At 43.2% G+C, this 288,358-nt stretch overlaps 4 protein-coding genes, 2 long non-coding RNA genes, 1 other non-coding gene and 1 pseudogene across 11 annotated transcripts; 5 read left to right on the top strand and 3 right to left on the bottom strand.

Annotated features, from left to right (window-relative positions):
• The first annotated feature begins 12,122 nt into the window (after window positions 1-12,122).
• STOM (stomatin) lies at window positions 12,123-39,676 on the top strand. The gene is made up of 7 exons (XM_047700349.1): window positions 12,123-12,273; window positions 24,423-24,526; window positions 25,455-25,527; window positions 26,618-26,700; window positions 29,925-30,128; window positions 31,058-31,192; window positions 37,650-39,676. The coding sequence occupies exons 1-7, from the start codon at window positions 12,213-12,215 to the stop codon at window positions 37,842-37,844; spliced, it is 855 nt and encodes a 284-aa protein (XP_047556305.1). The 5' UTR covers window positions 12,123-12,212; the 3' UTR covers window positions 37,845-39,676.
• Window positions 39,677-42,372: 2,696 nt separating this feature from the next.
• On the bottom strand, window positions 42,373-96,695 carry GSN (gelsolin). 5 transcript variants are annotated; one of them, XM_047699382.1, is made up of 18 exons: window positions 96,605-96,695; window positions 85,266-85,354; window positions 66,582-66,786; window positions 65,738-65,892; window positions 60,244-60,405; window positions 58,629-58,778; window positions 57,426-57,515; window positions 54,766-54,898; window positions 53,413-53,501; window positions 53,005-53,220; window positions 51,183-51,316; window positions 48,716-48,806; window positions 47,270-47,440; window positions 46,455-46,629; window positions 45,202-45,326; window positions 44,890-44,967; window positions 43,165-43,225; window positions 42,373-42,753 (listed from the first exon to the last, which is right to left on the bottom strand). In XM_047699382.1, the coding sequence occupies exons 3-18, from the start codon at window positions 66,775-66,777 to the stop codon at window positions 42,584-42,586; spliced, it is 2,196 nt and encodes a 731-aa protein (XP_047555338.1). In that variant the 5' UTR covers window positions 66,778-66,786; window positions 85,266-85,354; window positions 96,605-96,695; the 3' UTR covers window positions 42,373-42,583. The 5 variants fall into 5 exon arrangements, with proteins under 5 accessions (XP_047555338.1, XP_047555336.1, XP_047555334.1 ...); XM_047699380.1 differs by lacking the exons at window positions 85,266-85,354; window positions 96,605-96,695 and adding an exon at window positions 81,263-81,344; XM_047699378.1 differs by lacking the exons at window positions 85,266-85,354; window positions 96,605-96,695 and adding an exon at window positions 68,917-69,117.
• An 18,572-nt stretch (window positions 96,696-115,267) lies between these two features.
• LOC125084119 (U4 spliceosomal RNA) lies at window positions 115,268-115,405 on the top strand. Its single transcript, XR_007122482.1, has one exon. It is a non-coding gene; the product is annotated as a U4 spliceosomal RNA (small nuclear RNA).
• A 34,199-nt stretch (window positions 115,406-149,604) lies between these two features.
• LOC125083239 (translation initiation factor IF-2-like) lies at window positions 149,605-150,737 on the bottom strand (annotated as a pseudogene).
• Window positions 150,124-174,764, top strand: RAB14 (RAB14, member RAS oncogene family). Its single transcript, XM_047699384.1, has 8 exons — window positions 150,124-150,258; window positions 159,627-159,685; window positions 160,997-161,050; window positions 162,286-162,463; window positions 166,497-166,563; window positions 171,514-171,601; window positions 171,941-171,971; window positions 172,962-174,764. Exons 2-8 carry the CDS (start codon window positions 159,634-159,636, stop codon window positions 173,137-173,139), a joined length of 648 nt encoding a protein of 215 aa, XP_047555340.1. The 5' UTR covers window positions 150,124-150,258; window positions 159,627-159,633; the 3' UTR covers window positions 173,140-174,764.
• Window positions 174,765-176,940: 2,176 nt separating this feature from the next.
• On the bottom strand, window positions 176,941-266,443 carry CNTRL (centriolin). The gene is given in 46 exon segments (XM_047699376.1): window positions 176,941-177,363; window positions 177,818-177,900; window positions 179,121-179,327; window positions 180,535-180,597; window positions 180,761-181,033; window positions 181,555-181,743; window positions 182,895-183,100; window positions 184,560-184,785; window positions 185,404-185,592; window positions 186,741-186,814; window positions 188,525-188,682; window positions 190,919-191,136; window positions 191,219-191,334; window positions 192,903-192,996; window positions 192,998-193,063; window positions 193,801-193,965; window positions 194,983-195,109; window positions 195,214-195,354; window positions 195,481-195,611; window positions 198,632-198,824; window positions 201,054-201,259; window positions 202,927-203,240; window positions 204,497-204,686; window positions 206,417-206,565; window positions 207,050-207,194; window positions 207,447-207,563; window positions 208,318-208,497; window positions 210,346-210,525; window positions 211,012-211,219; window positions 211,812-211,957; window positions 215,591-215,725; window positions 218,193-218,369; window positions 221,843-222,063; window positions 223,732-223,885; window positions 228,310-228,504; window positions 230,645-230,754; window positions 232,288-232,516; window positions 233,153-233,272; window positions 235,127-235,183; window positions 240,555-240,748; window positions 244,409-244,595; window positions 247,372-247,513; window positions 248,916-249,046; window positions 251,657-251,787; window positions 258,990-259,231; window positions 266,317-266,443. Coding segments are annotated over 45 exon segments (7,278 nt in total). The 5' UTR covers window positions 259,201-259,231; window positions 266,317-266,443; the 3' UTR covers window positions 176,941-177,233.
• LOC125083241 (uncharacterized) lies at window positions 177,316-186,038 on the top strand. The gene is made up of 2 exons (XR_007122218.1): window positions 177,316-177,453; window positions 185,777-186,038. It is a non-coding gene; the product is annotated as an uncharacterized LOC125083241 (long non-coding RNA).
• On the top strand, window positions 225,969-232,448 carry LOC125083242 (uncharacterized). Its single transcript, XR_007122219.1, has 3 exons — window positions 225,969-226,038; window positions 231,315-231,449; window positions 232,319-232,448. It is a non-coding gene; the product is annotated as an uncharacterized LOC125083242 (long non-coding RNA).
• Window positions 266,444-288,358: the final 21,915 nt, after the last annotated feature.

The raw sequence follows: 288,358 nt of genomic DNA, 5'->3' as shown, positions 1-288,358 counted from the left end.
GATGCTAAGGACAAAATACCCCAATTTACAAACCACCTCCAGTTGCTTCAAGACTTAGGACAAAAAATCTTTTCCTCTTGTTTCTGCACCTCACCCCTTCCTTTGTCTCCAGTTGTGCTGCTGTTTATCTGCTTCCAAATGAGGGGTTACAGGAAGGGTTCTGAGAGGCTTCTCTTGAACATGGACTCCACTAAATACGACTACTATGCTGTTCGATTTTCTTACAGTCAGAAAACTGTGCATACCCAATGCTCCGACTGGTACTACTGAGGCAACAATGAACTTTCTGCCACTTTGGAAGGTCTAGAATTCTCAGAAAAGCCTTGTGATGATTTCAACACCTGAATAAATTACCTGACAGAGAGCTAAGAACAATTCAGTGAGTGCATATGGAACATAAAACTAATTAGCCTTGCTCAAGGGGGAAAAAAAAATCACTGACACAACCAAACACTTTCATTAATTATCATATTGACAATCTATAAAAATATGGTACTTTACACTTAAAAAAAAATAAAAGTTCCACTACACTGAATTAGAATCAGTTTGTTGAATTCTGTGACTAATTTAATTTTATCCCTCTTTGAGGAATTTTGTATAAACTTACCCTTTTGTTTTATGATGGGCAGATTATAACACAGACTGTTTGCCATGATTTAGTGTATGCTGTGTCTTTTTTTTTTTTCAATATTTAATCTATTTATTTGTCAGAGAGAGAGATAGAGAGCACAAGTGGGGGAGCATCAGGCAGAGGGAGAAGCAGGCTCCCTGCTAAGCAAGGAGCCTGATGTGGGACTTGATCTCAGGAACCTGGGATCATGACCTGAGCCAAAGGCAGATGTTTAACTGACTGAGCCACCCAGGTGTCCCATCATGTCCTGTCTTTTCATTTTCTTTTCAGTCTATGGAAAGTTGGTTAATCATAAAAACAGAACTCAACCCAGGAATCATTCTTAACTTCTTTCCTTCCGGTAGAAAAACAATTTGCATTTCTCCATCAAGAAATCAATGTTTGGAGGAAATGTGGAGTAGCAAAAAAAGTCACTTTGTTCTTATATTAAAAAAAAAAAAAAGCTAAAAGTGAAAGGAAAATGGCAATCACTATTTCCTTAATTCCTCTATATGGTTTGACTAACTTTTAGTAACCACAGCTCCTATGTTCAGTACAGATTAAAGGAAACCTTATATGTATATAGACCACTTTAACGTTTCAGGGGATATAAATTCTATCAGGAATAAAATGTGGATTTAATCTTTACTTGAATCTCTGTGTTTCCCATAAAAAAAATCACTAGGCACTGCCTAGAAGAAGACCTGAAGACATGAACATATATATCATATCTGTGATGAGGAAACTGGGCGGGCAACCATTGCGGGTTTCTAGGTTCCTTCAACGAGCCAACTAGTATCTTTAGATTTCTCTCTCAACCTGAGCTACCTGCCATCACCTCTATACAGCACTTCAAACTCTAGACATCACTTTCTCCTTTGAGCTTCCTTTGCCTAAAAAAGACCCTTTCTTAGACGTTTTCTGCTGTTGGTAAGATAGAGCACTTTTTCTCAGATCACCCCACCCCAAGGGGAAGGTGGGATCACAGTAAGTCTCCCTACACTATAGGTCTCTGACACTGACTCCGCCTCCACAGGCACATGAAGAGCTCCAGTTTCTCTGCTGAATGTCTCTGGGTGCCCCAACCGCTGGTTCATGGATACTCTACAGAAAGAGGGGCCTGGTTACCTGTTTGCCGGCGACATTGTACTCTTCTGCTAATGGTTTTCCTTGGTGCTGCTAATGAACCAAACAGGGGCCAGGCTGCCATGCCCACTGATGGCTCTACTGCTACTGGGACCCACCAACAGGGACCAGTGCTGATGGAACTGCCAGTGTCTGTGCCATTATCCAGTCCTTTGACCATTCCAAAGCCTGGCCACTAATGCTGCTGACGTTTCTGCTGTTGGTGATACAGCCACTGTAATTTGTACACCATTTTTCTCTTTAGCTACCACGTTTTATCATTGTGAGTTGCAAAGCTGGGCCATAGAACTATATGCAGAAGCCTCTGCTATACTCAAACCATTTGTCTGCTACAATGTGAGCTGACTGTCCTTAAATCAAATATGGGCTCCTGAAAAGTCTTATTTATTTTAAATAATTATACATTTACTCTGCCTTTTTAGGAAAAACTTAATTCTTCTCCAGTTGATTAAAAAAAAAAGTTCTTCTTTATTGAGGAGTGCTAGATAATGAGAATAGATGTAGTAGGAATAATAAAATCAGAAAATCACTGTTTGATAACCCCTGCCCCCCAATAAAATAATTGATTCAGACAACAATTACCAGTGGGTGACAAAAAAAATTAGCAAATGAAACAAATATAGCAAAATGCTAGCACTTACTGAATTAAGTAGTGGGTCAATTATTTCAATGTTCCATGTGATTGAAATTTTTTCAGTAAAAAATTGGGGCAGGGGTAAAAGTCTCCCTTGATTTATAGTGAGGTGGGTCTCTTTCACGAGGATTGGTACTGCCTTAGGTACAAAACCCTGGAGTTAGTTAGGCATGCCCAAGATAGACTGACTTCCACGGCAAACACACTTTAAGCCTGAGCTAAGAACCCGGCTAGGCTGACTCATAATTTTGGTCCAGATGCCTCTTTCCCATCCTCTCAGTTCTGTTTCAGAGCTGTTTCCACTTCCCATGTGTTTTAAGAGCAACCCCTGAAAACAAATATGAATCTACAACCGCAGAGTCACAATAGAGGGCAAGCTGGAACCATCTGGGAAGCTTTAACAAAGTACACGCATCCAGAGCCTGACCCTTTGATGTTTCAGTTCACTAGTTCTTGGGTGGGGCCCAGGTATATGATTTTGAAAAAGTCTCCATATAACTCTGCTATGCCTCTCTGAAACAGAGAGGTGTTTCTTTGAAACTATACGTAGGCTTTTACCTGAAGAATCTACATACAGGAGAAGGGATGGGGGCAGATTTAGAAATGGAAAAGATAAATATCAAATTAGGAAGCTCGGAAAGTTCAAATTATTGGTGTGGTAGTCATTAATGCTGCTCACTGATGTCTAATTCTCCTCTTTCCTGAACCTCCAAAACTGCACTTTCCCCTTCTTGTTTAAAGTTGGACCTGGGGGGTGCCTGGGTGGCTCGGTGGGTTAAAGCCTCTGCCTTCAGTTCAGGTCATGATCCCAGGGTCCTGGAATCGAGCCCTGCATCAGGCTCTCTGCTCAGCAGGGAGCCTGCTTCCTCCTCTCTCTCTGCCTGCCTTTCTGCCTATTTATGATCTCTGTCTGTCAAATAAATAAAATATTAAAAAAAAAAAGTTGGACCCAGCCATGTTACTGGCTTTGGCCAATGAAATAGAAACAGTAGTGTCTGTGTGTCACTTCCAAGCAGATGTCTTTAAGACACAGTACGCAAGTCACCACATCCCTTTTTCCTGCCTTGGTGATGGTGGAAGTGTGTGTTGAGATGGTGCCTCCATCTGCTGAGATGGGGGGACTATGATGAAACAGCCCCTTTATCCCACGTAGGCCATGAAATGGCCTAATTATGAAAGCTGTTCAGGACACCTGGCTGGCTCAGCTAGTAGAGCATGAGACTCTTGATCTCAGGGTCATGAGTTTGAGCCCCAGGTTAGGCATAGAACGTATATAAAGATGAATGAATGAATGAATGAATGAATGAATGAAATGTGGGGATATTTTTAAAAATATGAAAGCTGTTCATTAATGCAACATAATCTACTCTATCTACATCTTTTTTTTTTTTCACAGAATCTAAGTAACTTATAGAGAATGAGTTCTACCTCCATCAATAACTAAACATTTACAAAGTGTTAAAGAGATGTAAATGAGGGAGTTTTAGGGTCTGAGATCCCTAAGTTAAAACTTGTGGTATCACTTGTTTGTTCTAATATAATTAGTATATAATGTCTGTATAACATACAATTACCTTTAGTAACTGCTAACATTTTTTAAGTTCTTACTATTTACCAGGCACTGAGCTGAGTAAATGACATGGATTATTTCACTTACTTTGCCATTTTGCAGATAAGAAAAATGAAGTTTAAAGAAGTTAAATAACTTGCCCAAGATCACAGAGCTAGGAAATGGTAGAACAAGAACTAATACAGGCAATAGGGCCTCAAAGCCTGTGTTCTTAACCACTACTTCTTCTGCTTCCTTATGCAACTTTGACTAAGTTACTTGACTTCTCTGGAGCTCAGTTTCCTCTATAAAGGGGTTAAGAGCTATCAGGCTCTTAAATACCTTATCGGGTATTTTTTTTAGGATTAAAGGAGATAACTGGGTAAAACAATTAATATGATTCCTGGCACATAAGGTATTTAAGACATAGTATCTATTATATTTTAGTAGCTAATATGTCACTCCTCGGCCTCTCCTATAAATGGAGACTAGTCAGTATGGGAAAATAACAAGAATAAATAGTGTCATGACCTATGTGAATTCAGTACCGTAAAAAGATAGGTAAGACAAATACAATAATCAATCCTACATTACTATGCTTACATTACTTAATAGCCAGTGTTGACTTCTTAAAATGGGTTTTTGAAAATAGAGATATAGTGTATCAGCAAATGACACCTATAAAATTCCCAAGGATGTAATAACTGCATCCAGGAGCTCCAAGGCCATTATGTCTCAAGGTCCAAGAAAAAAAAAGACTTCAAGGGTAGTGAAAGATATTTTCTGCTCAACTAGTCACAAATGATACACTGGGATTGATACAGTTCAATAAACTGATGTTCATACATTAGTTGATAAACTATATAAGATAATATCATATTTGATGTGAAACTATTTGCTCTGGGTCTTCTATTTGTTTATTTAACTTTCCCTTTTCTTCTGCTTCCTTATGTAATAACATAAGAGTACAAGTACAGATTTTCTACATAGACAATATTCTGCAAATGAAGAGTTCTATTTTCTCCCTTCCCAATCTGCATACATTTGACTTTCTTTTCTTGTCTTATTCCATTAGCTAGGGCTTCCAGTATGATGTTGAAAAGGAGGGATGATGAGAGTCATCCTTGCCTTGTTCCTGATCTTAGAAGGAAAGCTTCATGTTTTTCACCATTAAGCATACTGTTCGCCTTAGACTTCTGTACATTTTCCTTACTAAGTTAAGGAAGTTCTCCTCAATTCCTAATTTACTTTGAGTTCTTATGATGAATGGCTATTGGGTTTTGCCAAATCCTTTTTTTGCATCTACTGATATAATTTTGTTATTTTTCTTCTTAAGTCTGTTGATGTAAGAGATTACATTAACTGATTTCCAAATGTTGAACCATTTTACATATAGCTGTGTGTGTGTGTGTGTGTGTGTGTGTGTATTTTTTTTTTTTTTTTTTTTTTTTGAGAGAGAGAACACACATATGGTGGGGGGCAGGGCAGAAGGAGAGGAAGAGAGAAAATCTTAAGCAGGCTCCATGCTCAGCATGGAGAACAATGCAGAGTTCAATCCCACAACCCTGAGATCATGACCTGAGCTGAAATCAGGAGTTGGATACTCAACCGACTAAGCCACACAAGCACCCCTGTATATAATTCTTTTTATACCTAGGCCTGGTGCTTTCTATTTTAGGTCATTTATTATCAGTTCAATTTCTTCAATAGACATAGGTGTATTGAGATTGTCTATTACATGACATTTTGATAGGAAGAGTTCATTCCATCCCTTTTGTTAAGATCTTTCAGGGACTTCATATTTACCTTCTAAGTTTAGCTTGTACCTTTTAGTCTGCTGTCATCTCTTAACATTCCAACTTTCTGCATATCTTACTACTCTTACTACTTGCATTTTCCCCAAAATATCAAGCTCTGTCATATGCCTATGTATGCATAAGGACTTTTCTGTGTTCCTAAAGTATCCTTTTCTAATTTGTATTTATCCTACTAAACTCAGCTTTCCATAGAAGCCTTTCCTGATGTCTCCTGGCAATTTACCTTCCCCATTCATCTTATACAATAGAAAAATGAAATTGTTCTTTAAAATTATAAGGAAAAAGCCAAGAGTTTAAAGTTATTTTAAATTTTAAATGTAATTCAAGATGTACAATGAAATAAACTATAAAATACTGACCTGGTTGTAGATTGTGTCCTTTATAAATTCAGTATCAAAGACAGATAGACACATTTTTGACACAGCATATCAACAATGATATAAACACTGAACAATAAAATATCATTTCAAGATAAACGTTAAGTATATATCAAGACTGAAGGCAAACTTGAGTACTCATTTAGGTATACTTAGATACTTAGATATATCACTTTCTTAGAAGTGTTTGTATATGAAATATTTGAGTCTTTTTGTTTATTTTTATTTTTCTGAATGGTTAACAGCTTAAACTCTTGAGTTATATAGACTTGGGATAGATACCAAGTTACATTCTGTGAGACCTTGGGCAAGTGATTAAACCATCTCAATTTCCTCATGGGATAAAAATAAATAGTAACTAGTGGCGATGGTAATGATATTACTTGAATTATTAAAAAATAATGTCATTATATAGGCCTCTCTTTCTCTTCATGTACAGTGTTTGAAAAAAAAATTTTTTACCATGAGTCCTAGTACCCTGCAAATAATAACCCATTGAACCCCTTCTCCAACACTATTCTTCCTTACTCTTTTTTTATAACTGCCAAAACAGTAGAATATGGGCTAGATGGAGTAATATTTCAAGTAATCATTCTGAATCAGAAACTTTCCTTTTAGTAGTTATTAAAAATAAATCATGTCTTGAAAAATAATTGCTCATAATTATAGGTCCCCTAGACACACTTTGTAGGGAAACATAAATGGTTTTGAGTATTTCAGAGATGTGGATGTGAGAAGACAGGTAAGACAAAGATTTGGATCACCATACTCCTATGTGATATTATGGGCTAAAATGTGTTCTCCTAAAATCCATACGTTGAAGTCCTAACCCCCAGGACCTCAGAATGTGACTGTATTTGAAGACAGGGTCTTCCCCCCCACCCTTTTTTTTCTTTTTCTTTACTTTTTTTTTTTTTTTTTTTTGAGACAGGGTCTTTAAGGAGGTAATTAAGGTAACATGACGTCATTAGGGTGGGTCCGAATCCAACATAACAGGTGCCCTTGTAAGAAGAGGAAATCTGGATACAGATGCATACAGAGAGAAGACAATGTAAAAACATAGGAAGAAGATGGTACTTACAATTCAAGGAGAGAGGCCTGGAACAGATTCTTCCCTCAGGCTCCTTAGAAGAAACCACCTCTGCTGACTCTTGATCTTGGACTTCTCACCTCCAGACTGTAAGAAAAATAAACTCTGTTATTTATTTATTTATTTAAAGATTTTATTTATTTATTTATTTGACAGAGAGAGACACAGTGAGAAAGGGAATACCAGCAGGGGGAGTGGGAGAGGGAGAAGCAGGCTTCCCACCAAGAAGGGAGCCCAATTCGTGTCCTAGGACCCTGGGATCATGACCTGAGCTGAAGCCAGACACCTAACAACTGAGCCACCCAGGCGCCCCTAAACTTCTGTTACTTAAGCCATCCAGCTTGTGGTACCTTGTTGTGTAAGCCCTAGCAAGCTAATACCTGTAGAAAGGATTGCTATAGCATATGCTCTACAAGGGAGGGAATTTTTTCCCTTTTTTGTTCATTGATGTACACTAAGTACCTAAAGCAATGCCTGGCATATAATAAGTGCTCAGAAAATATTTGCTAAGTGAACTTCTTAATAAATAAAGCAGATTAATAAAATCCTTCCTATAGATGCTCTGTTAAATACCATCAGTGTTTCAGTAATACTTTTTATTCTCATAAGACCTGAGAATCTGAACTCAATGCTCTTACTAACTCTATGTTTAATTGGTCTGCTGCCACAGCCCAGATATATAAAATCCTCTGGTGAAACTCTTGATATGATTCAATTCCAGGAATAATTTCTTACAGACAAGAGCTAATAAGATTAAAAAATGCTGCTGCAAACAATACATGTGAATTAGTCCACATAGAGAAACAGATCAAACTTGTTAGTCCCATCCTGGGGAAAATACCACAGATGGACGGAACTTGCTGGTATTTGCTGTTCCCTGAAAAGGATCTGACTAGCTGATTTCACTAAAGGCATCGAGAACAGCCTGGATTCACAATTTAAAGGAAAAAATAAATAAGGATCCTCCTGTTGTTTTCATTAAAGCATGTCTTGTGTGGATACAGGAAAAAGACAGATTAAATTTCCTCTGACTATTCAATTATATGACTTCATGGTGCATGTAAGTCTTTAAACCAAATCCATGTCTTAATATCATCACTATCATCATCAATCGATACTTAGTTTAGTTCCCTGAATATGCTAGGGAAATAACAGCAAAATAAAACATAAAAGAAATATGGAGTCTATATTCTCATTCTAACTTATATGCACATATCCTTTAATAACAACTGGAACAAAAAAAGTCACCAAAATTATAATAGTTCTTGATGTGGGGAAAAAAGGCAAAAGAAAAAAATTAAATTTCTTTACAATTTACAGTTCACTGACAAGTCCTTTGGATTGGCAGAGTGACCTTCCTCTAGAAACTCAACTGTTTTTATGTTAATACTCTGCTAAAGGCAAAAAACAACCTTCAATTAACATTATCCCAACCTAGGGGCACCTGGGTGGCTCAGTTGGTTAAGTGACTGCCTTTGGCTCAGGTCATGATCCTGGAATTATGGGATTGATTCCCACATTGAGTCCCACATCGGGCTCCCAGCTCCACGGGGAATCTGCTTCTCCCCTTGACCTTCTCCCCTCTCATGCTCTCTCTCACTCACTCTCTCTCTTAAATAAATAAATAAAATCTTAAAAAACAAAACAAAACAAAACATTATCCCAACTTCCAGGATCCTATAAGTATACTTCAACATATAAAAATTCCTTTGGGAATTTCCTTTTATCTTAACTCCCCCAAGATAACATGTTAGCAAGCATCCTCCAAGCATATGGCCCATTGATATACATCTGAAGGGTCTCATGACTAAGGTTTTACTAGACAGTAATAAATGACCTTTTCCTAACAAGAGCTAGCCCCCTAAGGTCCTAGAAACCTTGCTTCCAAAATTCCCTAGAGACTTTTACACACACACACACACACACACACACACACACACACACACACAAGAGAGACTTATGCTATCCCTAACCACCTCCTGACTTGGAAGTATATAATTAGTCACCCATCAGAACCCCAGTGCAGCTCTTTCTGCCCACTGGGTCCTGTCCCTGTGCTTTAATAACACCATCTTTTTGCACCAAAGACATCTGAAGAATTCTTTCTTGACCATCAACTTCAAATCCTAACATCTTTCCTACATCACATTTATACAGAATATGCATGAGAAAGCCAGAACACACTAGATTCATGGGTAGGCAAAATTCAGCATTTTAAAATCAAAATGTGGAAACATCATCCAGAAGATAACTTAAAAATCAAGTCAAAACTTTTTCTTGGGCGCCTGGGTGGCTCAGTGGGTTGAGCCGCTGCCTTCGGCTCGGGTCATGATCTCGGGGTCCTGGGATCGAGTCCCGCATCGGGTTCTCTGCTCGGCGGAGATCCTGCTTCCCTCTCTCTCTCTGCCTGCCTCTCCATCTACTTGTGATCTCTCTCTGTCAAATAAATAAATAAAATCTTTAAAAAAAAAAAAAAAACTTTTTCTTAATTCTCAGTCAGTGCTTGGGCCAGGAATTAGCTCCCCAACTGATGCAATCTGAAGCCAGAGCCAAGAAGTGTTTACCTAAGTCTTTGTCCCAAAGGGAGAGAAGCTTCTTTTCTAAGTCTCTAGGAGTGATGCTGCTGGGATTGCTTTAAGACTTGAGCAAATGTAGCAAGTAGGAGTACAAACATCAAAATCACTTCGAAACACTTCCTTTTCCAGCAAAATGAAAGCCAGATAGTTTTTCATGATATGCAATTTGTAATCAAGCCCTCCTCTACTGAAGGATTTAATTAGATGGTGGTACATTTGCTCCTTTTTCCTGGGAACCACAGCATAAACAGGAAGTACATGCCTCTGGGGCTTATTGGTTGCAGAATGGAAAAAATGAAGCTGTGGATTCTCTCAAAGATGATTTAGAGAGGAAGGATCATTAAATTACTGTACTCCCCTCCTTATCTTCTCCAGGAGGCTTATAAACCAAACGAAGGCACAAGCTGTACTCCACAGGCAGGAAAATACAAACAGTTCTTTGCCCGTATGTGACAGGAAGTCAACTTTACAGCTCTGTGTCAGGTTTTTATCACACACTCGGGTCTGCATCCCAGAGCAAAGATGATCAGCCCCTGTCTTAACACCTGTTAGAACCGTGTGTGCTCCAGTTTCCATCCTGACAGCCACAAGGTTCTGGAGCTAAAATCAGAAAGTCAATCATTTCATACTAACCAAACACCACAGTGTTAGGTATTAAACAACCAAACGCTGAGCCTATTAAAAAGAAGAACAATGAGAGACTATGGACTCTGAGAAACAATCTGAAGGGTTTGAAGAGGTGGGGGGGGTGGGAGGTTGGGGGAACCAGGTGGTGGGTATTAGAGAGGGCACGGACTGCATGGGGCACTGGGTGTGGTACAAAAACAATGAATACTGTTATGCTGAAAATAAATAAAAAAATGATTTAAAAAGAAGAAGAAGAAGAACAATGTATTCCCCACAAGGGAGATCCTTGTGGTAACCGACTAGCTCTGCAGCTTGACTGCAGTGGCGGTTATACCCATCTACCCATGTGATACAAGGGCACAGAACTACACACAGACCTTGGGCTGCTGTCCACGTCCAGGCTTCGATAACTTACTAGTGAAGTAAGGTGTAACTATTGGGGGAAAGTGGGTAGAGGGTACCTCTCTGCACACTCTTTGCAACTTCTTGTGATATCTGCACTTATTTCAGAATAAAATGTTTTTAAAAGTGGACCTTTGGGGCACCTGGGTGGCTCAGTGGGTTAAAGCCTCTGCCTTCGGCTCAGGTCATGATCTCAGGGTCTTGGGATGGAGCTCCGCAGCTCCCTCTGCTCAGCAGGGAGCCTGCTTCCTCCTCTCCGCCTGCCTCTCTGCCTACTTGTGATCTCTCGCTCTCTGTCAAATAAATAAATAAATAAATAAATAAATAGATAGATAGATAGATAAAAATGGACTTTCTTGGGTACATCAACATACTTTGAACACTTTGCACTTGGACAAGTCATGGAGAATACAACATAGTCTGCCTGGTTTTCAAGTGTAAGGCTTTGGCCCCTACCCAACAGAGGGCTTGGGGCTGGGAATGCCCTTGCGGATGCTTTGCCTGGGACTCCCTTTCTGACCTCCCCTGTCTCAAATTTAGGTCACACCTCATCGCCCACCTCCTCAGGGAGGCCTTCTCTGCGCCCCCTAACTAAAGTCGGTGCCCTCTGCTCTTCTGGGTACCTCGGCCCCTTCCCCGCGTTCTTCGCGTTCTTCGTACGTGTAAAGATCTGGTAGTTTGTCGCCTGTCTCGCCCCTCGCCTATGAGCTCCGTGAGGGCTCGCACCGCGTCTGCCCCCGCGCGCGCCGGAGGCTGGTGGCAGGTGCACGGAGGAGTTTGTTGAATAAACGCACCTCACTGGGATTCACTCCCTCGGGCTCGAGGACGTCGAGTCGCTTCCTCCCCCTCGTACCCACTGACCCTCTCAGCCCCTGCGGCCCTCAGCCACACACACGTGCCCCTTCGCCTCCTCGCCTCCACTCGGACCCCACCAGCTCAGGGAGGGCGCCATTTTCCTCTTACTCGTCTGCCCTGAAGCCTTTTCTCCCTCGCGAGCACCTTTTCCTCAGGTCACCTCCTCAGCCCCCTCCTCAATATCTCCCCGCTCCCGGGTGCCCGCCCCTCCCTTCCGGTGCCGCCCCTGGGCCGGTACCCCAGTCTGGGGCCTCCCCGCCCTTCGGACCACACCCCTCAGACCAGCGGGGTCGCGCGGGAGGCGCGCACCCCGCGGCCGCTCCGGAGGGGCGGGGGGATGGGCGGGGCAAGGGGGGCGTGTCCCTTATAGTCGTGGGCGTCGATTGGCCGGGCCGCGGGTAGGGGGCGGGACTGCAGCCTGGGTCTCGGCCCTGGATCTCCGCCCGGGATCTCCGCCGCGCATTCTTCGCGGAAGCTTCCCCAGCGTCGTTGGTCGGGAAGAGAGAGCGACGCCTCAGGCTCGGGTAGCATGGCTGAGAAGCGGCACACAGGAGACGCCGAAGCCCGGCGGCTCCCCGACTCCTTCAGGGGTGAGCCCCGCGCCGTCGCCCACCTCCCCTAACCCTCCCCTCGGGAACTATTCGCAGCCCGGGTGTCCCAGGCTCGCCTCCGTCGCTTTTAAGCCGTGCGACCGCCGCTTTAAGCTTCGGTGACGCTGAAAATAGTGAATCCTGTTCCGCGGACTGGGGTCCGTTTGAGGGATGTTAGGGTGCAGAGTGCACAGAGGCTTGCCAGGCACACGGAGGACGCACCCACTGCAGGGCACGTTTTCAATACCAGAGCCATGGCAGGGGGCTCGAGTGCTCCAGCGCTTGCCAGATGCCAGGCCCTGTGCCTCGTAGCATGCGTGCGGGCAAGATGTGTAAGTGACTCACGGCCAGTGACGCAAACCTGCACCCCACACTCAGGACCCTGGGTCTTCCTGTCGCGCGACTCCCCCCCCCCCCCCCCCCCCCCCCGCCAATCCCCTCCAGCCAGCCTTTGCCCAGAGCGACTACCCCTTCTCCCGAACTGGAAAGAACTCCTGGCCCCTCAGCCCCACCCCTGGCCAATTTCACATTAAGAAGCAAGACAGACCTGGGAGGTTTTGCCCCCCGCCCCTCACACGAAGTAAGCTATGTTTGTGCAAGAAAAGAAGAAAGTCTCTTTTCCGCATTCTTCCCTCTCTCTTCCCAGCTTCACCTTCTGCCGTTTTCTGCCCCCTCTTTACTCCCTTTGTCCTAGGGACCTCGCCTCTGGGGCTTTTGTTTCTCACTGGGAATTCTTTTAAGTATTCCCACCCTACCGGGGCCTTCCCTGCCGTGATGGCAGAAACCTTGAGTGGCTCAGTGTTGTTTCCCTGCGAAGGAACTAGTACCCTTGAGAAGGCTATCATCTTGAACCTTTATTGGCTAACTCCTTGGGGGTGAGAGTGGGGTTCCAATAGAGAGAGGTGACAATCCTCCCCGGGGTGCTGAGTCCCTCCCAGGGGCTCTTAGTGATCCAAAGGAATTATTTCTAAGGATGGAATTTCAGACAGGCTGACATAGAGAATGACATTTTAGGGGGGAAGGGTGAGCTTTTCCAGCAACCCCACAAAGAACATGATATTGGACTTAACTATTCTGACTAGTTTGTAAAGCCAGCCTTGTCCACCCATCCAAGTCCCATTTCCGTTGCCCAGCGATCCTTCCCAGGAGCATCCAAAGAATTATCTGTCACTTTTCTCTGCTAAGCACATTGGAGAGTTACTTTCCCAAATCAGTAGTGTAACAGGAAGGATGTATTTGAAGAAACCGATACTCAAAGAGGTTGAATTACTTCAGAGTCACAGTTTATAAGTAATGGAGCCATATTTTATATTGGGTTTTAGCTGACCCTAAAACTTGGAGTCCACCTCTTTTGTAGTTGATTGTCATATCCTAGATGGGAAGGTGGGTGGGATACTTTCCTCTGTGCTCTGTCTGACCTTTTGGTGGGAGACAGAGGGACTATGAGGATAGTTACTAGCAGTTTGGTGAAAGCAGTGGGAAATCTGTTTGTAGATAGATGTTCTTTGGGAATATGCATGATCTTTATTTATACTTAATATCCCTTTAGTTGGTTTTTCATGGTTATAGACCAGTTTTCACTTCTAAGTTCTTTTTCTTGGCTCTATGATTACCTTTTTTTTTATATACAAATTTTTTTTCAGACTCTAATGAAAACTGCATGCTCCTCAGAAAATTATATATACAAACAAAATTTTGCTTAGTCTAGGTCACCCTTTTTTTTTTTAAATATAAACTTTTGAGATCCAGCACTGGTGGAAAGCCATTACTAGAATTTATTAAATAGAATTTATTGAGTGCCTGCTATAGGTCAAACACAGCCTAAGTGCTTTACAAACATGATCTCATTGCAGTCTTCTAACAGCTCCACAAGGAAAACATTATCCACTATTTTACAGCTAGGAAACTGGGGCTTGGAATAGAAAAATCACACATGTGTGCCTCGGAGCCGGGTTTCAAACCCGGGCTATGTGATTTTCCATTTTCCCTACCCTAGAGCTATCTTCAAAATGTGTACGCAAGAGAGGACCTTCTCAGACATTGGTACTTCACCGAAGGTGAGAGACAGCAAGGAAAGCCCAAAGGAATCTAACTTCAATCCAGACCTCTTGAATAAGACATCTCCAGAAGGCTGCTTCTGGGGGAGGCAGTGGAATATAAAAGCCCAAACTCTGTCCTTTTGTGATTTTGCTGACAATTAGTCTTAGGAATATAAATAGGGCCAAACCTAGAGCAAGAGCCAGTGCATTCAGTTTGTAATGAAATAGTGCAGGTGGATTGCAAAGAAATGTATTATTATAATTAAGAGACATGTCAACAGAATGTATCCCTTTGGGACAATGCCTGAAAATAAGCAGAATCAAGGGACTGATTTGTTTATTTCAGTTGTTACAGCTGATCAGATTGGGGAGAACTTTGTAACTTCTTTAATAATTAATCTGAGTTAAACTATCAATGGTCATAAATTAACTCAAACCAATGACGAAGTCTAGTAAAGCTGGTGTGTGTGTGTGTATTTGATTAGACAGGTTCCTTATTACATGGTCTTATTGTAGATAGACTGTTTGTCTGGGTATATATTATCTTGATAAAGGAATTACAATTATCATGACAATACCTTGTTAAGTGTGGAAAGAAAGAGGTTAGAGATTATAGTCTGGAAAAAAGGAAGTATGTGTCAATTCTCCTTCTCCATTCTTTTTGAATGTCTGTCTATACTCTGAGACTGGTAAAGAAACTTAACCCCAGGCATTTAGCCTGACATTTCAGTAGATTAGTCTCTGAAGATGCAGGCAATAAAGTGTCTGTTGTAAAGTATCAGTGAAAATCATACCAACTTTGTCCAGTTATAAACACACTTATGATAAGATGGTATAGTATAGTGTAGTGAAACAAGAGTGGAATTTAGAATTCAAGGATCTGAATTGAGATCTCAATACCATCCCTTACTACCTGGGTCACCTTGGGTTAAATCTCAGCCTCCGGAGCCAATTCCTGGTCTCTGTCCTGGGTATAATCTTACCAGTGGTAACTGTCTCCCAAGGTTTCAAGAATCAAATGAGAAAATTTACGTAAATGTACTTTTGTAACATTAAAATGTCAACTATTCAATGGGAGAAAGACAGCTATCATATGATCTCCCTGATATGAGGAAGTGGAGATGCAACGTGGGGGGTTTGGGGGGTAGGAAAAGAATAAATGAAACAAGATGGGATCGGGAGGAGGACAAACCATAAGAGACTGTTAATCTCAGAAAACAAACTGAGAGTTGCCAGGGGGAGAGGGGTAGGGAGAGGGTGGTTGGATTATGGACATTGGGGAGGGTATGTGCTATGGTGAGTGCTGTGAAGTGTGTAAACCTGGCGATTCACAGACCTGTACCCCTGGGGCTAATAATACATTATATGTTTATAAAAAAAATTTTTTTAATTAAAAAAAAATGTCAACTATTGAGGTAATTCATTAATGGGGAAAACAAAGAAAGAAGTTAACAATGACTATTAAGAAAATGTAGTAATTATGCAGGGAGTTTAAATTTATGGGCAAAAAGTTGTATGAAAGATGGTCCAAGATGGTTTAGAACTTTATTGTCCTGATCAGATGTAGTCTGTTTCTCCTCTAGAGATAGAGTCCCCAGGCAGATTGTTAGTCTTGATATTTTCTCAGCAGCGTTTGGGTCCCAGAAGGCAATTCACTTACTAAAAAGTTTATGCCTATAAACTGCATCAACATGAACTTTAAGTTGTAATAAAAAATAACGCTGCTATTGAACACTTCCTGAGTGTCAAGTTCTTCTCATTGGTTTTTATATGAGACAAGTATTGTTCTTTTCCCTTATATTACTCCTGAGCAAAGTTAGTGGTAGAATTGGAATCTGACCCCAGAGCCCCAAGCTCTTACCCACTGCTTAGCTTCTTGATGTCAGTTGAACTGTACTTTTATCTGCCCCCCCAACACACACACACACACACCTTTTTTATTTGTTTGTTTGTTTTTAAGATTTTATTTATTTGACAGAGAGAGATCACAAGCAGGCAGAGAGGCAGGCAGAGAGAGAGAGAGAGAGAGAAGCAGGCTCCCTGCTGAGCAGAGAGCCCAATGCGGGACTCGATCCCAGGACCCTGAGATCATGACCTGAGCCGAAGGTAGAGGCTCAACCCACTGAGCCACCCAGGCACCCCCCACACACACCTTTTTTTAAAAGGAAGCTCGATGCCCAATGTGGAGCTTGAATTCATGACCCTGAGATCAGGAGTCCCATGTTCTACCAACCAAGCCAGCCAGGCACCCCCAATTTTTAGATGAAGTGATGTTGCCCTCCAAAGACTTTAATGAGAAAAACTCAATTGTAGATACTTTTAAGATGTCCAAGTAAAGGAGCTGGAGGGAAGAAAAAAAAAAAACAAAAAAAAAACGGAAGAAGTAGGAGGGTTTTGCTCTCTTAATATGTTTCAAGTCTAGTCTAAATTTAATTCACTTAATAGCATTATGAAATTGTTTTTCTCCAGTTTTTCTGAATATAACTGTTTCTGTCTTTCCGGCTATGGGCGATAGTCAGCCCATACATACTCATTCTGACAACTGCTTTGGGACAGAGGATGATTCTGAACTGTATTCAACAATTATTTACTTGGCAGATGGTTTTTGAGTACCTGTTATGCTCTAGATGTCTACCGTATTAGCTCATCTACTCTTCACATTTAACCCTCTCAGGAGGTACTCCTAATTAGCCCTATTTTTAAATGAGTAGATTAAGCACAGAGAATTAAGAAACTTTCACAAGATCATACAGATAATGAATGGCAGAGCCAGCTTTGAAGCCATCATGCCATGTTGTATTAAGAAGATCAAAATCTGGGGTGCCTGGCTCGCTCAGTTGTTAAGTGTCTGCCTTTGGCTCGGGTCATGATCCCAGGATCCTGGGATCGAGCCCTGCATTGGGCTCCTTGCTCAGCGGGGAGCCTGCTTCTCCCTCTCCCACACCTCCTGCTTGTGTTCTGTCTCTCTCAGTCAAATAAATAAATAAAATCTTTAAAAAAAAAAAAGATCAAAATCTAGGAAGAAGACGGACCTTGAATAGGATAATTATAAGTACGATAAATGGTTTTTTTTTTTTTTTTTTTTTTTTTTTTTTTTTTGACAGAGAGATCACAAGCAGGCAGAGAGGCAGGCAGAGAGAGAGGAGGAAGCAGGCTCCCCGAGAGAGCAGAGAGCCCGATGCGGGGCTGGATCCCAGGACTCCGAGATCATGACCCGAGCCGAAGGCAGCGGCTTAACCCAGTGAGCCACCCAGGCGCCCCGATAAATGTTTTTTAGAAATGGTTAAGTGAAGAAAGAAAGAAAGAAAGAAAGAAAGGGTTAAGTGCTGTAGGCAATTTGGAGAGGGGGCCTCTTTAAGACTCAGGGGGTTCAAATTTAAAATTACTCATGACACCCTCACCTCTTTTTCCTCCTGTTTTATGACTAGGACACTCGAATGAAGAAAAGCTACAGAAAATCCCCAAGATACTTGGGAAAGAAAATATTCGCACTTACTTAATTTCCTTACAATCTTTTCAAGCTAGGCAAAGGACTCCCTTTATTTCAATTTGCATTGGAACTCTTTCTTGAATGGGTCTGGCCATGTTCTTTTTCTAATATCTCATGGTAAACACATTTTGTGATTCAGATCTGAAAATGCTTCTCCAGTATCAGTCCTTTAGATCCAGTATTTGTAGGCATAGACAGTTTATAATAGGGAGGAAAAGGTACTCTCTCTGGCCATGGTTTTTAATTTGATACTATCTGGCCTTTAGCCACTCCAGGCCAGAGGCTAATTTCTTCCCTAGAGGTTTAAGGATAAGGGCATTCGAAGAATTAGAAGCCATGCCTAATTAAAATAATCATTTGAAAGATGGGTTATAGTGTGTGCTTGTCTGCTTTGAAAGCCTCCGCACAAACGAATGCAAATTGTAATCTCTCCTAGTAAATGCCAACATTTTTTTCAACATACACGTATTGAGCCCCTACTGTGTGCTAAGCTGGGTGCCTCTCTCCCTCCATCTGGTGTCATTTTTCTCTCTGTAGTGTGCTGCTTCATTTTTGTTTCTCTCTTCACTTTTTTCCTCCATTTTTCTTCTTTTCCTTTTCTTCTGTTGTTTCCTTCCCTTCCTTGTCTTTTTTATTTATTTACCTATTTTGAATATTTTTTTGAATATTACCCTTTTGAATATTTTATTTATCTTAGTGAGAGAGAGAACACGAATGGGGCAGGGAGGGGCAGAGGGAGAAGGAAAATATAATCAGAAATATGATATCCTGAATATTTATACCTCTCAGAAAAATTCAAAAATTGCCAAGACCTTTCATTTCAACCTACTGTTGTTGATCCTTAAAAGGTGCCATTAGGACCATGCTGTTAGCATGTTTTTGAGACCAAATTCCCAGACTTCTTATCTCTCTCCACCCCAGCAGCACTGTTCTTGGCAGTGCATCAAGACGGAAAGTGCTTCACTTGCATTCCAGGAAAGGGGAAGGAAAAGCTTGTCCTTAAATGTTGCTGTTCAGGCATTTCAACAATCCTTGGGCTCATCTTTTTTGTGTGTGTGTATTAATGCAAATGAAACTTGAGTTAGATTTTCAGATATTATGTAAGACCTTTCTGGCCTTTCCCTGAAGAGGAAATCTAATCTTCTGAACTTTAGAACAAAATCTCAATGATAAATAGAATTTATTATTGCACATGATTTCCAGCAGCGTCAAGTTCCGTAGACCTTTTAGTAAATCAGCTGATACAGTATCATTAACAATGTAGTGCTCTGAAATTATGCCTGTGTTACTCTCTTGAAAAGATTATTTTACTGCTTTTTTGGAAGCTAACCCAACAAAAATTACCATACAACTTGTTTTGTTTTGTTTCATTTGTTTCATGGTTTTGTTTGTTTTCTTCTGTCTCGGCTCAGGAAGTCTTTTGCTTTATTACTCAGGGACTCCAGGAGGAATATTTCATACCTACTTTACAGATATTTGTGAATATTAGAAAGATAGTATGTAAGGAATCTACTTGTGGCTGACATGTGATAGACATTCAATAAGTGGCTATTATTAGTCATAATTAAAGATACTGCCAGAGTGAGAGAAACTTAAGAATTACACAATTTCATCTTTTCAGCAAAATTAGTTTACACAATAAAAATGGATGGAAATTTTACTAAGCATATATGCAATGCAGCAGAATTTCTATTTGAGAAAATTGGACATAACATAAATGTTCACTAGGTTCATGGAACAGTGGACTATTATTCAACCTTTAATAATAAAGAATATGTACTGACATGAAAAGATGTTCACAGTATAGGGGGAAAGCAGATTCAAAATTATTATATATACCATTATTTCATTTTAAAAAAAGGATACAAAAGATTTAGAGGACACATAGCAAGGCAGAAAAGTCATCGCCATCTAGAGATAAGGGAAGTATAGATAATTTTTCTTCTCTAATTTCTTTAGCTATAATTTCTAATTTTTATAGGAACAATACTTTGCTTTTACAATAAGAGGGGAAAAAGCAGTGTTTTTTTATTTTTTTATTTTATTTTATTTTTAATCTTTTTTTTTTTTTTAAAGATTTTATTTATTTATTTGACAGAGAGAGATCACAAGTAGGCAGAGAGGCAGGCAGAGAGAGAGGAAGGGAAGCAGTCTTCCCGCTGAGCAGCGAGCCCAATGCGGGACTCGATGCGGGACTCGATCCCAGGACTCTGGGATCATGACCTGAGCCGAAGGCAGCGGCTTAACCCACTGAGCCACCCAGGCGCCCCAAGCAGTGTTTTTTTAAATACATTGTCAGTTCCGGGGTGCCTGGGTGGCTCAGTGGGTTAGGTCTCTGCCTTCGCCTCAGGTCATGATCCCAGTGTCCTGGGATCGAGCCCTACATCGGGCTCTCTGCGCAGCAGGGAGCCTGCTTCCCCTTCTCTCTCTGCCTGCCTCTCTGCGTACTTGTGATTTCTGTCTGTCAAATAAATAAATAATCTTTTAAAAACATTGTCAGTTCCCTGGAGATAAGCCCAGTTTGAATATTGAGTTAAACGGTTAAAATATTGAGTTACACTCATACCCATTTTCAAAACCTCGCTTTGGTTAGTTAAAAATTTGATGCAGGGGCGCCTGGGTGGCTCAGTGGGTTAAGCCTCTGCCTTCGGCTCAGGTCATGATCCCAGGGTCCTGGGATCGAGCCCAACATCAGGCTCTCCGCTCCTTGGGGAGCCTGCTTTCTCCTCTCTCTCTCTGCCTGCCTCTCTGCCTACTTGTGATCTCTGTCTGTCAAATAAATAAATAAAATCTTTAAAAAAAAATAAAAAAAATAATAAAAATTTGATGCAGTTTTCAGAAGAGTTGGTAGTAAAAGAAAAAAAATTAACTGCAGCCAAGTAGTATTTACAACCCAGTGTCATGGGATCCCTAATCTTTCAGAGTCCCACCCAGCGGTATCAACCAGAATATCTCAGGAATGCTGGGTGCTCATTATTGCCTTTTACCTCGTACAACTGGTAGGGAGGATCCAGTCTTCAAGGTAGTAAATGAGAAACTTGGAGGAAATGAATTTCATGAAATTTGGGGGAGTAACTGAGAATTTCTGAAGGGTTCGCTAATATCCTGGTGAAGCTGAAGCCTCACCTCTCAGAGGAATGTGATTTGTGTACCTTTCGAAGCTCTAACCAGATGGGGAAGAATTTCAAGGCTTGAGTATGGGCTAGTTTAGGCACTAGAATGGTGTCATCCCCAGCGTATGCACTGAGTATTTCTAGCTGAGCATTTGAGATGTGAAAGACCAAGCCCAGTTTTTAGGATCTCCACTTCATTTCTTGTTGCTCTTCGTTTGTAATCCCACGTGATCCCATGTAATCACGGTGGAAACTGAGGGCGTGTACACATATGCACATGCAACACATGAGAAAAGACTGGGCTGGGATAAAAGAAAAGTAAGAAACATCACTGCCCTCAGAGAGTTTATAGTCTAATATGTTCAGGACAGAGAGCTGTGAAATTTGCCTGGGGAACAGGAGGCTTGGGGCAGTATTTTAGAAGGCACCAAATGCTGTCAGAAAAGTATTTGTGGCCAGTCTGTTCCTTGTTTGGAATCTGCTTCACTTTGGAAGCCTAGACCTGAGCCTGGCCACCAGCCTGAGACTGTTTTGCTATAAATAGGCACAGCTGGAAATAGGAGGCCTTCCTCTGTAGGAATATCAGATTTCATTCTCCGAACTCCTACCATGTTCTCCCAGTTTGGATACTGTCTTGGGAAAGTGCTCCAAACACAAAATCTTCTTTCATGAGGATTTTTTTTTTTTTTTTTTAATTCAGAGGCAAAGGACAGAAGGAATGACTTGATTTAGAACGTGGGCTCTGGGGTAGGATGACCTGTGTTTGAATCCCGGGTCCTCCTCCACTCTGTGGTCTTGGGAAAGCTTTGTTGCTTCAATTACCTCATTTGTAAAATCGAATTAAAAATACTTGGGACACCTGGGTGGCTCAGCTGGTTAAGTGTCTGCCTTCGGCTCAGGTCATGATCCCTGGGTCTTGGTATCGAGCCCCGCATCGGGCTCTCTGCTCAGCGGGGAGTCTGCTTCTCCCTCTCCCTCAGCCTCTTCCCCTGCTAGTGTTCTCTCTCCCTGTCTCACAAATAAATAAAATCTTTAAAAAAAAATACTTAACTTCAACTTAACTTATAAAGAGTAAATGAGATAGGCATCTCGAGTAATTGAACACAGTGCCTACGACATACCGTCTACCAGAGGTGCTGGGATTATCATCAGTTGTGATTATGCCTGAGGGAGCCTTCTCCACAGGCAGCTTCTGCACAGGTCTGTGCTTGGAATATCCTCTCAGTAGATACATCGATGACCCCACAAACTATAGTTTAGAAACCTCCGGGAGATTAACTTAGAGCACTTTTATTCATTTATGCATAAGACCTTTACCTCACAATGTGACACGGGACCAGAAAACCATTAGGTCATCTGTAGCATTTCTGGTCTTGCATCCTGCATTTCAGAGCACTCGATCTGGGTGCCACCTTGTGTCCCTCTTCTCCCAGGCTCTCAGCTTCAACTCTGCTTATTTCTTGGCCTTCCGTAGATTCAAAGGCCTGTCTCGCTGCCATCCTTGTCCTTCCAAGCCATAACCATTGCCCAGCCTGCCTCCTCCCCTCTTGCCATTCTCCCTCTCATTACCAAGACAGTTCCTGGAAATATTGCAGAAGCTTTCTGTGGTTCATAAGGAAAGTGAGAGTATCCCTGGGTGTTTTCCGTCCCTCCGCCCTCCACAGACAGGAAAAACAAACTAAAAGTGAGGAAGACACTGGGTACAGAAAGTGCAAAACACAACCCGGAAGTGAAGGGGGTTTCCCAGGATTGTAGGGAAACACAGTCCCTGGACCAACCGCTCACGCCACCTAAGAGAGCAAGTCCAGACACCCCTCCAAGAGATACTGTCTTCGAAGAGGAAGTTGGTAGAACACCTGACCCTTATGAGAGGAGATTTAGACCACTGATGAGAGGTTTGAGATTGAATCAATGCATGCATTAAAAACTAAGCAAAGGGAAAAAGCAAGACATTGGAGAAAAAAACAAAAAGTTGTATGGGACAGAAAAACGAATCAGACATCCCAACCTGGCTTATCTTTGAATCGCATTTACATATTCATGAAGTGTAAAATTTGATAATGATCTAACCAAAATGATGATATAATTAGAAGGATGGGTATATTTATGCGGTGGGGGAGAAGCTAAATCCTCTTCTATCGTGAAAAGTCAATAAGTAATGCTCAAAATGGAGAAAGCAACAAGTAACAAAACAAGCATATTATTTAGAAACAGAGAAGTATAGACCAAAATACCCAGCCAACAGAGCAGTTGCCTTTGAGGAAAGAAAAACTGGAAGAGGTAAGTGGGGGACTGCTCTCTTTTTGTATTAATCTTGGAGAACTTTGGGACTTTTTAAACTCTGTGCATGTGTAGCTGATAAAAAATTAGAACATAAAAAGCACAGAGGCAGGGCACCTGGGGGGCTGTTGGTTAAGCATCTGTCTTCAGCTCAGGTCATGATCTCAGGGTCCTAGGATCGAGCCCTACGGTGGGCTCCCTGCTCAGTGGGGAGTCTGCTTCTCCCTCCCCCTGGCCCATCTTGTTCACTCTCTCTCCTCTGTCTCAAATAAATAGATAATTTTCTTTTAAGCACAGATGCATAGCAACAAAGGCTAAAAAAAATAAGGTGAGAATAATAGAAGGGAGAGAAATAGTTCACAGAATTTATTTATAAAAATGTGTGTGGTTTGGAAGAAAATTCATCATCTCTGGATCGACTAATCCTACCCCCACCCCCATCCCCGGCCCCCCTGAAATTCTTGCAGTGGGGTGTGTATAATTACCTTCCTAGTAAGACAAGAGCTATTTCACGTTGCAGGAAAGGAAGCAATTAGAAAAGCCAGAAGAAAACTATGTGTGAAGATGTTTGTGATACATTGTTAATAATCCTGAAAAATCAGAAACAGTGTGTTTAATCATCCAGGAAAGGGGTAATAAAGTATGGTGCACATGTCAGAGGAAATCACTTGCAGTTTGCCTTAGTTCATCTGTCCCCTCAGTTTAAATGTTCTTTGCCTTCCGCCCCCACCCTTTTGGTACCTTCCTTAACCGTTATATCGTTCAAGACATGCCTCTGACTAACGGCCACAGTCCCCTACCCGTCCTACCCCACTGTCACCTCTGTCCCAGCTATGTAAGTTACTCCCATTCTGTGTTACAGTCTGTGTCGACACTTACCGCTTAATGTTGTAATGATCTGTCTGTCTTGCCTGAGATAGGCAAGACCTTCCTGAGAGCCGGGATTGGGTCTTACTTTTACCATGTCAGTGCAGAGCACAAGGCATAATAAATATTAGGCACCTAATAAACGTTTGCAGGATAAAAAATAATGTGGGAAATCCTTGTCATGTTAAGTAGATGAGAAAAAGTAGCCCCTGTGCTTCAGGGTTGTTACAAGGATCAGATGGGGAAATCCAGGGAACACAGTAGAATTCTAGGCATCGGTGAGTTCTGTGGACAGAGGATGAAGGTGGTGGGAGTTTGCTATTAACAATGACAAGAGATGTGTATTTTTTGTTTTCACAGATAGCCCCAGTACAGGCCTTGGACCTTGTGGCTGGATTTTGGTGGCTGTCTCGTTCTTGTTCACTGTTATAACTTTCCCCATCTCGGTATGGATGTGCATAAAGGTAATAAAGAAGACGTCACTTGTGTCTGCCAAGGGGTCAGCCCCTCACTACATAAGCCCCCCATTCTGTGTATCTGTGTAGTAAAGAGAGAGAGAGAGAGACCTACTGGCCTGAATCCCATTTCCTTCGTCTCTCCCTTGGAAAATTCCCTCTAGTCACCTGTCGTAATGGAATCTGGGGACTTCTTTCAGCCGTGGTCCAGGCAGCCCATCTCAGAGGTTAGAGGAAGGATCCCCATCGGAAATGTTCCAAAGTTGGGGATTTGGGGTGGTCCTGTCCAGAGTCAAGACACTGAGGACTGGCTGCTGGCTCCACCCAGGCACCCCTACTTCCCAAATTTTATACAGTGAAATATCTATTGCTTTTATAATCACTTAAAAAAATAGTAAATACTGGGTGCCTGGGTGGCTCAGTGGGTTAAAGCCTCTGCTTTCGGCTCGGGTCATGATCCCAGGGTCCTGGGATCGAGCCCCACATCGGGCTCTCTGCTCGGCAGGAGGCCTGCTTCTCTTCCTCTCTCTCTCTCTCTCTCTCTCTCCGCCTACTTGTGATCTCTGTCTGTCAAATAAATGAATAAAAATCTTTAAAAAAAAATAGTAAATACATATCCTGCTTGGTAATTCAGCATTGAACATGTTATTTATAGATACTGTTTGTATTTTATTTTATTTAAGTTTTATGTGTTTAAGAAATCCCCTACGCCCAACAGGAGGCTCGAACTCATGACCCCGAGATCAAGGGTCGCATGCCCTAAAGACCGAGCCAGGCAGGCACCCTGATACTGTTTAGACTTTAGAGAAAAAAACAACATAGAGGCATCTAACCTGTTTAGAACAGAATATATATTTAACAAGCTGCCTATAAACACATAATGTATATAAAGATTTGTACTCCTCATGTTTAATTATTATTTGTGTTTTTCATCTAGATCATAAAAGAATATGAACGAGCCATCATCTTTAGACTGGGTCGCATTTTACAAGGAGGAGCCAAAGGGCCTGGTCAGTACTAGAATTCTGGGTAGTTGGCCTGGAGACCAAAGTCCTTCCTCTTGTTGATGTGGATTCCCTTACGTGGGTCCCTTCTCTGTTGACGTAGAAAAGAGTGCCTGTAACAGAAGCCGTGTGACAATAGCAGTGGGGCTGGCCAGTCTTGCTACAATCGCCCTTTCCTTCCCTGGGCTCCCCTCCCCTTCCCATCCCCGCCGATAAGATTATGTTAGGCCAAGAATAGCCACAACTGTGGAAGTTTAAGCATAGAATTCCTACTCACTAAAGGCTTTCTAGATCTTACTCTCTACGCCTTAGTTCTGGCAAACTTCCCTTCAGCCCCTACTGTATTCCAGGCTCTGGGAATTCAAGGGAGGCTAAAACATAGTTCCTGCCCTCAAGGAGCTTGCTGTCTAGTGGACACCAAAAAGGAAGCAGTTACAATCCCATGTGATAAGTACCATGACCAAGTCATTGCAGATAGCTGTGGAAACCCAGAGTCAGGTGACGGACCCCACCTAGCAGGATAAGACCAGGCTTTGGAGGTGATGACAGCTTGGCTGAGCCTTGAGGCATGGAGAGGTATTGGCCAGAGGGGCGGTATTCCCAGTAGAAACGGCAACATGGGCAGCGTGATGTGGCAACATGGGCAGCGTGATGTTGGTGGCGGGTATGGTGGGCCCAGGGAGGGAAAGGGCCTGCAGGTGGCTCGGCCCAGCATGAGCGTGGAGCTCGAGGAGAGGGGAGCGTCCGAAGAGGGGCGCCGGGGCAGGCCATGCAGGACCTTATGTGGCATATTCAGGGGTTCGTGGGCTGAGAAAACGGGACAAAGGAGAGAACCTGGAAGATGCAGAAAGACATGGGAAGGATCGTGTTCGTCTAAGTAAAGACCAGATGGCCTGTGGTGGCGGAGTCAGGAGATGACGTCACGGGCCTCAGTGGCAGCAGTTAGGTGGGGCAAGGGAGCAGGAGGCTGGCGTTCCTGGCATCTGGCTCGTGCACTGAGGCGACCTGGCTTCTTTCCATTGGTTCCTTTGATTCTGTTAGGGGGAAGGGATGAGGCGCCAGTGTCTGGATAACGTTCTGTGTTTCTTTGTTGCAGGTTTGTTTTTTATTCTCCCCTGCACTGACAGCTTCATCAAGGTGGACATGAGGACCATTTCATTTGACATTCCTCCTCAGGAGGTAAGGTGGTCTTATGCCATTGATAACAAGTGTCATGTGTGAAAGTCGCTGGTGACAAGAGCAGCACAGAATAGAGTGGTGAGAGCATGGGTGTAGAGACTGCTTGTCACCATTTTCTAGCTGTGTGCCTTTGAGCAAGTTCCTTAACCTCTCTGTGCCTTAGTTTCATCATCTGTAAAATTAGAGGTTATAATCGTAGGACCTACTTTTGGGGACGGGGGAGAGAGAGCACACTTGAGCATGAGCCAGCAATGAGGACAGGTAGAAGGGCTCGATCCCAGGACCCTGAGATCATGACCTGAGCCGAAGGCAGACACTTCACTGACTGAGCCACCCAGGCGTCCCTAGTAGAACCTACTTCAGAAGTAGAACCTACTTCTTGTGAGGACTACCTGAGCCCTTACACGTATAGTGCTTAGGCCAGTGGCTAATAAATAGTTAAGTGCATACGTGCTTATTATTACCAAGTGTAGCCTAGTGTTAGTATTACTGTATCTGTCATCCTTTTTCCTACTGCACTTCTCTGCTGTAGGTTTCTGATAGGAAATCCAGCTTAACACAACATTCTTCTTAAGGTTCTTCATTTTATTCTAGATACAGAATTAGGAACTGCTCATTTGGCTTTTTAGGTAAAGCATATAATGTTTTGTAATAGTCATTACTCCATGCTCTTTCAAACTACTTCATAAGGAATATCACAGTTGAAACTCACAGCAGGATCCTTGAAAAGCACGTAACTGCCATGGGGCAAAGGGCTTCCACCAGACCAGAGTGGCAGAACCGGGAGCTACATTCAGCTCCGTGGGTTCCTCGCCGAATGCTTTTCCCGCAGCTCCATGCTAAACGCACCCGACGTTCATGTTCACTCCCTCGTGGCCCTTGACGGTGAGGGCCATCCTGGGCCACGTGTCCAGGGAGGCGTCGTCACCAAGGCCGATAGAAAGCCTGGAAACAGGATAAAGGGAGGGGCAGAAGAGTGTCAAGTGTTTCCTGGCTAAAAGCCAGCTACACCGCAGGCTGGTAGAGTCTGGCCCGGTCGCCTTCTCTTGGCCTTGAACCCCAGGAACCAGCGTAGGAACCTCCTTGCTGGTGCCGATCCAGACAGGGGCTGAGGTCAGACTTCATCATCCATGTGCACGGAGGGACGCCAGCAGTCACTGTTACGTACGAGAACAGGGCTAAAAGCTGTGCTGTGTTCTCTGCACGTTTTCCCATCTTTCAGAGAAGACGGACCCTCAGAAGGAGCCCCTCGCAGGGTAGCTGGGAGTCCTGAGGCTCCCCTCTGTAAACGCTGCAGACATCCGGCAGGCTTGCTGTAAGCTGCTGCCTTCCAGCGGCTCCCTCCTCTCCTGGGAGCCGCTGAACCTGCAGCAGACTGGAATGTGGCAAGCAGTCCTTCTTCCGACCCCCTTGAACGTAATATGAAGAAAGAGAAGTACCCCGCCGACGAATAACAGTAGGCAGAGAGGCTGCAGCTTTAGAAAGCTCTGGCTGTGGCAGTCGCAGGGGCAAGAGGCTGTTCAGAAACGATATGCGTTTCCCGATCATATCGTGGGAAATCATTAATTTGCACGCCAACGTGGTAATACACTATTAGAAGTATTTTTAGATTATCAGAAAAAGAGGTGACTGCTTTCCTTCCTGACAGGGACAGAAGAGCAATGCACACCACTGCCGTTACTGCCCACCCGTTACACAGCCCTTTACACTCCCGAAAGAGCCCCGTTTGGCTGGATCTTCAACTTCAAAGCAATTTGCCAGCAGTATGCGCAGAATGCGGCTGTGTTTTTAGCCCCATCTCACAGATGAGGACTCTGTAGGACCGGCAGGCTAAGAGCCTCACTGGAGATACCAAGCCAGGTCCAGGAGGCACGGCTCAGGTCTCCTGACCCTCCCTCGCACGCTCTGCCACAGTCACTGTGTTCCTAGGATCACGTTTCAGTTCCTCTCTCCTTGATTCACTACCTGCTGTCTCTGGCACTCTGCCAGGGCCAGAGACAGCAGAGACAAGGTGCCCTCAAGAAACGCATGGTCCATTAGAGAAGCGATGAGGTCGACGGGCAGCACGGTCGCTGCAGGGAGGTGCAGAGGGGATCGTGGCTAGCCCTGCCTCGTCAGGGGAGTTTCACAGAGGAAAAGAGCTGTGCCTTGGATGATGTGTCATCATGTGCCAGTCTGTTGGTGTGAGGGAGAGGAGAGGACATCCAAGCGGGGTGGGGACACCCGCACAAAGGCCTGGGACACAGAACACAATGCGTGTGGGACCTCCACCTTCTCCAGTGTGGCAGGTGTGCAGCAGGGAGCAGGAAGGAGTGAGGCCAGTGGGCCGCTGTCAGAGGACCTGAAAACCAAACTAAGGAGCCACCCAGAAGGGGGTGGGAAGAAACCCGGACGCATGATGTCCTGGAAAGCATTTTTATGTAGCATGCTATAAAATTTATTTTTACCCTCACCTCTCCCTATGACAACAGTCCCCATTCCCTCTGTGTTTGACTTCACTGTGCTGCCTTAGAGAGTTAACCCAGCCTGGGTTCTGCCCCAGCGCTGGGCTATGTCGTGCATGATGCTTCCACCCTTGCACATGCTCACGCCACCCTCGGGAAATGAGTTCTTCTTGTAAGACGTGGCTCAAGTATTGCCCCTGCCACCGACAGCTGTCCCTCCTTCTTTCTGCCACGGCTTCCTTGATTCCCCGCCCTCTTGGAAAGTACAGTGCCTGCTGCTGAGTGGTGTCTCAGAATTTGTTGAATGATTGAATTAGCGAGTAAGTGAATGTATTTTATTAAAATTCCAAAGGCATAGTTAGCTTTCGGATGCTGCGTCGTCGTAGTCCCTTCAGGCGGCTCTAACCAAATCCCACACACTGGGTGGCTTATAAACCACTGTGTATTGTTCACCCCATCGGAGGTTGGAATCCAAGGTTAGGGTTCAAGTGGGCTCAGCGCCTGGACGAGGCTCTGCTTCCTCATTCACAGATGACCATGAGCGCTCAACCCTCATGACCCAAGCGTGCCCCAAAGGCCCCACCTCCTAATGTCTGATGCCATCCTGTGGGCGGTTAGGTTTCAGTGTCTGAACTTGGAGGGCACACTACACTCTGTCAGTATCACTTACTACAGAAAATCGGCCGGTGTCTTAAGATGTTCTAGAGAACAACACTGCTTACAGTTCTCGTAAAGAAGGAGTCGGTGGGCAGGTGTGAAATGGCATCCTTCCTGTTACAGATCCTCACCAAGGACTCGGTGACCATCAGTGTGGATGGCGTAGTCTATTACCGCGTGCAGAACGCCACCCTCGCCGTGGCAAATATCACCAACGCCGACTCGGCGACCCGTTTGTTGGCACAAACGACTCTGAGGAACGTCCTGGGCACCAAGAACCTTTCCCAGATCCTCTCCGACAGAGAAGAAATCGCACACAACATGCAGGTGAGGCCGTGAGTCACCAGAAATACTGAGATGAAGCCAGAGGGTTAGTGGTTGTTTGACAACTTTTGACTCATTCCGATTGGGAGAATCACTGGCCAGCCTTTTTCTCTTCATTGAAACTCATTGGAAGGAGTATTTTTCACACAAAGCTCTCATGGCTTAACAGCTCAGTTGCATTGCTTTTTTTTATTCCCTTCCATGCAGGGTTCCCCCCAAGAATTAGCATTAACCTTTTTCATTTAGCGTAATAGTTCTGAGGCCATTCTGCAAGACAGTGCGGGTGTCGTTAACGCTCTGTTCTCTGCACGAGACCCATGACTTCCCTTGTAACTCATATGCATCTTGAGCTTTCTAGAGTCATAGATTATGAATTAAACCTGGCTGGTCCAAAAAAGATAAAGGACTAAAATCCGAGATCTTGTTATTTATCAATGTCATCGTGTATCAAATCTATGGCCTTACCCTGATGCCCACGACCACCACAGCAAACAGAAAGGAAGGCTTCATTCCTCCCGTTGCAAAGGGACCCCGATGAAGCACGAAGAAGTACTATGGCTCAGTCACGTTAGATCGGGAGCCAGCGGGCCACCTGTTTTTATTAGTAAAGTGTGGTCGGGATACAGCTATACGCACTGGTTTATATATTATCCATGGCTGGTTTTGACCCACAATGGCACAGTTAAAGAGTTGCAGGGAAGACTGAAAATAGACAACCACGGTCTGGCCCTTTGAGGGGAAGCTTGCCAACCCCCACATGAGCTTCTTTAAGAGAACCAGGATCAGCTCCCCAGGCCCCGACCCCCACAGAGGAGACCTAACCTCTCCCCCGGATCTCCCCCAGCACCTTGTCCGCTCCCCGGCTTAGTGGTCTGTCCTCGGCCGCTGGGCAGGGCTGAGCCTTCTTTGCTGGCCTTCTCTCTTCCGAACAGTGTACCCTGGATGACGCCACTGATGACTGGGGAATAAAGGTGGAGCGCGTGGAAATTAAGGATGTGAAGCTGCCCGTGCAGCTCCAGAGAGCCATGGCCGCGGAGGCAGAGGCATCCCGGGAGGCCCGAGCCAAGGTAGACTTGCTGTCTGCTCTGGTCTTGTCTCTTTTCTTTTTTTTTTCTCTTTTCTTTTCTCTAGTTTTCTCTTTCTTTCTTTCTCTCTTTTCCATACTTTGTTTTTCCTATTGAGTTTTCTTCTTGGTTACAAAACAGCAAAACAGTTGTTACCAAAATGGAAATAATCCTAAAGTGTATGTCAAGGTGAAAGCCTTCCTCTTGCATCTGAGTCACGTGCCCCCGGGGGCCACGGCTCCTGACAGCTTAGTGTGTATACTGGGGCTTTCCCTGATGAGGGTGTTTGACTGCTGGCCTGTTTGTTTTACGAACGTAGGCTCGTACCATACCTGTTCTCTGCTTTGCTTGCTTCGCTGCACAACGTCCTGTGAGCCTGGCAGTGTGTGCAGAGCCGCTCAGTCTTCTGTGACCGCGTCTCCTATACCCTATGTTCCCAGACCCCCACTAAGCACAAATTAACAGTTCTGAGTTCAGAGCAACTGGGCATTCCCGTCAGTGTGCTCACCATCTGTTCCTTCCTATTTTGTTTCTTTCAAAGCTTTTATTTTTTTTCTAAGTCATCTCTACACCCAGCGTGAGGCTCAAACTCGCAACCCTGAGGTCAAGAGTCGTACGCTCTACTGACTGAGCCAGCCAGGCACCCCTATATTTTTGTCTTCTCTTTCATTCTCTCTTTTCTCAGGCTTTTCTTCCTTCTTACTGTTCCCTCTTCCTCTCTGTCCTCTTAACTTTTTTTCACTCCTCTTTCTCTGATGTCTGCCTCCCCACCCCTTCCTTGGTCATCCCCATCCCTGCCCACCTCTGCAGCCTGCATGGTAGGTGCCTCCCATGAGAGGCGTCAAGGAAACGTCTATTCATCTAATCTGGGAAAGAGGATTTCTTGGAGCTAATATAGAAGGACACAGGGATAGCTTGCCAAACCCAAGGTTGGGAAGCAGACTCAAGTCTCCAGAGTTGGAGCCCAGGACCACATTGCTGTCAAGACCAAAGGGAGCTAATCATTCTACCCTCTGGACCCCACCTCACTGCTGATAGCTTGAGGGCAGGGTGTCTGACTCTCAAGTTTCCATACCTTCCTGGTTGAACACTGAAAGGGACAGACCAGCCTTGATTCCAGATTCACAGGAGGGAGATCTTCTTTGGTCAAAGTTTAGTCAAAAGGGCAAAGTTAGATGTTAATAAGCTCCCACAGCACCTTGTGCAGATATGAGTGAGTGGAGGAAGAGGGTCAGTTGACATAAGAGGGCTTGCTGTGGACTTGACAGATCTCCCAAGATGCAAGGAGCAAACCAGTCTGTTTTGTTGGAAAATAGTGGCAGCTGGAGAGAATTGGCTAAGTACAGAACCCTAACCTTCTAGTAGGAAGCCTTTAAGATGTCAGGTGCTATAATTTCTTAGCCAACACCAAATAGAGTAGTAGCTCCTTTGACACACTATGCCCAGAATTTTCTACTGACCAGGATTGCTAGGTTTTCCCAACGTGATAACTAGTGCTTCTGAGGACAGCTGGTAATGCTGCGGAAGCCTCAAGGGCTCGCTCTCATAGTCATCACCCTGAGAAGACCAAGTGGTATTTCCGGTAACATTAAAGATGCCCTACTGTGTGCTAATAAGTATTTTGAAAATTAGGAACTGCTTTTATCTAGAATATGTCATTAACCAACAGTCCCGTTTCCAAGCCATATTGAATGGAACTTATAGACGACTTAGAATGTCAGAGCCTGAAATGTCCTTAGAGATTATACCTTCTGGAGGTGACAAATAACCTGGCCCCGATGCTTCCCCTCCCACCTCCTATTCCCCTGATGGTAATTGCTGGTAATTAACCACAGCACTGTTTTCCACTGAGCTTAGACTTGACCTCAGATTCCTCCTATTGCCCTCCAGGTAACAAGCCTCAGCTACTTGGAATGGGCTCTAAAAATGAAACTTATTTGCCATCCCACCGTTCAGATGAAGAAAATTGAAGCCCAGAAAATTTCTGTGGTTTCCTCAAGGTCACACAGTTGATGAGTGACCACAGAAATGAGAACTCCCCTCTGCTTCTCACGGCCTCCTTTGGACTTCCCGTGATGGGCGGTCTGCTGGTGTTCTCACCAGCTAGGAAGGAGATTCCCTGATAACAATGGGAAGAGACAGAGGAAGCCCTGTCTCTAGAATGCTGAATAAGTGCTCCCACTTAGATGAGACTGTAGGGACCATCTAGACTATTCTCGCGGACCTGGGCTGTGCCTGTCTTTAAGATTAGGGTGAGCACCTAGAATCACAAGGAGTCTCTCCCTTCTGTAAAATAAAATAACCCTGCAGCCACCATAAGGCCAAAAATTCAAAATCATATATTCAGATTCTCATGGAAAATAGGGAGCCTGTTTCTTCTTACATTATATGTAAACTGGGAAAGAAAAGGGTAGGAGGGCCTCTAGACTAAGAGACTTCGGAGAGAAATTCCTCAAGTTAATTAGCCATCAGGGAAATGCAAATTCAGATCCCATGCAGACGCCATGCTAGATATCCACCAGAATGGTTTAAAAAAAAAAAAAGAAAGAAAAGAACTGAGTGTGGGGGAGGGAGGACCTGGTGCTCTGATTTTGTTAGCGAGACTGGAAATTTGGAAATTTACAGTCTCTTTGGAAGAGAGACTTTGGAAAGCCCTCTGGCAGTGTGTATCCAACAGAAATGCACTCGCGTGTTTACCAAAAGGCACGTGCTGGAGTGTTCACAGCAGCATTTTGTAGTACCCCAAACTGGAATCTGCCCGCGTGTCCCTTGCCTTTGAATGGATAGAGTTTGCTTTATTCATGCAAAGGAGCACCAGGCAGTGAAGAGAGTGAAAGGAACATGGTTTGAGAGAAAGGTGCCTAGCACGAAAGAGGACAGATTGTCCTGCAAGCTTGACTGTATCTTAGCCAAACCTCTTTGTCGAGTGTGTAGACTAGCTCTGATTGACTTGAATGTAGTACCTTTCCCGCTTGCATCCTTCCTGATTTCCTTTCTCACGCCTCTGAAAAGAATGCCTGGCACATGCTTTCAGGCGCATATTCCCGGGGCCTCATCATCCATTAATTGAGAGGGGGGAGTGCAGGAACACAGAGTCCCCTTTCTCTGCCCTTCTCCGCCTGGCCCGCCCCAGTTCTGGAAGGAGAGACCACAGTACCAGCCTCACAGGCCTGAAAATGCCCGACTCTCACATGATGGATCAAGCGATACGAAGTGTTGATCAGCATGGGGCTGCCCCACAAGCAGCCGGCTCTGCTCTCTGAGGTCCCATTCATGGCATCTACGCGGCCGGTGTTTAGACAACACAGCGTGCCTAGCCTGGTGGGTCTGGCTGCCGGGCCAAGAGACTGTGTGTTGGCTGGTAGTGGGAGATGAGATAGCTTTGCAGTTGGTCCATGTCCAGACCAGGGGGGAGAAAAAGTGCCTAACTGGTCATCTGAGATGATATGGAAAAACCCATGTCATCTGTTCTCGGGGCCGAGCTCAGTTTTGCATTCTGTATGTACAGTGCCTGCCTTAGAGCACGGTTACGTGAGGCACTTGGCATGTACCTGCCTCCTGCCCCTTCTCGCAGACCTAAGTAGGACCTCCTGATAAGCTGAGATTTTTATCCTCTAAGCTGAGTGCCTTCTCTTGGTAATACGACATCTGATATCCCCCATCTAACTTAATGGGACCACCCAGGCACCCAAACCTAGAAACCCAGGGCCCTGCCTCAGTTCCTCTCCCTTCCTGTACCCAGTCAGCCTCCATACTGCTGACTGTCCTCCTGAAGAGCCCCCCAGCCCCTTCCTCCCTCCATCCCCGCTACTGGTGAATCGCCCTGGTCACTCCGAGGCTGTCCCACTGGCCCCTCACCGAGTCTCCCCATCCGTCCCCAGGCATCTGTCAGCCTGTCCTCTCCAGCTAGACCTGGTGAGGTTCCTTCTGGAAACTTCAGCAGCTTCCCACTGCCTACAGCCTGCAGACCAAGCACCCCTACCTCCCCTTGGCCTCACACTATATTCAGCCACTTATGTTTTTCTGGAATACACCAGCTTTTTTTTAATATACCACAGTACTTTTTCTTGTGTGCTGCCTGAAGTATTCTTCAACTTTGTCCAAACAGCAAAGCTTTCGCCCTGTCCTGTTCAACTTATTTATCTCACCACCTCACCTGCAAAAACTGCTTTCCCCTGAGGGCTGGCACTGAGCCTCGTACCCATCTCTGTCCACATTTGTCACGCTGGAACGAAGCGTCCAATTTCCTTGTCTGTGTCCCCTGCTTGACCAGGTGCTGAAGGAGGTGAGAGCATCCATCCTCTACCCCTAGCTCCTGCCCAGGGCTTGACCCCTAACGTGGCCCCCAACAGTAACGGTGTAAGTAATCATAACTCCACTGGTCCTAAGACCATTGCTTTGGATCCTGATTCTCACGGAAGTATTAGGAACCATGAATATTTTGAGATCCGTGTGCGAATATCCTAGTGGAACTGCCCAGTGAAGCTTGAGGATCCCGGTATCTTAAGCCCTCCTCTCCGAGGATCATGAAGTGAAAGGAACTGCCTTGATTTGGCTTCAGCTTTCTGTCTTCGTCACAGTGGCCCGAGGAGGCAGGTGCTCTCGAATTTTAAGAATAAGAAACCAGGGGCGCCTGGGTAGCTCAGTGGGTTAAAGCCTCTGCCTTCAGCTCAGGCCATGATCCCAGGGTCCTGGGATTGAACCCCACATCGGGCTCTCTGCTTGGTGGGGAGCCTGCTTCCTCCTCTCTCTCTCTCTGCCTGCCTCTCTGCCTACTTGTGATCTCTGTCTGTCAAATAAATAAATAAAATCTTTAAAAAAAAAAAAATAAAAGAATAAGAAACCAGGGCTCAGCATGTTAAATTACCCCCGTGAGGACACTCAGCTGGTAAGGCTTTTGGTTCGAGATTGGCATGAAAGCCCATCTCATTCCCAAGCCTCCCCACTGCCCAGTGATGTTCAAGCTCTTATGCTCATTGAACCTCTCGAAGAATTTGGAAAAACTGTATGGTCCCATCACACATCTTAAATAGACCTGTAAAAATTTTCATTTGAATTGATACACTTGGCTGAGCATAATTATCCCTGGTTATGTTTTAAATACTGACATTTCACACTAAAACTGTGAACATCATTCTTTTAAAGGTACCCAGTGAAATTCAAATGACATAATGACTCCACCATCTATTTAAAATATGTAAATAAGTTTTCGTGGTTGGGCTTGTTTTACTGTCCCTTCTTCTTTTCCTTGAACTTCTGTTTCCACTCCGCCTCCTTCGCGGATTTCTTTTCCTAATATGATATATTTTGTCATGAGTCATTTTATTACTGTACCACAACACATTTAGTATTGAAGTTAAAATTATTATAAAAAATTTCTGTGAGGGCACCTGGGTGGCTCAGTGGGTTAAAGCCTCTGCCTTCGGCTCAGGTCATGATCCCAGGGTCCTGGGATTGAGCCCCACATCGGGCTCTCTGCTTGGTGGGGAGCCTGCTTCCTCCTCTCTCTCTCTCTGCCTGCCTCTCTGCCTACTTGTGATCTCTGTCTGTCAAATAAATAAATAAAATCTTTAAAAAAAAAAAAAAATTTCCTGTGACTACAAGCAAGGCATTTAAATGTTTCAGAATGTCTTCTCAGTAATTTTTTTTTTTTTTTTTAGCTAGAAATGCTTCTCTTAACACGACAAAGAATTCATGTCTTTGTAGCCGGCTGTTACTTATTGCCAAAAGACTAAACATCAATTCCAGTCTTAACTTTTCATTTTTATAGATATAAGGAGTCAGAACTTTTGTTTACATAAATAAGTAGGTGGAAATGGAAGTTTTGTTGCAAGTCACACATGCAATTCTTTGCACTGCCTCTACATTTAGGTGCTAAAAAAAAATCATACAGCCATCTTCATTAAAAAATATATATTTTTTAAAGATTTATTTGAGACAGAGAGAGCGCATAAGCAGAGGGAGCGGTAGAGGGAGAGGGAGAAGCAGGCTCCCTGTTGGGCAGGGAGCGGGACTCCAGGCTCGATCCCAGGACCCTGAGATAGGAAGGCAGCCGCTCAAAAAGTATTTTTAATGGTCATCCTCTTTCAGTTCTGTAAGGTTCTCTTCCTTTCTTAGCAATCAAAGAACTGGAAATCCATTTTACTTGCAAAAGGATTCGTATCCAGTCATTAGTCACTCTCCCAACCCCTAAACTGTATTTCGAATTGTCTCTTTGTCTGGTCCCCTGAAGCGTGTGAGAAAGGTCACAGTAGAAGAGGATGTCTTGACCTCAGGCACGTACTTGGGCAAATCAGATAGAGGAAAAAAGGACGTATGCAAACTGGGTAACTGGAAATCGATTTCTTAAAACCGTTTTTTCTCGGCCCTGCAAGGTTGAGTATACCTACCCAGGTTTGAAGACTGCTGTTTGAACACTGCCTTTTCTCCATTTTACCCACTCCCCGGTCTTGTCGCGTAGGTCATCGCTGCCGAGGGAGAAATGAACGCGTCCAGGGCTCTGAAAGAAGCCTCCATGGTCATCACCGAGTCTCCGGCCGCCCTCCAGCTGCGCTACCTCCAGACGCTGACCACCATCGCTGCTGAGAAAAACTCCACGATCGTCTTCCCCCTGCCCATAGACATGCTGCAAGGCATCATGGGGGCAAAACAGTGAGCCTCAGAGGCCAATGCAAAGATGCGCCCTTCCTTTCCAGGGTAGAGTGGGGACCAAATCAGCCCTTAACCTGTGAGGAGAGAGGAGGGCGGGATCTCGGCTCTCCTTCCTCTCTTCCCTTTCCATATGTTGACTGCAAGGTTCTTAGAATGTGTAGTGATGCTAGCAACAGATGAAGATTGTTAGCTTGTAAATACTGAGAAAGAGGAGTTCGGGGAGGGGACTGGTGATTTATAGGAGATAATTTCCTACTCTTTAAAATGTTTAAAAGTTCATATATTTAGATCATCATGTAATAGGTTAAATCCCCGTCTTTTGACTTTTCACTGGGTCATTCTGCACCCTCTATCTGCAACCAGACCAAAGGCAAGTAAATAGGTTATCACCACCACTTGACACCCTGGCTGGACAAATGCTTTGCAGAAAGCAGAGACCTTAGGCTACAACCAGCTTCTCTGGGCCACACGTGCCTTACTTTCGGGGAATCTTAAGGAAACATTCCTGCCATCCGCTCTCTTTCGAATCCCAGGCGGTGCTTCGAAATAACCCTCTGTCTCAAGGAGGCATTTTCTTATCTGTACCTTTCAACACTGGAGGAGATGGTCAAGATCAGTGAGAAAGATGATCTTAACCCTTGAAAGACTTTTAAATCCACTGTCACAAAGATCTTTTAAGAATAATATGTTTTTCTTTTTTTGCTCGAAGCTTCTTTGATCCTATGACCAAATGAGTCCTCTGTGCTCTTTCAAACCAGCTACATACTTGTCACAAAAGTGCTTTTTTCTCACTTTTGCCTATTTTCCTATATCAGGTTCTCAACAGTTTCTGATTTTTTAAACGACACTTTCTCTAAGTTCTATGAGCAACTGTTTATATACCCATTCGAATAGCTTGAGGACTAGTACTTTTTAAAAAAATGTCTTCAGGAAGCCATTCTATTTTACTGTCTGCATGCTATTAACTCTTGTACACTGTGAAATATTTTGGCTACCATTCCTGTTCATCAAATACTGTAAGGAATTCACAATATATTGGGCACATAATAGCCAATGAGCTTGGCAAGACACTGTCAAACTTAGGACATATATACATATATACAGATCTAGGTCTCTTTTCTAGTTGCGGAATCCTTTCTCCATCACCAAGGTCAGTGCTGAAAGAGGAAGTGGTCAGCCCCTCTGGACCACGGTTGCTTATTTTGCAGTAATAGGGAGCACCTTCAGTTTCGCAAATGGTGTGAATCTGAGCAACCTGGCATTCTTCCTTTTGGCCCGAAAACCCGGCTGGTGACATACCTCCCTGAGGCTCTGAATTCACCTAGAGAAGTCTTCCCTACCCAGAGCCCAGCCTGCATATCTGTCCTTAGCTAGATCACTGTCAGTCCCACACTAGGAGTGTCCCCTCCCCGATCCCTCATTTCCAAGCTTATTTTAGGAAACCTTGAGCCATGTATCCAGGTTCCAAGCTGAGTTTTATTAAGTGTATATGGAGCATTTTGACTTGGAACTCAAGTTACTCATTTTAAATAATGCTCTTATCTCTTTGGTGAGCTTGCAACCCATGAGGGCCAGGAAACAACTCCATACCCTGGCTGAAAATCTCTTCTCGGGTTCAGGGTAACCTTGCTTTCTGTTCCTGGAGTTTCCCTATTTGCAGATACCAGTCTTCACCTCTCTGCCTTGTGGATTCATAGCCCAATAGGGTGGGATTATATTGCTTGAGAGGGAGGGAGCATAAAAGGGGTCTCTAGGGTGAGTGTTGGTGTGAGAGGTTTTTCCACATGGCCTCCCTTTCCAATGCTGTACATAATAAAGTGTGCACTTTTACTCATTTTCTTTGGGTGAAAGAGTATGTTTCTGCCTGCATTTAGTGTTTTGTGGATTTCATTTTTCAGAAGTGGCCCAGGAGATCCTCCTGTCCTGGGCCAGCTGCGTTGGTTTCTTGGTGCGCTTTTCATGGGCCAAAAAAGGAGGAGAGCTTACAATTGTCCATCTTTCTTGTCTAGGCTCCCTCTGGTGCCCCTGCCCCCACACTTTCCCTGGGGAGTTTGAGATCCATGGACACCCTAAACCCATCACTAGTTTAATTTCCCTTTGCTTTAATCCAAACAGTGGTCTGTCCCATCCCCACTGCCTTGCACACTATCCAGCCCCAAGTGCACAACCAGTACCTCCTGACCAGCCCAAGGTTAGACGGGTTCAAACCCAGGCCAGCCTCTTCGGCGCCTGTCATGGCCCATCACAACGACACACACATTGTAGGCGACAGGACACAAGGTCACATTTTTGAGGACAAAAATTGTTAGGAAGAGAAACTATGTGGTTTCATTTTGCTTTTGAAAGAGAAATATGAAGTCCAGATGACTCCATTGCCTTAGGCAACTTCCTTTTTCCGAGCATAGTGGAGCTCTGTCAAAAGACCACAGCCAGCAATAAACTCAAATTGGCCAATAAACCACCTTGAATGGCAGTAGAGGAAGTGAATTCAGGGACAGGTCCACTTGCAACTTGTCTTCCCACAAGTATCCAGGATGTGAGCTGGCTTTTCTAGACAGGCCTCAACCTGCCTCTTAGAGAAGGTTCTAGAAGTTTCAGGTGAAAATGCTGCTTTTGTTCCAGGAATCTGCTTTCATCAAGTTGATCATTTTGTGAAAGTAACCCTTTGGGGTGAGGCAGGAGTTACAAGATCAGGTCCCAACCCCTTAGCATGGCAGTTGAGGTGCCTTGGGCCCTGCTCACCTCTCAGATGGGAGGCCTAGTCCTATCGGCTGCTGTCTGTTTCTGAGCACGACATTCTCCCTCATCACTCCCACTGTACCTGCTGCAGTCTGCCTGAGAGGCAAGACTTCCCCTCCTGCCTCACCTGGAAAATTCCTTCTCCACTCCCCTTGTCACGTCTGTGTCTGCAATGAATCACAATCTCTGGAGGTAGGGCCCCCAGGGCATCTGCGATTTTAAAAAGCTCGCTGGGCAATCTGAGTGAGCCCCAGCTCTGGAAATGGTAGCGTAAACACACATACCCTTCCTACCACATAAACCTTCACACTGGTCTCTGTTCCACAGTCCCAGGCATGGGAGTCTCACTCTGTAACAGGTGGAGACCGGGAGGAACAGGTGGCACGGAACAAAATGGGCGGGAACGTGGGGAGAAAAGACCAGAAGGATAGAAGGGAGGAAAAAGGATCTGTTTCACGGCAGTTTCTTGCTCTGGTTTGGAACATCCACAGAGAAAAGGTCTAGAAGGAGCTCATGGAAAAATCTAAAAGGGACTTTGTGACACCTTAAGCAGGAGCAGAGATTCAGGGCCCTGGGGGACAAAGTGGGGCACAGAGCAAGTCCCTCTCCCACGGCTTTGGGAGCCTCAGGGGCACCTTCTGTGACAGTAACTTCAGTAGCCGAGATTTCTCCAAATAGCTTTGAGGCAGCAGAATGACTCACGGAAGGCAGAGGAAGCCAGGAAGATGCAGGCCGATTAGTTACAAGGTCCATCGGCTGGGAGGACGCACCCTGTCCGGGCTTCTAGGCAGTGAATGCAAATGGCTAAGGCCCCAGTGGCTGGCTTTGAACTCTGTCCCCACATGTGCACCAAAGGCACACCTACCGATGACAGAGTGGAGTGGGGAGATAAGACACCACGGCTGCTCCTGGCGGGGCGCAGCTCCTACACTGGCTGGGACTGTGGCTCAGGTACACTCAAGTCAAACAGATACTTGCACGCCTGTGTCCACAGTGGTCTTGTTCACAACAGCCGGAACGTGGAAATGACCTGAGTGCCCATGGATGGATGCACGGATAAACCAAACATGGTGTGTACACACAATGGGCTAGTATTCAGCCACAAAAAGGAATGAAGTTGTAATGTTTGCTACAAAACATAAGAATCTCGGAAACATGCTGCTAAGTGCGACACGCCAGACACAGAGGGCAAACTTTGTACGGGAAAAGGCAAATTCCTGGAGACTGAAAGTTGAATAAAGGTTACCAGCAGAGAGGAAGGAGGAACGGGAGTTACTGTGTAATGGGCATGCCACGTACGTTGGGGACATGAAAAAGGTTTGGATATAGATTGTGGTGATGACCTCACAACACTGTAAACATGTTTGATGTCATTGGATGCCACTTACAGATGGTCGAAATGAATATTATATGTAGTTTATACCATAGTAAAAAATAACAAAAATGGGACCATATGATTAAAAAAGTTTTTCTCTTTGGGGGGAATGGGGGACTGTTTTGGGGATTTTTGTTGGTTTTCCTTGCACTCAGGCATTCCCTGACAGCTCTGGCAGGCTTCCCCGGACTGCTTGGCCATCTGGGATGGGCCCCTCCCGATTCCCTTCCACGCAGGCCAGTCCCCTGGACCCATCTCCACGCACGTTCCACCTCATCCTGCCGTCAGCTTCTCGAAGTTCCAGAATTCATACCCAGGGTGAAGGAAGCTCATTCACCGGAGCCAAGGCCCCGGTGAGGAACCTCCCTGGGCACGTCCGGAGGAATCCCAGGACATAGGCAGCTGCAGAAGGCTCACGTACTTCCGAAAGCTTTTATTGAATTCAATTTCTTAAAAGCACAGATACTTGAGACAATTTCGCGAGGACCCTGACTTTTTGCGTGGCTGTTTTTGGCTACAGTAAAAACACACTCACACACACCAGAGTGGCCCTGCTCGCTGTAAGGTCTCCGACAGATGGACTGTTAGAAAAGGCACTGACCGGGGACAGGGGTGGGGCCTGTCCTTCCTCAGGCCGCCAGTTCGGCCATGGCCCTGTCCAAGGGGTCCACAGACCAGTAGTTGTCATCCCAGCCGAGGAACCAGCCCACGAAGGACGGAGGCTCGAAGCCTTGCTTCACGACGGTGATGGGGGTCCGCCTGTCGCGACTGGCTGGGTCCGTCTCGATATAACGCTTAGCTGTAGAGAGACACGTGCAGGGAAAGGAAACCCCAGAAATCCTTAGTGCCCCCGCAGGGAGAGGGGCTTCAGGGCAGGAGTTGCCTAACATGGCTTCTGGTCTTACTATCCCTGCACTAGATGCCACCATCCCTTAAGGGCAATGACCCTACATGGCTCCTCCACCACCATGCCCGTGAATCCCGGAAGACACGGGGTGACAGTTCAACTTCCTGCTTCACGAAGTTTATATCATGTCTCAGTCTCGCTCTCCTCTATGGGGAGATACTAATGAACCAGCTTAAGGGCCCCAGCTCCCAAATCAGATCTGGTCAGCTAGCAGGGCTCTGGTCAGGAACTCCCCAGACCCATGCGGGAAGCTGCTCCCACCACACCACAGGACACAGACCCACAGGCACACTCGGTCCTCACCAGAGCTCAATGCTTCTGTCTTCTCCTCTTCTTGGGAATCTTTTCCAACCCAGACAAAGACCTGGAGAGAGATGTGAAACGAGAGGGGTGTGAGGGTCCCGATCAACAGGACACAGGCTGCCTCTAACAGAGTCCACAGAGCAGCACTGGGAGGCTTTGGAACCAGGTATGCAAACTGACGGCCTACCGGCATGCTTTGCTGGCCACCGCCATCACATGTTGGTCTACAGTGTCTCTTCAGACAAGTTTAATTCCCAGCTTACATTAACGTCTGGATTTCCCAGTTCTCTTGAAAACCTGGAGGATCTGGCAACCAGGGGGCTTCACCTCTGTGTGGATGAATCTGAGGGGCAGCCCCTCACCCCACTTTGGACCAGCAGTTCCAGGTTGCCTCGGGCTCCAGCAGCCCATGTCCACCACCACCACCCCCCATCGCCGCCCATCCCAGCCCCTCCCTCACCAACACTGCTAAGCAGGAGCCTCAGGCACTGAGTCTGAGATCCCACTCTACAAGTGCATGAATGGTCCCTCTACGGGCACTGATTTGCTCGGCAAGGGAGCAGCCAAACACATCCTCCCAGCAAATATGCCTGAGCCTGCTCTGTGCCATTTCTGTGTGTCTGGGCCGCACAGATCTGAGGCTTAGAAAAATACCAGGTTTGAGCTTGAACACAAATTTTCTAATACAAACATTTTTATGCCCATCTAACATATTTTAAAGAGCACCTGTCATTGATACACGGACATCAGGCAATGAAACACCAGGCTTGACTTCTCTCACTTATCTACAGATGTTCCCTGCTCAACCAGAAGCCCCTTCACGGCAGGGAATGCGTCTGTTTCGCACACACATGGGCTTCCAGCATTGTTTCTGGAAGACGGGCGCGTGCAGAGGAAATGCTGGCTGAGTGAATGAACGAGCAGATGAGCGGACAGATTACGGAGCCAGTGGAGCAATCGATCACCACAGCTGTGGGTTCAAGCTGTGAACATTCTAGTACTCGTCTTCTAACTGGGCATCCCGGGAAGCACAGGCAGAGGGGAGACACGCCTTTGGGGCTGCCTCCTAGAACTCTGATAGCTCTGATGGGAAGGCTTCCTGACTGCCACCTCCCATGAGCATGTAAGCCCCACAAGGGCAGGGGAATGTCTGTTTTATGTACTGCTGTATCCCTAGCACCTAGAGCAGTGTCTGGCACGAAGTAGGGCTCAGTTAATATCGGTTGACCGAATGAATGGCACCGTCCCCTGCCAGTCCCACCAAACAGTCTTCCCTAGGAGAAGCAGCAGAGAGCTCAGAGCCCTCTAAAACAGGAGATGCACTCCGAAACTTCGGGTGTGACTCTGTGGACAGCTGATGCCTGCGTATGATATGCTAACTTCAAGCTTCTTGATCAATAGATTTATTTTATTTTTTTTTTTTTGATCAATAGATTTAAATTAAGAGTTCACACTCCGCTACGGCCTGGGAGAGGATGCTGGTCGTCTGACTTGCAAATTCTGGAGTTTGTAGATCTTATCTACGTCTCATTTTATTGAATTAAGCAAAGTAGGTACCATCACTCCCATTTTGCAGAGGTAGAAATGGAGGCCCAGAAGGGGGAAGGGACTCACTGCGGCGCACGGACCTTTCCAGAAACACCCGGCAAACTGATCGTAGAGCTGAAGTGTAGCGCCTCCCACTCCCCCAACCCAGACAGCCTACACCATCTGTCCTTCACCCACCTGGTCCCAGGTGTCCAGGAGCATGACGTCATCTGTGGCCAGGTCTTCCTGCATGAGCTCGCCAGGAACCTCTTCGATCTGGGAAGGAACAGAAGGGGTCAGTGACAGCGAACTAGGCCCTGGCATTCCCTCTCCCGGCTTGGCACCCTCGGTCTGCGCTCAGGAGGGAGATGCTCCAGCCTGGAGGGGATCCTCCCTCCCTGCTATGCCCTCAAGGGCTGCCCCACCTCCACCCCCTGCTGGGGCCACACTCCTGGGAAGCCTGACTCCCAATGGGGAAGCAGAGGCAGAGAGACCCCTGCGGGGGCTCACCACAAAACGGCCGATCTTGTTGGAGCAGGCAAAGAGGCGAGGAGGGTGGGCGTCCATCTTCTTGTCCTTCAGTCGCGGGGATGTGCGGTAGGCGGCCTTCCCACCCAGGGCCTCCCAGAAGCTGTCTGTGAGGGGAGGCCGCGGCAGTTGGCCTCCAGGACACCACCTCCCCCCAGTGCCGCTCATCAGACCCCGGGGTAAAAACCCTGCCCTAGAACGACCCACTGGTCTCAACCCTCCTCCACCCTAAAATCCCAGGGGACCAGAGAGGGATGGGGCCTGAGGGAACCTGAAGGTGATGAAACAGAGACCGGAGAGCCGACCTGGCCCTACGCACACAGCCAGGACTACCTCTGGCTTCCAAATGACGCCAGCACTGCAGGCTGGGGATAATTATCCTTGCTCAACAACGGGGTGACAGAGGCTCAGAGAGGGTAAGCAACTCACCCAGCATCACACAGCTACAAAAAGTGGTAAAGGCAGGGTACAAATCCTATCTGACTATATCCACCCCCCACCAACCCCGTTCTTTCCACTACACCTGCTCTGTCCACATTTGGCTACTGAAGTTCATTAAAATGAAGTATCATTAAACATTAAGTTCCTCATTCTCATTGATTCCCAGCAGCCACATTTCAAGCGCTCAGTAGCCAATGTGACTAGCGGCCACCATATTGGCCCGGGCAGGGGTGAACATGTCCAGCCTCTCAGAAAGTCCCACTGGGCAGTACAGCTATAGACTGAGCTGCTCCTCCCCATTTCTACTGAGCATCAGGTGGGAAGGAATGGGCTCAGAACAAGAGAAGAGAGACTGAGGGCTGGCATAAAGAAGATTTTCCCACCTATGTTCTGGAAACAGAGCAGGTTTCTGGCAATTCTGTCCTTGGAGATTCTGAGGATTAGAAGAGACTGCTGTCCTCCTCCCGCCATGAGCTTCTACTCCTGCCTGTCTTTCAAGGCTTCCTAGCAAGTGACCACCTCCTCCAGCAGCCTTCCTTGAATGCCCCAGCCCCCACTGAGCTCTCCCTTCTCTTAGCTCCTAAAGCTAAGGAGAGAGCTCCTTAGCTCTCTTACCTCCCTCTCACTGACCATAGCCCTCATTTGAATTCAACCTGCTTTTCTTAGACACACCTTTGGGGGCAAGCACTAGAAGGGGCGAGGATCTCGAGGGCCCCCCAGGCAGAAAGAGGGGAGGGAACCTAAGAGCTACAGTCCCCGGAGAACACCAGACCCCTCCACCCCCCCACTCCTACCTGGCTCGCTGCCTTCTGCCACCTGCACAGGTTGGGCCCGAAGTACCCTGAGCAGCTCCTGGGCCCCCGTCTTCTCCGCCTTGCTGGCTCCTGCACCCACCCACAGGTAGGCGGCCGATGGCGTTTTCAGGACAAAGGCATCGTTGGAATTCAGCGCACCAGCCTTAGGAATAATCTGAGAAGGCAGCACTCAATTAATCAGAAACCAGACAGAAAGCCCTCAGCCCCCTCCTTACTATCCAGGAGACCCTGCAGCAGGACCAGCTCTTAGCTGGAGACCTGGAAGGGCACCCCCATCACAGCTGAGGGCACGGAGTTTCGACAGTGGGGGTTTTTGTTGATTCCCATGATTCACTAATGTGCTGTGGCTCAACACAGTCATTCTAGAATTCTGGGTTGCATTAACAGAAGTTGAGTGCCCAGAACAAAGGAGGGGATAGTCCCATTCTCCTCTAGGCTGCTCTGACCATCCTATAGGATTATGTTCAGGTCTGCACCTTCCGTCATAAAAGGGATGGTAGCCATGTGGCATGAAATCAGGAAGTGTCCCCATGGGGAAGAACGGACTACCTCTTAGGCAGTAAGCTTCCCATTATGAAAGGTATGCAGGAAGCCCCAGGCATCCTTGAGACAAGAAGAAGTCTAAGACATACAATTCTGCTTCCCAGGCCAGGGAAGTTACAAAAAAGCTGCCTCTTAACCCCTGACCCCAAAGGCCCCGCCCCCAACCAGTCCCGAGCTCAGACATCTACCCATCAAGCATGGGAGGATTCAACCAGGCCAATCCCTCCTGGGGTCCAGGGCCTGGGCCTCACCTCAACGGCTCTGGTGGCTCCGGAGCTGCTGGCCCGGACCTGGAAGAGGCGGGTACTGGCAGGGGCCGTCTGACCGCCCTCGCGGGATGTGCCGCCCTTGTAGATGATCATAGGTTTCCCACCAAACAGGCTCATGAGGTGGGCGGGCTCCTTGCCTTGGACCACACGGCTCTGGCAGGGCAACAAGACAGCAAGTCAGGCAAGGAGAGCAGGGGCATCCGTGCTTCTGTGTGGCAGCAAGCTCACGCCCCCACCCCAGCCAGTGTGGCCTAGGCGCTTCCTCCAGACCAGGCCAGCACACTGGTGTCAGTCAGCACGCTGGTGTCTGCACGCCCAGCACACAGGAGCTGGGAGGGGACAAGGGGAGTTCCCGGAAAGCTGGAGACAGCACCACTGCCTCATGGCCCCCAGGCACTGCCTTGGCTGCTCTCCCCTCCCAAGAGGACCTGCCTTACTGACCCTGAGTCCAGTCCAAGAACGAGAGAACCCATGTTTGCAAATATTCCCTTAAATAGAAACCCCTGGGTTGTTCGTGGACATTCCTTCAGAATGGTGACGACAGCCCAGGGCATGAAAGATGGCAGAGTGGGAAGAATAGAGCTTTCTAGATATGGAGAGACCCCTCTTGCCCAGCCAGAGGAACCTCCTAAACCCGTTAAGTCCCTTCACATCACATTTACCATGGAGCAGTATCCTCTTCTGCTCAGGATTGAGGTCAATCCTCACCATGGCTTCTGGGTGGTTTGGACCCTCTGAGCACCTCCTGAGACTTCTCTCACGGTATTCTGCCCCTTGTTCTACTGCTCAATGTCCCCACCCACCTCAGGGCTTTTGCATATACTCTTCCCTCTGCCTATAATGTGCCTGCCCAACTCCTACTCACTTCTTAGGTCCCAGCAGAAAAGTACCTTCCTAAGGAGGTCCTTGTCTAATCCAGTTAGATCCTATCTGGGATCTGTATGTCCTTACACTTTACACGTATGTAATAGGGGACTATTATGGGCCAGGCATGGCTCTAAATGTTTTACTGATATTAATTCTTCATCCACATGGCAATCCTGGGCAGAGAGAGGATATTTTGAGACTACGCAGGCACAGAGAGGCTAAGTGACTTGTCCATGGTCACCCAGAGGTGAGACTGGATTCAACCCACAGGAGGCTGGCTCCACGTCTGCCCTCTGCCTGCACCACCACGCTGCCTCTCCAGTACCTCTCTCCGTGTTGCAGTCTGTGATCACACATTTATTTGCCTGAGTGTCTGCTGAACACCCGTCTCCCCCCAAGACTGCAAACCGCATTGGCACAGGGGCGCCCCGGGCTGCGGATGGTGTTGGGCACCCCGCTGCATGAATGTGTGTGGGACCAGTGGATGGAAAGTCTGATAGAGGAGGGACCCAATGGACGAGGTGCAGGGTGGGGCCCAGCGGAGCATCAGGCTGGTCTCACCTGCACAGGGGACCCTCCAAGCTCCTCATCCAGCTGGGCGGTCAGGATGGCAGACGCAGCGACCTCATCCTGCGTGGACTGGGCACCTTGCCTGGAAGAGGAAGCCATGCTCAGCACCAAGGTTCGCATAGAACCCAGAGTGTCTTCTTGGCCCTGGGCCAAACCCGCAAGTCTGCAGATTACAGGTAGTGAAACTGACAGGGAAGGGGATTCTCTCAAGAGCCACCAGTGCCAGGAACCAAACCCACAGGCCACGTCCCCAGCCCAGCATCTGGCCTTCTTCTGAGATCTGAGCAAAACCAATGGTCTCCCTTATCCTAAATGTGTCCTGTAGGCCGGCTGGTGGTCTCATCTCAGGCTGGGCAGCCACAAGGGAAGGTGCCCCGAGATGCCAAGGTGGAGAAAGGTGGCCAGGACATTTCTTAGGGGGGAGAAGCAGGTCAGAGAAGCAAGCAGGACACGAGCCCTTTGCAGGAAAAGACATCAGTACTTAGCCTCCCGTGAACCTGCCCAGAGCAGTCTGCACAGTCCACCAAAGGACCCACGGTGCTCGCCCTGAGAGGGGGGACTTGGCAGGGGCTTGGCTTTCCGCCCCACCTTTTCCTATACTGTCCAAACTCATAACTAACATGTGTAATCTGTAGAAGCAAACAAAATCTGACAAATCAAGGTGCTGATGCAGCTGCTGTTTTTTTTTTTTTTAAAGATTTTATTTATTTATCTGACAGAGAGAGATCACAAGTAGACAGAAAGGCAGGCAGAGAGAGAGAGAGAGAGGGAAGCAGGCTCCCTGCTGAGCAGAGAGCCCGATGCGGGACTCGATCCCAGGACCCTGAGATCATGACCTGAGCCGAAGGCAGCGGCTTAACCCACTGAGCCACCCAGGCGCCCCTCAGCTGCTGTTTTTTAAAAAATGCTGCCTTCTAAATTGTGTACACGTATGGATTACCTACTCAAAAAAAAAAAAAAATTATTTGAAGCTGCTTTTAAAAGTCTGACTTTGTCACATAGAGAGGTATTCTACAAAATAACCAACCGGCACTCTTTCCAAGTACCAAGGCCTTGAGAGAAAAGACTGAGGAGCTGTCACAGATTAGGACAGTGTGATTTATCTCTAAGGAGGCAATGATGACTAAGGGCCATGTGGGATCCTGGGTTAGATCCTAGGCCAGAAAGAAGACATGAGTGGGGTGACTGGTGAAATCCAAGTGAGGTCTACAGATTGGTAAATAGTATTGCACGCAATGTTAACTTCTTGGTTTCGATCATTGTACTGTGGTTAGGGAGTGAGATGTGTAATGGGTACATGGAAATTGTACCATTTCTGCACCTTTTCGGGAAGCCTCGAGTTATTTCAAAACAAAATATTTAAAGAGGAAGACATTCAACCATCATCAGAAAGTTTTGAGATGGTACAGCAAGAGAAACACAAGCTAAAAATCTACTAAGATGCTGTCTTATCTACGCTAAGGTTGACAAAGATCCAAAAGTTTGACAACACAGTCCACCAGCAAGGCTGTGGGGAAACAGACACTCACTAGTGCCGCTGGGAACGTGAAATGCTACAAAGTCCATCTATGGAAACTGGGCACCATCTATCAAAATGACAAGTGCATTTAGTCTTTGACCCAGCAACCCCACTTCTGGGAACTTACCCTACAGACACTTCTCTACACATTCAAAATGATATTTGTTTAAAGGTCACTAATCATAGCAATGCTTGTAATAGCAAAAGACTGGAATCAATCCAAGTATGCGCTAGCAGGGAATCTGTCAAACAAGTGACAGTGTAGCGACACAACATAATATTATGCAGCTGTAAAGGGGGAAAAAAAAAAGAACAAGGAAGTACCCTAGGTACTGACATGGGTCGATCTCCAGGAAGTACTAAGTGAAAAAACCAAAGTGCAAGACAATATACACAGGGTGCTATCCTTTGAAGGATAGGGAAGAGAGGGAGCTAGCAATATAGTCCTAGTTGCAGGAAGAATTACCGGAAGAATATATAACAAAATGAATGAAAGCTGTTACTCATGGAGGGGTGGAGACTGGAGAATCAGGTGAAGGGGGATGGGGTAGGAACAAGATTTCTCAGATACCTTTTTATTTTGTCTCGAATTCTGAATGACGTGAATGCACTGCCCATTTGAATGGAATTCAAATAATTTTTAATTAGAAGACACGTGGGAGGAGAATGGCCCTAGGTATGGTACTTGACATGGAACTGTGGGAGGGAGCTTCTGTTTGCTCCTCCCTATTCACTGCACCTCCTCCAAGGGTCATGTGCTATTTTTGGAAGAATGATTTAAATGTTGTTTCAAGAAATAAGACAAGTGGTGTCACCCTGTAGATAGGAGCTCCCCCCCACCCACAGTGTGGTCATTCCACCGTAGGCCTCTCAGCCCCATGACATGCTCAGGGCCCAGGTGGTGCCCCCCGCCCCAACCATATGACCCCACAGCCTCACCAGTTGTAGATGATCTGTCCCTGACGGTTGCCGTGACGGTAGTTGTACAGAATGATGTAACTGTCCCCGCCGTAGAACTGCCCATATGTGGAGGGGTCCACGGGCACTTTGTTGGAGCCTTCGATTCTCCAGATCTGCCAGGACAAGGCTGGGCTCAGACGCGGTACAGTCCCCCCACCCCCGCCCCCCAACTCAGGCCAGCGGGGGAACTGCAGTGCGGTGGGTCGGGGTTAATCAACAGGACAAGCTTTTTATACGTGGCTCCACTGGGCTCAGGCTGAACCCCAAGAATTTGCCCCCATCACAGAGCCACTAGGATTCAAACCCCGGATCCTTACATGATGCCCCCACACCACCCCCTAGGTCCCCCTCGGAGGGGTCAGCACAGGCACAGGGAACTGCACAGTGGTACTGACAACATGCTTTCGGGGAGGGTAACACAGTGAGTGTCCACCTCCACGTGTCCTGAGATCAAGTGAGTTTACTCGAGGCAGTCTCACACAGCACCTGGCACAGGGTGACAGCCACGTAGCAGGAAGCTACTCTCATTCTAGAATTATGATTGAGGTGATTACTAATGATAGGATTATCTGTAACGTTCGTGAGTTATCTGGATTTTACAGATCACCTCCAGAAGCAGAGGCATCCCTAGGTGACCTCTGAATGACCCTGCTGGCAAGTCTCTTCCTAGAGCCCGGGTGAACTTTTCCCAAGCAGTCATGAGGTCCTGCAGCGCCACCTGGTGGTACTACAGAGACACTGCGCCCTCCAAGACCAAGATTCTCTGGACCTTGAAAATTCTAGGTGAGGGAGAGGGATTAAACCCCATTTTTACAGGTGAGAAGAGTGAGGCTCAGAGAGGGCACTCAGCCAGGCTGCCAGAGCTCTTTCCACTAGCGCTACCCGGAACATTTGCACTGCATCCTTCCCTACCACTGAAGTAGTGCATGAGTGAACAAGTGATACTAATACCAATGACAAAAGCAAGAATAAATAAAAATGAACAATTTTGCTGCTTCTAGCATGTGGAATGGAAACAGACAAACAAACAAGTAGACTCTACTTCATAAACATCTCTGAACCCCAGCCCCCACCTCTCCATCTTCACCGTGACCTTCCTGGTGCCCAGGCTGTCTTCTCTCATCTACACTATTACAATCTTCTCAGGGGATCTCAGCCTTCATTTTCCTGCCTCTAATCCATTTTCACAGCAAGTTTCAAAAGCACAGAACTGAGCTTGTTGCCTGTCTGCTATTAAAGCAAGAAAACCCTCACTTGCACCTATTGGTTAGGAGATCAAGTCCACAGTCCTGGATGCGGCATTCAAGGCCCTTCCTTGAGGATGTAGTAGCCCTGGGCTCTTGGGACAGTTCCCTGCCTGGAATACCCATCATTCTTCCTCTCTTGCAGCAAACTTTGACCCACCCTCTGGGGCCCAACCGAAGTGTCCCCAGCTCTGTGAAGACTGCCCCAACCACCCCGCCCCTTTTGCCCTTTCTCTGTTCCCATAATCTGTGTGCTCGCCTTCAATCTTCCACTGACTGCACAGGTCTGAGCAATCAGCTGTGGCTGTGCTTACACCAGGCACTCCTGCCAGCAGGGGGAGGTCTGAGACACTTGGCCCAGGACCTGGCAAACAGCAGGTGCTTGGGGTATGTTGGCTGTGAAAATTAACTAAGGCAAAACAATCCTACCCACCAAAACTGGGGTCAAAAACTCTAGAGGAAGGATCTCAGGGAAGCAGGAGGCAATGCATGAGCCAGAGGTGCCTGGGAGGGAGCCTGGGAGGGGCCTGGACACACGCACCCAACCCCCCAGGCACCTGTTTCTGGCCTGTGCCATCGTCATCCATGCCGTGCTGGGCTGCCATGGCCGTGGATGTGTGCAGGGTGGCAGCATCGAAGGGCACGCGCTCCACATTGGCAATGTGGCTGGAGAGGTAGGCCAAGCCTGGGCCGTCTGTCTGGTCTGGGTCCCGCCAGTTCTTGAAGAACTGCTTGAACAGTGGGGTCTCGCCACCCTCAGGAAGGACAGAGACCTGTACAAGAGAGGGAAGAGCAGGATGGGGCTGGGCTCAGGTCCCCCTGAGGACAGGGGCCTCCCGGCACAGGTCCTTAGGGCAGACTCAGACACCCAGTCCACACTGAGCAGGGAGAGACACCCACCCCATCCCAGCCCCGCCCAGCGAACTAGACCCAACTTCACTGTGCAGCTTGGCTCTGAGACTCACCTGGGTCTGCCTGGGGTAGTCCATCTTGGAGATGAAGTCAGAGGCCGTTTTGAGGGCAGCCTTCCTCTCCTCTGTGTTGGCCTGCCTGCCTGTGGAGGATGGGGGATGAGGCACCCGGAGTCAGTGCTATGTCCTAACGTCAAATGGTCCAGGAGAAGCAGTAGCCAAACCACCCTCCCTATCCTTCTGAGGCTGCAGACAGCCCAGCCCAGACCCCGCCCCCAAGATGATCACTCCAAGAGCCTGGGGGTCCACCTGGGGGTCCTAACTGATGACAGTAACCACACTAACAGTTGTGGTCCATTTATGAAGCATGTACTCTGTGCTCAGAACTGTGCAAAGCTGATTTTATTTAATCCACACAACGACCCTTTGTGAGAAAGATCATTATCATCTTGTCCCATCGACATAAAAGAAAACCAAGGTCTTAGAGAGGTTAGGTGACTTGACCAAGGCCATACAGCAAGGGGGAAAGCTGTGATAAGATTCTGAAGCCCACACACCACATCCTTGGGCCCCCTTCTTGCCCCAGTCCATCTGTCTGCAGTGGGGGACCTCCTCCCACTCCCCAGTCTGAAGCTCACCCCAACCCTGAGAGCCTCCCCACGCCTACACAGCTCCTAGACAGCAGGTGCCAGCCCACAGTCCCCAGCTTTCTTAGAGCCAATGCCGAGGGGTCCAAATATTAATAATAATAATAGCAGCTACAAGTGTTCAATCTCTCTCTTCCCCTCTGCCCTCCTCTATGCACCCACTACCTCCCTCCCGCTTCTGTCCTCCTCCCCTGGACTAACGGTAGAGCATCCAAGCAGGATGCTGATGGGCCCTCTCAGAAACATCTGGGCCAATGTTTTACAAGAGCCTCTGATAATCAGCCCCACAAGACATTCCCTACAGATTCCACGAACCTCTAGCATACCATTTCCCAAATAAAAACCAAATCACTTTCATGAAAAGCCCCAAAATACATTAGCAAGTTTAAGGCTCTTAAAAGTCCTGCAGTCAACAAGCCTATTACCAGTGTTGCCCATGAACTTATCTGACCAAAGAAGTATACACTTTTTTTTTTCACATGATGCCAATTAGCCTCTGAGAGAACTGGTATTGTAACATACTTGGGAAACACTGGTTTTAGCCCAAATGGGACATCTACCCGGAGAGGGTAAGCCAAGTGCCCAAGATCACAAAGCGCAGTCAACTGCAAAGCCAGGGTTTCAAAACAAGACTCAATTTCTGTTCCAGAGCCTGCCATGCCCCAGGACACCATCAACACCCACTCTAGCCTCCCAGGGCTGCAGGACTCCCACCGAGGGCCTGGAGGCTGGTCAGAGACCCCTCCCCTTTCCCCAGTACCTTTCCAGACAAAGATTTTGCCATCTCTGCCATGGTCCAGGATGAAGCAGTCCTCGGACCTCAAGGCCCCCTGGGCGAAGGGGTTCTCATCAGCCACGAGGGAGACCGACATGGTGCCAGCACCATTGGAGACCTGAGGGGACGAGGGACAGGAATGTGAGTGACCTCTACCACTTTGGCCTACCCAGGCAGCACCCTCAAGCTGACACGTGGGTGGCCCACATCCCAGCTGCCACCTCAACCAACATGGGAGAGTCGGAGCCAGACCCACTTCCCCAAGCTCCGAGGCACACTCAGGTTTCCCTTCCCCTTTTCTGCTTTGCCGCAGCCATACCTGTGACCCCCGTACCCATGTAATGGGGAAACTGCACAGAAAGGGAAGGGGGTGCAGGTAGCATAGATCTGTACAGTTGGCTGAGAAGAGAGTCAATCTCATTAGTTAAAAAAAAAAAAAGTTGGGACTGGATGGCTCATTCAGTTAAGTGCCTTCAGCTCAGGTCACAATCCCAGGGTCCTGGGATCAAGTCCTGCATCAGGCTCCTGGTTCAGCAGGGAGCCTGCTTCTCCCTCTCCCTCTGCCCCTCCCACTGCTTGTGTTCTCTCTCTCTCTCGGACAAATACATAAAATCTTTGAAAAAGAAGAAGAAGAAGAATATAAATGCAGATGCAGTGTGGTGTCCTGGATTGGAATCGGGAACGAGAAACTGGGGAAACCCAAATCAAGTCTGTCATTTAATTAATAGTGTTGAACTACCGTCAACTTCCTAGTGTTGACAGGTATCTCTGGTTATGATAAGATGTTAAGGAGAAGCTGGATGAAGGGTATGTGGAACCCTCTGTCCTATCTTTGCAATTTCTCTGCAAACCTTTAGATTATTCCAAAATGAAAAGCTTTCAGGAAATTAAAATGAAACTGTGCCACGCTAGTCAAAACCCAAAACACTAACACTCCCCAGTGTTGACAAGGTTCCCAATAATCTGGGAGCCCTTCCAGAGTGCAGTTTAATAATGTATCAGAACTTTAAGTAACAAACGTTCTACATTTACTGAGTATTTACTACAGGCCGTTCTGAGCAATTTATATAACTTAATAACTTATGTCATTACAGAACTCCTTTAATCCTTGCAGCAACCCTATGATAGTTCTACTTGTATCCCCTTTTTACTCACAAGGAAACCAGGGCATAGAGAGGTGCACAGCTAGAAAGCCAGACCTGGGATTCAAAGCCAGGCAATCTGACTCTGGAACCAGTTTTTTCAATCACTGACTTATTATTCAGGCTTTGACACAAAAAATCCACGTCTGGGAACTTGCTCTGAGGCCATACTCAGCACAGGTGCACAGAGAGGGACTGTGTGCAATCAATAAAAGTGGAAACATTCTAGTGGCCATCAGTGTCTGCTGAGATTCTGACATTCAGAAAACAGAATACAACAGAGCTACTACAAAGGACCAGTTAGATCGCTGTGCTAGAAAGATTCCTGGCCACGCTGAGAGGGGAAAAGAAGGTCACAGAAAAACATGAATACTTTGGATCCATTTATATCAAACAGAGATGGAAAAGCGTGTAATTAGATACAAAAAGATATAATCTGGACCTTTTTTCACCAATTTGATAGCCGTGTAACCATGGTAACCCTTAAAAAAGGATGCGGGAGAGGCTGGTGTTTTAAAAATTGAGTTTCATTACTTTTATAATTAAAACATTTTAAAATAGCACTTGTTATCTTAAACTATTGAAATTGCATTGACATTAATTTTCTTTTTATGTTCTGGAGTATTGCTTACTATTTTCTTCATGAATATACATTTCTTTCTTTTTTTTTTTTTTTTTTAGATTTTATTTATTTACTTGACAGAGAGAGAGAGAGAACACAAGTAGGCAGAGAGGCAGGCAGAGAAAGAGGGGGAAGCAGGCTCCCTGCTGAGCAGAGAGCCCGATGTGTGGCTCCATCCCAGGACCCTGGGATCATGACCTCAGCTGAAGGCAGAGGCTTAACCACTGAGTGACCCAGATGCCCCATGAATGTACATTTCTTTACAATCAGAATAAAAATCAATGAGGTTTTTCCTTGGAAGTGATGGAAATCTGCACCCCCTTTTATTGTAACTTTACCACAAAAAAGCCGAGGGCTCGACATGAGCATCATGGGCTAGGCCAGACTTTCACCCAGTGCTCGGCCATGAGGCCAGAGTTCCTCAGCTCAAGCTCGGCCCGAGTTTTAAAAATCACAAGAAATAAATCATAAATAAAGTAACTACACACACACAGGCATGTGCCCATTTCTGTAGTATTTCCCCAAGTATTTTCCTAAATCAGTTTTCTCTGTGGACTCCTAGAAATCTTCCAAAGTTGACCTTACTCTCCTACCCCCATTTTCCAGGTGAGAAAACTGAGACCTAGAGAAAAACTGTGCTGCCCAAGACCGCACAGATGAGCAGGATGTGACTGTGTCTACAGTTGATCAAATTCTCTTATTCCTGGCTCAGGAAGGCAGAGGAAGTAGACAGATGTCTGCTAGACACACGTGGGAGCCGAGCCCCCCCAGCCCAAGGGCACTCTGCTCCACATCCCCACAGCAGTAGAGCTCGGGAAGACCAAGTCCCCTGCCTCCCTGTCCTGGCCCCACGCCCAGGGAACAGAGCAGTAGAGGCTCACCTTGTAGAGTTTGGCCAGCTTGCGGTTGGCTGCATCCTCCTTGGCCGTGTCCTCTGTACCTGCAGGCAGAGCTGGCTTAGGGCCCAGCACCTGCAGGAGATGACAGGTGGAAGAAAGCCTGGCGTGATCTCCTGGTGGATCAGAGGGAGGGGCCTGGGATCCTCAGACAGCTCCCTCCCAAGGCAGGCAGGGACCACCTTCCCCGCCCCAGGCGTCCACCATGACCCTCCACTAAGAGTAAGATGCCCTCCAGAGATGTCCTACATCATCTCACGTGCCTCCTGCATGTGGGTCTCAACTAGAGCTACCCGTCAAGTCCTTCCCTCCCTGTTGCCTTCAGATACCCACTCTCCCACTTCTTCCCAGGCTTTCTTGGAGTGACAAACACCTTCCCCCACATGCCTTTATGTGATCCCACTTAAAGCTCACACCCATGAGGCACTGATAACCACTCTCACTTTACCAAGGAGGAACCTGAAGTCCAGAGAGCTCAAGTAACTTGTACTAACAGCTATGGGGAAGCTAAGCCAGAACTTGAACCTGGATCCCTGTGATTTCACAGCCTATTTTCACTCCTCCATTCTGGGCTACTCCAGAGTTAAAAGCCCCAGTTATGGCCCCTTCCAAGCCATGGCTGGTGTCCAGTCTCTTCCCCATAACAACCTTCTGCTCTTCCTAAAAACTGGAACTCAACGCCCCCAGACAAGTAGGAGCCAAAGGGCATAGAGCAGTGCTCACGGTCTCCTCCTTTTCCTGGTGAATTCTGCCTCTATTGATAGGTCCTCAAAGAACAATGGCTGGCAATGCCATCCTGCATTTGCCTAAATGGGCCATAAATCCCTAGGAATGATCTGAAGAGGAAAGAGGGGATTGGGTCAGTTGTCTCTTTCTGATCTGGCTGCAGGACCAAGATTGCTCTCAAGAGATGCCACCACCTCCTCAGTTCCATGGAGGACCTGGCCTTCCCAGCTGGAGGGTGTGGCTCACAACCGTGGCAGGCGCCAGGCCCTGGGATTCCAGCCCCACCTCTCAGCGGAGTCTGGGAATTGCTGGGGAATCGGCTCTTCCCCACTCTCTGAGGAGTTCCAGCTTAGTAGAAAAACAACTTCGCCTCATGATTGCCTAACCAACAGAGGGACAAAAGGAGCAGCCCAGATCTGTGCTCGGCCCCACCCTGCACCCCTGGGGTATAGCTGTGCGTACCTGGAGCATCGCCTCAGGCTCAGCACCCTCCTCTGACACATGCACTCGGGCCCGGCCACTCCGCTCGTTGTCCCGGATGCCCTTGGACACCTGTGTGGCCTTCAGCCTCTCAAATCGGTTGCTGTTGGAGCCACACCACTGGTAGATGTCCTGTAAGACAGGGACCCTGTGTCAGGTAGCGCCCCAGCCTCCGAATCAGCCCCACCCAATGACACGGCAAGGAGGGGACTCCGGGGCAGGTGTTAAGTCCCCCTCGTTCTGGGCCTGCCCACGTGACACTGACAGGGCACACACATGCCCACTCCCAAGCATAGTGGGTGTGATCCGTGTGCACCAGCGTGTGCGAGTACGCAGCTTGGAACGTGTTTCACATACAGAATGTGCATAAAAATGCCCGCCGGCTGGTGGGAGCGGAAATTGGCACAACCATGTCGGAAAACCCTTCAGCTGCAGCTACTAGAGCTCGGCATACGGCTATGCTGTGACAGCACCCCTCGCACGGGCGCACTCCACATGCCCCCCGAGACCCACGGGAGAACACCTGAGGAGCACGCCTTGAACCAGAAACCGAGTGCCCAGAACAAAAGCATAGATAAATAGGGGCACGTCGGCCCAGTTCAAGGTGACGTAGCAAGGAGAATGGACAATCTGTGAGCAGATGCTGTACGGATAGAGCTCAGAAACAGAATGTTGATCAGAAGTCGTCAGAAGAATGATTCCATGCACATTGAGTTCAGAAGCGGGTGGAACCCTGCTATGCGGCTCAGAGTTCAGGAGGATGGATGCCCGTGGACTTGAAGGGACTGGATGGGGACACGGGAGGACTTCTGTGAGCTCATGACCTTCTGCGTCTTGATCCGGGTGTTGGCTACACCAGTGTGCTCACTGTGAGAAATCTACTGAGGGGTACACTCAGGATTCTCACACTCTTTCGTGGACCTATTATACTTTAATAAAAAGCTTATGCTCAATATATTTGCCTCTGTTTGCATGGACATCACAGCACGAACCCAAACGAGGGGGCGGTGGAATGTCTGGCTATGCCCATTTGCAGGGAGGAGTGCACGTGGATGGCAGGAACGGGTACAAAGCATCACACGTCCGTAAGCTGGGCTGGGGTAAGTGCACCCCACACACGTCGCCATACGTAAGTGTGCATGTCCTTGAACAGCACTCCCGAGTCTATGTGTGCAGACACTCATCATGGTACGTGTGTCTGCATCTGGTGGGCAAAAGCTGATAGATCTGGCACACGCCTGTGTCTGTGAGTGACTATGTGTAAAAAGGTCCATGAGATGTGCACAGGAACACAAGATGTCAGGGAATCTAGCCGCCAGTCGGAGTCTGAGTACACTGCGCACAAGGTCTGTGCACCCAGGTGTGACGGGCTTGAGTGTGCCCACGGGGGAGTCTACAGAGGCCGGGTGCCTCTGTCCTCTGGTCTCTGCAAGTGTGTCAGACTCATGCACAGAACACGGGTCCACACGGGGGCTGCTGTTCCCAGGGCTTGTTGGCCCACGTCTTTGCATGTCCCCCTCCCCAGAGTGGGGCCTGGCCAGGCCAGAAGCATCTCAGGGGCCCCTTGGAAAGGGAAAGGGTTGGGGGGGGTACTCACGTTGCCCAGGTCCAAGATGAAGCAGTCACCATTGTTGAAGCTCTCCCAGGACACGGGCACCTCGGTGGCGCGGACCACACGCCGCCCTTTGACCTGGAAGAGTCTCTGCACCACTACTTCATTGGGCACCACATGCTTGAAGCCTGACGCCACGCCTCCTTTCTGTTGAGTCAAGCAGATAGCGTCAGTCCAGGGCAGCCGGGTCCAGGGAAGCAGATATGGGGGGGAGGGGCGAACTGAAGGAAATTCCGGCTTGCAGACCGGCGGCCTTCCAGCAGATTCCCTGGATGGATTCTACCTGCTGCCAGCCCTTTGAATCTCATGCTCTAGAAACAAAGACCCCTGGGTCCACTTGCCTGAATTGAAAAGCTACAGACAGTCCTTTCTCAACACCAGCATTTCCCAAGGAATGTTCTAAGAACTTTGGCCCTCCGAGTTATTCTGCAAGGAAGGGGCTGCAGGATGCCTGAGGCACGGGGAATGCTTCTTACTGGCTCCCAGACCGTTCACAACGCACGTCAGCCTAAAGAGGCTCTGAGAAGTCCTATGGTAAAGCAATGGCTTGCCTTTTGTTTCATACAACATCTTCCGACCTTACGGAATCAAGAACCGCTTTCTCTACCACATCCTGCCTGCGGCTCCCGTGCTCTGCAAAACCATTTTGAGAAATGCTAATCCCAAGCTTTCCCATCCTTCCAGCCTCTCCAGGAAGATGGTTCCAACCCACGCCCCCCTACTCCCTACAACCTACACCACCGGACTGTAGCAAGTCATGCCCAGCTGGGCCTTCAGGGGCAGCTGTGGGTCAAGTACAGAGCACCGACCTCAGGGTCAAGTCCTACCCTGCCAATAGCGTGCTGGGTGACTCTGGGTAAGTCTCCTCCCCTCTCTGAGCCTCTCCTTTCTGTAATGGGGACAGAAATCCCTGCTCTGCCACTCTCTGCAGGGGTCGTAAGTCCCAGGGAAGGGGCCTTCAGCAGGCCTGCCCTGCTCTGGTCAAAACTGCCCTGGGCTCAGGAGAAACCGAGTAAAAGGGCCTGGCCTTCTCACCAATGGTCCCCAGCCCCAGTATGACAAGTGAGAGATGAAAAGGTCCTTACAGAGCTTCCCATTTTCCTCGTGGTAAACTGAAGCCCAAAGATGTGAAGGGACTCGCTCAAGGGCAGTCAGCAAGTGCATGGCAAAGCTCAGGCGGAAACGTCACCTCCCATTCCTGGGCTGGCTCCATGTACCATGGGGGTGGAGGCGGAAGGGCTCCCGCCAAGGCCAGAAATGTGGCCTCCCTGTCCAGGCCCCTTTCTGCCACCTCACTTTGCAGAGCAAAGGACTGAGTTTAAATTGGGCTCTTATTATGCCTATACACGGTAGCAATATAGAAGTGCCGGTGCGATGACGATGCCCACAGTGCTGGGCATTCTGCACACATCATCTATGAGGAAGGTATCCTTATCCCCATCTTACAGATGAGGAAAGCAGAGTCCAGAAATGAAGGGACTTACCCAAGAGCTCACAGCTAGTGCATGATGGAGCTAGGATTCGAACCCAAGTGTGACTGAATCTATACGGCCCACATTCTTCCCCCAACATCAGGTTTTCTTAGAGCAAAGGTAACTAGGGTCACCCAGGACAGAAGGCAGAAACAAGCCACTGCTCAGAGCAAAGTGGGTCCAGTAGAAGAGTGGTTTCTCCCCTTGTGAGTGAAGCGCCCCCTGGTGTCCTTTCTTGGTAGCAGCACAAGACCTTTCAAGAGCATTCCCTTAGGCTGAGCCCGGCTGTCCAAGGTGTTCGCAGATGCTTTCCCTCCACCCTGCTTCATGGGCCCTCTTGCTGGGGGGCAGGTGAGGAAGGGCAGCTGAGGAAGAAGATGCAAAGCCCTGCGCTCACCTGGTAATGACCACAGAGGCTGCCACTTAATAAGCCCATCCCCGGGAAGGGGGCACCTACTTGCACCTGCTTTACACACATGCGATTGGGTCCTCACAACAAGCCACTAAGGGAGGGACCCTCATTACCCCACTAGACTAGAAAACTGAGATCCAAAGAGGTTATCCAGGTTAGCCCAGGGTCCCAGCTAGTTGGTGGCAGTACGTTCAAGTTCGCCCCTCCAGGGACCCAACCTTGCTCATCTACCAGCCCAGGAACTCCTTAGTGTCCGTAGACAGTCCTGACCCAAGGACTTTGTTCGGCCGGAGGTAAACAGGCAGCGGATCTGAAAAGCTTTCCCAAAAGATGCTGGAAGGACAGACCAACCATTTCCATGGATTCCTCAGAGGTGAGGAAATGGGGCCGTGGCAGAAGAGAAAAGCCCTTAACTCTTTTTTATATGTTTCTGAACTATTCCACTTGTTCAAGCATGCTTTTGTTATTTGAAAATAGAAACTTTTTTTTTAAAAAAGGAAAAGGGTTGTTTTATGTTATAAATCTCGGTTTCAACAAATTCTCTGTATGTGAATTTATAAAGTAAAAGGATGCCTGATATTTCATGACTGTGGACATGAATCTCCTGATTAATTCACTTCCCAATCTAGGAAATTAGACTTGGAAACATGAACAGAAAGATATAAGCAAGCTCTTGGAAGACATTAGTAGATCTACAAGTACAGGGGGTGGAAATTTTCACTGCAATCTTTAGAACTGGTTGTTGTTCTATATGGTCTAATTATTAGGTGAGCAGAGACTGGCATCACATTACTCGAACAAAATTCAATAGATGGTCTTAGAAGTCACTTTCCAAATTAAAGTGATGAAATATATATATACATATATATATGTATCAGTATACATATATCAATATATATATATAATATAGAAAGAGAGAGTTCCCTATCTCTATGAATATATATAGTTATATGCTCATAGAGAAACATTACCCATTTGGTATTGGTCTGGGTCCAGGATATACATTATATATATATATACACAGATATATATAATTTTTGTGTATATATATACATCTGTAAAGTTGAATTTGGTGTATATCTTTAAAAGTAGAATCATGGAGAGCTTTTACTTTCTAAAACCTGTATTTCTAAAAAAAACAAAACAAAACAAAAAAAACCCTGTATTTCTATAATGTTTGACACTTTACAAAAAGCTTGTACTACTCTTGTAGTCGGAGAAAGAAAAAAAAGCTACAAAGTTTTACATTTCTTAAAATGTTTAACTGTTTATAAGACAAAGAAAAATGTTTTGATTGGCGGCTGGTCCCCTCCACCCTCTAAACTCTGGGCTCCTTATCTAAGAGATGGGAGGGAGGCCCGAAAGGGCTCGGTGGGGCCCGGGGCTTCTCTGACTCAGCTCAGCCCAGATTCTGTTTGAACAAAGGGTTTCATATAACCCAGCCACAAGGGGTCCCTAGGGTTCTGTCTGAGAGGTGGAGGAAATTGGAAGAGGAGGAAAGATGGACAGACTCTAGAAAGTGCAGTACTTTTAAGGATTGGGGGGAACAAGAGGGGCCAGGCCCTATGACAGCCCTTTCTAGTGGCTCCTGTCCCCTCCCTGCCCCTTCTCACACCCCGAGGGCAGAACCGGTTCTGAGGAGCAGGCTTTCACAGGAACAAGTCTTGCGTGACAAGCTCCGCTCCTTGGGGATCTATAATTGATGAGGGCGCCAGGCCAAGAACTTTAGGCCTGCCAAATGCGGGGGCAGCTGGAGGACTTGCAGAAGGTGGAAAACAGGACCAGCTTTGAACCTCCTATTTCCACCAGGAGGAGCCTGGGCCTTTCAGGACTGAAGCCCCAGATCTGGTCCCAGATGCTCCCTGGAGGCTGCCTCAGAGTATGGCCCAAGAACATCCTGGAGAAAGCACCAGAGGGCAGGGGCGGCTTGCTAGCCATGCAGATTCCTAGGCCCCATCTGCACAAAGATCAGAGACCAGGGAGGCTCGAAACATTTGCTCGGAGCCCCTCTGTGCTAGGTCCTTCACACTGAATCCCAGCTCCGGCTTTCACAAGCTCTGTAAGCTGCTAACCTGGTCCAGAGACGAGCGGCTCTGTCCACACAGCAGCAACAATAAACACGCACAGTTGAGACAGGCCCGATAAGCGTGTGAGAGCACTCGGCCACAGGCATCTGGCTGGCCCGAAGCCTCACAGCAGTGAGAGGGGGTAGCCTTGGGTCCTGATCCTCAATCTCCCTGACTCCTTGTCAAGTGCTCTTGCCACTTCCTGCCCTAAGGACTGCAAAAAGGTCTGGTCCTTCTCCAGCTCTGGGGCCTGGGTCCCAACCTTCTCACCTCCTCTTTTTAATATACCAAGGCCTCATAAAGGAAGAAGGCGGAGCTGGACAGCTCAGCAGGAGGCTGTGGGTACAGATCAACTGGCAGACAAGGGGTGCTAGGGAGGCCCCAGGGCATCCAGCCCAGCTTCACCCAGCCCAGGCCCCGAGTCCCTTTTCCCAGAACACACCCTGCTGTTTGTTATCTCAGTGCTTTCCCATTATCCAGTCCCCTGTGTCTCACATGAGCAGGCCCTGTTCACACCCTGTTGGCACAGAGGACCCTAAGGCCCAGAGAGGGACGATGACTTCCCTAAGGTCACACAGCACATCAACAGCACAGATGGGGCTTCACCTTTGTAGGAGAACCCGGCTCATGAGAGGCAGAGTGGTATAGTGGAAAGAATGCTGGGAGTCAGGAGATCTTGGTTCTAGTCCTGGCTCTGGGACTGACTTGCTGTGCGACCCTGCACCAGTTGCTTAACCTCTCTGTGCCTCAGTTTCCCTCCCTACCTTCCAATAAGATTTTTGGACTCTGACATTAAGGCCCACCTGGCTTTCAAAGCTTGGGATCCCCTCCCTATCATGACCAAAGAGAACTACTGCTTTGGAAACCTGTGGCTTTCCCTAAGCCCTTTCATTTCCCAACTACCCTTTATCAAATCCTCTCTCCAGGCCTGAAGGGCAGGTACAACAGGCTCTCGTGTAACCAGAGAGGAAAGGGAGGCTCTCAGAGATGCCAAGTGGCTGCCTTGTCACACAGCATATCAGGTCAGAGCCTCTCAGGGCTCCTAGCTTGGCTTTGCCCAGCACCACCTGGCTGAGGGTTGCTGGCGAAGAGCTCTGTGTTGACTCAGACTCATCAGGGTTCAAGTTTAAGGGGGATTCTAATGAGGAAGGTGGTCAAGGGTACCCTTTCAAATGCCTAACGTGCGGCCTTCTGTTGGCAGGGCCTAAGCACTAGTGGGTGCTGGAACAGGACTGCTGGGAAAGCGATAGGCTGGGTCCCCACCCCTTGCTTCTGGGGCTAGGAAGACAATCCTGTGAAGTGATGAATTTTCTTCTCTCCATTTTAAGATAAGAATCAGAAGCTCAAAGAGGCAGTGTGATTTGTGCAAGGTCACAGAGCTAGGAAGGTCCAGGATTCAAACCCAGGACTAGCCAGCTCCAAAAGCCAAGCTCTGACACATCTGCCACACCACCCCACGAGGCTGAGAGATGGGTGGACCTAAGCGAGCTCTGCCATTGGTGCCTCTGTCACTAATGCCTGGGACCTACCTTGTACTTGAGGCCAGACTTGAAGTAGCCCAGGAAGGTGGCCGACTCGAAGCCCTGGACCTCACGGTGCTGTACGGCCCGGCCATTCAGGTAGTCATCCAACTGCACGGTGAAGATGGCGGCAGCTCCGCTCTCGTCCTGGCTGCACTCATTGCCTGGGGGGGGGGGGGGCAGAGCAGTGTGAGCCTGGCTTCCCCAAAAGCGGTCCCAGACTTCCAAGGAAGAAGAGTCCAGAGCCCCCAGGGCTACCCTGGCCTGGCTAGGGAAGCTGGGCAAGCCCCTGCCTTCTGTGGGCCTCAGCTGACCCATCTGTATAATGGGGCAGTCAGGGCTGGACTCCATGGTCTGTAAGAGTCCTCTCAGCTCTGACACATCCCCCATAGTCACCTTGCACTCGTTCCCCCACACTTACTCTCAGACCTCTAGGCGTGAAGTTGGGCCCAGGACCAGTGGTTCAATTCACAGATTAGGAAAGTGAGGCACGGGGCGGGGGGAAGAGACAGGATTTATGTCCTAGCAGAGGCTCCTGACTCTGAAGGGCAAACTGGGGTGTGATTGGGACTGAGCCAAGGAAGTCGGCCCCAGCTCTGAGCACCACGGGAACTTCTGGAACCCTCAGACACTCTCGTGAGGTCATGTGGCATTGTCACCATGTCCCCTCTTCAGAGCTTCTGAGTGACCTGCCAGAGGGCAGAGCTGGCGTCTGACCTGGAACAGGCTGGCTCTGGAGTTTCGGGACACCACTAGCCAAGGGGCTGGCACATTTCTGATGCCCGGCGGTCGCTCAGTTCCCATGGGCGCTTCCTGGGGACCATGAACTTTACAGGGGAGGGGGCGGCCTCACCAAGCCAGTAGTGGAGGTCATACTGCAGGTTCCCATTCCTCAACTGCACAGTCTTCAGGATGACGTAGGCGTCGCCTGTGAAGAAGTCTCCATAGAGGTTGGGGGGCACGGGCACCAGGTCAAACTTCTCCACGCGCCAGATCTGCAGGCCGGGCTCCTTCCCCGCCTTGAGGAACTCGGGGTGTTCCACCACCATGCTGCTGGGCTGGAAGAGATGGGCGGAGCCTGAGTGGGGGTTGGGGCCTGGGTGAGGACAGACCCCAGGGCACGAGGGAGGGTGGTTTCCAGCCCCAAGAGCATCTCACTTGAGCCTCTGACTCTCCCCGCTCCAAGGCAAGTCTATCTCTGTCTCTGAGAGTGAGCAAACAGGGCAGAGTTTAGGCTCCAGACCCTGTCCCTGACCAGAGTCTGTCTCGCCTCCTTAGCTCACTGGTGATGGAGGGACAGAAGGCTCTACCTTCCTTCTCCCTCCCTTTCTTAGTGCCAATTGGATGGGGCAGCTGAGGCATGGAGAGGTGAAGTGATTCTGTCCTGGACCCCCAGCTAGGAAGTGGTAGAGCAGGAACTGCCCACAAGATCCAAGAGCATAAACTCTGGAGCCATAGGGAGACCCCCTCAGATGGCAAAGGTAAATCTGGGGGTTCCCAGGGGTTCAGCGTGTTCCCTTCTAGCATCCTCAGCGGCTCTTAGAATTAGAAGGGTCCTCAGAGAGCTCATTATCCAACCCCATTCTGCAGATCTGGAAATTGAGGCCCAAACAGGGGAGGGGACTGGCCCAAGGTCACACAGCCTGTTTGCTTTTTGCTCTTTGGAAGATTTCCCATTTCCCACCCATGTCCCCATCACATTCCCAAGAAGGGCCTAGATGACTGAGCCCAAGTGGCCTCCTGCGCTGTTTGCCTCCTCCCTCCTGCCCCCCCACCAATATCCCACCCCCGATTCCATTTCTTGGAAAAGGTGGAGAGGAGGCAGCCAGGGTCTGTAGGAGCCTGTTGGAGATGAGGTGGTCAAGGATGGGGGAAAGGCCGTCCGACATGCACAGGGGCTAGAGATGGAGCAGGATGGTTAGCCTGGAGCCGGAGGGCAGAAATCAGCAGGCACAGGTCACCTCGGGCCGGAAGATAGATCTAAGGGAAACCAGATGGGGAGAACTCGGGCAGAGGATTTAGAAACACAAAAGGAAACCAGGAGAGAGAAGGAGAAACCAGACAGGGCAGACATATCAGGGAAGGGAGAATACATAGAGTAATGAGGATAAGCAGACAGGGGTGAGGTCATACAAAAAAAGCAGGGGGGAGATACTAGAGAGGGAAAAAAGATATCAGACGAGAAAGAAGAATATGAAATGAAAGAAAAAAATCAGAGGAGGGGTCCAAGGACAAGACACATCCTTGTGACTAAACCTCTCTGTTGCCTGGGAGCAGGAGAGCTCTGGTTGGCCTGAGAAATCAGGGTAAGTGACCACCCTGCACGCTTCCACTGTGGAGGCTCCTTGGCAGTGGGCCTGACAAATTTGTAATCGTAAACCGTGCAGTGGTCCTTGACTCTGCTATTCCCAATCACCTGCTCCCTACTTCAGCCCACTCATGACGGACACCAGGCCTGGGCCAATGCTGAGACAGGAGTCTAAGCCCTGAGGCCTTCTAAATACCAAAGAACTATTTTGTTTCCGCTACTGGTTACTGCATGTGGTTTTGTCCGTTTCTATGGGAAGGCAATTCAGTACATTCTCTGCAAGTTATTCACAGACTGTCAGGGCCGGGAGGGATCTTAGAGACAAGCCTCTCGTGGCCCACACCGTTGGGGAAGGGAAGCGACTCATCCATGGTCACTCTGCCGTCTGGGAACAGAGCAGGGACCCCGGCTTCCAATTCCACGCTGGGTGCCAGCCTCCCTCACGCGGCACAGTCAGGATCAGCAGTCACTGTCAAAAGCGCAACCCTCAGGCTGCTCAAGATCCTAAAGTGTCTTCTGAAACATCACAGATTAAATGTTCAAGACAAAAAAAAAAAAAAATCAGAAAGGAGAGAGAAATCAGGCAGAGGGAAAAAGAGAAATCAAGAGGTGGAGATGGGCAGGGAATCAAAAGGCAGAGGCTAGGAAACAAGAAACCCGGCCAAGGTGAGGTTAGCCTCTAGGGAGGAAACAGCCAGGCGCCCTGAGGTTCCCACCCCCAATCCACGGGAGCCCCGGAAGCAGCAAGAGATACTTACAAAGCAACAAAACAGTTTTTCCATTCTAGACCTGAATTACTCCCCTTTTCCTAGCGCTGTATCTGCAAGAACTTACAATAGAGAGTTACTCCGGGAGCCCCCGGGCCCCCCGGGGAACTCACCCGCGCCTGGGGCACCCGCCCCTGGGTCGCCTGTGCCTGGGCGGTCCCACGCGACGGGGTGGCCGCGAGAGCTGGCGGCGACAGCGCGCTCAGCGCCAGGACTAGCGCGCAGAGCAGCACGGGCGCAGAGTGGTGCCGGGCCATGGCAGCGCCAGAGGCAGAAGACCCCAGTCAGCAGCCCCGATCTCCCCGGTCACGGACCCTATATTGCCGCCAGCCCTTCCCACTCGACCCGGGGACCGCCCCTCAGAGAGGGCGCGGGCCGTGAGGGGCGGGGATTTGGCCTGGAGGATGGAGACGTTGAGGATCCAACCCCGACCGACCCGACTGGGCGTGGCTGTCCCTTCACCCCTGCTCTGGGGGCGAGACCAAGCAAAGGGCCTGACATACAGCAGGCGCCAACACAATGCACACTAAAGGGGTGCATGCAGGTAGGAAAGGCAGAAAGCCCGGCTCAGCCTCCTGTGTGCCCTACGCAAACCCCCTCCCCTCTCTGCACCTAACATCTCCAGCAAAAACATAAAAAATGGTTTCGAAGGTTTTCCACACATCATATAAAGGCTGGCAGCACCTCACATCCTTTACAGGTAGGCACTATGGACAGCCCCGTTTTACAAAGGGAAAAACTGAGTGTAGAATGGTCAGGTCAAGCAACTTGCACACAACTAGGAAATGATGCAGCCAAGATCTGAGCCCAGGTAGCCCTGAGTGGAACCTACCCAGGCAGCATGCAGCTGCCCCCAGCCAGGGGCGGGAGTGCAGGGGGCTTGCCCTCACTGCTCCAGTGAGCAAGCAAGACTCCAGAGGGACAGGCAGACCTCTGGGCTCCTGAGACTGCAGGTGCTAATTTACTCAAGACTGCCTTCTTTCCTTCTTTTTAACCAGTTTGTTTTTATTTTTTTAAGACTTTATTCATTTATTTGGGGGAGGGGCAGAGGGACAAACAGACTCCCTGAGCCCGGAGCCCAGCACAGGCAGGACCCCAAGATCAAGACTTGAGCCGAAGTCAGACGCTTAACCGACAGAGCCACCCAGGTGCCCCAACAGTTTTTATTTTAAAAAGGTTTTATTCTGGGGCACCTGGGTGGCTCAGTGGGTTAAGCCTCTGCCTTCGTCTCAGGTCATGATCTCAGGGTCCTGGGATTGAGCCCTGCATTGGGCTCTCTGCTCTGCAGGGAGCCTGCTTCCCTCTCTCTCTCTATGCCTGCCTCTCTGCCTACTTGTGATTTCTCTCTCTGTATAGGATAAATAAATAAAATCTTTAAAAAATAAATAAACAAAAAGTTTTATTTTTATCACAACTTAAATTCACCTATTTGTACAAAGTTATTCCCTCTCCTACTCTACTCAGTTCTCCCCAGGAGCAACCTATTCTACCTACGTCTTTTAGCTGATGCTTTTGGACTTACCCTCCTGTCTTAAATACCAGGTGCTTGCTGGTTCTTGCAGTGGTTGGTAGTGGTTCTGTGGATTTGTGTGTGGTTCCCTACCCCACCCACCCAGGGGCAGAGGTCTTTTTTCAGTTCCAGATCTTATCTCTTAGCTGCCCTGGGGAAGACAGGGATTTAAGTCTCTTCCCCACTCCAAGGCTCCCTTCCCACCCCTCCACTCTCCCCAGTGTTGTGTTAGAACAAATACTGTTCCAAGTCGAGGAGGCCTACCTCCCACCTCCACCAACCCCTCTTTCCTCCCTCCAACCCCTCTGCTGGATCCACTTCTCTTTCCAAGTTCTCTTTCCATCCTCTCTCCCAACAGCCTAGTGCTATGACAGGAAGCAAACAGAGGAGCTGGAGACTTGGGTTTGACCCCCACCTCCACTGTGCCTCAGTCTCCTCATCTACTAAATGGGTATAGTAGTTGCTGAGGATTAAATCAGTCTGTAGGTATGAAAATGGCCTGGTACCAACTAGGTAAATGGGAGTTCCTGTCCCCATTCTCCCCAAGCTATGGTCACCTCTCTCGGCTCATCCTGGAGACCAGCTTCTATCGAATCAGGCTGAAGTTTGCCCTGTACCACCCCGACTTCCTCCCACGTGAGAGTGTCTGTGGGTCAGATAAAGAGCTAAGGAACACACAGAGAGAGAGAAGGCAATTCAGACTGTAGGGATTACAAGGAAGCTTCATGATAGAAAGGACTTGTGACCTAGGCCTCAAAAGACAAGGAGGAGGAAGATTAAGAATAAAAGACATTCTAGGAGGGGGAACAGCATGGGCAAAGGGCAAGCAAACACAGGCCACATTCAGTGGGTAAGGAGGGGTCCAGCCTAAAACACAGGGTTCAAGGAGAGATGAGAGGGTGGCAGGAGTCACAGCAGCCCGTGTGTCCTGCTGGAATCATCATCTCAGTGTCCATGGGGAGTCCCAGGGAGGTGCCCGAGGTCTCGGGGCTGCGTGCCTAGGCCTGGGCTGGCAGAATCTGCATTCAGAGCTCTTCCCTCTTGCTGGGGATTTGGAGGATTATAAAAACCCCACAGTTCCTATAAGCTCTTGCCGTAAGCATAAACCGGTTTCACCTCTCTGGATAGCAATTTAGCTCCCCGAATTCAAGGAAGACACAATGCAACAAAGTTCCACTTCCTTCAGTATTACTTACAAAGAAACACCAAAATATACGTGCAAGGACGTTCACTGAAGCATTGTTTGAAGGAAACTGGAAAGGACCCAAGTGTCCCGGTTCAATAAATTATGGAGCCTCCATACAATGGACCACTTTGCAGCTGTGAAGAAAGAATGAGCTGGATCTGATTATGCCAGCCACACAGTAGGGAGGCAGGAAGCAACGAGAAACCTCTAAGTGCAAAAGGCAAACTGTACGAGGACTAGCGTCTGGCTCCTCTCCTCTTTTGGTAACGGTTCCATTTCTGCATACATCCTTAAAAAGTCAAGGAGGGGAAACCCCAAACTGTCCCGGCAGTTTGCTTGAAAGGCACAAAGGGGGAGAGTTTCGCCCGCGAATACGGCGGTGGCTGCCTGAGGCTGGAGGGAGTGCCCAGATCACGGTCATCAGCCCGCGAGGACACCCAAGGGTGATGAGAACATTCTAACACTGGAAAATGGTGACAAATTACACATCCGGAAAATCTACCAAAAACCAGAGTACCGAACGCTTACAATGGGCTAATTGTCATGGTATATAACTTACACCTCAACGTACTTGCCTGGAAATAAAATGAGCTGTAGGGCTTGAAACAATTTACAAGAATGTATGCATCCATGGTCGTTGGGTTTTTTTCTCTTTTTAAGAAGAAATAATACCATTCGAAATAGACTTCAAGTGATGCCTGCTCATTAGACAGCTTGGAAAACACAAAGTAGAAAGAAGAAATTTCCTCATCCTCCCAGTCCCCAGAGTGAAAGTGAGTTGGCAGCTAGCCTAGCTGAGCTGTTCTTCTGGAGCACTGTGGTCCCGACCTGGCCGGCGGGTGTTTCACAGAGGGCTGCTGTGGCTTGGCCTTGGCCCTGGGGGTCACTGACCACCAGCCCAGGGTCCCTGCCCCCCAGGTTACTGATTACAAAGGCCCTGCAGCTTTGCTTGTCACATAGCTCGGGGATCCTGGGTCCTGAGCCTCGGAGACCTGGCGAAGAGACCCTGTCCCCTTCCCCCTGGGGTGCCCAGAGCCTGGAAATTCTTGCTACCAGGCAGTGGCGTGCGTGGGCTGTGATGGGGCACCACGGCTTTACGCTGCTCCCCGCCCAGGGAGGATGCATGAGTTCAAGACAGCAGGGGGTTGGAGTGCAAAAGAAAGACCCCTCGGTAAAAAGGAAGAGGCTCAAGGGCTAGCCCTACCTCTGTCACTGACTTCTTGGGTGACTTTGGATAAGTCCCTGTCCCTGTCAGGGCCCCAAGTCTCCACATGCCCCATGCAGTAGGACAGCATGCTGTGACTCTGAGATGCATTCCCAGAGACTGGCTGTGCGACCACATCCAGAAGCTGCGTATCTGTGAGCCTCAGGGTTCCCATCTGTAAAACAGGTGCACTGGTGGGGGTCACGTCTACTGGACCCTCTGATTCAGACAGGCCAGGGCTCCTGACCTGCAGAAGGAGACACTACGGTCAACAATGCCCCCTCACTTCCGGGTCTAGACATCTCTGGAAGAAGAGAGGGAGGGAAGCAGTGGGGGAGAGGCAACACCAAGTCTCCTCAGCAACCAGGGGAAACAGGCATTCAAGTCCCCATGTTACAGACGGGGACACAGACTCAGGGAGCTTCAGTCACTGGCTCAGGGACACTCAGCTGGAAGGAGGCACTGCTGAGATTCCAACACAAGCCTGGCCGGCTCTAGTCCCCAGAACTGTCTGGGGGGATCAAGCAGGACCGCCTGTCACCATCCGCCCCCAGGCAGGGAGCAACAGTGACGTTTCCAGATAAAGGGCCCTAAACCAGTCCGTAAACCAGCCAAGCCCAGGCCAAGCCTGGCAGCCAGGAGTCTCTGAGGCAGCCAACCCCTACCCTTCACCTCCAACACACACACACCTTCCAGACTGGGGCAGAAGGTCACAAGAAGGCCCTCTTGGCCTCCACATACCTGTGTGAGTACCTGGGACGAAGGCATGTCCTAGGAAGACCCTCAGCTGTGGCCCCTGAACAGAGGACAGACTGAGGTAGCCGTACTCTGGGCCACTCCCAGGCGCTCAGGTCAGGCGTGGTTTCTTTGAGTGGGGCGGGGGGGGGGGGCAGGCTCTGCCACCACCCGTCCTGTGAGCCCTAATCCCTGTTCTCCTCTGGAACTAAGACATCTCCCCAACCCTCGAGCTTGGCTGCTCCTGGCTCCCCGCCACTGCCCTGTACCCACTGGACAGCTTTTCAGTGTCTGCCACCGGAAGGGGCCCATGTCCCTCCCCTGCAGTTGGACCCCCTCTGGTCAGCTCCGGCCCTGCTCCCTCTCCTTCTGTGACCTTAGGCTTGTCTTCTCGCGTCTCTCTGGGCGTCGCAAGGCAGCTAGCAGAGACTGGAGGAGGCGACCTCACCCTCCGCCCCCAGCCACTATGTACAAAAGGCCCTTGGCTGGGCCTGGAAGACACCACCCTGTTCTTTTCTCTTCACCAAACACTGCCGTCCCTGACCTCTCTGGCAGCCCGCCACTCATGGGAAGCCCTCTCTCCAGGAGCTTGTTTGCCTTCTGGCTCGCTGCTGTTCCCTGGGTCCTCCTGGGAACCCCCGCCCCTCTAGCCCTGGATTTTGCTAATTGGAACAATAGTCAGTAAACAGAGAAGCCGGTTATGAAACCCAGTGAAACTGGACAGGGCCTCGGTGCGATGTGGGGAGCCTATGGACTTGAAAGCCCACGGGTTTCAGAACCTGGGAAATTCCGCTCCTGGGACCAGGGCCTCAGTCTCCTTATCTCTAGAATGGGAGAATGATACCTATCTCGAGGAGAAGCGAGGAGGCCCAAAGGCCCGGCACATAGGAGGAGCTCTGCAAAAGTCAGCATCCTGAACTGAGGCCTTGGCTCCGCACGTACACACGCAGGAGAGGAACGTGGCAGGGTGGGAGAGAGGTTACAGATTCCACAGTGAGATTCTTGAGTTCAGGTCAGAGTTGTGTGACCCAGAGCAAGTTACCCTCTCTTCGGAGCCTGGGGTCAGCCCTCTGTAAACAGGGATAGTCTGTAAACACCCATGAAAGGGTGGCTGGGAGCTCTGGAGCCGGGCTGCTGGTGGGAGTTACCCAGAGGAGGAGTTGTTAGCTGCAATGTTCACTAGTCCATCCTCTTTGTAGATAATGACACCAAGAATAAGAGTGTCATTTCTCAGAGTCTCACAGCAAGTACCTGGCAGGGCACCCTTAGAACCCAGGTCTCGGCTCCCAGATCAGAGTTGAGGCCTGAGCCCATGACAGGACAGGGTCCCCTGGAAGAGCCAACTGGATCTCCGCCTTGGCCCCATCTACCCCGGGTGTGGACAGCTGTTGGGGAGATGGCCAGTAGAGCTTGGCTGAAGCCACATCCAAGAGGCCAACTATCCTAGGGACCGAAGCCACTGGCCCTTTCCCAGTTTCCGGAGGTAACCCCACCTAGTGCTGAGAGCCAGCCAGGACAGGACATTGAGAGGGGGCCTGGCCCCACCACTTCCTGACCCTGTGCCCTGGAAGCAGCCAGATTTGGCCATGGCTGCAAGCCCAGCACCCTTCCTGCCAGGGTCCACTTTGTAGTGTGTCTCCCCTTCTCTGGGGTTAGAGCTGGCCCTCCGAGGCTTGGCAGGCCAGAGGCTGGGGCTGTAAACAGTGGCAAAAGCTACGTTCCAGCCCTTCGGGCACCCTGCAGCCCACTAATAGGGGACACAGGGCACAAACACAAATTAGGAGCAAGATAAGGAGGCCCAGTTACAGGCATTGTAGCTGCGGCACCAGTAGAAGATGGGGACCCAGTCTCCATCTGCAAACAGCTGGGGAGGCCGGGCCTATGAAGCCCAAACCAGAGCCAGAATGAGCAGAAGCCATGGGAAGCAGCTCTCTGTTCCACAGAGGAAAGGCTTTCCAAGGGGGAGAAAAACAATGGGTATGATTGTGGAAAGAGCTCCTGCCAGGAAAATGTGGGTGTAAATCCCTGACCTAGCACTTCCTAGCTGTGTGGCTTTCAGCGGGTTGCTTCTGCTCTCTGGGCCTCAATCTCCTCATCTGTAAAATGGGGATTATAATACCTTCTTCCTAGGGTTGCTCTGAGAATTTAGTACAGTAAAATATATGTGGGGCTTCGCCAGAGTGTTTGGCATAGGGTATACAACTATAAAGAAAGCTTTGGTTACTGTTTGCTGGGAGTTGGGTGAATTCTCTCTCTGAGACTGAAGTTCCTTGTGTATAAAACTGGAGTAAAAATACTTTTCTTAGGGCACCTGGGTGGCTCAGTGGGTTGAGCCTCTGCTTTTGGCTCAGGTCATGATCTCAGGGTCCTGGGATCGAGCCCCTCATTGGGCGCTCTACTCAGCGGGGAGCCTGCTTCCTCCTCTCTCTCTGCCTGCCTCTCTGCCTACTTGTGATCTCTCTCTCTCTGTCCAATAAATAAATAAAATATTTTTAAAAAAATACATTTCTCAGGGCACCTGGGTGGCTCAGTGGGTTAAGCCTCTGCCTTCGGCTCAGGTCATGATCTCAGGGTCCTGGGATCGAGCCCCGCATCGGGCTCTCTGCTTGGCGGGGAGCCTGCTTCCCCCTCTCTCTCTGCCTACTTGTGATCTCTCTGTCAAATAAATAAATAAAATCTTTAAAAAAAATACATTTCTCAAAGGCAAGTGGAGGGGACTGAATGAGACCATAAATGGGGAAGATCCTAGGACTATGGCTGGTATAAAATAAATGTTCAAAAAATGCCACTTCCTTTCCCCTCTTCTGGAGAGGTAATGAGCTGCCCAGTGGTGACCCAGCCAAGAGGACTCAGGTGACAAGTGAACCAGCTCATCTCTAAGGACCCTTTGGGGCTCTAGGATTCTGAAAGAAACAGGAAAGGCAAAACTGTTTGTGCCATTTTCCCAAAGTCCCCTCCTACCTATCTAGGAATCAAGCCTATCCTTCACCAGGACCCACCAAGCATGTTAGGAGCTCCCAAGGCCAACAAACATCATGGTGGGAACAACGACAACAGGACATCAGAATATAGTGACATGTCCCTCCTGCCACAGGCTCCAAATGAAGCCCTTCTCTGTCCCTGAGCTCTGCACAGTCAACTATGACCAAGACCCCCGTGCTGGGCTCTGGCAAGAAGATCGAGCCCCTCTACCTGGGTGTCAGTCTGCACCTTGCAGGCAGAACTCTCGAGAAACACAAAGGGGGTGGCTGTGGGACAGAGGAGAAATGACAGAGTCCAGGAGCAGGGACCAAACCCCCAAGAGCTCAGGATACCAAGAATGACCCACAGGATGAAGGACACACAACCTTCCAACAAAGGGGACACAAGGCAATGATGTCCTGTGTGAGTCTGAACACAGCCTAAATCCCTACTGCAAGGGTGCTTAGGCAAGTGGCCTTTGTGCAATGCATTAACTTCCTCTTCTAGAAAATGGGGTGATGATTCCTACCCTGTGGGGTGTCTGGGAGGATTGAAGAAGCCCCTGGCACTGTGCCTGGCACACAGCAGGTGCTCAATAACCAAAACATCCAAAGACAAGCTCCCAGCATATATGCAGGCCCTAGACACATACAGCTTACTGGCCCCCATATCTACCCTTGAAAACCTTTATCTCTGTGTCCTTGCAAGCAGAACAGGAGAGGGCTGGGGGTGCTCAGCCAAGGCCCAGAGACCCAGAATGGTTGATGGTACCAAGGATGGGGCAGCATCTCAGGAGAGGGCTTCCAGCCAGCACCTAAAGAGCCCACCCTGACTTCCAGCCCCTCCATGAGTCCCTCCTTATGACACCCTGCCTTCTTCTCTGGTCTGTCCCCACCGCAAAGAACAAGGCCTCTGGAGTCACCGTCTGATCCCAGTCCTATCACTCAGGACCCGATGACCCTGAGAAAGTGACTCAACCTCTCTGAGCCTGTGTCCTTGGGTATACAGAGTGGCCAGGTGAACTCACGGGCTTGCCAAAACTTGATACTAGTAGAAGTCAGTTATGGAAAAACTGCAAAGCCTATGACATGATTAGAGATTCTTTGCAAAATATCTCAAACTTTTACCTGCAACAGAACTACCAGAGATTCAAAGATATTTTTTACTATTACTAATCCTTTTAATTTCAATAGTTTTTTTTTTTTTTTTAAGTACTTTCCCCTCTTAAACATAAACAGAGGTAGAATAGTGGAATGCTTTTGTTCCTTTCCCGGTTCAGAAAATAATCACGACCAGCTGGAAGAATGAAACAAGACCCAGCACACAAAACCCAGAGCCTAGCCCACAGTCAGGCTCCGAAATGGGGGACCGTCTTCTCTCCCTGGGGGTGTTTCCAGCTTCATCTATACCCAGGCACCTGCCCTGTGACCAGCATCCTCCTGCAGGGGTCCGGCCCCCTGGGGGCTTCGGGAACCCTCTGTGACACTGAGCCTAACCAGAATCATCCCACTGAGATGTTTACAGAAGGGCTGAGGCCAGAGTGGAAGTGCTCAACCTCCCCGCCCCCCCCAGCTCCCAGCTTCACAGCACTTCCGTCCCCCATGGCCCAGGATTGTCCTGCTTCAGGGTCTCCCATCTTTCCCCTGCCTTCGACACTCCCATGATCCATGGAGTCTAGCCTCTGCTCTGCCTCTGCATGACCCTGGGCAAGCTCGTGCCTCTCTGAGCTCCTCATCTGCACGCGAGCAATTGGGGCTCGCGTGCAGACCACACAACACAACACCGTGCGCACCAGGTGCCAGAGGGCTCAGGAAATACTAGCCTGGAGCCACAGCCTCCTCTGGACACTCACAGACCCTCCACCCCTCCAGCAGCAGCAGCTGGTGGCTATCTGCTTCTCAGCCCCAACAGCTGTGCGTGCTCTCTCCCCTAAAACCCCAGAATGCAGACGTGCCTGCAGCCAGCATGGGCAGGCAGCCCGGGAGGGGAGCAGGGGAGAGGAAGGCTTAGAGGAAAATTACCCGCCTCTGGCTCAGCCAACGCTGGCGCTCACAGCTTACCTCCCAGAGAAGGGATCTGGGGGTCTGGCAAGCTCGTTCTGAGTCATGGTCTGTCTTGGCCCCAAGCCTTGACCCCTGTCTGAGCTCGTAGGGTGGTAGAGGGTACCCTAAGCCCCACTTGTCCGGGACACTCCCACTCTGGCAGCGAAAGAGACAGGGAGGAGGAGGCAAAAAAACAGACAGGCCTTTGTGAGAGGAGCAAATTGGCTCCTGGTGCTTGTGCTGAAGCCCCAGGCAGACATGGAAAGGGTCCTTCTGCGACCCAGGAGCCTGTCCCGTTGCTGTATCTCAAGCCCTATACCCTGGCTACCATGTCCCAGCACCATACACACCACGTTCTCCATGCCCCACAGCAGTCCCGTGTTCCTCATGCCTTGTCCTGCATGTGTACCCCGACTGCGTGGTGTGTGGACTGAGGCCCAGGTCACTTCGACTGTACATCGTGCTCCATGAACTTCTGTGTTCGATGCTGTGTTGTATGTACCATCTTTTGAAAAACCAGGTTCCATCCCATGAAAGTGTGTGCCAGACCCACGAACAGCCTCCCTCACTCTGTGCTGTGATTTCAGTCAGATTCCCAGCCCTTTCATCCATTACCTATGCGACCTGAGAGCAGTCGCCTCTGCTCTCGGTGCCTCAGTATCTTTGGCTGTGAATTGGAAATGATATTAACACTCACCGCATAAGAGTTGTTGTGGGAATTGAAGGAGATCATGCATTTAAACTGCTTAGCCCAGTGCAGTGCACAGAGTCAACACAGTGTTTGCTAACACTGTTACAAGAACACCCAGGCATCTGTACTACCTCCTGTATGCTCCCCGCCAGGCTCCCACATCCCTGGCTCATACAAGGCATCAGACTTCTACCACATTAGGGAAATTCAAACAGTAAGGTACAAGAAGGCTATGATTTTCCCCTCTCCTATGGAGGAGAAATCCAAGGCTCAGAGAGAGGCAGTAATCTGCCTGAGGTCACACAGCCAGAAGGAATGAAGCTGGGAGGGGCAGACACAGGTCCGGGCACTCAAAGGGACAGAAAGTAGATTAGTGGTGTGTGTGTTTGTGGAGACTGCCAGCAAGCAGGCAGAGGCATCATTCATCGAGGATTCGGGGTGATGAAAATATCCTCAAACTGGATTGTGATAATGGTGGCTTAACTCTGTAAAATTCGCTAAAAGTCATTGAATTAACTAAAACGGGTAAATTATGTGTATGCAAATTACGTGTAAATTTACTTTGACAACTGATGTACATTGGACTTCCAAAAAGCTGTGTTTTGTGTTGTTGTTGTTTTTTTAAAGCCCACGTACTTCCCATGCACCATTCTGTCCAAGCATGCAGCAAGAAAAGGGACTCTCCTTGAATAAGGAGGGTGGTCAAGCCAAGGCTTAGCAACCGCTCCGAGGCCCAGCCAGGAAGAGCCTTGCACTGCAAGGTTCCCAAACACCTCTGCAGCCCAGGTGTGCAGCACAGTCACCTGGGGAGCTCCAGGACACGTGGATTCCCAGGCCCCACACCCAGCCTCTGAATCGATAGGTCAGGGTGGGGCCCAGGCACCTGGGATTCGGAGGCTCAGCCTGAAATGGGAGCCCTGATCATAGCCCAGCATCTCCTTTCACACTTGGGGAAACAGAGGCCAGGCAGGACTCAGGACTTATCAGAACTAGTGGATCAAGCAGTGGGAAAGCTGGGGCTGGAACTGGGGGGGGCGGCTTTCTTGTCCTTTCTCTTGTTCCCCTCCTCTTCCCTGGCCCTCTGCCTCCTGGTGACTCAGGGCTCTGAGTCAGACTGTGGCACCACAGAGTAAATTTCTCAGGAAAAACAATCCCCAAACAAAGCCTCCCCTGATCTGGGGAACAGAATAGGCCCAGGAGGCTAAGAGAGGGCGGGGTGAAGGACATAAGCTGGAGGTGGAGGCCAGGACCCAACGACCTGGTCTCTCCTATTGACCACTGACTTGCGTGGGGCCCTAGAGATGGCGCTTCCCTGCCCTGAGCCTCCATTTCCCCACCCATAAATAACACCTACAACTGCACATAAGAGGCTTATTGTGAACACGCAACATGGTAGGTATTTATAAGCTTTCTCTTGTTGATAATGCTTCCCCCAAACCCACGGCTATCATCATGCCGTTTCACAGGCAGGGAAACTAAGGTGCAAAGGGGTTTATCCAAGGTTGCACAGTTAGGAAGTGCAGAGAGGTGTCTAGGCCTGTGTAAGTCGGAGGTCTTCCTCTCACGCCCACACACCTTGAAAACACACCTACTGCTGCGTCAGCATGCAGGTCATAGCTAATCAAACACAAGGCAGATGGCCACCGTGGCTTCCCGACCACAAATACCTTCCTGACCACAAAGGCCTCCTCGCGCCTTTGCTCCCTGCCCTGCAGGGAGCACGCGTGAACTCGAGAAATCATCCAGTGGCTCTGGGCAGCAGGAGCGCAGTGCAGGGAGCATCCAGGACCCAAAGAGCCTTACAGCAGGACAAGTACAAGAACAAAGGGAGGTTTTCCTCTGGGGAACTGGGAACCGGCAAGTCAGGAGGAGGGAATAGCAAAGGCAGAGGCTCCAAGGTGTGACCCACATAGAGCAATGAGGACACTGGAGAGGCGTGGCTGGGGAAGGGGTCTGACTGCCATGAGTCCTGGCGGGGTCCCAGGCGGTAGGGAGAACAGGATCCCAGCTGATGTCTGCTCTGTAGCCGGCCTGGCTGGTGGAAGTTCTACGAGTCGGGAGTTGGGACTTCCCCTGGGTCCCCTTCTTGGAGCAGGCTTCAGGGACCATCTCAGATCCCCTGCTACTCACCCACAGGTCAGAATCACCCCCCAGGGCCTCTTCCTCCGCCATAGCTGGGCTGGGCAGAGAGCAGGCGAGCCTCTTCTTCCCACATCAACCTAATCACACAGGCCTATAAATAGGACCCTGTGGCTTAGTCCAAAATAGCTATGCCAGGCTCAGCTCCGCAGCCCTCACATGGGCACACACGGTTCCGGAAATGGTTCTTGACACACTGCCCCATTAAAAACCAAAAAGTCCTCAGGAAGCTGTTGTGTCATGCTCTAATTCACTTTCTCAAACATGAGGCAGTGTGGGCTGGGAAGAAAAGCCCACCTGACTAATGCTGATGTTTGGAGACGGCCCCTGTGAGTCCTCTCTGCTTCCTACTCTCTGGGGACCCTGAGCAAGCCACTACTCTCTCTAGGCCTCAGTTTCCCCAAATGTAACTAGGTGGTTGGATGATTTTCTCTGGGCCTGTCTATCCAGGATACTCCCTAGAAGTGTCTGAGAGACCTCCTAGCCCCCAAATGCCCATTCCATTATTACTCCTTCCCCCATTGACTTAGGGATTTTTTTTTTTTTAATTATCAGCATTTAAAAAGTGAGAATTGCAAGAGGGAGAAATGAACAGGTCCGAGCCCTGCTACTGAAGAGCTAGATGACCTTAGATGAGTCACTGTCTCTCTCTGGGCCCCAGATTCCTTAGCCATAAGATAAAGGTGCTAGTGGGATGATTACAGATTTTCGGCCACAGAGGACTCCCCCGAGGGCAGGTTACAACACAGATGGGGCTGTTACCAACCAACAGGGAAATAAACATAACCAAGCTATCAGTCTACAACAGGCCTATGCTTACGACTTTATTTTCCCATCAGCTATCCGCAGCAGCCCTGTATCACCCCGATTTTCACAGCTGAGTAAACAGAGGCTAAGGGATTAAGGGATGAGAATAGCAAGTCAGAGCCAGAGTGACGTTTCAGGCTCAGACCGGTTGCCTCTAATGTCCAAGATGTAACTGCAGGAGGCTCAGAAGTGCCAACCAACGGGGACATAACCCAACAAGGGCAGGGGACTGAAAGGGGATAAGAGTATTTTACTGTGTGTGCACAGGTGGGTGGGTGGGTGGGAGTGACCAGGTTTCACCCAGTGACACTTGTTCTCTACAACCAGTTTACAATGTTGACCCTGCCATGTGCCCTCCTCTCCACCTCCCACCTGTTCTCAGATCCCACTGGGCAAATCAGTCCTCAGCTCAAAGCCCGTCCATGGCTCCCTGGCACCTAGAGGACTGAGACCCAGCATCTCTAGGCATCCCCACCTCAGCCCCACACTCCTGCTTTAGCCACACTGCTCACCGGTCCCTAAGCACAGTGGCTCTGGGTGGCCTTTGCATACGTGACTCCCTTGGCTGGAATGTCCCAGTGCCCCCTTAGCCCAGTGCTTGACGTAGAGTAGGAAAAGCCTTCCCTGGCTCCTGGAGACCCTGTCCTCATCCCAGAACACTCTGGGCCTCAGCCCCCACAAATGAGATGGAATCTAACTCACCTCCCCTCTGAAGTGCAGGAGTTCAGCAAAGGTTTGCCAGGTAAATGAAAAGACGCAAAGAGCAGAGAGAATGCTGGAAAGTGCACATTTCCCAGGACTGACCAATACCAAGCCAGGAAGCCTCTACTAAGGCAGTGTTAGGACACCACGCTGTGGAAGAGCCAAAAATTACACCCTCAGGACAGATCAGAGTGGGACCTAAGCCAGCTCTTTCAAGGGCTCCCCCTAATAATGCGATCTGCGCAGGTCTCTCTCCTGCTTTCAAATGTCCAGCGGTGCCCCAGTGGTTTAGGATAAAATCGGAACTCTGACCAAAGCCCCTAAGGACTTGCATGCCTGGGGTACTGCTCCGTCTCTAGGGCCTTCCACAGTCATGGTCACACTCCTCTCTTCCAGTTCCTCCTGCGGTCACGCTCCTCTGTTCCTGTTCCTCCATGACCACACGCAATGTCCCGCCTCACAACCACATGTGCGTGCTGTTCCCTCTGCCTGGGGACTCCCTTCCCTGCTCATACAGCCACCTGCCGTCCCCTCTCCAGATCTGGGCTTTCTCAGGGAGGCCTCAGTCCTGTGTCGGGTCCAGATGCCACCACACCCACCCAACCCCACGTGTTCTTATAACCCTACTCATCTCCTGCTCAGCCGAGGAACGGGTGGATCTTTTATGTGTGTCACGTCTGACTGCTGTAAGTCGCAACACTGCACGCCCATGAGGGTTGGGAAAATCCTGCTCTTTGCTGATGCTCCAACACTGGTTCCAGGCCCAGGTATCTGGCGATGCACACACAACTGAATGAATGAGCAAAGGAGCAAATGAACCTATAGGAGTAATTCAAGACCAGAAGGTGGTGAGAATCCTGGTGAATGTCGGAGGCAGGAAGACAGGGCCCTAAGAAAATCAGAGAAGTGGGAGATCAGCTGAGGGCGGGCAGCCTCCCAGAGCAACAAGGAGAGAGCACTTTTGGAAGGAGAAGGTATTCAATGCTCCAGCAGGTGGTACAAGGAGACCTGAGAGCATGCCACCGGATTTTGACAAGTCGGAGGTCCCTGGGGCCCCCCAGTTGAACCCCAGTTCAGCAGAGGTGGGCATGAGGTGGGATGCACTGCAGGGGGACAGCAGTTGAAGGGGGGTGGGGTAGCAAAGCTCTCATTAACAGGTACTCAGCTGGGCCCAAGCCAGCCTGGCCCCGGCAGGGTCTGCAGAAGTGGAGAAGACAGAAGACAGGTCCCTGTGTCCTTGCTACCAAATGCATCGGCAGAGTGTAACACTCTTTGGTGACAGATCACTTTGAGGCAATTCAGCTCTGGGAACTGTCAGGGCTCTGGCCCCAAAGCAGGAGCATTAGAACCAAGACTGGCCCCAGATCCCTTCTTTCTGGGCAGCATTACCCTTAGGGCACAGCTAGAGTGGGCCAAGCACATCCCCACCTAGCCAGCTTTCTAGGAATCCCTGGGTTTGCAGACAAACCGCTCCCGAGACCATCAAAAGGCCCCTGCTTCTAAGCTCTGGGAAAGAGGAAAAGCTCTGAGGAGGGTCACCACCCAAAGCCAGCTTGGCCACAGCAGATGAATAAACCCTGGAGTCATTCAGCCCCTTCTCCTTTTGGCCCCCAAGGGTGATGTCATGCGCTGGAGGGGTGTTTTCCAGGTTCTCCATACAGTTGCTATTAGAAATTCACTTCTGCTTCGGGCATTGGAGGCTGGTTTTTTCCCTGGTAGTGATCCTTCCCACTTCGCAGCTCACAAAGCTCCTGAACATCTGTGAGCTCATACAGTCCTCAGGACTACCTTGTTAGGTGGGTGGGTGGAAGACCAATATACCCATTTTATAGGCGAAGAAACTGAGGCCTAAGCCGGGCCATGAAGGGGGTCCCCTGCTTCCAGCCCAGAACGCTGCACGCCCGCCCACTGTGTGTCAGCCTCCTATAGCGGGTCACCTGTGAGTCTGATAGTCAGAGGGGCCCCAACCTGCCAGCTGTCCCAGGTGGGTATGACTCATCCACCTGCCCAGTGACTCACACAGCTCGGCTACTCCTCCAATGGTCAACAAGCCTGGAGACTTGGCAGCCACGGCCCAGCTTTTTCTCACCTCTCCAAAGCCTCTAGGGAGAATTCCTGAACCTCCAGGGAATCCACCCTCTTACAGAAGAGCTAACAAAGGCCTTAAGAGAGAAAGCAACTTCCCTACAGCCACACAGTGAGAGCACAGCAAGTGAGGAGAGGGGCCCAGGTGCCCTGGCACCCAGACCACCCTTGCCTCTTCCCCACAGAATAACCCTCTCCCGGTCTCCCTCGCAAGGGAGGGTGAGGAACAAATGAGGCAATGAGCATTAACGGACTCTGGGCTTTACTACAGAAACCTCAGGGACACCCTCTGAATCCACGGTAGTGACAAGCAGTTGCTTCCACTGTCTCCTCCAGACTCCTCTGGGCAGCCAGAGCTGGGTTTAGGAGGACTCAGAGGTATCTGCTCTGCTCCACCTACCTTGCAGGGCTGTGAGGGGAAGAGAACTGCTCTGTGCAGAGGTGCTGGGACCACGGAAGAGGCACAGGAAAGGCGGTTATCTGCACCACCTGTAAATAAAGGGCCAAGAATCTCAACATCAGGTGCTCAAGGTCATCTGGTCAAATCCCCAGGTGATACTTCCACTCGTCTCCAGCACCCATCACCACAGTCACATGGCTTCTACTTGCACACCCCAAGCAACAGGGCACTCACTTCTTGCCCAGGCTGTAAGACCTTCTGTTGAAAGAACTGGCCTTAGGACGGGCTAAAATCTCTCTCTCCCTACGCCTTACACCCACTGGTTCTAGCTCTATCTGCTCAGATCCCCCAGAATAGGTCTGTCATCCTGTTTCCAATGGCTCCTTAGAGACAAAGACAGTGATCTTGGGCCCCTCAAGTCTTCTACAAGTTGTGCACCCTCTTCCTTCCAACTTTTCCTGAGACCAGGTATCTGGTTCCCTCCCTCAACCCCGTCCCTGATCAGCTCCAAATGAATCTTGTCCCTACTGACAGCACAAGACCCAAAATTTGACTTTCAGGCGAACTCTATCCAGGACAGGGCAAGCAAACGCTCACCTCCATCATTCTAGACATCATGCCTTTATTAATCCAACCAAAAATCCCATTTGTATGTAAGGCAACCCCAGCGAACATCTGAATTTAGCTTATGATCCACTTCAGAGGTATGGTTCAGGATTCTGAAGTTAGACAAAATGACCCCTCATTTAACTAAGTGCATAACTTGATCGGGTTACTTCACCCTGAGTCTCAGATTCCTTCTCTGTACAAGAAGGATTATGTCAGAACCTATTCCATAGGTTATTATAAGGATTAAATGAGATAAGATATGTCAGGGATTTTGAATAGCACATATGTTTACTCTATTGTTAATTAAACCCTTAAACCTTTTTTCTAGAAATGGTATTTTTCTCATTCTGTACTTGGGCAGTTTGGGGACCCAAGCTGTTTACATGCCTGAGCATTGCCCTACCATTGTAAGACCCTATTATCATTATCTGGCAACAGGTCTTTCTCTCTCATCAGGCTGTGAGCTCTGCCAGGCTGCTCTGCCTCTGAAATGTGGTCCTGGCACATGCGGTGGCAAACAGCAGGACCAGAGGATTTATATGCTAGATGAATGAACGAAGGACCAGCCACAGTGGCCCCACAGTGGATTGTGCATCCCAGCCCTTTGGCCCCCTGCCTTTCAGGGAGAAACTGGATGTTCACCCTTCCTCACTCCCCAGAGCCCCAGTCATCCACATTTAAGGGTCAGCTAAGCAAGCTGGCTCCTACCTACACTGGAAAATTCTCTGCCCAGACCAGCTTCTCTAAGCCAAGAAGAGAGTCCAAGATCCCAAATGCAGTGCAGCCCTACAGGCTGCAGGGATTAAGACACCAATGAGCCCTGTTCTCAGCTGACAGCCAATGGCCCAGGCATTCCCGGTGCATTTCTGCATTGTGAGTGGCATACACAGCAAAGCAGTGGATCTGAAAAAGAGGCTAATGACCTCTCAGTTTCTGTTAACTGTGTGAGGACAAGCCATTGAAATCCAGCCTGCTTCTCCTGTACACACCTCCAAACCACACCCGCATCCTCACTGGGGGTGCTACATTTCTTCTCGAACGTAATGTGCTCCTCCCCTGGTGTTCCCCGTCTCAGCAATGGCACGATCAACCACCAGACACAGCCCCGGCCAGATCAGACACCAGGGCACCACCCTCTACCACCTCCCCTACTCTGTCACTCATGCCTTCAACACCACCTCCTCCGGCCCTGCTGGTTCTACTCAAGTGGATCCTCTCGTCCCTACCCCACTGCCAACATCCAGGTCCAGGTACCACCACATCATCTGGGCTTGGTTCCTAATTGGTCCCCCCACCCCCTCTCTCCCCTACGGTGCAAGCCCAGACCACATCACTCCTCTGCTCAGACTACCATGGTTCCCATGGCAGAGCCCCAGAGATAAAGTCCAAGATCCTCAGTGAACTTGTCAATGTCCTTCACGATCTGCCGCTGCCAGTCCCATGAGCTTCAGCCTCTTCAGTTCTTGTTTTCCACCCACACCCCTCCAAGCTCCAGCCCGACAAAGCTGCACTCTGCCCCGAGTCTGCACGTAATTTACACTCAGAGTCTTGTCTGTTCTAGAACTCTCTTCCAACCCTATTCTTCATTTCTCCTTCCACTCATGATCAAGCCCAGTTTCCTCCAGGAAGCTTGCTCTAGACTCCCCTCCCCCATAGGGTGAGCTCCTCTGAGCCCCCACAGGCCTCTAGTCTTCCCTGTCACACTGGATTACAGTCCGATTCCCAGTTAGCTTCCCCCATTAGACTAAGATCTGCTCCCATGGATTCCAGTGCCTAGCTTAGGGCTAGGGCCACCATAGCTCAAGAGTCACCAAAGGAAGAAGCTGGTAAATCACATGTATGCACACATGCATATACACGTGTGCACACGTGAGTAAACATATACTCATGCACGTGTGCACATTCAGACAGCTAAAAGTGCTGGTGCTGCCACCTATGGGCAAAAAGAGCATTACACTCTTCCCCCAGCTCTGGAAGGGAGGAGGCCCGGAGATGCAAATTCAGCTGCGTTCTGCATTAACTCCAGCTAACTCCAAGTTGGTCTGTTTTCCATTCTGGACCTTAAGGCTGCAGCAACTTAAAAACAAGGTCCACAAACCACTGACTCTAGTCCACCGCCCACATGCTCCAGAGGGAGCCGTCAAGAGAGATGTTTCCTTCCAGCACTCACCATCCCAGTCTGGGGCCTCGGGGCGCCTGTTTAAGGAATTATATCTTAGAGAAGGGGAGAAGACACAGTCTGTTAGCGCTGTCCACCAGTGGAGGGGCTGGCCTTTGGGTAGAGCACTCCGTGTTGGTGGTATTGTGCAAGTCACCAGGAACCCCGTATGTCTAGGTGGCTGAAGAGGAGCTTTCTGCCCTAGGGGTAGGGGTGGGGAAGGGGGGTGGGGAGGCTGAAGCCAGAAGTGTTTCTCTCCTAAAAGACTGCTCCCTGCATCATGGGAGGACTTTCAGATTTGGTGGGAGAAACACGATATCAGCCTAGCAATCCCAGAAGGGTTCAAATGGCCACCCCAAAGACAACACTGCTTTTCTGAGCACCTACCAGTATTAAACTCTATACAGACAGCCTGTCTCATCCTCCTGATACTCTGCCAGGCAGATAGCATGGTTTCTATTTTGTGAAGGGAGGGTACAAGCTCAGAGAGGTGAAGTAATGTGCTCAGAGTCACATAGCTAAGATGTCTGCCCAGTTCCCACCAAGGCAGGCTGCCTTCCTGACTTCTTGGTCTCGCTAAATTTTAGGCATTAAGGCTAGGTCTCTTGCATAAAGAAGCACACAAAGCTTTGGTTACTCTAGATCGGGGTTAGCAAACTTTTACTGTAAAGGACCAGTTAGTAAATATGTTAGGTTTTGCAGGCCCCATACCTTGTCTGTTGCATAGTCTTCCTTGTTCAGTTTTAGGTTGGGGGTTTTGGGGAGTTTTCTTGTTGGGGTTTTTTTTTTTTTTAAAGATTTTATTTATTTATTTGACAGAGAGAGATCACAAGTAGGCAGAGAGGCAGGCAGAGAGAGAGGAAGGGAAGCAAAGCAGGCTCCCTGCTGAGCAGAGAGCCCGATGCGGGACTCGATCCCAGGACCCTGAGATCATGACCTGAGCCGAAGGCAGCGGCTTCACCCACTGAGCCACCCAGGCGCCCCAAGGGGTTTTTTTTTTTTTTTAACAACATTTTGAAACAATGTAAAAACAATTCTTAGCTCAGAGGCATACAATCACAGGCTGTGATACAATACAGCCTCCCCAGAGCTGTAGTTTGCAGCCTACAGACTGAGAGAAGAATGTCTATAATCTTAAGTATAAAAACTTCTGGTGGAAATAGTTAAGACGAATGCCAGTGTTTCTCCTGCTTCAGATGGCTTCCTGCTGAGTTGCTCTCTCCTCAAGAAGGGCTCTACCTCACTCTGCAATTAGGTAGCAAAATATTTCAAGGGCTGTTCAGATTCTAGAAACTCAGCTGTGGACTAAACAGTTTGACTCCGCACAGAGAACAAAAGCGAGAGGCAAATTCGATGGGTGGAAAGAACCTCTATCATGAGACATTAAAAGATCTAGGCTCTGGTCTGGGCCCTTCACAAGGGATTTTTTTATTTATTTAATTTTTTTTTTTTTTTTTTTTTAAGATTTTATCTATCTGACAGACAAAGATCAGAGGCAGGCAGAAACAGAGTGGGGAAGCAGGCTCCCTGCCAAGCAGAGAGCCCGATTAGGGGCTCAATCCCAGGACCCTGAGATCATGACCCGAGCTGAAGGCAGAGGCTTAACCCACTGAGCCACCCAGGTGCCCCCTTCACAAGGGATTTAGAATCTTACTATGCAAAGTGTGGTCCCTGACCCAGCAACTTCTGCTTTACCTGGGACCTCATCAGAAATGCAGAGCCTTGGGCCCCATTCCAGACCTAGTTAACCAGAACCTGAACTTTCACAAAATGCCCTGGTGATCTGTGTTCATGGTAAGTTTGAGATCTGCCAGAATATCTTTCACGTCCAACTGCAAGAAAGGGTTTAAAGACATCTTTCTTTATGTCATAGTATTAAGTCTCTGATCTATCATCTGCACTAGGGACTCAAAAAGCACCCTGTTTTGGACCACAATCTGCCATTGGATTTTTATTTTTTTTTTAAGATTTTATTTATTTATTTGACAGAGAGAAATCACAAGTAAGCAGAGAGGCAGGCAGAGAGAGAGGAGGAAGCAGGCTCCCTGCTGAGCAGAAAGCCCGACACGGGGCTCGAACCCAGGACCTGGGATCATGACCTGAGCCGAAGGCAGCGGCTTAACCCACTGAGCCACCCAGGCGCCCCAGCCATTGGATCTTTAAATTAAACCTTCGGCTGGCAGAAAAGTAGAAGGAGGAGAACTACAGAAGGTGCCACTCCCCCATTTCATAGTGGCAGTGGGGCAGAGGGGCAAGTCAGAGAGGGGAAATGGCTTTCCCAAGACCAAGCTGCCAAGGAAAATAAGAGGTCTGACCACGATCAAGTTGCTTCATCTTCCCAGGCCTTGGGTTTAATAAATGAACTCTCATTTGGGTTTAGATGAGAACTTTTGAAATCTCACCAGTGGGGGACTAGCAACCAGGGGACTCACTATGTGTTTTACAACAATTGTTGTCTCTGGGCCCAAGTATCCCTGAACATGAAGTAAAGGGTGGGGCCGGGGAATTCCCAAGGTCTACCTGTAATCTGGAAACCATTTCCAGGCAAAAAGGCAGTGAGGAGCAGAGCCTTCTGCTGATGGCCACCACAGTCCCACCAAGGTCTCAGGGCTGATAACACCAAGTCAAGCCTGACCATCCTAAGTGTGGAGGCAGAGCAGTGACCTGACTCAAGTTCAAAGTCGTACAGCAAGTCCCAAGCAGAAACTGGAAATGAGAACAGGCTTCTCTCTGCTTCCTCAGTCTGTGACTATAATCGTTATCCTTACCGACGCCGAACTGTACAGATGTATTTCCTAAATAAAAGACTGAAGTACAAAGTTCTGGGGAAATGGTCCCTGCGCCTTCTAGTGAAACAGCTAGAACTTTGATAATCAGCCTTTGGTACTGATTATGGGCTGGTGGGAGTAAGAGTTGTTGTGGCCTTCTGGGCTGCAATTTGACAAAATGCGGCAAAAGCTATAAAATGCATCATTTTGACCCAGTAAATTCATTTCTTGGGCTCTCTTTTAGGAAATAATGAAAGAAAACTAATTTATACACGAGGATGTTCATCACAGCATTGTTTATAAGCTGCCTAAATGCCTGCTAACAGAGGAAAGTGAACCATGGTATATTCCCACTTAGTTACAACAGAAGAATGAAAAAGCAGGTTGGCACATATCATTTTCATAATAAAAAATAAAATTTCTTTTTTTTTTTCACAATTAAAATGCATTATTTCATTTCTTTAATCCCCCGGACTATAAGAATGAAAGATTTTAAATAGAAATAGACATGTATTTATCTACTTAGGTAGAGAATACTTCTCAAACTCTTCTAAAAGTTAAATGTACAGTCCTTAATAACATGAGAAAATATTTATGTCCTCATGCTGAAAAAAAGTCAGAATAGAAAAATTATAAAAGTGATATGACCACAATTACATAGGGGTAAAAAAAAAATGTGCTGCAAATATCAGGAAGGAAATGCCTCCAAATGTTAGCAGTGATTATCTCACATTGGCAGAATTATGGACAGCTCTTATTTTTTTATTTGCTAAATTTCCTTATCTTAAGCATTCGTTATAATTAGAAAAGGAAGGGGGGGGAAGCCCTTGGAGGAAAGGAGGAAAAAGCACCCCATTTCTCATGAGTATGTCACCCATCCCACTTAGCCACTCCCCCAAAATCAACTAGTATTTATTGTGTGAGGGCCCAGGCTCACCATCTCACTTACAGAAAGGAGATTAAGGGCCAGGCCTCACCCTGAAGGCTCACATATACCTCTAGCCTTTGCTTGGCAAATAAGCCAGACCCAGATGATATCCTCCTTGAGGCTGGAACATAATAATGCTATTTGTTTAATCAGTGTAGCAAGATAAATGAATCCACTCCCATTGGTGTGGCTCCTTCAAAGAGTTCCCTGAGACCCTATGGCTGAAACCATTTCTGGACCCCCCTGGGAAAGAGCAGGTTTCAGGGATCCTATTATCCCTTAGTCTAAGCACTGAATGCAAGAGCAACAAGAGGTTCCTTCTGAGGCAGAACAAGCAAGGCCCCATTAGGGCCTAGGATAGGGAGCCTGGAAGGAACCTAAATGGCCTCGAGGCCCCTGGGAGCTCCCATCTCGACTTGACCTTCCTCATCCACGACTTGGGACCCATCACGACAACCTCAGGGCTATTGTGAGGCTCAAAGAAAAGAAGGTAAATCATTACGTCCCTGTAGGCTAAGCCTCAGTTTCCCTGTCTGTGAAATGGAGTCAGTATCTCTTCTCTCACAGGGCTGGGAAAAGACTAAACAAGACAGTGAACGCACACAGCAAGCACGCTTCCTACAGTGGCCATGATTCTTACTGCTTGTAACCGGGGAATAAGACCCATAAATGACTCTCAGGCCTCAACTTCCTTTTCTGCACTGTGGAGCTAACAATTGAGGCCACTGAGACCAAAGTCATGAACAATAGCTGCGTCTCCAGCGGGTGCTAGTATAGGTTAAACCTAACGACTGCTATGGGCTCACTTTGAGGTCCACATTCATGTGCTGAGCACAAAGCCCTCTGACTCAGAGACCATCAGAGCCAGCAAAGCCTGATATTATCCTGCCCACCCATCTAGTGCAGGGTGGACCTTGGGGCCCAGAAAAAGACATGCATTAGCACAAGTCACCCAGTACTTTGTCAGTGGCAAAACCAGGACCTAAGTCCAGGCCTTCTGCTCCCCAGCCTTGCCCACCCTGCCTACTGCTTTTCTCTTTTCTGCCCTCAAATTGCTGATGTGGTCCCGGGGCAGGGCAGGGGAGAGCAAGCATATGGTAGGGGAGTGTGGGGTGGGAGGGGGGCAGGGAGGACAGCAGGAACCCAGCGTGCCTGTGGTCTACAAACTCACAAACCACATCAGGCTGAAATATGACACATGCTCACTCAGCTGCAAGGGAGGAGAGAGTTTTATTTAACATACCCGGGCTGCCTAAAAACTGCTCTCTCCCTTTCCCCGCTCCTGAAAAATGCTTAACTCCTGGGACCTGCTTTTCCTTACTTCTGCCAAAGGGCAGGGAGATGGTCCTGGCTGGGACCCCAACTCATGGAGTGACCTAGGGCGAGGGATCTTGTGTTTTCTCAGCCTTCATTCCCTGAAACAGAGGGGAGACGGACCTACGCTCTGGCATCCTGTTGATAGTATAGAAAAGGATGAGTTTCCCAACAGTGCTGCTGGGAGGCCCTTCAGACCTCTCTAAGGCAGGGCTGAGCTCCCCAAGCTGTGCACACAGCCACCATGAACACCCCAGCAGTCTCGGTATGCCAGGACTACAAGGAAACTTCAGGGTAAAATTTAGGGATGAAGAGCCAGGCTCTGTAGTCAGAACCCCAGAAAGCAGGAGCCATCATCTTATAATGACAAAACCGGAGCCACGTTATTTAGACACAGGTCCCTCGTCTGCAAAAGGAGAAACAGTAATGCCTATCTCAGAGGAACACTCGTGAGGAATCAAGGGAATAATCAGTGTCCCCATGGTTGGAATACTAAAAGGTAGCTTTTTGTTATAATCATGCCAGCCAACATCACCCCCATTTTACAGATGAGGAAACGGAGGCCCAAAGAGCCAGGACTTGCTAAAGGTCACTTAGAAGAACTAAGGCTGCAGCTCCACTCCCAAATCAGTGATTCTAATTCCTCTCAGGCCTGTGGTTTCTCCTAAGTAAATACACACTCAGAGGCTGTAGATACAGACTGTAAAGTTTGCTTGAAGAAAACCAGAGACCAATGCCTCAGCAAAGGACTATAGATCATGTAGAGAGATCATTGCAATGACCTACCTGGCAACTTCTTCTTCTTTTTTTTTTTTTAAAGAGTCCAATATGGGTCTTGAACTCACAACCCTGAGATCAGGACCCGAGCTGAGATCCAAACCTAACCTGAGATCAAGAGTTGGACATTAACTGACTGAGCCCCCCAGGAGCCCCTGCCTGGCCACCTCTCAAGAAAGACCCAAACCACCCACAGCAGTAGGAGGAAAGTGACCGATGGCACTGGATGGCTAAGAAGCATAACGCATCCAATCAACAGCTCTCACTCATCACGGATTGCTGAAGTGCACACACGGCTACGAACAATGGCTACCTCTGGAGAAAGAAGGAGGTCTGGAGGCATGACGTTTAAACGACACTCTTCTTTGTGTTTGAACCTTAACCATATTTTTTCCCACTTCAAAAATAAGAAAAAAGAAAAAACAACAACACTGCAAAAACTCAAAATAATTTAGCAGCCTTATCCAGCAGCTATGAGCCTATTGTTTGCTTTTCAGCGAAATTTATGGCAGGTTCTGAGACCTTTGGCTGGGCTTCCAGAATCTGCAACTCTGATCCACGCGGGTGGCCACTGCTCTGGTTCAGACCTGCACTCTCTTTCACTTGGATCATGCAATACCCTCCTCCGGATGCCCCTGCCTCCAGCTTGCCCCCTCCGATGCATTCCCTATATCAACCACCAGATTAGTGAGAGTTTTTATCCTTGTTCTGCTCAAAACCTTTCTCTGCTTCTCACTGCCTTCAGGATAAAGTCCAAACCCTTGGTTTACAATCTTTATTTACAGTCTCAATTTCTGCAGCTGCACCCTTCCCTCATGGCCATTCTAGCCAGGGACTGCTCAAGAAACCACAGTACCTTTGCATAAACTGTTCCTGTTTCTCAGAATGTCTTTTCCTGCAACACCCTTACCTTCTGAAAACTTCCTACTTATTTCTGTGGTTGGGGTGGCCCAGACAGACTTAGTCACCCCTTTATGGGTTGAAATAACTCTTAGTATTGAATGATTGTGTCGATCACTATGGATGGGAAGTATTTTGAGGATAGAGAACTTTGTCCTCCTTGAGGCTTTTGGGCCCTCACAGAGCAAGGTACAGAACAGAGGCCCAGGCAAGTGTTGAACCAAGGAAGGAGGGAAGGAAGGAAATGCCATAAGAAGCAAACCCTACAGCCTCCCCACCCACCCCCAGCTGCCTGCTTTCCTATGTTCATGTTAGCCTGTAATTTAAAAAAAAAAAAAAAAGAAGATTATGGAAATTTCTGGAGTAAAGTTTCCTTTCCTGATTCATACGGAAACCTTCTTTGCTGCTGTGTAACTCCCCCCGGGTGCCAACCCAAGCTCCCCGGCTGTTTACAATTTCTCTGGCATTTATAAATAGAAAGGCCTCAGAAAGGAAAATGGAATTTCAAAGGAGCTGGATGCTGCCTGACCTCCCATCCCATCCTTCCTTCTCTGCTCCAAGCCCCTTCCCCTTCACATCCCCAAGAAACACCAACCAGCACCCCCCAAATGGATGGGAGGGGAGGGGCGTGGATGTCTTAATGAATGGAACACTCAAGAAAGAACAAAAAGCCCCTCCAGCTAGAAGGACTCTGCCAAAGGCAAACTGGAACTGGGTCCCAGCCCTGCCCCTTTGTCACTGTGTGACTGTGAGCCCATCACAAGCTCTCCGGGCCCTGCCGTTCTCCCAGCTGCGGAATGGTCACTGTAAAGTGCGGTGCAGCCAGCGGTCCCAGTGCATGGGTAAGAAATGTGGTCCTGGGAGAACAGGCCATACAGGATTAAGTCCTCGGAAAGTGTTTAGGAGTGGAGGTAAAGCAGAGGCTCCTCCCCAGCAGCCTCGCCTTCCACAAAGCCTGAGTTACCCCCAGGACAGCCCTCCGCTCTTCAGAGTTCTGGGTGTTTTAAAGATACCCTCTCTGCTCTGCTTAAGGGCAGGATAAAGGGTGAGTGTATGTCTGGGCAGATTAAGGGCTACAAAAGAAGCCAATGTCCCCTGTCCTCACGAAGGCTCCCCCGCCTTCTAAAAACTTGGGCTTGCCCTTGGCCACCGCCCAGAGCAGCCGGCCTGCACTGGACCAGGGGGACACTGCTGTGACCAGATTCGGGGGGTGATTAGTCCCCAGAAGAGACAGGCGCCCAGGGAGAAAGGGAGACTCCAATCACTGTCGTCAACTCGGAGAGAAGTTTCTGTGTGAGTCAGAGAAAGGGCCGTACTCTGCAGGGCCGAGGAGGAGAAGGCACCTTCACGGAACAAATGCAAGCAGATTTGAGACGAGTACAAGGAAGAAGTTTCTAACAGTTCTGGGCCCCAAAAGAGGAAGGAGGTGGAGGGCTCCTCATCGCCCGGGGAGAGCAGGCAAAGGCATTATTACCTTGGAGTCAAGGATCCGCTGAGCAGACTCCCCGACGGAGCCACCGCCCAAACCGCGGACAAGCGGCTACCTGCAAGCCCGGGTGGGGTACACCGAGTGCGGGGGTGACCCCGAGCCCAGTTCCCTCACCGGCGGGGGCGGGGTCAAGGTTAGCTCAGGTGCTCGCAACATAGCGGGGCCTGTAGGTGGAGGCCCGGCCCCCTTCCTCCCCTGCCCTAGCCCCCCAATCCAACCCTTCTTCGTCCCCCGGAAGACCAGCAAGGTGAGGGAGGAAGCCCCTCTCCAGCGATGCCCAGCTGCCGGGACGAGCTCCAGACGCGGGCTGGCTCGCGCCGCGGGGCATGGAGAAGAAGGACCCAGATGCCCGGGATCCCCAAGATGTCCGGGGCCGTGGCCGTCCCCGTCCCCTACCTGCTGCTGAGGCGCTGGCGACGTCGGCTGCTGGGTCCAGCTGCGCTCAGCTGGTTCCGGACCGCGCGGCGGGGGCTCTGCGGTCGCTCCGACGCGGTGGGCAGGGCGCGGGCGGGAGCCGCCCTCGGGGCGGGGCGGGGCGGCCCGGCCGAGGGGGGCGGGGTGGGGGTGGGGAGGAGCGCCGGCCCCGGCCCGCAAGCTGCTGGGAGGACGACGACTCGGGCTCCGGGCTGGCATTCGTCGAGGGCACCCTGTGTCTCTTTACCAGACGCCTCTCTACCTCCCCGCAAAGAAGGCACCCGGCCCTCCTAGGAATAAACTGAGTCTCGGAGCAAGGAGGGAAGATCTGCAGGAGGGTGGGGGCTGGGGTGGAGGAGAGACCCGGGGGAGCTCCCGGGCTGGCTGGGCTGGGCTGGGGCCAAAGAGCTCAGTTGGGGTGGGCAGCGTGCCACGCTCAGCTGGGATCCACTGAGACAGATTTCAGCTTCAGTGAGTTCCGACTTCAGGAAGCAAAGCCCTCCTCAGGGGAGCGCGAAATGGGCTACCCGCAAAAGCAGGGGAGGTGTAGAGGCGGCAGCTAGACCCACTGGACCAAATGAAAGAGAGAAAGTTTCCCAACTTCATTCAGAATGAAAGAACAAGAAATGCCAGGCGCATCCCTGTCCTTAAAACAGAACCTAAAGAGGCTTTGGAGTCAAATGGCCTTGGTGGGAAGTCCTGACACCAGTACTGTAACTTGGGACAAGTGACTTAACATTGGCAAAATGTCATTTCCTCATTTGTTAAGTGGATATAATAATTGCCTCTTCGTGGGGCTGTTGGGAAGACACAAGGACTCTCAGCACGGTGGCCGGTTCTGTGGATTCTCCATAAATGGAAGTTCTTAGCCAGTGTGATGCCAGATATTATTTTAGGTGATGGAAGAAATCCACATTGTCCAGAAGATGAGTGCAAAGTCATTTTTAAACAAATGCGGTATTCTCTCCATCTCAACAGCATCTCACATGTGTTGGAGAAACAGCCACGTGTGATGGCACAGGGCACAGGACGGCCTCCAGTAGTCCTGCTGCAAAGATGGGTTTTCCCAGGCCTCTCTCAGCGGCTCTGTGGCTCCAGGTGGGGAGGACTCCCAGAGCAGGAAACTGAACCAGATGACCACGATGTCTGTTCCCAGCCTGGTGCTAGCAGCAGCCCCATGTTCAGCTGGGAATACCTCCTTCTCACACAAGGTAAAATGTACCAAGTCAGTAATTGCCAGGTTCTGGGGATTGGAGCAGGAAAAGGTGGCATTCAAGGAGCAGAGGAGCCAGGAGCACCATACTCACTTCCTGGTCTTTCCTTCTTTTTTTCTTTTTTCTTTTGGTTTTTCCATTGAGTAACAGCCAGGGAAGTCACACAGCCTGGGGAATCCCAGCTCAGCTCTTCCACTCAACTCGCGCCTCCCTTTCTAAAACGCAAGTAATTACAGGAACCATTGTCTGGACACCTCTGGGTGTCTGGGTGTCTGTCTGGACATGCTCATGGGCTACCAACCTTTATCCTCACCTCCCCACCCATACCCCACCCCCCAGGTAGATGTTACCAGGTCCAGTTTTCAGATGAGGGGGCCAAGGCACCTTTGGTTAAGAGAGATGGTTAAGTAGCGCTCCCAAGTTCACACAAGTAACAACAAACACACCTGAGTCCTTGGTCTTTCTCCTTTGCTCAATGTCCAATGTCATACGCTGCCACCTTTCCTGGCTTGGGAAACTCTACTCAGTCCTACTTTCCCTAAGAACTGAAGCAGGGTGCTCACCCCAAAGAAAGGCTACACTCTCCTTCTGACATTCTCTGATTTTTCCAGAGGCTGCCTATGCCCCCCTGGGAGGCCGGTGAGGAGAAAGGCAAAAACACACGATTCAGCTCTGAGCTCTTTGATTATAAAACCTGGTGCACACATGCCCCAGATTTGCCTAGTGTATCATTTTCAACGCCAGCAGCTTCTTTCTGGCCAAGAAGGGTAAACCTCTGAATCTGTGTCTCCACTGAACTGGAGAATATCAGATTGAGATGAAGGGTATTTTAGAGAACATCTGGTCCAAGCCCTCACTAAACAAATGGGGAAACTGAGGCCAACGGAGCACAGGTTAACGGAGCACATATAACCCTCTAATTGCTCTACTTGGTACTGGAGAAGCATGTGAGCACAAGCTGCCCCCAGAAATAATGAGAAATTATGAGCATGATGCCAATGATGACAAGTAATACTTCAATTGGAGGGCCACGCAGATGCCTAGTGCTTTGCTTGGCAGACATTCACAGCTGCTCAGGATAGATCTTGGCCTGACCTTTTAGTCAAGGCCAAGTTGGCCTTGCAAGGATGCTAAGAAGTCTCCTCTGCCTTGGTATCTTCTTTCTTTAAAAAAAAAAATATTTATTTGAGAGAGAGTGTGTGAGAGAGAGACAGCAGGAGAGGGGGTAGCGTCAGAGGGAGAAGCAGACTCCCCACTGAGCAGGGAGCCCGATGCAGGACTTAATCCTGGGACTCCAGGATCATGACCTGAGCCAAAGGCACACGCTTAAGCGACTGAGCCACCCAGGTGCCCCTCTGCCTTGGTATCTTATTCTCATTTCTTTCTAGACTCCTACTTATACTCCTGTCCCCACTGGCTGTAGGCATTAGTGAGGCCTTTTTTGTTCTGGATCCTCACCTTCAGAGTGAAGACCTTCTTATTTTGGATAATATGATCCCTCTCATGGAAGAACTTTGAGGTACCCTTTTGCCAGAAGACTGCCTCCCCCTATCCTCCAGGAGTGGGGATGGGGGAAACAAAGGCCACAACCCAGGCTGTACAGTGGATAATTTGGGGTTGTTGATCCCCCTTGGATGCCTCTCCCCATCCACAGGAGTGGCCCTCACTTGGCATCTATGTTTATATACTATCCACCCCACACCAAACACAGTTGATAGTATTAGGAGTAGACACCAGAACCAAGCAGGACTATCGGAATTTGGAAATAAAGTTTGGGATAGGGTGATTACGGTTAATTAACTGGGCCTGTGAGGGCTAGCCATCTCTGAAGGCTAAGACCACCATTTTGAGGTGACCACCTTCCACAGAGAAAGCCAGTGAGACCCACATGAAAAGGCAGGATGGATGTGGGTAAATCAGTGTGGAGAAACTCAGAGAGGAGAAGGCTGGATTGTCCAGGGAAGAATTTGGAATCCATTAGGGTTCTTTTGCAGACCTCTCCTGATGCTAGCCTCAGAAAAGTAAGTTATTAGGACAAGCATTTATTGAGCACTGAATGCTTTCTAGCAGGTTCCTAGAAGCAGAGCACAAGATCAGGACTTTGTGCAAGCGACTAACTGAAGAGTGCTCTTCAGGGATCCTGCAGTATCCCAAAGAGACCTTAGGGCACGATGTAGCTGGGCCTCAGGGTCAGCCCGGATGTTGGCCTGAGCACACAGAGTACCTAGAAAGTGCTTTGACTCCATCGCCCGTCTGCTCATCTGCTTCATTGTTCTGCCGCAAATCGGACAAGCATCTCTGCTTTCCACAAAATGGCTTTTACCAGCAGGGAGCTGGAATCTTTGTCTGTGGCCCACAGGCTAACTTGGGTCACATGCCTACCCTTTATTCAGTGACTCCAGCCAGAGAGAAAGGCTCATATTGCACAAACCTGGCTGCTCCCACTGTAACCTGCAGATGGAGAGAAAGGGGGAGGGAGAGCCAGGCAGAGAAGATAGGATCACTAGACAGAGGACTCAGCTGGGCTTGAAAGGCTGCAAAGAGTTAAGACTGGAGGTAAGGAATGGGACGGAATCTTCTGCTCTGGGCACAGAATAAGCAAAGGTATGGAGGATGGAGGAAGACAAGCCTGGAAGAAGGGGAGAAGCCTGGGTCCCTCCAGTAATGTGCTAGAGCTAGCTTCAATCAGCTCCCATGAGCTGGCTGTTAAGTCTCCAGGAATTTTGACAGCTGGTTGTTATTTTTTTTAAAAGATTATATTTATTTATTTGACAGAGATCACAAGTAGGCAGAGAGGCAGGCAGAGAGAAAGGAAGGGAAGCAGACTCCCTGCTGAGCAGAGAGCCCGATGCGGGACTCGATCCCAGGACCCTGAGATCATGACCTGAGCCGTAGGCAGCGGCTTAACCCACTGAGCCACCCAGGCGCCCATAGCTGGTTGTTAAACGCAGCCTGTCCACAGCTGCACACCGGTGACGGTGTCATAATGAAAATTAAAACTATAACTACCAGGTTTGGGGTGCTTACTGGTCACATTATGCCAATTTATTATGTCAATTAAGCCTTATAACTACCTCCAAGTTAGGTATAATCTTCAATTTTTCAAATACATTAAACAGGCTCAGAAAAGATAAGCAACTTGCTTATGTTTCTACGGCTGGGTGAGTAGGTCTGGAATCCGAGTCCAGGTGTGTCTCCAAAGCCCAGGTTCTTTCTATAGCCAAAGAGAAGAAGGTCAGGAGGAAGGTGAGGCTTCCTCCAGGCTTCCCATTCATGATCAGGAATTATTTAATTTCATCTTGATAAGATGCGGGCCTGATGTTTGGCCCCTCCCTACAACACTTCATATAATGCTTTATGACAACGCACTATTTCTATGGACGGTATCTGGAGTTGTTTAAGAAATGTAGATCTAGAAGAAGGATTATAAACTGTTGTGCTTCAGAAATAAGAATTCATAAAACCCTGGGGCGCCTGGGTGGCTCAGTGGGTTAAGCCGCTGCCTTCGGCTCAGGTCATGATCCCAGGTCGTGGGTTCAAGCCCCACATCGGGCTTTCTGCTCAGCAGGGAGCCTGCTTCCTCCTCTCTCTCTGCCTGCCTCTCTGCCTACTTGTGATTTCTCTCTGTCAAATAAATAAATAAAAAATCTTTAAAAACAAACAAACAAAAAAAAGAATTCATAAAACCCCATACACACATACACACACCCATACCAAAAAAAAAAATCTTTGAGGCAGTGCTATTTTTGTATTCTTTTATGTACCCACAGAAGAAGTTCATGTTCTGTGTTTTTTCCTTACTTATTATTTACTTACTGCTTTTTTGAGTACGAGTTATGTGCCAAGTCCAGCGTTTAGGGCAAAGGGCATAGAGATGAATCAGCCATAGACTCAACCCTTACAGGGCCTGTGGCCAAGGAAACAGACAATTACAATAGGGTGTTATAGGAACTATGATAGAGGAAGCTCTGGTAGGGTTGGAAGGAGGCTGGGGGATGCAGACAGGGTCCAGGAAGACTGCAAATAAGGAGATGGGCCAGGCCTTGTAGGACACCTCCCAGGGCCTCAGCTTCTTCATCTGATAACTGAGTCCACCTCCAGGAGTTGTAGAAAAATGAAATTATCCATGTCCACCATTTGCTGCATAGAAAGGGCTCTGTAAACAGTAGCTGGTATCATTAGGGGAACCCCATAGTAAAGGCACAGAGATGCTTAGGATGAGTGAGCATGCGCTAGCATGTCTGGAACACAGGGTACTTGCTCTGAGTTCAAGAAGATGGAACCAGGCAGCAAGAGGACAGCAGCACTCACAGGTGCCTGCCCCAGGCATTCACTCCCTGGACACTAACCGCAAATTCCTCAGATTGAAACTATTCTCATTCCCAGTTCTGAGAGGGAGAGATCGAGGCTCAGAGAGGTGAAGTCACTTGTTTACGTTGCACAGCTGGGAAACGGCAGTGGTGGGACGAGAACTGATATTTCACTCCAAAGCCAGTCTGAGACCGAGAGCGTGCCAGGCTGAAGGGAAGGGGCACTGGGAAGCTGTCCAAGGCTCTCATGCAGGAGACTGACACTGTTGGAGCCAGCTCAAGAAGAAGTTTCCACGGAAGGGGACAGGGGCCCACTGGCCCCACTGCCCGGGCTGGCCAGGGATTTAGCAGAAGAGCTGGCTTTTGTTCTAGATGAATCAGCCCAGCTGTTTGTGAAAGCCCAGCCCCACTCTTCTGGGTTCAGCAGACCAGAAGGCATTCAGCTGTCCCCTCAGGTCACCAGTGGGGTGGGAGGGGGCAGTACTCTGTCCACTGGACTGCACCATTTACAGAGAGTTATATTAATACAACACGAAACAATGGGCTTTTTTTTTTTTTTTTTTTTAAATCTTGTGCTGCATCTCCGGCCACAAGTTGTAGTGGAAACACAATCAGGCCAGCAAAGCATTACCTTCTTTGGAACACAGAGAAGCTATAAATAAATAAATAAATAGATAGATAGATAGATAGATAGATAGATAGATAGATAAATAAATAAATAAATACCACCCATAATAGCTGATTGGATTAAGGTTTTAGTCAAAAGCTGGCCTGGGTCCTCCACTCTGTGCCTCCTCCTTTCCCTTCTCCCTATTCTGTTGTGCTTCTCTCTTTCTCCCCGGGCCCCCCTCTTCCTCCCTCTCCTCTTCTTTCTCACCACGATTACTGCACTGGTAGCACTTTGCTGGGATCCAAAGAGCGTTGCCTGGGGAATTCAGACACCTGAGTTCACTCCCTGTCCTGCCTTCTTCTTGCAGAATGATCCAGGGCAAGTCACTCACTCCTCTGGGCCTCCATGATCCCATTCTGCTGCACTGGCCCCAAGGAGAGCTGGAGGGCATCTGCCTCCTAAGATCTAGTAAACTGTCCTTCACAACATTAGACTTTAGGTCCAATCACTCTAGCTTGTCTTATCTCACGTCTGCCATTTCTAGACATTCACATCTGACATTCAGACACTCACAGTGCAAATGTAATCATTTCACTTCTTTGTTTTCCAAATCAAAGCCACAGACTTGAGAAACCCAAGTTTCTCAAGTGTTTCCCTGATGGAGCTTTTCGCTCCTCCTGAATGTTCCCAAACTCCAAGGCTGAAGCGCCCCAGCAGGGACAGGGTCAGCCCACATCCACAGCAAGCAGTAGTCTAGAGTTCTGCTTGCTCCCTGGTGCACCGTCTTGCTATTTTACCCCAACCTCAGACAAATGACCCTGCAGATCCAGGTCCCTGGGCAGGTGCCAGGGACCTCCATGAGCTATCCCGCTGCCTCACTGCTTAGCCCAGAAACACACTCGAGTTACTCCTACAAGTTACTCCTACAGCCATCCTACAAGGTCCTGTCCTGCCAGTCTCCATACCACAATCTGTCTGCAGACTCGCCCTTAGGGAATTCCAACGTCCCTCTTTTTTTTCTCCAAATGCCCTGCGTGTCCCCCTTCAAGGATGAGGGAGCAACCTTCAGGCAACTAAAGGTAAATTACCCCAAGAGGACTTTTAAGTTCCTTTTTCTCTAGAAATGAAAAAAGAAAAACAGTTACATCTTCAGCAAGCAACTTATGAACCTCTTTTAAAGTATACAATGGAATCATGGCATGAAATACAATAGGTTTGGTTTTCTGGAACCCATGAAAAGCTACAGGAATCTTATGTGGCAAGGGCCATGGTTTGGAGAGCTTTACATTTTGTCCCCATCCAGACAAATACCAGCTTCGTCTGCCTGGTACTGGCGGCCACATAGACCTGGCCTTGCTTTGTCTCTCCAGCTTCATCTCATGTCCTCCCACCTCTGCCACTGAATCACCTTCTGATCTCCCAATCTGAGTGGATCCTACTTGCTGTCAGCGAAATCTCAGTTCTCTCTCTTGGGACTGCCCATCTCCACGTTTCCCCCTTTGACTCTTTCCTACATGTACAGACTCGGTTTGGAGGGACCCTCCTTGGCAAAGCCTTCCCTGATTGCTCTGGGCTGTATCATCTTAGCTGACCCTCCTGGCTCCCACAGTCCTCTGTGATGTGTCCATCAGAGCACCAACTGGAAAATCTGTCTTGTTATTCTTCATCCCAAAGCACTGCTTAATCCCCTTATAAATGATGGTTATTTTTAATTGTTTAATTACCAGATTGTTTACTGTCTCCCCCATTAGACTGTGAGCTCCTTGAGGACAGGGCCAGACAGCTCATTCTCTTCTTGCCTGTGAAAGTGCCCAGCACAGCAACCTAAACAGAGCAGACCCTCACTACATACTCACCGGATTGAAGTGAAATGGCACTCATGACACTGTGTTATAATTTCTAGCCCTACCAACAAACCCCTCATGGGCAGGGACCAGGTCTGCCTGGCCATTTGCTCTTTGTGCCCAGCACAGAACTTGGCACATGACAGGTTAGTAAATGTGGCATGAATGAATGAATGAGTGAAATGAGCAAAATTAATTAAAAAAATTAGTTAACATAAAGGCAGGGTGAACAAATGATCAAATAAAGGAATTCCAAATAACTTTTCTGAAACAACCAATTGATAGCTGTTATTTTCACTGTTTGAAATAAATATAAGTTTCCTCTCTTGATTCTGTTCACTGGTACTGTTGGAAAAAAAAATCATAATGGAGTCGGTCAAGGCTAACCTTTAAAAAACAATCACCACAGAAATCCAATGACTGGAGCAGCCTCTTAATGAATAGGCAAGACACTGATATCAATTTACATTAATTAGTAAGGCTAAGATGCCCTCTTAAAATGTCTGCTTCCTTAACCTTCTAGATTTGTATCAAATGTCACCCCTTAGCTTTTCCAAGTTTCATATTTAAAAGAAAAAGAGTATTCCCTATAACAACACTGATGTGTGTGTAAGGGGTGGGGGGGCAACTACTGTTTCTTCTCTACTATTCCCACAGAACTTCACTTCTGAAACCAAATGTGAGGGGTTTTCCCCACGCTGACCAATTCTGTGATGCCAGGTGGGTGTCCTACAATTCAGTTCAGGTCTGACACTGTCTGGAGATAGCATTAGAGCCCACCCGCAGGTTAGGGTTCTTTTCCACAAAACTGTCCCCACCCCACTTCGGATGCCAATTACTAGCACAGGTCTCCAGGCTGTAAACTAAAGGTTCCTACCACCCCATTCTCAGGTTCGATAACTTACTAGACCGGCTCACAGAACTCAGGAAAACGGTTGACTTACTAGGTTACCAGTTCCTTATAAAGGAGACAACTCAGGAGCACCCAGATAAAGGCTTGCATAGAGCCAAGTGTGGAGGAAGGACAAGGAGCGTCCATGCCTTCCCGAAGCACTAAGCTCTCAGCACCTCCGTGTATTCAGCAAACTGTAAGCACCCCGAACCCCACAGTGCAGGGATTTTTATGGAGGCTTTATCATGTGAGTACCATCAATTATTAACTCAGTCTCTAGTCCTTCTCTGCCCTTCGGGGGCTGGTGGGGTGAGGATGAAAGTTCCAAGTTTCTATTCATGCCTTGGTCTTTCTGGTGACCAGCCCCCTGAGGTTCTCTAGGAGCCCACCAAGAATCTCCTCCTTAGAACAACAGATGCTCCTATGGACTGGGAAATTCCAAGGGACTTAGGAGCCCTGCATCAGAAACTAGGGTCAAAGAACAAATATTATAACAAAAGATGTTCTTAGCACCTTTATCACTTTGGAAATTACAAAGGTTTTTAGATCCCTGGCCAGAAGCCAGGAACAAAGACCAAAATATGTATTACTTGTTATGTCCCCATATCACAGTGTTTGTTCCATAACCTATGTATATTTAAATGCTCATGATATTAAAAATACAGCAACGACTTAAAATGTCTTCAATATAGTCTTTAATTTTGGGGCATCTGGGTGGCTCAGTCGGTGAAGTGGCCTGCTCATGATTTCGGCTCAAGTCATGATCTCAGGGTGGTGGGATCAGAATCTGAGCTCAGCACGAAGTCTGTTTGTCCCTCTCCCTCCCCCTCTGCTCCCCACTGCGCACCACCCCCACCCCCGCCCCTGGCATGCACACACTCTCTCTCTTCTTTCTAAAATAGATAAATAGGGGCACCTGGGTGGCTCAGTTGGCTCAGTTGGTTAAGCATCTGCCTTGGGCTTGGGTGATGATCCCAGGGTCCTGGAATTGAGCCCCATGTTGGGCTCCTTGCTCAGCAGGGAGCCTGCTTCTCCTTCTGTCCCTCCCCTCCACTCTCTTTCTCTCTCTCTCTCTCTCTCTCAAATAAACAAATAAAATCTTTAAAAATAAATAAGTAAATAAATAAATAAAATCTTAAAATATACATATAGTCTTCAGTTTTAAGTAAAGTAGCCATATTTCCTCAGCTTTCCTAAAGTCAGAACACGGCAACTGATACAGGACTGACAATAATCAGAAACTTAAACTCAGGATGTTCTAGAATTTTCTAGATGGGAAGTCAGCACACCCACAGTTATTTCTCTTTTTACATAGCTGTAACCACCATCTCTAAATGATCATACGCACAGCTTTCTTCCGCCTCATTAGATTATTTAGCAAATGTTTTCCCCTATTGTGATATATTCTTTATTTTTTCCTCTGAAAAAAATCATCTAACCTCCTTACCCTCACCTGTAATCAGCTGTAATCACTTCCTCTCTTACCACACCTCGCCAGGGCTCTGGAGAGTTCAGTGGATGGGAGGAGGCTTTCTGGCAGGTGAGAGGGAACGCTCTGGAGTCACACACCTTCATGGAACCCTGGCTCTGCCACTTGCTCATTGTACCACTTTGGGCAGGCTCCTTGTCACCTGGACCCTCCGTGTTCTCATCTGTAAACTGGAAACAATAGTGCCTTATGCAGAGGTGGCGTAAGGATTCACTGGGTTTTAAAAAATGCACATGCGATTAGTCATCCAATGCCTGGCACACAGTGGCTCTTAATAAGCAAGAGCTGCTGTCATTATTGCTGTCACCCTTCCTCTACTTCGCTTTTCCATGGCATTCATTCACCGTCATTACATAACTGTCACCAAATGGTTTCCTGTTCTTTTCTCTTAGAGGTAAGGCTATCAGTACATCCTCAGGTAGACCACCTCCCCCCCACCCCACGCCCCCCACCCCCGCCCCCGCCAATGATCTCTTCAGATTACAGTGCCAGGAAGAGCCAGCATGGCCACCCAGCTGCTTCCTCTCTCTGCCTGGTGAGCTCCTGATTCTGTTCAAGCCTCACCTTCTCGAGGCCTTCTCTGACCCCCGGAGGGTGAATCTCCCTGGCCCCACTTCACCTTGAACATACCACTCCTTCACAGGGCCTCTCCCTCCAACCCAATTTCCACCTGGCCCCAGAGGACTTTCCTGGGAAGACATGTCCTGCACTGCGTAGGAAAACAGATGGGCAAGTGGAATAGTTATCATTCTCTTTGAGCCAGTGGTTCCACAGCCAGGAATTTCTTTTAACAGGTGTGCTCCAAAAAATGTGCAAAATGGTGTACGTACAGGGTTATCAGGGCAGTGTTCCCTACAGTAGCAAAAAAACTTGAAATCAGCTACCCGTCCATCAGTCGAGGAGTATATAAATAAATTATGTAATAGGCAGTCACTGGAATATCATTCCCAAACTATACCTTTAAGTGAAAAAAAAAATGGTGCAAATCAACACGTATGGAATGCCAGCACGTATGTGTGAAGAATAATAAGGAAGAGAAAGAACAGACAGAAGTGTTTACTTGAACTTATATAAAATACTTTGTAAGTATACATAAGAAACTGGTGACGTGGGTCGCCTCTGGGCAGAGTTCCGGTGGCTGATGGATGGGGCTTAGAGGAGATTTTCTGTATATACCTATTGTGGCCTTTGGATTTCTTTCTTTCTTTTTTTTTTTTTTTAAGATTTTATTTATTTATTTGACAGACTGAGATCACAAGTAGGCAGAGGCAGGCAGAGAGAGAGGAAAGGAAGCAGGCTCCCTGATGAGCAGAGAGCCTGATGTGGGGCTCTATCCCAGGACCCCGGGATCATAACCTGAGCTAAAGGCAGAGGCTTTAACCCACTGAGGCACCCCCGGCCTTTGAATTTCTAAACCATGTAAATCATCATCTATTCAAAGTAATAACAATAACAAAGAAAACACAGGTTGTGAGACACAAAAATATTGCTAGATGAGCTTGTTACTAAAGAGATAGTAGAAGAATTCACCTCCTGCAGAAAATTGCTTTTAGGTTGAGGAAAAAGCCTTATAAGGGCCTTCCTGTTGTGCCCAGAGCCCAGTCTGGAGGCGAAAGGTTAAAATCATTAGATAGTAAAGGATGACCTCTTCGGGTGAAGAGGTAGTTCTGGTTTGAAGCAGATCTTGACCCAAGGAAACTGGAGTCTGGGGGTACTGGGAACTGGGGGAGAGAAAAGGAAAGAAAAAGGACTAAATAAGAATAAGAAATAAGAATGAGCCCTCAGGGCTGAGATGGCTCCCCATCATGGTGTGAGGTTGAAAGCCTTTAGGGCTAGTGACTCTTGTTTTAGGGGGAGCCAAATCTTTCTCTTGTGTGAGTGGCAGGATGGGAAAGCTCAGGCTGGCTTAGAATCAAGCCAGCATGTAGCTGCCTCCCTTTCTTTGTCTCTAACTATTTTCTCTCCTGTTATGCAGCTTCTATGTTGAGTCCTCCCCACCCTTAAGAATAGAGAAATCTTTTCCATTTTTGGTCTGTTTGTATCAATTGCTGATGACCTAGGCTGTAGACTTAATAGATCATCCACTCTTCTGTTAAAGAACTAGACAACAGGAACTAGAACAGAGAAGGAAGGAAGTACTATGGAGACCAAAGGGAGAATGCAAGATTTAGAGATCAGAGGATTGGAGGAAGGGAAGAAAGTGACGGAGGAGTTTGCCACAAGTTCCCCACTAGTCTGGTTGCTGATCCGGGCCAGTTTACTAAAAAGGAGGAAGACCTAAAGATCAGTTGAGGCAGGTGAATGAAACTAGCAAGGAAGGCTTCAAGGGACGTTGTTTGAGCATCAAGGAGCAAGGCGAGAGCAGAGGCGTTGTCACAGATCACTCAGCTATGACCAGAGAGAGGACCTCCTGTTACCCACACCAAACTGGCCTATGCACATTGTTTCCGTGTGGACAGCCAGTGGATGGATCACTCCATTAGCATCGGTAACTTACTGGATGCTTGCCTACCCATACCTTATGATTTCGGCATGAACCTGCTCACTTATTCCAGGTGACAGATACCTACATAATGCCCCAGGACAAAATCTGTAAGCCCAAAGCAAGTAATGAGACCCTGGACTCAGTGATGTGGTAACAAGAAAGCTCTGGACATCTGTCCTAGGTGGTTGAAGGAGAAAAAGGAAAGTGGGAGCTGAACTGAATGAGCTCAAACCCTTCTGAGATGGGACAGTGGTTAATGACACTGTGGGCTCTACATGAATGGGGACGATCTGGACAGCACAATGCTACTCACCAGCCTATCAACTTTTAAGGGCTACCCTCTACCTCTAGGGTAAATTCCAAATTTCTCAGCCTGGTGTATCAGGATAGGCGAACTTCTGCTGCAGTAACAAATGAACCCCCAAATCCTAATGGCTTCACACAACAAAAGTTTATTTCTTGGTCATGGTACACATCCCATGCATGTGCCCCACACGATCCCTCAGGAAGCTAGACTGATCGAGAAGCCACTATCCTACAGCTGCATCAGTTGGAACAAACGGCCTCCCAGTCACTGTGGCAAGGCAGGAAGGCTAAGGGACAACATGCCTTTTTTTTTTTTTTTAAGATTTTATTTTTTTTAAAGATTTTATTTATTTATTTGACAGAGAGTGAGATCACAAGTAGGCAGAGAGGCAGGCAGACAGAGGGGGAAGGAGGCTCCCTGGAGCCCACTGCGGGGCTCTATCCCAGGACCCTGAGATCATGACCTGAGCCAAAGGCAGACACTTAACTGACTGAACCACCCAGGCACCCCAAGATTATTTTTTATTTATTTGACAGTGAGAGAGAGAGAGAGAGCTCACACAAGTAGACAGAGCAGCAGCCAGAGGGAGAAGGAGAAGCAGGCTCCCCACTGAGCAAGGAGCCCGATGTGGGGCTTGATACCAGGACCCTGGGATCATGACCCAAACCCGAGGCAGCTGCTTAACTGACTGAGCCACCCAGGCACCCCAGAACTTGCTTTTTTAAATACTTTAGCCCAGAACTGCCATGTGTGACTTCCATTTCCAGCCCACTGGTAAACCTAGTCACGTGGTTCTCTCCAAGTGCAAGAAGACCTGGAGATGTTGGGGTGGAATTTTCTCTCAGCTTCCCAGAACGTCCTTGAAGCACACAGCCCCATACCTTTGCTTAGAATGCAGGTTCCTGAATATATAAAATGCCGCTTTCCCCTCTTCCCCATCTGCCAACATTCTACTTCTTTTCAGCCCAGCTCAAATGCTACCTTCTCCATTCCTGATCCCTCAGGAATACAGTTAATTGACCCTTTTCAGTTCTGCCACATCTATTTTTATATACTTCCCTTAGCACTTAGGGTCCGTGGGACAGACTTCCTGGCATGTTTTGCAGTGCCTGGGAACATTATGGGCACAAGACAAATATTGGTTGAATAAATGCTTTTTGTTTAGAACTTTTCAGACAATAATTTAATTGTACGTCTTTCTCCACACCCCTCCACCCACTCACAATAGGTTGTGAACTCTGGTTGATACAGACTAAACTTAACTTTTAAAATATTTGTATATGTTTTTTAAAGATTTTATTTATTTCAGAGAGAGAGAGAGAGTGAACACTAGAGAGAAAGAGCAAACATGAGGGGGCGGGCAGAGGGAGAGGGAGAAGCAGGCTCCTCACTGAGCAGGGAGCCCATTGTGGTGCTCTATCCCAGGACTCTGGGATTGTGACCTCGAGGCAGACATCTAACCGACTGAGCCACCCAGGCGCCACACACACTAAACTTAATTTATCTCCACTCCCCCGTTACCTACCAACACTGGGAACGTTTCCAGCAAATGTTTTGGAGAGAATTGACCAATTTGTTCTATACTTAATTTTGAATAACGAATTTAAAAATAATTGCAAATAGGTCTTTTAAAAATGAGCGTCTGCTATGTGTATGCTATCCTTCAATTAAAAAAGTTACTCTAAAAAACGAACAGTGGGGGTGCCTGGGTGGCTCAGTCGGTTGGGGTCTGACTCTTGGTTTCAACTCAGGTCATGATCTCATCATGGTTGTGGGATGAGCCCTGAGTCCGGCTCTGAGCTCAGTGTAGATTCAACTTCGGATTCTTTCTCCCTTTGCCTCCCCTCTGACCTCCCCGTGATCTCTCTTTCTCTCTCTAAAAGAAATAAACAAAATCTTTAAAAAATAAAAAACAACAGTGATGAACAAAAAAAGGAAGTATTTAGAGAGTAAATTGCACAAACACTTCCAGACAGACACTTCCAGGAGGTTCGATCATTGTAACAGCATCTGTAGACAACAGTACTGAAGTCCCTTTGGGGACAGTAACATTGCCTGGAGCCAGCTAAAGCAAAAGGGAACCCAAGTGTAGAAACATGATTGTCTCAGGATCAGGTGCAGTCAGGTACCTGAGTGCTGGGGGAGCAGGCACATCCATCTTTCCTTCTTTCGTCTCTGCTTCTCTTTGAGCATATACTTCATTATTCTTACTCCCTAAAAATCAGCTTTTTCTCCTTCTCAGAAAACAGCCACTCGAACCATCAACCAACAGCTAGCTATCTACTGGCCAGCTCCTTTCCAGAAGGCAGGAGCTCCATCCCTGCGGAAGGGCTCTGATTGGCCCAGCGTGATCACGTGCCCAGCTGGCCCAATCGCGACCGCAGCAGGGTGGAGAGTTCCCCCACCACCCCGCATCCCGGGGCTATTTCTCACCCTGACCTTCTACATAGAGTTACAAAGCACCCGAAAACCGGGCCTGGGAAGAAAAAGCTGCTGCTGCCCACCTAAAATCAGGAAAAGGGAGAAGCATTCTTGAGAAATTTGTTTCACGGAGAGATAACATAATAAATATAAGTGGATAGTCTGAAAAGAACGAATGAAAAGGACACATGATTGAGGAAGGAACTAAAATGGCAGGAACCACTTAAAGTTGCTGTTATCCCCCAAATCTCTTGTGAAATAGCTTTCCGGCCCCCCAGCTCCGTTGCCTCCGGTCTTACCTTATCATCTTAGGTCTGAACTGTTGCAACAGCTTAACTGTGCTCAGTGCCTCCTGATCATTCACCACACCAGCTTCCAAATGATCTTTCTTTAAATGACTTGGGATCCTGTCATTTCCCTGCTTAAAACCCTTCGGTGGCCCCCATCACCTTCCAAACCTCCTAGCACAGACTTCAAGGCCTTCCTTGGTCTAGCACCGGCTTCACCCCGCTCTCCTTCCCTGGACACCATCACTCCTCACCAGCTCAGTGCTTTCCTATCTTCTCAAGCATTTACTCTCTCTGGTCCCTCTGCTCAGGGTGCCCTTCTCCGCACCATTATTCCTGCCTGGTGATGCTACTTACCCTCAGGGTCCAGTTAAATGTCTTCCCTCCCTCTGTGATGGCTCCACGTTGTGTCTGTTTTTAGCTCTGGAGACATCTGTCTCCTCCACTCTGTTCTTTCAAAGCGCTAACCATGTCTCATTTATCTTCAAATCCCCAGTTCCAAGCCTAGAGCCTGAGTCATAGTAGAAATCAACACATGCACGTAGAAAGATGTAAGGAGAGAAGGAGGGAAAAGGGAAGGGAAGAGAAAGGGCTAGAGGAAGCACAGAGGGAGGGAGGGTGGAATGGAAGGAGGAAGGGAGGAGGAAAGCATTAAGGCCTTGTTTTCTCCTCTATGTTTTCTCCTCTATAACCTTGTTTTCTCCTCTATGACCAACTTGGACAGGTTAGGGCACTTCTCTGAGACTCCATTTCCTCCTTTATAAAATCACATCTATCCTACCTAACTCATGGGATTATTGGAGATCAAGTAAGAAAAGAATGGAGAAGCACTTTATTTCTAGGCAAACATTCATTCATTATTATTAATTGGCTGTTGTGTAGTATTCATTCTCCTAACTACCTAAACACTGCAGTGTTAGTGGACCACCTTTGTTGGTCAGGGCTCCCTTGCAGGGGTAGGAGTCAGGGGTAGTGAGGTAGATTTGGTTATATTTATCAGTGACTTATTGCCAGAATTTTGTGAATCAAGTGGTGCTGACACTGTGATTCACTAGGATCACAATGTAACAAGTGAGTTAATTTGATGCCAGTATTCTATTTAGGATCACTTTCATACCTATTAAATCTTGGGTCCTGATTTTAATGAAAAACAAGGAATAGCCATAGCCACTGACCATTACTAATGATTTAACTCAAACAAATCTCTACTTACTTCTCACTCAAGATTCTGGATCAGTTTAGTTGGAAAGTGGCTTGAGCTGGATGCTGCAATGGGAGATGATGAAAAACTGCTTCGGTTTGCAACTACTTATCCATGGGAATCAGGATTTTCTCAATACTGTGCAACCAGAATAGAAGGCAGGGGGAAATTAGAAGCTGCACAGATGGAAGTCTCCAGCTGTCATGCTGCAGTTGTCTAGTAGACCAGGTGGGGCCCGATGGTGTGGTAGGAAATAGAACAATGTGGGACAAATGTTGGATGGTGGTGTGGCAAGGGTTCTCTTAGGTGGGAGTGAAGAGATACTTGAGTGCTAGTACAACCCCTTCCCGCCCCTGTTGCCCCAAGGTCATGGCTTGAGCACCTGTGGCCTGGCTGGTTCCTAACTCCTTGGGGACTATACTGGCCATTGAACTTGAGCTTGCCTCTGTGAGTAACCCAGGAGCAGCAGAAAGCCAAGTCTCCTCACTTGTATCCTTGTCACATGCTGTCTTCTGCATTGCTAATTTGCTTTGGTCAACCGAAGTAAAGCCTGTCCAAGTCATCATTCTCACCCATCTCTATACCCTCTCTAAACTTCATGATCTGGCCTGACTCAACTAGATAACTTTTGTCTGTCTTCCCAGTTACTTCCCACCCCCACACCTCTGGGAATTGTTCTTGCCACCCCCTCCATTCACGGGAACACCACGGAAAAAAACAGGATCAGCCATTCTGCATACACCTTGGACTCTGGCCATGATTAACCTAGAATTATGCCCTTCCTCTTGGATAGGACAACCTCAGCTTCTGGACCAATCAAACCCTTCCTCCAGAATTTTTGGAACAGGGTCTGGTGGGGTGGGGGTGGGGGGATCAGCCTCTATCTGGAGGCTGAGAAACTATGAATGTGCATGTGTTCTATGGTGTTGACTGGAAAATGAAGAAAGCTGGTCTGTGACGTGATAGAGCAGTAAGATTCGAGATGGAGACAGAATACTGCCAGACTTTAGATTCTGAACTATGTTTCTCCTGCATCTCAGTGGCATTTCTGTGCTAGAATTCCATGAGATTGCCCTGAATGCCCAAAATAAATTTCCAAATCTTGCCTAAGCTAAGCCAAGTTTTCTATTAGTTGCAGACAAAGAAGTCTCATGTATATACATTGAGAAACTCCAATTTCAGTTTTCTTCCTTTAAAACTTCCTCAGTATCTAACTAGCTTTATAATTAGCCAGTTTAACAAATTTGAATTTCTGCAAATGAAATATCTATCAGTCAATTTGGATGCTTCTGACTTCAGGCTTGCATGCTTACGGTCACAAGGTGGTCCTTTTTTAGTACGAAAAAAATTTTTTTTAAATCATTGAAAAATAGAAAGAGTAGTATAATGACTCCAACCTACTCATCACCCAGCACTCACAGCTATCACTACATAGTCACTCTGAATCATCTACACATTCACATGCCTTTCCCCTCCCCTCAGATCATCCTGAGGCAAGTCCTCAACATGGCATTATTTCTTCTGTAAAATATTTCAGCATCTATCTCTAAAAGATACAAACTCTTTTTTTAAAAAGTAGTCTCCTAGCTTTGCACAGTGGCAGTATTGTAGCCAATGAGGTTTATCTGAGGTGCAATTATTGTTTATTGATTATTGCTAATTAAAAAGTATTCTCCACAATATCTCAATCACAGCTGAAAATATTGACAATCATTTCCTAGTGCCACCAAATCTGCAAAAAGGTCCTTTTCCTGATTGTCTTAAAAATGTGTCATTTTGCTAATTTATATTATTTTTAGTGATTATAGCAAGGAAATATATATTATTCTCTAAAGATAAAAGGCATAACATATTCATACTGATAACTCCAATTGAAATGGAGAACTATAGTTTTCATTCAACCTCACCAATCCTAATCTGTACTCATATGTCAAATATCTCAGTTCTCAAGGATACCAACATACTTATTTTTAATCCCATAACATGTATATCTTTTCATCTTTGGATATATCCCTTTAGGGATACAGAGTCAACTGATAATGATATATAGTCTTTCAAAGTCATTTTGTGTGGTTATGTCATCCACCGAATGCACAAGTAGGATCATTTTTATTTTATTTTACTTTAAATTTCTAAGGATTTTTAATTTAATTTTGTTGTAATTATATAAAAATTTACATGGCTCCTGAGTTAAATCTACAAAACAAAGTATAATTTTTTAAACTATGGGTTCTACCTTATCCTTTCCTCTCTAATCACTCTCTCTGCTATAATAGTGTTATATTAAATTTTCATAGCTTCTTCTTTTATTTGTAGTTAAATGATTACATACTCTATACTTCATTTTCTTACATTTCTCTTTTTACTTAAAAATATATACCTGGACATCACACCATAGTCACAGAGAATTTTCTTATTCCTTGGTACAGCTCCATAACACTCTATTTGGGGATTGTACCATAGTTCATTCAATTGGTCTTTTATTTCTTTCTTTAAATATATATATATATATATATATATATATATATATACTTTTTAATTCTTAAGTTATCTCTACACCCAACGTGGGGCTCAAACTCACAACCCTGAGATCAAGAGTCTAATGTTCCTCCAACTGAGCCAGCCAGGTGCCCTCAGTTAGTCTTCTACTGATGGATATTTGGACATTTGGGTTGTTTCCAGTCTCTTGCAACTATAAACAGAGCTGCATGGATAGCCTTGTACAAACATCTTTTTGCATTTTTTGTCAGGCATCTCTGTGATAGATTTCTAGAAGTGGGATTGCTATATCGCTGCTCACCTATCAGAATGACTAAAATTAAGAGAGAAAAAATGTCATACTGAATGCTGATGAGTATGAGAAGCAATTAGAACTTTTCTACATGACTAATGGGAGTACGAAATGGTAAGACCACCTTGAAAAACAGTTTGGTAGTCCCTTTAGAAGTTCAATATACATTTACAATAAAACCTAGCAATCCCTTTCTTATATATTGACTTGAGAGAAATGAAAACTTATATTCACACAAAACCTGTCAGTACCTGAACATTTATAGGGGCTTTATTCATAATTGCCAAGGACTGGTAGCAATTCAAGTGTCTTTCACCTGGTGGGTAAATTGGGATACATCTCTACAGTCCAATGCCACCCAGCAATAAAAGGAATAGACTACTGGTTCACCACAACATCGACGAATTTCAAATGTTTTATTTTAAGACAAAGAAGCCAGATCTAAAAAGCTACAAACCCCATGATTCCATTTATATGACAGTCTCTAAAAGGCGATACTAGAGGGGCAGAAAATAGATCAGCGATTGCCAGGGGCTGAGGTGAGGGGATAGTTCGACCACTACACGGCACCGCAAAGGAATTTCTGAGGTTGACGGAACTGCTGCGCATCTTGTCTGTGGTGGCAGTCACACAACTGTATGTGTCTGACAAAACTCACAGAATTGTACACTATAAAGAGTTAATTTTATATGTAAATTATACCTCAATAAACTGAGGTAAAAAAAAAAAATACATGCACAGGTAATTTTGCTAATTAGTGCCAAAATCCCCTCTGTAGTAGAATGACTAATGGCTCCCACACATATTTCGGTCCTAATTCCAGTAATCTGTGGATGTTACCTTATAAGGCAGACAGGATTTTGCAGACATATTAAGAATCTTGAGATAAAGAGAGTATCCTGGCTTATGCAGCTAAACCCTAAATGCAATCCTAAGTGTCCTCACAAAAAACAGGCAGAGGGAGGTTTCACCATGGCGAAGGCCGTGTGAAGACAGAGCAGAGATTTGCTAGATTGCTGGCCTTGAACATGGAGGAAGGAGCGATGTGCCAAGGAATTCAAGGAATGAAACTCTGGAAGGTGGAAAAGACACGGAAACAGAATCTCCGCTGGACCCTCCAGAGGGAGCAGAGCTCTGCTAACACCTTGGGTTCAGCCCAGTGAGATTTCTGAACCCCAGAACTTTAAGAGGATAGTCTGTGTTTTTATAAGTCACCAAGTTTGTGATAATTTGTTACCATGACAGCTAAAGACTAATACCCTCCATGGTGATTATACGATTTTTGTAGCCCCACCAAAGGGCAGGGACGTCCTTTATTTAAGAATGAGGGAAATTTTCCCAGAAGCCCCAGAGCAGCCATGCCCGGACATCTCATTGGCCAGCATTGTGTCACATGGTCTTTCCTAGGCCAATCGCTGGCAAGAATGATCGAACTTCCTCCTACCCCTTGGCATAAGGCTGCAGCATTCTCTCCTGAGCCACACAGTTGCCTACTTCTGGCCAACATCAGGGTTCTGCCCTCAAGGAAAGAGAGCGCTATAGCTTTGGGTTGGCCACCAATGGTGCCTACCTCAAAAATCATTTGCAGAAGGGTAGCTGGTTGGTTCAGTCAGTAGTGAATATGACTCTTGAGATTAGGGTTGTGAGTTCCAGCCTAATGTTGGGTGTAGAGATTACTTAAAAATAAAATCTTAAAAAAATTTTTTGCAGAAAAAGAAAACCCCTCAGTTCAATATACATTTTACAGGAATTATTTTTTAAGTTTTTATTTATTTATTTGAGAGAGAAAGAGCGTGCTCAAACACAAGGCGGGGAAGGGCTGAGGGGGAGGGAGAGAGAGAGAATCTTGGGCAGAATCCATGTGGAGCACAAGCCCAAAGTAGGGCTTGATCCCACGACCCTGAGATCACAACCTGAAAGCAGAAACCAAGAGTTGGATGCGTAACCAACTGAGCGACCCAAGCGTCCCCATTTGGTAAGAATTTAAAAATCTAACTGGAGTAGATTCTCTGAGAGGCCATTAGCTGCACCTGATGCCCTGGCCCAACCAGGGTTTTCCTCTGTTTGACACCATATGGCTTTGCCTTCCTCTCTCCTCTTTTTTCAGAGGGGGCAGGGACCAGCTGAACTCTGGTTGTGAGTCACCAAGGTTATATAAGACCCTGTGAACACAGCCTGTCTTCCAGAAAAAGGTCCTACGTGCAATACCAACTCAAGTCCTATTAAGGGAATCTTCTGTTTTCTTCCTGTTTTAGCTTTTCTCTGATATAGTATCCTAGACTTTCAGAGCTGCAAATGCCCTTAGAGGTAGTAGTAGTAGTAGTAATAATAACAATAATAAGAATAATAATCGTAATTACAACAGCTACCAGTTATCAAGCATTTATTATGTTTTAAGCACTTTGTATTTATGATCACATTTAATCCTCAGGTCTTCTTGGTGAATTATCATCCCCATCTGATAGATTTTGAAACCCAGGAAAAGAAAGGGTGGATTATTCGATGCTAATGCTGGCACCAGGGTTCAAACTGAGATCTGTAAAGACTCCAGAGTTTTTTCTCTCAAACTCACAAAGTCCAAAGCCATCCATTCTACAGATGGGAAATGAACACTTAGGGTCAAAGGGTGGAGAAAAGGGAGGCACTGGGAGGCACAGGCATCTTGTTCAGTTAATATGACCCAGGCTCACATGAACTTTTCTCACACTACCACAGGAACCAGTATTTACAAATCATCATGTAACGGAGTTTAATAAGAGAAAAAGTGTTTGAGGGTTTTTTTTGTTTTGTTTTGTTTTTTGCAAAATGAGGGTACCTGTGATTGTCACATTGATCCAACATCATTGGAGGGTAAAAAAAAAATTTTTAAATCACAGTTACAACATGAGGAGTGCCTTACAGTTTATAAAACACTTTCAAATACTTTGTCTCATGTGATCCTTGCTATAGGTCTCTGGAGGAGGAAAATATGATTATTCCACTTCACAGAGGAGGAAATTTTTTTTGAATTTTTGACATTTTATTCATGGCATCCTAATTGCCTTTTATACTTCTCTTGTCCTTTAAGCTTTTTTCCACCATAAAAAAATGAGTTGTTTTAATTGCCCTGTGTCATTTGTAGAGAACTGTGAAAGTTAATTAAAAACAAAACCAAAAGCCACAGATGTAATTATTACATAATGAGGCAAGGATAACATTATCTGATGCTATTCTACATACCAAGTGTGAATTTTTTGTTTTGTTTTGTTTTGTTTTAATATTTATATATATATATATTTTTCAGCATAACAGTATTCATTGTTTTTGCACCACACCCAGTGCTCCATGTAATCCGTGCCCTCCTTAATACCCACCACCTGGCTCCCCCAACCTCCCACCCCCCGCCCCTTCAAAACCCTCAGATGGTTTTTCAGAGTCCATAGTCTCTCATGGTTCACCTCCCTTTCCAATTTCCCTCAACTCCCTTCTCCTCTCCATCTCCCCTTGTCCTCCATGCTATTTGTTATGCTCCACAAATAAGTGAAACCATAGGATAATTGACTCTCTCTGCTTGACTTATTTCATACTATGGAGTATTATGCCTCCATCAAAAAGGATGAATACCCAACTTTTGTAGCAACATGGACAGAACTGGAAGAGATTACACAGAGGAGGAAATTAAGAGCCCCCAAAGGTTATATTACTTGCCTGAAGTCTCCAAGATCATTCAGTGTTAGAGCCAGAATCAAAATTTGGGGTCTGTTCCTTGGGAGGGAGCTTGCTGGCAATGAGGGGCTGACATTTTCCTATGAATTTTAGACTCTTATTTTCAAGTATAAAAAAATTAAGATTTTGATTGGCTGAGGTGATTTTTTTTTTAGCTGAGATTTTTACACTGCATAAATCAACTTGATGAGAAATGACATCTTTAAAATCTCAAGTCTTCCCATCCTTCATTTTTTATGCCTCCGAGTAGAATCTAATGTTTTGGGGGTTTTTTTCTTAATAGAGACCATTTGTACTTTTGCTGAGTTTTTCCTTTACAAACTGCCTTGGTAGCTGATTTGAATAACACCTTCAGTTCTGTTACACTTTTTTTTAATTATTTTTATTAACATATAATGTATTATTTGTCCCAAGGGTACAGGTCTGAGAATCATCAGGCTTACACACTTCACAGCACTCACCATTTCACATACCCTCCCCAATGTCCATAACCCAATCACCCTCTCCATACCCCCCTCCCCCCAGCAACCCTCAGTTTGTTTTGTGAGATTAAGAGTCTTTTATGGTTTGTCTCCCTTCCGATGCCATCTTGTTTCATTTTTTCCTTCCCTACCCTCCAAACCCTCCACTCTGCCTCTCAAATTCCTCATATCAGGGAGACCATATGATAATTGTCTTTCTCCGACTTATTTTACTCAGCATAATGCCCTCTAGTTTCAGGGCACCTGGGTGGCTCAGTGGATTAAAGCCTCTGCCTTCAGCTGGGGTCATGATCCCAGGACCCTGGGATCGAGCCCCGCATCGCATCGGGCTCTCTGCTCAGCAGGGAGCCTGCTTTAATCCTCTCTCTCTGCCTGCCTCTCTGCCTACTTGTGATCTCTGTCTGTCAAATAAATAAATAAAATCTTTAAAAAAATACCCTCTAGTTTCATCCACGTCATTGCAAATGGCAAGAGTTCATTTCTTTTGATGGCTGCATAGTATTCCATTGCATATATATATATATATATATATATATATATATATATCCCACATCTTCTTATCCATTCATCTTTTGATAGACATCTAGGTTCTTTTCATAGTTTGGCTACTGTGGACAGTGCTGCTATAAACATTCAGGTGCATGTGCCCCTTCGGATCACCACATTTGTATCTTTAGGGTAAATACCCAGTAGTGTGATTGCTGGGTCATAGAGTAGCTCTATTCTCAACTTTTTGAGGAACCTCCATGCTGTTTTCCAGAGTGGTTGCACCAGCTTGCATTCCCATCAACAGTGTAGGAGGGTTCCCCTTTCTCCGCATCCTTGCCAGCATCTGTCATTTCCTGACTTGTTAATTTTAGCCATTCTGACTGGTGTGAGGTGGTATCTCATTGCAGTTTTGATTTGTATTTTCCTGATGCTGAGTGATGTGGAGCACTTTTTCATGTGTCTGTTGGCCGTCTGGATGTCTTCTTTGCAGAAATGTCTGTTCATATTCTCTGTCCATTTCTTGATTGGATTATTTGTTCTTTGGGTGTTGAGTTTGATCAATTCTTTATAGATTTTGGATACTAGCCCTTTATCTGATATGTCATTTGCAAATATCTTCTCCCATTCTGTCAGTTATCTTTTGGTTTTGTCGACTGTTTCCTTTGCTGTGTAAAAACTTTTGATCTTGATGAAGTCCCAATAGTTGATTTTTGCCCTTGCTTCCCTTGTCTTTGGTGATGTTTCTAGGAAGAATTTGCTACGGCTGATGTTGAAGAGGTTGCTGCCTGTGTTCTCAAGGATTCTGATTGATTCCTGTCTCACACTGAGGTCTTTCATCCATTTTTAGTCTATTTTTGTGTGTGGTGTAAGGAAATGGTTCAGTTTCATTTTTTTTGCATGTGGCTGTCCAACTTTCCCAACACCATTTATTGAAGAAGCTGTCTTTTTTCCACTGGACATTCTTTCCTGCTTTGTTGAAGATTAGTTGACCATAGAGTTGAGGGTCTATTTCTGGGCTCTCTATTCTGTTCCATTGATCTATATGTTTTTGTGCCAGTTGTTATGCTTTTTTTCTAGTTGATTTTTATTGCATGATTTTTATTTCCATTTAGTAACTTGACACTTGGTTGAACATTCTTGTTTCTAAGAGCTTTTCTTGATCTTCACTTCTAAGGATAGAATTATTCCATCTGCAAATTATTAAAAAAAGAAACCACCAAAAAACCCAAAACCTGTTCTCCTGATTCCACCATGAGCACTCCTTTTATCACATGACACTGCATTTTTCCAGAGCCCTGCATTTTCCAGATGACTAAATGGCTCCTTTAAATGCCAAAATATTTAGAAATATAACTGCCTGAGCTGAAAACTCTTTCTCAAATGAATTACAATGTGTAGCAAACAGCTGTGGTTTTGCCTGCACAACACATCATTTCCCCCATTTTTTAGAAGCTGCTCCTCTCTTTCTTTTGGGGAACAGTCCCTCCTGCAATCCGTGAGGTCCTGCCAAGACTGTCCATCACTCAATTTAATTCAACTGGCTCTAAAGAGGCCCTGCTTCCACCACAGGCTGACCCAACTGACTCGTCTAAGAATTGGTATCTTGAGAGAAGGAACACCTGGCATGAAGGCCATTGGAACAAAGTCATTGAGAAGGCAGGCCCTAAAGAGATGTTCATGAGTTTTTCCCTGGAGTTGTCCAGATTTCTATCCTTCCCAAAGCCTGTTTGTTCAAGTTCTCCTTTGGTTCCAAGCTACTCAATATCCTTCCTGTACATTCTCTTTGTTTGCTTAAGTTTGCTTCTATTACAAATGGTACAGGTATGGGTGCCCAAGAATCGGTTACAGACAATCATCCTGTTGTGGGTTGAATTGTGTCTCCCTGCCCATGCCCACCAGAAAGAAAGAAAGAAAAAAAGAAAGAAAGACAGGAGGGACATCTTAACAACAGTGTCTCCAAACATGATCTTATTTGGAAATAGGGTCTCTACAGAGGCAATCAAGCTCAAAATAAGTTCAGAGGGTAGGTCCCAATCCAACATGGCTGGTGTCCCTAATAAGAGAAGATTGGAACACAGAGATAGGCACATGTAAAAGGAAGACAATATGGAGACACACAGGGAGCAGGCCATGTCAAGACAGAGAATTGGAGTGATGTATCTCTAAGGCAAAACAAACAAACAAACAAAAACAACCCTCCTGGCAATGACCAGAAGCTAGGAAAGAGATATAAAGAATAGCTCCTTCCTAGCACCTTTAGAGGGAGTATGGCCCTGCTGACAGGGTTGACTTCAGAGTTCTGGCCTCCAGAATGTGAGACAATGTATTTCTCAAGTTTCTGGTACTTTGTTCTGGCAGACCTAGAAAACGAATACTGATCCTCAAGGAAATATAGACTATTTCAAATGATGTATGGCAGATTGCTAGGTGTTCACCAAAACCCTTCTCCCCTTTTTTGCCTACAAGTAGCCTTCTAGCCAGGCACATCACTGCCTCACTGGATCATCTTTGCCAGTTTTCCTTGTGGTCAGAGTTTCCTTGTATCTAACTTCTCCCCAGTGGGATGTAAGTGACAGTGATATGTGCCATTGCTGGGTCTGAGCTCTAAGATATCTACCAAGACTCCTTCACTCTTTTTTTTTTAAAGATCTTATTTATTTATTTGAGAGGGAGAGAGCTTGTGCAAGCAGGAGCAGAACAGGAGGAAAAGGGAGAGGGAAAGAATCTCAAGCAGACCCTGAACTGAGCCCAGAGCCTGACCTGGGGCTTCATCTCACAACCCTGAGATCATGACCTGAGCCAAAACCAGGAGTTGGATGCTAAACCAATTGAGCCACCCAGGCAGCCCAAGACACCTCCACTCTCGTGTCCTTTCTTGCCAATTAGAACCAAGATGCAAGGGGCGCCTGGGTGGCTCAGTGGGTTAAAGCCTCTGCCTTCAGCTCAGGCCATGATCCCAGGTTCCTGGGATTGAGCCCCACATTGGGCTCTCTGCTCAGTGGGGAGCCTGCTTTCCCCTTTTCTTTCTCTGCCTGCCTCTCTGCCTACCTGTGATCTCTCACTCTCTCTCTCTCTTCCAAATAAATAAATAAAATCTAAAAAAAAAAAAAAGAACCCAGATGCAAGGGCTTCATCTGTGCAGAAGAAAACCCTGCCAACATGGAAGAGTGCATGGCAAAGAGGGAAGACTCCCAGTTGCTCTGGACCACTCACTTCAAGGGGAAATAGGCCTGCTCTACTTTTTCTTTTTCTTTTCTTTTTTTTTTTTTAAAGATTTTATTTATTTATTTGAGAGAGAGACGATGAGAGAGAGCATGAGCTAGGAGAAGGTCAGAGGGAGAAGCAGACTCCCCATGGAGCTGGGAGCCCGATGTGGGACTCGATCCCGGGACTCCGGGATCATGACCTGAGCCGAAGGCAGTCGTCCAACCAACTGAGCCACCCAGGCGTCCCTACTTTTTCTTTTTATTGGGAGCTTACCTTTAGCTCTGATGGATCCATGGTTATGGAGCTGAGCTGACATGCAACCCAGTGGGAATCCTGCTCATATTCCAGAATGGGAACTAGTGGTAGCTCATGGAACACTGACCAAGCAAATAATCTCTTTTGGTCTCTTGGGGATTTTTTTTTTAAGTGTGTGAGTCCATTTATATAAAATATCCAGACTTTTTTCTCTTGGGACTTTTTAAAAGCTGAAGCCAAACTCTCAGCAACCTAAAAGGGAGATGCATGATACTAAAACCGGCAGGGAGTCTGCTTCCAAAGGCATTAGGTATCTTCAACTGAGAGAATGACAAGCTCAAGTCTTAAGATGTATGACACAGACTGACATGTGTATGGCACAGACTGACATTCCGAGCATTTCTGCAGCCAAGTGAAAAATCTCTCATCAGAGCCATGGGCTTAAGACAGCTGGAAGCCAAACTCAGATTCTGGGAGTTGCTGAGTGTCAATGTCAGATGATCACGTGATTTTGCCAGGTTTCTTTCATGAAAAGATGCAGTTATCTGGAGGTTTCAGATGACCCAGAGAATCCAAACCTACTAACTGTCTTCTGTCTCCAGTCTTTCCTATGTACCCCTCTTATCCTGGAGAAGGAAGCTAACACTTTCCCTCATGCCTGATGCCTGCCCGTTGCTCAGCCAATAACTAAATCCATCTGGAGCAAGTGAATTGTTCTTACAGGAATATTTTACATTTATTTTTTATTTGAATTTGCTTTCCCAGTACTTTTTGGCTCTGCCATCACCATAGCCAATGGGCTTCTGGAAAGCTTTTCACCCAGTCATGGTATGACACTGCCTCTTATTAAGGAATTCACTTCACAGCAAAAGTGGGAATGGCCTAATGCCCACAGGATTCATTGTCTGCCTAATGGATCCTGCCCATGACCCAGGACAGCTGACCTTAAACAACACTAGGATGGCTCACAGGATCCACTGGGAGATAACTGCTTGCCCTCCTGTGGAAGTGATCCATGCTCCAAGTCCTTATCCCATATGTGATGCTGTTTCCCTGTGTCTCTCTCTTTCCAGGACACAGAGGGTGGGCAGGTACTGTTAACAGTCTCCCAGAAGCCTTTGTCTAATGTAGTACAGCTGATACCTGGCTACATGACCACCCAAAGTTAAGACATCTGCCAGCCTTTTTGATCACTTTCCCTCCCCACATCAAGCTCTCAACTGAATTGACTGGAGGTCTAATACACACTGAAGTTATGGGTTTGGGTTTTTGGTTACCTCCTCTTCTTCCCTCTTAGAAATAGTCAAAATAAAAAGCTTCTGCATAGTGAAGGAAACAGTTGACAAAACTCAAAGAATGGGAGAAGATATTTACAAATGACCTATCTGATAAAGGATTAGTAGCCATAATAGATAAAGAATTTATACAACTCAACACCAAAAAGTCTAAATAATCCAGTTAACAGATGGGCAGAAGACTTGAACAGACACTTCTCCAAGGAAGACATACAGATGGACAACAGACACATGAAAAGATGCTCAGCAGCACTCATCATCAGGGAAATGCAAATCAAAACCACAGTGAGATACCCCCTCACACCTGTCAGAATGGCTAAAATAAAAAACACAAGAAACAATGTCAGTAAGGATGTAGAGAAAAAGCAAACCTCTTGCACTGTGGGTGGGAATGAAAACTGGGGCAGCCACTGTGGAGAACAGTACGGAGGGTCCTCAAAAAATTAAAAATAGAACTCCTGGGGCGCCTGGGTGGCTCAGTGGGTTAAGCCTCTGCCTTCGGCTCAGGTCATGATCTCAGGGTCCTGGGATCGAGCCCCACATCAGGCTCTCTGCTCAGCGAGGAGCCTGCTTCCTCCTCTCTCTCTCTCTGCCTGCCTCTCTGCCTACTTGTGATTTCTCTCTGTCAAATAAATAAAATCTTAAAAAAAAATTTAAAAAAAAAATAAATAAAATAGAACTCCTACAATCCAGTAATTGCACTATGGGTTATTTACCCAAAGAATACAAAATCACTAATTCCAAGGGATATATATGCACCCCTTATGTTTATTGCAGCATTATTTATAATAGCCAAACTATGAAAGCAGCCCAAGTGTCTATCAAGAAATGAATGGATAAAGAAGATATTGTGTATATATACACACTAGAATATTATTTGGCCAGAAAAAGAATGAAATCTTGCCATTTGCAACAATATAAATGGAGCTAGAAGTATAGTGCTAAGTGAAATAAGTCCGTCAAAGAAAGACAATTCCCATGATTTCACTCGTGTGTAATTTAAGAAACAAAAGAAAGAAAGGGGAAGGAAGAGAGAGGGAGAGACAACCCAAGAAACAGACACTTAACTATAGAGAACAAACTGATGGTTGCCAGAGGGAAGGTGGATGGGAGGATCGGTGAACGAGGTGAAGGGGATTAAGAGTACACTGATCATGATGAGCACTGAGCAATGTATAGAATTGTTGAATCACCACATTGGACACCTGAAATTAATATAACACTGTATGTTAACTACATTGGAATTAAAACAAAGAACTTAATAACATTCTGAAAAATAATAAAAAAAAATAAATAACCAAAAAAACCAGTATCTCAGGTAGCCTACAGTTTCAAAGAACTTATCCTATCGGCATTCTCAGTTGAGGTATTTGCTTTTGGGCTGGCTTGGATCTTGGCTACCTTCACCTAGTTATTGTTTCAAGTGTAGTAGTCTATGGTAGATAATGTCAACCTAATACTCACAAATTATCTTGAGGATAGAAAAAAAGGCAAAAAACCCCACAAAAAACCAACAACCCCCCCCAAAAAAAAACCAAAGCTTCCTGCTCTCCTCCCAATGACTTTTTCCGTTGGAAGGAATGTTATTATGCTGTTGATCATGTTCTTTTCCTTTCATAGGGTCCTGCAGCTTTGCAGAATAGTGTCATATTCTCACTTGCTCTTCTAAAAATCTGTGACCTAAAGGAAAGAGGACAGGCCTGAATGTCTGGCAGAGCTGGATGGAATCCCTGCTTTGCTGCTCAGTGGCTCTGAACTGCCAATTAATCATGTGTTAAAGGAGGGGTACAACAACGTTTACCCTTTGCTTTTTTTTCTTTTTAAAGATTTTATTTATTTATTTGACAGACAGAGATCACAGGTAGGCAGAGAGGCAGGCAGAGAGAGAAGAGGAAGCAGACTCCCTGCTGAGCAGAGAGCCTGATGGCGGGGCTCAATGCCAGGACCCTGGGATCACGACCTGAGCCAAAGGCAGAGGCTTTAACCCACAGCCACCCAGGCGCCCCTACCCTTTGCTTTTAACGCTGGGATTATGATTACGCATGGTAAATGCTCATTAAATCTGGTGAGTGCTGCTGTGAAGTTTGCAGGGGAGGGATTATGAGCCCTAATTTACAAGTGAGGAAAATGAAATTCATCAATGAGGACAAGAGTTGTCCAAGGTCATAGAGCTGGAGTAGGATCTCCAAAATCCAAATCCAGATCCAAATCCATTGCTTTTTCTATCACCTTAACCTACTGAATAATAGAATTTTCTTAGATTTTAATAATAATGACAGCATTGTTGGTGAAGCTAGCTTTCATTTATTTAACATTAAATGTGTCAGACACTAGACTAAGCTGTCCCTATGCATGAACCTATTTTATAGATGGAAGAGTCTGGGATTCAACAAGGTGAAGTAACTTGCCTAAAGACAAACACAAGGGCAGAATCTGCCTGGGTCTTAAAGGAAAACTTTGTTCTTTCTGACTCCAAAATTTATGCTCTTATTCCCCAAATTATAACTTCCTCAATAAATAAAATACCCTTGGAATGTGTTGCTAAGTGTCTAAGTTCAAAGGTATGATGCAAATGTTTTCATCTCATTAGGCAAGGTGTGTGTGAAGTCTGCTAAAGATTTAACTGGCTTTGGGATCATTTACATGTCTTGATAAAGTCTTTTCTGTTTTATAGGAATGTCTGGCCTATCAGGTAACTACTTTCCCAGAAATTTGGAATTCAAAGTCCTGAGCTTGATTAGGATCTCACAAAAACTGTGAGGTGGCAAGCTACTTCAACTCTCTGGGCCTTCTTTTCTTCCTATTTAAAAAAGGGTAGGGGCACCTAGGTGGCCCAGTGGGTTAGACCTCTGCCTTCGGCTCGGGTCACCGGGGTCCTGGGATCAAGCCCCACATCAGGCTCCTTGCTCTGTGGAGAGCCTGCCTCTCTGCCTGCTTGTGGTCTCTCTCTGTCAAATAAATTTAAAAAACTAAAAATTAAAAAAAATAAAAAATAAAAAAAAATAATTAAAAAAAAAAAGGTAAAGCAAACCGAGAATATTTTCTTGTGCCACAAAGCAAAGAAATGCTAAAAGCTGTTGGGACCTATCACAGCACGCAGGAGCTGCCTCCACGCAGTTCCCACTGGTCAAATCTGGGACAATTTGAACATCAAAATGAATAATGGTGATAAAGGATTGCTACACATTAAATAAAAAAGTAATCCACAAGTGCATAACAACACTCTTATTAAAAAAAAAAAGACAAACTCTCTCCATTTGAACGGAGAGAGTTCTACTATATAGAAGATTGTCAGCGAATAAGTGTAAAAGAAATTAGGAAATCATCATTTTGTAACCACCATAGTAATAATCGATCCAGGTGAGATCATGCATGGATGTGAAAAACCATTGGTGAAAAATTGTTGGGGAATGGAGGAGTAGTCACATAGTCTTAAAGTATCTCCCCAGAAATCACTTATTAATTCCAGAAAGAAAATGCACCTTTACAATGAAAACCATCTGGTGGACACCACATTAACCAAGTTGTGTAAGAAAAACTCAGCTGAGTCCCGTGTGTCTCCTTTATGACTCACACTGAACACTTCTCACATTTCTGGCCACCAAATGGCGGGGTGGGGGGTGGGGGAGTGGTTTCACACCAGAAATTCTCTGTAACACTGGTTGGGTATCTTACAATTTAACTAGGATGAACTTTTGTCTGGGATGTGAGAATTGGAATTCTCGAGCTGGGAATGCCTTGCCCAGGCTTCAGTCACACTGGCCTTCCTTTGGTTTCTCTAGGTAACTCTGGTCCACCTTATTAAGGCCATTCCAGAGTTTTCCTCAGCTCCAACCAGTTTACTTTCCCCATCCCTCAGGTCCCTTCCCCAGAGGCCTTTCCTGAACATCCCCAAGGCTCCTGCTGCATTCTAGGGTTCTTTCCTCCAAAGCTCTGCTTCCGCCATAAAGCATTCATTTTTGCAAAATTATCTGTTCCATGTCCAGTGTCACTGTTAGACTATAAACTCCAAGAGGACAGGAACTGCTTCTCTCACATCCACACTGGTTTTCCCGGCACCTGCACGGTGTCCAGCATGCACAGGGATGAAATAAACACTGTTGAATGAATGAATTGATGAGTCCAGGAAATCTCTGTCGGTTCTCAGAGAAGGAAATGGGAAGGGAACACACACATTTTTTTTTTTTAATTGTCTAATAAGTGCCAGGCTCTGTGCCAGGTCATCCACATCCATCATCTTATTGATTCCTCAGACACACTTGGAGATGTGGTTATCACTAGCCCCATTTTACAAAGGAAGAGATAAGGGATGTCACGCATCCTGCCAATGGACTGGCAAATGCCAGCAGAGACAGGATTCAAATCTAGTGTGGTTTTTTGCAAAGATGCCCCCATAGCGCCCTTCATGCCCATACCCTTGTCTGACGCTTTTCCACAGATTTTGACTGCATCACTGAAATCAGAAAGATCAAGAAGGCAGTCCTAACAACCATGACTACATTGAGGAAAAATGCCTTCGTGCAAGCTACATTCACAGGCATTATCTTTTTCATTTTTATAACTGGTCTAACAGTTGGTGAATGCCTAAGTGATTTCTGATATGCATTCTTTGTTTGTTTAAAAAAGTGGGATCTTGGGGCACCTGGGTGGCTCAGTGGGTTAAAGCCTCTGCGTTCAGCTCAGGTCATGATCTCAGGGTCCTGGGATGGATCCCCCCACACGGGCTCTCTGCTCAGCAGGGAGCCTGCTTTCCCCTCTCTCTGCCTGCCTCTCTGCCTACTTGTGATCTCTCTCTCTCTGTCAAATAAATAAATAAAATCTTAAAAAAAAAAGTGGGATCTTGTGTACATTCTCCTTTTGTCTTTTAAACTCATTGTGGTGGTTTGTTGTTGAATTTTTCACATAGATATTTTAAAGCATTTAGTAGTCAAATTTGTTACACCTTTCTTTAGGATTTGTTTTTATAAATCATAGAACTAAAAAAAAAATAAGCCATAGAACTAATTTATTCATATTTTTCTTATAGTGTACTTATAGATTTTACTTTTTTTTTTAAAGATTTTATTTATTTATTTGACAGAGAGAAATCACAAGTAAGCAGAGAGGCAGGCAGAGAGAGAGGAGGAAGCAGGCTCCCTGCTGAGCAGAAAGCCCTATGTGGGGCTCGAACCCAGGACCTGGGATCATGACCTGAGCCGAAGGCAGTGGCCTAACCCACTGAGCCACCCAGGCGCCCCATTTTTTACCTTTTTCTTAAAAGATTTTATTTACTTATTTGAGAGACAGAGTGCACACACGAGCCAGGGGGAGGGGCAGAGGGAGAAGGAGAAGCAGGGAGCTAGACTTGGGGTTCAGTCCCAGGACTCTGGGATCATGCTTGAGCCAAAGGCAGAGGCTTAACCAACTGAGCTACCCAGGCACCCCAACTTCTTTTTTTTCTACATTTAAGTGTTTGGTCCATTTGTGGTGAGGTAGGAATTCAGGTTTTCTGGGTTTTTTTCCAAATGGCCTACCTAATTATATCATCTCCATTGACAGACTAACCCAAAGGACGTACTTCTGATGAGTCCCTGTAATTCCCGCTGGTATTCAGATGAAAACCAACACTGGTGTCAGGGAGGCTCATAAGAAAGGCTGTATTTATTTCTGAAAGAAATCAGAAATCCTGAGGAGAGTCCCAGGACCACTCCTGACTCACAGGATGGCCTTGGACAGGTCCTTTCCTCACTCTGAGTTCAAAACTGTATGCTGGGGGGGGGGGTCAAAGAGAGAGAGAGTGCAAAGTGATCTCTGACACTGATCATTACCCATCTAAAAGAGTCCTGAAGAATTCTTGCCTTAAAAAGAAATGTCAATTAAAATAACACTAAGAAACTTTTTCCTTTTTTTTTTTTTAAACATCTATCAGGCAAATACTGAAAAGATTGATGTACTTACTCATTGTTGGCAAAGATGTAGGAAAATACACTCTCCCAAGTTGGCTGCTAATGGGAGTGTAAATTGATTCCCCTTTTTGGAGGGCAATTTGGCCATAAAATGCACATATTCTTGAAACCAGCTATTCCACTTGGAGGAATTCTTAAAAGTAGAAAATGAGATAAAGATATTCACTGAAATATTCATCATTGAAAAACAACAACAACAACAACAACTGGAAACGACCCAAATGTCCATCAATCAGAAGTTGGATAAATGATAATATACTGTCATAGTTAAGGGTGTTAAAAAGAAAACTGCACGCCCAAAATAGTCAGTGATGCTAGGACATGTCACCAATCTGGGGCTTAGTACCTAACCTCATTGCGGTCTTGACCTCCCCCAGAGATAGTCCTAACTGGTCAGTCAAGAATCATGCCTGGGTGGCTCAGTGGTTTAAGCCTCTGCCTTTGGCTCAGGTCATGATCCCAGGGTCCTGGGATCGAGCCCCACATTGGGCTCTCTGCTCAGCAGGGAGCCTGCTTCCTCCTCTCTTTCTGTCTGCCTCTCTGCCTAGTTGTAATCTGTCTGTCAAATAAATAAATAAATAAAATCTTAAAAAAAAAAAAGAATTGTATGGTTAGCACCAATAAGGTAATCTGTCACATGGCCCCTCTCTATCCCCCCAAAACAAGATGAAGTAATCCACTTAATAAGACCCTTTTGTCCTCAAAAAAAGCTGACCTCACCCAAAATAATCCTTTCCTCTGTTTATGACTTCCTTGCCCTGCCTTTAACAACCTTTCCCTTTCTGTGGTTCTTTGGAGAGCCCTTCTACTTGCTAGATGTGAAGCTGCCCAATTCATGAATCAATTCATAAAGCTAAATCAATCTTTAAAATTTACTTGAACTTTTGTTCTTTTTTTTTCCCCCAAGATTATTTATTTATTTATTTGACAGAGAGATCACAAGTAGGCAGAGAGGCAGGCAGAGAGATGGGGGGAGGCAGGCTCACCACTGAGCAGAGAGCCCGATGCGGGGCTCTATATGGGACTCAATGCGAGGCTCAAACCTAGGACCCTGAGATTATGACCTGAGCCAAAGGCAGAGACTTTAACCCACTGAGCCACCTAGGTGCCCCTGAACTTTTGTTCTTTAACAGGGGTTTGAATTATGGCTTCCCCACTTCCTAGTTGTGTGACATTGTGACTTAACCTGTCTGTATCTGAGTTTTCTCATTAGTAAAAATGGAGCGACAATAGAGTCTACCTCATAGTCTTGTTGTGAGGGTTAAATGAGGTAATACTATAAAGCACTTACAACAGTGTCTGGCACATAGTGAGCACCCCCAACATATGAGCTATTATAACCATAATATATGTTTAGGTGAAAATTTTGGAAGTTTTTTGAGTGTTGTTTCCATGACATGTTGGGTATTATCTACCTGACTTTACAGAGGTCTGAATCTTTCATTGTCTTTAACCAGACTATTTCACAACCCTGTAAGTTACAGAAAAGTGATGGTAACACAAATTATTCTTGCCCGCAAAAACGCAAATTGATCTTGTCCTGTAAATGTACAGTTTTAGAGACAATTCCACATACCACTTTATTGCCCTAAAGACAATAACTTTATTGTTGTTATTGTTACTATATGTAGATCTAGATTTCGATATATATCATTCTCCTTTGAACTGGTTTTAGTTTACTACTGGTTCTTTTATTAATTATTGAGTTAAATAAAATCTTTGACAAGTGTTCCTTTTATATTTGTATGAGTCAAAATATTGCCTTTTAAAAAATTGTAACAGTATTTTTAGTCTGATCCTCTCCTCATTATAAAGATACATGTCTTTTTATTTTTAGAGAAAGCCTGGAAGGATGAATACAAAAATGTTTATGAAGAATATCTCAGGGAGGGGGACACCTGGCCGGCTCAGTAGGTGGAGTGTACAACTCTTGAACTCAGGGTTGTGAGTTTGAGTCCCACGTTGGTTGTCGAGGTTATTTAAAAATAAAATCTTGGAAAAAAAAAAAAAAAAGAATGTCTCAGACAGGGGTAGGTAAATAATATTTCAGTTGACTCTGAGTCTCTTCTTTATACATTTCTATAATGTCCAAACATTTCTATATTGTCCAAACATTTTCATGCAGAACATCTGTTTTATAGCATGTTAAAAAAAATTCCTCTTTTTAAAAGACAAAACAGAAAATTCTCCTGCTGGAACCAGTCATTTGGGAAGGGAGGAGAGTTATAAGAGGTCAAGTGAGAACAGCTTCCTCACTGTAGGAGTAGTTATTGAGGGGCGCCTGGGTGGCTCAGTAGGTTAAGCCTCTGCCTTCAGCTCAGGTCATGATCCCAGAGTCCTGGGATCGAGTCCCACACCGGGCTCTCTGCTCTTCCTCCTCTCTCTCTGCCTGCCTTCCTGCCTACTTGTGATCTCTGTCTGTCAAATAAATAAATAAATAAATCTTTAAAAAAATAAAATAAAATAGGAGTAGTTGTTGAGGTAAGGAAACCCCTTGGCAAGTGGAGAGGCCAGCTTGGTCCCCAGCAGACCAGTTTTTTCTGAGATAGAATACTCGGGCCCCAAACCATCTGAAGTGACAAAGTCTCAAAGTCTTCTTCGTGGCTGGCCTGCGGGTGGTCAAGTCTGAGGCTTGGACCTCACTGCTGGCTCTTTCAGGCTCTTTGATCTTGAGCTGGTCAAGTAATTCAGCCGCAAGCCACAGCCAACAGAAAATCAGCCCTGGAAGAGACTCTGACCCCTTCTTAACACTGATAGGAAAACAAGCCTGGGGAGGGGAGGGAAACAGCAAAGGTCACAAAGCAAATTAGGGATCATTCTAGTACTAGGACCCCAGAATCCCAAGTCCTGGCCCAACGAGCTTCTACCTCACCAGATTGGACTGATGGTGAAGGGACTCCAATGTTAAGCCAAGAAGACTGGCCCATAAAGAGTGGGCATGTTGAACAAAACAAGCCAGGGCCAAGGTCACTGCAAGAGCTGGGCTTTAGGAGGAGTATTCATTTAGAATTGGGGTTGGGGGTGGGGTGGGGTGTTAGCATACCTCTCCCCATCTGGGGGCTGGGCCAGGCAAGGGAGGCTACTCTTGGGATCTAAGACTTTACAGACCTTTAATAAATTACCATTGCAAAGCTGCCTGCCATTTTAATTGCAGTCAAGGGGAAAATTGGCTGCACTTTTTTGTTTGAGGAAAAACAGTGTTAGGAGACTTTTGTTATGTGAAGAGAGATGGAGATCCCCCTTGAAATGGAGCCCTTTAGGATAATAAGGCAGCATAAAGGAAGGGCTAGGCTCCTGGTGGGTCTGGAGTATTGTGATGTCAAGGGGCTTTTCTTGGGGCTGGAGCTGGACTGGGGTGAGGGGCCTCTCCTCATGGTCCCTGCCAAGAACTGGGGAGAGAGGCGTCACCCCCCTGCCCGCCCCGCCCCCCCACCTCTGGGACCAAGGAGGCCAGGCCAGGCAGTGGACTCTGGCATCCAATCTTAAGTTCCTCATTATTATGTGCAGTGTTCCCCAGCCTTGAGGCCCCAAATTGCACAATTTTGCCATTTCACTGAATACTTACACTACTATTTACTTGGTATTTTTCTGTAAGTCTATTCACTTTTAATAACAAGGACATTTATATGGCAACGTGGATGGGAAATCAACATCATTTCCATAAAAATGAATAGAAGGAAAACAAAACAGTGTGATTAAATTCTAGCTAGATACTGTTGCCTGCTTTCTATTTGTTAAAAAGGGAGATTGGCACATGTTAGAGAAGTTTTACAAGGAAGTCAGATACTATGAGATGCTTTCCTGAATTTAATCAGAGGGAATGGAAGATAATGGAAAATAGAGTAACTGCCTTACAATGTGGTTGTTATTTTTTTCAAAGATTTCCTTATTTATTTGAGAGAGAGAGAGAGAGAGAGAGTGTGTGTGTGTGTGTGTGTGTGTGTGTGGCATGCATGTACGCATGCATGTTTGGGGTGGAGGGGCAGAGAGAGAATTTCCAGCAGAGTCCTCACTGAGTACAGAGCCCAATGTGGGGCTCAATGCCACCACCCTGAGATCATGTATGGTTCAGTTACTTAATGCCTTCGTGTAAAACAGCTTCAGTGAGGTGTGGTTCCTCCACTATACTAGCCCTACTTTAGAAAATGCTGTGGACAGGACCCTGCTTTCCCACCAACTAGCTGAGTGACCTTGGGAAATCTCCTCTCTGAACCCCCAATTCCTCACCCGCAAAAGGGCTATGTTCGTAGAAATGAATCCAGAGGTTTCTTTAAGAGATAATAGTGATGATAATGATGAGGATGGTAAGGATGCTATCAGGGAGGCATTCATAAAACTCCTTAAGCTAGTGTTTGGTGTGTTTTGGGGAACTGAGTTAGTAGTCTAGGTCTCTGCTTGAGCAAAGAAGAGCAAAGAGAAGAGCTGCAGGCTGCTGGATCCGCAGAACCGAGCTACCCAGCAGGATGGATTTGTGGAAAATGGAAGTGCTCCCTGGGTTCTCAGAAATGTCAAGGAAATGAAACTGAATAAGGATATTGGACTTCTCGTGGTCATGTGGGATGGATGTTCGGACAGCACCAGCGGAGTACTAAGGCGAAGGGTAACTGCTTAATGCCAACCAGTAAGGAGCTAAGTATTATGATTACTGTCCTCCATTTGACATACAAGGAAAATGAGACTCTATAACATTAGGCGACTGCCAGAAAATTCACAGCAGACCTATGTTCCAGGCCTTCATTCTTTTCAATATTTCAACAAATGTTCTGAACATGCTTAAGCCCTGGGTCAGGGCAGAGATGGGATAGATACACACATTAAAAAAATAAAAGGAAGGGGCGCCTGGGTGGCTCAGTCGTCAAGCGTCTGCCTTCGGCTCAGCTTGGGATCCCGGGGTCCTGGGATCCAGCCCTGTATCGGGCTCCCTATTTGGCAGAAAGTCTGCTTCTCCCTCTCCCACACCCCCTGCTTGTGTTTCCTCTTGTGCTCTCTCTCTCTCTCTGTCAAATAAATAAATAAAATCTTTTTAAAAAATGAGGATCTGCAAAACAAAGCAGAAAATATGATCTTATTTATGTAAAATAAAAAACAGTGAAGCTATATCTTCATGAATATGCACCCACATATAAAGGCTTAGAAATAGATCTGGTAGGGACACCTGGGTTGCTCAGTCGGTTGAGCATCTGCCTTTGGCTTGGGTCATGATCCAGGGGTCCTGGGATCGAGCCCCACATCAGGCTCCTTGTTCAGTGGGAAGCCTGCTTCTCCCTCAGCCTGTCTCTCTCTCTCTCTCTCTCTGACAAGTAAATCAAATCTTCAAACAAAACAAAACAAATAGGAAATAGATCTGGTAGCAGTGTTAACCAGTGGGTGGAGGCAGGTAGGGAAACAGGGAGTTTAGCTTTACCTGTATTGTTTGAGGTAGTAGTATTAGTAGTAATAATAATAATAATAATAATAATAATAATAATAATAATAATAATAAATTTCTATATTATTTGGGTTACTAAAAATTTTTTTTAAACGACAGTCATGGTCTGAATTGCATCCCAGCCCCAATCATATGTTGGAAGTCCTAACTTCAGTACCTCAGAATGTGACTGGTTTTGGAGATAAGGTGTTTAAGAGGTAATTAAGCTAAAATGAGGTTATTGGGAAGGGCTCTAATCCAACATGACTAGTGTTCTTATAGGCAGAGGAAATCTAGGACACAGACACACACAGGGAAGAACACGTGAAGACACAGAGAGAAAATGGGCATCTACGAACCAAGGAAAGAGGCCTCAGAAGAAACCAACCCCCTCAAACCTTGACCTCGAACTTCCAGTCCCCAGAATTGTGAGAAATAAATCTCTGATGTTTAAGCCACTCAGTCTGTGATGTTTGTTATGGCATATGCTAATGAAAAAAATATTCAATGACCCCTGTTCACAATGGTAAGGCAGGTTTTATTCTGGACTATAGAGTTAGGTATAGGGGCTGTGATGGGTGTGGGAAAGAGAGATGGGCTCAACTCCAAGCATAGCATTGGCTATTAGGAATTTGTTGCCAGGGAGTAGCAGGGGTCAGGGGATGGAAAATTACTAAGAGGAAACATCAGGGATGGGGTGGGGGGTAGGTACTGGCTAAACTGACCTAAGAGGATTTTAACTGAAGACAGACCTGGTGTTTGGACATGACTTGATGGATGGTGGAGGATAAGGAATCTGGTCAGACAGTGAGGGTGATCAGGTCTCAAGAGATGGGGGTTCTTGCTAAAATCATTAAGCAGGGTTCTTGCTAAAACTGGATTTTGTAAGGGAATGCACAGGTGGGTCTAGGAGAAGGTTCAAGAGGCTGACTAAAGTTTGCTCAAGCAAAGAATTTTTGTCACTGCTCCAGCAAACGAATACAACTACCAAGGTAAGTTCCTTGCTTCCAGGAGCTCCTAGCCTTGTGGTAGAAGCAGCTAATAGTACAACCCCACTATGATACCAGAAAACTGGGGAAGGTGCTACAAATGCAGAAGTAAGGTAGCAGGGTGGGAGGAACCCCAGGGTGGGAGGACACTACTAGGTCTGCTGGTTTCATGGAGGAAGTGGCTTTTAAGCTGGGCCTTGAATGATGAGTAGCAGAGAGAACCCAGGGGTGGGTTGTTGTGGGTGGGGAACGGGAAAGATGGGGACTGTTTCTGGAGGAAACACATAAGCGAAGACCTGGTAGGGAAGGTTTGTTCTGGGTCTGGTTAAGACAGGGGAGCTACACCTGAGCACAGGTTTTCCAAGAAGACCAGGGAGATGTAGCTGGAAGTATTCTCTGGAAGGTGCCATCATTGGCTGTTGGCCTTCATGGAGGGAGTAATACCATCATATTTGCTTTGTAGGAAGACCACCCTGACAATCCATGAGCCAGGGATTGAAAAGTGATGGTCTGAGCACCTTCTGTGGAGCACTTTCAGTCAGGTCCACAGAAAAGTTTTGTTTGACTCAAACTGTTCTAACAGTCAACAGATTATAAATAGTTAATTTGAACAAGTCAATCAATAATTAATATAATTTGAATGTATATATTTAAAATAATAAATATTACATTAATTGTATATGAATGAATGAAATAAAATCTCTTATAATCACATTAATATATTTATATGTAAATTACAGATGTCAATAAGTTGGAAGAGCTCATAAAATTTCAAATTTTTTGAAAATCTTTTAATAAATCATGGGTTGAACCATGTTTGCACACAAGGTATGTTGCAGTCCTAACCTTTGGTTACCTGTGAATTTGACCTAATTTGGAAATACAGTCTTTGCAGATGCCATTAAGATGAGGTCATGCTGGAGCAGGAGAGGCCTTTAATCCAAAATGAACTGTGTCTTTATAAAAGAATAAGGGACATGGACACATCAGAGGGAGAATGCCATGTAGATGATGACAGAGGCAGAGATCGGAATGATGCAGCTTCAAGCCAAGGAAGAGGAAGGATTCATGGCCACCACCAGAAGCTGGAAGAGGCGAAGAAGGATTCACCCCACTATCAGGGGGTACAAGGCCCTGCCAACATCTTGATTTCAGATTCCTAATGCCCAGAACTGTGGGAGAACACATTTCTGCTGTTTTAAACTCCCCAGTGTGTGGTAGTTTGTGACAGTCACTGTAGGAAACATACAATAAGGAACCTGTGTGCTCTCCTAGCAACAGTTGGCCAGAATCCCCTCCAAGGTATCATCACTCATTCCTCCTAAGGTGCAGAGTAGCAACGGCTCAGGAGAGAGAAGAGGAGGCCTTAACTGATGTACTAGCAATGGGGGTGAAAAGGTTTGTTCTTAGAAATGGCCATTCTTAGGCACCTGGGTGGCTCAGTGGGTTAAAGCCTCTGCCTTCGGCTCAGGTCATGGTCTCAGGGTCCTGGGATCGAGCCCCGAATCGGGCTTTCTGCTCAGTGGGGAGCCTGCTTCCTCCTCTCTCCCTGCCTGCCTCTCTGACTACTTGTAATCTCTGTCTATCAAATAAATAAATAAAATCTTAAAAAAAGAGAAAGAAATGGCCATTCTTTACTTTGTGGAAGGGGGTAAAGTAATATTTATTATTATTACATACAATAGATTCTCTTTTATATCATTACCATGAGTCAGGTCCTATGGTGAGGGCTTTTTTTTTTTTTTTTTAAGATTTTATTTATTTGAGTGAGAGGGTGAGCATGAGCAGGTGGGGAGGGGCAGAGGGAGAGGGGGAGGGAGAAGCAGGCTCCCCACCAAGCAGGGAGCCCAGTGCAGGGTTCCATCCTAGGACCTTGGGATCATGACCTGAGCTGAAGGCAGACACTTAACCAGGCAGACACTTAACTGACTGAGCGCCCCAGGTGCCCTGCTGAGGGCTTTTATATGTTGTACCACTTAATCCTCCCCACAATATTATATAAAATCCCCACTCTACAGATGAGAACACAAGACTTGGAAAGGTTACACAGCTAGAACTAATATTGCCTACTAGGTGCCAGACCCTGAACTAAGCTTTTTATATGGGAGCTCACTGAATCCTCACAACACCTTTGGAGGTAGGTACCATTAGTAACTCCAACTATTCCCCTCTCCCCTGTCGAGATGAGGAAAGTGAGGCACAACAGGTCGAGTAACTTGCCCCAGTTAGTCACCACTGCAGCTGGATGATGGAGACAGCACTCCGTGTTTCTCTCTGATCCACAGCTCTTGCTCTATAAGGGTGCAGACTTCCTGGTTGTCTTTCATTCATTTGCTCATTGATGAATGCTTTTACATCTTACTCATATTTGAAGGGGGCAGCTGGGCGTAGCCTAGAGAGCACAGGCTCAAGTGCTCAGAGGCCTGGGTCCCGGTCTAGCCTGGGCTTCAGGTTCCCCATCTGTGAGATATGGAGATTCTACTGGTCAATCTTGAAGGTCCTTCTTGCACCGAGAGTCTGTATTTCTGTGATTCCCCAGCTTTGGGAAGAAGTTACCCATCATTAGTACAACGGCTGAGGATGCGAACTCATTTGCCAATGCCAATGTCTCAGCAAAATGGCAGAGCCTGGATATTAATCCAAGTGCACCTGACTCCAAAAGCCTTTCCACTTCCTCCTGGGTTCGGAAAAGAGAGGAACTAAAACAGAGAGAGGACATACTGCTGCCAAACCAGATCCATGTGAGCAACAGAACTGGGACCGATGGCCAAAGCCCAGGAGTTCTGATGGGGGAGCTGGCCTGGCGTGGGCCTGTTACACCCTCTTGTGGAGCTCGTCTGCAATGCTCTGGCCTGCCAGCTTTTTCCTTTTGATACCAGAATAGACGTAGGAATCCAGGAAGCAGGAAGTAGCCGTCCCAAGAGATCTGAGAACCAGTGACCCCAGCTATTCTCCTAAAACAAAGACTGAAGGCATCTGTCATTTAGTGAAGCCCAGCTGCCCTGTGTTCATTTATTGATGAAGCAGATTATTTGCTGTTTCTATTTTTACGTCTTGTACATACTTGTATCAGGTACAAACAGTAATCCAATAGAAATGGTACCTTTTGTCCTTAGCTCGGGGTGATGGGTGATTTAATCAGGGTGATTAAACCTATCAAACCCAGAATACATATGAAGGCAAGAAAGAATTCTTCCTTCATACACCCTTTTCTCTGCTTTCTCTCCAATATCTGGATGGGAAAAGAATGTTGGGCAAGACTGGAGAATGAGATAAAGACTTTTAAGCATAATCATTAAAATTATGTCTGTCTGCCCTCAACAGTTTCACATGCGTCACAGATATTGTGTTCTGGGGATTATTATTTTTTTAAAGATTTTATTTATTTATTTGACTGACAAAGATCACAAGTGGGCAGAGAGGCAGGCAGAGAGAGAGAGGGGGAAGCAGGCTCCCCCGATGTGGGGCTTGATCCCAGAGCCCTGAGATCATGACCCGAGCAGAAGGCGGAGGCTTTAACCACTGAGCCACCCAGGTGTCCCTGTTCTGGGGATTCTAAAATAAGTAAATCCTCACCTATGCTGAGGTGCAGTGAGGACGGGAATAGTGCCTCTCCCCCCAGTGAAGCCAGAGGCAGTGTCCAGAATCAGGCTTGAAGGCTGCAGGGATGTCCTCCAGGAGCGATCTGACACCCTGGCCACACAAGAAGGGCGAGAAAGAGGGGGGCGGGTTATGGTGGAGAGGAACTTTAGATATATTTCTAACCTTCTCAACAATCCAATAAACTAGGGGCTACCATACCTATCATACAGATGAGGAAACTAAGGCCCAGAGAGATTAAGAAGCTTGCCTAAATCTGAGAGCTAATAGGCTGTGGAGTTGGGATCTGAATCTTGGCAAAGCGATAGATTAGCAATCCAGAGTCTGGTTTCTAGTCCCAGGTCTGAACCTGCTTGCTGAGTGACTGTTGTGCAAGTCAGTTAACATCTCAGGTCTCTGTTTTCTCCTCTGCGTAATGGAGGCTTGGCTAAAAAGGTGTCCATAGACCCCTCCTGGTCTGCCAATATAAGAGTCCGAGCAGAAAAACAGGAAGGGGGCCCCAAGGGGCTCCGATGGATGGGAGGAGAGAGCAGCTCAAGTCCAAGTGCAAGTTTTCCTCACTGTATTTAGTATTAGTCACTGAAGAGTGAATCACTGGTGAGTGAATGCCTTGTTAATTGTGATGTGGGATAACTCCTGAATGGATCTCACAGCTTTCTCAGTAAGAGGACACAGAACTTCTGGACCTCAGATTCCCTTATGCAGCAGATTTTAAAGTTTTAAACAGAAGTACCATCCAGAAAAACCTTCCAAAAACTAACCGCTATGTGAGGTTTTTTGGGAGTCTCGAGAGGTTACTTAAAGAGGGGATTGTCAGGGGATAGAGCCTACCTCCTTGGACCTCAGAGTATGCCAGGGAGGCTCAAATAGGTGGGTTCCACCCTCCCTCCATCCCCTCCCAAAATATGTGTGTTTGGGGTGGTACAGCAGGTGTAGGAAAGGGAAGGCCCAACCCAGTTTGCCCTGGGCCCTACTGCAGTCAGTCTTTCAGACCAGCTGAGCCAGCAGCTGCCTGTTTCCCATTCTTCCCCTCTTCTTTCTCTCTCCCAATTATTTCTTATTATTCAGCAGAAACCCTTCTGATCTCCGTTGAATGCCATGAGAGCAGATAAAGGTTCTTCCTTGCCCAGTTTACATGGAGAAACTGTTCCAGGAGCTCTTCATTGGCCCTCAGACATCATACTGGCAGCTACAGTTTCCCCTGGGTTTATTCATTACCAAGCACTTGGCAAAGAGCTTTGCATGCTTTACCTCATTTTCTCTTCACAACTATCAGAGGAATTAGACACTCCTGTTTCCTCCTTTTGGAGGCAAGGAAATGAAGAATTAGAGACTTTACGGAACCTGTCCAAAGACACAGAGCTCCTCAGAGGCCAGGCTGGGGCTCGAATCCAATTACAGTGTTGGATAATTTCTGACCTGTCAGTGTGGGTCCTTCTTATGTTTTTTGGCTGTGTTATGGTTGCTTCCTCCGTTATTTCTAAGCCCTGCTCTGTGTTCACCGTGGATGGTAGAGGGGAACCCCTTCTTCTCCAGTCTGGGTTTCAATGGGGAAGGGTTTTTTCTAAGCACATTTCCTGCTTTCTCTCCCTGTTTCATGCATTCCTGGGTAGATGAGGAACTGTTCCCTTTGGTAAATCTGAGAACACCTGGTTGTGCTCAACTCAGCATTGTCATCCTTCTTAGTGGGAGGGAGTTGTTCCTGGGGCTCTGCCCCCTGTCAGCTGTGGGAGCTGTCCTGGTCCTTGTAGCCCCGTTCTGGGATTCACGATTCATGGTTGCCTTCAGCTACCAGCCCTGAAAGCGTCTTCTCCAACCTGGTTTACTGTCACTAGTAAACGTGATCTTTATTGGCTCCCCTCTGCTTTTTTTTTTTTTTTTTTTTTTTAAGATTTTACTTATTTATTTGACAGACAGAGATCATAAGTAGGCAGAGAGGCAGGCTGGGTGGGGGGGGGGCAGGCTCCCTGCTGAGCAGAGAGCCCGATGTGGGGCTCTATCCTGGGATTGACCCTGGGATCCTGGGATCATGACCTGAGCTGAAGGCAGAGGCTTTAACCCACTGAGCCACTCAGGCACCCTCCCCCTCTGCTTTTGTTTAATGTCCCAACTTGTTCAGAATGAAGGCAAAGCAAATGGGATGCCATTTGCTCAGAGTCCCTCAGAGAGCCCAAAAGGGGCATCCTGGAGGCATTAAACTGATGGGAAAATTTCATGGTCTGCTGCTGGTTCCAATCCTTACCTTGGTTGACTTCAGAGTGTAACTCCAACTTCCCCAGGCTTTGAGCTCTCATGACTGCCCCCTCTTAAGCAAAAGGTGGTATGGCCAAAATGGCTAGTTGTTTCTCTGTATCTGTTTTTTTCTCCTATTAATGATAAATTAATTCTAATTAATTCTCTCCAGCATCCCTTGCATGCTCGGGGTGGCCATGTGAGTCATCAATGCAATTTGAGAAGTGATGAGCACAACTTCTGGGTCATATATTAAAGGGAAGGCCCTTACTAATCACTTCTTTTCTTCCCTTCCGCTGGCTGGAATGGGACATGATGGTGGCAGCTGAAGGAAGTATTCTGATCCATGAGATAGAAGCTATGATTTTTGGATAGCAGTGCAACCACCAAGGAAGAGCTTAAAAACTGCTACCTTCAAGCTGCCATATCTGCCTTTCACTACCCCTCCAGATTTCTCTGTGAGAGAACAGTATACCTCTAACTTGTGAAAGCCTCTGTCATCTGAACCCATATATCCTAACTAACACAGACAGGAACCCAAGAATTTGCTTCCCAATTTTGGGAAGGGGTGGAGGGATCTGGCACCTGATTCCCACGTATGAGGGAATCAATGAACATGGGGGAGGATGGAAAGACTGGACATTTGTTGAATGCTTAGTGTATTCCAGATACCGTGCCTGACACTTTCAGCCACACTTTCTCAGCCAATCTGAACGACAATTCCGTTGGGTTACATTTATCATTCCATTATGTAGTTGAGGCTCAGAGAAGGGAAGTAACTTGACTACGATCACATAGCTAATAAAATGTTTGCTAGAAATGGAGCTAAAGTCACTGCGGTTCTCAAAACCATATTCTTTCATCTACGGCATGCCACTCACTCACCCACCAAATGTAGCACGACACAAAGCAATCTCACCCCTTTTGGAGGACAACCCTCCGTGGGTCTCTTCCGTTTCTGCACATCTTGTGAGCAGGGGCACCGACTGTCCTTTGTCCCACCCACACTGTTTTTTCAAAGGTGTTTGTTTAGCAAACAGCCTTCGAAGTTAGAGATAGTTTCCTTCCAGAGCAAAGGACAGAAATGCTTACTCTCCACTACGAAAGAGTTGGTTTCCTTAAGCCCAGAGTTCCTTTACTGTTGTGTGTTCAGACAACAAGAATGGAGGCAAAAGCGTTGATGTTCATGCTGCACACAGTGCTGTGGAGAATACAGCCCCTTGTCTCTGATCCAGAAGTTTCATGTCTTCTGCTTCTATCCACGAAACTGCATTAGGTTAAATTTTTAGCTTGCAACTCAGGTAAAATCCCAGTTCTTTTTTTTTTTTTCCCTAAGGATTTTATTTATTTATCTGACAGACAGAGATGACTAGCAGGCAGAGAGGCAGGCAGAGAGAGAGGGGGGAAGCAGGCTCCCTGCTGAGCAGAGAGCCCGATACGGGGCTCGATCCCAGCACCCTGGGATCATGACCTGAGCTGAAGGCAGAGGCTTTAACCCACTGAGCCACCCAGGTGCCCCAAAATCCCAGTTCTTGACAGTACCTGCCAAAATTTGTGGCATGGTGACAGTCACCATCACTTTGATACACCTGTGTCACATCACACATGCTTTTAACTTACGTTATTTCAACTAAATGTGAAGGTCAACAAAGCAACAAAGAAAATTTAAATACTACTCTGTATGTGATAAAAGAGCTGAATCTGTTAATTTCTTAGTAGATCTCAGTTTTCATGTAGACCTCACGGTGTGCTCATTTGGCCACAGTGAGTATGATTCCAAAGTTCAAAGATGCACACTTTTTCCATGTAACGTGGTCTCTAATTCCAAACCACCCACTTCTTCTGGCTGTCAGCCGAAGAGATGGCTATCAGATTGACACTAGAGGAAAACTAAGAGATGATCAGTCTCTAGTGTGGAACTTTCTTGAGAAATTTTAAGTATACTTTTCATCTTATATAATTTTGCTGTTGTTAACTTTAGAAGTCATGCCCTAATAAGCTGTAATGCCAGAGGATTATATTTTGGGGGGACTGGTATAAGGTGGATGGGTATGTCAGAGGGGAGACAATTTAAACGGTCACAATATTTCTTCTACAACTAAGTAGAACACATACTGTATCCTTATATTTATGCATCATTCTTCTTTTGTATCATGGATTTGCATCTAATCCTTTCTTCTACCCAGAGACTAAAGAGTCTTATGCACTTGATTTTTACTTCTCTGTCAATCTGCTACATCTTGAAGTTCATCAATTGCTATTTTTTTGGGGGGGGTGATGCAGTAATATTTTTTGATTGCTAGTTTTTACTTAATTGAATTATGTATCACTGGAGAGTAACCAACTAAACTTAAAAATACATTAGGCTTTAAAATTAGGTAGCACATGTACACAGTAATAAAATTCAGAGTATAAATTGTGCTGGTTTTGCTGTATCTCCCATATTACCCAGGAATTGGAATACCAATATTTTAATATCTGGTTCTGGAATGGTGGCAACTCCAAAACCACTAGATAAAAAGGGGGTAAATGTACAGAGAGAGGAGGGAAAAATCTATAATCCAAGATATGACTATGAATGAAAAACCTAAAATAAATGAGCAAAATTAATGAATGAAATTAAGTCTTTAATACCAATAAGGAGATTAACTTTTGGTTTAAATAAACACCACAGATAGGTCTGAAAATAACTTCAAATTTTTAGCCTTTGGAAAAGGCTAAAGATAGGAAAACATCAATTTTTACAAAAGAAATTATAAATATATAAACAGGTAAAAATGTAACAAGAATGAGTAGATACGACAAAGCATCAGTACCTGGAGTGATCTCTTTCATCTCCCTAGTAATGGATGACCTCTCATACATTTGCTTTATCTTCCAGCTGACTGCCAGCTTGTGTCATTTATGCCGCATCCCGAGGATGAACGTCTCTTTGCTGCACTCCAATCTAGGACTGAGAAATCAAGGTATGTGTGGGTTGGTGTGGCAGTTTCAGGCCTTCCCCTTCTAGAGCCCTCCACCATGCCATCCAAAGCCCCCTGTCATGTGGTCTTTCTCGTGTTTTCCTTTGCCAAGGATACAATGGGGCAGAGCATATCAATAAGTCCAATGCCCAAACAGATATGGGGGGGGGTGTTGTCAGTCTCCTCTTTCTATAGGCACACCCAATCTTCATAAGTGATTCTCCTGCAGCCTTCTCCCTTGCCTCTAGGAAGTGGTACAATCCCCCATGGAGAAAGAGAGGAAGGGACAAGTCTTTCTATGACATTGTTCTTTCCTGAAGCCTGACTTCCCTCTCAACTATCCATTCTTTCCACTGATCAGTGGTGATGGTTTGTCTGTGGGGAGAGGGGGTGGGAATGGTGGAGTGGAGGTAGAGGTTGGTGGAAGGGCTGGCTTCTCGAACAATGACTCCTCAAATGTTCTCCTGGAAGATAGCTAGTTCCAGTCACTGGCAGTGGGTTCCTTATGGACTTTTAGGGTTTCAGAGTTGGGCCTCAGCAGCAGTTTCAGGACAGTAGGAAAAATCCCCCTCAATGTCCGTTTCCACAAATATATATATCCTACCCCCACCACCTTCTTTTATAGTTTAACAGATGTTGGCATACTATTTACTTTCCTTTTTCTTGTTGTTTTCACTTGAAGTATTTCTTAGAGATTGTTCCATACCAAAACACACTCACGTGCCTCGGTCTTTAATTGCTGCACATAGCCTACAGTACGGATGTATTAAAATGTATTACAACAGCTCTCTAGTGATAGTTTGTGTCTAGTCTTCTACAAACAGTGCTGCACTCAATATTTTGTGTATCCATCTCTTTTCATGTAAGTAGTCTTAAAAAAAAAGTTAACTAGAATCCTGATAGGCATCCAATGGACAGTTCTAATTATCCTGCAATTGGTCACACACAATCTCTCCTTCAAAAATTCTGTGACTTATTATAAGACGTGACAATTTCTATAGTCTTCAGCTGTATTGCTTAGCATGAATAGACACATCTCATGCACAACGTTTCTCTTCAACGCTGCATTCCAGGGTAATGTCTTCCACATAGACTTAAGTAACAATCAGGGTTCTACACCTAAACTGCTACAAGTGGAAATACTTTGCATCTAATCCTTTAGATGAGAATGGTTTTTATGAATGCATACTCTGAAGTCACATGTGCCTGAATTCGAGTCCCAGCACTGCCAATTTTTATGTCTTTTATAAAGTCTTTGACCTATATGACATATTTTTCTTATTCATAAAATGGGGCAAATACAGCATTGACTTCATGGGGGATGATATAGAGATTAAATAAGAAAGTATTCATCATTCTTAGGCCAGTTCTTGTTTCACAGTAGGTGTTCAATAAGCATAGCTAGGTTTCAATTCAGGTGACAACTGGCTATACAGAAACTTCCTAGCCAGACCTAAACTCACAGCTTTCTTCTTTATTTGGCATAGGCAAATTTCTTGATTTCAGAGATGTTAAATTATGACCATAAACAAACTATACTTATTGGAATTAAAGGATATAGGAATAGAAGTATAGACCTATAGGGCTGGAAGGGATTTCAATTTAACCTTATATTGATTATTATGTAATAGCCATTCCCATGTATTAAAAACTTAGATGTCAAGCATTTTGTGTATATAATCTCACTTAACTTTCACAAGGACCCATGTGAGATAGGTATCATTATCCTCATTTTGCAGAAAAGACTGTAGATCTGAGAAATCAAGTGACATGCCCAATGGTGAATCATTAGTAAGGTGAAGATCAAGGGTTCACACCCAATCTTTCTGAAAATAAGAGATTTGTAAACTACCACACACTTTTCAAAGAAATCTCACTTACTTAAGGCAAAGCTAGCTTATGAAAGCTCTTCAGTGCCGAGGGAGAGAGAGCCTGAACTTCATTTTGGTGGACTGAGGGAGGGCAGTCCTATTCATCAGACACAACAAACACAGTCCCTGGGGCCCTGCAATACTTTTAGGGACCCACAAAAATGTTTTAAGTGCTTTTAAAGTCGGAAAAGAAAGATGAACTTCTGGGTTAAAGAAAATGTTTTGCTGTAGAACATTAATATATTCATCTCTATGCCAATTTAGTTGTAAAATATGAACTATATGTGTATCAATATAAATATTAGATATAGATAATCTCCACAAACACAAGGCCAAAGTGTCAAGGTTCCACGAAAGTCAAAGCTGCCTTGTGCTGAGGTGCTCTTAACTTTCTGGGAAAATCCAACAGCAGACTGAGTTGGAAGAGCAGAGGACTGGTGGGAGGTGGTTAAATTGTGAAAAACGCCTTCACGATTTTTTCCCTCCCATCAAAGAGAGGTTATAAAGGACAGAAATGAAACACTGTAAGTGCCACGTTCTAGCTGCATGATCGTGGACCCGTGACTGGATCAACATAAGCCTCAGTTTCGCCATCGATAAAATGGGGATAAGCCCCTCCTGGGATTGTTGGACAGGGACAGCGAGCTTTGTTCACTGCTGTGTACGAATCGCTCAAAACATACCTGTTGAGTGAACGCAGTAAATGTGTGCTTAGCATTGTGGCCAGTGTAGCACAAGCGTCCAGTAAGTAGTACTTGCTGGCATTAAAAATAGTAAAAAGTCCACAAAAGTAACAAGCCCAACCCTTTAAGACCCAGTCGTACTTCAGCAGGCTCCACGCAAACCTGCGCAGTAACTTCCCTAGGCGGCGAGAGCACGCGACTGCGCTTGCGCATAGGGCTCTCCTCCGCCCCTACAGGCGCCACCGCCAGTGGGGCGGGCCTCGGCGGCCGCACGACGAGTCCAGAGGGCAGGGCTGAGGAAGGGGCGTGGCCAGCGGGCCGGAGCCTGGCCACCCTCTTCCGGGCTCCGCCAGCTGCGCGCGCATTCTCCTCCCCCCCGCTTCTTTTGTGGTCCGGCCCATTGCGAGGGTGACAGGAAACCCTGTGCAGGGAGCGCCGCCATCTTGGACCTGCCCGAGGAAGATCCTGAGGGAGCCGCAGGAGCAGTCGCCGCTACCACCGCTACTACCGCCAGTGCGTCTGCACCTCCTAGGCCAGCCCGCTACCTGCCGGGGCCTCGGCCGACCGCCCCCGCCCTTCTCCCGCTGCGCCTGCACTCCTCTTCCTCGTCCTGACGCCCCCCTCCCGCCCGGAAAGCTGCCCAGCCACCAGCAACCCCCCAGGTAAGCCGGGCCCTCCGCAGTGTCCCTCCGGCCGAGACCTCCTCGTCCGGCTCTCCAGGGGCCGGCGTGCGGACGAAGGCGAGCTGGGCGGCGGGCGGGTGGCGCCGCAGGGCAGGCCCTGCCAGGCCGCGGCGAGCCGCGGGTCGGCGGTGGGCGCCGCGGCGCCGGGCCTGACGGGACTCCCGTGCGGGGGCGGGGGTGTCCCCGCGCTGCGTTCGCCCAGCGGAGAGCTACGGGGCGTGCGGGGAAGGGTGTGTTCTGCCTCGCCTTCCCCGCCTCCTCGGCCGGGCTGGGCGGACAGACACCTCCCGCAGGCCCCTCTCCTCACTGCCGTTCTGGCGGCTGCAGACCACCCCCGCGGTATTATCCACGCGAGGCACGGCGCCTCGCAACCCACGAGCCCAGACGTGGCACTCCCCGTCCCGTAGGCCGCGTCTGCCCCGAGTACAAAAGGCAGCCCCTCGCTGCCTCGCCGGCATCTTGGAGCAGCTCCGGTGTCCTTGTCCCTGTGAGTAGACTGGGGACTTGGGCTGCCGAAAGGGTCCGTGCTGGCGAGGTTCTGCTTTGGGTGAGGCCCTGCGAGGCCTGTGACATCCTATAAGGCGTCGAGCTTAGGTAGCATGGAGAAGCAGTGAAGAAGACGGAAAGTTTTTCGGCATTTCTAGAATTTAAGGAAAGGAGGCAAAACAGGCGTTTGTTTTGATGGTTTGCACCTTGCCGTGAGCCAGGCGCAGATTTGGCTGTCCTCACCGCGGTGCTTCCTGCTAAGCCTAGCCCTTGGTGATAAGTCAAGTCACCTGCACTTTACAAGTGAGGAAACTGAGGCTTGAAGTTGCGATGTGACTGGCTAATGATGGTACGGACACGCTGGCCTCTCCCACACTGCCTCGTGTTTCTCTGCTGCACTCAAGTTAGGCTAGTGTCACAGGCGTGACCACTTAAACTGTACTTACAGCTTAATTCCTCTTTCCCTGTGTTTCCATGGGATGACGACTGACGACTCCTTTGTAACTCAACGTCTGTAGTGTCAGCTGCTCCACTGCCAGTCCTCATTCTCCCAGCCCCAGAGGAGAGGTGGCAAGATTTTAATTTCCTATTGGAAGAAGAAACTGGGGTTCCCAGAAGGCAAGTGCTATTCTGGTGGTCCCACAAAAGTGTTAGAGCCCACTTGAACCCTTGCAAAGTTTACTGTCACGATTGTCTTTTCTTATATGTGGTGATTGAACACAGACTTGACCCTGCAGAAATCTAGCTTCCATTCCCTCTTCCCCCAGCACTTTCCTAAATTTGTCTTCAGAGTTCTGCTTGGGTCCTTTTATTTGTTCATGCCTTAAGTCATGTGTGGTTAATAAGAGTTTTGGAGGGTTCCTACTCCAATACTGCCACTTTCTAGTTGAATGGCCTTAAAGCAAGTTACTTAGCCTCTCGGAGTCGGTGTCCTTATCTATACAGGGAGTAATTGTACCTACATTTTAGAATTGTTTTGAGGATTAAATGGGATTAAAAAACCTTTAGCACGTGCTTGGCATTTAGTTAGGTACCCCATTGTCTGTAACAGTGCCAGGCATGTAGTGAATGTTTAATTTTTGTTGAATAAAGAGGAGCATGGCTTCAGAGAGTTGGACAGTTAGACCTGGGCCTTAATCTTTTTTCCCTTGGTAGTGTATGACTGTGGATATCTCAAGTCTCTGAGTTGGTTTTCTTACCTGTAAAATGAGTTTTTACTATTAAAGATTGTTATAAAGTAGGTGGCATGTATTAGGCACTCAGTAAATGTTAGTTGTTGTAAAGATGGAAGACCCTTTTAGATTCTAATAACCTAAAAAATTCCTTGAAATTAAAGCTACATTTTAAAAAGTTTTTGCTTTTTATATTTCATGTTAAACTTTATTGTGGCATACTTCAACTGTGCAACAGAGTTTGGAGTGTTCTTAAAGCTAATCTTTATCAGTATTAAATATCTTTGCATAATCTTATTAAGATTTTGTACTGTTGGAGTAAACTTTTGGTTAAGGCAAATATGTTTAAAAAGAACTACTGAGAGATGTTTGTTTCTTTCTTTTAAAGCTTGAAACAGTTTTGTGTGGTTAAAAATAACAGGCATGGTTGGAGACAGCAGGGTACAAATAGAGGTATCAAAGATAGGGTACTTTTAAAACATTTTATGTTCTAGATAGTTTTAAACATATACAAAATAGAGTGGTATAATGAGGCTTCATATACTCATCAGCCAGTATCAACAGTGATCAGTCTTGTTCATCAATATACACCTTAACCCTTTCCACCAAATTATTTTTAAAGCAAACTTCAGACACGATACTTCATCAGGAAAATTTTTGATATTACTAACCTTTCAACTCTAGGAGTAAGTACAGGGTTGTGGTGTTTTGTTTTTTTCCTTTAAGTACTTTCATTCTGTGAACAGAGGTGAAGTATTGGAGTATTACTTTTTCATAGCATAACCATAACAGGGAAATTTTGTGTTTTTCTTAACATAGTAAGGAATCCAGTTCTTTTTCTTATATTAATTTATGTAAAAGTGTGACATTGAATGTCTTGTCAAAAGTGAGTTTTTTAAAGTGGGTGTCAGAAATGGATGGGTTATTTTCAGAGGTTGCATTACTGTTGAGGAAATTGACCATTCATTTAGATTAGATTAGATTATTAGAATAACTAAAGTTTTGTGTCCACTTGACTGACAAATCAAGTAGCAATCCACATTAGAGAGCTTGTAAGCAAATCAAACTCTTTCTGTTCTTAAGTTTCATGAAGACAGGAATAATGTGTTTTATTATTATTATTATTTTTGGTCATTACTATATTGTCAAAGCCTAACCCAAGAATTTGTGCTTAGTAAATGCTCAACAAATATTTTTGTATTGGAATCGCAAGAGCAGTCTATCTTGATTCTGGTGTTTATAACAAAATGTCTTACATGTAACAAAAACCAAGCTTACTAATTTTAACAATGAAGATCGGATTTTAAATCACCTGGAATATTTTGTGGGTTGTTTTCGTCTTGTGTTGTCTTGAATAAGTTATGTAAAAATTACATGGAAATGTCATATGTCCTAAGGAGAAGAATAAAATAGCTGTAAAACAGTTGTGAAAGGATTAGTCAGACATAGTGCATAAGTTAACACAGTAAAAAGCCAAGCTCTAAAAGAAAAGGAAAAAATACTGTCAATTATTGGAGTGGTTTCTTTTTGGTTTATTTTGGGGTTTATTTATTTATTTATTTATTTGAGGCTGATCATATGATTAATTTCATATGATGTTCCCTGTTATTGTAAATGTGGAAGTAATGTTGAAAGTATTATAAATGGGAGTTTTTTGGATTATTTTTTATTCTTTTTTTTAAAGATTTATATATTGTAGAGATCGTGCACAGATGCAAGATGGGGAAGGGCCAGAGGGAGAGAATTCTCAAGCAGATTCCCTGTTGAGTGTGGAGCCCCACTCAGGGCTCGATCCCAAGACCCTGAGATAACCTGAGCCAAAATCCAGAGTGGACTGCTTAACTGACTGAGTCCCCCAGACACTGCTTGTTTTTGTTTTTCTTAAATTTCTTTTGTATTAGAATTATATATAAAAATGCTTTAAAAATATTTGTTATTTTTTCTACTTTGACTACTTTAGAAAATTAGCAATGAATATAGTATATGCTTATCCTGTTAGTGCAGTGTTATAAAGAAAGTTAATAATTCCTTCCTATCCTTTTTCTGCTCACAGTTCATGTATTCATTTTTCAGTTTGGTGTGTCTCCTTCCGTATTATCTGTATACAAGATTGAGAGAGAGACTGTGTATATGTGTGTGTGTGTATTTAAAAATGAGAGAAGCTATTGAATAAAATTCTGTCAACTTTTTTTTCACTTAAAATCATGGATATATTTTCAGGTTAATACATCTATATCTAAATGGTTTTGAACTAAATGCATTATTTCATCATACTAATAATAACCACCCAGATGCCCCTGTTTCTTCAGTTTTTACATGGACTTAGTGATAATAACTGCAGAGTTGTGAGAATTAAGTAAGAATTGTATGTAGGGAAAAGTAGTGCTGATCATTTCAATTATTAGTATTGAAGCCTCAATTTCTTCAGTCATTTCCCTGTTAGAGTGTAGGTTGATTGTTTTCCAGTTTTTGTTTTTTGTTTTTTTTTGTGGGTTTTTGTTTTGTTTTGTTTGTAAAAATGCTGTATTAGAGCCACTTGGACCTATAACGTTATGGATCGAAGATTTTGTATCTGTGGGCTACTTACTCATCAGAGGGTGATTTGGATTATCTTTAAGATTTGAAAATACATTGTTTACCTTCTAAAAATGTGGCAGTTCATAAGCAGATTGTACGAAAGTTCCTTAGCCTTCACCTCTGTCTGCACATTGCAAATCCAGTCATTTATATGTCTGTATCTGTTTAACTGTGTGGAGACCATTTAATTTTATTTTGGGGGCAACAGTGATTAGTATTTAATGTGCATTTGGTAACCATGTAGAGCTCTGTGTATGGGTCTGCAAATAGGTCCATCATTTTGTTCAGTGTAAAACACACTGCAGAGTTTTATGTAGTCGCACACCCCATTTTTAAATTTATTCCTAACCTCGATGATGGTGTGTTTCTTGTGCTCACAAGTTAATGCTAATCTCAAAAAATCCTTTGTTAAGGCAATATTAGGCATAGTTAATATTTAAAGGGGCCACACAACAATCATCAGTGTTCAGTGTGCATTTAGTAATCATTTCTCTTGACAGCCAGGAAGTTTAGAGCTAAGTTTTACACATGCACATGTAAAACTATAACCCTAAATATTTAGTGTAATTATTCTCCATTTTCCTTCAATTTTGATTTTTTGGTCCTCTCGGTCCACATGTGTGTGTCTGTCATTCTACACATATATATGCCTTTAATAAGCTACCTTAGATAGAGAAAATCATGTTCTTTGGAATCGGACCTGGGTTCAAGTTCCAGCTCTGCCATTTACTATTTTGTAACACAGGCCAAATTAGTTAATTTCTCCAAACCTCAATTTCTTCAGTTTTTTGGGGGGCTTTTTATTTTTTTTATTTTATTTTATTTTATTTTTTTTCTCCCAACCGCCGCCCCCCGCCCGCCCCTCATTGGGGGGCTTTTTAAAAGATTCATTCATTCATTCATTCATTTTTTCATTCAAGAGAGAACGAGTGGGAGAACCTAGCAGAGGGAGAAGCAGGCTCCCCACTGAGCAGGGAGCCCAGTGTGGGGTTTGATCCCAGGACCCTAGGATCATGACCTGAGCTGAAAGCAAATGCTTAACCGACTGAACCACCCAGGTGCCCCTGTTTCTTCAGTTTTTTACATGGACTTAATGATAATAACTCTGCAGAGTTGTGAGAATTAAGTAAGAATTGTATGTAGGGAAAAGTAGTGCTGATCAGCACATGGTTTACTCTCAACAAGTGTTACCTTCAAAAACTTTTTTGTAAGTAGATATAATTTGAATTAGTGTAATTATTTATCCATATCTGTAAATCCTGATTACAGTATATCACCTGAATATAACTTTTTAATACTACTTAGAGTATTAAATTAGAACAAGGTGAGTGAACTGAGAAAGATTTGTGTTCCTAAGTACCATGAAAGGATTTCATGGTGCATCTCATAATTATGGGGGAGGCTGGATGGTATAGTGGGTAAGAGGGATTCTCTGTAGTTAAAACAGTCTTAGGTCCATTATAGACTTGACCACTTAGCTGTATGACCTGGGCATGGTTACTTACCTGTTGAGACTTCATCTGTAAAATGAGGATTATACTCACTGTTTTATAAGGCTGTAGTAGTAAGAATTAATTGAAATTGCATGTGAAGTGTTTATTAGTACATTGCCTGGAGTATATTAAGTGCCCAATAAATAGTAATTGTAACAATTGTTTGTTACTAGTTTACAGGTTGTTCATCTTGTATTTAACAAAGCTTACTGTCTGAAAGTGGTACTCATAAGGAAATCAGAGGCATTGAATCTTAGCTGCCTATGAATTTTATTCTCATGCTTTTGTAACACATGGAGAACACATTTTAATCACACCAGTAGTTGTGCACAAGTTACAGAATATTATTAAGGTTTTTTAATTAGTGGAGATGGTAGTGTTAGAATGGACTCATGTTTTCAGAGTGTTTGAACTATACCAACGGTTTTTGCCCCTGTTCCCCCCTTTTTGACTTTTGAGTAAAGCAGAAGCATCCTTAAGTAATAGTGGGCAAACTTTTTTCCCCTTCCAAATCTAGTTAAAAAGTACATTCTTCGCTTCAACAATGGTGTGTTTCATTCATGTTCAAGAAATGATGTTGAGAAATTCTTTTTTAGAACAATATTAAGCCTAGTTAATATTTAAAAGGGGCAACTTGAGGGGCACCTGTGTGGCTCAGTTGGTTAAGCGACTGCCTTCGGCTCGGGTCATGATCCTGGAATCTCCTGATCGAGTCCCGCATCAGGCTCCCTGCTCAACGGAGTCTGCTTCTCCCTCTAACTCTACCCCCTCTCATGCTCTGTCTCTCTCTCTCTCTCATTCTCTCTCTCAAATAAACAGAATCTTTAAAAAAAATAAAATAAAATGGGCCACTTGAATATAGTTTTACTGCAAATACATAATTTTGAGTGAATGTAACCAATAAAGTCTGGGAGTATATTTAAACCTAGCTTGTATCTAAGCTTATAATAAGAGAGGGAGGACCTGTTGTGTTAGTGGCTACAGTGCTGGACACTTCTGCCTTCATTGTCTACTGAAATTAAGTTTGAGTAGCTTTCCTTTTTTTTTTTTTAAACTTAAAGATTGTATTTATTAGTGCACAGGCACACGCACGAGAAGCGGGGAGGGGAGAGGGAGAAGCAGTTTTCCTGCTGAGCAAGGAGCCAGACCTGGGGCTCAGGGCTTGATCCCACAGACTCTGGGATCATGACCTGAGTGGAAGGCAGATGCTTAACCAGTTGAGCCATCTAGGCATCCCAGTAGCTTTCTTTTTTAACTTTGCTTTTAGGGTTCATTTTTAAGAAACTTGAACCAGAAAATTGTGTGGTGAGGTGAAGACAGGGCACTGTATTTATTCTGTGAAAGTGATCATTCTCTTTTATTTGGGAATAGTTTATGCTAATTAATGCTTGGTAATTTAAAAAAACATTTTAAAATTAGTCATCTTGTAGATATTTAATGAATGCTGTGTGATAATTAGCAAGTACACAAATTAATACAACTGAAATTGGCTTTTAATTTAATGATTAGCCTTTAGAGCATTTCAGTGAGAAATTAGGGTTGTAGAGGCCTTGGTTTTATTATTATTATTATTTTTATTATTTTTGAAGATTTTATTTTAGAGAGAAAGAGCAAGATAGAAGGAGCACAGGTAAGGGGGAGGCACAAAGGGAGAGGGAGAAGCAGGCTCCCTTCTGAGCAGAGAGCCTGATGTGGGTTTCCATCCTAGGACCCTGGGATCAGGACCTGAGCCAAAGCAGACATTTAACCAACTAAGCCACCAAGGTGCCCCATGGTTTTGGTTTTAACATAATAAAATGGAAGGAAGCAAAGTGTATATAGCTACAACTTTGAGTAAGAAGAGAGAGAGGAATGGGAAAGTCAGAAGGGGAAGAGCATGAAAGCAACAGTAATTTCAAGGTGACTAAACGATTACTTTTCCCCAAGTTTGAGTGGGAAAAGAGGAGCTTAAAAAAGGAGCTAAAAATTAATTACAGGGTTCTGGAAGAATGCAGGGCAAGAATTTAATAACTTTTAAATATTTTTTATTGTGAAAGATTATTCTTTTCCTTGTGTTTAGGATCTGGTTTAGAGATTTGGTGAATAATCTACACCAATTTTAGCCTCAGGACCAAGTTTATTCTTAATAAGTTTTGAGTCCTCAGTGTCTGCAAAAAGGGAAACAAGTTATTATGATGTTCAGAATCCGTTAACTAGAAGAACTCCCTTCCTGAACGAACTGGTTACGGGAGTTTTCAGTGATGTTGAAGACTGATTATCAAAGTGCTGCAGCACTGCAAGCTGAAAAGGGTAGCAGGGCGTCCACTTCAGTTAAATGCAATCCTTACAGTTAAGTGAGAAGACTGTATTGTGTGAACAACTTTCTTTTCCCTGATAACAATAATTCACTTATTTTAAATACATACTTTTTCTATAGGTTACATTTTATTATATAGTAATTTTGTTAGTTTTAGAAAACAAATTTCCGCCATCATTATCATAGCTGGCTTGTATAATGTGACAATTGCCCATAACAGTAAAAATCATATTTTAAAAATTGGAAACCAATTTTTTTTAAAAATGGGGTCAAATCTTTTGTGTGTGGGCATGTGCACATGCATCATTTTTATCTTTCCTTAAACTGAAAACTGGTTTGACTAGAATAAATGTTACTTGAAGTTACTACCATTAACTACATTTGACCTCTTGTTTCTCCAGCACTTAGCACAGCGTCTGACACGTTCACGGCATTCGTTTGAATAAATTGGAGAGCTTTTTTTTTTTAAGTTGTTAAAAGTAGAGAGAAATAAGAATTATTTAGGTTAAATATACCCGAGGGCAAAGAATAGGCTGGGATCTTTCTAAATAGCTTCTAATATATAAACTTGCAGATTTGACAACCATAAGTAGTATTTTATGCCATTATTTCAGCTTTTAGAATAGTATATAGTAGGCATTTGATACATTGTTAATCTTCAGATCCTCTATTAGGTTGAACCTAATTGAAATCTCAAATAATTGACTTTTTAAAAAGTCAGTAAGAACAACAGTTTCATGTGGTTTTTTAATCTAATTCTGACAGTAATTTGGTTTGGAAATAGTTGGACTGGTCTTTTTTTGGATGTTGTGCTAACCATGATTTAAAGTGGAGTAAAAAAGTTACTTTTTATAACTTTTAAGAGTTTTATGTGTTTGTAAGTTAGTGGTTACTTTTTATAACATTCTGTTGTAAAATCAAAGAGTTCTGAACAAGTTGGCCATCAGTAATTTACTGGATCAGTTGACAGGAGTGGGGACTTCAAAGGAGGAAGACTTTATAATGATGTTTAACTCAAATTTATAAAGATTTCATTGTTTGAAATTTTTCATAGTAACTTTTCTTACTGGATATTCCCTAAAGAGAAATAATGGAATGGTTTCTTGATATTTCTACGGATAACACATGAGAATGTTAATGTTCATCCAAGAGAATTTGTGCATTTGATCAGTTTGGAAAGTGCAATTTTACTCTGGCTTACTGTAATCAACATTTTGTTTATAATCAGTATGCTGCATTTTATATATCTTTAAAAACTAGCAGTGACCAACTAGAGAACTTGTGTATATCCTTGTGAAGTAACACAGTTTTCTTTGTTTTTAGTGCCACCATGGCAACTGCACCATACAACTACTCTTACATCTTTAAATATATTATTATTGGTAAGTTTATTTAATTTATGCTCTTGCTCTACAAAGAAAGTTAATATACAAAATATTTATATACTAATACTTAACATACCATTCCAGAAAAGTGAGTGTTTTTTGTTGTTGTTATTGTTTTTTAACTGCAAAATTAAAGCTCCTTTATTTTTGTGGTAATGATGTACTTTTTGTATTGTGGCCCTGGATACTTCTGTGGTACACTGGTGGGTACCTTTTGAAGTGATACTGATTGTTCTTGAGGGCTGCCTATAAGCTTGTTAATCCTGGAAGTGGTACTAATTTCCTAGGAGCACTGATAACTTTTCAAAAATATCATGAAAGCCCTTGGAGCCACCTGGATTCCAAAAATTGATAGAGAACATTGAGTCAGAGTAGTTGTGTAATATACATAAAATATAATACTGGTGGTTTTTCTGCTAAGTTTCAAGATGTTGCTCAAATTAAAAGATAAGATTGTTTACCCAGGTGTAGTTGTAAGAGTCCGGTTGGAAGTACACATACTTTTCAGTTAATTCTTCATATTAGAACAGTTTGATGTAATGGTGGGCTCAATACTTCCTTCACGAAGGGTTAAATGCCTATGTAGTACAGTTAGAGATAACATCTATTACGGATTTCATTTTCATGCTTATCTTTTGTGGAATTTTTTTTAAGATTTTATTTATTTGACAGACAGAGATCACAAGTAGGCAGAGAGGCAGAGAGAGAGAGAGAGAGAGGGAAGCAGGCTCCCTGCTGAGCAGAGAGCCTGATGTGGGGCTGATCCCAGGACCCTGAGATCATGACCCTGAGATCATGACCCGAGGCAGAGGATTAACCCACTGAGCCACCCAGGCTATAAGAAATACAGGGAATATAAGAATATAAGAAGAGATAGATGGGATCTAGTCAATCAGACTTCCAAAACTTACTATTTTTGCTTGTTACATGCTGCCCTGTTTGTTGTGTCCTTATGTCTTTTGCTTTTATGCATGGATTAAGGGGAAGAAACAATATAAAACTTTGAAACAGTTCAAAGTAAAAAATGCTTCTCTTACAACAGTTTCTTTGTTAAAAAGCACTTCCCAGCTGATAGTTACTTGCTAACATAATTTATAATTTAATTCTGTCACTGCCCAAGATTGGAAATAATCAGTTTGTACATCACAGTGAAAAGTGACATGTAGGATTTTTCAAACTCATCTTTTCAAGTGTCCCAGAAATTTGTGATGTGATATAGTAGGGGGTATAGCAATCATTGCATATAATTATGAGTATAAAATTGAGAAATGTAATTGCCAATTGAAACTTTTCTTTCTTTTTAAACAGGAGATATGGGAGTAGGAAAATCTTGCTTACTTCATCAATTTACAGAAAAAAAATGTAAGTTCAAAATAAGGTTAAGCAATAAATAAATTTATACTCACTTTCCTACCTTTTAAAAAGGGTCATTTTCAGTACGCTCCATGCATTTGAATATAACTTTTCTGCATATATACATTTTTGTCTTTAGGGAGGGAATTTTTTTTTTAAATAGATGCATATAAAGTGAAATACGCCTGCATGTACAGAGTGTTAATTTATATACCATATATAATTTGAGTTACTTGTTTAGGTTTTTTTTGGTGGTAGAAATTTTTTAAAAATTATAATGTCAAATTTAAATAATATTTTCTCTGACTCTCCATTTTGGAAATTTGCTGCATATAGCACTTGTTAACTAAATAATAATAGATTGGAAATATTTAAATGAAATTCTTTTTATATCAAGACTGGTTGATCAATATTTGAAGTATAACTCTTAGGGGAGGAGACCATGTTATTTTATGTAACTGATAGGCTAAATATAGTTGAAATTAATTTTATGGCTTTTTTTTTTCCTTAATGTAAATTTTATGACATCTCCAACAGTCTGTGTATTCTTGTACCAGAGAATAATAGGTTTAGGTTTTCAATGGCCTAATTTTAAGGAAAGGACTAATAAACTTGTCCTGTTGGATTGGAATTATGTAACTTGCCAATATGTAATTGTAACTATATATTAAATGTGCTTTTCTTTGAGATACTGATAATATTTTTCAGGAGAAAAATTTGACAACTCCTAAAGACTTAAAGCCATTGATTGTTTTGTTATATGTAGTACTTGTCAGAAGCCTAAATAGCATAATGTTGGTGTTACGAAGAACTTACTAAAAATCTTTATTTTTAATTAGCAGATTCTTTTAGTCCAGGGGTCAGTAAACAATAGCGTGTGGATAAAATCCGGTTACTGCCTGTTTTTGTAAATAAAGTTTTATTACAATACAACCATGTTCATTTTACTTAGAGTATTTGGCTGCTTTTGTGCTTCAGCAGCAGAGTTGAGTAGTTGTGGTTTTGGCTACAAAACTTAAATATTTATTACTTGGTTCTTTACAGAAGTGTGCTGACCCCTGTTCTAGTGCAGTCAGATTCGACTTCTGTGTTTTTGCTAATATTTTTTCAGTGCTAGCTTCGTCCACATACAGCCTACAAGCATTAATATGTTATTTAATAATCCAGTGGCTCTTCTCCCTGCTGGTCTTAATCTGAAGCTTTCTGGAAGTTAGAATATTATATTCCTTTTTTCTCTCTAACAGTTATGGCTGATTGTCCTCACACAATTGGTGTTGAATTTGGTACAAGAATAATTGAAGTTAGTGGCCAAAAAATCAAACTGCAGATTTGGGATACAGCAGGACAGGAGAGGTTTAGGGCTGTTACACGAAGCTACTACAGAGGAGCTGCGGGAGCACTTATGGTGTATGATATCACTAGGTAAGAGATTAATACTTTTCCAAACTTCATACTTGAAAAAAAATCTGCTTTAGGCACTGTGGTTTGTTGTGTGTGTGTGTGTTTATTGATTTAGACATTCTTAGTTTGTGATTGTGTGATTATAAATGAGCTTATTTGGATCTTACGGTTATTTCTCTACACTGTTGTGTAAGACTTGATGTAACATGTTGATTTCCTTTTCTGAAAGTGAATATGACTGAAGAAAAGCTTTAGGAGATGCTGGTGGAGCTAATAGAAGAATACTATTCTGAAAAGCAGCATCAGTTCAATTATATGAGGTGAAATAATATTTTATACCAAACTTTGTTCTTTTCACTTCAGTAGAAAGCAAACAAGTCTTGAGGAGTTAACTCTATTCAGTCTCTGGTGTTAAAGTTGACACCTTTTCAAAATAAGGTCAGGGAAGGAATTAAGTAGTTTTGCTAATCCAACATGGTAGATTGTAAAAAGTTCTTATGCTTGCATCTGAAGATGTTTGAGGTATTTGTTCATTTACTTAAATTCTTTTTTGTTCTAAAATGAATTAAAATGGTTTATAGTACTTCATGCAGCAGGATTAAATTTATTTCAGCTTGGCTATTTTTAGAAACTGAAAGCACTTGATAAAAAGTAAAAAAACTGGACCGTAAATATTTGGCTTCAGAAAACAGGGAAAATTGTGCCACTTCATTAAACTGTGCTAAGCTGGAAAATGAACTGGATCACCTTTCATATTAATGCAAAGTGCCAGCTGAAAGGAGTGTGCCTCTTGTCTTACTTTTTTGGGTGAGGTAGGGATGGGTGAGTAGGACCAAAGGGACTTTCAAGCATATTTCCTTTTGAGAAATGCTTTATCCTGTTTTCTCTTGAAGAGTCATGATACAGTGCACATTAACATATTAGCATCCTGAGAAGTTCTGCAATAATGAAATTCTTTAACTTAGTTTAGTGTTTCTTAAGCTTATTTTATTAACACACTTTGGGAAATGTGGACTTAGAATGAAGACAGTGGCTGATTCTAATTACAGTGCTTGAAGTTCATTGAGTTCCAGAATTGGTTAATCTCACAGCAAAACAGAACAAAATAGCCTTAATGCTCTTCTGTATAGGCGGGCAACTGGTCACATGATAACTTGTAAATAGTTTTGTGGGAAAATTATTAAAGACCTGGCCTTCTGTGCAGGAAATCCTAATAAGGGATGCATTCCTGAAGACTGCATAATTCAAAAAACTCCATTGCTGATAAATTTAAATGTGGTGATGTGTCTTTAAGAGTGTATCAGTCTAAAGTGTTGTAGTTTGTTTTGCTTTGTGCAAGTGTGCTTGTGTCCCCCCCCCTCCATGTTTACTGATAATACAATTGACATATAAGATTGTTTAAGTTTAAGGTCCAGGGTGATGATTTGATACATGTGTATGGTTTGCTTTTAAACATAACCTTTTAAGCGTAGTAAATACTTCTGGTAAAAGTTGTGTCTCTTTGAATCTTCAAAAGTACTTCTGGTGGAAACACCGCAAATGTCCATTAACTAAGGAATAGATAAACAAATGGGTATATTCATACAGTGAAGTATAATTCGACCATTAAAAGGGAAGACTCTCTGATACATGCTATCATGCTCAGTGGATGAATCTTGAAGACATTTTGCTAAGTGAAGGAAGCCACATGTTGTATGATTGCATTTATATGAAATAGCCAGAATAGGCCAATTCAGAGACAGAAAGTGGATTGCCATGGTGTGGAGATTGAGTGCTAATGGGTGCAGTGTTTCTTTTGGGGTTGATAAAAATGTTCTAGAATTAGATACGGGTGATCACTGCACAACTTTGGTATATATACCAAAAACCACTACCTTGTATACTTTAAAAGGATGAGCTTTATGGTAAATTCATTATATCCCAATAAAATTTTATTGAAAAAAAAGTACTGCACACTTTAGACAGGTGCTTTATTAATATTTCATAGTGACACTGATGTATCCATAACACTGATTTTTTTCCTTTTTTTCCTATTCTTCCTTCACATTTTAAAAACTTCAAAGTTCTACTTTAATAATACCTTTATTCCTGGCATTAACTGTAATTGTTACAGGATACTTCCTAAATTGACAACATAGCTTATCATGGCAGTTTGTTTGGCTCTGTCAGTTGTTTGATAAGTCATTTTACATGGCAAAGTTAGGGATATTTTTTACTTTTTATTTTTTAGCACTCTTGCCACTAACTAATGAATATTGGCATGCTGTTATAGTTAAATAGATTTGAAATTATGGTGAATTTTAAGTTAATTACCTAAGAAATTAGTAGCAGAGGTTATGGGCATATCTAAATAATAACAGTTTATATGGTCTTGATACTTAAAAAGGATGTATAGATTTTTCTGTTTACCAAAGTGGTGGCAGTTTGTAATTCATTCTTGCTGCCAGCTTTGACATTTTAAAATTTATCAAAATAAGTATTAATGTTTTGGGATTTGTACTACGTAAGTTTTTGTGCACAAAGTAGGATAAATCTGTTGTGTTAAAGCAGGGTATGCCAGTAACTACAAATTTGGAACAGTAAAATGATAAGACTTGTGCTTTTTAAAAATATTTGACCATTAGAAGATTTTACTTAGAAAATTTTAAAACATGGGGAAAATGTTGCTTTTATTTGACCCCCCCTTTTTTTTTTTAACGGTTAGGTGGTGATTTGTGTATAACATAATTTAGCACAGTAAAAAGAAAATCTTACAACTTCTTTTTAGTCTCTACTGGGAAAGGATTAAATGTTTGGAAAATCCAACTTTATATGGGTACTGGCAGCTGGAGTTCATGGAATATATTCACAAGACTAAATTTGAAACACTTTGAGGACACTATGTGCATAAAGAAAGAGTTCAAGGCCTCGCTTTGAAATGCATTTAAACATCTTTGTGAGCTTCTGTTTTCTCACCTGTTAAATGAATAAGATGGATTAATGTTTTGTGAATGTATATAAATCAAACATTTTTAACTTTCAAAGTTTTATTTGACCCCTTTGGTAAAGTCTGATAAATACTAATATTCTATGTACTGTACATAATATTACAAATTATTTGGATTTGCTCTCCCTCTTTGGGCCTATTTGGCTAGTGCAAATGAGCCTACGAGTTTCTAAACTCTTGCTTGGAGAAATAGGGCAGTCTGAATCTCAGAATGATTTTAGGTACTAGTAAATAAGAATACAAAGTTAGAATAAACTTATTTTGTTATCTGGGGGTTTGGATTTCCAGTCAAATACATTAGGTGCCATTTTATTTTTTTTATTTTTTTTTTTTTTAAGATTTTATTTATTTATTTGTCATAGAGAGAGAAGCGAGAGTGAGCACAGGCAGACAGAGTGGCAGGCAGAGGCAGAGGGAGAAGCAGGCTCCCTGCCAAGCAAAGAGCCCGATGTGGGACTCGATCCCAGGACGCCGGGATCATGACCTGAGCCGAAGGCAGCTGCTTAACCAACTGAGCCACTCAGGCGTCCCTAGGTGCCATTTTAAAGCTGGTTTTTATGTTGTCGTAGTTAACTTTCTCTTGAAAGAAAGGTGAGTTTTATATCAGTGTATAGTAGTGTGAACATCTTGGTTTCTAATACCAGACAGATGCAAATATGTTTGTCATTGAACATATTCGCTAGACATTTTGATATTATTTCTCCCATTTTGTGACTGAAAATATGGATGATTTTAAAATAATCCTAGTTTTTACTTCAGATTAGAAATTCTTAGTTCAGAATTGTTTCCATTAATTTTCTGTATTTTTCCTTGCCCACTGTCTGTTTATGAATGTGCCTATAAATGTAAACAGTTTACTTCTGTATGTAATTAGCAAAGTTGTTGGATACTGATTTATTTATTTAAAATAATAGGTTGGGCTAGACTTCTGGAAAGTGTGGGTTTACATTCCACAGTCAGTTTTTGATGAAAGGGAATATTATAAATATTTATTTGAAATTTCTTTTTTAAAAAATTGAAATGGCAATTGTATGTGGAAGTCACAAATGTAAACTTTAATTTTTGCAGAAGAAGTACATATAATCATTTAAGCAGCTGGTTGACAGATGCAAGGAATCTCACCAATCCAAATACTGTAAGTTGAATAACATCTGTTATATAGAAAATGTAAGATCTATGCTAACCCCAGAAGGAGAGTGGTTTGCTAGTAGGATTTTTGTATATGAGTACCAAGAATGAGAGAGTATTTTTAAATTAATTGAGGAGAAGATAGCATTTTTTTTTCAGTACTAATTACCCCAGGTTTTACATCTTACATGTGGTGTTTGTTCATGTTTCTGGTTAAAAAAAAATGAAAGTTATGAATGGGGTGGTGTTCTCATGTCAGGTGGAAACAATGAAATCTGAAACAATCAGTTTAAAAGGGATCTGCATTTATTTCATTAAATGTTACTGTTGGAAGAAACTGGGCAAAGTATAAGCAATCTCTGTTATTTCTTAACAACTGCTTTTGTATCTACAATTATCTCAGTAAAATTTCAGTTAAAAACAAAGAGTTCTGCATGCTTTAAAAAATTAGTTTAAAAATTTTTTCTTTTTACAAAAACATCTCAACTATACTTTAATAAATTTAAAAAAAAATTAAAAAGTAACCATTATTGTGCTATATTTTCAAATTGAAAATTTAATAAATTTGTTTTTAAATGAAAATAAAGGCTAGTTTCTTCACCAGACTGAGAAGATATTTATTGAGATTTTATTTATTTATTTTTTAAAGAGTTTATTTGACAGACAGAGATCACAACTAGGCAGAGGGAAGCAGGCTCCCTGCTGAGCAGAGAGCCTGATGTGGGGCTCAATCCCAAGACCCTGGGAATCATGACCTGAGCTGAAGGCAGAGGCTTAACCCACTGAGCCACCCAGGTGCCCCAATTTATTGAGATTTTATTTTTTTTATTTTATTATTTTTTTTTAATTTATTTCTTTGACAGACAGATGAGAAGTAGGCAGAGAGGAAGGCAGAGAGAAGAGGAAGCAGGCTCCCTGCTGAGCAGAGAGCCCGATGTGGGACTCGATCCCAGAACCCTGAGATCATGACCTGAGCTGAAGGCAGAGGCTTTAACCCACTGAGCCACCCAGGCGCCCCAATTTATTGAGATTTTAAAGGCCAACCACCATGCTAGACTTTATAGTATCTAAAGATAAATGTGGTCCTTGGCCCACAAAATGTTACAGTCTAGTAAGGGGATAGCTGTGTGTATACAAATAACTATGCTGAAAAGCAGAGTGAAATATGAGGTAGAAATAGAGCAACTGGTATGTGCATTGCTGGAGGTACCCAGGATAAGCAGTGCCATCTGGAGAAACCAGCTTTACAGAGAAAGGTATGTTTGCATTGGGACTGTAGAGGTGAGTAAGGTTTTAATAAATGCTTAAGGGGGCATTCCAGGAACAAGCAAGGGAAGGTACTTAGGTGTGACTGACTGAGCTTCTTCAGAGCAAGGACTGTGTCTCACTTAGCTTTGTACTCCACCATTGAGCAGAGGTCTGATTCAATAAGTAGGTAATCAGTGGTAAGATTGGCTTTTATCAGGGAACAGCAATAAATTGTACTGAAAGTTAACATGATTTGCCTTTTGTTTGTTTTTTTTTTTTAAAGATTTATTTATTTTAGAGAGCATGAGCAGGGATGGGGGAGCGGGAGAGAGAATCCTCAAGCAGGCTCCCAGCTAAGTGTGGAGCCTGACTCTGGGGTCTCTATCCCATGACCCCAAGATCATGACCTGAGCCGAAATCCAGATCCAGCCACTTAGCAGACCGAGCCAACCAGGTGCCCCAAAGTGGTTTGCCATTTATGCTAGGGACTGTGCCTGGAACTTTCATATCCATTATCACCTTAAACCCACTGTAGGTATATGTACAGACCTATAGATGAACATTCATAGTAGCTTTATTTACAATAGCCAAAAATTGGAAACAACCTAGATGGTCATCAGGAGGTGAATTGTTAAAACAATCTGGTACATTTGTACTATAAGATACTCCTCAGCTACAAAAATTGGAAACAACCCAGATGGTCATTAGGAGGTCAGTTGTTAAACAATCTGTGGTACATTCATACTGTAAAATACTCCTCAGCTACACAAAGAAATGAACTATTGATACATATTGCAATTTAGATGGATGTCAGGGTGAAGTGAAAAAGTTAGGTGAGTGAAAAAGTTAATCTCAAAAAATTACATACTGTATGATTCCATTTATGAAACATTCTCAAAAAGACAAAATTATGGAAGAGAACAGATGTTGCCAGAGGTTAGCAAATGGGGGTGAAGGATATGAGTGCTATGCATAGACTGTAAAGGGCACAAAGTAGTTCCTTTCTAGTGATGGAACAGTTCTGTATACTAATTGTGGTGACATAAATCTATATTTGCAGTAAATTTGCATAGAACTGGACACACACACACACACACACACCCCCAATGTGTACAACTGGTGAAATCTGACCAAGGACATAGATTGCACCAATGTCAGTTTTCTGGTTTTGAGTCTGTAAGATGCTACTATTAAGGAAGCTTAGTGAAAGGTATATAGAAAAGCTCTATTCTGTAGTTATTTCAAGAAAAATGTTAAGAAGCAAACAAAACTCATTGTAGAAGGCCCTTAGAGGAGCATCATGACAAATTAGCCATGTCTTTCCTGCCTCATTTATGCTTCTTCAAATTTTACCAGATCTTCAAAAGAAAGTGTTAGGGAGGAAGATCTTTACCCTTCAAGATTCTTGTGGCTTGTCTAAGAAATTAATTGACAGAGTTGTTACAAGTTTCTGGAGATTGAATCCACCCCTCTTCCTCATACTGAGAGGGAAACACCCTTACAAATGGAGATTTTTCTTACAGATGTAAAGGTCTCTTAAAGGATAACTTCTGGGTTTTCAGAGCTTTACTTGTGTCTGCTGTTTCTTAAAAATAAGCCAGCTTAAGATAAATATTCCAAAGAGGATATTTTGGGATGGCAAAATTTGCTCCCCTACAGAAGAAAATCCCTTAATGTCCAGCTCGAATGTTACGATTTCTGTAACATTGCCTTCAGTTTCTATGTAGAAATTACATACTTTCCCATTTTGTTGGTGGTGTATTTTGTACCTCTGTCTAGTTAGCATGCCACTTTTATGTCTTCTTTCAGGCTGACGGGAAGCACAGCTTGGAAGTTCTTAAGGAATTGGGAAAGAAGGCAGTGTTTCCATTCAGCAAATGTCTAAAAATTTTTTAAATTATCTTTTAAAAACTGCTTTATTGAGATAATTAACATAATTTACCCATTTAAAGTGTGCAGTTCAGTGTTATTTTTTTGATTTTTTTGATTTTTATTTTTTTTTAAAGATTTTATTTATTTGTTTGACAGAGAGAAATCACAAGTAAGCAGAGAGGCAGGCAGAGAGAGAGGAGGAAGCAGGCTCCCTGCTGAGCAGAGAGCCCGATGTGGGGCTCGAACCCAGGACCTGGGATCATGACCTGAGCCGAAGGCAGCGGCTTAACCCACTGAGCCACCCAGGCGCCCCTATTTTTTTGAATTTATTATTGAAGTATAGTTGACATACAAAACATTTGTTTTGAGTACCTGCCATCTAATGGCCCTGGACTAGGCCATTGTGATTTTACCAGCCTCGATTTAAAAAAACAAAACTGATTCAATTTTTCATGTGTTCTTACCTTATCCTTTAAAGGACTAGCAGACTTCATGTGAAAATGCCTTTCTCTCCACATTGGGCCTTCGTCCTCACTGATTGGAGAATGCTCACGTTTGTTATACTGCTTAAGTGTTCTTGTTCAAGGTTTACATTCAGATTACAATGGTTCTTCAGCTCATTGGACATCATTTTTAAGGAGTAGGAGAGTTAGGGGCTACAGTTCCACATGAGAAAAAGTTAATGGTAGAAATCACTTTTGGTTGAAACCATCCATTCCTACAGTATCAGCATCTGGATTACCACATCTGTTGGGAAGGGAAAGGAGGGGGAATCACCAATTGGTATCAGATAAGCTTATATGTAGACAGAGACAGTTTATCCATAATGCCCTACCTGTAGTCCCCAGAAACCACCATAAAGATCAAAAAGCTCTATTTCCCTAAGGCTGCAAACTTTTTTCTTAGAACTTTGTAGAGCTGCCTTTAACTTTGGCCTAACTTCACTTATATAAATGATTCCAAAGTAGGTGTATGTATGTGTGATATTTTGCCTTGGATTTGAACTCGTTTGCATGTGTGTCCCCCCCATCCCCTCCTCCCACCACCACTGTTCCCCACGGAACACAGACCTTTGTTTTCAGTTGCTACAAACTTAGTCCTTCTCTAGGGCTAGTGTAAAGACAGTGTTTGAAGGTCATAGTTTGGGTTTTCTCCCTCAGTTCTAATGTCCTTCTAAACCACTGACTCCCTGAGTGACCTTTGACAAGTCCCTTTGCCTAATTTGATCACTAATTTTCTTACCAGTAGCCTGAAGGAGTTGAACTGGTAGTTTAACTTTTTGAGGGTCCCAGAGACTCTCAAAAATCAGATGAAAACCATGAGCCTTTTCTTCCAGCGAAATGTTCTTGTTTATAGCATTCTGTGCTTAATTTCAGTGTATTCACAGATTTCCTGGAGCTTTGTGCATTGACCTTTTAGTAATCTTACTCAGATAAATCATAACCTTTGGCCTAGACCAGGTGTTCCTCATGGGCTGTATTGTTTTTGAATGGCTTGCAAGCTAAGAATGGATTTTACATTCTTAAAAGGTTATTTAAAAGAAAAAGTTAAGAAGTATATGCAAAGAGACCATCTGAGCTCCACAGACGTGAAATATATACTCTTTGCCCTATACAGAAAGTTTGTCAGCCCATGGCCTAGGTAATTGCTGACCTCCCTCCTAATAGTACTGATTTTGTGATTCTCCTATCTATGTGCTAGATGATTGCTGGTGCTTGGTTTCCTTTTTAGGCCTATATGTTTTTTCCTATAAAAATTTTTGGATTTCAGAATTTTCATGGTTGATTTTAAATGGTTGCTTTTGTTTTAAGATGTCTTTCTTTTGGTCACAAATTAGGTAATAATTCTCATAGGAAATAAAGCAGATTTGGAGGCACAAAGAGATGTTACATATGAAGAAGCCAAACAGTTTGCTGAAGAAAATGGTGGGTTTAAGACTTTTAATGTCCTTTTGGGGGTCACACATGGGAGGGGTGGCATTTTGATACTGCAGACTATTTGACACTTTTAATGCCAACTGCTTAAATCTCAAGAATGAAGAAATAAAGTATGTTTCTGTTTGACATTCATATTGGGGGTAGTGCAAGTATTTAATGACAAATGTTAAGACTTTCCTCATCTCAAACCTAACATACTGTTTCATAAAATACTATGGTAGGAGTACTGATAGCTGATGGGAAACCCTAATTCAGATGTTATTGGAGAAAATGTCCTTTTGAGTTCATTTGAAATGTCTTAATTATAGTCTGAATTTTAATTTTTAGGCTTATTGTTCCTTGAAGCAAGTGCAAAAACGTAAGTATGACTAAAATTAATCATTTTCAGTTACATTCAGTTACATTCAAACTTCTCAAAAGTAGAACCATACATGTCGAAAACGTGTAATATATTTGCTTACATATAATAGTATATCTATGTGTGATGTTTATTGTGGGAAAACAGTTAAGCAGGCATCCCTCTGCTTCCTGTTTCACATTTCAAAGATAGTTGTTTTTGCTACTTTACCTAAAAGATTGTACTGTGATTATTCCCCTGGTAAACCAGGTTAATAAATGAAATTGTGTTAGCATTCCAAAAGTGCTTGACTTTCACAATGGAGGTTGAATTTGGCATCTTGGACTCAAGCTTGGGTAATCTGTGCATTTAGTACTTTCGATTACAAAGCATGGCTTAAGGAAACAATGTCTAAGAATAATCGGAAACATAATTGATGTTTTCTAATCGTTATTCCATGTCCATTATCGAACCCCAGGACTTCAGAATTCTTCATTTATTAAGTCAGAAATTCCTTACTGTGGTGAGAAGCTAGCCCCTTTTGGTTTAGCTTCATATTGTTAGCACTAAGAGAACTGAAGTGAGACCATGGTCGAGCACAAATATGTCACCATCACAAAATTTAAAAGTATAGTTGATGCTTAGCTAATCAGACCATACAAATCCTGGAATCTCACTTGTTTGGAATACCTTCTTGCTATTACAAAAATGGCCTATCTTCACTTTTCCTTATATATTAATATATGACATTTTAATGATTAGAACACATTCAGTTATCCAAATAGGGTTTGTAGAAACAGCGGTTAGTATCTTGTTTATATGCTTTCCACAGAAAATATTTCCCCATGTTATCCTCTTAGCTCAGTCTTTTGGTAATCTTTTATTAGATGACAGTGGCTAAGTTGAAGACATCATGGCAGTTGACTAAAGGTTAGCAAAAGGTCAGTGTATAATGCCTTATCTTTTGTAGAAAGCTGTGATTCTCCAATAAAATTGCCAATTGCCTCTTAGGGGAGAGAATGTAGAAGATGCCTTCCTTGAGGCTGCCAAGAAAATCTATCAGAACATTCAGGACGGAAGCCTGGATCTGAATGCTGCTGAGTCTGGTGTCCAGCACAAACCTTCAGCCCCACAGGGAGGCCGGCTAACCAGTGAACCCCAACCCCAGAGAGAAGGCTGTGGCTGCTAGTGACCTCTTTGCCGTAGCTCCCATTTGACCTTTCACCTCTGTCTGTTGGAAGCAGTACTTTTTACTGCCTCATTGTCTTCTGTACATCTTACTGGGTTTAATTAAAAAAAAAAAAAAAGAAAAAACAACTCTGTTGTAAAAACAGTTTAACACAATACTAAACTGCTAAACAACTAGATGTAATCAGGTTATCAAAAGGCAAGTAGAGTAATAAATCTCTCCTGCATGGTAAATCTAGACTTTTTTTTCCCCTTGATTGTCCTCGTGATAGATATGTCACCAGTACATGATTTAAACTGAGCACTGATGCTGAACTTAAATGATTTTTATCCTTCCTTTTTTTTTGGGCAAGGCTTTGTCTTACTGTATGGTTTAATTTGAGGATATCTTAAGCCTTTCTCCCCATCTTTAACTGTTCAAGTATGTCTGTTGTAACCAATAAGTTTATTGCTGTGAAATGACTTCTGATAAAGAATGGGTTCTATAACTGCTTTTGTTTTCGTTGGATAAATTTCCTGTTGCGTGGGTGGCATTTTTCTCGTGGAGGTTTGCTTCTGTCTTAGCCTTGCACAGGGAAGATATCCATTTATCTTTTCTCTTGTGCTTAATTAATAGCTTTATCTTTTTTTTTTTACACCATTTTATCCTTTTCTCTTTAGCAGAAAGTAAATATGTATAAAATTTGAAGGAACCGAACTAACAATACATTCTGTGTATATTATTTTAATGAAGAAAATAAATTGATTACTGGCATTGGAACAGTATAAAATACCAGTTTGTACAGTATGACCTATATGTGACCATGTTACTCCCTTCCATTTCACACAAGGAAATACACAACTGCAGTTCACAAGTAATACTGGCTCCACCCTCTGGTGCTGGCAGCATTTGGGGACATTATGCTGGAAAGAGCTCCTGTAGCGTGAGAGGATTAACACTAGCAGATTCTGTTCCATCTTTGCACTGTGGCTTACCTGCTGATTTTCTTAACTGTTCTTGTGCAATCGACAATGTGCTAACCTGCTTTTCTCTTTGTAAACATTTTGCATTACAGGCTGCATTTCTTGCCTTACTGTATAGAAAAAGAAAAAAGGCTGGGTTTATTATTGCACATTTTAAGCTTTTATACCTTTATCTTGGAATGGTGAGATTGTGTACCGGACAGTCAGAACCGCAGGTCTGCTGTTAAGGGATTTTAAATTGTGCATTTTTAACACTACAGTGAAGTAATTTAGGATACCCCTTGTGTTCTTAGTATGAGGGGCTATTTTATGTCATGTTGGCATAAGTTGTTTTGTAAAAGGGAAAGTGTTTCTATTGGTGTTTCAGTGTTTGTGCTGATACAAAGTAAGTTATTACTTTGCACTAGGTGGTTTGGCCACTGAAAGAATACTGTATTGCAAGGGAAACAATCTCTTTAGACAACAGACTTATGTTTTACCAAGTTCTTTACTTCTTTCGATTGATTTCTGATTCAGTTTATGGTCCAGATGGAGAATTGAAGCTATTTGAAGTAGGATAGGTAAACCTTACTATATTCTATAAAATCACTCAGCTCAACTGCTGTGTTTAAAATACACATTTTAAATCCCTCTTTACAGACACTAAAGTGAAAATAAAAAATACGGCTTTCTGGGTTGTAAACATGTAGTAGTACTGGAGTATTGTATAGTCAATGTTAAATAAAAGCCAAAACTGGAATGTGCAGAAAACAGGATTTGGTTAATTTGTGGACTCATCTTTATTTTTGTCTTTGTTTAACTTTTTAAAAAACAAGATTCCTTGAGTAGATTGGTACGTTCTGTTAAAGACTTACAGTGGCCCATTTTGCTTACCCTGTTGCTTCACAAGGGACTTGCCCAGGGACCATGACCTGCTGGTGTGTGTATATATTTACAAAAAAAAAAAAAACAAATCACCCACCCATTGGGATATAAGGTAGCAATCACAGACTAAAGACTGCGGCTTGTTTAGGTGCAATACCCTGATTCCCCGAGTTAGTTACAGTGGGTCTTAATTGTTTTTGTGACAGGATTTATTCAGACTGCTGTACTCTTCATTTGATGTAACAAAATGCTATTAATCTAAATATTTGTAAATAAAGTACCTGTATCTAGATTAAATTAAAATGGTTTGCATTATTTTCTGAACTACGATAGGATTTCATATTTTTTTCAGGCAAACAATTATTTGGCAGAAGTTGCCAGTTTTTATTGGAGAATTGTCCTTACTGTATAAAGAGAAGTCTACATATATAGCATATAACTCCACATCACTCAGTAATTGACTTAGTTTTGTCCTTGTATTTGGATCACCCTTGCAGTGTTTTCAGTCAGCCTTTTTCAGTGTGAGATCAGCACACTTGGTGCCTGATGGTGTTCTCCCTTGACTGTACTTGGGGCCAGATTCTGTTGTTTGCATGTGTAATCCCCTGTAATAAACTTGGGTGCTCAAAAATAGAGCAGCAAATTGTCCTATTGTAACATGCATGTGCCAGACACTGGGAAGTACACTTTGGAGAGAATGTGAAGTTCTTTTAATCTTTCATCAATGAGAGTTTACTACATGTGGGGTCACCTGCTTCTGTGGGTTACTTGTTAACCTTGCACCTGTGTGGAGGCCCTCTTGATTAGTAAATTGGTGCTCAGACATTCCAGTGCAATGTTCAAGTGTTTCATGGATAATAAAATGTTCAATGCAGTAAACTTGATTAAAAAACTTTTTTTTGGTGGTAATGTTCACATAATTCTAGATATAGTAAAGTTTCTTTGGAAAGAGGTCTTTTGGAACCAGGTGTTTGGTTTCACATATTAATTACTTCCCCTAATTCCAGACTATAGTTTTGAGAACTTTTTTGCTCACATATCCGTTGTTTCAGGTGTGATCTTTCTATATAGATGTGTGGTTCAGGTCACTCCCCCTTACACAGAAGATCAAATGATTACCTTCCATTCCTGTCCACAGGGGAATAGGGTTCATGTGGCAGTTTAGAAAGAAGATATTTTACCCTCACTCAGCACATGGATAGAATGGGAAAAAGTGTCCCTGAGGGATTTCAATAATTGTGCAGAGGCCTGACTTTTCAGCATTTTGCTAAGGCCTGTGAAAATGAAATAAGAGAATGTTAAATACAAAAGATACACACCAAATCCAATTTTTATTTGGAAGTAGATACTTCTAGAACTGTGTGTGAAATTTTATGCCACTTCCATTGCCTTTATTGTAATTCTGTTTATCCCATATCTTAATTAATGGTCCAGGTCTGACCAAATTCTTGGGAATATAACCCTCCTTGGGTAGAGAGGGATGATTGCACCACACCATACTGTATGGTTATGGTTCATAAGCTGTCTGCGGGCCTAGAAAACAGGACTTGGGAGTATTTTAAAACCTGTAACATGTAGTTTCATACTTCCCCTTAGCCATGAGAAGAAGTCTACTGCCACATGGTCTTTTGTGACAGTTGCTATTGTTTTTAGAGAAATAATGTATTTGGAGATCTTGAAGCGGAGCCATTAATTACAGTAGTTCAAAGATTTAAAAGTCAAACACAATTTGATTTTACCACTGGGTCAGATTCTGCTAATTTTCCATCAAAGAATATTTTTGGTTGAGGAAAAGCACCTCAGGTAGCGTAGTTTTATAAACGATATTTCCATGTGGTGTATGTTCATTGACAGGTACAACAAACTTCAATCTCCGGGCCAAAGATGGAGAGCCATTTGGAAATTGCTGTTCTCTTGGAACGAAGGTAAACGTTGGATGGCTTTACCGTAGATCTATGAAATGTAAAGTCAGATGACAGACTATTTTATCTTTTATTTTCATATGAAAATAGATTTTAAGCAAAATCCAAAAATAAAATTTGACACTATAAATGAAGGGCTTGAGTACATTCTTTTTCTTTGTAGCTATAGATTTTAACCAGTTTGTAGCCTCAAATTTACAATTACAATCACTGGTTTTATGGCAATACATTTCAAAGCTAAAAAAAAAACAAACCCCCCAGCCATCCAGGTTTAAACTGTATACAACTCTTCGCATATGTACATGTGATTTACAGAAACCCCAGCGTTCACAGCATGTGAGCTAAGCTACAGTGGAAGTGCAGTGTTGGAGTTCCCCCGCATCTGGAGCAAAACCAAGCGGCCTTCCAGTTCACCGTGAGGTAGTAGAGAAGGGATTTCCTCTGAGATTTCCTCACCCGGCTGAGCAGTTCTTTTCCTGCAGAAACACAAAGAGGATGCCTTCTTGGAACAGTAAAAACAAGTCTTCAATGAACAGAACTAAGTGACAGCTCGTGATGGCTAACAGGTAAAATACGTATTTGAGTATCTCTTTGGAAAAATACTTTGAGATGAACCACTGTACAAAATTATTTAAGAGTAAAATTAAGGGGCACCTGGGTGGCTCAGTGAGTTAAAGCCTCTGCCTTCTGCTTGGGTCATGATCCCAGGGTCCTGGGATCGAGCCCCGCCCGTATCAGGCTGTCTGCTCAGCAGGGAGCCTGCTTCCTCCTCTCTCTTGTGCCTGCCTCTCTGCCTACTTGTGACCTCTGTCAAATAAATCTTAAAAAAAAAAAAAAAAAAAAGGTAAAAAATCTACTGGACTGTAAGATAAGCTAGAATTCAGGATGTTCCAACTGAAAGTGGAGTTAAGAGAACTCTGTAACATGTACCCTGCAAGCAGGAAGCTGGGGATGGCGTCAAGTGCGGTAATGTCTAGTAATTGTGACGGACCTTGTAGAACTTGGAAGGAGCTCTGAAAAGAAGGGAGATGAAAACACAGCTCAGAGGCCAGCCCCTAACTCCAACCTAGTTTAGGCTTTCATCTCTTAAACCTGGATTATGACCCCAGACTCCAAAAGAATTCTAGCAGTCCTCCCCCTACCTGCTGCGTCTCTAACACCACCATTATTCTCCTGCATCCGGAGTGCCTGAACTCTTCGGGCTGTCACCCCAAGCTGATAACTAAACCTGGCACCCAAATCCCCATGTACTCATCTTCCACGACTCTGGGCTATCTCATCTCTAAACCCACCTTCTTTGCAATACTCAGTGCCTCCTGATACTAATAAGACCTGCCCTGAGGTTCATGATAGTTTTGGCCTTTGCCTGATTTGGTCCCACCATAGAAGGTTTTAAGGTAATCACATTCAAATCTTGGTTCTGCTGCTGCTGAGCTGTGTGCCTACAAAAGAGGCAGCTCTTTCTCAACGTTCCTTGTGGCTCAGCTATACACTATACTGCTCTGGGATAGTGACAGATGAGCCCCGAAGTCCTGGTTTCATCTTCTGCTGTGACATTTTTCATTTTACACAATTTCTTCATCTAGTAAAGGCATACTTCTACCTCCTAGGATACAAAGACTACCATATGTAAAGTGCTTATTAGTACACACACTCAAAAATGGTAGCTATTATATATCTCTGGGTCACTAATGACTGATTCCATGAGTCTATTTCATGCTCCTCCTAAACGTTAACCTTCTCAGGGTCTCACACAGAAAGGCTCTGTGAACTTTAGGGGTTGTAGAGACCCTGTACTAAGAGGTCCGAGTTCAAACTTTTGCTGAGGAGGAATAGAAGGCACAGCCAGGCATCCTTTCCTGAGATGCAGGGAGACGGACAGACTAATCTAGGACTTCTGCCAGCCGCACAGCCTAAATGCTCTACGGATGGAGTAGAGAACAAGGAAATCCAGCAATGGAGATCATCAGGAGAATTTCCCTATATCCCTGACGGCTCACCCAGCCTCCAATTTCAGGCCATTCCCTAAGCCATCACCTTGTCCTCCTCCTAGGTCTACCAACCAACCCATTTCAATTTTCCTAGGGACCAGTTTTGAAAGCAAATCTGTCTTAAGACAAGTTTTCCAGAGACCTGAAGGTGGCACCTGTGGCCTTCTGAGTCTCCACTGTATAGATTAGGGACCCCAAAGCTTTCAGGGACTTCTCATGTTTACAACAGCACATACTCTTACCTGGCTTGGTCCAGGTTGAGAGTCCTCGGCTAGGGAAGATTCCAACTGAGACAGACCAGGTGATGACGTGGAGTCTCTAGAAGTGCTGGTGACCAATTCCCCTAAAGCATCCACTTGTCTTCTCAAGCTGTGTAATGTGCCCTCTGTCTGCCGCTTCCCCTTAATTAACACTTCTGCTTGCTTGGACATACAGTGTCGAAGCTGGGCCTGAAAGCATTACGGTAAAATTTAGGGTTTTACACAGAAGAAATGTACTCCACAGCTTCCTCATGCTTAACACTTGATGGGCCGATCTGATTATCATAAAGTAGGAATGGCTGCTGAAAATGCCTTTGTCCTAAAAAAATATATATAAATGTAGAAGGTGCTGGTGGCTTCTCTCTGTGCGTAGAACTTGTACCATGCTGTGCTGTCATTAACTGGGCCTTCTGCTCAGTTCTCTCCCTTACAACAATACTTCGGATTTCTGCATCCCTGGCCTCCCCATTAAAGTATGATTCCTTCTCTCCCTTTCCTGCCCAGACTTAGCAGAAGACTGGTATCTTCAGTGCCTCTCACAGTGCATTCAGTCTTCAACCCCACGCCACTTTCTGGCTTGCCCCCCTGCTGTTTCTTTCAAAGGATTCTCTCCAAGTCTACAGCAGTTCTGTCCAATAGAACTTTCTATGATGATGAGAATGTCTGTATCTGTGCTGTCTAATATAGCAGCCACGTGTGGCTATCAAGTCACTAAAACTGTGGCAACTGAAGGATTTTTAACCTAACAGAATTCATTTACATTTAAGTAGCCACATGTGGCTCGAGGCTTTTGGACGTCAAGGACCTCCACTCCCTGAACACAGTGCATGGCTCCCTCCTGGTTCATGCTGTGTATGGAGCCTTTCTCCAAACACATTCTGCCCTCTCATTCTACTTCTCATTTTTCCAACTCCCACCTGTACTCTTAACCCCCAAATCTTTAGGTCAATGCTGATCGCTAAATCCTAGACTCTCTGAAAGCTGCCTATGGAGAGATCGGCCCTGGATGTCTCACAGGCCTCCAGACTCCACATGTTCTGAGCCAAACAACTTTCTGTCTGACACCCAAAGCCTATCTTTCCCCCAATCACTGGTCTATGAGCCTCTTGTTTATCACTGTATCTCTGTTTTCTGTCCCAGGTCCTTAGGTTCTGTCAGTTTTAGCTGAGGCAAAGAAGCATTACCCAGAACACTGGGCTTAACTCCACAATTCATGGTTTGAATGCTAACCCCTACCACTTACTGTGTGATGCCAACTTCTCTAAGCTTCCGCCACGTAATCTAGAAAGCTGCTCATGCCGTAACAGAGGGAATGGCAGCAGTATGTGGTGATAAGCAATTGCCCACTGTCCTCAACATGCCAACCATCTCATACTGTACTGTTTTAACAGGCAACCTTGAGTCGATCTTCGCGGTGACGCAGTCTCTCTCGGAGTGCTTCTCCACGCCAGTGTTCATCCTTTTTCGGAGGGAGAGGGAAACATCAGAGTCCCCAAACATTGCTAGCCTTTCCCTCCTCCCGCCTTCCCCAAGTTCCGCATATATTTTTCAGCTTATCTGGGGGGAGGTGGGAACAAACTATCTTCTAACAAAGCCCAGAGAGCAGCAGGATATATACTTACCATTATGTGAGTCTGGGAAAAATTCAATTTTTCTTCAAAAGGTGATGGTCTCTCACTCACAGTGAACGGGAAGTTCTCTTTTAAGCTTTCTAACCCTCCTTCTAGGTTTTCATTCCTTTCCAAAATAGCCTCCAGATCTGCTGGTAGTTCTGGGAGAAACTGGTTGAGATTCCTCAGGCTTGTTCTGATTTCATCTTTCACCTCAGATTTAAGTGTTCGCATTGCGTCACTGATTTCCATCTGTCTTCTCTCCAGATCTTTCTGGCTTGTCATCTGAAGAGTGAGAGTCAGATACGGGTGGGTAACGTTTGGGACCTACTTGGAATTGAGCTGCTTGATGTGTCATGTACTCATGGAACTTTCCACGTAGGATTAGACTCTCCCAGTCTAAGTGTGAACTGCTCTGAGCCTGGTTACACCACAGGGTATCAGAGGCTTCTGCTGGGTCATTTCTTCCTTCCTAGGCATTTGGGTCTTCTAGACTTGTTTCTGGCATAAAATCTAACATTTCAACACAGCTCTTTGGAACATGATACAATTTCATGCTGAAGAACTGCTATTTTTCTTTCAAAAACATTTAAGATGCTGAACTTAAAGGGGATTTTAAAAGTACATTTTGAACAAATGCTTTTCTCTTATAGAGGTGCATTTCTAAATTATAAGACTAGAAAAACAGATTTGATTTAAAGGACATTCTTATAATCAGCTTTCCTAATTTCCAAAAGGAAATACTCCTATTAAAAGAGCTACTTAAGAAACAAAAACTGTGACCAGTGGGGAGTGAGCATGTCTACCAGGCCTTCTCTGCTCCGGGCGGCCAGCAGGGGCTCCTGAGCACACACCTGTTTCTTGAGCTCCGTGTACTCATGTTGCATCTGGTTGAGCTCCTTCATCAGGCGTCTGGCCCGCTCGTGGTTGTCCTGGGCCACCTGTTCAATTGTCGCCATCTCCTTCTGCATGCAGCTGTTCTCCTGCTTTTGCTCCTAGTGCAGGAGGAAGGACAAGGCTGGGCTCTGGCACACGGAGCTGTGCACTGCTGGCTCACACACTCACTAGCTCTGTAACTCCATTTCCCATTGGGGTTCTAGCTGTAACGTGGGGATAACACTACCGGCCTTTAGAGGCTGTGGTAGAGCTATAGTACATAGGTGGTCAGAGTCTGTTAGCCCAAAGTCTGAATCCTAGCTCTGCAACATTACCTTTGATAATATGTTCCTTTCCTTTCCTGAGCCTCCATTACTGCAACAGGAACAATAGCCATCCTCACAGAGTTACCCGGAAGATGAAAACCTAGACACCTCCATGTTATCTTTACAGTCATGCTGCTGATCACTAGTGGTAAGCGTGTCACCCTCTGGGAAACACCCATTTCCCACCCTCTGGGAAACACACACCCATTCACATCCATCAGCTCCTCCAAAGGGTGTTAGAAAATCCATTCCTGTGACAGACTCTACCACGGCCCATCTGCCTCCACCCAAAATAGACCACTGGACTTAGAGTACCCCTCCCCACCCCATTTTTAAAAAAAGACTTTTATTTATTTGACAGAGAAAAACAGTGAGAGAGGGAACACAAGCAGTGGGGAGTGGGAGAGGGAGAAGCAGGCCTCCCGCCAAGTAGGGAGCTCAGTGCCGGGCTCAGTCCCAGAACCCTGGGATCATGACTTGAGCTGAAGGCAGCCGCCTAATGACTGAGCCATTTGGACGCCCCTCACCTCCCCAAATTTTATCCTAAATAGATTTCAGGGATAAAAGCATGGCAGACTGAGCTCCTTGGTTTTAGGAAAATTAAATGATGAGGATGAGAAAAATCTGTGAGCAGTGACTGCAGATGGGCAAACATGTTAAGCCTTTCCCCCCCCAGATTGCTGCCGCCCCTGTCAGTGGAGGTGTGAGCAGAGGCTCCTTGCTGAGAGTGCTCTCTGCTTCGTGTTGACACTGTCTGTTCGGCTCCTCGAGGGCTACAGCCCACTATCAGCTTCAAGATCACACTGTACATCAATACACAAAAAACAGTTGAGTTAGGAACTGGGCTGCCAGGTAGTTTGTTTTCTCCACACTGAAGCAGCGTTTTAGTCTAAAAATGTAAATGTGGTGCTTCCTCATGAGCTGCCAGGGCAGTGGGTACTCACCAGAAGGTTCTTCTCCAGCTGGCTCCGCTGGATCTTCAGAGCTTCCTTCAGGCTGGCAACCTGCTTCTCAGCTTTCTTTCTTTCTGTCAAGAACTGGTTCCGTAAGAGGCTGAAGTCTGCTCTCATAGAGTCTGTCTCTTTCTGGAGAGCTTGCAGCTCACTTGACTTTTCCAGTAACTGCTGTTCCCGTTCTGAAAGCTGCCGTTCTGAAATGAGCATTTTTAGTAGTTTAGCCGGAGGCCCTGGTCCAGCTATGGGCAGGTAGGGACATGCCACCCACTTTAGGCATCACTGGATCTTCCGAATCCCCCCGACCCACATCAGAGGCCCAGGTAAATGCCCTAACGAAGGTGCCTCCTGACAAAACTGGGCCCTAGAGAGTTGGATTCCAAAGTGATAGACAGCTAGTGTCTACCCTTTATCAGGGACCAGTGAGAACAAACAGCAATCCTGAGGGGCAGGAGACATGGAAATAGACGGCTGAAGTGCTTCTTATAAACCCGGGTTTTAATAAAGGGAGTGCACACATACTTTTCCTTCACGGGAGGCAGCGTGGTGGAAACAACACGGGATCTGGAGTGGCATGAGCCCTATTTTATACAGGAGGTGCCTACTTCCTGGTGTTCCATGGGAATCTTATATGCAAATGTATAGTGCACATTAAGTACTCAATAAATAATGCTTGCAAAGAACAATGACAGTTAAAATAGATTTTTCTACCTACACTTTGGAGTAACACCCTGTCCAGATTTCACTTTCATATGTCAGGTGTGGTCAGACTCAGCACATATGTTAGTTAAGTTTCGTTTTCACAATGAAATGGCTGGTCTAGGGCACCTGGGTGGCTCATTCGGTTAAGCGTCTGCCTTCAGGTCATGATCCCAGAGTCCTGGGGTCGAGTCCCGTATGGGGCTACCTGCTCAGCAGGGAGCCTGCTTCTCCCTCTGCTTGTGCTGTCTCTCTCTCAAATAAATAAAATCTTTAAAAGAAAAAAGAAAATAAAGAAGTGGCTGGTCTGGATGTAATCGAGAGTTGGGGAGGAAGGAGTAATAACCCTTTCACCAAGTTCACCAGAGAACATTTTCTGACCATTGTTAAACCCTGAAGCCCAAGAAAGAAAAAAATCACTTATTGTTGTGGGAACTATCATTTATCCTGGATTTCCATGTCATTGTCATTGATACATGGCTCAAGAGAGCGCAAACAGACCCAAAAGCAAATACCTGTGTTTTGGCACCATTCACTATGACAAATTTGGACACAAGTAGAACTGTTGATAATCGTTTTTTGATTGGTGAGATGAAATGTGTCATCATTTCCAAAGCTCAAAACAGCGTACTTCATAGAAAGCCTTCAGAGTGCCTTCTGGAACTTCTTTGCCTTAACATCTCTCTGCCTTGAGGCACCATTCTTGAAGTAGGCAGTATGGTCAAATAAAACGACCACACAGTCTCTGGATCAACTCCCATCTCCATAAAGACAAATGCCCTGTGTCTCTGAGCCTGTTGTCACCTCTCCTGGGGCTAGCAGGATCCAGCGGGGCATCTCCTTGCCACTATGCACCTCCTGACCCCTTCTGGGCCGTGGCCGGGCTCTGGGTCTCCTCTACACACCAGACAATCAGTGCCGCCCCCCTCCCAAAGCGCCATGTTTGGGAACACATACTGGTCTGGGAGAGCGTTTTCTCCAGGGTCTCGCTGCTCCTCTCCTCTTCCTGCAAGGTCCTCACACGCTCCTCAGCCAAGAGCAGCTTTGAGAGCACCTGGTCCAGCTTGCCTTTCTGCTCGCCCAACTCCCTTTCCAGCTGCTGCTGCTGCTCCTTCAGAGCCACTTTACTGGCTTCTAACTTTTTTTCTTCACATTCTCGCTCTTTCTGGAGTCTCTGAAACATCTTAATAGAGAACAAAAAGTCATAATATAACAAATACACTGATCCCAGATGAGGGAACCTTCACAGACACTAGCCAGGTTCCAGCTCCAGAGAAAGTAGGAAACAGCCCGTGAGAGACAGTGAGTTCCCTTTACAGAGGTGATCGTGCTGGGACTGGAAAACTATTGGCCACCACGCGAGGAAAGGATTCACACAGCCGGTGGCATGGGGCCAGCAAGATTTTTTTTTTTTTTTTTAAGATTTTATTTATTTATTTGACAGACAGAAATCACAAGTAGGCAGAGAGAGAGGAGGAAGCAGGCTCCCCGCCGAGCAGAGAGCCCGTTGCGGGGCTCGATCCCAGGACCCCGGGGACCACGACCCGAGCCGAAGGCAGAGGCCTCAACCCACTGAGCCACCCAGGTGCCCCCAGCAAGATTCTTTACAGGACTCGTGTTCTGTGGTCTTAATGGTCCAAATATTAATACAGAGAGAGCAAAACGCTGGTGTAAAATCCTCCTGGTTACACAGGGCGGTTAAAGGGAACTAGTCCTATGGGCGATCCTTCACAGCTTCAGCCGGGAAAAGCTCACCCAAGTGACAAAGTGTTTTTTCTGTAAAATCATAAATGTGTAGTACCATTTCTTGCTGGGCTAGCTTAGCCTTGTCTTCTTCAATCTCGTTCCGAAGCTCTTGAAGCTGTTGCTGCTTTGTCTCCCCTTCTTTCCGGCATTCTTCAGTCTTCTTCATCCATTCAGCGATATCCTTCTCGAGCCTGGTCTGTTCACTGAGCAGTGCGTCCTTACGCTGGGTGGTGTGAAGCACGTCCTTTATGTGAAAGAACAAATGGAAACTACTAACAAAGCCATCTGCCCTAGGGCTGGCGAGTGCCCTTCCTGAGATCCAGCAAGTCTGACAAAATAAACATGAAAGTCCCACATCATTTATTCTCTCAACAAACTTATTTAAGGCACCCAGGACGCAATTTAATCATCAGCTTTCCTCTTTTTAGTGTCTAAGAAGATGACAGAAGATGTAATAACCTAAGAGACCCAGTTCTTCTGAACTTTAGCTGCTTCATCACACGAGGTGGGAATAAACAACACCCACCTCACAAGATTGCTAAGAAGATTAAGGAGAGCTGTGACTAAGCTTAATTCTCATTGAAAATAAACCTAAAGTCATGGTTTTGTTACTATTTGAAATATTTATGTGGGTTGAAATGCTCAGAAAATAATTTCTTATTTATGCAACGAATCCAAATTAAATTTTTTTGAGAAATTTATTGTTTTTTTTTTTTAGAAATTTCTTGTATTTTTAACAACACAGAAAATACTCAGAGGCTACTGTGTAAGAATTTTTTAAAGATGGAATACTTCAAGTTTTATACATCTTAGAAACAGATTACTAAAGACAGAAGAAATCAGATGTCCAATCCAACCCCTAGTTTACATAGTGGAAACTGAGGCCCAGAACTTGCTTGAGGTTCTCTGAAACCGAAACTCTTGCTCTATTCTCATAGGACAACAATTATCTTTAAGACTATCCAACGTAGAAGGGTCAAGAATCAGCTTTACTGAACATCTGACCAGATGGAGGCCCAGGTACTCTGAAATTGGCAGTTACCCTGCTGCTCAGATTAACCAAATCTGAGCCAGGCTGTGCAGGCCTTATCTGTGCCATGAGTAAGAGATGGTCCATCTGGTGCCTGAAGCCCCCAAAGGGGCTGGCTGAGGGTTTTAGGCTCTGGTCTAGCCACCATCTTCCTTATTATCTTTGAGTAAAACTTTGAAAATAAATGAGAAAATCACTGCTCTGCACCAAATGTTTTGTGTATATATGTTTGTGTCTTAAAAATGGCCCTATGGGACCCGCTGGTATGAAAAGGAACCAACTTACTTGATTTGTCTTTTATTTTAACCAATTGTCTGCATACCTTCAGAATACTACTAGAAGATTACATTTGTTAAACTTACCTGTTTTGCTAGGTTCAAATGGTCTTGGACATCCGCTAGTTCCTTCTGTAGTGAGTTTACTGCTTCTCGTTTTTCTACAGTAATAACATTTACATAATATAAATATACTTGTATGCATTTCCCCAATTCCCATCAGCCCCCAAAAAAGTAGAGTGGAAGTGAATATAAACTCATTTCTGTTAAGTGTATGGCTATGCATTTACTTATCAAAAGGTCAAAAGAATGAGTTAATACGCACAACCTATATCTGGGCTTGGAGCTCAGGTTTTTAGATTTACATGTTCAAAACCTCATAATAAAAAAATGTATAGTTAATACCTAGTGTTGACAACGTGCATGGTTTAAAAATGAATACCTTCTACATTGCTGGGAGAAATGTAAATTTGGTACAGTCTTAAAGGGAGATAATTTGGGAATAGATTTTATATGTGTGCTGGCTTTGTCACTTGCTAGCTCTATGACCTTGAGGAAATCACAGAAAACTAAGCTTACATTTTCTCATCTGTAAATGGGTGAAAGAGTTTCTATCATAAAAATGTTACAAGGATTAAATGAAATGCATATAAAACACTTGAATCATGTCTGAGACACAGTAAGTGCTTAACAAGTACAAGTACGTTGTTAGCTAGACTTATTTTGTAATTTCTAATCATGGATGTTTAACAAAGTTTTGATAATAAAGGTATTATCTGCATCTTTCTTTTTTGTTTTAAAACTACACACACACACACACACACACACACACACACCCCAAGGAAAAATCTGGAAGGATATTCACCACACTGTTAATAGGAATTACCTCTGAGGGGTGAGGTCAGTAGTCGTTTTTATTTCATCTTTTTGCTTGTTTTTAAATTGTTCTTTAAGGAACATGAACTATTTTTTTTTTAAACAGCATTACTGAGATATAATTAACATACCAAGCATTTCACCCATTTTAAAGTGTGCAATTCACTGGCTTTAAGTATATTCACAGAGTCATGCAAACATCACTACAATCTAATTTTAGAACATTTCTGTCACTTCTAAAATAAATCCCATGCCCATTAGCATGAATTATTTCTATAATAAGAAAAGGAAACGAAAGAAGAACCCTTGAGGTGGGACCAAGGGGCAAAGATGGTTTCCATCTCGAATGGACAAGTTGTTGGACAGCCAGGGTCAGTCCCCATGGAGATGATCTTTGGTAACAGATTCCTTCTGAGGAATAGCGGAGTTCTGCTTTTGTTTTTCAAGACTGCTTCAGCAAGAGGTGAAAAAGAGAAGAGGCTATGGAAACCCCTCTGATTCCAGATATGCTGATGGAAGAGGGCCAGCAGGAAACCCTCCCAGAAGAATGGGCCTCGTCCTCCCCCAACAGCTGGTGGATGAGGAAGGTCAATGTCTGCTCTAAGAAGCAGACAACTGAACAGACACATTCATGGCAGAGGGCTGACCATGCTGGACTGACTGTGTACGCCTCAACAAGGACAGCTCTGTGTCCTCACAGATGAGCGAGGGTGTGCCGAGAGTTCCCCGCCCAGGGATCCGGCATGGCTGACATGCAGCTCCATAAATGCACATATGTGTGTCCCTATCTTCTCTGCATAGTTTGCAAAAGTATTAATATAGTTCTAGTAAGGAAATATTTTTAGATTACAAAACCTGACTTCTCCTCTTTGTATAATTAAACTCCAAATCTGGAAGAAAATAAAATGTTGTATATTCAGAGAAAAAAGAAAAGAAAACCTAACCAAAGGAAGGACACCCTCCCCCCCCCCCACCGCAGAGGGGCAGCTTCATACCTTGTAGCTGCTGCTGCACTGCTCCCAGGTCTTCATGCAGGGAGAGCTTCTCTCTGTTAAGTCGGTCTAGCTCCTGCTGCAGCTTTCTGACATCCAATTCCAACCTTTCTAAGTTTGCCTGCTCCATTCTGCTATCGTCTTCTGCAGCTGCTAAAACCCTACGGCGCAAGCAGAGTAAGTGAGACTATCAAACATAAAACGTCCAACCACGCATAAGACACAGCCAAGGAACACTGTTATCCTTTCACTGGATGGTTATAGACTATGAATGATTATAAACCTTAACACTCTTCAACTCATTTCCAAAAGACATCTTATTTTCAGCTTTCTAAACACGAGATTTTTTTGAAAAGTGACTCACTAAACTGATGTTTTATAAAAATCAGAATAACAACATGGACAACACTCAGAATTCCCCAAATCTGGCAATTAAAATAGATGGCTGATTTGCATCTATTCTGATGCAGTGAGAAAGCAGGAAACACAACTGTGCAATAGGATTTGTCCAAAAAACAGATGTACACGAGCCTGCTTTCTTACATGACCAGAGTCCTATAGTGTGGGCTGGTGTCTGTCTGGCTTCTGTCACTGAGCAGAGTCACTGTGAGGTTCACCCATGTTGCTGTGTGTGTCAGTACTGCATTCCCTTCTTCTTTCTCTCTCTCTCTCTTTTTTTTTTTTAGATTTTTATTTATTTATTTGAGAGAGAAAGAAAGAATGAGAGGGGAGAAGGTCAGAGGGAGAAGCAAACTCCCCATGGAGCTGGGAGCCCGATGTGGAACTTGATCCCAGGACTCCAGGATCATGACCTGAGCCAAAGGCAGTTGCTTAACCAACTGAGCCACCCAGGCGGCCCCCTGCATTCCCTTCTTATTGCCGAATAGTACCCAGGATATGGATACACAGCATCTGTCTAGCCATTCACCAGCTGATGGACATTTAAAGTTGTTTCCAGGTTAGGCTGTTTCAAATAAAGCTGCTATGAACATTAAAGTACATCATTCTTTGTATGTAAACACACTTTCACTTCTCATGAATAAATATCTAGGAGTAGAATGGTAGCTCTTCTGGCCAATATATGTAAGAGTTTTTCAGTAACTGCCAAATTATTCTCCAAAGTGGTCTACCATTTTACACTTCCACCAATTGTGTATGAAAATTCCATGTCATTTGGTATGATCAGTCTTTAATTTTAGCCTAATAGGTATGTAGTGTTATCTCATCGTGGTTTTAATTTGCATCTTCCTAATGGTTAATAATGAGGAACATCTTTTTATGTACTTATTTGCCATCCATTCATCTTCTTAAGTGAAATGTCTACTCAAATCTTTGCCCATTTGAAAAACTGGATTGTTTGTTTTTTCATTATTGAGTTATGAGAGTTCTTTGTATATATACATGCTCTGGGTACAAGCCCTTTATTGAAAATACATGGTTGCAAAGATTGTTCTCCCAGTCTGTGACATGTCTTTTCATTATCTTGACAGTGTCTTGAGGAGTAATTTTGATTTTGATGATGTTCAATTTTACCAATTTATTCTTTTATGGACCATGCTTTGGGTGTCCTATCTAGGAAATTCTGCCTAACCCAAGGTCACTAAGGTTTTTTTCCTATGTTTTCTCCTAGAAGTTTTATATATTTAGGTTTCACATTTATGTTTATGGTCCATTTTGAGGTAATTTTTATGAATATGGGTGTGGGCTGAAGTTCATTTTTGGGGTTTCGAATGTCTCTTCTCTACTGAAAAAGATGCCTTTGCATCTTTGTCAAAACCATTTGTCCACACATCTGTGCACTTACTTTTGGACTTTCTATTCTGTTCCACTGATTGCTTTTTCTGTCTTTACACCAGCCATAGTGTTTTGATCACCATGGCTGTATACTGAGTTTTGAAATCAGGTAGTGTTAGCCCTAAACTTTTGTTCTTCACGGTTGTTTTGGTGTCATAGCTAAAAAGTTTAGATCCTATTCCACGTCCAGCCTGTGCATTTCCACATGAATTTCAGAACCTGATTGTCAATTTCTATTTTGAAAGCCTGTTGGGATTTTGACTGGGATTGTTCTGAATCTATAGATTGGTTTGAGGAGAACTGAATCTTAACAATATTGCCTTTCCACCCACAAACAGGTATCTCTCCACTCAGCTACATCTTCTAGCATTTGTTATTTTACCTAAAAAAATCCACAACAGGTTATTTTAAAATGTGCTTTGGAAAAAGAAAAGCCTAAAAGGAAATCTACCCAGAAATTCTGTTGGTGAGGTGTACTGTGATACTGAGTTCGTGTAGTACTTTTTTTTTCTTTTCTCCATTTTCATTCCCTTTTTATAGTGTGTTTATTATGCTTTAGTCTTCAGGAAGGGATCTGGCAAGCTTATTGGGTTTTGCTCTCACCGTTTAGTCTGTGCCAACTTCTTTTCCCAGCTACCCTGTTTTTCTTCCAGATCTTCCTTTTCTTTGCACAGAGACTCAATACACGACTGTAATGCTCGGGTCTCAGCAGTCATCCGCTCTACTTCCTGCCTGTCCCTCTCGAGGAGCTGCTTCTGCCACTCTATCTCCCCTTTCTGTCGCAGGGCTGTCTGCTGCAGATTCTCTAACTCCAGTCTCTCCTAAAACAGATAAAAGTGGACTCACACATGCTCAAAGAGAAAGACTGCAATTGGCTAAGGGTAAAACGGCTTTGTTTATTACCTCTAGCACTTCAACCCGAGTCTTCTCTAACTCAGACACCTTTTGGTCATGCTGTAGCTTCAAACCTTGCAGCTCATTGTTTTCAAGGTGCAACATGTCCAGAATATTCTTTAGTTCTAAGAGAAACAGAGCATGATCTGTGCTATTAAATGTAGTTGAAAACATTTACAAAATGAAACAGAAAATAATGCTGTTGATAAAAGAAACAATAGGTCATCAAAACATATATATTATGCTGAATTAATGGAGCTAATTGTGTTTTTTAGAAGATTTTATTTATTTGAAAGAGAGAAGGCGAAAGAGAGAGAGAGAGAGGCATGTGCACAAATGGGGGTAGGAGCAGAGGGAGAAACAGACTCCTCATTGAGCAGGGAGTCTAGAAGCACAGCTTGATCTCAGGACCCTGAGACTATGACCTGAGCCAAAGTCAGAGGCTTATCCAACTGAGCCACTGAGGCACCCTAGAGCTAACTGTTTGAATGGAAGAAAAAAAATTCTTTTAAATATTGCTAAACATTAACTTGTTTAATTTTGTTAAAAACATTTTAACAAAAACATTAACAAAGTTCTAGTTTCAAGAGCAATGACCTCATCTAAATGAATTTTAGTCAAAATAAATGGATAAAATGTTAAAATACATAAGCTGAGATTTGAATAATAATTTTTAATCTTTTTTTTTAAAAGATTTTATTTATCTATTTGACAGAAAAAGATCACAAGTAGGCAGAGAGGCAGGCAGAGAGAGAGGAAGGGAAGCAGGCTCCCCGCTGAGCAGAGAGCCCGATGCGGGGCTCGATCCCAGAACCTTGGGATCATAACCTGAGCCGAAGGCAGAGGCTTTAACCCACTGAACCACCCAGGCGCCCCAACAATTTTTTATCTTTTAAAATACAGATTTTCAAAAAAAAAATATATAGATTTTCAAGTATTAACTCTCTTTTCTGATTATACAGATATTTGCTCACTATGGAAAATTTCAAGAAAAAAAAGAAACGAATGAAACCCATTATTATCCCACCATCCAAAGATGATCACTACAGCAATAGCAATTTGATGTATTTCCTTCCAGGAGTGCGCGCGCACATGCGCATACCGTCCAAATAAACTGGAATTACGCTCTATATTCAGTTTTCTATCTATTCTTTCAGTCTTCCCATCAGCGTTTTTTGCATGCCATTAAATGTTTGAAATGTGGCTTTTAGATTGGCCAAATTTCCAAATTTCAGTATAAGTTTTGCTGCAAGTAACCAACTCAGGCAGCTTAATTTATGAAACAAGGAAATAAAGTCTTACTAAGTACATACAGTATTGCTGCAAGGTATATAAATGCTTCCTTTCTCTCAGTAACTAGAAATGGGCTAAACGGTTCAGTAGGCATGAATTTTCAGGTTTGAAACATTGGGGGATTGGTTCAATTTTCTCTATCAAATAGAGATATGTTCTTCCTTCTCCAAACCCTGGTCAGTAATTATAATGACTACTATGCTCTTAAATAAACTTTATCAGTAAACTTTTGAATGGCAGAAAATACTGTATTCCTTTTACAATACTGCTTTTCTTTGCTCATCTATAACAAAGCTGAACTTTAAAAGAAGTTTATTCCACCATTTGTATTTTTTCTATGATCTCGAATAGAGATATTTCCAAACTCCAACTTTATATGATTGCTTTCCTTTAAACTTACCAGTTTTATGTTTAGACATTTGTCCTAAAACTACCTGAAGATTTTCTTCCTCTTTTTCAATTTCCTGCTTTATGAATGCAAGTTGAGTTTTTTTTTTCACTAATCTGGACATTCAGTTCTCCTTTCTGAAAACTGAGTTCTTCCAGAAGAGATTTTACTTCCTGTGTCCAAAAAAAAAAAAAACAAGTCAACTCCGCTTTACAAAATTATGAATAGAAATTATACTGAAATCAATTTTTTTTATTAACTATCTCATTTCACAAAAATTCTAATCTGGAAACAAGTTCAGTTTCGCCTTTTATGTCAAGAAGAGCACTGTATTCTATTTTATATCAACATATTTCTGTATAATAGAAGTAAGAAAGTCACACATTACCTTCATTTAAAATGCATAAGCAGTATTTACTCTGTGTAAGGCAATTTGTCATAGAAAGAAAAGGCTGACTCTGGTACGTCTCCTGCCCTCAGGAGTCTGAACACCTTGAGGAGATTTAGGCAAGGAGTACAAACACGATCCTGAAAGGCTAAGATGCCCTAGGAAATGTGCAGAGTGCCCCCAAACTCAGGAGACAGAGAAACTCCTTCCAAGGTAAAGGAAAAGTCAGGGAAGTCTTCTTAGAGGCATATCAAGCTGAACCATGAAAAATGGGTAGGATCTGGACATTCACAAAAAGAAAATTCCTGGAGAAGAAATGGTATGAGAAAAGGCACAGTGGCAGAGGGAGCTACCCACACAGCCAGAGCCCAGATACGTTAACACCACATCTAACTGATGCTACAGAAGGGTCAGGATTCAGGAATTTATATTTGCATTTGGAGGGGAAACCAATGAAAATATCTCAGAATAAATCTCCAACATCATCCTAGGACTCTTAAGAAAACCTAGTGAAAAACACACCCGAATGTGATTGCACTTCTCAGTTACTTCGGTTTCTCCCAGTCTCAGAGCTTCCTGGAGGTCAGCTTTGGCCTGGACCAGGCTATCCTGGAGGAGATGCAGCTCTTCCTTTTTATGCCCCACCTGCCTCTCCAAGATGGCCATCTCCTGCTGCTGACCCGACACCTGCATTAAAGAAAAGGGAAGAATGCAAAGCTTGTCAAAGGCCATGCAACCTTCAGTGCTTGCTATGATGGGAGAATATCCAGTCCAGCTAACGGTTGTGGGGGAAATTAGGAACTAGCCTAATTGTAATTATCCCAGCTACATGAGTCAGGAGGGCCAGGCCAGGGGTGCATGCACAAAATGCCTGATAAAGTTCCTGAGCTCACCTACATAAAAGCACTCAAAGCACAGCAAAAATAACAATATAATAATAATGATTACCCCTCAGCTTATGGTTTTCAAAACACTTACGTGTCTATACCTTATTCCATTTAACAACTACCTTGGCAATGGAAGTCGGGCAGGGATTTTAAAAACTCATTTTGTAAATTAAGAAAAATCATTTACAATTTTAAGGATAGTACACACATATTTATATAAAAAGCAGAAAATGCAGACATGTGAAAGAAAACAGAAGATATTTATAATGCCTTCTTATCAGATGACTGATTTGTACTTTGATATAGACTAAAAATACAAGCACAAGCGTTCATAAGCACATTTAGCATAAGTGATCTCAGGGTGCATCCTGTTTTGGGGCTTGCTTCCTTCACTCAATAATGCATTCTATTGATTTGGGATCCGAATGTGGACTGGACTCTACTCTCTCTCTTTTTTTTTTTTTTTAAAGATTTTATTTATTTGAAAGACAGAGATCACAAGCAGGCAGAGAGGCGGGCACAGAGAGAGGGGGGAAGCAGGCTCCCCGCTGAGCAGAGAGCCCGATGCGGGGCTCCATCCTAGGACCCGGAGATCATGACCTGAACTGAAGGCAGAGGTTTAACCCACTGAGCCACCCAGGCGCCCCTGGACTCTACTCTTAATCACTAGGAGATACAGCCTCATTTGTGCTTTATATCTTCTTTGTATTTTCCAGTCTTTTCTACAATCGGACATGCATTACTTTTTATAATCATACATTATGATGTAGGTTTCAAAGCAGCGTGAGCTGGTTTTTCAAAGCATCTGTTTCCCTACCTGCCTCCTCAGCTTTTCCAGCTCAGCCTTCTTGGCCTGTAGGAGGCTCTCGGACTCTTGAAGGACCTGCAGGTGGTGATCCTCACTGTGCTGTGCGGTCTCGATGTCCTTCTGCAGCTTCTGCAGCCTGCAAACACCGGCAGCAGCACTAGAGCGGGGCCGAAGGGAGGCTGGACCCCCAGCACCGTCTTCCGGCTCAAGCCCCGTGTGCCCAGCAGGGGCTGTACTTACTCTCCCGTCAGGACCTCCTTCTTCTTGTTGAGACACTGGAAGTCTGAATCTTTTGCTGCCACAACTTCATTTATTTCTTTCAAGATTTCCTCCTGCTCCATTTTGTGCTGCTCCAAATCCTTTGTGTCAGCCTGGAGCAACCTAAAACACACTGCCTTATTCTCCAAGGCCCCTTAGACTTAACCAGCCGCAGTTACCATAAAGCGATTATTAGCCTGTCAGAACCAAACTTCTCATCTCGCTGAACAGCTGAGGGACTCCACCTACCTGAGCTGCTGGTCGGCTTTGACAAGGTTAACAGCGGTTTCCTGGGCTCTCTTTTCTAACTCCTCAGCATCTTTCTCAGTTTGCAATAAATTTTTCTTGGCATCGGCGAATTTCTCAATGGCATTTTTTGTCTAAAAAAGACACGGTCATTGAAAGCAATTCAGTCACCATACCCCCTCACAGCTATTGTGGTATAAACTGGTACGACTCTTTCAGAAAACAAAGCAAGACAAAAAGACTGGTAAAGATGTTCATTCACGCTTCTCCAATTCTCAGAAAAGAATTCAGGAGTCAAAACTACTGCACAAAAATACTCACTGTAGATTGGTATATGACCTGACAAATAATAGATTTAGTAAATGACAACACATCAACACAACAGAGTACTGTGTAGCCTTTAAAATGACAACATAGCAACAAATGTTGATATTATTATGTTGGCTGAAAAAAATTTTTTTAAAGGTACACTACTCTAAGAGCAGCTATGTGAAATTATATCTGTGCCCACAAAGACAAAAGGGCTACCCAAAAAAGAAACAGTCCCTTGAGGGTAGGGAGGCTATGAATCTTTTTACTTAAAAATAATCTGTATAGGGACGCCTGGGGGGCTCAATTGGTTGAGTGTCTGCCATCAGCTCAGGTCATGGTCCCAGCGTCCTGGGATTGAGCCCTGCTCGGTGGGGAGTCTGCTTCTCTCTCTGTCTGCCGCTCTCCCCCTGCTTGTGCTCACTCTCTTTGACAAATAAATAAAAATCTTAAAAAAAATAATAACCTGATTATTATTAGGCTATTTTTTTACTTAAAAATATCTCCCAATTAAGTGACAACAAACTGATTTTATCAATATTCCCTCCTCTTAGAGATTATTGCTGTACAGTATTATGCTAAATAAAACCTCACTGACTTAAAGATAATATAATTATGCCTGAGAAACACAAATACTAAATATTTTTATTGAAGTATTTAAAGATCTTCCTATACAAGATTTGGCAAAAACAGATTTAAAAAAAAAAATCAACTTGGTTTTCTTTTTTCTTTCTAAAATAAGAGGCTTAAAACAATGTCACCAAAGGTCCAAAAATAGTATTTGGTTTGCACTTGGTTGAGCAGTGACTCACCTTCAGTCAGAAAGCTCCAGTTCTGCAGTTGCATTAAACTCATAGGCGTATGTTAAACTAGTCTACTAAATATCCCGTGTGGATGAAAAGGGTTGGCAAGCTCCTAAACAGCTAGATATATATATTTTTTTCATTTAAAACCAATTAACATATAGTGCACTATTAGTCTCATCAGTTGCACACAGCCCCCTGCTCATCACATCACTGCCCTCCTTAATGCCCATCACCCAGTTTCCCCATCCCTGTCCCCCTCTCCCTTCCAGCAACCCTCAGTTTGTTTCCAAGAGCTAAGAGTCTCTTATAGTTTGTCTCCCTCTTTGATTTCATCTTATTTGATTTTTACCCCCTTTGCCTTTGTTCACCTGTTTTGTTTCTTAAATTCCACATGAGTAAAATCATCTGATACTTGTCTTTTTCTGACTGACTTATTTCGCTTAGGGTAATACCCTCTAGTTCTAACCACGTCATTGCAAATGGTTAAAAGACCTCATTTTTGATGGCTGAGTAATATTCCATTGTATCAGACAGCACATCTTTCCCCATTCATAACAGCTAGATATTTCACTGTCCTTGCTTCCACGTCAGAGCTGTTCCTATCAGCTTCATCAGCAAAGCACTGGACAAAATGCACTACATGCTCCAGAAAGTCACATTTCTAAGTAGTTTTTGGTCTGTTTCTAGGTTAAGTTTTAACACACCTGGCATCTTTACAAAACACATCACCTTCTCCCACCCTCCTCCCCCTTAAGAAGCTGCCTCCCTGAGTCATTTTGGGAGGCTGAAGGGGAAAGAGCTCACCAGCCTCGGTTCACTTACTACCTGTCAACTACCAATAGCTTTAACATTCTTTTATATACCAGTGGTAAATTCTTCTCTAGTCCTGCTCACACCCATGTTCTCTCACAATCATGAAACATGTGACAGAAGAAGGAACTGATCATCTGAAAAGACACCAGGATGTTTTTCCATTCTTATTAAAGCCATCACTCACAGAATTTCTTTAATAAATCCTTCATTGCAGTTCCCAGGTATTAGATTTCTATTCATTTAAATCTGTCCATGTTGAAATAACAACATACAAATGGTAGTTCCTGAAATGCTCCATGTGGGTCTGGGACTTCTATACTCTGGAATTCTCCTCAGACTAAGAAAGGTCCCTTGGTGAAGCAGAACTTCAGCTGTGTGCCCCTGGGCTGGCTACCAGCCTCCCTGTGCCGCCTCCCTGAACTGAGCTAACCACCACCTTGCCGGATGCCAGGAAAGTTAAAGGAAGCGGTATTCATTAAACAGCCAGTGCGTGGCTGGGACAGAGCCCCAGTGACAGGGAGCTCCCTTCCCTCCTTGATTTCCCTCTGTGTTGTAGTCTCAAGAACACTACCTCAGACCAAAAAATACTTGACTCTGTAACGTCCACTTGGAGAACAAAGTAATAGTAGGAAGAAGTCTTCTGAGGTAACACTGCTATTTTAGAATGTAAGACTGACCTATTTAATACACAGAGCTAGCAGAGCCCAAACAATTTTAAAAGACACACACAGGATAAGGAAGTAGGGCGTGTTAGGAACTCAATGACTTTAGCAGCTTTCAATGTGCTACTTCATTTAGGGGTGCCTGGGTGGCTCAGTCAGTTAAGCTGCCTTCGGCTGAGGTTGCAGCCCCAGGATCCTGGGATCAAGCGGCACGTCTGGCTCCTGCTCAGTGGGGAGTGTGCTTCTTTCTCCCGCTCGCTGTTGCCCCCCCAAACACCCTTGCTTCCTCTCTCCCTCTCTCTCTAAAATAAATAAAATCTTCTTAAAAACATGCTACTTCATTCAACCCTTACTGAACAGCTTTGGTATTCTTGGCCTGGCAGATGAGGAGAGCGAAGCCGGGGACTCAGGGGGCTGACGCAAACTCTCACAGCTTTAACTAGCAGAGCACAACCTGAAACCCAGCCGTCTGCCTCGGGGGGACTGTGTTCTGGTCTGTTTTCTTCCTAGTCCTTCATGTGGCCAACAGTAAGCTGCCTCGCCCCAAACCACAACAGAACATACTTTCTCTCTCGTGCACGAAAGTTCCATTTCAGCCTCCGCCAGCAGCCGGTCGGCTTCCCTGAGCTCTGCGCGGCGCTTCAGAAGGGTCCTCTCGAGGCACTCAATTTCATCGACAATATCTTCATGGTGTTTGAGTGACTTCTCTGTTTCCAGTTCATTCACAAGACTTTCAACATTTCCATCAATGAAGTCTCTAAAAAATCATATGCCCACACATTAAGACACTTTAAATGCAGACGATATAGACCCTTGTAGCCTGATAAGAAGACGTATGATGATTTTCTAATTTCATATGAGAAGCAGTGGGAGAGACGGCTGCATTTGATTATGTTCAAGGCCTATGTTCACACTTTCATTCAACATGGTATGCTGTTGGGGGGTGCCTGGGTGGCCCAGTCAGGTAAGTGTCAGACACTTGATTTTGGCTCTGGTTGTGATCTCAGGGTGGTGAGATCAAGCCCCGTGTCGGGCTTCGTACTCAACGTGGAGTCTCCTTGAGAGTCTCTCTCTCCCTCATCCTCCCTCATCCTCTGCCCCTCCCCCTGCCCTTGCATGCATTCACAATCTTTCTAAAATAAGTATCTTAAAAAAAAAAAACCCAGGGTATACTGTTGACAGTAAGTACACAATATGTATAAAGTATGATGTAGTAGTTTCATTTTTTTTGATTTGTCTTTATTTTGGTCAGCACTTGTCAAGACAATGTCGATATTTCTATTCTTCTGTGGTATAAAAATAAAACTATTATCACAATAGTCATCCATTCCCTTCAAACTGTCTGTCAAGTCACAGCTCATCAGCTGCCTCAAAGACGACCAAATTTTGTGATTTACTCTGTTCTGCTAGAGTAAAATTATAGTGACGGTATTTGACAAATCAGAAAGCAAGACACAGGACTCACTAACTCAAGGCTAACATGTCAAAATTATTTGCAAATGGGAACCATGACAGAAAAACATGCAAATGAATTCATCAACATTAACAAATTCTTTCTCTTTAAATGAAGGCATACAGATGATCTTTACTGTCTTCTTTGGACATTTTTGTGTTATCCAAATTCTGTAAAATGATCATTTATTATACTTTTAAAACTAGGAAAAAGGGTAGTTATCCCACTGTCTTATTTCCTTCCTCAAAAAACCTCACAATAAAAACCCTCTCCCTATCACATCCTACAAAAGTAACAGCATAATCACCTTTGAAACCTTCAAACATCTAGTCCCCATCTTCTCTTGGTGTGACCCTTGCTTTTCCCTGCCAGGTCTATTAGTCAGTCACGTGTGAGCTCCTAGAAGGCAGAGATCACAGCTCACTCACCTCTGTGACCTCCACAGACCTCTCCCCAACCTTGGTGCCTGGGCCATTCTGGCTTACACGACAGAAAACTGGGGAACAATCATAACTCCTGGACTACCGCAGAAGATGGGCTTCCACCGATCTGATGCACTCAGCAGATACCGCATCTGTTAACGAGCCCTGTGCCAGGTGCCAGGGCACAAGAAGGGAAGCCCAGCCATTGCCCTCCTGGGCTCCTTACAACATGGCGTCAACGGTACCATACCCAACGTCGCCAGCCCCAAACTGCGGGAGTCAGAGATGAGAAAGGCTTTGTGTGAGAGATGGAATCCCTGACCTTCACCTGGAAAGACCGGGTGGGGTTAGGCGCAGGTAGAGAAAGCATTTTAGGCAAGGACATATGGGAGACAGGAGAAGATGTGGTGTCTGGGGAACCCACAGAAAAGCAGACAGGGTGTGTGGGAGAGAAGGGTAAGAGAGACAGGCAAGGTTCCGATCTGGAGGGTGGGGTGCATTGTGTTGGGACTGCATCACATGGGAGAGTGGCATGCTCAGATCTTAGCTACGTCGGGGGTAGAATGGAGAGGCTTGACACAGAAGGCCAATGTGGAAGCTATTACAACAACCAAGGATGACATGATTAAAGGCCGAGGCAGCAGTGATTAAAGAAGGGGACCAGCTTGACAGCTCTTTGTGTATATTTGTAGGACCTGGACACCATCTGGAGCCTTGGGAAAGTGCAGAAAGAGGAGCTGAGGACACCGGGCATGTTTTTAGCCAGAGTAAAACTCTGGGTGGGTGGATGGCCGTGCCATTCCCCAAGAGGGCCTACAGGAAGAGCTGATTGGGATTACTGGCCAAGAGAACTCAGACTTGCACTGCACCCCCTGGGAGTTGCCTCGAGGCTACTACTTTAATTGAAATTCCACTCTATTCCTCTCTTTCATTAGCCACATTTCAAGGGCTCAATAGACACATGTGGCTAGTGACCACTGTTCCAGACAGCATAGATCTGCAGCATTTCCACGATCACAGAAAGTTCTACCGGACAACACTGATTTAGGTTATCTTAATGAGCCAATATCACAGTCATTGGAATCATAAAAATAAAATGGCTAATAATTACTTTCGCTGTTGATGTTGCTGGATGGTTCTATGTAATTCTTCTACTTCATACTCTAAGTCTTTCTTCTCTTGCAAAAGACCATCAATATTACGGTGCAGTTCTTCCAGTTCTTTCTCCGAGTGCCCCTTAGATGCTCTCATGCACGGTTCCCGTTTCTCAGATTTTAAATGCTGCATTATGTCTTCTAATCTAGAAACTTCATTCTCCTGAACAAAGAAAAAAACGCAGTACTGAGAACATCACTTGATGTTTCTCTTCTTTCCTGCCAAAAGCTGCAATTAACTGTGCTCAAGATGCTACCTACAACCTGAAAATGGTGGTAGCTTCTAGGACTTCAGTGTGAGAAGAAACATTAAGTCAGGCCAATTTTCCACATATCACAGATGAAACTGATGAAGAGAGCTTTTCACTTCTCCATCGGCCCAACTATGGTTGATACACATTACCCAAGCACCTCTTATGCATAATCTCTATCTCCAGAGGACAGCAAGTAGCAGAAGAGAGAGACACAGGTCTCTCCCTCCTCTGGACCCGGGGAGGGGAGCTGTCTGGAAGGCTGCCCAGAGGGAGAGGTGTTTTGCCTGGGTTTTGAAGAATAAAGGACATGGGGAAGACCTAAGCTGAAGAAAGGACACGCAAATGCACAGAGGTCCAGGAGGGCATGTGAAAAACTATAGGACAGCTGGGTACTGGTAGCGGGTAACAGAACCAGCTTAAGAGGGGATCGATCACATGCCAAGCCGACTGCACCGCTGTAAACACATAAGCACATGTGCGCCGAGACTCTTCGGGGCTACGTGGGTGACTAATGTTTTAACCATGTGAGCACATGCAGGCCCTGGGCAACCAGCCTGACCAGTTGTTTGTTCTGGTCCTTGTCTTCCTCTCAATCTCCTGGGAGGACAAGGAAAATCTAAAGAGCTCTAGGTTTCTTGAGTTTGAAGGAGTTTGTAGTGCATTTTACTTCTTTAGAACCATAGAGTTAACAAAGCAAGCTAGTGATTAGCAAGTAATCTAGCCTTAGAATTACTAGTAATCTAGCCTAACAAAATGAAATACACTAAAAATTTATGCAGTTAGGTCAACTAGACTGACTACAAATGTTAAGAAATGTTATGCAGTCATTAAAGTACTGCTTAAAAACATTTGTAAAACCATGGGGAGGGGCGCCTGGGTGGCTCGGTCCTTAAGCATCTGCCTTCGGCTCATGTCATGATCCCAGGGTCTTGGGATGGAGCCCCATATCGGGCTCCCTACTCAGCGGGAAGCCTGCTTTTCCCTCTCCCACTCCCCCTGCTGTGTTCCCTCTCTTGCTAGGTCTCTCTGTCAAATAAAATCTCTTAAAAACCATGGGGAAATGCCTGTAATGTTAAGTGGGAAAAACTGTACAAAAAGCTAAGAATTATGAAAAGAAAAAAATAATCATGAATCTCACCACCCAGAGATAATCCCCACCACAACCTTGCTGCTCATACGTGTGAATACACAAGCACATACATGTGGATGCGTGTCCATGCGCAGGGACATGTGTGTACAAGCACAGGCACTACTATGTGAATATAGTTCCATGTACACATCAGTACTTGTCCTAGAAAATATAAAATAAGCTCTCCCAAAATGGTTAATTTCTGGACTGAAAGCATTTTTTGTTATAAGATGATTAAACAAAGCATTTGCAGACTGGCCTGGTATCCTAACTCTTGTCCAGAAGAGTATGTTAATAAGAGAATGCTTACTCCATTCTAAACACAAATCTTATGAACACACTTGGGACATAATCTGTTCATAAATAGGTCAAATCATTACATAAATACCCTTATTCAGTCTCCTGTGGAAGCACTGTGGACAGGGGGTCCTGTGTCTTTCCACTTACCAAGTTATGGTGTTCCAGGACGTTGCAGTGCAGCACCCCCATGGGGATGAGAGGTACGGAGAAGTGGGGAGGTGGAGGCCCATACACGATGGGAGCCCCAGCAGGAGGTGGGCCATAAACAACAGTGCCGGGGTTGAGAGGCTGGCTACTGCTGGGCAAGGGAGGAGGGGGCGCATATAGGGCCATGCCCTGCGGTACAGGTGAACCATCGGGAAACACAGTATACATCATGTATCCGTGAGGAGGTACAAATGGGTGGTCCTCTCGGTCCTCTGGCTCGCTCTCTTCCTGGCTATCTCCTCCGCTGTCTGCATCTTGAAAGAAATAAACGGAAGAGTGTTTTACCCCCATGGCTTCTTAGGTAAATAAATTTAGCAGAGAACGGCAGCATTTAGGCCCAAATCCCCAAGATGTAAGAATGAAATTTTGCAAAAAAGGTCAAAGCGGTTTTGAAAAGTTGATCAAAACAGGGATTCATATATTTTCAGTGGCTGATAATTGCGTTTTTCTTATGTCTATCTGTTAATTTCCTTTTTTGGGGGGGGGGTCTTCTTTCATTCATCAATTCAGCAACCATTCGGGTGCCTGCTTCAGGCTACAGAAGAGACCAACAGAGATGCAGAAAGGAGCAGTGAGACCCACAGCTCTCGGCACTTACCACGATCACGACGCTCGGCCCTCTCTAAGCTGCTGAACTCTCCTGGTTATCTCCCTGACAGGCAAGATCTACATTTATCACTGCTGACACACAGCCTAGCACACAGCAGGCACTCAATAAATAGCTCCTGAATAAACACATTCTCCGAAGGTGACATTCCCCTTTTACATTCAACAGTCTCAGAGGGGCGAAATACTCTGCCTAGGATCACGCAGCTAGCCACTGCAAGAGCGAGGACTGACTCCCAAGTCCGACTCTTCCTCTGGGAGCTTTAGAAGATGGACCTGTTAACACTTCATTTTAGCTGAGCTAACCACCACCATGACACAAGGATGGCGGCACCTGCCATGGCCCAGGAGTGCAGGCGAGGCAGCGTGGAGGAAGGCTCCATAGAGGAGTGTTGTTTGCGGGCCTGAATCTTGTAGAAGGTTGAGCAGGAATAGATTTAGGAGAGGAAGGAAGGACAATCTTTATGTTTTTTTTTAAGATTTTATTTATTTGACAGAGATAACAAGCACGCAGAGAGGCAGGCAGAGAGAGGGGAGGAAGCAGGCTCTCTGCTCCCTGCTTAGCAGAGAGCCCAATGCGGGGCTCAATCCCAGGACTCAGACATAATGACCTGAGCCTAAGGCAGAGGCTTACCCTACTGAGCCACCCAGGCGCCCCAAGGAAGGACCTTCTACTAAACAAGTTTAAAACAGGGAGGTGAGTGGCACACAGCATGCTGTGGGGATCTTAGGCAGCTGGGATGGCTGACTTTGGGACAGTAATGGGAAGTGAGACAAGAGGTCACTGGCCAAGGCCCAGCACAGAAGGCCGTGCAGAGTAAGCTAAGGAGTCTGGCTTGTGTCTTATGGATTTCAGGGAACAAATACAAGAGACATGCAACTTCCCTTCTGTGATTTAACTTACCTTTATTTGAAAACGATTTATGTAACCCACTCCTGATGGGAGAATACACCCAGTATCCCGAAACAGGTGGAGGCCCACTGTCCTCTTTTCCATCCTGCTGTCCATGACGTGCTTTTCCAACAGGAGTTGAGGCTGTACACTTTAGGCCGACACCAGAGTCCTTGGTGGCCTGGGAACTGTGGCTGGAAACCTAAAATAGATGATAGAAGAGCCCACTATTTATCAGAAATGAAAAGGCTGAGTTGGAGAAATGCCTAAGTCTAGAACAAAGTTGAGATGTGGCAAAGTTGAGAAAGAACTGGTTTCTTTTCATAGATTCTGATTCTCATTTTTCAGACAGAAGACGGACATGATTACCCAGTCAAGTCAGGTAAATGGCCTGAGTGTGGCCTCTCTTCGCCAGTACTCATCTTTCCGGGGGGCTTCTCCCCTTTTGCCTTGTTCTTGATGGCCCACCAACAAAGGCCAAGGAAACCAGTGAATTTTCATGGCCATCTGGGATATCAGTCTCCTGCTGTCTTGACGTCCCACCAACAAAGGCCAAGGAAACCAGTGAATTTTCAAGGCCATCTGGGATATTAGTCTCCTGCTGTCCTGGGAGCCTGGCGTGGGCCAAGAGGCTCTACTCCGCCACCCTCCCTCCTTTCCAGTCATAAACAGGTCTGCTTCCCAAACCCTCGGCCAGCTCAGCCTTCCCATGTTACATCTAACCTACACAGCTCCCGCCTCCAACCATGGTTGTCAAGGCTGTCTGGATTCTGGTTAAGTCGACACAGCCCTGGGACCCTAGTATATCAGCCCCTCCCCCTGACTGTTGCCTGTCAGCTGATCCTAGCAGGGTGTCACCCAGCCCCTCTGCTCTGGATGTGGGCCACTTACTGTCCTCTCCTTACTTCTCACTTTCAAGCCCCAAACCTTGGCTTTTTGTCTCCTGAACATCCCTCGGTGCCATCTCTTCTCCTCCAGCTCCACTGCTCTAGCTCCGGCTTCTGTCCCTCATGGAATGAGTTCACATAGCGCCCCTGCACCACCCTGCCCTGCCCCAAGTTCACCCACCGCAATTCGGGCTCCCACACTCAGCCCAATTACTCCTCCTAAACTACGTCTCTGATCACAGTACACACAGCCTCGGTCCCCAAGGTCTCCACAAGTCAGTGCAAGAGATTTTGAGGCCCTTTTCAAAAGCATGAGCCCAATCTACTTTTCCAGACTCACCTTTCACTGTTCCCATCCAACCGTCCAGCCCCACAAGGCTACTCACCACAGCTAAACCAACTCTCCCCTCCACACCTTCCTCCCTCCTAAAGCCCACCCCTTGAGGGCTAAGTGCTGACTTCATGACTGTGTGTGAAGCCTTCTTTCCTGAACTTCCCCACTGAGGGATCCCTAACACTTCTCTATACCAGAGCACACAGGTAAAGTCTGTTGTCACGTGCATGCCCCTGTGGTAATCACACAGGTGTACCTGTCTCCCCACCAGTGCATGAACTCTTGGAGAGCAAGGGCTAGACCATTCCTCACAGCACACCCTCCCCACCCCACATAGCACCTGACCTAGATTTCAGTGAACACAGAATGAAACGTGGGCTAAAATCAAATGAAATCCAGGCACGAGTTTTCTATCAGCCTCTGCACAATTTTATACCCATTTCCAATAGGTCGTCTGGGCTCGTCACCTTATCCCCTTGCAGTATCTTCTATCAGGCACCCACAACATGCTACCTGAGCAGGAATGGGCAATGGCAATACTCTTGAGAAGGCCCTATTTTCACCTCAAATATTAAGGATCCTTAAGAACCTCAACGCATTAGCTTAGACATATTATTCTTGACACCTTCTTCACAAATTGGGAGAAGAGAACATTGTCACATTTCCTTCAAGAAAATTCAGTATACATTCCCAGCATCACAGACTTCCTACTTTTGATGATGATGGTGGTGGCATAAAGTACCAGTAGCCTCGTCTTTTGAAAGGATCTGTCATGCTGCTGATGTAATCATTCTGATGAGAAACCTCACGTCGAAGTTCGGCAATTTCTTCTAAAACATTTTCAAAGCTTCCTTTGTTATCTGCGAAGGAATGCCAGTCTGTGAAATTGGGCGTGAAATCATCTATTTCCCTCCTCTCTCAACGTACACGAGTGATGCCAATAACTTTGATCAGCAACTCAAAGCTGACTTTTCAGCCTGTCCCATGGTAGTTTAAGTTTTTGCTAACACGTAAAGAGGACAAATAAACCCCCCTCTGTTGTTCATTTATAAACTGAACCAGAGAAAGAAAACAGATCTGTAAACATTGTTTCTTTTGAAAATTCAAAAATCTCTTGTCTCATTGTAATCAAGTTTCTTAAAACTCCACTTACATAAAGTGTTTTTTAAATTCTTTGCTTTTATTCATTAAGCTAATTATCACAGCTCTGTAAAGCAAGCATGGAATTGATCTATCACAGTGAAAATAAATTTGCTATGGTGAAAAACAATGGGATGATCTTTTTTTTAACGTGATTTGACTTGATTTTAGAACAACTACCCAAATCAAAGCCCAATACTTTACCAGCCCCGGTGAGGTCCAGTAAATTCCGCAGCCTTGCTATCTCTGTCCTTTGTCTCTCCATCGTCTCATTTAGTTTCTCCATCTCCACCACCTGTGAGTGCGCTCCTCCAGTGCCGACATCTACTTTCTCCATCTGATTTCGATACTATTAAAAATATCACATACACAAAGTTGTCCATGAATACTCTTTCCCAGATGCACTTATCCTTGCAACTCGAATTAATACTTCTAGAACTTTTACCCATGCTTTCCTCATGAGGATGCCACGTCAGTCCTTGTATTGAAGTCGCACTCTGCCTGGCACACTTCCAAATTCTCTGAGCAGTCACCTCTACTACTTTTGTCTTTTCGGAACCGACACAGGCCCATACGGAGATCTCAGAGTCCCAGCACTGACCTGCTCCTCTTTATCTCTGAGAAGGTTCTGCAGGAGTTCGATCTCTGCTTCCGCTCGGGTCAGATCCCTGGCTGCTTGCGCTGCCTTTCTGCTGAACCTCTCCGTCTCCTGCAGCTCCTACTGGGACAGAGGTAGGAGAAAGGCAGCACTGCTGTCATTTGCTGTCTTTTTCAAGTCTCCCCTCCTCTCAGATCAACTTCTTTGTTTTCGTCCAATTGCCAGCCTGGCTACCCCATGAGTGTGTGGCGCTAGGTCCCACCCTGTCCTGCACTGTTCCCATCACTTGGCAGCCTGCTCCACCCCTCCACGGGGCCAGGTGGGTGGGGGGCTGCATCAGAAAGAACCAGAGCTAACTTCTTCTTCACTAATCTCCAGTCTTCCATGACTGGGGTCTCTCTGGACTCCCATCATTAACTTGTCTCTTCTATGATCTATCATCTTCATCTCAGGAGCATCTGTACCCTTCAAACTGCTGGAGACAGCATTTCAGTCAGAAGGCAGAACAGCCTGAGAGGTCACTATTATCTGACTGCACAAGATGAAAAGTCTGGGGTTCAGAAGGATGACATGGCCAGCCTTTGAAACCTTGGTTCAGGTGTGTACGCACACCCATCTCCCTAGGCAGAGCTCTACACTCTGAGGTGGGGAGAGTATGTTTCATTTGATGGTTCCTGTCAGGGCTCAGGAAAGGGCAGGACCCAAGGCAGGGCTATGATGAGAGGAAATACAATCCTTAGGTCTGAAGGGAGACAGACAACTTTCCAGTGGTTTCTGAGATAACCAAAGTCTATAACAAAAGAGCAATAATACAAGTGGCTAGGTTTTGGGGCAGCAGTGCCTGTGGAAGCTTGTTCTGGACACATGGACTCACCTCTGCTCGTTCCTGGTTAATTTTCATCACAGTTCCATGAAGGGACTTGAGCTGGTCTTTGGCGACGGTGAGCTCAGCTGTGGCTAGCTTATCCGAGGCGGCCACGGCTTTCTTTAGTTTCTTCAATTCTCTGTCTAAACCAAGAAACCGTTCCTGAGACTTGGCATCTTCAAGTTTCTTCTAAAATAAAAGAAACATTAAACCCATGAACTCATTAGACTCATGAACAGTGAGTCATATGGCAGCAGTGAATGAAGACACAAGCTCCATGAGGGCAGGGACTCTGGTCACTACTACCCAGCCCATGCCTAGAATGATAATATCTGGCACAAAGGAGGTACTCCATAAATAGTCATTGATTGAATGAATAAATAAAATCAACTAAAAATTGTATGGTAAACTTAGAATGAAATCAGTCTTCTTAGTCAAGAACCATAAGCGATCACAGATTCATTTACTCATTGGAAAACCATTTCCCAGTACCATCACCAAGTGATGGACCAGACCCTTGTGATTGCTGAGTCAGGCCCTGGGAGATGGTGGTAAGTAAAGCAGACTGGGCTATTGCCCTCAAGGAGCTTATGAGAGACAGATTATAAACAAACGCTCAGACAAATATATAACAAAATGGTGGCTAGTAACTATTAAGGGACAGAACAGGGTACTTTTTGAGAGAACAGCAAGAGAGACGGAGATTGGTGGGGAGGGGGCAGTCAGAGAGAAGGGTGGAGGAATGTGGTCCAGGAGAGGGAATGGCATGTGGGAAGGCTAGGAGAACTTGGCATTTTTGAGGAACTGAAAGAAGGAGCCTGGTGAGAACAGGAGGGAGCAGATAGAGGTAAATCATGTCAGGCCTCATAGGCTTAAGAATTTAGGTATTTTTCATAAAAATAACAGAAGTTCCTGAGAGGAGGGAAATGGCCAGGTAGGGGACAGGGACTAACAAGAGTCAATGCCTGTTTCTGAAAGAGCACAGTGGTGGCTCTGTGGAGCAGGCTCATCGGTGGCAGCGGGAGATCAGTCAGGTAGCCGTACCAGTTGTTCAGAAGAGAGATGATGGCTAGACTGGGGTGGTGGTGGCATCAGAGAAGGAAAAAAGGAACCATATTCCAGATATATTTTGGGGGCAGATACAATAGGACTCGGGAACTGAAAGGTTCTTGGTCAAGTATGAAGCAAGTCACTCGCTGAGGCTGGGAGAAGGGAGAGTGACCAGGTATGAAACAGTGGGGTACAGGAGAGTGAACTGACCAGAGAGAAGGGTAATGCTACCCATTTGAGGTTGATGAACAAGAGATTATAATGATACCGTATGCCTGGGTGGGTGACATCTTTCTGCAGAAATGCTCAGCATGGGTAGCAGCGCAAAGAAAGCATACTGCTGCAGTTCTGTCGGGCAAGTGAGACAGGAAAAAAGGACCAGGGATTTGAGGATATTTGCAAAATTGGCTGTAGTGGGGGGCCACGGAATTTAGGTCAGGCGATAATGAGGAAGGTGGACAGGAAAGCCTAACTTTCCTGTTAGGTTCATGCCCTGGAGTTGTCTATGACGTTAAAAAATTGTCAGTGTGGGGTCAGTGGATAGAGTTACGAGCAGCATGGGATTTCAGAGGTGGTGGGCAGAGTTTCTGAACTGGCCAAGGGGGAGGATGTGACGATGGGAGGAGATGGTTGAGGTGGGATGGAGAAGCAAAGAGAGAGGCCAGCGCGTCAGAAAGGAAGAGGAAGAGTTAAAAAGTAATTTCCCATGGATGTGTCCAGTTAGGCAAGGGGTTTTAGAGGAGGCAAACTCAAGCCATCAGCACTCACGCTCCAAGGTCGCTCCTCACATGCCAGTTCGCTCGTTTTCATCAACCACGTCACCTGTTTCAGGCCCTTGATTTGACCACGTGCATCCCGGCCTCCCCTGGGGTCCAGTCCGCCTCTGGGCCAGCAACCTGTGGACCAGGCCCTGCACAGAAGGCCTGCTCCTGGGGGGCAGGACCCAGGCGTGGGGACAGAGGTGTAACGCTTTCCTAGTCTTCCTACCTTTTTCTCTAACTCCCGGAGTTGGGCCAGAATTCTCTCCTTCTCTTCATCAGCTTCCTGAAGTTGGAGATCTGTAAGGCCTTGGATTTCCTCCATACTTTTTAGATTTTCTTGCAAATAGTGAATTTCATTCTCCAACTGCTGGATTCTTGCTTCGTGCTGCCTCTTATCAAAACTAATCTGTGAGGAAATCAAGTTTCGAAGAGGATTTTTAAGCAAAATAAAATCTTTTTAGAGCATCACATTTCATTTTACTAAAAGAGGGTAATGAAATGTTGTACTAATGAGTTACAGGGCATGGTTTTATCTTGAATGTTCACTAGGATCCACTTTAATGGTTGCATCATTGTGAAAAGAATGACAGCCCAAAAATCAGATTCGGGCACGATACCACACCCCAGCAATGTAGTATTGTTTGCCTGCATGCTCAGCAACATTTCTTTCTCACCTGCTTCCAAAACAAGGAAAACACAGCCACAAAGAAGCCTGACTGATATCAGTAACCACATTCACAGCTGACTTTCAGTCACAGGCAGTTTGACTGGTTAAGAGTGAAAATAACAGTAAGTATACTGTATTTACTTGAGAAGGAAGCATTGCAATTTGTTGAAAAACAGGAGTATTGGCCAAACGCTTCCTTCCAGCTGCCTCTCGCCCGCTCCTTACCCGTGCTTCCAGGGCCCTCTCGCAGGCGTGCCTGAACTCTTCTCGCCCACTTGCCAGTTTCTCTTGCTGTAGGGCCATTTCTTCCTGGAGTTTTCTCTCTCTTACTTGTGCTTCCTGTCTTTCCCACTGGGAGCGTGCAAGGATTTCACTGAATTGTTTCTGCAAATCAGCAAGACTTTTCCCTAAGACATCTGAGGAAGTATGGATTCTGGTAAGGGGAAAGGAAAGATGGTGTGAATTTTATGACACATGTCAGATGCTGGGTGCAAACATGCTGGTAACAGTGCAGGAGGAGAGAGAGCTGTCTGGAAGCCTGGAACAGGATCGTCAGTCACAGCAACTCCGCGCCTCCTAAGTGTAAATCATTGTTTTAGTCGATGACCGCTGTCACTCTGAAATCACAGGCTCCTAGGGGGCCACCAATGCTTGCTCAAAGAATAAATGTCTGTTTCATGTATTTAAATGAGCCTTGCTTTTGATATTTATTTTCTACTTAAAATGCATAATGTGGCTCTACTTCCTGACCATATGCAATGAACTTTCAAGAAAGAGTTACTCTTAAAACTTCCTGCTTTTTAAGTTAAATAATACCAAAAAGTATGAAAGATTTAAAATGTAGAAAAAAAATCAGTGACAGGCAGTTTGAACGAAGCAATCTTGTGTCTTGATCACGGAAACAGGACACAGGAACGCTTACAAAAGAATTCGGCCATTAACAGAACTTGGGAAGGTGAGTCTCTATGCACCTCTTGCTACTCACTCAGCAACCTCAACACCTGGAGGTCCTGATTTTTCATTACCTCATTTCCCCAGCTCCTGACTTCAGTTTTTTCCTTAGCTCATCTACACGAGCGGCCACTTCTTCTGGACGAATCAAACCATCAACCACATGGTTCAGGTGACTCTGGAAATCTTTAAGTTGCTGTTTTAATAGGTCATTGTCATCCTAGGGTCAGTGGTGAAACGGGGAGGTGAAAGTTACCAAAACAAAATTTAAAATACACACATATATCCATACACAGACTATAGTACTTGTCATATGATAGTTCTATTCAGTTCTTTAAAAAAATGCTTTCTATTTGGGCTGACAATATCTGAATCTACCGACCAATGTAGTCACAAAAGACAGAACCAGGCATTACAATGTTTCCTGATGTGATACAAAAATAACTACCTATGAACACTACCTACGAATGTCTTCTTGCTGAGACGTAATTAACTTGAATGTAAATAAACCTCCATATGCAACATAAGGACATATGAATCAATACCAGAAAAGATGCAACCGGTAAGATCTAGAATATAGGAAACTATAAGGACAAAGACCTGGTTTTCTTTAAAATATTACAAAGGGGGAAAGAAGGAAGAAACCTAGAGACTAGAACAGACTGAAGAATCAAGTCAACCAAATGCAACGTGTGCACTTCATTTGGATCCTGATGCTAAACAACACTTGTAAAAACTGAGAGAGAGAAGGGTCATGGGACTGGGTCCCGCGCTGGGCTCCACACTGAGTGTGGAACCTGCTTAAGATTCTCTCTCTCCCCCATCATCACACTCAGGCTCTCTCTCTCTCTCTGGAATGAAACAAGACCAAAGTGTGTGGGACACCTGAGTGGCTCAGTTGGTTTGCCGACTGCCTTCGGCTCAGGTCATGATCCCAGTGTCCTGGGATCGAGTCCCACATTGGGTTCCTTGCTCGGCAGGGAGCCTGCTTCTCCCTCTGCCTCTGCCTGCCATTCTGTCTGCCTGTGCTCGCTTGCTCTCTCTCTCTGACAAATAAATAAATAAAATCTTAAAAAACCAAACTGTGTGAGATGATCTGAAAATCTGCATAGGATAAGGCATTTGATATTAGGGAATTACTATAATTTCAAGATATAATGTGGTATCAGTTCATGCTTTCTTAAAAAGCCTCTGTATAGTATTTACAGATAAAATAAGATTTTCAAATTTTATTTATTAGAGAGAGAGAGAGAGAGAGAGAGAGAGCGAGTGCATGAGTTGGGGTAGGGACAGAGTAAGAGGGAGAAGCAGACTCCCCACTGTGCAGGGAGCCCAATGCAATGCAGAGCTCAATCCCAGGACCCCAGGATTATGACCTGAGCCACTCAGGCTCCCCAAGATTTTCAGATTTATTTCACAATAATTCAGTGTGTGAACAGGTGTAAGGCGTGTGTTATGGCCGGCATTACAGAGGAGATAGGGCTGGCCGTGCGCTGATAACTGGTGAAGACAGGTAATACGTGTGTGAGGATACATTTTCGTATTCTACTTTTGTGTCTTTGAAATGCCCATAATTCAAAGTTAAAAAAACAATACCAAAAAACACTTTGCCATGAGACTCCGTCTGCCAAGCAACTAAAAATGAAACGTCTAGTACTAAAACTTCTCTAATAGCTTATAATTCTCTGTGGGAATATTTGTTACATGCCAGCATATTTTTATTATTAACAAACACAAATATCCCAAGAATTAAATTCACACAACACCTCTTTCAAGTAAAAAGAAACTGTTAAAATCACCTAAAATTGTAAAGAAAAATAGTTCTGCACCCTAAGGTGCTGACTGTATTCTCCGGAATACCTACACTCCACCTGAGTGATTAATTTACTTCAAACTAGTGAAATACTCTTAACTATGGTGGAGAATTCAGAATTGCAATGAACAGGTTAACTGCCTCTCCCATTTGGAGCCTGTTATCTGTAAACTGTCCTGCCCACTGTCCTGAGGTGCCCAGATTTGTACCGCTGTCTAATCTTGGCCACAGGTGATCTGACCCAAGGCCAGACAATCCGCTGACTAGTCAGAAAACAAGTTCTCACGCTCTCCAAAAATTGGACCTAGATCCAGGACATCAAGTCCATAAGAGCAGGCCTTGTCAAGATATGTCAGCTCAGGGCTGGAGTCCACGGGGCACATTCAATGCCCGCAGAGATAAAGCAGGAGAAATGAGAGAGCCATGTAGCTCCTGAAAGACAGACTGACAGAGCAGCTCTGTCTTCTTTCTGGAACTTGTGTCGGTAGGCTTTGGTTCATTGCAGCTGAATGATTTTCTGACAAAGATAAATGCAGAGTGAGTTTAACCTGAACTCTGTATCAGGAGGTTAGCAGGCTAAGGACCTAGTTCCAAATAAGGTAGTCTCACAGCATGGGCTAAGTGTTCTGGAAAGCTGACTTCAGTTCCTAACTTGGAGGAGAAGGCTCCAGAAATTTTAGTCCCTTCCTTAAGAGATGTATACTAAAGTATTTATGGGTAGAATAAAGATGTATGAGATTTTCTTTTGAGGTATTCCAGCAGAAAAAAAACATGTGGACTGACTGAACCAAGAATGGCAGCATGATGACTGGTCAAGCAGAGTAAACCAAAGGACATAAGACTATTCTGTTTTTGTGATGACTTGAAAATTTCCATAGTGTTCTACTGAACACCTGACACACAAGTCAAACAAGATACACCCTTTATGATATTCGCTTCAAATATTCAGCTGATAGCATTAAAAATTAAATTCTAGGTTATTACACTTCCTTAAACTTTGAGGAAAAAAATATTCAAGGCATTGAAAGGAGAGAATTTGGATGAGCTTATTAGTCTTTATTTATCACAAACCAGCCCTGCATGGAAGCCTTCCCTAAAACCATAGCCGCTCTGCCCTTTTATTTCTGATGAAGTATGACACATGCCACCTCAGTCAGCCAAGTGGCCCTTGGCCTCACAGACTGAGACCTGAGCGTTGATCCAGGTACTTGTTTGCTCAGACATCTGTGCTCTCTGAGAGTTTAATTATCTGGAAAATCCTGTCCACCTGCTTCTCTGGCAGTTTGTTAGGCAGATTATGATGACACTGGCAGTAAAAATACTCTGCCAAAGCAAACCCCCATAGATGTAAAATGACTGCATTTTATTTTAGAAAGACTTATTTCATTTTAGAGAGAAAGAGAGAGACACAGCATGCACGTGCCTGCGCACACACAAGCAGGGGAGAGGGGAAGCAGACTTCCCACTAATCGGGGAGCCTGACATGACCCGGGGCTTGATCCCATACCCCCAGGGCTCAATCCCATGACCCTGGGATCATGACCTGAGCTGAAACCAAGAGCTGGACACTCAACCAACTAAGCCCCTCAGGCGCCCCATGACTGCCTTTTTAATAGCATCCTTTCTGAGGAGAGGATTATGAAAACTGTTTACAGTTAAGAAGTTCTGCAACCCACTTTAGTTAAATTCCTGGATAATTACAAAGCTATTTCAGCGGAAGAAGAATGCATCAATCTGATCCTTTGAGCTCAGCCTGGTGACAAATCTGCTTCTCAGAGAAATGTCAGGTAATGGCTTCTCCTGTGAGTTTGCACAGTCCTCACTGTGTACTCCCGATTGGCTCCAACTCTTCACACCCCCAAAACAAGCCGAAGACATGTGTATCAATAATCTTACAGCGATGGGCTCACAAGGGACACAGTACCGTCCCACCCAGATCTTTCTTTTCTAATAATTCAAGTTGCTCACTACAGGTTGGAGCAGGTTAAGTGCCTGAGGGTGTCCTACGTAAGAATATATCCTGAACAGACATGTCTCTACCTGCAGCTGTTTGAGTTGTGTGCGGAGCTCACTATTTTCTTGGTCCTTTCCTTCTGAGAGCTGGGCTTTTCTGACTGCATTCTTGAGGGCTTGCTTTTCCTTCTCAAGTTCCTCTTGAAGGGCTGATTGTTCTAACTATCGCCATGGGAAGCAACAATATGAAAACATAAACATAAACACAAAACATAACACTTAAATCTCTAAAGGCATAAATATATTTATATACACACACAATCCCTTGATAGCTATGGTTTTATAATAATGCGGTTTTATGTTTATATGTTCAAATTTCAAAGCCCAAGTTAAATCTTTTCCACATGCCTTCTTCAGCCATTAATAAGAAAGAGTAGACAACAGAATCGGCTCAGCTCAGATATACCAAATAGAATCTCAGGGGTGGGCCCAAGTACCTACTGTATTTAGAAGTTCTGTGAGTGATTCAACAGTTACTGCTCTTCCTTCCCTTAGACCAATATTTCTCAAACTGTGGTCCTCACATATCTGTATCAAAATCACCTGGTGTGCTTGTTAGTCATGCAGACGCCCAGATTACATCTCAGTCTCAATGGACCAGAAGCTTGAGGGGAGGGGGCGGGGATCTGCATTTAATAAGCTTCCCCCTCCAAAAAACAATAATACATTTCCCAAGTGATTTCATACAGCTAAAGTAAACCAATTAGAGATCTGCAGATCAGAGAGACATCTATTATACTCCATACTCTCAATATATGACTTGAAGACCAGGTCTGGTAGTGTTCCTACCAAGAAGGGGAATATCCCTCTTAATACAAAGTAAATCTGTAAAAAGCCTAGGCTATTATAATATTTTTGTCAAGACTTATGAGGAAAAAAAAGGACGATGGAAATACAAAGGACAACAGATGTCAAGCTAGTAAAGGCTGGCTTGAAAATTTGAGAATTTAAAAAAAAAGAAAACTTAAGAGAATTTATTTGACATGAGATGCCATCTAGAAAATTTATTATTATTTAGAAATCTGTATTTCCTGTTACTTCGTTCTCCCCAACTTCCCATTTTTTTTGTACTCTGATCTTGTCAACTCTAGTTTTGTAAAACTTGATATTCTTGAGAAATATAATCCTGACAATTGTCAGATGGTCATTTGATATCTCATAAGGGATACAAATTAACATAATTACTATAATAAGCATGACCTATTTTTATTTCCTTTTCTAATCACATGAATGCTATTTTACATACATTCCTGGGATTCAAACTATCTTATTTTATTTCACTTTCATCCAATAAGTGCACGTTGACCCCTCTTTGTGCCAGGCCCTCAGAGAACAGAAACAGGCGTACAGAGTCTGGGTAGTCACTGTGCCCTGAGTCTAGCGGGAGAGACGGGCAATCTAAGCTTATCTAAAATTTTTAGATTTAAAAATCTAAAATGCTTTGAGCCCAGGCTACAGGAATACTAAAGTTGGATCCTGAACCCAGATTTCCAGCAGGCACTAGAGGTGGGTCACAGTGGGCTTCCTGGAGAAAGATGCAGCCTGTGTGAGCAAGAGCTAAACAAAATTAACATTATTAATTTGATAAAGAATATGTCATAACTGGCTTCCATCTCCCTCTCTCTCCCTCTTCCCTACCCTTCTTGCTCCTGGCATCCAAGAGGCACACTTTCCACACTTCAGATGCACTATGCCCCTTCTCCTTGCGTCAGCCTAGAACACTCATTCCTTACCCCTACCCTTTTCACGCCCCCTCCCTCTGCACAGCAAAGTCCAACTCATCCTTTGAGTCTCAGCTGTGAGACCTTTCGCTACGGCAGTCCTCCCTAACTACACCATCCCTGCGACAGAATGAGATCCCATTCTTTCTCCCACAGCTGTTTCACTACTGGACTATCAGCTCCCCAAGGACAGTGACCACATCTGTGCTGTTCACTGCAGCATCCATAGCACCTGCCGTCACTGGCCAGTCAGTAAGTGGTTATTGGATGAATAATTATTCCTCTGATTTGCCGGCACAATTTAAACAAGCGGATACTTCATCCAACCAAAACAGAAAGTAGCAAAATGAAATAGAACACTAACTTAAAAGAGGTCTCTTAACCTTGTTCTGAGAAAGAAAAACTAGAATTTATTGAATACCAACTGCTAGGTGCTTTCGAGCCCAATATTTCCCTTATCCTCACAATGACCCATTTTTTTTTTTTTAAGATTTTTTATTTATTTATTTGACAGAGAGAGAGAGCACAAGCAGGCAGAGAGGCAGGCAGAGAGAGAGGAGGAAGCAGGCTCCCTGCTGAGCAGAGAGCCCGATGCGGGGCTCGATCCCAGGACCCTGAGATCATGACCTGAGCCGAAGGCAGCGGCTTAACCCACTGAGCCACCCAGGGGGCCCACAATGACCCATTTTATAGACAAGGAGGCATTTTTCAGAGGCTCAAGAGCTATGAAGTGATTTGCATGCTCACACAGGGGCTTACAGGGGTACTATCTGAACTCAGAACATCTGACTCCAGAAATGTACTCTTCCCATCATTCTGCATACATTATGTTAAAAAATGTTTCATCTTACATTAAAGAAAGGCTGATACGTTAACTGGATTCTAGATGGCTTTATGCCCCTACTTACCTGGCTGAACCTTCTAAGTTCTTCCAACTCCTCCTTGAGCCGGCTGGCTTCAGCACCCCGTATTTTCAGCTGAGCCTCTAGCTCAGCCTCATAGGCACTGAGATCTCCCTGGGTCTGCTGCAGGGTCACATTCACCTCATGCTGCTCCTGGAGGGCACTTTCTAGTTCTGCGAGCTCCTGTAAGGATTCAGTACATTTATGGAACCCTCCCTGTTCTGCATAAGCACCTGCAAGTCATTATAAGTAACTGGAACACCATGAACCAAATTGGCCAGCCAAGGCTGGCCTGGCCCACAAAGTTTTCATTAGCAATACAATGAAACTGCAGGCTGTGCATATATATCCAGGTTGGAAAACAAAATCCTACTACATCAGAAAAATCAGTAAGCCACCAACATTTTTTCCAAAGTAATCAGCTGTGTGACACTTTCAATGTGTCTGAATACATAAGAAGAAAAGAGAGGGGCTATAAAATATAAGGCCTATTTTCCATCAGACACTGGAACAAATGTTTTCACATTTACTCTTTCATCGTATCTTCACAGCAACTGTGTAAGGCACAGTCGTATCTCCATTTTACAGAAGAGGAACTGGAGAATGCATATCTAAGTAAATTGCACAGGGCTGTGTAGCTTAAAAAAGATAGGCTATGAACCCAGATGTCTGACTGCAAAAACCACACCCTTTCAATTAAACCACAGCATGTTCATTTATTAGAAGAACAAAATGGGATCAGCACTCTCTAATCTAATTAAGGATGACAGAGTAATTTGAATGAGTGCCGACAAGAATATAAGTACATATTGATTAGTGTACTGTAGTTCTAATTCATTTTAGTCCAGCTGTTTTTTTTTAATTATCTCAGCTTTTATCTATTTATTTGGGATCTTGAAGAACTAGATCAAACTATCCTAACTTAAAGAGGAGGATCTTGTGATGGGAACTTCTCTAGGATTTCTCAGGGGTGGTCCAAAAACCATTTGGCATCTTAATTATCTGGATTGCTTGTACAAAATGCAAATTCTACTTATAACCAACAAAGGTCCAGAGTATATAAAGAATTCCTGCAAGTCATTAAGAAAAAGACAGACAATCCAATAGAAAAATGGGCACAAAGTATGTATAGGGAATTCACTGAAGAGGAAGTCTGAATAGCAAATAAACAAAGGGAAGGTGCCCAATCTTTCAGAAATCAAAGGAAAATGCAGTTATAACAAGATATGAGTTTACATGGAGCACAGAGGAACAAGTTAAACCATAGAAAACAACAGACCAATTCAGCATGTGGGACACTCTACAGGACCACTAGCCTGGCTTCTACACACACATCTGCATGCACAGCTACCAAAGACATTCTTGGCACAACTGGGAAAACTTAAATACAGTTCAGATATTAGATGACATTAGGGAATTATTATTAACTTTTCTAGTATAAAAATGGCACTTTAGTGATGTAGGAAAATGTCCTAATTTTTAAGAGATGTGTACTTAAGAGATGATGTCTTGATGTTTGCAACTTTCAAATAACTCAAGGGCAAAAAAAAAAAAAAAAACAGCAAAATATTTTTTGAATCTAGAAGAACACACAGATATTCACTGAACTATTCTTTTAAATTCTTATAAATTTAAATTCTTATAAATTCTTTTAAATTCCTGTAATATTCTTATAAATGTAAAATTTTCATCAAAAAGATACCATTTCAAACTCAGCAGACTGGCAAACACTAAGACTGACAAAAAGTTAAATCTCCTGAATGTGATAATTATTCTGTGTTAGATACTTTATGTTAGAAAACGTCCCTGTTCCTAGGAAACACATGATGAAATATTTTGGAGCTAAGGAGGGTGATGTCCACAACTAATTCTCAAATGCTGAGAAAAATTTTTATATAAAAACATGTAAAACTTGGGACGCCTGGGTGGCTCAGTTGGTTAAGCAGCTGCCTTCGGGCTCAGGTCATGATCCCAGCGTCCTGGGATCGAGTCCCGCATCGGGCTCCTTGCTCAGCAGGGAGCCTGCTTCTCCCTCTGCCTCTGCCTGCCATTCTGTCTGCCTGTGCTCGCTCTCTCTCCCTCTCTCTCTGACAAATAAATAAAATCTTTAAAAAAAAAAAAAACATGTAAAACTTATATATAAAAGAGAAAACAAGTGTAGCAAAAATATTAATTGATGACTCTGAATGCATGGTAGAGTGTTATCTGTATTATTCTTCTAACTCTCCTAAAATTTAAAATTATTTCAAAATAAAAGCTTAACAAATAAAAGTCGGATAACACTAAGGCGTTGGCAAGGATGTGATATAGTGGCAGCGCTGGCATTGCTGGAGTAGAAACTGACTAAATCCCCATGGATGGTAATTTGACAACGTCTAGTGAAATTGAGGAGGGCACATACCCTCTGACTTATGCTCCAATCTTGAACATAGTCCCCCATTCTCAAGATGTGTGCAAAGATGTTACATTCAACATTATAATAGCAAAGACCAGAAACCACCTAAATATTCTCCAAGAGGAGAATGAATAAGCAATAAATTTGTGGTAGTACCTATAATGGAATGCTATATACACTAATAAAAATAAACAAACTAGAGCTACATGCATCAATGTGTATAATTCCCCAAAACATAAACAGGAAGGAAGAAAAAAAGTGGCCGAAGAATATACACACATCTTTTATATAAATCTTAAAATTATGCAAAACAATGCCACATATTGCTTATGGATGGCTACATACATAATAAAAGAGATGCAGGGAAATAAGTATATTCAAGATTTTGTTACCTCTGTATGGAGGTACGCAGAGGGTTTCATATCTGCAATGTTTTATTTCTTAAGCTGAGTTTAGAGTACATGGTGTTAGATATAATTTTTGACATTTTTATCTGCCTGAGAATTTTTGTAGTATTAAATATATGAATTCAAACTTCCAGAGCAAGTCCGACTAGGGATGAAACCTGGGAATCTGGGTTCTCATGCATGATAACAGTGTGTCACACAACTGAAACAGATCACGTGAGATCTCTAAATGAGTGGCAGTAAACCAGTACGGAAGGGTAGAGTTTAGAACACTGTGTCTTGTTTTGTAAAATAAAGTTAAAATTATGAATAACAATAATAATCAGAAAATTATGTTGTGCTTAATTCTGGTGTACAAGTAACAAAATATGAACACTTAATGCAGCAACTGTAATAGCTATAATTTCCTATTTGTTATAGTTCTTTGATAACAACACGTTTCAGGGGGAGCGACTCAGCTGGAATAATCTTCCTTTTCTTAGTAAAGGAAAATAATGATTCCAAGTGTGTCACTAAAGGGAAAAACCCCATTAAATAGCATTAATACTTTTTGTCACTTCCAACTACACGGTTGCTAACTTCTTCTTTTTTTTTTTTTAAGATTTTCTTTATTATTTATTTGACAGACAGAGATCACAAGTAGGCAGAGAGGCAGGCAGAGAGAGAGGAAAGGAAGCAGGCTCCCCGCTGAGCAGAGAGCCCCATTCGGGACTCGATCCCAGGACCCCAGGACCATGACCTGAGCTGAAGGCAGAGGCTTTAACCCACTGAGCCACCCAGGTGCCCCATGGTTGCTAACTTCTAATCACCTACTTCTAAGGCCGAGGAAACAGTCAAGAAGAAACAAATCATACCTTCCTCATATTTTCTGCATCTATGGCCACTATTTCCAGTTGGTCCCTCTCCTGCTCGACCTCACTCAGTCTCTGCAGCAAAGTCTCCTTCTCACCCTGTAGCTTTCTGCACTCGTTCTGGGCCTGAGCGGCCTGGCCTTTGACAGTCTCCAGGTATTCTTGCAACCCACTGATGACACTTTCTAAATCCTTCTTCAGGGCTTCGTTTGCTGCTATTTGTCCTACACAAAATGGAAAAAGGCAAGGTGATAATGTATATAAGAAAATCCTTTCAAGATACAGAATTACTGCACTTTTGTCTTCTTAGTTGTTACTGGCTAAGAAAGAAATTCTAAGCGTTCAATGATTTTGTACCATCTTGTTTTTCTTTTTCTTTCTTTCTTTCTTTTTTTTTTTTTTTTTTTAAAGATTGAGCCCGATGTGGGGCTCAATCCCACCCAGGACCCTGAGATCATGACCTGGGCCGAAGGCAGAGGCTTTAACTCACTGAGCCACCCAGGTGCCCCACTTGTTTTTCTTTTTCAAGATAAAATGATCATTTTCCCTCTATTATCCACAGTGCAGGGATATTACCTAGTTATAGAATAAAAGCAATATCGTCAATGGGCATTGGTTACAAAATGCTCAATTCAGGCTGTAAGAAGTTTAAAATAAAATAATGAAGGGGCGCCTCGCTGGCTCAGTGGGTTAGGTCATGATCTCAGGGTCCTGGGATCGAGCCCCACATCGGGCTCTCTGCTCAGTGTGGAGCCTGCTTCCCCGTCTCTCTCTGCCTACTTGTGATCTCTCTCTTTCTCTGTTAAATAAATAAATAAAGTCTTTAAAAAAAAAAAAAAAGGTTCCCAATATTTCAATTAAAAAAAAAGAAAAATAACGAAAATAAACTTTTCCTGGGGCGCCCCGATGGTTCTGTCATTAAGCGTCTGCCTTCAACTCAGGTCATGATCCCAGGGTCCTGATCAAGCTCTGCATCAGGCTCCCTGCTCAGCGAGAAGCCTGCTTCTCCCTCTCCCACTCTTTCTGCTTGTGTTCCCTCTCTCCCTGTCTCTCTCGGTCAAAAAAGTTAAAAAGTTAAAAATATTAAATAAAATTTCCCAAGTAAACAATGAAAAACGTTCAACAAAACTGTGAGTTCTTGCTGCTAGATACACAAAACAAAACCACTCAACATACAAGACTAATCCAAGATGGGCAGCATAAACATGTAACTTGGAGACTTACAAAAAACCCCAAACCACATATTGGGAACCATGTATTGGGAACCTACTGTGTGCCAGGCACTTTATGAACACGACCTCATTTAATCTTCCCAACAGTGATCGAGACAGAAATAACTTGTCCCAGGTCCCATGGCTGATAATAATGGCAAAATGGGAACTGGGCTCTTTTTACCCCATCTTGGGCCCTCACCACTACAACCTGTATTATCTTCCTCTTCCGTGGGTATGGCAATGTCACAATCTAAATCTGCATTGCAAACGTAGATCCTAAAATTCCTCCCACACTGTCCTTAGAACTAGGCACTGAATGCCCTGGTGTCAACAGGCTCTTTGTTCCTGAAAGGATTATATGCTTTGGAGGAAGACAATGACATGCCAGAGCTTATCGTGATCATGTACTGACTTCTTGCCTACTGAATGCAATGTCCTGACTCACTAGGAAATCGATGCAACAGAACTAAAACCAAAAAGATGTTTTACTTATAGTAAACATTTTTGGGTACTCTGCAAATATTTCCCTATCAAACACTGGTATGAACAGCTGAAGCATATTCAGCTAATATCTGGATTAATGCCTGCCACAGTGTCATCTGTCTTTTGTTAATACTGAAGCATCTTAAAGTTTTAAATTAAATACTGATTTACTGTAAATCATACTGCAATTCTCACCTTCAGTAAGCTGTTGTTCAAGGTCCTTAATCTCTTCAGTTTCTTTGGCAATTCTAGAAAGTATCTCATCCAAACGGCTTTCAAGTTGTTTATACTGCTTATTCATAATGTCAAGTTGTTGTTCTTTACCTCTTTTCTGAGACTTCATATGGCACTGAATTGAAAAGAAATCAGCAAAATCCTGAGTCCCTTAAACTCTTTTAAAAATAATAATGCTTAACATTTCTAAAGGAAGAATGGAAAATAAAATGTAACAATTTGAGTCTGTGCCAGGGCCTCTGTTGTTTTCACACAGTTTTCATTTAAACCTCAGGATAACTTGATCTGGAAGTCATCTCCATTACACAGATATGACAACTGAAAATCAAGGAGGTTAAATTTAAATGATTTTTCCAAGGGCATACCTACTAGATAATCGTAGCCAAGTTCAATATTCCTGGAACTGCACGCGTCTTTTAATGAGGTTTCAAAAAAGTTAATTATATATACACATATATCCATAGAAAATTACTATATTCCAAAATAGTAACAAGAATATATATGGGGAGCGCCTGGGTGGTTCAGTCAGTTAAGCGTCTGCCTTTAGCTCAGGTCATGATCCCAGGGTCCTGGGCTGGAGACCACTTCTCCCTCTCTGCCTGATGCTTCCCTGCTTGTGTTTTCGGTCAAATAAATAAATAAAATCTTTAAAAAAAATTTTTTTTAAAGAATGATATCTGGGTGGAGGAATAACAGGAGTTTTGTTTTTTTTTTTCTTTTTTAGAAGTATGTTTAATATTTTAAAAATTTTTTAATAGTCATATCTTTTTAATCAAAAAAGCACATTAAACGTACTTTAAAAAAATGTTTCTTAAGGAAAAATAGAGACATGGAAGAAATACTTACTTGGAATTGAGGTTTATTCTCAATTCCTTATACAAAGAAATACTTTATTTTTCAGTTCGATAAACAAGGGGCTGAGAGAAACCTCCAAGACCATTCAGCCCAGTGAGTCTCAAAATGAAGGGCCCTCCAGAGCACACTCCTCTATTTCAACATATACCCCCAGTAGAAAACAGAGCTTTCTTGTACTCACACAACTACTCACACTGTGACAGCCATGCATTCGGGAGCTACAGTAAACTGAAAAGACTAGATTATATTTTCAGGTGTGCTCAGGGGAAAAAACCTGAGAAGTTTAACCCCTCCTTTTACATGTGAAAAAACGGATTGTCAGATCTACCAGTGACCTGCCCAGGTCTGCTCAGAGGCAACCGTTCCTGTGGAGACAAAATAATTCCCACACACTCACACCCTCATGCCTCAGGCTTGCCCCCACAGGATCAGAGGAACAGAACAATAAAACAAGAGAAAGTTATCAGAAGAAACAACTCCATCACAGTCAGAACCAACTCCAAGCTCTCAAGTCTAGTACTCATTTGATTATAGAAGAATTTTTTAGATGTTCTGCTGCCTCCAAAGACAAGAAAGCAAAGTCCCTTCATTTTTAAGGAACAATGAATGGCAGGCTGCTCAGAACGTTTCTGTTAGACTACTGTAAAATTTGATGGGATTTTCAAAACTCTTCTTTGCCTCCCTTCCCCAATACCCATCTGAAATCTTTCTGAGAAGGTAACTGCAGATACCTCCTCAAATTCTAAGTAAATTTAGGATTTTTATGGCTCACGAAAGAATTTTTAAAAAACAAAAAACAACCCTGCCTTCATGTCTCCATCATTAAATCTTTAAAATTCACCATTAAAAATTCCACTGAAATCTCTTTACACGCAGGACCAAAAAAAGGCTCATTATGCCAATGATCTGCATGAAGCACAGGGGATCAAAAGTACATTCTGCGATTTTTCATGACCATGGAGCTCACAAACGATATAAAAACAGGAACTTACATCTCTGACTCCTCCTCCTTTCAAGTCTTTTGCACAAAGAGAGAGAAAATCGTCATACCTTAACTTAAAATTTGTCCTGTTAAAACTGAGCCGTTGAGAACAGGGAAACTGTGGGCGGAGAGCTTTCTAAAGCTGTTTTCAAATTCACGTGCACTTCCCTCTCTGACAGCCACATTTTTGTAAGCGCCTTCGAGCTTCACTTTCCAGAGCTTCAAACCACATTCCAGGCGGAGAGTGAGCGGCAGCCCAGCCCGTCCAATCACGAGCAGCCTCTGCAGGCAGGCCCCACCCTCTGCGCTTTAAATCACAACACAGGAAGCTCCCAAGGGCCAATCACACACAACCTTTGCAACAGATTACTACAGGCTGATTGCACACAGAGAACAGTGAACTACCTTTCGCTTCCACACAGCATTGCCAGGTAGGGAAGAACAACATCAATCTTCCTTTATTGTTTGCTGCTGTGGTGTTTGTGCCTCTAGCTATGTACATTTTTTATGGCTAGGATGGGATTTGATTTTTAAATAGTACTTTTTCCTTTTGAAACCTAGTTAGATGCTTCTGTTTGTTGAAAACTTGACTGGTTTGTCTCTGAGCTAATTTTAAAAATAATTAATCTCTGTAGTCCTGTAATTCCCTTGTGGGAAAAGGGTCACTGCAGTATCACAGCATGGGCTCAGCCTTTTCCTAAAAGATGAATTTAGGAAATCACTTAATCTTTTAAAAATCACATTTCCACCTTCTGCAAATTAAAAAAAAAAAAAAAAAGTCACCAATCCTGCATATGCTGTGACGAAGTTCCTCACCAGTGTATGCAAAACCCCCAACATCATGGAACACTTCATTGGCACCTAATGTGTTTGTTCTCCATCCTATCTCAGAGTCACATAATGTTTTCTCATCTCTCAAGCCTTTACTTTTAAATTCTATTTGCTATTCAGAGAAGCACTTTATCTGATTAGATAATAAAAGTTAACTGAATAAAAGTCTGTCTCCATCCATAGAAAAATATGAAGGGACCCCACACTTGCTTTCCCTTTTGCTAAAATGTTCACATTCTGTCGAATGTGATGCCTAACAGGAGCCTAACACCAGCCAAGAAGGTGACTTTGTGCAACCTAGAAAAAGATGCTCCCTCTGGGTGAACAAATTAAAGAGACACCCTCTGGTGCTTTGACTAAAGCTGTAACCTTAAAAACAAACCGTTAGTCATTTCAACAATACCAAAAAGGAACCTCAAGTCAGGTTTGTATGTTTGATCCCCACTGACAGAGATTGACTACCTTCAAAATGTGGATGCCATTCCTGTTTCTCATTTAACTCCTTTCTGTATGTAATTCTTTATAGAAATCCAGGAGGATTAGACGCCCTGTCTGCCAATAATGTCAAAGTCACTTGTTAAAAGCAAACAAACAATCTAGGTTCTAAGCAGACTCATAGATCACAGAACTGGAGGAAGCAGCAAAGGAGCTTCAGGTAGTGCCTATAGGCTGGGTTCCTTCCTACCTTCCCAGATGCAAACACTCACTAAACGCAGGGCTATTCAGATAAATAGTAGGATATAGTTCCTGTCCTTAGGAGCCTTACATAGTGTGGCAGACTTCCAAAACAAATTAATGCAAGAAGGCAAGATATTACTGACCATATTACACAGTACTTAATATCTAATTGTTCATATAACAAAATTCTTTAAAATAATCAAGTCCTCTTTTAGTTTCAATTTTAATACTCTGTCTTAAGCTTTTGTTAGAAAAGAACGTATTTCTGTGAATGATAAGGTTACCTTTTGTCAGAATTAGCTAACCTGCAAAAAAATTTACCTATGATATTTTATTGAAATATTTAAAGGGATAATCAAATAACTTGACAACTATTTAAAGTTAATGATAGTGCATTGTCCTTACCATGTTAAATTCTCTTAAATCAGAGATTTTAAAGTTCTTTGTAAAATAACCTTATTATTCAAAGTATAGCAGCGAAATATGCAGGAAGTATTTTTACTAATATTTTTACAAATACTAGGTAAAATGTAAGCCATTAGTAAGACTTCTGAGAGACAGAGACAAGAACCTATTCCATCAGGCAGCCACTGGACCACCTCTGCCCACATATTAGGAAGACACACTCTAGAGAAGTGTTTCCTTATTAAGGACAAAACAAAACAATATGAAACAACAAATAGGTTTAATGTAATATTTGTATAAAGGATTAAAAAAGAGGCAGAGAAAGGACTCTAAATCCCTTTCAGCTCTCCCATATCACCACCTTGCTCTTAAGAAAACAAAGCAATAAAAGAGAAAGGGTAAGAGGTTTGGACAGCACCATGGAGCAGGCTTCTCTTGCTTTGAAATATAATAATACTCAGCCACTTAAAAAAATAAGTGTACCATGCATCTACCATTCTACTGAAAGCTATCTCTTTCAAGTCTATGTTTTGTTTTCAACACAGAGATATATATACTTCTATATATAAGTATAAATGCACATATGTATATATAGACATATGGATATATAACACACATACAGATATATATGACATACACGCATACATAAACATATCACTCAAATTTGTGCATTAAACTCAAAGACTTTCAGAAAGAATTCTGAGGCTAAAAATGAGGAGACATAATTTCTAGATGGAATGATATGCTAGTCCCTATAGAATAAGCCAAAAATCTCTTAATTTACTTACATGTTTTGGGTCTCTGGAATCCAGGCTATCTATGGCTATTTGCAGGTCCTTGATCTCATTCTGCTTTTCAGCAATTTCTTGCCTTTGCTTTTCCATCTGCGTTTCTAGATCCACAGTTTCTTGGCGTAATTTATTGAGAAGCTGTATTCTACCACTCAGCTGCTTGAGAAGAAGGTCTTTCTCTGATTCTGAAACCTAATCCCCCAATACCCCAACATACAATTAACAGAGGATAGCAACAGTGATTAACAACCTTAAAGAAAACTTCTGAAATTTAAAAAGGTATTCTGTGCTCTGCCAGTTTTTTTAATAAAAGTAAAATGTAGAAGTCATCTAGGTATTCCATTCATATCTTATACTTTTATCCTTATTACGTGCAGAAAATCTTATAGACTTTATTTCATAAGAACAGGTAAAAATGAAGTTGTCATTCTAGTATAAGCAACCTGTAAATTATTACTAGTAATAGTAACCATAATATTAATGGTAGCTGACTTTATATAGCACTTACCCTTGTTATAAGCATGTCAAGCAAATCAATAGTGTAATGAAAAATCGAGGCTTATATGTACACATTTAAAATAACTTTTTTCGGCCCTATAGCTCAGAGGTTAGAGCACTGGTCTGTAAAATAACTTTTTTCAAGCATATTTTGTAAGCATCCATTTATTTAAAAATTATGTACATTATTTACAAAAACATTTTTAAAATTATTAAAATCATTCTTGATGGCTCCCTGTACCTCACCTCCCACTTTCAATCCATTTTCTTTTAAGCTTTTATTTACTGAAGTAACCTCTATACCCCATGTGGGGCTTGAACTCATGACCCCAAGATTGAGAGTCCAATGCTCCTCCAACTGAACCAGGCAGGCCACCCCTTAATCCATTTGTAAGTCTGATCAGTTCACCTGTCAAATTTTGCTGACAGTTTATTTCCATCCACATCCATTGCCCCCTAGCCTAGGCCACTACCATCTCTTGCCTGTACTGAAGAACAGCCCCACAGAAGATTCACCCGTCTCCCTCACCCCACTTCACTCTCAGGCAGTAGCTAGAGTGACCTTATACAAATACAAACAAGATCAGCCATTCTACTACCTCGTGTCCTTCAAAAGCTTCCCATTACCTTCAGACTAAAATTCAAATGCCTTACTCTCTACCATAGGACAGCCTATGAAGCCTGGCATAATCTTGGACCTCATCTTCCACACACTCTCCCCGCCTCAGCAGAGAAATCTTTTGTGTGAAGGTCTTTGCACCCACTGTCACCTCTGCCTGGAATACTCGATCCCTTAATGCTGCCTCGCTGGCTCCTTCACCTCCTTTGGGTTTCAGCCCAAATGTCACCTCCTCAGAGAGGCCTTTGTGGCTCCACAATCTAAATTATATCCCTTTAATTGTGTCTCCTTTCTTGTTCCTACAACACACATGTTGTTTAACTATATTTCCTATTTCCTTTTTTTTTTTTTTTTTAAATACTTGTTCATTGCCTATTTCCTATCCATGTGGGAGGGAAAGAGACCTGTTTTATTCATCACTCAGGGTCCAGCCCAGTCAGGGACTAGCATATAGTAAAATTCCAATAAACTCGAATCAATTTCTAGTTACTATATAATTTAAAAATCATAATATAGTGTATCTTTTGAAAAAATCTACAATTTGGACTTCACATTCTTGTTTTACCTACTATGGTGTGAATGCAGTTATGAACATAATTTTGAAATACTGATTTTAAAAGTTGCAAATAACTAAAACCCTTTACACACTTAAAAACTGTCAAGATACTTCCTTTTTAAATACTCCCTGTGTATTACATCATGGGTTTGAGCCGCTAATTTCTTCATGACATACTTTGATAATTTCTGAGAGTAACATCTCCATCTTTTTGTTCACCATATTTTACATCACTTACACTTTTGCTGCTTGTGTTTGATAATGTTCGTGTATCGTAAAGATGTCTTCTGACTCTTAATCTAGGTTCCAGGATCTTAATGGTGGGTAGTGCTTAATTAAATTAGAACAGATATAACAGGAAGCATCAACCTCCCTGGGTAAAATAGACACTTTCATAATAGAGTAGACTGAATACCTCTTTTTATATAAGTTAAAAGTAATTTATTTCTGTATGCTTTATAAAATGTTAATAGAATGTCATCAAGAATGGAAGGAAAATGTAACTGGAAAATACTAGAACCATAACTGAGGCTGAAAATTGTTACTCTGTAGTTAATTAGGCAGCACTGATTTAAAATTTGCATAACATGGTTATGAAGGGAGAAAACACATTCCATTTTTTTCATTTCCTCCTGCATTGCTACTTAGTATTTACGTACTTTTTTAAGTTGTATAGCTTCTTCCAGCTGTTTAAATTCTTCAGTAGCTTTTAAAATTTGTTGTTCCGCCTTTTCTATTTCATCATGTAGTTCTGATAGTCGAGTTTGTGCTGCAAATTTAAAAATCATGAACACAGACACACACGAGAAAAATCCTGCATTCTCAAATTTCTACCAGACTTTTTTCCTTCACAATAACATCTTCCTCCCAATTAAATTGCCATTATAGATTACAGAAATTCTTTAAAAATTAATTTATGATAGTTTTCCACTCAGTTAATCTCTAGAATAGTTTTATGATATGCTAGAGAACTATAACTGATCATTTTATTCGTAAAAGTCTTAACATAAAAAGTTTTATTTGATACATCCAACACTAAAGAGCTCTTCTGAGAGAATAAGGATTTATTCGTAAATACGCATTTACATGTCACTAAGTTATAGTTAGATTCAAGCTATTACAAAAACTGTGACTAGAGGTTATTACTTTATATGGGGCTTCATATCAAGAAATTCACCACTGAACGTGTCTTCCAGCTGGAGGTGATCTCAGATCAATTACTCTCTATCTCAAATTTCCAATTTCTCTCCTTCCCTCCCTCCCTGCCTCCTATAAAACTAGGAGCTAGTCTACACATATATCTGATTTATTTCTGCTTTCCTCTTCCAGAACTTTGTATAGGGTGTATGAGATGGACAACTCAGTCTCTTTTCTCAACCCCTCTCCAAGTCAACCTCTCTCCTGGCCTTCCATGTTTTCCATTTAGCTACCAACCAAGGGAAGATGAACTGCTTCACTGGATTGGTGAGAGCTCCACAATGTGCCACGATTACTAGGGGAATACATAAACTCAGATCTCCTTTCTCCTTCCATATCCATGCAGCTCACTGGGTAAATGGATTTAGAGTATGCCACTGGCAGGGTATCTAAGTGCCCTCTTGGATTGACTTCTTTATGACTTGCCAGGAAGTGGTAAGATCCTTTCAATTAGATGTTTTGGGACAGGTTGGAAAGAGTCAGAAGCTGGTCTTGGGCCGAAGTCTAAGGAGGGTGCCCTGATCCAGCTTATCCAAAGTGCTGTTTTAGGTTTTGGCTACATGCACAGTAATCAGTAAAGTGGTACTTGCTACAATTATGACCAATTATATCTTTGAATGTGCAGCTCTGACAGTGGGTAGGACTTGCTGGCAGGTCAAGATTTAAGCATTCTTGGATCCCCTGCACCTGCTGCCACCAAATTACTGTCAAGACCCATTCTCGACCATAACAGAAATCATTAAAAAATCATTTGCTCAGGATGTCTGGGTGGCTCAGTGGGTTAAGGCCTCTGCCTTCAGCTCGGGTCATGATCCCAGGATCCTGGGATTGAACCCCGCATTGGGCTCTCTGCTCCACGGGGAGTCTGCTTCCTCCTCTCTACCTGCCTCTCCACCTACTTATGATCTCTGTCTGTCAAATAAATAAATAAAATCTTAAAAAAAAAACCATTTGCTCAATGAATCACTACTTTTTCAAGGCTTTTTATGTAAATAACATAATAAATACCTTTAGCATGTTTAATGAAAATTATTATAAAACAAAACTTGCCTATATATTCAATCTTTTTGTATTTTTAAAAGAATTTAAAATAACTTTTGTTAACCTGCACTTATTTTTTTTTCTTTGTCTTCCAGTTGTATGTCCAGTGATGTATGGGCTCTCAAGTTCACATGCTCATTTTTGAGTTGTGCCCCTTCATCTGGCTCCATCTTCTCGATCTTTACTGTCTGGGCATTTGCAATAATATAACTCTCTGTAGCAAACATATTTCTCTTGTATCTGGATTTGCCAATGTAAGGGCTTTCATCTGGGGTTTTATCAACTTCGACATACTAAAAACAAAATAAGTAAATATTTATGGTTCAATAAGTAATTTCTAAGCAGCCAAGTGACATTATTCATTTTATTAGTGAAGAACATATCACAGAATTGCCTAAACATTAATCCTACATGCCTAGAAGTTGAAAAATATATACCATTTATCTCACTCTTAATATGCCAAAAAAGAACTGAAACAAAAAATGGCCTCTAAGAATTCCTCCTCCCAGCCCCCAAAGTGGGTTTAGGTTGGTTGATTAAAGAACTGCCTATAGTTATGTGATTAATAGCATTGCTTAATCTCTCAAATCAGAAATTTAGGTGTTTTATTTTGGTTTCTTAGCTGATATGTAAGTAAAATCTCAGTCTAATAAATTTTAGTAATTGAATTATTTATGAGATAATATGGTATCAGTTGGAATCACAGATTCTCTTGCAGCTTTTTACCTTTTCTGGACACTGCTTTAACTTACTGAACCAAAAATTCACCGATTCAACCAAAATTTGTTTAAGAAAGTGGAATGGTTATTGATGAAAGTCTCAAACTTTTTCACCATCCGCCTTCCCCCACTCTACTCTCCGTTGGCTTTAACTTTGGATTTCTAAAACGTTAAACTCTAAATAAATAAAATAATAAAAGTTAAACTTACCTCTGATGGGTAATAATTTAGTGGTTCAAATTTGGCATCAATTTTATAAAAGGCCAATTCCTGTTCCATTTCATACTGTTTCTGACATGCCCGCATTAATTCCACAGTCTTCTGTTTTAGCTATAGCCCCAATTTGATATGAAACAACATACAGTGTCAGTAAGTTAGTATAATGGTACAATGGCATGGCAAGTTCTAATCATAACAATTAGATTGTTTTAAACCCCACAGCAAATAGCAGAACATTTACAGTATTTTATCTTCATTCTAAAGTATTATAAAGAACACAATATAAAATTATCACTTCATAAAAGATCACGTAAAAGACCTTTGAAGTTTATATGCTGTTTCAGGATACAATAAATAAATATTTTTAAAAATCACTTAAATTTGCTTTACCCAAATATGAAAATAATTCTGCACCAATTATTTTTAAGTACTGTATTAAGTATTTGCTTCCTGATTTTTCAATAATTAACACTAATTTAACTTACTCTGCAATGTTAATGATAGCTTCAAATTATGGATAAAGATGATATTTGAGATTAATTACAAAGGAATCACAAGAAGGAGTAAGAAGGGTGGAAAAAAGAAATTGGCTTTATTGTACTGTTGTTCCTGCAGTATCTCAGTGTTCTGAACATTATTCTTTGTATTAGAGGATAAAGGATGTGAATAAGGTCAATCAGATCCCAATATATAGCCTTAAATGTTTAATAAAGTAATTCTACAACAATTACAACTTTTTATTTATTCTTAAAATTTTTGGAGCTAGAAGAAAATAGATCATCTGATTTAATTATTTGAATTACAAATAAAGAAACTGAATCCTATTGGTAATTGTCTTGTCAAAAGCTACATATTAGACTAGTAGCAGAAGCTAAATATTTTTAACTACCACTATCAGCCCCCTTCCTACTAAACTAATCCTGTGAGTTCATTTCAAAGGTCCACTAAGTGATTTTTGCCTTTTTTTAAACTATAGCATCAGATAGTAGATACCAGACAAAAAACATGCAGAAATATTTCATCAATATGAAAATGCAAGCTGAAGAGAATAAAAAAATAAATAAACATGAACATTTTACAAGGCCCGGGAACTCAAAGTCGTGCACGATTTAGCTTACAGTCATCTCCTGATTATCCACCCAAGGAGAAGTGATGCTAAGCTGAATGATAGGCAGTCTTGATCTCTTATCTCACTGAATCTTTACAACTACCCTATGAAATTATAAGAGCTGCACCAGGAGGTTAAATTACTTGGCCAATTTCACAGCTCATAGTGAAGAGGCAGAATTCAATTACAAGTCTCCTGATTTCAAAATTAATACTCCATCTATTATACGATGCTGCCTTTGATGTCTTGCTTCAGGGTGTCCAGCACATTACCCATTTTGATGCTTTTACTGACTGCTTTTAAGTCCCTGAATCTCAAGAAAGCAACACCTAACCAACAGCATAAACTCATCTCAGGTTTTTCTTCCCAAAGATCATTTGCAGTAGGGCCAAACAAAGGCAAATGTGACTAGAACCATGGACGATGTATGGACTGGCCTCTGAGGGTGAATAATATATACTCTGTGCATTTTAAAATTACCTTTGTGTCTTATATAGTGCTAGGCTTAGCATTTATTAAGCATTTAATAAATGTCTGCTGAAGAAATGCATAAATGAGAGCACATTAGGAGTCAAAGGACCTAGAAAGTAGGCTAGTTGCAGTATTAGCTGTGGATGATCAAGAGTTGACTGCAGTTAACACATTTACCGATAAGAAAAATGATACAAATTCTTTCCCTCACATTCAAATCCAGTCCTATGTACACATCCATTAAAAAAAATTACACATACACACACAAGCACATCTCTTAAGAAGGCAAGCCAGTTTCCAAACTTAAGATGTACATAAACATATTACTACAAGTTATCATGCAAACTATGAAAACATAGTGTGCAATTCAGCCCTGAAGGGACTACCTTTAAGGAAGAATAAAGAATCGGCAGAAAATGCTCTGTAAGAAACCAAGACAAGAGCTAAAAGGAGAAAAAAAGCAGAGACCATCATCTGGAGAACTTTGGAGAGTTAAGCTATAGTAATAGAGGCTGTTCTTGATTCACAACTTACCTTAGAAAGATAATGTTATTAGAACCTGTATCATTTTTATATGGACACACATTTTATCATCATTCTATGTTACAGATTTACCACCTTCCATTACTTAGCTTAATTCAATTCAATTATTTTCATATTCATTACCTTATTTAGTCCTCACAACTCTGTGAGGCTGGCAGGACAGGTAAATCATCCTCATATTAAAAATAAGGAAACTGAAGAATAGGAGATAAATAATTTGCAAAAGGACAAAGTAATATTAACATTAAAATTAATTAATATTTGTTGGGGCAGGAAAAGGGGACTATAATAGTTTAAATGGCACCAGAAGTTTTACTTTTCTTTACATTTCTTTCATAGGTAAATGACCTATGATGTGAAGAGTTACTTTATGAAACTGGAAAGCATTATATAACTGGGCATGATATCACCAAATATTCTGCAGAAGATAATGGAAAATATTTTTCAAATGCAGGCTCTTAGAATAAGATCCAGAATTCTTTTTGAAACATAGAATAGTCTTCTGGAATACTGAAAAACTGGTAAAACAACATGAATTTTAAAAATGAGGGGAGGGGGTTGGGGTGATGGGGTAACTGGGTGATGGACATTAAGGATGAGCATTGGGTGTTATACAAGACTGATGAATCCTTGAACTCTACCCCTGAAACTAATAATATACTATATGTTAATAGTATTTAAATTAAAAAATAGCCTGTTGATTAAAAAAAGAAAAAAGAAATTTAAAGAAGAAATACAAAATAGCTAGTAAACACATATGCAATACTCAAATAGCTAGTAAATACATATGGAATATTCAACTCTCCAACAAATTAAAAAAAAGTGAAATTAAAGCAATGAGATTCTACTTTTTTCCTATCCTATTTATAAGTTCAAAATAATAATTTTCAGTGAGGAATTGGGCTCTTTCACTCACTGCTGTAGAAGTATAAAGCAGGTAAATGCTTTTAATATTTGCCAAAATTCGGGGCGCCTGGGTGGCTCAGTGGGTTAAAGCCTCTGCCTTCGGCTCAGGTCATGATCCCAGGGTCCTGGGATCGAGCCCCGCATCGGGCTCTCTCCTCAGCGGGAAGCCTGCTTCTCCCTCTCTCTCTCTGCCTGCCTCTCTGCCTACTTGTGGTTTCTGTCTGTCAAATAAATAAATAAAATCTTTAAAAAAAAAAATATTTGCCAAAATTTAAAATGCAAATTACCCAGTAATTCCACTTGTAGTGATTTTTTAAAATTGTTATTTTTTTTTAGTAACCTCTACCCCCAACGTGGGGCCTGAACTCATGAACCTGAGACTGAGAGTCACATGCTCTACTAACTGTGCCAGTGAGGCACCCCAAATTGTAGTGATTTAAACCAGGGTATTACTGTTATGAATGCATAAATACTTATTTATAAAGATTTTCTCTGTAGTATTGTTTCTAATTAAAAAAAGTGGAGGCAAACTAAATATTCATCAATAAGAGTGGGTTAAATAAATTATTGCATATCCATATAATGGAACACAATATAGACTTTGAAAAACATAAAAAAGATGTATATGTGTGTGTGTGTGTGTGTGTGTGTGTGTGTGTGTACATGTGTGGGCATGTTTTTTAACTTGGAGAGCTATGGTACATATACCATTTTGTAAAAAAATAAGATTCAGCATTAAAAAATATAGTAAGGTTCTTTTTCATCACAAAATATTTAAAGGTACATATATTTAATTACATATACATTATATAACTATAAGCATATATTTAAGCATAGAAAACAAAAAGGATATATATCAACATCCAGGGAAGAGGGAAAGGGAAGAGTGAAACCTTCATTTTCTATTGTATACATTTGTGTTGTCTAAATTTGTTATGATAAATATATATTAACTTTGTATGTCAATATGTTTTTAAATGGTTAATGATAAAAACAACAATGACATAAAGAAGAGCAGTGTCTTCTAACCAAAAATAGTTACTGAAAATAAACCCAGCAAAAACAGTTGACAACTTATAAAACATTTATTCACAACAAAAATATAACAACATTATAAGTAGAAAAAAGAAAATTAGCAGCTATAATAATTTATAATTTGGGGATAGCGCAAAGTCAAAAGATGTGACATTTTGCCCAGGTTTTCTTTTCTTCTTTTTCTTTCTTTTTTAAAGATTTTATTTATTTGACAGAGAGAGAAAGAGCACAAGCAGGGGGAGCAGGAGAGAGAGAAGCAGGCTCCCCGCTGAGCAGAGAGCCCCATGTAGGGCTCAATCTTAGGACCCTGTGATCATGACCTGAGCCGAAGGCAGACACTCAATGGACTGAGCCACCCAGGCATCCCTTGCGCAGGTTTTCAAGGAGTTAACTGACATGTACCAGGGAGTCCGCACATAGAAAATATACTATTCTCTTATCTTAGTAATAAAAGATGGATTTTATATTATAAAAAAAGATCAGTAACTCAGGAAAATTTATTAAATGTTCACAATTGGGCGCCTGGGTGGCTCAGTGGGTTAGGCCGCTGCCTTCGGCTCAGGTCATGATCTCAGGGTCCTGGGATGGAGTCCCGCATCAGGCTCTCTGCTCAGCAGGGAGCCTGCTTCCTCCTCTCTCTCTCTGCCTGCCTCTCTGTCTACTTGTGATCTCTCTCTGTCAAATAAATAAATAAAATCTTAAAAAAATAATAAAAAAAAATAAATGTTCACAATATAAAATAATAAAATAAAATAAAATATTAATTTATTAAATGTTCACAAGTATCAAGTAATACCATAGTAAGTATGTTTTTTATATTTGTATTTTATTCTTTCATTTTTTTCAAAGTTTTACTTATTATTTATTTTTAAGTAGGCACCACACCCAACACAGGTCTTGAACTCAAGAACAAGAGTAGTACACTCTGCCAACTGAGCCAGCCAGGTGCCCCTACACTTGTATTTTACATACAAATGTTAAGTGGTGGCCCAGAGTTCACTGCTAAGATAAAACTGATTGTCACATAAGTTTCCAGTGATTTAAGTAATCATCAATCCACTCTATTATGGAATAGAGAACAATAGATGTATAATATAAAACTATTGATAATTATCAGATTATTAATATCATATATAATATGCCTTCAGCATATGGCTGACATATTTGAAAACTACCTTCAAATAAGAGACATATGAAGAAAGCCACAAATGCTCTGAACAGTTAACTGACAGAGCTGCGAAAGCTGCCCTTTCATCATGTCCCCCTGATATAAGTCACCTTTTTTCTCAGGCAAAGAAGAGCTCAAGAAAGAGGCAGTCAAGTACTCAGATTTCAAGTAACAATTTCCATCTCTACAAAGAGAAGGAAACACTTTTCTCTTGCTAGGAAACATAAATGCTTAAGCAGAATACTTGTCAACAAAGCGAGTCATTCAAACCAGAATGCCCATCTTGAAAGGGGGTTGCAAAAAAAAAAAAAAAAGAGAACTATCTAGGATTTCATTAGTCATATGAGAAATCAAATTCTCTAAGTTATGCACAGATAAGAAGAAGAATTATTATAAGAAAAAAAAGAGGAGAGTAGCAACAGCTATTTTTTCCTCCAAGGAAAGTAACCTAATTATTTTACAGAATCAGATTCTCTGGGTTGAAAAGGCCTTTTATTCATTTAATCCATCTGCCTAGCAAATGCCTTTTATCTTTTCTCTAAGCCCTGGTCATATATGCCTGTTTCAGTCACAGCAATCCCATTCCAGAGTTATTACATTTTGTCTCAGGACAGTTATTAGAAATCTCTCTTTTTTTTTTTTAAGAGAGAGAGAGAGTGCCCGTGTGCAAGCTAGTGAAGAGGTGGGTTGCTAAGGGAGGAGGGGTCAGAGAGAGAATCCTAAGCAGGCCCCATGCTCAGCCTAGAGCTCCATCTCATGACCTTGAAATCGTGACCCGAGCCAAAATCAAGAGTCAGATGCTCAACTAACAGAGCCACCCAGGTGTCCCTAGAAATTCTTCATTACTAAATGAAAAATTGCTTTGTTATAATTCTATTTGCCATTTCTTAATTTTATCTCAGGAACTTTGGTCCCTCCTCCACGAAATAGACCTTTTACTCTCTGAAGGTAACTGTCAGAGCTCGCTAGATCCTCTCTTCTCCAGCTTGAACACCCTGTTGCTTTGGCCACTCCTCAAAGGCCGTGGTCTCCAGGCCTCTGAAGTCTCTTGGGCTGGCCGAGATATATATATACACACACACATACACATGTACACATATATGTATGTGTATATATGTACATATACTTATGTATGTATGTGTATTATATGTATATTATATACACTACATACATATATATGTGTGTATATTATATATACTACTATTATATATACTACCTATATATATTATATATATAATATCTATATTATATATATACTATTATATATACTACCTATATATATTATATATACTATTATATATACTACTATATATACTATTATATATACTACCTACTATTATATATACTATTATATATACTATATATACTACCTTTTATATATATATATATATATACTACCTATTATATATACTACTATTATATATACAGCTTTCAGCTTGCTTTTCTCACATAGCAATATGGAGCAGACATACCTCCATATTAGGACATACAGCTCTATCTCATTTTAATAGCAACACAAGTATTCTATCAGATGGATATCCACTGAGGGACATTTCAGCTATTTTTCATTATTTTACTAATATAAAAAATGCTGTAGTGAATGTCCATGTATGTATGTGTATATATATAGATATATGCATATATATGTAGATATATACAGTCTTGCTACAATTTCTATAAAATGCATTAGAAATGTGTATCATATATAACTATTGTATATTAAATAAGTACATATATCTAATATATAGAACATAGGGTATATCCCTTTAATAAAATTTAATAAAATAAAATTTGGACAATTTTGCCAATTTGCCTTCTAAAAGTTTTTGCCAATGTACAGTCTCACCAACAATGTTGTTAAAAATAAAATACAAACATCTAGGGGCACTCTGACCAACTCTTCAGTGTAGGGGCTCCACTGTCCTCCTTTATTTTGGATACCCTATTTCACAATTTACTGCAGGCCAGGATAGTATTCATCCTTTGGGGACCCATGTCACACAGTGAATGGTCAACTACAATTTGTAGAAACTTCTGCACAAATTTCTGTTAAACCACATCTTCCCCATTCTACGATCAAGAAGTTTTGTTTTTAGACCCAAGAAGAAAGAATTCTCTATTTCAAGAGAATATAGTCAAAGCAATGTAAAACACAGGCTTACCAATTCATTTTTTGTGTTTAGGTTACTCTCCATCTCCTCATAGCTCTGTTTTTGTAATCTGGCCTCCTCTTTCAGTGATTTGTTCAATTTATCTTGACTTTTAATTTCCTCAAGGAACCTTGTCTGTTCGCTCCTAAGCTCTTCAGTTTCCATTATCTTCTTCTCCAGATCTCTTTCCAGTCTTTCTATCTCATCTGCCAACACAAATTTAAAAGTTTATTAATCGTTATATTTCTTACTTGAAGAAAGGTAAGAATACTTCTCAAATAATAGTCTTAGAATAATAAAAGCACAATTCTACCTTGAAAATTATTCAGTATGGTTTTGGGGAAAAAAAGACAATCTTGAGCTAGCAAGTGATTTATATCAAAAAGTAAGAAGGCATTATCATCTGGATAACAATTTTAAAAGATAACACATTAGAGGACACCTGGGTGGCTCAGTTGATTAAGCATCTTGGTTTCAACCTGGGTCGTGATCTCAGGGTTGTGAGATCTGGCCCAGTATCTGGCTCTACATTCAGTGAGGAGTCTTCTTGAAGATTCTCTCCCTCTACATCCACCCCCCGACCACCGCTCTCTCTCTCAAATAAATAAACAAATAAATATTTTTTTAAAAAGACAACACTTTACTTCCGGTATTTCATTCAATTAGGATGTTGGTAAATGAGGTTTTTCCCCAGGTCTCCTATTAAAAAACTTGCAATATTTTATCTTATCTGATAGTAATAATTACACTTTAAAGGATGCTGCAAGTAGGTTTGCAAAATACTATGTGATTTTAAAAATCCTTCAGAGGCTTCCTACTATGGACAGGATAGCTTCTAAAACTTACATGAAGAACTTAACAAAGATATTCATGATTTGGTCCCAAACTCCCTTTCCTGCCTTATTTTTAAGTACACCCAAATGTAGCCTTTCTGAAGTGACTCCACTTCTTGAGATTTGTGATGTCTCTCTTCTTACCTGAAAGCTTTTTTTTTTTTAATGTTTTATTTATTTTAGAGGGGGGGAAGGGCAGAGGGGAAGGGAAAAGGATTGGCAGACTCCCTGCTGAGCACAGAGCCATCATGGGGCTGGATCTCACAACCCTAGATCACTACTACCCGAGCCAAAGCCAAGAGTGGGATGCAGGCTTTTTTTTCAAATCTCTGTCTAGAACTTTCTTCCTCTATCTCCTACTGGCCTATTTCGTACTCTTCTGGTCTTAGTTTTGAAAAATATTTCGAGAGGCCTGCCCTGACTTTATGCTCTCTACAGGTGAGATGCTTCCCAGAAATGCTCTCAGGTCACCCTGTACTTCTTCTTTTTTATTTTTTTTTAAAGATTTTATTTATTTATTTGACAGACAGAGATCACAAGTAGGCAGAGAGGCAGGCAGAGAGAGAGGAGGAAGCAGGCTCCCTGCTGAGCAGAGAGCCCAATGCAGGGCTCCATCCCAGGACCCTGGGATCATGACCTGAGCTGAAGGCAGAGGCTTTAACCCACTGAGCCACCCAGGCATCCCTCACCCTGTACTTCTGTGCCCTTCGTCACACAATGAGTTATAAAATGTGATCAAATGGCTAGGCATCTGCCTTTCCCACTAAAGCTTTGTAAAAGCAGAAACTGCATCTGTCTGGCTCACTGCCAGATCCCAAAAGCCTTAAAGGCTCCTAATAAATATTCGGAGTCATAAATAATCCTAAGTAAATGAAACATTTCCCCCAAAAGTGTATTTATGAGGACTTTCCTTTGCATTATTTATATTTTTAAAGATTCCAAACATAAACTTTAGGGTAACAAATACTGAGTTGGGGGGGTCCAAACTAATAAAAATTTACCATATTTTCCAAGGATTGTATCAAACTGTTTCTGTAAACCAAAGTGGACTAATATCAATTTCAAATGGTTGGACCTACAGACACATTTCCCAATGCTCTAAAATAGCTATTTCATACTTTCTTCTTTCTCTTCAAATCTCCCATAGTCCTTCCATTTTCCTTCTCAGCTGATGACCTCATTTTTCACTGAGAAAAGAGACCCCACTCATAGGAACTTTCTCATTTTCGCACCACAAAAGCAACAGAACTTTGCATCTTTGCAGAGATGCACACATCTTTGCTCCCTCCTGAATTAGTGTCCCTCTTATCAAGAGACAATCTTTCCTCTTTTTCTCTGATGTCATCTTGTCTTTTCAAGGACCATAAGAATTGAGCCATAATGGTCTCTCCACTCCACCTTCAAATATGCTCTTCCTTTCTCTGGTTACTAGCTTTGAGGTTTACTACATTTGCTTCTGTCCATTTCCTGGTTTGGAAGCTACTGGTGAATTTTTTTTTTTAACTTAAACTCTTTTTAAAAATCCATTTATTAGGTACTAGGAGAGAGAAATTGTGGGAGGAAATTTCAAACCTTCACCCAAATGTGTCTCTTCCATTCATTCTTGGATCATTTGTTCGAACCACTCCTTAACTGCGTTCGTTAAGACAATCGTGTATTGCCTATCTAAAGCACTTCTCTGTCCTCATCTTACATTTTCTTTATTCTCTGCAACATTCAATCTAGCTGACCACTTCCTCTCAGGAAATCTTCTTGGGGCTTTTACAACCCACTGTTTCCTGGGTTTCCGCTTACTCAGCCTCTCTTTCTCAGTTTCCTTAGATGGCTCACCTTGCTCTTCTCAACCCGACTAAGTAAACCAATCAATTCCAGTGGGATTAAAAATCCCTGTTAGGCTGACAACCACCACATTTATAACTCTTTGAAATCCAGGCTCACATTTCTAACCCTCTTCTAGGTTGTCTCACAGACATTCAAACTCACCACTCTGAAGTTTCCCTTTTGTATACATAATATCACCAATCCAACCACTTACTCAAGCCAGAAGCCCAGGAATTACCCAATTCATTAGAAAGTATTGCTGATTCTACCTCTAAAACTGATCTATTCCACATCCACAACCTAAATACAGGCCACCAACACTTCTAGCCTAGATTACCGCAATAGCCTCTGGACAGGTCCCTCTATCTCCATTTGTCCTGCTCCAAATCATTCTCCATCCTGCACTAAAAATAATCTTTAAAAAAATATTTTAATTCCAGTATACTTAACATGCAGTGTTATATTAGTTTCAGATGTACAATATAGTGGTTGAATTCTATGCATTACTCAGTGCTCATCAGGCTAAGTTATGTACTCAAAATAATCTTCTTAGTAAGTGATCGTGTCCCACTGCTGCCTAAAAATTCTTAATAGTTTCCTACCACACCTGAAATAAAACCCAAGCTGCAAGCCCCTGTGTCATCTCTCCCCTCCCCCAGCTCTCTTGACTTTTTCTTGAGCTATCATCCAGTCATACTGAACCTTTACTTCCTTAATTTACCAGCGGCTTTCCAACCTGAAAGTGCAAGCTGGCCGTCTCTCTGAATGTCTTTCTTTACATGGCTAATCTTCTCCTACCTATGCTGTCAGCTTATATGTCACTTCTCAGAGAGTCATTTCTTCACACCACCTTTGCCCAAAGGGGGTTCTCTCCTCTGCTACTTTATCTGGGTTTGTGCACTTTTTGTCTTTCTTTTCCATTAAAATATAATCTACATTGAGGCCCATACCATATGTCTTGTTCACCACTGTGTCCTTAGTGCCAGATATAGTGCCTGGTTCACAGTACGTGCTCAATAAATATTTAATTCTTAATGATATTAATGTATAATTGTTGTATAATGATGCTTATGTTAATTCATTTATGGGGATATTTTCCAAAAAAAATTTTAATAGCATTATAAAGCTCATACTCCAATATATTTTTCTGGATAACTTCTGAACATAAATTTCTCCCCCGCCCAAATTTAGTTTTTTTAAATGTCACTTTACCTAAACTGAATCTCTCAAAAGCTTCTTGTCTGTCCTGGGTAGTCACCGGCTGACCTTCCAAACTTTCTAATGAGCGAAGGTGAAAAATAGTAAACTGCATGTAATGAGGAAGGGTCACAATTGGATTTTCAAGAAGGATCAGAGATGTCAAATCTTGAAGTGGTTTCAGTTTGCTTATATCTTGGAGCTGAAATGATATATAACATTGGTATTAGTGTAATTTAATTTTAAAATAATAAAACATACCTAAAGAAAATAATAATCAAGAAAATTGCTACCAACATGGCAAGGAACCTATTCATAGAACCTATTATCCAAAATTAGTGGTATGAGGGGAGGAATGGAAAGTATTTGAGTATCTATAGTGTATCAGGGCAGTATTAGGTATTTTCCATATGCCATTTCATTTATGACTCCTCATAACAATCTATGATAGAAACAACATCTTAATTTTGTAGACAAAGATACTAAGGTTAGAAGAAGTTAAATAACTTCCCCAAAGCTCAGTGCTTACAAATGAACAATACAGGATTTGAATTCGTCTGTGTAACTTTAAACCTATTATTTATGCATTATACTGACTGAACACATCAAAAATATAAATGGCTATAAGAAAGATTTTGGTGAATTTTCAGATAACAGTTATAATTGATAGTTAAAAGAAATTAGTAAGCATACAGGATACTCACATTTTTTAAAAAAGATTTTATTTATTTATTTGACAGACAGAGATCACAAGTAGGCAGAGAGGCAGGCAGAGAGAGAGGGGCGGGGAAGCAGGCTCCCCGCTGAGCAGAGAGCCCGATGCGGGGCTCGATCCCAGGACCCTGAGATCATGAGCTGAGCTGAAGGCAGAGGCTTAACCCACTGAGCCACCCAGGTGTCCCCAGGATACTCACATTTCTAAAAGATTTTTATGTTTATCCAAAGAGGAACTTTAAAAGTTAAGAAATAGGGATGCCTGGGTGGCTCAGTCATTAAGCATCTGACGTCAGCTCAGGTTATGATCCTAGGGTCCTGGGACGCGGCTCCATCTCAGGATCCCTGCTCAGCGGGGAGTCTGCTTCTCCCTCTCCTACTCCCCCTATTTGTGTTCCCCTCTCTTGCTATCTCTCTATTAAATAAATAAATAAAATCTTTTAAGAAATAAATAAGTAAAAATAAAAGGTTGAGAAATACTACTCCTAATACCCAGTATAAATAAATCTCTCACAAGTGAATGCATATCACTCTTACTGATGCCAATGTCAAATATAAACTGGGATGAGAAAGTCATGAAAAATTAGAAATGATTAATAAATATTTTTGAATGATTTTCCTGTTAACATCAGTTGACACTGAGTACTATCTAACAATCGACTACTTGGAGGAATATTTACAGCAAATTTTAGATTCACGGCTACCTCTTTGCATCACAGCATATACCTCAAGAGCTCCAAGGTCATGCTATGCCACATGGTATAGGGTTTGGGCTCTGAGGCTCTTGGACTGTTGCAGTGAAATGGTACAGAGTCACCTTACCAGAACTTTATAAAGATGAAATAAGAAAGCATAGACATTGCAACCTGCACAGTAATTAAACAAATGTTGTTCATCAGTATTGGCTTCCACTGGTGAAGGTTTAAGGAGATATTTAGTGTTTTAAAGTTTTTAAAACATTTTCACATCTATCATTTTTTTTTTTAAAGATTTTATTTATTTATTTGACAGAGAGAGATCACAAGTAGACGGAGAGGCAGGCAGAGAGAGAGAGAGAGAGAGGGAAGCAGGCTTCCTGCTGAGCAGAGAGCCCGATGTGGGACTCGATCCCAGGACCCTGAGATCATGACCTGAGCCGAAGGCAGCGGCTTAACCCACTGAGCCACCCAGGCGCCCCCACATCTATCATTTTATCTGAGCCCCATAACACCCTCGCAAGGAAGGCAGGGTAGGGTTTGTTTTCTCCAATTTAAACAATGTGTTTTGGAGAGATAAAAGGCTTTTCCAAGGTCATAGAAGGCAGGTCTAGACCCATATTAGAAAGCACATCTTTTACTGTCTTCTCTATGACTGATGTTCTTTAAGTATGGTTTTTCCAATTTTAATATAGATTTAAGTAAATTAATGTTTTTATTTAACAAATACTTATTAAACACCTAATATATAAATGTTAGAAGAAAATAATAAATTATACTCCAAAGGAAAGCATACACGATTACTAGATTATGTGAGCCATGATAACAAAGTTGCTCCATGATAAAAGAGCTAGGGATTAAACCTGACACTGACAATAACTCTTAAAACACCTGACACTGTAATTAAGCTTAATTCATACGTTTGGAAAAAAATAAATAAATAAATAAAAAACTTGGTTCCTGGCATTCAGTGACCTGGACTCTGGCACAAATTGTGTGACTTGGGTAAGAGACTTAACCTGAAAATGGGCAAAATACTATCTAACTGATAGTATTAAAAAAAATAATCCCTTTACTGCCTCCCTAAGAAAAGTTTTCTGAGGCTCAAATGAAATGATAGATGCAAAAATCCTAAGAGATCAACTCTCAGTTACCATGAAACCAGGTAAAACCAGAAATCCCTACATTTAATTGCCCTAGAATCCTAGGTTATGCCTAAATTTGATGTCTGGTCAAAGGACCAAGAAACTTCAAAGAAGAAATCTCTCTTGGAAAAAAAAAAAAAAGATTTTATTTATTTATTTCACACACACACACACACACACACACAGAGCATAAGCAGGGTGAGCGGCAGAAGGAAAGGAAGATGGCGGCTCCCCACTGAGCAGAGAACCCAATGTGGGGCTTGATCCTGGGATCAAGACCTGGGCCGAAGACAGACAGTTAGCCAACTGAGCCAACCAGGTGTCCCAAGAAATCTCATTTTTTAAAAACTTAGATTTTAATATTTTTTTCAACAAGTCTAAAAATTTGGAGAAAAAAAAATTCTTGCTACTTTGAATAACTTACCGATGATATCTTGTTGCCTTTCAGATTGAGGACTCGCAAAGATTTTAACTTCTTCCCTAACCATACTGGGATATGTTCAATTTCATTTCCTGCAAGGTTTAGCTTTTGCAGATTATACATATTTTCTATGCCTTCAATTTTGCTGGAAACCAAAGGATAAAATCAAATTTAGTAAATACAATGATATAATTCCTCAACTGTATGCTTAAGAATAAATAGCCTTGGTTTTTATGTGGGGTTACTTTCATAATTATAATTTGTTAACCTTTTTTATAAATGAGAACCAAACAAAAGTGGCTAAAAAGAAATTGACCAGAACAGCTAAGCTGCCAACTTTTCATTACTGGGTCTAGGAATCCTACTTATCTTACTATCAGACTTTAGGATCCCACAACACAGAAAAGGAGAGTCTATCCATGGCATTGCCACTACCCACAAGGAGCGGTACTAGTGGACAGCCACAGGAGAACTGAACCACTCAACAGCACACTTTCCTATGTTGTACACAGCCCTGTACAAGAGATATCCTTAATTACTATCCTAAGTCATCACCAAAAGATTAGCTATGACAGAGCAGGACATGTCTGCCATTTTGAACTGATGGACTCTCTAGAACACTGTATTTATGAACATAAATATTTTAATTAGAATATTTAAATCAATAAAACATTTATCATTCATATTGATGAATTTTCACTGATGAGATATTTTCCCAATTTAATTGATTACAATTTAATTATCATTTTAAGTCCCTGGTAAATTTTCTATGGACAAATATTTCCAAACTTCTTTATTTTCATTTTTATTTTACTGAAATTATTTTTATCAGGATTAATTTTTTTATACAAATTTCACATTAAGGATTTGACTCCATTTTTTCCCCTCTTTCATTTTCTGCCATATTAGAGCTTCTGCCACTGTTAGCAGTTTTGTTTTGTTGGCCACGATATCTTCCAAGTCTAAGGTGGGGGAAGTATACAGGTATAAAGATTTTTAATATTTGATAATTGCATCATTTTGTTTATAATAAGTGTTCTATGTGTGGTTTTTGCCACTGTCAGTTTTATCACGTTTATTTCTCAAGTAATATATATTATGAAATGGAAGCATAACTGAGTGTATTATAGCAACAAAGAACATCAGGATAAATACATAGGATCAAAATACATTGAAATATCTTTAAGACCAAAATGACAGGGTTTAAACACTGCTTCATGTCAACTTTCTTAATGGAATAAGGCAGTGAGTGGATCAAAGACTCTATCTGTGAAAACTTCCTATCAAAATGGAATTAATTAAAATAAAATTTGGTGTTCGTGCATCTCCTTCTTTGATAATGCTAGAAAGATATTATACTGTACTTCAGCAATGCCAAAACATGAAAGCAGTTATCCCATGTGAAGCGCTAGACTAGCACTGAATTGGGATCCAAGTGCCTGCTGTTTCAAAGAACTCTTGCAATTCAGTAATGTGGGCAACATCGACCTACCTCTTCAACAAAGACACCACTGCAATGCTACCTAAAGAAGCACTTACTTACTTACCAGATTTTGTTATATGATAAGTTGAGTTCACGTAATTTTGATAGCTTGTCCAATTTCTCAATCTTCCCTATTAGATTATAGCTGAGATTCAGTACTTCAAGTTTAACGCATTTTTCCAAATTTTCGATATACTAATTGGGAACAAATGAATAAATACTTTATATGACAGGCGCCTTAACATAAAGTACATGTATGGTTGTGCATCAGGGGCTGTTTTGATCAGTCACCAGAGAATAATAAATGCTTCCTGTTCTCCTGGACAATCCCTTGGTACAGCTTCCTTCACCCAGGAATAGCAGCTCTCCGTGCCCCTCAGTGGACAATACTTCCTATGTATCAAGAAAATCAAGATGATCCAACAAGTCCACTTCAACTTTTCTAAGCCTCTCCCTCCTCTCCTTGAAGTTGAGCTAGGTACTCATCCTCTTGTGCAACCTCATCTACCTTCTCCCTCCACGGTCTTGCATCTTTAATCTCTTTCACTCCTGGATCTTCCCCCTCAAGTATAAAACGTCACTATTTCATGGATACCCGTCATACTTACTACATACCACATGCACCACTGGGCAATGGATACCAGTGAGCTAGACCACGTTCTCACAAGAGTTATTGTGAGAACTCTCACATTTATTCTGCCTTCCATTTATTCTACTGGGAAGGCAAAATATCTTATGCTTTTACCATGTATTCAAATAGCTCTCCCCAAGACTGTCATCCACCTACCCACTCCACAAATATTTATCAAACATGGATTATGCGCCAGGGCTGTTCTAGGTACTAGAAATACACAGATGAGTAAGGAAACCAAGGTTCTTGCTTTCATTCACAGAGAAAGCCCCTACATAAACAACATTTTCAGACACTGAAGTGTACTAACAAGAAAATAAAGATAACATGATGGGACAGCATGCAAGGCACCAAGGTGGCAGATTTGTCTGCTGTGTTCACTGCATAGGCATAAATGCCTGGCACGCAGTGGGCACTGAATAAATATTTGTTGTCGAAAAGAATGAAAGAGTCATGGAGAAGGTAGCTAATGGCAACTGGGTGGTAAAATAAGGCCTCACAGAGGAAGTACACTGAACTGAGACCTTAATAACAAGAAACCAGCTGTGTGAATACCTCGGGGCAGAGAGTAACAGGCAGAGTAGAAAAATACAAAGGCCCTAAAAGACTGAATTTGGTTGGTTTGAGAAATAGAAGGGCTTTTTAACTGCCAAATCCAAATGGCTTTTTTTTTTTTTCCTGAATCATGTCTTTTAAAAAAAATTTTTTAAGGGGCGCCTGGGTGGCTCAGTGGGTTAAACCTCTGCCTTCGGCTCAGGTCATGATCCCAGGGTCCTGGGATCGAGCCCCGCATCGGGCTCTCTGCTCAGTGGGGAGCCTGCTTCTACCTCTCTCGCTGCCTGCCTCTCTGCCTACTTGTGATCTCTCTCTCTCCCTGTCAAATAAATTAATAAAAATTTTTTAAAAAATGACTATATAGATACTTCTGGATACCTGTGCATGTAATATTGGTAGAATAGACATCAAGGAGTAGAACTGCTGGGTTGGTAAGTATAAATTCAGTAAGTATAAACTCAATTGCTGAATCAAATAAGCAGACTTGAAATTTGGATGAATACTATCAAACTGTCTTTCTAAAATGCAGGAGCTTTATGTATGTCCCACTAAGACAATATGATAATACTCACTTCCCACACCTTTCTGAACACTGAAATAATCCTTTTAATTCTTGTCCATTGACATACAAGAATGAAAATCATATCAATTGTTTTCCTATTTTTTGATATTAATAAAGTTGAACATATTTTCATATTATTATTAGCCATTTATAATACTTTTGTGAATGCCTTGTTCATATCCTTTGCACATTTTCCACTGAGTTGTCTCTCTTACTGAATTGTATAAGCTCTTTATATTATATAGGTATTGTTGTATATGTTGAAAACACTCCCTGAGAGTTTAACTTTTTAAAAGATATCTTTCATTAAACACTTTAATCTTTATGTACACTAAATCTGCCAATATTTTTCTTTGTGGCATTAAGGTTGGTGCTTGCTTAAAGGGCTTTCCCAACTCTAAGATTCTAAAATATACCCTCCTATATTCTTTCCTAATACTTCTATAAGCATTTTTGTGGGTTTTGTTCTGGTTTCATTAAATCTTCAACCTTCTGGAATTAATTTTTGAGACTAATGTAGTAGACATCTAAGTTTATATGTTTTCCAATTAAAAAGTTTAAGTTGTCTTTTACAATGTGTTCATGTTATACAGTTTACAAATAAAGTAATAAACACTCCAGAGCAGGGATCAGCAAATTTTTTATCGAAAAAGCCACATAGTAAATATTTTTGGTTTCATGGGCCATAAGGTCTTTTTGACAACTATTTACCCCTGCTATTGTACTGCAAAAACAGCCACAGACAATGTGTATACAAATGAGTGTGACTGTGTTCCAATAAAATTTTATTTACAAAAATAGGTGGCAGGCCTGATTTGGCCTACAAGTTATAGTCTGCCAACCCACCTCTAGAAAGAATCCAGTAATGTATAGAATAATAAGAGCTTATGAATGTGAAGATGTCATACTTACGATACAGAACTTTCACTGGAAACAATACAAGGTCTGCTACAAATTAGGTGACATTAGGATGAGATGATACTATAAACCTAATACAATCTTTTAATTTTCAGTTTTAAAACAGAGAAAACTTTTTTTTTAAATGCTGGTAACCTACCCTAAATTTCTTGCCACCATCTTTAGCAAGTGAAAGGTTCAGAGACTTCACCAAAGCCAAATTGTCATGTTTAGTAAGTTTTTTAACAAGGGCCTCTGTAATATATCGGACTCCTGCATGTGAATCAGCTTCTGAAATGACAGAACCAGATCATCATCAGTAGAACAGGATATCTCTGAAAAACAAATTATTTTGATGTTATATAACCAAAAAAAATTTTTAAGCCATGCAAATATAGAAAGAGCTGGTTAGTTCTAATAACTGCAATGTTTTAATAATATTTTACTTTATATAGCATTATAATAATTGCATACATATACAGTAATGTCAGTAAGTTATGCTTCACAAATATTAGTTCTGCACCAAGCTTGTACTATATACTTTACACTTACAATTTAATTTGTACATTTAAAATAAAAATTACTCGGGGCACCTGGGTGGCTCAGTGGGTTAAGCCGCTGCGTTCGGCTCAGGTCATGATCTCAGAGTCCTGGGATCGAGCCCCGCATCGGGCTCTCTGCTCAGCAGGGAGCCTGCTTCCTCCTCTCTCTCTGCCTGCCTCTCTGCCTGCTTGTGATCTCTCTGTCAAATAAATAAATAAAATCTTTAAAAATAAAAATAAAATAAAATAAAAATTACTCAAACTACTACTGGACCATGAGGGGAGAATTTGAAAGATAACTGATACCATAAGATGAAATAATATTAGAATAATTGGGATTCCAGAAGAAGAAGAAAGAGAGAAGGGGGAAGAAGGTATATTGGAGCAAATTATAGTAGAGAATTTCCCTAATATAGCAAAGAGAACAAGCATCAAAATCCAGGAGGCACAGAGAACCCACCTAAAAATCAATAAAAATAGGTCCACACCCCATCATCTAATAGCAAAACTTACAAGTCTTAGTGACAAAGAGAAAATCCTAAAAGCAGCTCGGGACAAGAAGTCTGTAACATACAATGGTAAAAATATTATTTTGGCAGCAGACTGACCCACAGAGACCTGGCAGGCCAGAAAGAACTGGCATGATATATTCAGAGCACTAAATGAGAAAACATGCAGCCAAGAATACTATATCCAGCTAGGCTATCATTGAAAATAGAAGGAGAGATAAAAACCTTCCAGGACAAACAAAAACTAAAAGAATTTGTAAACACCAATCCAGCCTACAGGAAATACTGAAAATACCTTCAAGAACTCTCTCTCTCTCTAGGCAAAGAGAGAGCCTAAAAGTAGTAGACCAGAAAGGAACAGAGACAATATACAGTTTAACAGTCACCTTACAGGCAATACAGTGGCACTAAATTCATATCTTTCAATAGTTACTCTGACTGTAAATGGGCTAAATGCCCCAACCAAAAGACAAAGGATATCAGAATGGATAAAAAAACAAAATCCATCAATATGCTGTCTATAAGAAACTCATTTTAGACCCAAAGACACCTCCAGATTTAAAGTGAGGGGGTGGAAAACAATTTACCATGCTAATGGACATCAAAAGAAAGCTGGGCTGGCAATCCTTATATCAGATAAATTAGATTTTAAGCTAAAGACTATAATAAGAGATGAGGAGGGACACTGTATCATATGCAAAGGGTCTATCCAACAAGAAGATCTAACAATTTTAAATATCTATGCCCCTAACATGGGAGCAGCCAACTATATAAACCAATTAATAACAAAATCAAAGAAACACATCGACAATAATACAATAATAGTAAGGGACTTTAACACCCCCCTCACTGAAATGGACAGATCATCCAAGCAAAAGATCAACAAAGAAATAAAGGCCTTCAATGACACACTGGACCAGATGGACATCACAGATATATTCGAATATCCCATCTCAAAGCAACAGAATACGCATTCTTCTCTAGTGCAAATGGAACATTCTCCAGAATAGATCATTTCCTGGGTCACAAATCAGGTCTCAGCCAGTACCAAAAGACTGGGATCATTCCCTGCATATTTTCAGACCACAACACTCTGAAGCTAGAACTCAATCACAAGAGGAAAGTTGGAAAGAAGTCAAATACATAGAGGCTAAAGAGCATCCTACTAAAGAATGAATGGGTCAGCCAGGAAATTAAAGAAGAATTGAAAAAATTCATGGAAACAAATGATAATGAAAACACAACTGTTCAAAATCTGTGGGACACAGCAAAGACAGTCCTGAGAGAAAAGTATATAGCAATACAAGCCGTTCATAAGAAATAAGAAAGGTCTCAAATACACAAACCTAACTCTACACCTAAAGTAGCTGGAGAAAGAACAGCAAAGAAAGCCTAAACCCAGCAGCAGAGAGAAATAATAAAGATCAGAGCAGAAATCAATGAAATAGAACCAAAAGAACAGAAGAACAGATCAACGAAACCAGGAGCTGGTGCTTTAAAGAATTAATAAGGTTGATAAACCCCTGGCCAGACTTATCAAAAGGAAAAGAGAAAGGACCCAAATAAATAAAATCATGAATGAAAGAGGAGAGATCACAACCAACACCAAAGAAATACAAACAATTTTAAGAACATATTATGAGCAACTCTATGCCAGCAAATTTGACAATCTGGAAGAAATGGATGCATTCCTAGAGACGTATAAACTATCACAACTGAACCAGGAAGAAACAGAAAACCTGAATAGACCCGTAACTAGTAAGGAGATTGAAGCAGTCATCAAAAATCTCCCAACAAGAGCCCAGGGCCAGATGGTTTCCCAGGGGAATTCTACCAAACAGTTAAAGAACAATTAATATCTTATATCCTGAAACTGTTCCAAAAAATAGAAATGGAAGGAAAACTTCCAAACTCATTTTATGAGGCCAGCATTACCTTGATCCCCAAAACAGACAAAAACCCCATCAAAAGAGAATTACAGACCAATAACCTTGATGAACTCAGATGCAAAAATTCTCACCAAAATACTAGCCAATAGGATCCAACAGTACATTAAAAGGATTATTCACCACGACCAAGTGGGATTTATTCCAGGGCTGCAAGGTTGGTTCAGAAACATCCACAAATCAATCAATGTGATACAATACATTAATAAAAGAAAGAATAAGAACCATATGATACTCTCAATAGATGCTGAAAAAGCTTTTGACAAAGTACAGAATCCTTTCTTGATCAAAACTCTTCAAAGTGTAGGGATAGAGGGCACATACCTCAATATCATCAAAGCCATCAATGAAAAACCCACAGCGAATATCATTCTCAATGTAGAGAAACTGAGAGCTTTTCCGCTAAGGTCAGGAACACGGCAGGGATGTCCATTATCGCCACTGCTATTCAACATAGTACTAGAAGTCCCAGCCTCAGCAATCAGACAACAAAAAGAAATCAAAGGCATCCAAATTGGCAAAGAAGAAGTCAAACTATCACTCTTTGCAGATGATACGATACTTTATGTGGAAAACCCAAAAGACTCCCACTCCAAATCTGCTAGAACTTGTACAGGAATTCACTAAAGTGTCAGGATATAAAATCAATGCACAGAAATCAGTTGCGTTTCTATACACCAACAACAAGACAGAAGAAAGAGAAATTAAGGAGTCAATCCCATTTACAATTGCACCCAGAATCTTAAGATAACTAGGAATAAACCTAACCAAAGAGGCAAAGAATCTGCACTCAGAAAACTATAAAGTACTCATGAAAGAAATTGAGGAAGACAAAAAGAAATGGAAAAACATTCCATGCTCATGGATTGAAGGACAAGTATTGTGAAAATGTCTATGCTACCTAAAGCAATCTACATGTTTAATGCAATCCCTATCAAAATGCCATCGCTTTTTTTTTTTTTTTTTCAAAGAAATGGAACAAATAATCTTAAAATTTATATGGAACCAGAAAAGACCTTGAAAATCCAGAGGAATGTTGAAAAAGAAAGCCAAGGTTGGTGGCATCACAATTCCAGACTTCAAGCTCTTTTACAAAACTGTCATCATTAAGACAGTATGGTACTGGCACAAAAACAGACATATAGATCAATAGAACAGAATACAGAGCCCAGAAATAGACCGTCAACTCTATGGTCAACTAATCTTTGACAAAATAGGAAATAATGTCCAATGGAAAAAAGACAGTCTCTTCACCAAATGGTGTTGGGAAAATTGGGCAGCCACATGCGGAAAAATGAAACTGGACCATTTTCTTACACCATACACAAAAATAGACTCAAAATGGAAAAGACCTCAATGTGAGACAGGAATCCATCAAAATCTTTGAGGAGAACACAGGTAGCAATCTCTTCAACCTCAGCCAGAGCAACTTCTTCCTAGAAACATCGCCAAAGGCAAGGGAAGCAAGGGCAAAAATGAAATATTGAGACTTCATCAGGATCAAAAGCTTCTGCACAGCAAAGGAAATAGTCAACAAAACCAAAAGACAACTTACAGAATGGGAGAAGTTATTTGCAAACGACATATCAGATAAAGGGCTAGTATCCAAAATCTATAAAAAAACTTATCAAACTCAACACCCAAAGAACAAATAATCCAATCAAGAAATGGGCAGAAGACATGAACAGACATTTCGGCAAAGAAGACATCCAGACTGCCAACAGACACATGAAAAAGTGCTTCACATCACTCAGCATCAGGAAAATACAAATCAAAACCACAATGAGATACCACCTCACACTAGTCAGAATGGCTAAAATTAACAAGTCAGGAAATGACAGATGCTGGCGAGGATGTGGAGAAAGGGGAACCCTCCTACACTGTTGGTGGGAATGCAAGCTGATGCAACCACTCTGGAAAACAGCATGGAGGTTCCTCAAAAAGTTGAAGTTAGAGCTACCCTACAACCCAGCAATCGAACTACTAGGTATTTACCCTAAACATACAAATGTAGTGATCCAAAGGGGCGCATGCACCTGAATGTTTATAGCAGCAATTTCCACAATAGCCAAACTATGAAAAAAGCCTAGTTGTCCACCGACAGATGAATGGATAAAGAAGATGTAGTATATTTCTATAGTGAAATATTATGCAGCCATCAAAAGAAATGAAATCTTGCCATTTACAATGACATGGATAGAACTAGAGGGTATTATGCTGAGCGAAATAAGTCCATCAGAGAAAGACAATTATCATAGGATCTCCCTGATATGAGGAATTTGAGAGGCAAAGTAGGGGGCTTGGGGGGTAGGGAAGGAAAAAAAAACAAGATGGGATCAGGAGGGAGATAAACCATTAGAGACTCTTAATCTCACAAAACAAACTGAGGGTTGCTGGGGGGAGGGGAGTATGGACAGGGTGTTTGGGTTATGGATATTGGGGAGGGTATGTGCTATGGTGAGTGCTGTGAAGTATATAAACCTGACGATTCACATACGTGTACTCCTGGGGCAAATAATACATTATATGTTAATAAAAAAAATTAAAATAAATAAATAACCATGTATTGAGCACATTTTTTTTTAAAAATTAAAAAATACAAATTATTATTTCAATTTTTTTTTAAGATTTTATTTATTCATTTGACAGAGATCACAAGTAGGCAGAGAGAGAGAGAGGTAGAAGCAGGTTCCCCGCCGAGCAGAGAGCCCGATGTGGGGCTCGATCCCAGGACCCTGGGATCATGACCTGAGCCGAAGGCAGAGGCTTTAACCCACTGAGCCACCCAGGCGCCCCTATTTCCATTTATTTTTAAAAATTATAATAGTTTGCTCAAGATCTTGTGTCTAATGATGTGGAAATCCAGGACTTGAACCCAGGCAGAAGAATCTCCAAAATTTATACTTTTAATCATATGCAGCATTAAAGTTTTAGCGATATATATATTTTTTTTTCTTAGAGAAGGAGAGAGAGAGAGAGAGAGGTAGAGAGAGAGAAGGGGTGCAGAAGAAAAGGGAGAGAGAGAATCTTAAGCAAACTCCACACCCAGAGCAGAGCCCAAAACAGGGCTGGATCTCAGAGCCCTGAGATCATGACCTAAGCCAAAATCAAGAGTGGGATGCTTAACCAACTAGTCACCCAGGTGCCCCTAATTTTTTGTTTTTGCTGTTTTTTAAAATAGTTATCCATTTTTTACAGTGCTAAATTACCTAGTTTTTTGTTTTATTTTGTTTTAATAAACTGTCACTAATCTGTTTCTTTGGTTTTTTTTTTTAAATTCCAATCTAAACTTCAGAAACACCAGAATTCTTAAAAATCCCCTTTTTTTTTTAAATGGTGAGCATCTCAGATTTGTTGCTCTTTTAAACAGAGAATAACCCAAAGTAGTAACTTCATGGACAGCACACCCTATCCTAATTAGGAGTCAGAAAAAATTAATGTTGGGTTCAGATCCAGGCTGTATGACAAAGTTTCCCTATGATTATTTACAATAAGTTAATATTACATTTATTTTGGTTCAAAATTATATGCTTTTTTCCCTTAATTTGGGCTGTTCTAGGAAGGAAAATGACTAATATTCTAAAATATTAGTCAAATTAGAGTCAACAGTATACCAACTGACAGCAAGTGTATAGTTTAAACTCAATCGCTGATCAAGTTTAGTAATCAAAACTGAGCAGAGATATAGCTGTGATTTCATTAGCAAAGAAATCACATAGATTTCATTCACATTCAGTTACTTTAAATCATCTTTTAGAAAAGAAGAATGTATTTCTGAAAACAGATTCCCACAAGAATAGACTGCTTTCATGAAAAAAATAAAAACAAAACCTTGGAGAAACATATACATGTCCCTTATGGGGACATGATAAACAGTTTGCCAATAAGCAGACTGGAACAACCCAAGGGTAGATCACATTTTTGTACTGAATTAAGGCACTTCACTCTGAAGTCAACAGATATGCTTTTCTTCTAACCAAGGATGATGCCTAATTTGGCATACGAGCTTTAAGATACTCTCCCACCACAGGAAATAAAGCTTCCTCTTTCTGGAAACTCCCCTCTCCTAACTCTGTTAGACAGCTTCACCCTCACCCAGAGGCCTTCATCCTCCACTGTCCCTATACGCTTTCTGTCGGTATCAACAATAGGTCATGTTAGTACAAAGATATATATTTCACTTGGACCAAAAATATAAGTTCGGTAATTTTCCATCTCTACTCTAGAATATGTGTTCAAATTCTTAGATTAAAAAACATTACCTTTGGGGCACCTGGGTGGCTCAGTTTGTTAAGCAACTGCCTTCGGCTCAGGTCATGATCCTGGAGTCCCAAGATCGAGTCCCACATCGGGCTCCCTGCTCAGTGGGGAGTCTGTTTCTCCCTCTGACCTGTCTCCTCTCATGGTCTCTCTCTCTCATTCTCTCTCTCTCTCTCTCTCTCAAATAAATAAATAAATAAATAAATCTTTAAAAAATTAAAAAAGAAAAACATTACCTTTATGGTCTTGGTAGTCTGAAAGCACCATGTTTTCATCTGTAATCTCAACTTGCTCATTCCATTGTCCTCCAAAATGAAGAGTCTCAGATCCACTTAAAGGTGAAAGTGACCTAGATCTCATACTGGACATAAGGGATGGTGGACTAGGAGAGTGAGGTGATGGTGGCATCTTTGCATTGGAAAACTTTTGCTGAGAACCTTTCTTCATGGCAAGAATAAAGCCAGGTGTCCATCAAAACCTGTAAGAGTTTTCAGCATATTTAACAAGGTCAATTTTTTAGAGCTCTCAAAACTATTATCTACTTCTAGAACTTTTTTTACATTCTGCACCCAAAGTGGGACTTGAACTCATGACCCCGAGATGAAGAGTCACACATTCTACCAACTAAGCCAGTCAAGTACCCTTATTTCTTGAGTTCTGAAGATGACAAACTTATAAACTCAGAGGCTACAGATGCTAGGACCCATACTACTCCCAAGCTGATGGAAGCAGACACTGCTTCAAACACTACTGATCACATTGCCAGAGGGAAAAGAGATCTCCAGAGGCTCTTGTACTGACACATGCTCCAGCCAGAAGTCTTCCCTGTCTTTCTCTTCTCTATTGGACCAAACTAATCACAGTATCCCTCATATCCAAAATGGGTCCTAGAATGTAGGCAGCTGGAAATGTTTGACAACCAGCAGTATATAATACTGACAACTACTCTCTCCTTCCTGATAAAGTTTCTTCTTTCATTTCTGGGACACCACATTCTCCTGGTATCCCCTTACCTTTGTGGCCACTCCTCAGCTTCCTTTGCTCACTCACAGTCCTGTATCCAATCTTCAAATGTCAGAACTCCTTAAGTCTCTTTGATTCTCTCTGCAATCTCACTTTAGATTATCTAATACACACCCATGGCTCCCAATGTCACCTGTATATTGATGTTTTTATCTGCAATCCAACCTCTCTCTGAGTTCCAGACTCCTGTTCCCAACTGTCTACTTGAAATTTCATTGCCATCCTACACTTAACATGTCCAAACTGAATTTATCACTTCACCCATTCCTCCCGTATAGAACACATGAATCATAAGTGCACAGCTCCATGAACTGTTATACAGTGAACAACCAGTATCCAGATCAAGAAACAGAATATTACCAGAACCCCAGAAGCCACTTTGTACCCCCTTCCAATCATTAGTCAACATACATGGGTAATCACTAACCTGATTTCCAATACCAGAGATTTTCTTTTTAACTATTTAAGATTTTTAAGTATTTCTACATCCAACATGGGACTCGAACTCACAACTCTGAGATCAAGAGTCGCATGCTCTTCTGACTGAGCCAGCCAGGTACTCTGTAATCTATTTTTGAACTATATGTAAATGAAATCATAGAATAGTTTTTTATCTGCCTCCTCTGTTAAACATTTGGTTTCCAATATTCATTCATATTTGTCTCATGCTATTAGAAGAACATCTGATTGCTTCAAACCCATGTGCCTACTATTGCTTGTCCACAAAATCAATTTTGTTGAAGTTCAGGTCTTCCAGAAGGAACGAAAGCACTTATTAGGAAAGGGATCTTAGTCAAATCCCTTTACTTTTCAAAAGAAAATTAAAGTCCGGAATGGTAAATGACTAGGCGAGACACTATAGTAATGGTGAGAATCAGTTCTCTTCTCAAACTAATTTGTAAGTCAAATCACGTAACTAATCTAGTAGAATGTAAGTCCCACGAAAGTAGGCATATTGTTCACTGATTTCTTCCAGGCCTAGGGCAGAACTTAGCAGAAAGTAGATAATTAATTTTATCTAATGGAGTACTCTGAAGAACTGATAAAGGGCACTTATTTAATACCTCAACAAAGGATATCTTCTTGTGCTGTATTAGTCCTCAACACCTCCTAATGCGCAAGGTCAGGTTTATGCAAAAAAGATTTTCATGATATACAATTACTTTTGTAAGTATAACCATTGCAAAAATCATGTTTGACAAAATTTAGACAAAAAAATCTTATAAAATGGGATAGGTCTTCAGCAAGGCTGTATTAACAATGATCTTAGTTTTGCTCAATATCTATAATCTCCCCAACTCTCCCGTCTTAAAATGTGAAGACAAAACACAAATTAAGTTTTAGAAAAGTTGGGGCACCCAGATGGCTCAGTCAGTTGACTGTCTGCCTTCAGCTCAGGTCGATCCCAGGGTCCTAGGATTGAGTACTGTGCTGGGCTCCCTGCTCAGCAGCAGTCTGCTTCTCCCCTTCCCTCTGCCTCTTACCCCCACTTGTGCTCTCTCTTGTGCTTACTCTCTCTCTCAAATGAATAAATAAAATCTTTAACTTTTTAATTTTTTTTAAAGATTTTATTTATTTATTTGATAGAGAGAGATCACAAGTAGACAGAGAGGCAGGGAGAGAGAGAGGAGGAAGAAGGCTCTCTGCAAGCAAAGAGCCCAATGCGGGGCTTGATCCCAGGACCCTGAGACCATGACCTGAGCTGAAGACAGAGGCTTTAACCCACTGAGCCACCCAGGCGCCCCTAAAATTTTTAACTTTTTAAAAATATTTTTATTTATTTATTTGACAGAAATCATGAGTAGGCAGAGAGGCAGGCGGCGGGGGGAGAGGGGGAGGGAAGCAGATTCCCTACCCAGCAGAGACCCCAATGTGGGGCTCGATCCCAGGACTCCAAGACACGATCCAAGCCAAAGGCAAAGGCCCAACCCACTGAGCCACCCAGGTGCCGCCCCAAATCTTTAACTTTTAGAGAAGTTTTCAGTTCAAAGATTTTGGGCCGCTCCAAAGTTAATGCTATATAAATTGGTATTAGAATGAGATATTATAATGGTTTGATGTGTGAACACCTTCACAAGTACATAGGTATTGTTATACAGGCTGGGACTATGAAGAAACTTATTTGTTAAACAGTTGGAACATATATATGGAAAAGAGAGGTGCCATTAATATAGTCAGTCAATTAACCAATAATTAAGAGATACACTATCTTTCTTTGATGATACAGTCATTCTAGGAATGCTGATCTTACCCAAAACATGTCTGGAATTCCTCTCTGGGTCTTGCTTTGAGAATTATTAATACATCTCACCAGAAAATCAGACCCATTTCTTCAGCTACACCTTGTTTTAATTTTCCCAGGTTGAACATTAACTTTACCATCTGTCAAATATTGTGATAAGCTCTTATACGTATCATCACATTAGGAGGATTAAGTATAACAATTGTACAGAATAGGTATTATCATCTCTAAAAAGATTAAGTAATTTGTTCAAAGTCCCATAACTAATTGGCTAATCCACGGCTTGAATCCTGATCTGATTTCAAAGCCCACGTCTTCATTACCGTGCCATATTGCTGAGTTTTCAGGAGTCCAGATCATGTTTGATTTGCTCTCTAAAGCTTAGCATGGTGCCGCACACAAACTAGACCAGAATAAATAACACTAAATGACCTTGATCAACAGATAGCACATAAGGCAATTCCTGAAGGAAAAACAAAAAATTTAATATAATAGCATCACTGAACTCATGATCTAGCTTCTTACGGTGATGAGTTTGAAGAGAAAAAAAATCTGTTACATTTGTTTTTAAAAAGTGATTATTATTTCACTTATACATTATTTCACTTATACATTACAGTATGGCCAACTGCCCTGTGCCAAAAGTCCAGTTTACTTTAAACTGCAAACTTCTATGTGTCCTTACTTTCTCTCTCATTTTTTCATGATAAACTATCCATATAGATCAGAAAAGCCACCTCCAATTCACGTAACTGCTCTTTATGCCTGTGACAAAGCTTTTGGTCTTAATTTCCCAAGTGTGGCAAAAACTTCTATCGCTACTATCACACCACTCTGCCATGGAAACAAATCTCTTAGTAATACTGATTCTGTACTGACTTGTAAGGGTGTCTCTTTCTAAATAAAAATAATATACTCGGGGTGCCTAGGTAGCTCAGTGGGTTAAAGCTTCTGCCTTTGGCTCAGTTCATGATCCCAGGGTCCTGGGATTGACCTCCGCATCGGGCTCTCTGCTCAGCAGGGACCCTGCTTCCCCCTCTCTCTCGGCCTGCCTCTCTGCCTACTTGTGATCTCTTTCTGTCAAATAAATAAATAAATAAATAAATAAAATCTTAAGGAAAAAAAAAGAATAGTATACTCAAACCTGAGGATAGCTAAGAGGTATGTGTTTTAAAAATAAAATTGTGTAAATAAATAAACAAATAAAATTAAATATATTTATTCCTGAGTTATATGTAGGTTTCATGAAGGCAGGAGATTATAAAAATAAAAGAGGGGAGTGACAGGGACCAACTCTCACTTCTGTGTATATATCTTTCCCTACCCTGTAACAGGATAGAAAATTATATAACTAGAATAGGATGTTGCCACATACTACAAAGACATGCTTTATATATATATATTTCTATTGTTTTTTGGCTTAAAAAAAAGCACATCTTATATTTTTAGGCAATGCAATTATTCTGTATCCCACATCTTAGTCCTCTCTCTAAATTCTTACAATACTGAACCATCCTGAATTCTCTTCATAACATTGCAATGACTAAGACCTTTCAGGCTTCACTAGACTATTATGAGGAACTCTGTTACCTCTCTTGATCAGAAAATATCTGCTTTAGATTTATAGATTTATAGATTTAAAAAAAATATTAGAATGGATTTCTGAAATCTAGGTCAGTTCCTTTCTTTTATGAATTTTAACATGAAAGATTAAGTGATAGTTTCAAAGTCACAGTGCATTCCCAGATCCCGTCCCTGGGTTGCCATAGCTCCTGTAAGGCCTGGACAGTGAAACAACAGATACATATCACAATCTCATAAAATAGCGAACTCAGTAATAGCGAACTGGACTGTGTTTGAGAATGGCTAGCATTATTTCAGAGACTAGCACCTAGATGTAGTAAATGGTCAGCTACAATTTTAAGGGAGAGATGGGGAGATTGTCTGACGCTAGATGTCATTTGTAATCACATTAAGACCAAACAATAAAAAAAGATGATGATGATGATGATGATGACAGTTGAGAGGTAGGGCTAGAGTGTATAAAGGGGTAGAATAAAGAGAAAACAAAACAAGCAAAAAAGTCGGGAGCTGGAGACATATTCTGAAGGCCCAGAAGGGGGTCTGCAGTATAAGAGAAAGTTACTGAAATAATGGGATTATCAGAGTCATATGACTGATGGGTCAGAAAACACCATCCATCCTGTCACTCCCCTGCCCTGACACATAGCTTCTTTTTTTTTTTTTTTTTTTTTTTTTTCCTGACACATAGCTTCTTAGAGACTATACCTCCCCCTCTATTAGGCCTTTCCTCTCACTTCTAATTGTCCATCTCCTTTGATCTTTTCCAAATAAGACAGACCACCATTATCCCCAAACCCTCCCTCTCTCTTTCCAGTCCACTCCAACATGCAAAAATCCATCCCGATTTCTTGACCTCCATATCCTCCTTTCCATCCTGTAGCCTTTTAATCACATCTCGGTATTTTCCCTGCAATTCTACTTCATCCCATACCCTCTGACCCATTTAAATACCTTACTCTTTAACTTTCTCTAGTCCTTTCAAATATGATGATTCCCATTCCTCACCAAAGGCAATCCTCCCATCCTGCGCTTGTCAACCTCTGCCTCCTATCCTTCATCTCATTCTCATTGCCAAGTTTCCCCACAAATTCTGTCCCACTTTCCCAACATTGTATTAGCCTCCATTTATCTGTAGTTCTTTCCAATATCCTACCTCAACACTTCTGTATCTGTCCTGATTCCCCAAACTACTCATCTTAGCAAATATCTTGACATCCTAATCCATTCCAATACTCTTACTTCAAATTATTCTCCTCCTCCAACAAAATAGCCAAACCTTGACATATTCCTCTTTATCCCAATATGATTGCTTAACTACTAACCTTTCCCTTCTAATACCCTGACCTCCCTCTTCATTCTATTAACATCCTGGGTTCTCCTCTCATGTCTCTCTCCATTCTACTCAGGTATCCTAAAAGCCCATGTTGCTCATCTCTTCCCATTAATTTATTTATTCAGTAATTCAATTTTATTGAGTAACTTTTATGCACTGAGAACTGTGTGAGGCTTTAAAAACAGAACTGAGAAAGTAGTGTTTCTACACTCAAGATGCACAAAAGGATTATATCTCCCGCTTATACATGGTCTTTGCACCAAGTAATCTCCTTTATAACATCTTACAATTAGAATTATATAATCATTTGTGCAACAACTTGGCTATTGCTTGTTTCTAAGCTACAAGAAAGCAGAGATTCTATTGTTTGATGTACAATAAATATTTGTTGAATGAATGAAAAGAGGACTGTACTAAGCACTCTAAGGACATTAGCAAATTTAAATTCTCACAGATAATGTATAAGGTCAGAATTAGTAACCTCTTTTACAAGTGGCAGTGTTTCACTGAGAATTAAGAGCTTGGATTCTAGGACTAAACAGCCGGAGTTCAGATCCTGCTTCTCCATTTACTGTGTGACATTAGGCAAATTACTTAACCTCTCTGATCCTCAGTTTCATCACTTTTAAACTGAAGATGGCTACTTCATGCAAGTTATTTTAAATTCTGAATTAGTTAGTACGTGAAGGGCTTAGAATTGGATTTGACACATAGTGTAGACTCAAAGGTAACCAGAAGTTATTTTTACAAGTGAGAAAACGTGCTCAGGAAGATTAAGGAACATGCCCAAAGTCAAGAGCAGGTTGAGTAACACACAAGGTGGCACAATCAAGACTTGGATCCAAGTTTTGACATGAAAATTCACCCATCCTTTAATCATTATACAACAAAATATTTGCTTTTCCATTTAACATTTTTCCCCAACACCCTAACTCATCATTGTCCATGTACTGTACTCCGTACGATACCACGACACGACACTCAAACCGTCCTTTATCCCTGTCATTCCCCACAGACACCTGGCACACCCCAGTCCCTCCCCCCTCCTCTGGGTGGCGGGACCCCCACCCTTCTCGGCGCCGCACCCCGACGTCCACACTTCCCCACACTCGGGTTCTCTATGCCCACGCGCCCCCGCCATCCCCACCCGTGACCTCCTCAGTATTCATCCGAACCTCCCTTTTTCATCCTCCTCTCCACGCCCGTTCCGGGCCCTCCCCTCCTTCTCATCCAATCCCAATTCCCAGGAACACGCCCCCGCGCCCGAATCCATCCCCAGCCGGCCCACCCCACGCTTGGTCCAGGCCTTCCCGCCTTCGCCACGGGCCCCCACGGCTCCGCACGGTGCCGGACAACGGCCTCGACCGGGCCTGGCACTCACCGCCAGGGAGCCAAGCGGAGCAGGCCCGCGGGACGAGGCGGGGCTGGAGACGCGCAGCTTCTTCCCTCTAGGCGTCCAGCGACGCAGCGGCCATTTTATTGTGTTATGCCGGTTGCCCAGGGGCCGGAGCGCGGCGTGGGCGGGGCCTGCTGCGGCCACGCCCCTCCCTGATCCGTTGGGAAGGCGGGGCCCAGCTTCCCGCCGCCTTTGCCGCCTCTGCCTCGGGTACTCAGGGTCGCGAGGCTTCCTAAAGGTGTGCAGCCCGTGTGGGGTGAGGGGGCGAGGTCTCCTGCTGCAGCCGCAGACTAGCCCATCTCCCTTTCTTGAGGCGAAGCCGCCGCTGCCTCACGCCGAGGCTCGAACACGCTCCTGCGGGGCCGCTGGGCCTGAGGCGGACCTGAGGGACAGACTTGGTGCTGCCGCCAAGCTCCCGCCCTTCCGATGCTGGCAGCAGCTTCTCCTTGCGCGGCCTCCTTCTGAGGCGAATCCTTGCCTTCAGGGACCAGTGACGCCAGACGTGGATGAAACGCCGGGCTTGGACTCGGTTGCCACCTGAGGTTAAGGGAGCGAGACCACCCTGGGAATCTGGACAGCGAATGTTCCCGTGGGCTGTGGAGAATGTTCCTCTGCTTGGGGACAGAAGCAAAAGCGAGAAGCCTCTGAGGAAACTTCAGTTAGGGCTTGCCTGAAAATGCTGCATTTCACCGTATCCATCCAGCAGTTATTTAAAGAGAATTTAGCAGAAACTGTGCATTTAAGAAAAAAAAAAAATTATCGTCAGGGCGCCCAGATGGCTCTGTCGGTTGAGCTCAGACTCTTGATTTCGGTTGAGGTCATGATCTTGGGGTGGTGAGATCGAGCCCCAGGTGGGGCTGCTTGCTCAGCGGGGAGTCTGCTTGGGATTCTCTCGCTTCCTGTCCCTCTGCTTCCCACACTCGCTTCTAAATAAGCATAACATCTTTAAGAAAAACCAAAAACATCGTCAAGGACACCCTCCTCCACTCCAGCCTCCCATTTCCCAGCTTGTAGCTTGAACCGTGTCCCCACCAAAGGCTGCACCGTGTCCAGAAATCTCCAGTGCAGTTACTACCTCTCTTTTACCATCATCTTCGAATCTTAAGTAATTTGTTCAAAAGACGCCCATCCCAGCACAATGTTTAACCTCATTAGGATACCCAATCCCTCATTCTTAGCCATTTGCTCACCATCAGTTTCTAAATTCATCTGAGAGTTCATGGTCCTATCTTTGTAACAATGTTTTGGAAATTCCTTCTATCTGTGCCTCAGTTTCCTCATCCATGAAATGGGGTAATCATCCCTACTTCCTACAGTTTTCCTGATAATTATGAAAGTTAAGGCCTGTGAAAGAACTTAGAGCTAAGTGCCTGCCCCACAGTAAATTCTCAATATGTTTTAGTTATTATTAGGCAAAGTTTTCCATTGTGACATTTCATCCTGAGCCTGAAAGAGGAAAAGAATTTAGTCAAGGTGTAGGACAGTGAGGGGAGAATTTGCTTGGCAAAGGGAACAACTTGTGCAAACCTCGGGAAAAGGGGAAGAAAAAACATGACAATCAGCTGGTTGTTGAGTAGATCATTATGGCTGCTGCAAAAATCTGGAAGGAAGCTAAAAAGAAGGTGGGAAGAGGGGCCATATGTAAGCCACACTGGGCACTTCTAGTTTTTCCTCAAGTCAGAAGTGGATTCACCTCAATACGAAGTTTGGGTGATTCCAACAGGGGGCACTATTCACATTCACGTGAATGAAGCTCCCCACCTGTCTCTTACTATTTGTGCAACACAGAAGGAAGCTGTTGGAGTTGTAGAAGAGCCAAAATTCCTAAAAAGCTCCAGATTTTAAATTTAAAAGGAAGATATATTCATTTTTTATTGCATTTAAATGGATATTTGTTAGTTTAGAATGTGTACATCTCTGAAGTTCAGTTCTCTCATTTTTTGTTTGTTTTGACATTCTTTTTCTCTTTTCCGCCAGAGAACTGGATTTATTGCATAACCTCAGTGCTCTGCCTCGCAGTCTGTAATGATATTCAGGTGGGTTCCGTTATCAAATCATGGTGTGCTGGTTCATTGTAATGTTATAAAAAATATACACAAAATATACAAAATACAAAACATATAAAAACATTAAAATCCATCAAAAATATACACAAAACCCAGAGGATAGTGGAAAATACTTTTCCTGTGGCTAGTCCATATCCAGTTAGCCTTGATGGGTACTCTCTAGTCCCTTATTGCCAAATTTTCCTTCTTTATCCAGATACAGTACCCTCTACTAGTGTCTAGCACGAGGGTGTTGGACAGACCTCAGGCCTTAGAGATGTCAGAGGGGAGACCTTTCTCTAGGTAACTAGAATATTAACTGCCTCTTTTTGCATGCTAAAAGAACCTCCCTCCCCAAAGCAAGAATGAGAATAGGAAAGGAGTGAGGGTACTTCATTCCACACTAATTTGTATTTAACTCAAAATATGAAATTGTTTCTCTTCTGTTGCATTTATTATACAAATATTAGCCATAGTAGAGTTGCTTAGCTGTTCCTTAGTTCTTTCCTAATGATAGCAAAGTTATTTTGTTTGTTTGAACTTGCCTCATTTCGAAACTCAGTTTAATGATTTTGCAAATTTGCTTTAGAGGAGAATCAGCCTAGCTGATTTCAGGGAAGAAGCTTCTATTGTCATTTCTTTCTGTGACTTTAAAATTTAACTAAATTACAGATGTATTTTACAATAAATTCTCGTGAAATCTTACATTTACAGTGACATGGATGGAACTGGAAGGTATTATGCTAAGTGAGATATGTCAATCAGAGAAAGAATTATCATATGGTTTTGCTCATATGTGGAATTTAAGAAACAGAACAGAGGGTCATAGAGAAAGGGAGGGAAAATAAAATAAGATGAAATCAGAGAGGGAAACAAACCATAAACAACTCTTAACTATAGGAAACAAAATGAGGGTTGTGGAAAGGGAAGGGGGTTGGGAGATGGGGTAACTGGGTGATGGGCAATAAGGAGGGCATGTGATATAATGAGCACTGGGTATTATATGCAATGAATTAATAACTGAACTCTACATTAGAAACTAATGATACACGATATGTTAGCTAATTGAATTTAAATAAAATAAGTAAGAAAATGAAATAAAATAAATGGTTTTTTTATGTCACATAGTAAGGTAATTTGCAATATAAAATCATGTACTATGTCTAGATGCAAATTTTACATTAGATACTTATGAATATTGATGTGTGAAAATAACCTAACTTTATATAATAACATAGCATGACCTGTCTGCAAAATACCAAATACCTAGGACTTGGTTTGCAAAACCACTGATAATCTCTTCTCAGTATACTGGGTTCTTTTGTTTTTATTGTTGTTCATCTCTGCTTGCTTGCCTCTCTATGTGTTTTGTCCAAATGTATTAAAACCCTATTACATACCAGATTTGTGGGAATGCAGCGGTGAATGAGATAGACACAGTTTTAACCCTGAAAGAGATTGCAATCTAATGGGAAATACAGAAAAGTAAGATGCTCTGATAATGAAATAGAATTTTAGACTTGGTGGTGTTCCATGTGAATCCATGTGTGGGTTGGGTCCAGACAGGAAGGCCTACAATTTCCAGTGATTTACAACAACCCTATCCACGTTAACCTTGGGCTATTTCCAGTGCCAATGTTTGTAATGACACTGAGACTTGAAGAATTTGAGGCCTGCCCTGTGAGTTCAGATCTAAAGGCCTAGACAGGCCTCTGTGCTCAGGTCCAAACCAGACCCCACTCAGGCAAACCTTGAACCCCTCTGTCTCTGAACCATACCACCTGAATCAAGGCTGTTATCTATTATTCATCTCTTTAGGGTTGGAGTGGCTCTTCCATGTGACCAGAGAATATTTAAGTCCAGAACAGCCTCCAAATGCTACTGGCTTATATGTAGCTTTGAAATATTTTAATCTTAGGAGATGGTCTCATAGAAGAGAATCTACTTCTAGTACAGTGGTTTAGCCTTAGCTGTATATTTAATTATCAGCGGAGCTTAAAAATACTCATACCTGCCCACCCCACCTGCTCAGAGGTCTTGGTTTAATTGGTCTAAGGTATGGCCTAGGACTTTTAATGTGCAGGTAAGACTCAGAACCATTACCCTAGTTCATGGTGAAAACAAAAGAAAGAAGTATCATTTGACAAAATCAGCATGTGAGTTCTTCAATTTGTTCCGTTCCTTTGTTCGGTAAATATGGCAAATATGATTCGGCCCTGCCTGCCAGACATGACTACATTTCATTAAGGGAACCCAGACAAGTAGAATATAAAAGGGATGGATAGAACTGTGTAGGAAGTGTTGATACTCAGTAAGAATATGGTCTTCAAGGCACACACAGAAAGAGGCATTTATCCTCTTCAAAGTAGATCAAGGAAGATATCTTAGGGGAAAAAAGGGATTGTAAGCTGAGACCTGAGGACAACCAATGGGAATTACCCACATAAGGAAGTTGGGAAGAGCATCTAAGGCAAAGGGAATAGACAGCCTGTCAAAAACCAAAGATACTTGAGAGAGCCACTTCAGGAAACCAGAAAATCATCAGCAGGGCTAGAGCACAGTTGGAACAATAAAACCATAAATTAAGTGCCACAGCCGAAGGGGCTAGATGAGCCATATTAGGTGTTAAATCTGTAGATCAGTTTGGGGCATATTGCAATATTAACAATATTAGGTCTTCGGACTCGTAAACGTGGAATGTCTTTCTATTTAAGTTTTCTTTAAATTCTTCCCACGTTTTATAGTTTTCAAAATAAAACTTTTATACTTCTTTTGAATTTTTTTCTAAGTATTTTCTTTCATGCTATTATAAATGGAAGTGTTTTCTTAATTTCATTTCAGTTTAATCATTACTGCTGTATAGAAATACAATTGACTTTTGTATATAGATCCAGTATCCTGCAACCTGACTGGACTTATTTCTTAATGTTAATTTTTTTTTTTTTAGTGAATTCCTTTATATTTTCTATATACAAGATTACATCATTTACAAATAGAGATAGTGTCACTTCTTCCTTTCCTTCCTTTTATGTTTTTTTTTCTCACCTAACTGTCCTGGCTAGAACTTCCAGTATAATGTTGACTAGAAGTGGGAAGAGTAGGCATCCTTGTTTTTTCCTGATCTTAGGAGGAAAGCATTCAATCTTTTACCATTTAAGTATGATGTTAACTGTGGATTTTTCTTAGATGCTGTTATCAGGTTGAAGAAGTTCTCTTCTATTTCTAGCACATTGAGTATTTGTTGTTTTGTTTTGTCTTAAATCATGAAAGCTTATTGAATTTGTTCGGTAAAATGCTTTTTCTGAATCTATTGAGATGACCATGTGGGTTTTGTTCTTCATTCTGTTGTTACGGTATTTTACATTAATTAATTTTGGGGTGTTAAACCAACGTTACATCCTCTGGGATTTATCCCACTTCCTCATGGTGTATAATCTTATTATATCCTGGATTTGGTTTGGTGGTATATTGTTGAGGATTTTTGCGTGTATTTTCATAAGTGATATTGGTTTGTAAGACATCTTATGATGTCTTTGGTTTTGGTATCAGGGTAATACTGGTCTGATAGAATGAACTGGAAAGTGTTCCCTCTTCTTCTATTTTTTGTAAGTTTGAAAAGAACTGGCATCAATTCTTCTTTATATGTTCAATCTAAACTCACCAGTGAAGCCATTGGACTTGGGGTTCTTTTTGTGGGTAGTTTTTTTAAAATTGCTAATCGAATGTCTTTACTTATTAGAGGTCTTTTCTGATTGTCTCTTCTTCAGTCAATTTTAGTAGTTTATGTATTTCTAGGAACTTTTCTTTTTTTTCTTTTCTTTTTTTTTTAAGATTTATTTATTTATTTATTTATTTGACAGACAGAGATTACAAGTAGGCAGAGAGGCAGGCAGAGGGAGAGAGAGGAGAAAGCAGGCTTCCTGCTGAGCAGAGAGCCCGATGCGGGGCTCGATCCCAGGACTCTGGGATCATGACCTGAGCCGAAGGCAGAGGCTTTAACCCACTGAGCCACCCAGGCGCCCCTCTAGGAACTTTTCTATTTCATCTGTTTTTTTTTTTTAATTTCATCTGTTGGCATACAATTTTTCATAGCATTCCCTTATATTCCTTTCCATTTGTGGAATATTGGGAATAATGTTTTCTCTTTCATTCATTATTTTAGTAATTTGAGTCTTTTTTCTTGGAGAGCTTTGGCTAAAGATTTGCTAATTTTGTTGATCTTTTTAAAGAACCAACTTTTGGTTAGGTTGATTTTCTCTATTGTTTTTCTATCATTATTTCCTTTCTCCTACTTGCTTTGTATTTAGTTTCCTCTTCTCTTCCTACTGTCTTAAGGTGGAGGTTAGGTTGTGATTTGAGACATATTTCTTCTTTTTTTTTTAAGATTTTATTTATTTGAGAGAGAGAGTGTGTGCTGCATGCACACAAGCAGGGGGAGGGGCAGAGGAAGAAGCAGGATCCCTGTTGAAGCAGGAAGCCTGACAGGCTGGATTCCAGCACCCTGTGATCTTGACCTGAGCCCAAGGCAGATGCTTAACTGAGTCACCCAGGTGCCCCGAGATCTTTCTTCTTTTTTAATGTAGGTGTTTATAGCTACAGAATTTCCTCTAAGCACTGCTTTCATTGCATCCCATATATTTTGGTGTGTTGTGTCTTCATTTTCACTCATCTCAAAGTATTTTCCAATTTCTTTTGTGATTTTTTTTTTGACCCATTGATTAGGTATTAAGTTTAAGATGCAAATTGGATATCCAAGTGGAGATAATGAATAAGGCAGTTAGATATACAACTTTAGGGTTTAGAAGAATGGTCCAGGGAATGAAATTTAGGTGAGTTGATGTATATAGGCAATATTCAAATTCATGTGATTGCATGAGATTGCTTAGTGAATGAATGTACATTAAAAAATAGAAAAAAGCTGGAACCTTGGGGCACTCCCAACATTCAGATAGCAATTGGAGATATAAATTTAGAAGTCATCAGTAGAGAGATGGTCTTCGAAATAATGACTTTCTTGTTTGTGAACTAAGGGAATTACAGTTAGCCATGGTAATTTAAAGTAGCCAAAAAGCTCAAGTGAAGAGTCTGCTGAGTTCTGTAACTTTGATAGGAACACAAGTAAGTACTTTCCACATTCTCCCTTTGAATGTTAAACCATGCAGCAATCCAATGATTCTCAACCAGGGACCAATTTGCCCTGTTCCCCGCCAGGGTACATTTGGTCTGTTGGGGACATTTTGTTGTCATGGCTGAAACATTCTGCTAACATCTAGTGGGTGGAGGCCAGCCATACTGTCAAAGAGCTTATAATGTACAGGGCAGCTGCCTATTGCAGTCATTCTGCCCCAAATGTCAATAGTGCTGTGGTTGAGAAACCTTGAGATAACTCCACTTGTATAATTTTTCTTCCCATTTGTCTGTCACAAAGTTGAGGGAAAAAACTCTAAAAATTTGAGTATTAGGGAATATCAAATGTTTGTGGCCTGTTTGAGAAGTACTGATATATAGTGTAAAATTTGAGCAGATACTTTTTTTGGCTCCAAATCTTTGTCACTGTGTTTGTTTCTTCTTGGTGATAATGTGAGTCTGTGCATGGGACTGAGTACAAAATGAGGAACATTGTTCTTTTGTGGCCCAAATATTGACGCCTATGTGAAAAAAAGGCATATGTTAAATATGCCCTTGAAATAAAGTTTTCTTTTTTTCTTTTGGATGGCTTCAGTTACTGAACAGTTGGTCAAAAATTAAAACAGAGCTAAAATTATTCTCATTTCTGATGAGAGTATTTCTGATACTGTTTTTCTGAAAATGTGCTGGATTGGATCTATGCAGCTGCAATCTTAAGGTCCTTTTACATTAAATCATTCTTTTCAGTACATTGTTGCTTCCTAATTTTCCTATCATTGCTCCTATTTGAAATGGTTCAGAATTCAGTCAATGGTTTAAATATTAGCTCACTGGTGCTTTTCAGAAGAATATGTTGCAATAGTGCATGTGTCAGCAACATTACTTTCATGAGAATGTTCATGAACTACCCACACAAGTCCATCAGTCCCAACAAAATTATAAAGTCAAGCGTTACAGTTGTAAAGCTCCTGCTTAACACACTATCAAAATCTAAAACTTTTGTGGTATATCAGTTTTTAAAGTTGCTATTATGAATGTATGTTTGACATTTCAGGATTTCATGTATTTCTGCTTGCATTTTACCTTAGAGAACAATTTCATTAATGCTTTGCATTAAATGTACTACCTCTATTCTTTTCATGGAACAAAGAACATTAGTAGGTCATAAAGAGATGGCCAACATCCCCAGAGTCAGAGCAGTAAGGTCAAAATATCCTTGTTTGTTTCCCATTGCATACAATATGAAGTCCAGACTCATTAACATGGCATTCGGGGCCATATACAATCTCACTTAACCTACCTTCAATATTATCTTCCTTTGCCCACCTGCAAATTCATTCATTTCATTTGGCAACAACTTTTTGAGTGTCTAACTGCCCTTAGGTACTGTAATAAGCTCTGGGGTGTGTCCCCATTGTATATGTTAGACCCATTACCTGTCCTCATTGGAACTTATAGCCTAGACAGAAGAACAGTCAAGTGAAGAGGCAATTACAAAACACAATAATCTAACCCCTAGGCATCCCAACTATACCTAGAGACTTGCAGTTCAGGATGGGACGGGGCATGCAATTGAACGCAAATTTGAGAAAGCCTAAGGAAACAATAGCTTCATATCTCCCTTGGCCATGTGCTAGTCATTGACATTGGTGAATCATTTCTAGTCCTAGAGTTCCTGGGAACATCTCAGCATTTGGGAAGCTGCCTTGCGATTTCAGACCTGCACTAAAGTGGATCAGTACAGGCCTTATTGTCCCCAATTCAAACCAGGCCCATTCCAGGGAAGCTTCAGAACTACTTCCATATCTTAGACATTCTGCATGAGGTACAGGATGATAGTCCCTTCCCATGCTCCATAAATTTAGAACGTAGAGCCTGAGATGGGGAGGGAATCTCATGCAAGTGGCTTCATTGCAAGACTTCTCTTGAGAAAAACTGTGAGCTGTGAGGGAAGCTACACAGAGCACGGCAGGAGTTAAGCAAAGATGTGGTGTCAACTGAGGTCTAGTTTTAGCCTTATCCCACAGGGGCTCTCTAGCATGCATGGTATCACCAAGTTGTCCCACCTTGAAGCAAGGGCGCTAGGCAGTTGTGCCCCTGAATCGGTTACTGACTATGGGCCAATCCTTGAGAGAGGATGTAACTTCCCAAGCATTTCTGGGCAAGCTGTCTGCCATGGATGAGGGAAATTACCTGGAGAAGGGGGAGATTTTAGCAGCCAACACTCATATCTGTAAGATGGTGCACCAAGCCCAGGAAAGGTTATCTGGTCACGGGATCAACTTCATCTTCTACACCCAGAAAATGGGCCAGAACAGCTTCCAAGTGTTTGTCTGTCTCCGCTTTAAAACATCTTTCTAGCTGCTCCCATTTGGGTGTCTTTTCTGGTTTACTTGTCACAATCTGCTTTATACTTTGAATTCCAAAATTACTTATGGACATTAAAAGGTTGTGATTTAAATTCTTAGGTTTTCGGGGCACCTGGGTGACTCAGTGAGTTAAAGCCTCTGCCTTTGGCTCAGGGCATGATCCCAGGATCCTGGGATCGAGCCCCGTGTCGGGCTCCCTGCTCGGCGGGGAGCCTGTTTCCTCCTCTCTCTCTCCGCCTGCCTCTCTGCCTACTTGTCATCTCTGTCAAATAAATAAAATTTAAAAAGATCTTAAAAAAAATAAATTCTTAGGTTTCCTTCTCAGTGATCCCACTACCTAATGTTAATAATTAACCTGAAGACAAATTCAACCAAATTCTTCAAGCTGAGTTTAGGAAAAGGAGGGCAAGTTCAGGAAGGGTCCTGTCAACAGTTTAATGCTACCCCAGCCATGAACATTTTTAGTCTTATTTTTTTCTACTTGGGAAAAAGTTGGGTACTGGAGCAAATGTACGTGAAAGATCCCATTTTCATTTGCAATGTATTTTGGTTATGACTTTATAGAAAACAGAACTCAATCACTGCCACATGAAATTTTCTATTTCTGAAAACTGCAGTTGAATTTCTTCTTTTATCTATTGTCCTATGCCAGTACTCTGTTTTCTACATGAGTACTTTGTGTGAGCAATGTTTGACTTGTATTCTAAAACTTTGTGTTTTTCCCAAGCCATTAGCCTTGCCCCAGGGAAGAGTAACTTACTGATTGATATTTTGATTAAAAATGGATATTTTGAGGGGTGCCTGGGTGGCTCAGTGGGTTAAGCCTCTGCCTTAGGCTCAGGTCATGATCCCAGGGTCATGGGATCAAGCCCCACATCAACTCTGCTCAGCAGGGAGCCTGCTTCCCCTTCTCTCTCCCTGCCTCTCTGCCTGCTTGTGTGCTCTCTCTCTCTCTCTCTCTGTCAAATAAATAAAATCTTTAAAAAAAGGATTTTTTGAAAGACTGATGCATAATCCCTATTTGCATTTTTTATAGAGGACTCTATTAAATATATCCAGGCTGCAACTGATCAAAACTACTTCTGCGGGCACCCTTGAAATCTCATTTTTGGGATGCTATCAGGAAGCTCTCCTGGCCTTATCATAGGTAATAAAATTTTGAGAAATAAAAAATATGTTGTTTGGTATAAGAAACATTGCTAATTTCAATTAATTCTCCTAAGTGAAAAATGTTTTAAAAATTATGTTTTATTGGGGCGCCTGGGTGGCTCAGTGGGTTAAAGCCTCTGCCTTTGGTTCAGGTCATGATCCCAGGGTCCTGGAATCGAGCCCCGCATGGGGCTCTCTGCTCAGTGGGGAGCCTGCTTCCTCCTCTCTCTCTGCCTGCCTCTCTGCCTACTTGTGATCTCTGTCAAATAAATAAATAAAATCTTTTAAAAAAATATGTTTTATTAACAGATTGACTATATTTTATTGTTTCAACAGGTAGTTGTCTCAGCACCTATTGTATTCTATGTTGGAACCTCTGAAAATGTAGTAATTCAAGTTCATGGATACAAACTCATTTGCTGTGACCACGGCTAATAAAAGTTATCCTGATAATAGTTTTACATATTCTTTTGGCCAAAGTAATTTAGCTCCAGAAAATAAACTCCAAAGTTCTGCAAACTTAACTGTATGTATTCTTTTTTATTTTTTCAAGAATTTATTTATTTGACAGATGGAGATCACAAGCAGGCAGAGAAGCAGGCAGAGAGAGAGGAGGAAGCAGGCTCCCTGCTGAGCAGAGAGCCCAATGTGGGGCTTGATCCCAGGACCCTGGGATCATGACCTGAACCAAAGGCAGAGGCTTTAACCCACTGAGCCACCCAGGTGCCCCAACTGTATGTATTCTTATAATAGTTTCTTTTATATGTCAAATGTTTCTTTATATAACACACATTGATCCTTTTTACATATGTGGGTGTAAAAATGTGTTACATCATACTATTAAGTGCATTTACTAGTTGATAAGAGATAAATGCTATATATTTATAAAGGTAAGTAAGTGGGAAATGTTAAATAGAGAATCCACTTTTGATTTAAGGGCAAGGTAAAGAAATGTAAAATGAAATAAATATGAAGCAGATAAAGGTTATTAAAGTAAAAGGACTTGATGACATGACATATGTGACCAACACATATACCTGTTTAAAAATTGCAAGATGAATACAGTAGTCTGCTCTTATCAGCTGTTTCACTCTCCATGGTTTCAGTTAACCGTGGTCAGCTGTGGTCCAGAAGCAGATGATCCTCGTCCTGATGTATCATCAGAAAGTCGGTTGTAGCCTCACACTCTGTCACAACACCTGCGTCATTCACCTCACATCCTCTCATCACATAGGCGTTTTATCATCTCACATCATCACAAGAAGAGTCAATACAGTAAAGATATTTGAGAGAGAAAAACAGACCACATGCACCTAACTTTTATTATGACATATTGTTATAAATTGTTCTATTTTATTATTAGTTATTGTTAATTTCTTGCTGTGCCTTATTTATAAATTAAACTTTATCATAGATACTATGTATAGGAAAAAACTGTATTTATACATAAGGTTTGGTACTATCTCTGGTTTCAGGCATTCACTGGGGCTCTTAGAAGTTACCCCTCTTTCATAAAGGGGGACTGCTATACTAGAAAGGGATTATTTATATGCTTAAATTTTATATATTCGGAGGAAAAATAGAGGAAGAGAAAGACAGACGTAGGTTTGATTCTGTTGATGTAAAAACTTCCAAGAGGTGAATGGAGAAAAATTTGAAGACTTGTCTTCCTAAATTATGTATAACATTCTAACCTCTTGGTTTCCTAAAAAAATTAGTTTTTTCCTAAAGTATGTACTTGTATTTTTTTATAGGCTTTTATTATTTTCTGTTTGGACTTGAATCAAACAAATTTTCTTTCAAACGAATTTGTGAACAATGTTCAAAGAAAATTAGAGACATGTTCTTAATTACTATAAAACTTACTGACCATATGTAAAATATTTGAAGAGGGCTACATACTAATTATATAATGACCAATGAACATTGAATGCACCTGAAAAACATTAGCAAAAGAAAGGTCTCAAAGTATAAGTCCATACAAAACTATAAATATAAGATATTTTGTTCATTTATACTATCATGTGGTAAGTCATTTAATCCGCCCATTCTCTCACCCCTCCATTACTGATAAGCTGTTGATCTTTCTTAATGACCTGATTATTTTATCTTTTAAAAATTGAATTTTTTAGTGATTGTCATTTTTAATAGACATTAAATTGGGATCAATTTTTGAAGTAATTATTCCAAACTAAATTTGATAAGAAAAATATATTTTCTGTTTTATTTTACAAAATTTTCACATTCGTTGTGTATAAATCAGATCACTTTCATAGCTCACTAAAAGACAAATGCTTTTGCTATTTTAAGATTATCATATATTTTCTCTGTTAACATTTTTTTTAACAGATACAACCAAGATTTATCTGGAGGACCAAATGCAGTTTTATATGTATATTTAGAAGTTGTATCTGATCATTTTTCAAAAGCAACAAAAATTCCACCATGCTATGACAATGGATTTCTTTTCGTTCAGACAGACAGATGTGATTACAATTCAGACAAGTCAGGTATAATAAAAAGGGAATTATAATTTCTAGGAAAAAGGAGGATGACTGATTAATGATATTGAGACCAGTGGCTTATCTTTGGGGGGAAAATGAAGTTAATTCCCAACTTTATATCATCAACAAAAAATAGAAGAGTTGATGAACTAAAGGTTAAATTGTACATTATAAAAACAAAGAATCAGCAAAATATAAGCATAATTTAGAGGTAGAGGGACCTTCCTTAGAATGATGCCAAGTTTTCTATCAAAATGGTTTTTAAAAAAAGTTGAAGTGAACTTAAAATTAATACAAGAAGATGAATTTTAACTTGGAAAAAATCCCACTTATTCTCAATGTCATATTTTATAAATAATATTTCAATTTCATATTAACATAGAAAATTATGAACTGGATTGCAAAATCCACCTAGCAATGTTTTTCTCCCATGTTTCCATTAGAAACGGTTTCATCTTCTTCCAGTAAATTTCCTCTTACAAATTATCTCAAGGGAAGGAAGGCAGGTTAGGCTCTAATGGGTATACCGCATGCAGCAGCACTTTACAAATTGTCATTAAAGATGATGGCAATGGTGATGATGTTAATAAGGTGACCAAAGATAGAGGTCACCTCCATAATTTTAGCAATGGGACAAGTTCCCTACCAGTACACATTAACTGCTTCTTAGACACTCAGAACTGTTTCTTGGATGCCTGATCAGAAAATCACTACCTACCTAAGGAGAGATGCCCTGCCTGTGAAGCTCTCACCTTCTGTGCTTCAAGTACTTAATGATTTTTGCCTGCATCTTATCTGTTAGAGAATGCTTCATTGAATCTGTTGACACAATTTACTGCTTCCTTTTTTCTTACTCTACTCTGTAATAATTTCAGATACCAAGGAACTGCAGTCTTTCTTATCTATCAGTGGTTTAAAAATATAAAAGGTCTAATGAAAATAATGAGTTGAATCATATTTTCTTTTTTTTTCTTTTTTCTTTTTTCTTTTATTTTCAGCATAACAGTATTAATTATTTTTGCACTACACCCAGTGCTCCATGCAATCCGTGCCCTCTCTAATACCCACCACCTGATTCCCCCAACCTCCCATCCCCGCCGCTTCAAACCCCTCAAGATTGTTTTTCAGAGTCCATAGTCTCTCATGGTTCACCTCCCCTTCCAATTTCCCCCAACTCCCTTCTTCTAACTCCCCTTGTCCTCCATGCTATTTATTTTGCTCCACAAATAAGTGAAACCATATGATAATTGACTTTCTCTGCTTGACTTATATTTTAAATGCATAAAGTGAAATATTTAAATGAGCGCATTCAGGAATTTTTTGGTGAAAAGAACATTTTTTTCACTTTAATATAAAGTTCACATCCAATATTCTAATTCATCTTGTCTATTTTTTTTCTTTTTTTTTTTTAAAGATTTTATTTGTTTATTTGACAGAGAGAAATCACAAGTAGGCAGAGAGGCAGGCAGAGAGAGAGGAGGAAGCAGGCTCCCTGCTGAGCAGAAAGCCCGACGTGGGGCTCGAACCCAGGACCTGGGATCATGACCTGAGCCGAAGGCAGCGGCTTAACCCACTGAGCCACCCAGGCGCCCCTATTTTTTTTTCTTTTTTAAAAGTAAGCTTTATTATATCCAATGTGGGGCTTGAATTCATGACCACAAGATCAAGAGCCACATGCATTACCAACTGAGCCAGCCAGGAGTCCCTAATTCATATTTCCCTTTAAACTTGGATTTTACATTTGGACTTTTTAAATTCTTATTTTTTTATTTTAAATTGCATGACCCTTGTGTTATAAGGTTATTAATAATATTGTCAGATCATTTAGAGTTGAACAGAGTTTCTAATAATGACAATTTTTTTGTATAGTAGAAGTTTGAATTATTCATTGGATAAGGACCTAAAACTTTCACAAAGGAAAGTTACCTTAACTCTTATTGTGAGTATGCCTTTAACTTAAATCAAAACTTAACCTTGGCATTTCCATTTTATGAATAGTTTTCATCAACATAACACAACTCAAAAGTGACATTAATTTATTCAACTTTAAATAATAGCAGACATTTATTTAGCATGTATTATGGGAATAACTTGGTAATTTTATACTTATTTTATCCCAATTGATAATTTTTGTGTGTAAATTAAATGTTAGTTAAAAATATATTCATATGGCTCCATTAAAGAACACCCTTTATTTATTATTTTAAATAAATATAAATCATTTATTTATTTATTTATTTATTTTTATAAGTAATTATGTTTTATTATTAACATACAATGTATTATTTGTTTCAGGAGTATAGGTCTGTGATTCATCAGTCTTAAACAATACACCGCGCTCTCACAACACATACCCTCTCCAATGTCTATCACCCAGCCACTCCATCCCTTCCATCCCCCCTCCACTCCAGCAACCCTCAATTTGTTCCTGAGATTAAGTGCCTCTTATAGTTTGTCTTCCTCTCTAGTTTTGTCTTGTTTCATTTTTTCCTCTCTTCCCCCTATGACCCTCTACCTCGTTTCTCAAATTCCACATATCAGTGAGATCATATGATAATTGTCTTTCTCTAATTGACTTATTTCACTTAGCATAATACCCTTAGTTCCACCCATGTTGTTGCAAATGGCAAGATTTCATTTTATGATGACTGCATAATATTCTGGTGTGTGTGTGGGTGTGTGTGTGTGTATGCGCATGCGTGCACACATCTTCTTTATTCATTCGTCAGTGGACATGTGGGCTCTTTCCACAATTTGGCTATTGTGATCATTGCTGCTATAAATATTTGGGAGCAGGTGCCCCCTTGGATTACTGTATTTGTATCCTTAGGGTAAATACCCAGTAGTGCAATTGCTGGGTCATAGGGTAGCTCCTTTTTCAACTTTCTGAGGAACCTCCATACTGTTTTCCAGAGTGGCTGCACCAGCTTGTATTCCCACCAAGAAGATAGAGGATCATAGGGGAAGAGAGGGCAAAATGAAACAAGAGGAAGCCAGAGAGGGAGACAAACCATAAGAGACTCATAATCTAAGGAAACAAACTGAGGGTTGCTGGAGGGGAGTGGGATGGGAAGGATGGGGTGGCTGGGTGTTGGACATTGGGGAAGGTATGTGCTATGGTGAGTGCTGTGAATTGTGTAAGACTGATGAATCACGGATCTGTACCCCTGAAACAAATAATACATTATATGTTAATTTAAAAAAAGATTTTATAATTTGAGGCTTAACATTAAAAAAATTTAAAAAGAAAGAAAGAAAGAAAAAAGAAATGCAACTGATTTCTGTGCATTGATTTTATATCCTGCCATTTTACTGAATTCCTATATGAGTTCTAGCAGTTTTGGAGTGAAGTCTTTTGGGTTTTCCACATAAAGTATCATATCATCCGCAAAGAGTGAGAGTTTGACTTCTTTTTCTGACAGACTGACAGAAGATTGACTTCTCCTAAAAGATATTCTAAGATTTATTTTTCTTTTCCTTAGGAATTTTTAAGAATATCCAGATATGATAAATAAGTGGTCTGTCACTCTTTCCAGGGTTTCTTTGATTATTAAAGGTAGCACTGACATTTGATCAAGGTTAATTTGGTTGGCTGTTGGATTGGTTTTTCCCTTAGTAGGAGGATTAACTGCAGCACTGATGATCTTTGTAGAAGAATGTCATTTCACTTATGTTGGACTTACACTGAACATGTAATTTCGGGTGAAATCTGGGCTTTATGCTTCTATATTATTATTTCAGTCTTTCTTTTTTTTAAAAGATTTTATTGTTTATTTGAGACACAGAGAGAGATCTCAAGTAGGCAGAGAAGCAGGCAGAGAGAGAGGAGGAAGCAGGCTCCCCACTGAGCAGAGAGCCCGATGTGGGGCTCGATCCCAGGACCACGAGACCATGACCTGAGCCGAAGGCAGAGGCTTAACCCTCTGAGCCACCCAGGCACCCCTATTTCAGTCTTTCTAAACAAAGCTTTATAACAAACACACCAACAACGTATACCATCCATTTAGATAAGTATTTCCAATGCTATTTATCTATATAACAAATGAAAGAAGGCAATATTTTCCTCATATAATAAACACACATAGCAAATGACTGATTACCCATAAGATTTGAGAACTGATCAGTTGTTGTTCAGCTATCATGACTTGACTGATGCCCAACAGCCTCCTTTACTCTCTCTGACTCCAGCTTATCCACTTCTCTAATTCACTCTCCAAGCTCTGCTGCTCACGTGATTATGTTAAAATCCAAATCTGATCATGCCACTTCACCACCTAAAACCACTTCTCCATGACCTATCAGGCAAAATCTATGTAGATATGTAGATTAAAACACTCTCATCCACTGTTCTTGCCAACAGTTCCAGCTCATCTCCCAGCAGCCCTCGCCACTACTCTTTATTGTGCCCTCTCAGCTCCAGCACTACTTGCTCTTTGCAGTTTTCTTACCTTTTCCTGGAAACTCTCTTGTAAAAAACTTTTTCTTTAAATCCAATTTAGTTGGCATATACTGTATTACTAGTTTCAGAGGTAGAATTTAGTGATTCATCCATTGCATACAACACCCAGTGCTCATTACATCAAGTGCCTTGCTTAATGTCCATCACCCCTTCTTAATCCCCCACTCCTGACAAAAGGTATTTCACATTGGATTACCCAGTTCAGATGCTGGGTGCTCCAAAAATATTTAAAGAAATATTTAAAAATATTTAAAGAAATATTTAATTCTTTGGATTCTTACTGTAGTTTGTACACAGTTTTATTGAAGGACTTATTACCTTCTGTGATCATGTATTTGTTTATATATTTCTCTCTTCTTCTAGAATGAATTCTTTGAAGGCAGACAATTTGTTATTTATCTCCATATTTATTCTTAGGACTGTGCCATGCACGTGATAGACACTTAGGAAATAGACTGTTTGGACTAATGGATTTTAGTATTCTGGAAATTCCTTACATTTGAATGTTTTTTTAATTACTTTTCTTAGTAGGGTTCACTGAGTATAATTTAATTTTTATTTGACAACTTATCACAGCACTTTCAGCTTATAAAAGTAAGGCAATGAAAACAAAACATGGGAGTATATATTAGGTTGAACTATGTCTTTGTCTGTTCAGGCTTCTAAAACAGAATAACGCAGACTGGTGGCTCATAAACAACAGGCATTTATTTCCCACAGTTCTGGAGGTCAAGAAGTCCAAGATCAATGCACTGGCAGATTTAGTGTTTAGGGAGAGCCCATTTTCTGGTTCACAGATAGCTCTTTCATTGTAACCCCTCATGGCAGAGGGATGAGGGAATTCCCTGGGGCCTCTTTTGTAAGGACACTAATTCCATTCATGAGGGCTCCATCCTCCTGACCTAAGCACCTCTCAAAGATCTCACCTCTAAATGCCATCTCATTGAGGATTAGATTTCAGTGTATGAATTGGGGGGGGGGACACAAACAAACATAGCAAATCATATGGATGCGCCTATATCCAAATATTCTTGACCTACACAAACCGCTATTTCATATTGTTCTACTTAATCGATGTATAACCATTGTTCTGAGAATGGAGGATTCCCTTGTTATCCTTTGCTCTTTTCTTAACCTTCTTCTCAGCCTAGGCCACTGATTTAATTTTGTTTTCTTTCAATTTGCTTCAAGAACTTAAATGGGAAAACCATAAACATTTCTGATTAATAGATCATGTTAAATTGGTTCCAGGTTAATTAAGGCTCACCTGTGTGTGACAGCTATGGAATATTTCATTTTCCAGACATCAGCTGGAGCTGACGCTAACTGATTCTCTGGCTACCTGGGAAATTCAAGGTGTTGGCATTTCAGATAAAGGTAAACAACTAGTTCAGGGAATTAGGGAATAGTTTTCATTGTAATATGTTTATCTTTTTATTGACAGTTTCCCCAGAACTTTGGCAATGACATATTTTAGACTCTAATTGTAACCTAGTATATAAAAAGGAACATCTATGTCTTTGAACATATTTTGTTCACTTAATGTTTTTATAAGCCATCGTTTTGTGAGCAACGTTTCAAGTTCCTACTTTCCTAAAACCTTTTGATTTGCTGGGAGGTTCAAGTGGGGGATAAGAACAGGATTCATTACTGAGTTCTCCCTTAAATTATGGGTACCATTTGTAAATTATTTTTAAGAATCTTTGACTTTTTTACAGCTCAATACTTCATCCATTAAATGGTTTCCATAATTAATTAATGACCCTTCTGCTACACTGAAAAATAAGAGGGAGACAGACTGCTTAAAGAAAAAAAATCAATGCAACATTGTAACCAGAGCACTAACAACAGCAAGGAAAGAACAGCAATCTGATAAAGTTACAAAGATACTAAATTCTAGCAGAAAACATTATAGTGCCTATAGTACTTTATCTTAAAAATAACAACTGTGACAGAAAGCTGTGTGAAGAAGGACTGTGGCAGCTGAGTTATGGAAACAGTGAAATGTGTGGACGGCTGGCGAGGCTGATGGCCACATGGAGCCAAGATGGAAGTAAGTGGATTGAATGGACATTATGTCATAGTACTCTGTTACTCATTTGCTGTGTGCATTCAGCGGAGTAATATAATTTGTGTTCGGCTCCTATTAACATGGTGGCAAAAAATATCAAAGTGTTAGGAGAAAAAACTGCATACAAATCAGCAGGATGCCTTGTTATCATTCTCTTACTTTGCAGTCATTATGAGCTAAGTAATATGCAGGCTTATACCTGTAGCAGAACAGATGATAGCTAAAAAACTGTTGTATGTATGTACTTAATACTTTTATCCAGGGCCCTAAATGAAATTATTCCAGGGCCAATGGAAGTTATTGATGTTTTGTTGTTGTGGTAGTGGTGGTGGTAGTTGAAATTCATGAACTGCTGATGGAAATGTGAACACTGACTAGATATTTGATGATATTAAGAAATTATTGTATTTCGACTGTGAGGTTTAAAAAAGGGAAGTTATTTTCTTTGGGAGATACATAGTGAAATATTTACAGATTAAATAAAGTGATGCTGGGATTCGCTTCAAAATATTCCAGGGAGTGCAGGAGAGATGCTCACAGAGGGAAGAGCACTGGCCAGAAGCAGACTAAATGACCCTTCCTACTGCAGTGAGTTGATGGCAGACCTACAACAGGGACTTTGGTCTTTTGACTTCTAGGCCTGTGTTCTTTTTACTTTAGAAAAAATTGGTTCCATATGCTTCAGATCAATAAAATTGGTCTTGAATAAATTGTGCTAATAAATAATAATAATAAAATAAAATAATAAAACGAGTATGTAATCCAGGAATTAAAACCCCTCATCCCAGTCTGGAGTGCCCATATAGTTAATACCATTTTATCTTTCAGCATTCAGGTTAGAGCCATTTTCTTGGGGAAACTTGCTTTAGCCCCAAGCCTAAGCTCTGATAGAACTGTTATTTTCCAGTTTATTATAGTTAATGTCTGTCTCCCCTACTAAAAATAACATTTACTGAAGACTTACTCAAGGTCAGATTCTGTCCTAAACTTTTTACAAGAATTAATGTGCCTAATTCTCACCACAACCCTATGAAATACGTATTTTCCTTGTTCTCCCTTTACAGATAGGAAAACTGAGGCACAGAGCGATTAAGTAATTTGTGCAAGGTCCAACAGTGAGTAGCAGAGGCAGGGCCCAAGCCCAACCGTCTGATTCACAAGTCCACACGCTGGAGCTCCCTGAGAGCAGCAGCTGTCTCTGTTTGCATCCTTTGTGCTCGCCTGGCAAGAGTGTGTGCACACAACATAACTCTGAAATAAATGCCCAGTCTGACTGCCAGGTCAGGAATGGCTCATACTTGGCTGTGCAGCCTCGAGCAAGTCACTTGACCTCTCTGAATTCAGCATTTACCCTCACCACCATGCTTAGAGTTGTAAAGCCCAGTAAGATCATGGAGGTGAAAATGACTTGGATAAGAATAAATGCTTAGATAAAGGATGACACAGTAAGGATGCTTCATAAATTGTGCTCTTCTAAGTACTTTAATATTTGAGAGAATCATAGATTTGGATTCAATTTTGATTTAAAAAGCATTTTAAGAAAGGTTAAGATAGTTAGAAGTCTTTTTCAACAGCATTATTTGCCTTGGTCAAACACATTATTTGGTAACCATTCTCACTGTCTTGAGTAACTTGCCAGTGATGATGGCTAGTTGCCTTTTAAATAGACGCCTCACATAGATCTTAAATTCTTCCTTAATCTTTTAGAATATGCTCTATTTCATTTCTTCCAAGGTGCAGCTTTCACGGATTTATGTATATTATTTATGCCTTAAATTAAAGCCTCAAGTAGAATAAAAGCACACTCAACATTACTTGGGAATTGGTTTCAATTTTTTAAAAAAGATTTTATTTATTTATTTGACAGACAGATCACAAGTAGGCAAAGAAGGAAGCAGAGAAAGAGGGGGAAGCAGGATCCCCACCAAGCAGAGAGCCCGATGTGGGGCTCGATTCAAGGACCCTGGGATCATGACCTGAACCGAAGGCAGAAGCTTAACCCACTGAGCCACCCAGGTGCCCCCGATTTCCATTTTTTAAATGTAATGGGGTCACTCACATTTGATTGGCTGTCCTAATTATAAGCCCATTCAATAAATGGTTACCTAAAAAAAGAAAGGTTGTGAAACAGACAGTCAGAAGCAGTGAAATGCACTTACTTCTTGTGCCCTCATGCTTTCATTTGCAGCGAGGGCCCTGAAGTAAGCCCTGTAGTAGATAGAGGTCCAATCCCAGGCATCAGATCCAAATTCTGGCATTGTAACCAAACCTTCAGGTTTCAGCTCCTTGACTCCTCTAAATAC

This window comes from Lutra lutra, chromosome 13, assembly GCF_902655055.1.
Source record: "Lutra lutra chromosome 13, mLutLut1.2, whole genome shotgun sequence".
In the NCBI taxonomy this organism is placed as follows: domain Eukaryota; kingdom Metazoa; phylum Chordata; class Mammalia; order Carnivora; family Mustelidae; genus Lutra; species Lutra lutra.
The sequence above is the reverse complement of the archived record's forward strand: the minus strand, read 5'-3'. Positions and strand labels throughout refer to the sequence as shown.

Bases quoted from the DNA above. Each gene is read 5' to 3' on its own strand.
- GSN (XM_047699378.1), bottom strand. From the start codon at position 69,060: ATGGCCCGGCACCACTCTGCGCCCGTGCTGCTCTGCGCGCTAGTCCTG. The intron at 65,893-66,581 runs GTGAGGCCGCCC...CCCCCCCCCCAG, and splicing joins TGACCTCCACTACTGGCTTG to GCAATGAGTGCAGCCAGGAC. The intron at 58,779-60,243 runs GTGAGTACCCCC...CCTGTCTTACAG, and splicing joins TCATCTTGGACCTGGGCAAC to GACATCTACCAGTGGTGTGG.
- STOM (XM_047700349.1), top strand. From the start codon at position 12,213: ATGGCTGAGAAGCGGCACACAGGAGACGCCGAAGCCCGGCGGCTCCCC. The intron at 26,701-29,924 runs GTAAGGTGGTCT...TTCCTGTTACAG, and splicing joins TTGACATTCCTCCTCAGGAG to ATCCTCACCAAGGACTCGGT. The intron at 31,193-37,649 runs GTAGACTTGCTG...CTTGTCGCGTAG, and splicing joins CCCGGGAGGCCCGAGCCAAG to GTCATCGCTGCCGAGGGAGA.
- RAB14 (XM_047699384.1), top strand. From the start codon at position 159,634: ATGGCAACTGCACCATACAACTACTCTTACATCTTTAAATATATTATT. The intron at 159,686-160,996 runs GTAAGTTTATTT...CTTTTTAAACAG, and splicing joins CTTTAAATATATTATTATTG to GAGATATGGGAGTAGGAAAA. The intron at 171,972-172,961 runs GTAAGTATGACT...ATTGCCTCTTAG, and splicing joins CTTGAAGCAAGTGCAAAAAC to GGGAGAGAATGTAGAAGATG.